The 272189-nt window shown below is 51.8% G+C and overlaps 17 protein-coding genes, 2 long non-coding RNA genes, 12 other non-coding genes and 5 pseudogenes across 72 annotated transcripts in view; 27 read left to right on the top strand and 9 right to left on the bottom strand.

Moving 5' to 3' along the window:
* NME6 (NME/NM23 nucleoside diphosphate kinase 6) overlaps nucleotides 1-1331 on the top strand; it is a 6016-nt gene extending 4685 nt beyond the window's left edge. The window contains exon 5 of the mRNA XM_031608458.2: nucleotides 1-1331. This exon is cut by the window's left edge and continues 2737 nt beyond it. The gene's annotated coding sequence lies outside the window, so the exon portion shown is untranslated.
* A 7258-nt stretch (nucleotides 1332-8589) lies between these two features.
* Nucleotides 8590-10434, top strand: LOC116238658 (olfactory receptor 5V1). The gene has a single exon (XM_031608465.2). The coding sequence runs from the start codon at nucleotides 9213-9215 to the stop codon at nucleotides 10194-10196; it is 984 nt and encodes a 327-aa protein (XP_031464325.2). The 5' UTR covers nucleotides 8590-9212; the 3' UTR covers nucleotides 10197-10434.
* A 1752-nt stretch (nucleotides 10435-12186) lies between these two features.
* On the bottom strand, nucleotides 12187-23954 carry LOC116238660 (hematopoietic lineage cell-specific protein). 4 transcript variants are annotated; one of them, XM_031608469.2, is made up of 15 exons: nucleotides 23836-23954; nucleotides 21851-21934; nucleotides 20654-20727; nucleotides 20405-20534; nucleotides 19492-19602; nucleotides 18916-18970; nucleotides 17240-17350; nucleotides 16974-17084; nucleotides 16629-16684; nucleotides 16094-16163; nucleotides 15751-15884; nucleotides 15021-15128; nucleotides 14351-14648; nucleotides 13633-13704; nucleotides 12187-13279 (listed from the first exon to the last, which is right to left on the bottom strand). In XM_031608469.2, exons 2-15 carry the CDS (start codon nucleotides 21932-21934, stop codon nucleotides 13143-13145), a joined length of 1551 nt encoding a protein of 516 aa, XP_031464329.2. In that variant the 5' UTR covers nucleotides 23836-23954; the 3' UTR covers nucleotides 12187-13142. The 4 variants fall into 4 exon arrangements, with proteins under 4 accessions (XP_031464329.2, XP_031464331.2, XP_031464330.2 ...); XM_031608471.2 differs by having other exon boundaries at nucleotides 14351-14645; XM_031608470.2 differs by having other exon boundaries at nucleotides 15021-15125.
* Nucleotides 23955-24073: 119 nt separating this feature from the next.
* Nucleotides 24074-65059, bottom strand: GOLGB1 (golgin B1). 4 transcript variants are annotated; one of them, XM_031608466.2, is made up of 22 exons: nucleotides 64957-65059; nucleotides 61461-61603; nucleotides 60172-60274; nucleotides 59347-59499; nucleotides 58470-58622; nucleotides 56859-57017; nucleotides 54438-54560; nucleotides 53884-53997; nucleotides 50808-51216; nucleotides 49547-49611; nucleotides 47570-47660; nucleotides 46467-46534; nucleotides 40754-45816; nucleotides 37732-39682; nucleotides 35576-35754; nucleotides 34167-34332; nucleotides 33184-33315; nucleotides 31876-32034; nucleotides 31649-31743; nucleotides 30646-30780; nucleotides 27750-27855; nucleotides 24074-27037 (listed from the first exon to the last, which is right to left on the bottom strand). In XM_031608466.2, exons 3-22 carry the CDS (start codon nucleotides 60265-60267, stop codon nucleotides 26903-26905), a joined length of 9552 nt encoding a protein of 3183 aa, XP_031464326.2. In that variant the 5' UTR covers nucleotides 60268-60274; nucleotides 61461-61603; nucleotides 64957-65059; the 3' UTR covers nucleotides 24074-26902. The 4 variants fall into 4 exon arrangements, with proteins under 4 accessions (XP_031464326.2, XP_031464328.2, XP_031464327.2 ...); XM_031608468.2 differs by having other exon boundaries at nucleotides 58482-58622; XM_031608467.2 differs by having other exon boundaries at nucleotides 64953-65026.
* A 3785-nt stretch (nucleotides 65060-68844) lies between these two features.
* Nucleotides 68845-73384, top strand: LOC116238655 (guanylyl cyclase-activating protein 1-like). The gene is made up of 4 exons (XM_090124829.1): nucleotides 68845-69042; nucleotides 70614-70763; nucleotides 72509-72599; nucleotides 73257-73384. The coding sequence occupies exons 1-4, from the start codon at nucleotides 68845-68847 to the stop codon at nucleotides 73382-73384; spliced, it is 567 nt and encodes a 188-aa protein (XP_089980955.1).
* Nucleotides 73385-74843: 1459 nt separating this feature from the next.
* On the top strand, nucleotides 74844-79280 carry LOC149919302 (uncharacterized; annotated as a pseudogene).
* On the top strand, nucleotides 74867-75057 carry LOC149919304 (U2 spliceosomal RNA). Its single transcript, XR_016463767.1, has one exon. It is a non-coding gene; the product is annotated as a U2 spliceosomal RNA (small nuclear RNA).
* On the top strand, nucleotides 79079-79269 carry LOC149919303 (U2 spliceosomal RNA). Its single transcript, XR_016463766.1, has one exon. It is a non-coding gene; the product is annotated as a U2 spliceosomal RNA (small nuclear RNA).
* Nucleotides 79281-91842: 12562 nt separating the features above from the next.
* On the bottom strand, nucleotides 91843-92033 carry LOC116241113 (U2 spliceosomal RNA). The gene has a single exon (XR_004169451.2). It is a non-coding gene; the product is annotated as a U2 spliceosomal RNA (small nuclear RNA).
* A 12598-nt stretch (nucleotides 92034-104631) lies between these two features.
* Nucleotides 104632-148146, bottom strand: LOC116235185 (C-type lectin domain family 2 member D-like). 2 transcript variants are annotated; one of them, XM_090124353.1, is made up of 3 exons: nucleotides 147721-148146; nucleotides 142906-143012; nucleotides 104632-104885 (listed from the first exon to the last, which is right to left on the bottom strand). In XM_090124353.1, exons 1-3 carry the CDS (start codon nucleotides 148105-148107, stop codon nucleotides 104744-104746), a joined length of 636 nt encoding a protein of 211 aa, XP_089980479.1. In that variant the 5' UTR covers nucleotides 148108-148146; the 3' UTR covers nucleotides 104632-104743. The 2 variants fall into 2 exon arrangements, with proteins under 2 accessions (XP_089980479.1, XP_089980519.1); XM_090124393.1 differs by having other exon boundaries at nucleotides 142906-147809.
* LOC149919301 (C-type lectin domain family 2 member D-like) lies at nucleotides 106589-110131 on the top strand. Of its 2 annotated transcripts, XM_090123817.1 has the most exons (5): nucleotides 106589-106901; nucleotides 108077-108178; nucleotides 108454-108635; nucleotides 108822-108928; nucleotides 109028-110131. In XM_090123817.1, exons 1-5 carry the CDS (start codon nucleotides 106604-106606, stop codon nucleotides 109167-109169), a joined length of 831 nt encoding a protein of 276 aa, XP_089979943.1. In that variant the 5' UTR covers nucleotides 106589-106603; the 3' UTR covers nucleotides 109170-110131. The 2 variants fall into 2 exon arrangements, with proteins under 2 accessions (XP_089979943.1, XP_089979894.1); XM_090123768.1 differs by having other exon boundaries at nucleotides 108822-110131.
* On the top strand, nucleotides 117065-118210 carry LOC149919300 (guanylyl cyclase-activating protein 1 pseudogene; annotated as a pseudogene).
* On the top strand, nucleotides 119654-119844 carry LOC149919299 (U2 spliceosomal RNA). The gene has a single exon (XR_016463765.1). It is a non-coding gene; the product is annotated as a U2 spliceosomal RNA (small nuclear RNA).
* Nucleotides 121999-122189, top strand: LOC149919298 (U2 spliceosomal RNA). The gene has a single exon (XR_016463764.1). It is a non-coding gene; the product is annotated as a U2 spliceosomal RNA (small nuclear RNA).
* On the top strand, nucleotides 122158-125525 carry LOC149919296 (uncharacterized; annotated as a pseudogene).
* On the top strand, nucleotides 125324-125514 carry LOC149919297 (U2 spliceosomal RNA). Its single transcript, XR_016463763.1, has one exon. It is a non-coding gene; the product is annotated as a U2 spliceosomal RNA (small nuclear RNA).
* LOC149919293 (uncharacterized) lies at nucleotides 127654-131195 on the top strand (annotated as a pseudogene).
* LOC149919295 (U2 spliceosomal RNA) lies at nucleotides 127669-127859 on the top strand. Its single transcript, XR_016463762.1, has one exon. It is a non-coding gene; the product is annotated as a U2 spliceosomal RNA (small nuclear RNA).
* Nucleotides 130994-131184, top strand: LOC149919294 (U2 spliceosomal RNA). The gene has a single exon (XR_016463761.1). It is a non-coding gene; the product is annotated as a U2 spliceosomal RNA (small nuclear RNA).
* On the top strand, nucleotides 133324-135315 carry LOC149919292 (uncharacterized; annotated as a pseudogene).
* LOC116241403 (U2 spliceosomal RNA) lies at nucleotides 133339-133529 on the top strand. Its single transcript, XR_004169509.1, has one exon. It is a non-coding gene; the product is annotated as a U2 spliceosomal RNA (small nuclear RNA).
* On the top strand, nucleotides 136664-136854 carry LOC149919291 (U2 spliceosomal RNA). The gene has a single exon (XR_016463760.1). It is a non-coding gene; the product is annotated as a U2 spliceosomal RNA (small nuclear RNA).
* Nucleotides 148147-149490: 1344 nt separating the features above from the next.
* Nucleotides 149491-152581, top strand: LOC149919290 (uncharacterized). Its single transcript, XM_090123895.1, has 3 exons — nucleotides 149491-151016; nucleotides 151899-152000; nucleotides 152277-152581. Exons 1-3 carry the CDS (start codon nucleotides 150551-150553, stop codon nucleotides 152567-152569), a joined length of 861 nt encoding a protein of 286 aa, XP_089980021.1. The 5' UTR covers nucleotides 149491-150550; the 3' UTR covers nucleotides 152570-152581.
* Nucleotides 152582-152667: 86 nt separating this feature from the next.
* Nucleotides 152668-153456, top strand: LOC116235186 (C-type lectin domain family 2 member I-like). The gene is made up of 2 exons (XM_031603182.2): nucleotides 152668-152768; nucleotides 152888-153456. The coding sequence occupies exons 1-2, from the start codon at nucleotides 152668-152670 to the stop codon at nucleotides 153027-153029; spliced, it is 243 nt and encodes an 80-aa protein (XP_031459042.2). The 3' UTR covers nucleotides 153030-153456.
* A 4598-nt stretch (nucleotides 153457-158054) lies between these two features.
* Nucleotides 158055-166537, bottom strand: LOC149919289 (uncharacterized). 3 transcript variants are annotated; one of them, XM_090124060.1, is made up of 4 exons: nucleotides 165117-166537; nucleotides 162888-163068; nucleotides 162042-162148; nucleotides 158055-161942 (listed from the first exon to the last, which is right to left on the bottom strand). In XM_090124060.1, exons 1-4 carry the CDS (start codon nucleotides 165419-165421, stop codon nucleotides 161801-161803), a joined length of 735 nt encoding a protein of 244 aa, XP_089980186.1. In that variant the 5' UTR covers nucleotides 165422-166537; the 3' UTR covers nucleotides 158055-161800. The 3 variants fall into 3 exon arrangements, with proteins under 3 accessions (XP_089980186.1, XP_089980082.1, XP_089980123.1); XM_090123956.1 differs by having other exon boundaries at nucleotides 158055-162148; XM_090123997.1 differs by having other exon boundaries at nucleotides 158055-162148; nucleotides 162888-163065.
* Nucleotides 166455-170844, top strand: LOC116235187 (uncharacterized). Its single transcript, XM_090134368.1, has 5 exons — nucleotides 166455-166518; nucleotides 166640-166735; nucleotides 166994-167175; nucleotides 169802-169892; nucleotides 170530-170844. Exons 1-5 carry the CDS (start codon nucleotides 166455-166457, stop codon nucleotides 170655-170657), a joined length of 561 nt encoding a protein of 186 aa, XP_089990494.1. The 3' UTR covers nucleotides 170658-170844.
* Nucleotides 170845-172125: 1281 nt separating this feature from the next.
* On the top strand, nucleotides 172126-172316 carry LOC149919288 (U2 spliceosomal RNA). The gene has a single exon (XR_016463758.1). It is a non-coding gene; the product is annotated as a U2 spliceosomal RNA (small nuclear RNA).
* Nucleotides 172317-172765: 449 nt separating this feature from the next.
* Nucleotides 172766-173994, bottom strand: LOC149919287 (uncharacterized). The gene is made up of 2 exons (XR_016459961.1): nucleotides 173257-173994; nucleotides 172766-173155 (listed from the first exon to the last, which is right to left on the bottom strand). It is a non-coding gene; the product is annotated as an uncharacterized LOC149919287 (long non-coding RNA).
* Nucleotides 173995-174301: 307 nt separating this feature from the next.
* LOC149919286 (U2 spliceosomal RNA) lies at nucleotides 174302-174492 on the top strand. Its single transcript, XR_016463768.1, has one exon. It is a non-coding gene; the product is annotated as a U2 spliceosomal RNA (small nuclear RNA).
* Nucleotides 174493-177574: 3082 nt separating this feature from the next.
* LOC116235181 (dehydrogenase/reductase SDR family member 4-like) lies at nucleotides 177575-181045 on the bottom strand. Its single transcript, XM_031603172.2, has 8 exons — nucleotides 180894-181045; nucleotides 180260-180437; nucleotides 179620-179721; nucleotides 179447-179517; nucleotides 179293-179344; nucleotides 178879-179013; nucleotides 178390-178445; nucleotides 177575-178292 (listed from the first exon to the last, which is right to left on the bottom strand). The coding sequence occupies exons 1-8, from the start codon at nucleotides 181004-181006 to the stop codon at nucleotides 178178-178180; spliced, it is 822 nt and encodes a 273-aa protein (XP_031459032.1). The 5' UTR covers nucleotides 181007-181045; the 3' UTR covers nucleotides 177575-178177.
* A 259-nt stretch (nucleotides 181046-181304) lies between these two features.
* CARMIL3 (capping protein regulator and myosin 1 linker 3) lies at nucleotides 181305-199631 on the top strand. 10 transcript variants are annotated; one of them, XM_090121744.1, is made up of 36 exons: nucleotides 181305-181476; nucleotides 182467-182561; nucleotides 183033-183083; nucleotides 183558-183617; nucleotides 184281-184402; nucleotides 184746-184825; nucleotides 185035-185105; nucleotides 185681-185754; nucleotides 186060-186135; nucleotides 186605-186726; nucleotides 187552-187646; nucleotides 188055-188141; nucleotides 188742-188851; nucleotides 189196-189273; nucleotides 189348-189424; nucleotides 189967-190071; nucleotides 190151-190220; nucleotides 190313-190394; nucleotides 190477-190573; nucleotides 190853-190907; nucleotides 191004-191176; nucleotides 191249-191317; nucleotides 191938-192031; nucleotides 192106-192204; nucleotides 192745-192894; nucleotides 195551-195664; nucleotides 195995-196176; nucleotides 196795-196882; nucleotides 197257-197337; nucleotides 197641-197707; nucleotides 197796-197866; nucleotides 198327-198388; nucleotides 198728-198792; nucleotides 198943-199013; nucleotides 199119-199209; nucleotides 199337-199631. In XM_090121744.1, exons 1-36 carry the CDS (start codon nucleotides 181437-181439, stop codon nucleotides 199561-199563), a joined length of 3351 nt encoding a protein of 1116 aa, XP_089977870.1. In that variant the 5' UTR covers nucleotides 181305-181436; the 3' UTR covers nucleotides 199564-199631. The 10 variants fall into 10 exon arrangements, with proteins under 10 accessions (XP_089977870.1, XP_089977923.1, XP_089977817.1 ...); XM_090121797.1 differs by having other exon boundaries at nucleotides 198943-199209; nucleotides 199337-199441; nucleotides 199512-199597; XM_090121691.1 differs by having other exon boundaries at nucleotides 186605-186693; nucleotides 198943-199209.
* Nucleotides 199632-199642: 11 nt separating this feature from the next.
* On the top strand, nucleotides 199643-204069 carry RNF212B (ring finger protein 212B). 15 transcript variants are annotated; one of them, XM_090122857.1, is made up of 12 exons: nucleotides 199643-199857; nucleotides 200210-200262; nucleotides 200508-200576; nucleotides 200653-200768; nucleotides 200831-200891; nucleotides 201522-201547; nucleotides 201622-201668; nucleotides 201746-201788; nucleotides 201887-201939; nucleotides 202352-202611; nucleotides 202707-202817; nucleotides 203506-204069. In XM_090122857.1, the coding sequence occupies exons 1-12, from the start codon at nucleotides 199740-199742 to the stop codon at nucleotides 203740-203742; spliced, it is 1194 nt and encodes a 397-aa protein (XP_089978983.1). In that variant the 5' UTR covers nucleotides 199643-199739; the 3' UTR covers nucleotides 203743-204069. The 15 variants fall into 15 exon arrangements, with proteins under 15 accessions (XP_089978983.1, XP_031459035.1, XP_089979220.1 ...); XM_031603175.2 differs by having other exon boundaries at nucleotides 202464-202611; nucleotides 203506-203719; XM_090123094.1 differs by having other exon boundaries at nucleotides 202464-202611; nucleotides 202680-202817; nucleotides 203506-203719.
* Nucleotides 204070-204747: 678 nt separating this feature from the next.
* LOC149919285 (uncharacterized) lies at nucleotides 204748-214761 on the top strand. Of its 8 annotated transcripts, XM_090124555.1 has the most exons (7): nucleotides 204748-205267; nucleotides 206778-206989; nucleotides 208240-208419; nucleotides 209336-209419; nucleotides 209535-212474; nucleotides 212622-212715; nucleotides 213174-214761. In XM_090124555.1, the coding sequence occupies exons 5-7, from the start codon at nucleotides 212148-212150 to the stop codon at nucleotides 213209-213211; spliced, it is 459 nt and encodes a 152-aa protein (XP_089980681.1). In that variant the 5' UTR covers nucleotides 204748-205267; nucleotides 206778-206989; nucleotides 208240-208419; nucleotides 209336-209419; nucleotides 209535-212147; the 3' UTR covers nucleotides 213212-214761. The 8 variants fall into 8 exon arrangements, 1 of the variants encoding a protein (XP_089980681.1); XR_016459900.1 differs by having other exon boundaries at nucleotides 204749-205267; nucleotides 209535-212715; nucleotides 213228-214739; XR_016459921.1 differs by having other exon boundaries at nucleotides 204749-205267; nucleotides 209535-212715; nucleotides 213639-214738.
* A 1405-nt stretch (nucleotides 214762-216166) lies between these two features.
* On the bottom strand, nucleotides 216167-242157 carry LOC116235183 (maternal embryonic leucine zipper kinase-like). 2 transcript variants are annotated; one of them, XM_031603178.1, is made up of 18 exons: nucleotides 242076-242157; nucleotides 240742-240841; nucleotides 240379-240464; nucleotides 239809-239925; nucleotides 239103-239246; nucleotides 236922-236990; nucleotides 235760-235852; nucleotides 234566-234664; nucleotides 232985-233053; nucleotides 232317-232415; nucleotides 231312-231398; nucleotides 229878-230006; nucleotides 225820-225966; nucleotides 224856-225081; nucleotides 223266-223359; nucleotides 222648-222816; nucleotides 217225-217328; nucleotides 216167-216588 (listed from the first exon to the last, which is right to left on the bottom strand). In XM_031603178.1, the coding sequence occupies exons 2-18, from the start codon at nucleotides 240803-240805 to the stop codon at nucleotides 216411-216413; spliced, it is 1974 nt and encodes a 657-aa protein (XP_031459038.1). In that variant the 5' UTR covers nucleotides 240806-240841; nucleotides 242076-242157; the 3' UTR covers nucleotides 216167-216410. The 2 variants fall into 2 exon arrangements, with proteins under 2 accessions (XP_031459038.1, XP_031459039.1); XM_031603179.1 differs by having other exon boundaries at nucleotides 241923-242133.
* A 5773-nt stretch (nucleotides 242158-247930) lies between these two features.
* LOC116235184 (rho GTPase-activating protein 32-like) lies at nucleotides 247931-257166 on the bottom strand. Its single transcript, XM_031603180.2, has 15 exons — nucleotides 257014-257166; nucleotides 256700-256786; nucleotides 255959-256036; nucleotides 254872-254994; nucleotides 254257-254334; nucleotides 253417-253498; nucleotides 252592-252735; nucleotides 252215-252317; nucleotides 251825-251957; nucleotides 251227-251309; nucleotides 250767-250874; nucleotides 250255-250400; nucleotides 249558-249759; nucleotides 248641-248786; nucleotides 247931-248452 (listed from the first exon to the last, which is right to left on the bottom strand). The coding sequence occupies exons 3-15, from the start codon at nucleotides 256010-256012 to the stop codon at nucleotides 248025-248027; spliced, it is 1830 nt and encodes a 609-aa protein (XP_031459040.2). The 5' UTR covers nucleotides 256013-256036; nucleotides 256700-256786; nucleotides 257014-257166; the 3' UTR covers nucleotides 247931-248024.
* A 9363-nt stretch (nucleotides 257167-266529) lies between these two features.
* LOC149919284 (uncharacterized) lies at nucleotides 266530-271931 on the top strand. Its single transcript, XR_016463547.1, has 5 exons — nucleotides 266530-266820; nucleotides 267098-267239; nucleotides 268535-268685; nucleotides 269451-269603; nucleotides 271064-271931. It is a non-coding gene; the product is annotated as an uncharacterized LOC149919284 (long non-coding RNA).
* The last annotated feature ends 258 nt before the right edge of the window (nucleotides 271932-272189 follow it).

Genomic DNA, 272189 nt, shown 5'->3' with positions numbered 1-272189 from the left:
GGACCTCAAGGGAGCCTACAAACAGGAGGGGAGTCAACTCTTGGAAAGGGGAGATAACAGCAGGACAAGGGGAAATGATTTGAAGTTGAGGGAGGGAAGATTGAGGTTGGAGGAAGAAGTTGTTTGCTATGAGAATGGTGAGGTGCTGGAACAGCTGCTGAGAGAGGCTGTGGATGCCCCGTCCATCCCTGGAGGTGTACAAGGCCAGGTTGGATGGAGCCCTGGGCAGCCTGGTCTGGCATTAAATGTGGAGGTTGGTGGCCTAGCCTGTGGTGGGGGAGCAGGAGCTTTGTGATCCTTGAGGTCCCTTCCAACCCAAGCCATTCTATGATGATTCTATGATTGTATGTCTTTGGTCCACCTGAGTGGGGGTGCTCAGTCCCATTTCCCCAATCAAGGTGTTTGTTTTGCAAAACAAAAGATGTTCTAAAATTCATCAGGAGATCTGATCCTGAAATAATTGGTGTTAGGTGCAAGAGGTAATGTCAGACATGGTTTTTTAACACAAGGAAACCCTTGTATTTGGGATGACAGCAGATGTTCTCTATTTTGGGTACTCTGCTGAAAGTCTTTTTTCCTCCTTGCTTGGAAGAGAGCAGAGTATGCTTTTTTTGCTGCTTCTGCAGTGACATTCAGCATCTGTTCTGTGCACCATCTGGTGCCGTTTGGTCCTCTGACGATGAGTCACCATTGGTTTTGTAACTTCAAATGATTTAAATTCAAAACAACTTCTCGTTCAATTTCTCACCTTTCTTTTCTCTCCCTCATTCCCTGCCCCTCATTAATCTGGTCTTACAGAACAAACGGAGAACAGATTCTGTTCCTTCCTTCAGGATTTTTGCTTGTTTTATTTGAACTCCAGATGTTGTAACTTAACCTCACAAAGGCAAAATTTCCAGGTGCTGGTTTAGCTAATGTTACAGATTCTGTTGCAACAACTGCACTGTGGGGCACTGGGACTAAGGAAGGGGCAAGAAGCAATAGGGTGAGACTGAGAAGGGGTTTCATTGTTATTCTTCAAAGCAGGTCAAGGAATTGGTGATGTCTGTTGAATTTTGATTTGCACAGTTTGCTGTCACTCAGGCGTTTCATATTGACTGTTCATGCACTGTTCAGTTCTTCAGCTTTTTCCCCTTCTAACACTCAAATGCTTTGTGTGCACCTTTTCTTGGCTCAGAGTACGGACACCTCGAAGACAGGAAGATGTTCTCCACTTTCCATTTTCCTTTTTCTATGTTATGATGCAATGGATTGGTGCAAATGTAAACAGTTTCAAAGTTACGTTCTGAATGATACACCGAACTTCTAACAATTCCCTCTGTGCCTCATTTACCAGTGTCACACAGACACACAGGGCAGAAAAATGGGGTGCTCTGGGCTTTCTGCCTGGCACTGCGACCCCTGTGGCAATGCCTCTGTGGAGGCAGCCCAGTGGGGATGTGCCCCAAGTGGGTAAACTGAAGCAAGAAAACTTTTCTCTCCAATTTCAACCTTCTATTTAAAGCATCTCATTTGAAGTGCAGTAATTAGCTCCTATGTCGGGCTTGGTGCCCTGGGCAAAACCCCACAGGGTCTGTGCAGTGTGAGGATGGAGTGAGCTGAGGGGATGGGGGTGGTGTTGGGCCACAGCTGTCCCATAATAATCAGTGGGCAGGAGCTGCTCGGTGGTGGTGGGAGAGCCCTCCCTTGTGGCTTTCTAAGCAGAAGCTGCCCAGGAAGGAATGCTGCCCCTGGGCTGGTGCTGGGGTTCTGTGTGGGTGTTACATGGATCCCAAACCCTGCACTGAGGGGCCACAGTCACTTTGTGTGGCCTGATGCATTGTGCCTGCTCTTAACCCAAGATAAACACACTTAAGTCAGCTTTGAACCATTTTAGAGCTGGATCAACCATTACCGCCCTTTTTTCCTGCAATATGAGTACCAGCAGTGAATTAAACAGAATGAAGATGCAGCAAATGGAGTCCTTTCACTGCTACAGAGCAGCATGAGGCACTGCTGATTTTTTTTCAGCCAAAAAAAAATCTGTCATTTAAGAGAAAAACAACTCACTGCATTCCATTAGTGCTTTCACAGGATGAGGTGTTTGTCCTACCTTGGGCAGTGCAGGCTGGAAATGCCAGTTCTTTCCTATCCTTGCTTCTGGACTGGCCTAGATAACAAGGAGCTCCGGGCAACTCCTCTGCAAAGTCATGTCTCAAAGGAAACTCCTTTCCTTACTCAAAGGAAAGCAATGAGAAAAATGTGAAATGCTGTTCTTACAAAACCCAATGGACTTTTAACTGTAGAGATCAGACTCATACTGGTGGAAAGGAGATGCTGGTCCAGCCCCTGCCCAGGACACAGTTGGGGCTGCAGGAACAGAGTCCATGGCTTGTGGGGTGTGGAGCCACTGCTGGAGGGATTTTCCATGGCATCCAGTGGGGAATGCTTTTTATGGCTCATGTGTTACCTCTCCTCATCACCCTATCCTAACTGTAACCGTAACCCTAGCCCTAACCTTAACTCCTGGCAGAGCACCTTTAGCACCATCACAACTGCATCAGGGACAGCCAAAACCATTGGGCAAAACCAACACAAGCCCACTGCAGCCAGTGGGGCCAACAATGCCATCAACACATTACTGAGCTCTGTACTTGGACATGGACACACAAAGATCTGAGCAGCTGGGCTCATCTTATCAGTAGAAGTGTGTTCAAAAACGGGAAGAAAAGCGTGTTCAGCTTGTGTGTGTCAAAGCAACATCATGAAAGCAATGATGTAACACTGTCTGGATCATCAGTTTCAGAGAATGTTTGAGCAGTCATCCTTTACCTGGGGGCCAGTGACAAATGAGATATCACAGGTATCTGTCCAGGGCCCTGTCCTGATTGGCCTCTTCATTAGTGACACAGAGGAGATGGTACCCATGTCAAATTTGTAGGTGACATCAAGTCAAGGAGACCAGTGTATGTGCTCAAGGGTTTTTATTCCAGAGGGACCTGGACAGGCTGGAGGAGTGGACCAATGGGAACCCCATGAAATTCAATGAGAACAATGCCAGGTCCTGTGTCTGGAGGGGGGGGAGCAATGACAGCAAACTGGACATGGGGCAGCAGCGTGCCCTGGGCGGCCTGGGCCTGTGTGAATCAAAGGCAGCAGAATGAGATAAGCTGTTGTGTCCTCTGCTCAGCACCCCTGAGACCACTTGCAGATACTGGATGCAGTGCTGGGCTCCCCAGAACACGTCAGCAAGCTGGAGGTGAGCTCCCATGAGCAGGGGCTGAGGGAGCTGGGCTTATTCAGCCTGATGGAGTGGTGGCTTGTGGGGACCACACAGCAGCCTTGCTGTACCCATGGGGAGGTTATCTCAAAACCAAAGCCAGACCCTTCACAATGAGGCACAGAGACGTAGGAGAGGCAGCAGGCAAAATGCAGGCAAGAGGCTTCAAGTTCAAGATTCTTCCTTCTAAATGGATGTAAGAAAGAACCAGAGTCCCCTGTGGTGATCTTAGTGGTCTTTTCCAACCTGAATGATTCATGATTCACTCTGAATATCATGAGATGAGGGCTCAGGGGCTCAGGAAAGCTGTGGCTGTGCCAGTGCTCTTTGGAGAAGAAACTGTTCCCAAGATCCAATCCAACATCCACCTGTCAACACAAACGGGGAAACATGACTTGGAGAAGACCATGGTTTTACAACAGTACCTTTGGGTTTGGAAAGCACAGTGCTTGTAAGTGGAGACATCAAGAGCTCTGCTTCCACTAAAGAGTTCAACTTCCAGAAGTGCTGAGTGCTCACAGGAGCTGGGGCCGTCCCTGTGCCTGCACACTCCAGTGCAGGGCTCAGCAAGGCCTGAGACAAACATCAGACATCAGTTTCTCCAAGTGCTGCAGCCTCCATCCAGAAACCCAGGGGAGCAGACGGGCCATACAGGAGTGATGTGCCACTGAATTTCAGTGTGAAAAAAGGAAACATTCAACATTTCTACAGGAGAGAGGGAACATTTTGTGAAGTCAAAGCCCTCACAATGTCACAAAGTCCTTTTGTCACAGTCCTTCTGGCCTGAAAACCCTCTCAGACAGTCAGGGCTCAGAATTATCACTTTCCATCTTCCTTTTCCATCCTGTCTGATGCCATTTTCCCCTCACTCCAGCAGTGGCTCCCTACCATATTGAATTTTCACAGTGTTTCTCCATCAGTTCTGTTGGCACCTTTCAGCTGTTGGTGTTGTCTGACACCTCCGCTCCTGGAGCTTCAGATACAGAGGTTGAGTCGCCATCCCTGGAAGTGTTCAAGAAATGTTTAAGTGTTGTACCAAGGGGCATGGTTTAGTGTGGAGACGTTGGTGGTAGGTGGATGGTTGGACTGGATGACCTTGGAGGTCTTTTCCAACCGTGGTGATTCTATGGTTCTATGATTGGCTGCTATGGCCCTATCATAGAACCATAGAACGGCCTGGGTTGCAAAGGCCCACAGTGCTCATCTGGTTCCAACCCCCTGCTGTGTGCAGGTCACCAACCAGCAGCCCAGGCTGCCCAGAGCCACATCCAGCCTGGCCTCGAGTGCCTGCAGGGATGGGGCATCCACAGCCTCCTTGGGCAACCTGTTCCAGTGCCTCACCACCCTCTGGCTGAAAAACTTCCTCCTCATATCCAACCTAAACCTCCCCTGTCTCACTTTAAAGCCATTCCCTCTTGTCCCATCACCATCCACCCTCACAAACAGCCGTTCCCCCTCCTGTTTATATGCTCCCTTCAAGTACTGGAAGCCACAATGAGGTCTTCCCACAGCCTTCTCTTCTCCAAGCCAAACAATCCCAGTTCCCTCAAGCTTTCTTCATAGGAGAGCTGCTCCAGCCCTCTGATCATCTTACTGCCCTCCTCTGGACCCACTCCAAGAGCTCCTATCAGCAGGAAACACTGCAGAAAGGTTGCAATGAAGCCCTTCCATGACACAAACCAACTCTGTAGGACACTGATCCCCTCCTGTGCCCGCTGCTGGGGGTTGGTTTTCTTAAGAACATTTCTTAAAGTTCTTTACCATGAGAGTGGTGAGGTGCTGGAACAGCTGCCCAGAGAGGCTGTGGATGCCCCGTCCCTGGAAGTGTTCAAGGCCAGGTTGGATGGGGCCCTGGGCAGGTATGAAATGTGGAGGTTGGTGGCCATGCATGTGGTAGGGGGGTTGGAGCTTCATGATCCTTGAGGTCCCTTCCAACCCAGGCCATTCTGTGATTCTGTGATTAATGGGACCCCTTAAGGTCAATGTGAACCTGACCTGGTCCCTTCTTCTATCAGTTTGTTGTGTTTGTTCCAGTGGTTTTGCTTTATATATACTTTTATACCCCAAAGTATACATAGAAGTATGTCTTGGGCCATGGATATAGTCTTGATAAATTAAGCTGTCATGTTTGCTCCTAAACTACTGATAAGCTTGTAACCCATAACTACTCATTACTATTCATTACTACTTCAAACTTTGCATTATTGCTAAGTTTGTCCCACTGACAATACCAATCCATACTTGGATTTTACCGCCTCTAATTGCCTTCCTGTTCCCTCTGCTGCTACTTTTAGTTGGTGCTATGCCCTTAATATCTGCAATATATATATTTGCTTCCTGCTATAGTCTATAATAATTTATTATCCGTATTAATTTCCACATATATTCGTCTTATTCATCATAGTATACTTGCTGGTGGTGACCTGTAATAAATTCATATATTTAGTAGATAAAGTCCCCATGTCCTCAAATATCACCACATGATACACCACTATGAAGCCCCATTTGCAACCCCTACGCACCCATAGGCCTGCTAACCCAGGCTCTGATGCATTCCTGCTACAGGAACAATGGTGCCTCTCCAAATTCCCTCCCTACTGCCATCTTCCCATTTTCTGTATTTCCCATTTTGCATTTCCATGATGCTGTACATCAAAACTGCTGCTCATAGCAGGAGCTGCCTTAAACTCAGGACAAGCTGCACTCAGCCAGTATGGGACCAAATAGTCCTCCTGCCTGGCTCTTCAGGAAGCCACAGGGCTCTGTTCCAGCACAACCAGTGCTTTAATCAAGCACAATGAGTGCATTAACCCAACACAATCAGTGCATTAACCCAGCACAACCGGTGCCACAGGGCTGTGCTGCAGGAGAGTGCAGGGCCAGCCCTGCCCATTGCTGCCCCTCTGCTGCACCGTCTGGTGTGACACCTCACAGTGTGGTGAAGGAGGATGTAAGGGCCGCAGGTTCTTCACTTTTTGGTGAAGGCTGAGTGTAGTGTCTGTACTTAGCAGTTAATGATCTCAATCAGCTCCCAGCCCTCCCAGCTGGCCCTTCCTCATGGCAGGGGTATCCAGTGCACGGTCATCTGAGCTGCAGCCCAGGTGCACAAGAGCTGCTGACGGCTGGGATGGGAGGGCAGGGCTGGAGAGCTCAGACTGGGCTGGACCAGAGCACAGAATCACAGAATCACAGAATGGCCAGGGTTGGAAGGGACCTCAAGGATCATGAATCTCCAACCCCCTGCCACACGCAGGGCCACCAACCTCCACATTTAATGCTAGACCAGGCTGCCCAGGGCCCCATCCAACCTGGCCTTGAACACCTCCAGGGATGGATGGGGCATCCACAGCCTCTCTGGGCAGCTGTTCCAGCACCTCACCGCTCTCTCTATAAAGAATTTCCTCCTGACATCCAACCTAAATCTTCCCTCCCTCAACTTAAAACCATTTCCCCTCGTCCTACAGTTATCTACCCTTTCAAAGAGTTGATTCCCCTCCTGTTTGTAGGTTCCCATTAGGTACTGAAAGGCTGCAATGAGCTCACCCCGCAGCCTTCTCTTCTCCAGGCTGAACAAGCCCAGCTCCCTCAGCCTGTCTTTGTAGTGGAGGTGCTCCAGTCCCCTCATCATCTTCGTGGCCTCCTCTGGACCCTCTCCAACAGCTCCCTGTCTTTTTTGTACTGGGGCTCCACACTTGGACGCAGTATTCCAGATGGGGCCTCACAAGAGCAGAGTAGAGAGGAACAATTACCTCCCTGTCCCTGCTGGCCACCCCTCTTTTGATGGAGCCCAAAAGAACAGGGAATCATAGGGGGCACTGTGCCAGGAGATTCTGTTTGGCAGTCTCAGGTCCCACTTGTGTGGACTGACTGATTGGGGAAAGCATCTCTGCTCTGTGCTTTTGCCATGCAGCAGTGTTGCCTCTGCCAGCCTCTCCCTCAGGACCTCCCAGGGTTAAAAGCTGCTCCTCTGCTCACAGGTGCAGGTGACTCCTCCTGGTGCAGGTAAGACACACTGGGCAGCACGTGGGGGCAGGGGCAGCTTTTCCCTCTCACCCAGCACTGCAGGTTTGCTGCTGGACACGGAGGTAAGGAGGGCAGAGCCCTATGTGCAGCAGGAGGCTCATAGGGCTCTGACTCATGATGGAGCCCTCCTCTCAGGGTCCCCCCCAGCACACTGTGTGGGGACCGTGCCTGTGCTGGCACCCAGGGCTCAGGGTGGTCGAGGCATTTGGACAGGTTTTGGGGGCTGGTGCTGCCTCCTGCAAAACCACCCAGTCCTCATCAGGAGAAATTTCTCCTGCGGTGCTGCCAGCTATCCCACTCCAACCATCAGACAGGGACAGAGCACACCAAGGGGTCGGGATCCCACACCCACATTCCAGGCTCTGCTCTGCTCACCTGGATGCAAATGGGCTGGCAGAGCTTCAAGGGGAGAGCTGCATCTTCCTGCAGGAGCATCTGGTATCTGGGGTGGGAGCACGGCATGCCTGGCCTCCTGCAGAACAGAGGGTGGTACAATGCACCCCAAAACATTGGGGCTATGGAAAGGGCACAGAGGTGAAGTGAGGCACCTTCCTTGGTGGGGGAAGGGGAGATTTTCTGACCACATTTCCCCTTCCCTGTACAAAGGGTGTTTGGGGGTGAAGGGTTTAAATGTCACTACATCAGAGCACAGTGGAAAAATTAGGGTCTGTCTTCCTGTGATTGCACAGCACCTCTGTGCCTCCACACCCAATGCAGTTCGGGTTTGTCAGCACAGGGAGAGCCTCACAGGCAGCTCTCCACCCCTCCCAGTCCCTCCTGCAGAGGAACTCGTGGTTCCCTTCTGCTGCTGCAAACACCACGGACAACGGAATCACAGAACCACAGGGTTGGAAGGGACCTCAGGAGATCACTGAGCCCAACCTCTGCTAAAGCAGTTCCTTATAATGGTCTCAGAGGTGGATGTCCTGACAGGTCTTGAATGTCTTCACAGAAGGAGACTCCACCACCTCTCTGTGCAGCCTGTGCCACTGCTCCATCACCCTGATGGAAAGCAGTTCTCCTGCATCTTAGTACAGAACTTCCTATGTTCCAGTGTGAGGCCATCGCTCCTTGTCCTATGGCTGCACACCACCGAGAGGAGCCTGGCCTCATCCATGTGCCTCCACCTCCCTTTAGAGATTTATGAACATTGATCAGATCCCCTTTCAGCCTTCTTTTCCTCAGGCTGAACAGCCTCAGGTCTCTCAGCCTTTCACGTGGACAGGGTCAGCACAGCTCCACAGAGCAGTCAGCAAAACCCTTGGGTCAGGGTGACAGAAATAAGATGTATGGAAGAAAGTCAGGAGTCCCAGGCCAGCAGAGACCCCTGGCAGCTCAATTTGGTTGTGGCTCTACAAGCACAGCATGGTGAGCCTCCTTCAGCTGAAACCTGGGGTGCTCTGGTACTGGTTATTGCCAAGCACTCCAAAAAGGCAGAGCAAGAGACAGGATGGAAAAAAGAGTAATAATAATCCCTTTTAGCTGGTGCAAAGTGATGGCACATTCCAGGCAGCTGGCAGAGAGCAGGCCTTGTGGCCATAGCATCTGGAGAAGGATGTGATGTTGTGAAAGAAGCAGGGAAAGAGGCAATTACCAGAAGTGCAAATGGGAAGAAAAGAGAGATGTGCTGGGTGTTTGAGACAGTGGGTTTGATGGGCAGGAGGAACCAGGATGTGTGAGTTAGTCTGGATGCAAACTGGCCAGGGTTTCCTTGGTGTGACTCCTGCAGTCAGATCTCCAGCACCAAACAGCATCTTCCTGGGCAGTGAAATCCCACTGTCTGCAAAGTATCAGCGTGGGAAGCCTTCAGTCACTGCAGAGGTAGGACCACAGCCATCCGAGCAGTTGAACCCATACTCCGTAGTCATTTTTTACCCTCTCCACCTCTTCCTGGTGCTCTTTTCTGCCTGCAGACCAACACAGCTGCCCCATGGCCAGGGGGAACCAGACTCAGGTGACAGAGATCCTGCTGCTGGGCTTTTCCCATGGCCGGCCCTTCCTCTTCCTCCTTTTCCTGGCCACATACCTGGTCACGCTGCTGGGGAACTCTGCAATACTCGCCCTCGCGCTCCTGGACCCCCATCTCCACAACCCCATGTATTTCTTCCTCAGCCACCTCTCCTGGTTGGACATCTGCTACTCCACAGTGACGGTGCCCAAGATCCTGGCCGACAGCCTTCGCCCACGGGCCGCCATCTCCTATGGCGGCTGCCTGGCTCAGACCTTCTTCCTGATGAGCTGCGCGGGTGCTGAGTGCGCGCTGCTGGCCGTCATGGCCTACGACCGCTACGCAGCCATCGTGCACCCCCTGCACTACGCACACGCCATGCCGAGGGCAGTGTGCCGGGCCATGGCTGCGGGCTGCTGGCTGTGGGGCGTGCTGGACTCGGCGGCGCACACACTGCTGGCCTCCCGGCTGTCCTTCTGCAGGGCCGTCCGCCTGCAGCACCTCTTCTGCGACGTCCCCCCGCTGCTCGGGGCCGCCTGCGGCAACACGCGGCTCAGCGAGGCGGCCCTGCACGCTGCCAGCGTCTTCGTGGGTTTCGGCCCCTTCCTGCTGGTGCTCGGTTCCTACCTACGCATCCTGGCGGCCGTGCTGGCTGTGCCCGCGGCTGCTGGCCGACGCAAGGCTTTCTCTACCTGCTCTGCCCACCTGCTGGTGGTCACGCTCTATTTCGTGACGGCCAACCTCAACTACAACCGGCTCGGCACTGACAGCTCGCCGCTGGCTGACGCGGTGGTGTCGGCGTTGTTCTGCATCGTCACCCCCGCGCTGAACCCCCTCATCTACAGCCTCCGCAACCAGGAGGTGCGGGCAGCCCTGAGGAGGGTCCTGTGCTGGCGGTGGGGCTCCCGGGGCTGTGGGGCTGATGTGGGGCTCCATCCAAAGGGAGGGGGAATGGTGGAACCATAGGATGGCTCAGGTTGGAGGGGACCTTAAAGACTCTCCAGTTCCACCCCTGCTGTGGGTCGGGTGCTGCCCACCAGCTCAGGCTGCCCCATGCACAGCCTCGGGCACCTCCAGGGTGTAAAAGGGAGGAATTCCAGCAGACTGGCTCACATTGGGTTTTTTGGTTTATTCAAAGTTGGATCACCACCGCAGTGAACGTCAACATCCTTGTGCTTGGCGATCACTTATACAGCATTACTCTTCTGATTATGTAGGAGGTCGCAGATGCTCCATCTCTGCAGGCATTCAAGGCCAGGCTGGATGTGGCTCTGGGCAGCCTGGGCTGCTGGTTGGCAACCCTGCACAAAGCAAGGAGTTGGAATTGGATGGTCATTATGGTCCTTTTCAACCCAGCCATTCTATGGTTCTGTGATCCTGTGACTTCACGTTTACAAGAGTTTCCATAGAGTGCTTCAAGTCATCTACCAAGTCCCAAACAGCCTGCTTTCTTGGTCTAACTTCTCAATTCAGTTTTGGAAATTTATCTCCAGATCATCATGTCTCGCACTCCGCTTCTTATGGTTCCATTCTACAAAAAAACCTGTCCCATTACAGGACCTCACAACAGACTTCACAATAAGCATTTTCTAAACTAAAAATCAGCTGTCTCCGTGTCTACTTATACAAGCACACCTGTAAAAGCTAATCCTTCATCCTTTTTCTGTCTGCCTTCCTACCAGTTTTCTGTGCAGATAACTGCCATCACACGTCTGACCCTTTGCAGGGTCTGGGTTGTGTTCAGGTAGACGTGTTAGCTGAAGTCTATAGGATATAAAGTCACTATTCATACTGCCACAAAATGGTCAGGGTTGGAAGGGACCAGAGGAGGGCCACGAAGACGATCAGAGGGCTGGAGCACCTCTCCTATGGGGTCTGGCCCAGAGAACTGGGGATATTCAGCCTGGAGAAGAGAAAGCACTGGGGGGATCTTATAGCAGCCTGCCAGGACCTGAAGGATCCTACAGGAAAGCTGGTGAGAAACAGGACAAGGGGAAATGGCTTTAAAGTGGAAGAGGGGATATTTAGTGTAGATCTTAGGAAGAAATCCTTAACTGTAAGGGCAAGTGAGACACTGACACAGGTTGCCCAGAGAGGCTGTGGATGCCCCTTTCCCCAGGGCCATTCAAGGCCAGGCTGGATGAGCTGTGAGCAATCTGGGCTGGTGGGAGGTGTCCCAGCCTACAGCAGCAGGTTGGAACGAGGTGGTCTGACAGATCCCTTCCAACCCAAACCTACCTGATTCTACGATTGCATGCTGAGCTCAGCACAGGACCCACTGCAGTAGCATTGTTACCAGAGGATGCTGAAATTGGCAATTTCCTGCAGTACCAGACATGGGCTGCACTCAGCAGGGCTGGGAGCGGTGCCTGGAGCTGACCAGAGCACCAAGCCATGGACACGGCACCAACACAGAGCACAGAACTCAGCCCCAGCAGAAGTTCTACTGGCACAGCCCACTCCCACACAGCCTTTGGCACCAACTGATGCCCACTGGGTTTCTCCAGGCTGCCACCAAAGCTCTGCACTTTGCTTTGCAGCAGTAAATCCCAACTCGGTGGAGCAGTGGTGTGGCTGTAGGTGCTGGGAGATGGCAGCCTCCCGCCACTGGAGGTTGGTACTGCACTGGGATGAGCTCCCACAGCTCCTTGCAGGAGCTTTGGTCCTAGGGGTGGTGGTGGCACTGACTTGCACACTACTTGCACACCAAGAACCATTTCCTGCAGCAGCAGTGAGCATCCAGCCCAGAGCACACTGCTTTAGGGGAGGGCATGGTTTGCACTGGATTGTCACCTGAATGTTGCTTTAAAGCATTACAAATTTAAAAATGATATCTGCATTTCCTCTGGTCCCACTGCCCACACGCTCTGCTTTTCCCTCCTATCTGCAGAAACAAATCCCTCTTCACTGTGCACTGCGTGCTGTCATGAAATAAGGGGTCATGGCCATGAGCAGGTCAGAATAGAAGAGTTTATTGCTTGAGCTATAGGGGGAGCACAGTGTGGCATAGACAGATGCTGCTGCCGTGAGCTCTGCCCAAACTGAAGGTTTGGTAGACATCAAAGTGATGCAACCAACTCACGCCAGGGAAGCAGGATTTGGCCAACAGCACCAGCAATGGGAACACATCAGGTAAGGGAACTCCACCCAGCATGAACAATTTGCTCCTTTCCTCATTAATTCCTACTGACAGGTGACTTAATTAGCTGCAGATAACTATTTCTGCAGGGGGAATGGGTGGGCTGACTTCAGCACGCCAAGTGCTGTAACTGCTGGACTGAGCCCTATGTGTAGAACCACAAAATCACTGAGGTTGGAAAAGACCTCTGAGATCCCCAGTGCAACCCCAATCCAACTCCAGCCCATCCCACTGCCCACGTCCCCAAGTGCCACATCCCTGTGGTCATTGAACACCCCCAGGGATGGGGACTCCCCACTGCCCTGGGCAGCTGGGCACAGATTGTTCCCAGTCTCCAACCTGACCCTCCCCATTGCACCCTGAGCTCCTTTCATCTAATTGCTGCTCCCTGGGATAAAGGTCTGACCAATAGAGGTGACAAATGGCACTCCCTCCTGCCCTGAGCACATCACAGTTGGTGTTCCTTGCCTGAGCATCGCCCTGCTGGAACAGAATTGGACACAGTTCTCCTGCACACACTGTGGTTGATGCGTGGGATGACCCAGACAGAAAAGGCATCACATATCACACCCATAAGTTCTGGAACCATCCCACCTTTCTTAATGGGATGGGAATCAGAATACATCCTGGTCATTTCCTCCCACACTGCTGGTTTGTTCACTGCTATTCCTTGCATGCAGCCATGCCAAGCAGAGTCAAATTAAGCTAATAATGCATAAAGGGCTGAAGCAGAGAGAGGTGAAGGTTCAGGAGAAGGCAGTTGGACCACGGTCTCACTGCAGGAGCTTCACGTAGTTTGCTGGGAAGAGCCCCACTTTGCCATGGCACTGCCCTTTCCACCAGCCTTCATCCACCATCTCGATGTGTGTGATGGTGTCATCGGGATCAAAGGAAATCTCATCATCTCCATCTGCAGGGATTGATCAGAGAAGATGGTGGCCGTGCTGGGATGGACTGGTTTACATCCCTCCCCTCCTTCTCCCCATGCAGGCTGACAAGTCACGGAGCTCATCTCACCCAACTCCCACCCCTGCAATCAGCACGAAGAGTGGAGCAAGGAGAGGAACCTCACAGGTGAACGATGAAGCAGAGGTTCCAAAGCAAGCTCTCCTTTTACTTTCCACAAGGAAAACATTTAACCAGCCGAGCCCAAACCCTTTCACCATAGCTGCTGTGAGCCACCACCTCCCATCCCCTGCCGAGCTCCCAGGGCCCCCCGTGCCAGGGTGACCGCCTTTTGCACCGCCTGGATGGCAGACTCACCTCCTTGGTAATCATAGAGGGCCACCGCACAGATCCCAGGGCTCTCCACCTCATAAGTGCTGTCCATTCCTCCTGCAGAAGACAGGACAGGTAGATGAGACAGAAGCTGAAGGCAGCCACGGAGGTCTGTTTGGTGCCCATCTGTCTGTGCTGTGAGCCACATCCATCCCCTGTTGGCACAGAGTGGTGCACCGCGGCTCAGCGCACAGCACGCACTGCTTCCATGGCTAGGAGGAGGGAGCAGCAGTCCTGGTGCTTCGTGATCCTCCTTCAGACAAAGCCTGGATAGAACTCCAGTTCCTCCTTTTCACCAAGCAAAGTGGCAGTGGAAACAGCAGCAGACGCTTGTGCAATTTGCTCACATACTCCCTGCTCCTCTGGCACCCAGGAGGCACCAGCAGCTCAGGTTTCCGAGCACTGTGAGCTGTGAACTATCAGAGCCAGCCCTGCAGCCCCACCGGTGGTTCCTCAAAGGAAACACTGCATCAGGTGAAGCCCTCCTGCCCTCGCCTTCAGTAGACACCTGCTACCCAACCCTGCACCCCATGCTGCTGATTTGTGCCTTGGAGCAGGGCGAGGGGCCGGGATGCAGCCAGGTCCCAACCAACACGGACTGCTAACCTGACCACAGGACTTCAGGACACCAAACCCCCTCGGTCTGTCCATCCATCCAGTGATGCAGACAGACACTCTCCGAGGCTGTTTCCCCCACACTCACCCCTGCAGGGCTGGCTCTGGCTGGGCTCCTCGGGAATGACCTCGTCATAGTCCCCTCCTTCATCCTCCTCTCCCAGGCTGTAGGTGGCACCCGGCTTTGCCACGGGTGCTGGCAGCTCCTCGTAGTCAGCGCCTGCACTGACGCTGTCGCAGTAGTCAGAGTGCTCCAGCAGCTCCTCATAGTCTCCACCATCAAAAGTCTCGCTGTAGATGGGCTGCTCCTCCTCCTTGTTCAGATCTGCTTGCCTTGGGGGCAATGCAGGTGCTGTCTCCTCCTCCTCCTCCTCTTCTTTTGCCTTCTGCCATGGAGTGAGAAAAAAACAGGAAAGTTACCTGCAAAGCACCCACTGCAGTCAGCTCCTCATTGCACAGCACCCAACCAAGGGCAGCCACACCATTGCGTGCATCCACAGAGCCACCGCAGCACCAGCAGAGCATCATCCACACCCAGAGCTCAGCAGCCAGCTCAGGGCAGACTCTCATGGCTTATGTATCCAAGTCTTTCTCACATCATACAGCTTGCCGTACTGCCATGGCAGAGATCAACCCCCCCAGCCCACCCTCTATGGCTCAAGGTGCTGTGCAGCCATGTCCCACCACCACCACAGTGTTTCCCCCTCCTCTCCCTGCAAGGCTGTGTGGCACAGCCCCTCCATCCCCTCTCTCAGCACCTGCTCTCCTTGTGGCATAGGCTCCTGCTCAGCTCTCGCAGGGACCCTCGCTGGCACAGGGGCAGGAGGTGACTCTATGCGATCCATCTCTCTTTGTGGGATTTCCTGCTGGAGGAAAGTTGCCAGAGCCCTTCAGTCCCTTTCAACCACATCCATCCCCATTCCCATAAGAGCAACTCTCAGACGATTCTCCTCCCACTGAAATCTGTTCCAGCTGCCACAAACCAACAGATGGACACCAGCAGATCTGCAGAACAGTCTACTCTGCTGGTCCTGGGGACACAGGGAGGTGATGGCCACAGGGAAATGGTGGCCATGGGGAGGTGGTGGCCAAGGAGAGGTGGTAGCCACAGGGAGATGATGGTGATGGGGACTTGGTGGTCATGGGGAGGTGATGGCCATGAGGAAGTGATGGCCACAAGGAGGTGATAGCTATGGGAAAATGGTGGCCATGGAGAGGTGATGGCCATAGGGAGATGGTGGCCCTGGAAAGATGATGGCGATGGCCATGGGGAGGTGATGGCCATGGAGAGCTGGTAGCCACAGTGGGAAGATGGTGGCCATGAGGAGATTGTGGCCCTGGGGAGATGGTGGTGATGTCCACAGGAAGGTGATGGCCAAGGGAAGGTGATGGCCATGGGGAGGTGATGGCCATGGGGAAGTGACTGCCAAGGGAAGGTGATGGCCATGGGGAGGTGATGGCCATGGGGAGGTGATGGCCATGGCTCACCTTTCTCCGTGCCGCCTGGCCCTCCCGTGCCTGCCGCCTGGCCCGCTCCTCTTCCACCTGCCTCCTGCTCTCCTCATCTGCCAACTTAGCCATGTTCTCAAACCGTGACCGCAGGCTGCTGGCACCACTGGAAGCTGATGCATGGAGGATGCTGCTGATGCAGGCTGCCCAATGGCTCCTTCCTGGCGCCCCAAGCACCAGGAGAAACCCTCCCTCCATGTGGCCGGAGGAACCTCCTTGCGGCTGCCCTCCTCACCCCCCAGCACTGCCCAGTTCCTGTGATGTGCTGCCACCGGGGGAGATGGGACCCAGCAAGCCCTGGGTGGGTACCTGCTTCTCTCACCTGCCTCCACTGGTCGTGTTTTCTCATATCTGGATGTTGGACCTTCCATCTCGTCAAAGCCAGCAGCACTCTGCAAGAGGAAAGGAACCAAGTGTCCAGCGTGTGAGGCTGAGGTCGCCTCAGAGGTTTGGCCACAAGCTTTGCTCCCAGCAATGTCTGTCTTCATCAGTAGAACTGCCACAGCCCTGAGGGGATGGAGTGTCTCCCTGCACTGGGGGTGTCAGCTGCCCTCAGGGCTTCTGCTCCCAGGGAGCAGCAATAGGACAGGAGGGGATGGGCTCAGGGTGCAATGGAGAGGCTCAGCTTGGAGACTGGGAACAACCTGTGCTGCAAAGAGCGGTCAGCACTGCACAGCTGCCCAGGGCAGTGGGGAGTCCCCATCGCTGGGGGTGTTCAGTGACCACAGGGATGTGGCACTGGGGGACGTGGGCAGTGGGCACTATGGGATGGGTTGAGGTTGGAGATCTCAGAACTTTTTCCCAACCTCAGTGATTCTATAGCTCAATGATTCTGAGAGCATTGATCGGAGACTCACCTTATCCACCCTGTCCTTCTGGACCCCATAGCGGCCTCCAAACCCCCTGGCATAGTCTGTATGGAAAATCAGAAACCAATTTATATTCTAGAACTCTGCATAGGTCACTCCAAAAGTAATACCTCCTATTTATTTCCATGGAAACTACAACAGATAAAAAGAGCTCGACCCAGGGGTGTGTACCCACATCCCCCATCTATCTGCTGTGCCACACTCCAAGCCCTGCTCTGGCCAAGTTCACCCTTTGCTTTGGAGATCACAGTGTCCCCCCAGCTGCCCACACATCCACAGTATGCTGCATTTGGGTTTTGGCAGTGCAAAAGTCAGCTCCGTGCCCATCTGTACCCGTCTGGGATGCGTGGGGCTGCACCTCCTCCTGGTGGTCCCAGCCCAGAGCACTCTTGTCCTGACGATCTCTCTGGACTCCAAACTTCCCACCGAAGCCCACCGAGTAGTCTTCAACCACGGGCATCCCGATCATGGCATAGAGGGGAACAGAGAACAGAGAGGAGGAGAAAAGCATCAGCATGGTGAGCGAGGGGCTGTAGTGCTGACTGTAGTGCCCCTATAGAACTCTATAGGCTGCTCTGGACTTAGGAAGGGGTGATCACCTTTCTGTGAGTCGTGCTTCTCTGCCTGGCTCTTGTAGTCAAACCCCACTGCTGCTTTGTCCACTTTGTCCCTCTCCACACCGTAACGGCCACCGAAACCCTTGGAGTAATCTGAGGGGGGGTGCAGTGAGGTGCTGGGGAGCTGCAGGGAGGGGGAGAGCAGCAGGGGTGGGGAAATGGCAGCAGGGATTGGGAATAACAGCAGAGATGTAGGAGGGAATGGCAATGGGGAGAGAGGACAACAGAGCAGGGTTGGAGGGCTGGGAGCACCCAGGGGCCATTGAGATGAAGGTCTGGGGGATGGGGGTACAGACAACGTGTCTGATGGCAGCGATGGGCAGTGGGGACACGGCATGGAGTGAGGCCTTGGGTTCACATAACATATGGCAAATATTTACGGATGGCTGACATTTGCCACAGTGGAACCTCAGCTCTCACATGGAAACCACCAACTGTGGGAGCTCAGAAAAGCTGAAAAGTACATTTCTGGAGATGTGGTCCCTCCACTTCTGTCTCACTGGGATGGAGGCACAGCACATCCTCCTTACACCTCCACTTCCTACATTCCCACAAAGCATTCAACAGTAATCACTGTATCTCTGCTCATTTATCCTCCAAGCATCATCCCCTTGTTGGCAACCATCCTCCAAAATCTCAGCCCCTGTCTACCCACCGGATCCATAGGGATCCCTTCACAGCCCCCCATCACCATATCCCACCTTAAGAGGGGGAGTGCATCACAAAACAAACACCCCAGGGCGCTGCTTTCAGCAGATAGAGCTTTTCCAGCTGTTACCTCAGCACTAAAGGTTCCAGTACAGGAACATCATCACAAGGACCAACACACAGCAGGGATGTGGGTGTCTGCTGCAACTTCTTTCCTTATCTCTTACATCTTTGTTTTGATCCGAGGTATTTCTGTGCTTCCACGCAGCCTGAAGTCCCATGTCTACAACTTGACTTCCTATGCAGAAGTGCTGTGGTGTCACAACTGCCTCTGACTCTTTACTTTACATCAACTACAAATGCCTCAAAACTTCTTCACTCTTTTGCAGTTTCCTCTGAAAAGAAGACAGCACCAAACTTTTTCCCCTGCAATGATGTTCTTCTCACATTGGCCTGAAGCACAATGAGGGGTTTTGCCCTCCGACCTTCTCTTGGCTGCAGAATATTTCACCTTTGGCTTCAGATCTTGCAGCGTTCCCTCTGAATGCAGCTGTTCCTCTGCACACCTCTAAGTTTGCAACCACGACCCCCAGAGTTCTGCACAGGTTTGGGTGCAGTAGAGCCTTTTGTTGCCATATCCATTGCTGTGCTTTTTTCTTATATATCTTGTGTGTGTGTGTAATCACTTCTCATATCCCTCAGTGCTGTGTTCTGCACAGAACAGTTCCTCAGAGGGACTTTTAAAGGATCAGAAGGGAGCACTGCTCACCCATCAGCAGGTTGGGGCTGGGGGATCCTCTCTGCTCAGCCAGGAGTTTCCAGCAAAGAAAAAGAGAGCAGTGATAGGGATGGACAGAGCAGGACAGGGCAGCAAGGTGAGCAATTGGGAATGGGGATCTGCACTGAGTGGCAGAATTGGGATAACAGAGCTGTGAGCAGCTGCCAGCATGGGATGCTGGGAGCAGGAGAGCACTGCAGAGTACCGAGGTACTAGTGTGCCATGGACTTGCCTTTCTGGGATGAATGCTTCTCCACTTCTCCCTTGTATTCAAACCCCAGCGCTGACTGGAAAACAAAGGGAGGAATGGAGTTGTGCTGGGGGTTGGCTCCCACCAGCAGTGGGGTCTGACCCCAGGGATGGAGTGCAGCATGCCACACATGCACACAGAAAGCACCTGAGGAGGAGCTGACGTGCATGGAATGGAGGGCAGCATGCCATGCATGCGCACGAAAGCACCTGAGCAGGGACTGACATGCATGGGATGGAGGGCAGCATGCCATGCATGCACATAGCAAAGCACCTGGGCTGCAAACAAGAGCACTGCAGCTCCCACAGCAGCGGTAGCCGGGATGCAAACACGGCACTGCCTGCAGAGCACAGCACACAGACGTTGGTGCAGAGCTCGTGGCCACGTGCGTGCTGCAAGCTATCAGCTCTCGCCCTGCACACAGGAGGTGAGCTGCACGTTGCAGCGCGGTGCACAGCACGCCGAGCCCTGCGCACATCAGCACATTGAAAAGTGCATCAGTAATCCCAATGCAGCACAGGCCCCAGCTGCATCCCTCTGCTGCTCTGCTCAGCACACCTTGTCGGCTCGGTCCCGCTGCACGCCGTACTTCCCCCCAAATCCCTGGGCTGCATCAGTCTGTGAGGAATGCTTGCTGACATCGGCGACGTACTCGTGGCCCACGGCACACTGAGGAGAGAGGAGAAACAGAGTGAGCTGAGAGCAATGGGACAAATGGGGACTGCTCTGCTCTGCTGCCAGAATGAGCGTGGGGTGACCTGGAGTTGTTCAGCCAACTATTGACCAGCGGTTAATTATGAGCCAGCAGTGTCCCAGAAAGCCAGTGGGAACCTGGGGTGCACTGCCCAGAAGGGCAGGGAGGTGCTCCTCCCCTCTGCTCTGCACTGGGGGGGGCACAGCTGCAGCACTGCAAGCAGTGTGAGGCTCCCCAGTTCAGGGCAGAATGGGAACTGCTTGAAGAGCCCTGCTAAGGGTGCAGAGATGGGGGGGCACAGAGCACCTCCTGATGGGGACGGGCTGAGAGCCCCAGGGCTGTGCATCTGGAGAAGAGGAGAAAGGAGATCTGAGCAGTGCTGATGGATGTCTGGCGGGCAGGGGTCAGGGGGATGGGGCTGAGATCTGCTTGGTGCCTGGATGAGGGGCAGCAGGCACAGAACGGAGCCTGGGGAGTTCTGTCTGACCGTGAGGAAGAACTCTGTGCTGTGAGGGTGTGGGATTGTTATTCACTGCTTCTCCAAACCCAATAGGGAGGCACCTGACTGAGCTGTTAGCAGCACAGAGCTCCATGAGGGGAACGTTGCAAGGACTCAGCAGGGACAAATTATGTGGATGGGTTCGAGCACATTTTGGAGACAGTCTATGGGCTGACACGTGTGTTTGGCACACCGTTCCTTCAGGGCTGGGGCAGTAAACAAGGACAGAAAATGGACATTTCCACGGAGCCCAGGGGAGTCCCCTTCAATTCTGTTACCTTGTCCATTCGGTCCCGCTCTGTCCCAAATTTGCCCCCGTAGCCATACGAGGCCTTCGGGCCGCTCTCCAGCTCCTTCTTCTTGATGACCTCGTGCTCCTCCGACACTTTGCTCCTCAGCTGATGGATGCTGCGGGGCGGGGAGCATCGCTGCGCTGCGGGGTCCTGCAGCCCCGCTCCCCTCCTGGCTCCGCCCCCGACATTCTCCACCATCTAAGCCCCTCCCCACCCCCACCCCTCCGCACTCACTCGATGTGCTCGGCCCGCCCGGAGCCCGCGATGCTCTTCGCCCCCCATCGCTGCTCCTTCTCGGAGATGTCGTTCTGCGGAGCAAACCGCCCCCGTCAGCACCGCCCGGAGCGCCCCGACGGTCCCGCGGGGGTGGGAGGAGGGGAGTGGGGGTGGGCCGATGGGTGCTGCACTATGAATTGTTGGATGTAGGGAGTGAGGTCTACTCGCTGAGGGTGGTGAGGAACTGCACGGGATGCTCAGAGAGGTGATGGAGCGCCTGATGGAGGTGTGGGTGTTCCTGCTCATCGCAGAGACTGGGACCAAACCACTCTGTGATCCTATGAAGGTCCCTTCCAACCCAAACCATTCCATGATCGCATGAAGGTCCCCTCCAACACAAACCATTCCAGGATCCTATGAAGTTCCCTTCCAACCCAAACCTCTCTGCGTTTCTATGAAGGTCCCTTCCAACAAAAACCTTTCTATGATTTTATAAAGGTCCCTCCCAACCCAAACCATTCCTATGAAAATCTCTAACTCAAACCATTCTACAGTTCTAAGAAGGTCTCTTCCAACCCAAATCATTCCACGATTCTATGACAGTCCTTTCCAACCAAAACCATTCTATGATCTTATAAAGGTCCCTTCCAACCCAAACTACTCCATAATCCTATGAAGGTCTCCACTCAAACCATTCTATAGTTCTAAGAAGGTCTCTTCCAACCCAAATTATTATGTGATCTTATGAAGGTCCCTTCCAACCCAAACTATTCTGCAGTTCTATGAAGTTCCCTTCCAACCCAAACCATTCTATGATTCTATGAAGGTCCCCTACAACTCAACCCATTCTATAGTACTATGAAGGTCACTTCCAAATCCAACTCAAACCATACTGTGATTGTATGAAGGTTCCTTCCAACCCAAACCATTATGTGATCCTATGAAGCTCCCTTCCACCCCAAACCATTCTATGATTCTATGAAGGTCCCCTACAACTCAACCCATTCTATAGTACTATGAAGGTCACGTCCAAATCCAACCCAAACCATTCTGTGATTGCATGAAGGTCCCTTCCAACTCAAACCATTCTGTAGTTCTAAGAAGGTCCCTTTCAACACAAATCATTCTGTGATTCTACAAACTCTCCCCTAAAAACACATCTATTCCAAACAGAAGATCCCACTCCCCATGCTGACCCCCGCCACAGGCACTCACCACAAAGTCGGGGTCGGTGTCCCAGTCATCACTCTGTGCCTCCACCTTCACCGACACGTCGTGGCCCACGACCGCCTTCCACATCTGTGGGGCAGAACACGGCATCGCCAGGACCACAGGGATGGGAGTCATCTGGTCCCACACCCCACAGTGAACAGGGACATCTACAATTAAATCGGGTGCTCGAAGCCCCTCCAGCCTAACAGCGATGCCATCATAGCAGCTGTGCAACAGTGGGTCACCTCCCCTGGTGCAGATTTGTACAAGCGTGGCACAGAGGCTCTTGCTCATTGCTGGTGAAAATGCACAGCGAATGGGAGCGCCTATGTTGAAAAACAGTGCTTTGTAGCTGAGAATTTGCTCTATCAAATGGCATTATTGTGTTCTTTGCCTCTGCTCTAGCTTCTATGGAAATAAACAGGCATTGCTTTCGGAGCAAAGCGCAGGAGCCTGGAGGAGGCAATAGGCCCAGGGAGAAGAAGTTATAAAACAAAAATAGTGTGAAATCTCGAGCTCCTGCATTTCACTTTCAGGATGACTCTGAAAAAAAGACAAAAAAAAAGCCCCTCCCAGGCAGCGCTGCGCCTGCAGAGCGGCGGAAGGAAGTCCTGTTGCACGGGGCAGGCAATGTTGGGGCTGCTCTTCCCATGGCCCAACGCAGCTTTGCAATGGGGCAGAGAGAAGAACCGCAGTGCTGTGCCCCACACTGCCACACAAAAATCACATCAACCAGGGGAAACCCGACGGGAGGGATGGGATCAGCTTTGTAGGGATCCTCAATTCACTGATTGATTCATTGATTTAGTGTGCACAGGGCAGCTGTTTCCAGTGCAAGGTGTTGGGGCTGAGCTGGGAACTGCCATCCCAGCAGCAGGTGGACCTCCAGCACTGCTTGTTGCACAGAGTTAATGAGGGGCTGGGGAGGAGGGAACTGAAACAGAGCAGGGAAGGAGTTTGTGGTTGAAAGGAGCCAGGCAGAAAGCTGAGGATGGAGGACCGAAGGAGATTTACTGCAAGGACTTGACCCTCAAGAGTTAAAATAATGACAACAGCAATGATAGTAACAGTGATAATAATGGAAGCACAGCTCTATGCTGCTGTGCTCGGCAGTAACCCTATTGCAGAGTACAGCCAATAAATCATCCCAGCACTGCTGCCCAGAGCTGTGGGTGCCCCATCCCTGCAGGTGCCAATGGCCATGGATGGGGCTCTTGGCAGCCCAAGCTGGGAGAACCCAGCTCAGGGCAGAGGGGTTGGAACACATCGTGTTTAAGGTCCCCTTCCAACCAAAGACATCCTCTGATTCAATGCTTCTGTGATAATTATGAGCAGAGGAAGCAGGAAGGTGAGCGTGGACGACGCGGAAGAACCCAGCAGCACCTTCCATCTCCTTCTTCTGTCCTCACCTTTTACCATCTCTCACTCCAAACACTTCTATGGCCAATTATATGTACAGCAGCAGCAAAACAACCCAGCACAGGGCTTCCAGACAAGGGCAGCCATTGGGCAGCTGCTCCAACTCCAACCTGGAGCTCTGGGGTCTGCCTGCTGCTCCAGGTGACTCCTGACCACCTCCTCCCCAGCACCTCCCACCAACCCATCCTGGGAACTGTAACAAACCACAGCCATAACCATAGCCATGGGGATTGGCTCCGTCCTTCTCCCATCATCATCCTTCCCCCCTTCCTTCGGTTGGACTGCGTTATCTTGGAGATTCCAACCTCGGTGATTCTCCCAAAGCAGATGGTCAGTGCAGCATTGCTCCCAGCCTTCCCCCAAAGCAGATGGTTAACATGTGGAAATAATGGTTCTTTAGAGCCTCAAATGCAAAAAAAACCCGACAGTGATAACCAAAGAACCAACTGAGCCGTAACTGCTGAGCACCATCAACCCGTGCCCAGGAAGTGGCTCTCTTTGCCCACCAAAGCACTTCTGCCATTGCTACTGCCCACTCCCCCCTCCCCAAGACCCCCCTGTATCCTTACCTTTCCCAGCCCCCGGCTCCCGGCTCCCGTTGATGGGTTTTCAGTCCTCCGGTGCAGCACTGCTGCTCACAGCAGCCTCAGGGCTGCACTGGGTTCCTGTTTTCTGCACTTCCTCCCCCAGCCCCCAACGCAGCAGCTCCCTCCACTCTGACGAGGTGAAAACGCGCTGCACAAAGCGCTGTCAGTGGGTAGGGCTCAACGGGGCAGGATGGCACAGATTGTGACAAAACCAATGTTGATTCCAGCCGGGCCCCTGCCAAGAAGTGCCTGAGCCCCCATGGCCAACAATGGCAGAGATCCCACAAAAGAGAGCTGCAAATCTGCTGGTTGCAGTGCCAGTGCAATGCCGGACTCAGCACTTTAAAGCACAATTCAAAACCCAAATACTTGCATTATACATCCATATATTTACATATCTACATGTATATCGATACGGATATATAATCTATAGATGGTCTGGGGTAGGAAAACAGAAAGGATCAAAGTGAAGAACCCTAAGTATGCTCAGACCAAACTCCCTTCGCTGCTCACGGCTGGAAATGCCCAATTTTGGAACAGGCACAAACCACTTCTGCACCAAACGACCTTCTGAAACCAAAACGACTTCCTTTCAGAATGAGTCAGGTGATGCAAAGAATGGCTCCTGGAGCACTCAGTTCTGTCTGACACGGCGTGATGCTTTCTGCAGATTAAGCAGGCAGGGCTGCAGTACCCACATGCAAAAGGTTGAGATGTTTGAAGAAGAAACCATCAGGAGAAGTCCCACGTCTTCCGTTAGGTCAAAGCTGTTGGCCATGCTGTGGCATCGAAGCAGGAGCTCCTTCAAAGTTTCTTGTTAATTTATTTAATCCAAGCTTGAACCATTCCGTATGGAGATAGCACTTCTTTAACAAATCCAATTCACCCAAATGGCCTCATTTCAGCTCTGCGGATGGGCAGGCCCTGAATTTGAGCCTTCTGCGGAAAACTCACACCACGGTCTTTAAGGAAACCACAGATCTTGCACTTATTAAATGCAGCTGGGCCACCATTCTTACAGCACCTTATAATTAACTTCTGTTCCAATGGCATTGTCAGATTATAGTAGTGAATATGAAGAGTCTTTGGCTATAAAGGGCGGAGGAGGATGGTGCTGTACGTCCCACCCCAGGCAGCAGCACATCTTGAGGGATATGGTTTAGTGAGAACTGTTGGCAATAGTTGGATGGTTGGACTGGATCATCTTGTAGGTCTTTTCCAACCTTGGTGTTTCTATGATTCTGTGATTCCAGCCCACGGGCACCAACCACCACATCTTCCCTGTGGGTTGTACAACTCCATTCCAGCGCAGGGTTGGGTTACATCTACCTGAGAATCAATAAAAGCAAACCCCAACAGACCTTCAGATTTATTGGAGCTGCTTTTTAAACCACAGCATTCTTAACTTCTTTGGTCAGGGCAGCAGAAGCTGAAGATGCTGAGAGGGGGAAGGTCATCTCTGCGGGTGTTCAATCAAAGGAAACAGATCTGATGGAATTAACGCATAAGGAAATGCACACAGAGGGCTGTGGAGACCTCTGATGTTCACACGGGGACACAACGCAACTTCCATCTGAAAAATAATCTTTATTATATACAGGAGCACGCGCCCCAGGAAGATATAGGCAAAGTTTTTGGTCACAGAAGTGTATGCAGCTGAGGAAATCCACAGAGATCATCAGGGTAGCACACAAAGGGAGATGTAGTGCCAACACTGCCAGAGATCCCATTGTTTTAGGTACAGTGATGAATTCAATCCACCTTCAAAGAGGCTTTGCAGCAGCTGGGGACTGCTGGGTTACCAGCAGCATCAGAACCCCCTCTTTCCCATGTGGAAAATTGCAGGCTGAGCGCTGCACCACAGAGCAGCCAGGACCCTCCCAGCAAGGACCCTGCACGCACTGCAGCTTGGCCAACAGCAGGAAGCTCAGCTCAACCACCCCTGCATTCAACATTCTCCCTTTGGAAGAGGACTGTCCCAACTCCACATTGCAGGAGTTCTATAGGAAAGCACAGCTTCCCACGCATCCCATATGATCAAATCCATCCACACAGTTTATCTCAGAACAGCCCAGGGCCCAGCGCCAGCACTGCACAATTTCTCTATAAGCAGTGACACCAAAGGCCCAAAACTCCTTTCCCTTCCCCAGCACTGGGGGAACCCTTTCAGTTCAGCATCTTCTGCCGTTGACTCAGGCCCATGTGATGGAACCACACGCTGGAACCCTCCAACACAGCCCATATGGGTTTAAGCTGGCACAGCAGAGCACAGCTGCTCTCCTTTTGAGAGGTTATGGAAGAGAGAGATAAAAAGCTCTTGCCTCATATTCAATAATTACATTTTTGAAGCTATTTTACAAGGCTGCCAGAGCAGACATACAGCTGTCTTTAAATGCAGTGCTCAGCAGGTCCAGAGGTACTAATCTTGGCCCTACTTCAACCGTAGATGTAACTGAGCAGGAAATGTGAAATTCACATTCCTTAAAGTGCCCACAGTTTCCTTAGGATATGCATCTCAAACAGCACTGAGCCATAGAGCAAACAGGAGATATGAGGAAGGGAAGGAGCTTCCCTCCCTGGTGCACAGCTCCAGAGCTTCTCTCCCCCAGCTCAATGGACTCAGGATGAGGGTGAATGGAGACCTGGCATTTCCTGGAAGCACTGAATAATTGCAGCAATCCAGAAAGAATTTACTCATCCCTACCGTGGTAAAACGCTCCATAAAATGAGCAGTGCTCCCTCCAGGTACAGGAACAGATACAGTGACTGTTAGCAGGAGGACCTCAGCTCAGAAAACGTACTGCTCAATCATTTAAAACCACAGAATGAAGTGAGAGATGTCCTGGAAACACCGCGAGCAACAACCCTGGCTGCTGCCCATCCCAACAGCGAGCAGCCAGGTTGTGCATCAACCACTGGGCAGTGCTGCCCATAGGGGACTTGGAAAGAAGGCAGTGGGTGAAGCGCCTGTTTCAGTTGCCCTGCAGATGGGGAGTACTGGCCCAGGATCACAGAGGGCTGTGGCTCAAGGAAGGGTCGCTGTTCCTGCTCAGAGGTGGCCTGTGAAGCACAGGAAGAGCAGGACGTGAAGAGCAAGCAGGTACAGGGCCACCAGCATGGGCAAGTGGGTCCGGGAGCGGAAGAGAGAGCGTAACAGGCGCCGCAGTCCAGGGATATTCCGAGTCTGCAAGAGGGAAAGAGAGATTGGTCAAGCACCAGGAATGGCTGAGCGCCCAGCAACCCTCCCCAAGAGTTCTCTGACCACAAAGATAAGTTTAAGCTTATCAGCATGAACTTTTCCAAACCCATTCCACTGGCCAGATCTGACCTCCAGAGCCACTCTCCATCAGAAAAGCTGCTCTCTTCAGATTTTCTGGCAGCCAGCTCTCTTCAATTTCAATAGAGAAAGGGCAACAAAACACAGAACGTCTCCCCTTGACATTTGCTCCTTACAAACATCTTAGCCCCTCAAGTGAAATATAAACAAAAGGACCAATGGTACTTTTCTGCTATAGACTCAAGCTCCTAAGAATCCCAACTCGCCCTCCCTCCAGGTTGGAAGAAGGGAATGTGTATTTGTCGAGATCTTTCAGCCTCACCACTGAAAGGACTTCAGTTCTGAGCAGGGCTGCCCTATGGTGATCCACCACAGGGCCCTTTGGGAGTCCTCAGACAATGTCACCTCTCCTGGCAGAGCCACAGAACAAAGGAAACCAGCCAAGTTTCCTTTGAGCAAGAGCAAGCCAAGAGCAGAAAGCCACGCAAACCCACTACCCAAACTGACTCAAAGATACCCACAGAAGAACATTGCTGCTATAGGCTCACAGTTCTCAGTTCACGTTTTCTTACACCAGACTGAGCTCACACCATTGGCAGCTGTGGGAGACAATTCTTACTTTGCTGAAACTATTATCCGTGGAGTCAATCAGCAAGGAATGCTCGTGACCTGGAGCCATATCGATGCTAGTGCTTAGGGAGGACGTCCACTCACTTGACTCAAACCTGGCACAAAACAAACACACAACCATGAAACCACTGAGCAAAACCACAGAGTGACCCAAGTAGCAACAGTCTGTTCTCCTCAGATGTGGTTTCAAAATGAAGTCATTCCCAATTTCTGGAGGGCAGTGAAACTGCAGCAGAGTTGGTATCTTGTGATCTCCATACAAATGATACACAGGAGGGTTCAGCTGCTGCCCAAACAACCCCTTCCTTCCTCACCCATCTCCCATCACTTTACAACTCTTCAATTCCTTTTAGTGTTGCTTTTTCTTTGCAGGAATTACAAACTTTGACCTACCTGAGGTGTCTGTGTTTGGCTGTCAGTGAAATTTCATAGTGTGTGACTTACCAGAGGCCAAGGCAGATGACCAAACTCTTTCAAATGCCATGAAATTAATGTGGAAGCCAGCTCTGCTCCCAGAAGTGCTGGTTCTTGCTAACTATTTCCCAGTGACAGACTTTCAAGAGTGGTAAGATACTGTTAAAGCATGAAAGCAGCACTATCAGTATCAGTGATGTGAAATCAGGCGATATGAAGTGAGGGAGCTTCCACAGACTTCAATGCTGGAAGGGGATAACATTGCCTGAGTTGTGTAGCAGCTGCCAGGGAACTTCACCTCTGGTATTTCCATCCAGATCATTATTTTTTGTCAGAATAAGCATTTGTGTCAGAAGGAAAACCACGACAGTGATGCAGAAGATTCTAATAGTGAGATTTACATGAATTGCTGCACCAAAACTGCAAGGGATGCATGCAGCACAAGTAGCTACAACAAAGCTCAGTGACCAAATTCATTTCAACAGTCAACGACAAGACAAAAGGCACAGGGCTCGCTGCTCCTCAGCCTGACATCCAAGACCAGGTCAGCCTCCTTTTCTCTACTGACTATAACAGCATCTCTCAAGCAACCCGGGATCCACAGTGCGCTGGGTATGAAGAACAAGGTGTTGGCAGCAAAGAGCTTGGGAGGGGACACATAAGAAGGCACAGGGGGTGGCATGTGGACCTTCTAATATTAAATGGCTGCTGAAACACAAACAGGAGGAAAAAAACCTGCCAGCCCAAAACTCCAGCTGAGCATCAGGACCAAGAAGTAACCAAGCCTGAGATGCAATGACACCCTGAAGTATGGCTGAAGGCTTCATACAGAAGGCATCCTGAAAACAACACACCATTGACAACACAAAATGAGAAAAGGAATGACTTGCTGCCTGAGAAGGTGGGAATCGAGGTGAGAAATAAATTTTTGTTTAAAGGATATTAATGGAAAGCAGCAGCAGCACCTATTGACTGCCTCAGGAAGAAGAATGAACCCAACAGCACCTGCCCATTCCCTTGAAGCAGCAGCATCCTACTCCCTCTTATGTCTCAATAACGTACAAAGGAGCTGGTTTTCATCCAAGATGGTGCTTCTCTCTAAGAGAAATGCTGCATGTACTCCTTTGTTTTCTGTCTGGGCAGAGAGGAACCCAATGAGGTGTAGAGTCTTGCACCTGGGGACGAATAACTGCAGGCATCAGTACAGGTTGGGGCATGAGCTGCTGGAGAGGAGCTCTGCAGAGAAGGACCTGCAGGTCCTGGTGGGCAATGGGTTGGCCATGAGCCAGCAGTGTGCTATGGTGGCCAAGAAGGCCAATGGGATCCTGGGGTGCATTAAAAATCAGCATGGCCAGCAGGGTGAGGGAGGTGATGCTCTGTTCTGCTCTACCCTGGTGAGGCCACATTCAGGCTATTCCATCCAGTTCTGGGCTCCCCAGTTCCAAAAAGATGGGGATCTCCTGGAAGGAGTCCAGCAGAGGGCCACAAAGAGGATGAAGGGTCTGGAGCATCTCCTGTGTGAGGAAAGGCTGAGAGACCTGGGGCTGCTCAGCCTGGGGAAAAGAAGGTTGAGGGGGGATGGTGGAGGATGATGTTCCTAAACCTCTAAAGGGAGGTGGAGGCACATGGATGAGGCCAGGCTCCTCTCGGTGGTGTGCAGCCATAGGACAAGGAGCAATGGCCTCAAACTGGAATATAGGAAGTTCTGTACTAAGATGCAGAAGAACTTCTTTCTATCAGGGTGACGGAGCAGTGGCACAGGCTGCACAGAGAGGTGGTGGGGTCTCTTTCTGTGGAGATATTCAAGACTTCTCAGGATGCCAACCTGTGCAACCTATTGCAAGGAACTGCTTTAGCAGAGGTTGGGCTCAGTGATCTCCTGAGGTCCCTTCCAAACCCTGCAGTTCTGTGACTCTCTAATCACCCCATGCTAGTCCCAACCCCCTGCACGACTTTTTGCCTTCCAAAGGGACTGAGTGCAATGGAAATTGCAAATAAGGGGACTGAAGATGAGGAAAGTGGGGGGGAAGGATATCCAGACTGCAGCTGAGCCAAAAAAGGAGCAGAGGGAAAAGGTCTACCCTAGGTTAGCTGTTTCTCAGTATCTAAAGTTTATGTCTTCTTTGGCAATAAATTTAAATTCAGAGAAATTTCTCAATTCAAGAATTGAATTTTTTTTTTTTTTACCTGAGACAGACAGGTGATTACTGAGGAGACAAAACCCCTGGAAATATTGAAAAACTTTTTTTTTTTTTTTTTTTTTAATCTCCAGCCAATTCTGAGTCTACAAATTGTATTTTCCAATGGTTTGTTTCACTGGGAAAGCTGGCATTCCTGGCCAGAATTCATCCTACCACAATTTTCACTCAGTTGCTGCATTCTACAACCGAAGCACAGACACAGTGCAGTCATTAAGAGAGCTGGAATCTCCACTCTTAGGACAGCACTGCCCCTCTGACCAATGTCCCCACCTGCTGATCTGATCCTGAGCTGCAGAGAGCGCTTCCTCGGCAGCCACGCGTCGCTCCCGCTCCTCCTCCAGCTGCTCCTCCAGGTACCTCAGATCTTGCTTCGTGCTGCTATGTAAGTGCTCAGTTTCGGACAACCTGTCAGAAAATAAGCAAGCATGCACCAAATAGGACTAATTTCTGGCCTGCTCTGCTTCCGTTCTATTTACTGATGCAGGAGATGAACGGACACCTGCTCTCTTCCACTTTGCACAGCTGTTTTTCATTACCATACTTGAATTACTTGGAAAGCAGGAAGGAGAAAAGCAGTCTTTCAAAGCTCCTGTGTCACATCAGTAAGGGACACGGTCTAGCGAGTACTGTTGGTGATAGGTGGATGGTTGGACTGGATGATCTTGAAGGTCTTTTCCAACCTTGGTGATTCTGTGATTCTGTAAGGAGTGTATGTGATCCTACCTTTCCAAAAACTGTTTACAAAGGGTACCAGGAACCACATGCTAGATTTCAATCACAGACACATTCTCAGGCTAAAAGCATTGAGACTGTGCTAATTCATACACCTGGAAAATCACTGAACAACTGGCCCATCAAATCAGAGATGCTAATTCAGCTGCTGATGGTCCATCATAACTGCTACTACACATCTGGGTGGTGAGGCACTGGAACAGGTTGCCCAAGGAGGCTGTGGATGTGGCTCTGGGCAGCCTGGGCTGCTGGTTGGCAACCCTGCAAATAGCAGGGGGTTGGAACCAGATGAGCATTGTGGTCCTTTTCAACCCAGGCCATTCTATGTCTTTATGATCCTATGTTTGCTCCCCATTGTTTGAAGTCCTGTGCAAAGAGACATTGCTAACTACAACTGTCCAGCATGTGTGACAGCTCCTCCACTCAGCAAGGTCCTGCTGGGGAACAGAAGTGCTGAGAGCTCAAATGGAGCAGCCCAGCCAGGATCCTCCCAGCCCCAGGACCTTCATCAGGTCTCACACCCCTCCTGGTCCCACAGTACCTCAGCTGCAGCTCCTGTAGCTCCGGTGTGTAACTGCCTCCAGGCTCATTCTTTTCTTGGGGTGCTCCGGGAGCAGCATCAGTTGCAAACGACCCCTAAGAGAAGGCACAAACACACGGCAGAAGGCATTGAATGAAGAGGACAGAAGCCAGCCACAGCGCTGCTCTCTTAGCGGAGCCACCTGCAGTAAGTCTTGCCCTCCCCCTCACTTCGACAGATACCCTCACCATGCTCTTGTCCGCAGCCTGCAGCTCCTGGAGCTGCTTCTCCAGCACCAGGCAGCGGCTCAGAACCTCGCTGTACTGCTGGTGACTCTCACAGATGCTTCGGCCGCTACTGCGCAGTTGGAGGGAGAGGGCATTTTTCTCCTCATAGACCTGAGATAGCTGAGAAGACAAATCCTGAGTCAAGAGCTCAAACATTTCTGTGACAGCAAAACTGTTTTCTGTGTAACTGAGGGTAAGAATTATACTGAGAATGTAGGTGCTGCCACACTGCCCCTTTCTAAGGTCCGCTGATCAGTGATTGCCTCCAACAGCAGCTTGTGGCCAAGGTCTCCAGCACAGATGGCCCTAAAACATCAACACGATGTACAGGATTGCTCCTTGCTCCTCTTTTCCCTCCCAGAATTAAATCTGTGGGAGTGGCTGACATAAGACCCAAAACTTCAAGCCAGAGGAACCTTGCACCGACAGAAACCTTCGCTTCAATACCGGGAAGCAAAAATTCTGCACCTGATGGAAAGTCCATGCACCAGCACAGGACTGTCAGAGAGTGCCAAGGCAACAGCTCTGCTGTGAAAGACTGGGGAGTTACAGCAGCTGCCAAGCTGAGCACGGCCCAGACAGCCTCATTGTGAGCAAGGAATGTTGTATTTTGGGTTACTCCAAGAGAAGCAAGGCCAGCAGACAGAGGAAAGTTACTACCTGCTCTGCTTGGTACCAGTAAGACCAGACCTGGCATACAGTGACCAGTTTTGGGTCCCTCATTTCAAAATGGAGAAAGAAATGAGAAAGTGTCCAAAAAAAGGCTACAAAGATAGACGAGGGACTGGAGCTTGTGATGGCTGTGAGAGCTGCACTGCTTTATCTTGGGAAAGAAAAGGTTGAAGTGTTCAGCAGTTCCCAATTACTCCGAAGGGAGCCATAAAGCAGACAGAGTCAAGCTCTTTGGCAGCAGCAGAAAATATAAGGGACTTATTTGTGGCTTGCAAAAACAAAATCATTTTCATTGAAAGTGAAGAGCATCATTGGACAAGGACCCAGAGAGGTTTGGAAATGTCTTTTCTTGGAGGTTTCCACCACTATGGTAGGCAAGGGCATGGATGACAACACTGCTGGCAGCACTGCTCTGAGCAGAACAAAGTAAGGGATCATCTCCAGAAGTCTCTTCTAATCACTACTGATTCTGTGTACCTTTGGTGAATGCCCACACGAACAGAAAGCCCTATTCCTCCTCCACGAGCCCCACTGAAGCCTGCCCACTTCCCCACATTCCTCAGCCCAAACTCTGCAAGCAGAAAGCACAGCTTGTACCTTGCTGTTTAACTGCTGAATTCGGAGCTCTTTTTGGTGCAGCTCTTTCAGGCTGTCACTTAGCTGAGCCTTCAGATGTTTGGTCTCTGCTTCCAGGCTTGAGAAGTCCCCTCTCACTGCTTCTGGATTGATCTGACAGGGGAAGAACAACAAAGAATCAACACAGGACCATCTGTTTCCATTTCCACTCCAAGCCCTACGTTGTTCCTACACCCAAAACTTGATCTGCACTCTAGGGGGTGGGGAAAGGAAAAAAATCACGTGCATTTGGTTCTAGACTTTTCTTTGCATATATGCATGTGAGTCAAAGGGATAAGAGAGGATCCTCCCCTCCTCCACAAACATAAAAGTGTGTCACCAGAGCATTACAGATGTTGGCAGGACAGCTCTGTCCTTGCTGGTAATGCTATGGCTCTGCACATGCAGCTGGCAAGTAGACCAAGCAAAGTACTCAACAGATTCTACTCCACTTTTAGAACTGTCATATGGAAAAAAGAGGGCAGAAAGTCCAACTTTCAACCCTCAGCCTCTGTGGGCACGAGCCAGGATTGTAGATTCCTGCCTAATACAAACAGCAATAAAAATCCTGTGAAAGGCTCAAAAATTAGAACGCGATGTTACAAAGGAGTAAAACAGAAAAGAAGAATTCAGACTCAGAACATTGCAAGAAGCAATTCTAAAATCATCACATTGAAAGAGCTAACAGGTTCCAGAAGGAACTGCTCAGAGGGAACTCAGGTGCCCAGGAAACCCCATCTCTTCTACTGTCCCAAACATCAGGAACAAAGGGAGGAGCACATCAGGTAAGGTCAGAGCTTTCTGAAAGCCTTCAAGTTGCATTGTTGGCACAAGCCTTGGAGGGCACACAACAAAATCCAATACCAGTCCATGTGATGTTTGATCTCCAAAATCCAAATACAACCAACCAGGCCCTAATTTGGCTGAATTTCCACGCAGTCCAGAATCTGTGCATTTCCACCAACCTTCCTTTGGTACTGCTCCTCTACAGCTTGAGCCTTGCTGAGGGGCAGCCTCATTTCTTGCACGACCTGCTGCAAGTGGCTCAGCTGCTGCTCTTTTTCTGCTATGAGCATCAGGTATTGCTCTTTGATGCTGCCATTCTGCTCTTCCCAGGTAGTTTTCTCTTGCCTGCAAAGCATCGTGCAAAGGAAATTATCACAGTAATGAACAGTACTGCATACAACATCCATTCACCCAGCTCAGAACAAGCCAAGGAGGATTCCAACTACATCCTATCATTATCCCATGCCAGATAAGAAGTTGGATGTCAAAGACAAACTAAAGCAAAACCACTTCAGCACGGGAACCCTAAAATCAGGGTTAAGGAGGTCGTCTCCATCAGCACCACCTCGGTCAAATATGCACATGAGAGCCATTGCATGGCTTCCAACATATAGATGTGTGCCTTGGCTTCACTTGTGCAGTAGGAGCTACCCAGGAAATAAGCCTCCAGGCTCAGTCATTCTCTCCCTCATTCCTTTGGGACCTCTGAAGAATCTGAAATTACTTCTCTCCCATTTCTAGAACAGAGCACGTTTGCCTGACTGGGTTTGGTCCAGGAGGGGATGACAACTCACCAGCCTTAAATTACAGCTTTTCTTAATAGAAGACCTGCTTAATAAAGCAAGTGAAACAAAGGATTAAATCATCATATAAAATGAGTATTTTCTATGCAATTACATCAGATAATAAAGAGTGTTCATTTCACTGTCAGCTCGGAATGGAGAGCACTATGATTACATACAAATAAGCTGCAGTACAAGAAATAGGTGATGCTTCCTCTGAAATAGATGATATTTGCCACCATTGGAGGAAATAAATCACAGAATGATAGAATGGCCTGGGTTGCAAAGGACCACAGTGCTCACCTGGTTCCAACCCCCTGCTGTGTGCAGGTCGCCAACCAGCAGCCCAGGCTGCCCAGAGCCACATCCAGCCTGGCCTTGAATGCCTGCAGGGATGGGGCATCCACAGCCTCCTTGGGCAACCTGTTCCAGTGCCTCACCACCCTCTGGCTGAAAAACTTCCTCCTCATATCCAACCTAAACCTCCCCTGTCTCACTTTAAAGCCATTCCCCCTTTTCCATCACCATCCACCCTCACAAACAGCTGTACCCCTTCCTGTTTATATGCTTCCATCAAGTAAAACCAAAAAGGCCATTAAACTACTTTGCACGGGCATTTCCCTCCAGTATGTTGGGCTGTAAATCCCCACCCTAAGTCTGAAGCAAAGATCTGAACAAGGAAACATGTGCCTGCTCCTAATGAGGGCAGGTGATGCAGCGCAAGTAAGGCAGAGGTGCTCAGTGCTTTGCTTTCTGAAACGACCCATTGCCATCTTTGAGGCAGTAAGGAGAAAGGCAATTCTCACCTTAGCTGCTGAAGCTCCTGCTGGTAGGAAATACACTCTTGCTCCAGCTGCTCCTGGCGGCGGTGCTGTTTATCTGCCTCTTGCTGATATTCCTGTACTTGTGCCCTCAAGCGAGAGTTTTCAGCTGATTCTACCCCAACTTGTATGTATTGCTGCTGTAGATTCTTCAGCTCCCTCACCTTTAAGTAAAGGGAAATATTGCTGAGAATGTTAACTGAGCAAGCAGCTACGTCTGTTATTTACAAGCATTTAAGAACATTTTTCACTGCAGCATCACATTCAAATGACAGAGACAATGGAAATTCACATCAACTACTACAGCAATCTTCTAAGAAGAGTTCAACAGAAAAGCACCTCCAAGAGGTCTGCTGTGTGGAAGAGTGCAGTGAGTTCTGAGACCTCCCATACAGACGTGACACACATTAGCAGCACTGCACAGTTCAAGAAAGCAGAAGATACATAAATCTAGAAATAACTGAGATGCTGATGGACAAGTGGAAAGTCATGGACAGTATCACGAAGTATCACCGAATCACAGAAAGGATTATCCTGAGTTGGAAGGGACCCACTGGGATCACTGAGTCCAACTCCTGGCTCCACACAGCACTGCCTCAAATCAAACCATGTTTCTGAGAGTGCTGCCCAAAATCTCTCGCTCTGTTTGAGCTTCACGTGATGTGTGATTGCCCACCCTCTGATTTGTTAGGGTCTCTCTGCAGAATCTCTCCACCCTCAGGAGATCTTGCAGCTCCTTCCAGCTCAGTGCTGTCCACAAGCATACCTTCAAGTCCTCTACCAAGATGATGAAAACACTGAAGAGCTCTGCAGAACCCCACCAGTGACTGGTTGCCAGCCTGAAGGAACCCCATTGACTACAACCCTCTGTGCCCAACCTATCAGTGCTCAAGAAACATTTAGATGTGGTACTGAGGGTCGTGGTTTAGTGGGGTTATATTGGTGGTGGCTGAACTGGATGATCTTGGAGGTCTCTTCTAACCTTAGTAAATTCTATGATCAGCCAATTGTTCACCCATTGCATTACTCATTGGATAGCTGTATGCTAAAAGGACATTCAGAAACAGTCTCAAAAGCTTTACTGAAATCCAAAACAATGACATCAACTGGCTTTCCTTGGTCAGCTAGGTGGGTACTTTGCCATAGAAAGAGACTAAGTTAGTTGCAAAGTAATAAAACAAAGTAAACTAAGAGCAAGCATTAGTGGAAAATCACAGTAAAAATCAGTCATCTGAGCAGCAACTGGAAGTGAAATGCACTGAGCTGCACTGTGCCAAAGAGCATACAAACACAAATGAGGTATACAAGCAGAGACGATAGAATGAAGGTGCAATGGTTTGGAAATGTCTTGACAGGGTTAGGGTTAGGGTCTCCTCTTTCTGCCAAGAGGAGAAATCTACCATGTTCTTAGATTTCTAGAAGAGACTATAGAGCTGACAAATCAAATGCACGAGCTGTCACAGATATGATCTAAGCAGACTAACAGAGAGCACATCTCTTACTTCTATAATTCCATCTTTAAAACTGGGCAAAGAAGAGAAAACGGCTTGAAAAGTTAATAATGAAACCTTTGTTCAACTTCCATATGTCACAGAGACTAACAGATGACACATGCTAAGTCCACAGGATCTGATGGAGTGCACCCAAAGGTGATGAGGTCATTGGGAGGCAACTCTCACCTACTTCTGAAAGACCATGATGATCAGAGGGGCTTTTGAAGGCTGGAAGAAATGTCATCCCTACCTTCAAAAAGGGCAAGGAGGAGGATGGAGAAAGGCAATCTGCTCAGCCTCACCTCAATCTTACCAAGGAGATGGAGAAACTAATCCTGGAAACTATTTCCAGATACACAAAAGAACAAGTTGACCAGAGGAATTGTGGAAATGCTCCACTGGAGATATTCAAAACTCAAGCAGATGTTGCTTTGGTCAACCTGCTCCAGCCAACCCTAAACTAGAAGACTTCGGACTAGAAGACTTCAGAGTTCCCTTCCAATCTCAGCTCTTTTGAGTTCTGTGAGGATGATGATATGTTTTTAACACTGTGAAAGACATGTCTAACTGTGCTGACTTTTAAGATCTGAAGAACCTAATCTCCTATGAAGCTTTAAATAAGAGTGGGAAGAGAAAACAAGGACTTACTAATCTGTCTCTGTCATTCTGCAGGGAGGACAGAGCCTTCTTAAGACTCAGCACTTCTGACGGAGTGGTGACAGTGCTCCCTTCTGCTTGCTGCCTCACTTCTTCCACCTGACGTGTTTTGTCCAGTTCATCCAGCAGACGGTCTCTCTCGTCCTGCAGGCTTGCCATGGCCTTGGAGAAAGATTTGACTTGGTTGGAAGAGCCTTCCAGTTCTGAAGACAAACGGAGAAGCTCATCATCTTTGGCTCTGATCTTCTGCTTAAGATCCTCAATCTGTGCCAAGAGACCTCTTTCATCAGCAGCTTTCTGCATTTCTGTAAGCTCAGATTTCAGTGTATCTCGGTCCCAGGCAGTGGAATTTTGCTCCTCTTGTAACTGAAGCATCTTTTTCTGAAGATTCTCCACTAGATTTTGTTGTTCCCCTAAGTCTGCAGAATATTTCTGTTTCAAAGCTTGGAGCTCCTCATTGGTCTGGTCCCAGCTATCCTGAAGAGAGCTCATGGACTTCCCGAAAGATTGAATTTGGGCTCTGAGATCTTTGTTTTCATCTGTGACTGCAAGAAATTTCTGTTCCATTTCCATGAGGTCCCGTGCCAGCTCTGCTACTCTCTCTTCCGCTGTTTCTGTTTCATTCCTCATTATTCCAGCATCATGATGCAGGTGCTTCAATTCCTTTTTGAGCCTGTCCTCAGCCTCTCCCACTCTCCTGGTTGCATCCTTCTGAACACTTACTAGCTCCTCCTCAAGTTCAGTTATCCTTTGCTGTGAGAGCACAAGCTTACGATGCAGCTCTTGTGCCTCTTCCTCTTGGGCCTTGAGCTGTGCTCGACACTCCATGACAGGACTCCCCTCAGTTAATGCTGTCATCTCGCTCTGAGCTCGGGACAGAGAGGATTTAAGGGTTTCAACCTCTTGAGACATACTGACTTTATCCTCTGTCAAGACTTCCATGCTCTTCTTGAGATCATCCTGAGTTCGCTCAGACTCCTTCAGCTGTGTTTCCATGATTGCCTTCTCCTTTTCCAGAGCCTGGATTCGCTGAAGCTGAGTTTTGAGAAGTTGCTTCTGTTGGGAATCCTTAATTGAAATTACTTGGTTCAGATCTTCTCTATACCTCACCAGGTCTGCACTCAGCTTGGCGTTCTCTGAGTTGAGGTCATCCATCTGGCTATGAAAAATTCTGATTTCCTCCTTCAGCTTATTGTTTTCAGCAGCAGCCTCTTGGATTATCTGGTCTTTCTCCAGGATTATAACGAGGTGGCGTTCCTCCAGCTGTTTGTACTCTCTCAGGATACGGTCTCTGTCATCTTGCAGAGATGACATGGACTTGGTGAAGGAGTCCAGTTGTGCCTTCTGCTGTTTACTTTCTTCTCTGATTGTTTTCATCTTCTCAGTGAGATGATCAAGTTTATCGTTAAGTTTGCTCTTCTCAACTTCTAAAGCCTTTTTATCTTCTTCCTCCTTGCTTAGCTTATGCTCCAACAGTGTAATGTCTTCAGAATGCTGCTGTTGTAATTCAGACAGAGCAGCCGTGACTGCTTCTTCCTTGGCAGATAGCAAACTAACAATCTTTTGATCTTTGGCACTCGTTTCTTCATGCAGCTTATTTGTTAGGTCCTTGGAAGCCTGCAGATCAGCCTCAAGCTGTTCACAGCTGAATTTAAAATTCTGGATACTGTTCTCTTGTTGCTTGACCATATTCTCCAACTCTCCTCTAACCAGTTCACATCTGGCAAAGGAACTCTGCAAGCCAGCAAGCTGGTCTTTCAGGTTCCGGATTTCTGACTCCAGCTTCTGCTGTTCATCCTGGGACTCACTGTATAATTTTTGAGACCCTTCCAGCTGAGTTAAAAGCTCCTTTTTTTCTGCCTGCAACATTTCACATGTCTCTTGATGCTGCTGAATCTCCCTCCTGGACTCTGATTCCCAGTCTTTCTTGTTGCATTCCAGCCTGAAAAACAGAGAAGGGAAGACCAGTCCCAAATCAATGAGGTATTTCAGGATCCAAAACCACACTAACAGTTTTCATTGATTATATTAATTGAGAAAAGCCACCGAATTAGTTTTCCAATGATTAGCACTGAATCAGGCTTCCAAAGGGAGTGACTGAGTCACCATCCCTGGAGGCATTGAAGAGACATTTATGTGGCACTTAGGGAAATGGTTTAGTGCTGGTGATGTAATGTTGACGTTTTAACTTGATAGTCTTAAGGGTATTTTCCAACCTAAATGATGCTACAGGCACATTAGCAACAACACGACAATCCTCTCTAGAATGTGCAGCTACTAAGCCCCTCTCAGTTTCACTTATACTTTCAGTCTTTCAAAGGAGAAATTAATTTCCCCATACAGTGAGGCTCAGATTTTCTTTTACTACAAACAAAGGTGCTGTTCTCCTATGGTTGGTATTCATTTCACATTCATTTCACAACATACAACATTTCGATCAAATTTTGTAGAACAGTTTTCCTCATGAAAGGACGGCTTGTTTTTGAGTTTTGGAAATGCCAAGGTTAACATTTTGTTATGCTTCTCTAGCATGCTTCTCTAGCTCCATCTTTCCCTCAAAATCTAATCTGGGATCAAATTGAAATTATGTATCCCCATGCTCTATTGACGTACCAAGCTTAATCTCTAAAATTAACAGCTTCCTCATAGAATCCTAGAATGGCCTGGGTTGAAAAGGACCACAATGCCCATCTAGCTTCAACCACCTCCCTGCCATGGGCAGGGTCACCAATCACCAAATCAGGCTGCCCAGAGCCACATCCTGCCTGGCCTTGAATGCCTCCAGGGATGGGGCATCCACAACCTCCTTGGGCAACCTGTGTGTTACCACCCTCTGGTGAAAAACTTCCTCCTCATATCCAACCTAAACCTCCCCTGTCTCACTTTAAAACCATTCTCCCTTGCCCTATCACTATCCACCCTTGTAAATAGCCATTCCCCCTCCTCACCTCTGGCTGCTGACTCTTTAGAGGAAATACATCACCACCATCTTAATCATCATCACTTCCTTTACCTGGATATATGAATCTGAAGTTCCTCCACTTGTGTAGTCATCTGCTTCATCTGGTCCTTCAGCATAACACAAGTTTCCTCTTTCAAGCGTATTTCTTCCTCCTTCTTTTGAATCGTTTCTGTGAACTTCTTCTCCCATGTTTTGGATTCATCTATCACTCTATCCCTATCATCCTGAAGGGAAGACATGCTCCTGGTGAAGGCTGCAAGCTGGGCCAGCGTTTTGTTCAGGCTGCCTTCCAGTTCCTTGGCTTCTCGATCTTTTGTTGTCAAGGAGCCCTGAACATCACGAACCGTTGTTTCCATATTGTCTTTCTCCCTCTGCAAAGCTGCCAGTTTCTCTTCCATATTTTTCATCTCCTTCGAGTGCTTGTCTTTCTCCCGCTCCAGTCTTCTCTCAAAGTCCTCATCTTTTTTCCTCATTTGAATTATAGTACTCTCTTTGTTTGCCCGTAACTCTTCTTTGATTTTGACGCTCTCTGCTAGGACTCTCGCTGCCTCGCTCTGAGTGTCATCCAACACTACTCTGCAGTGAGCAAGCTCTGCCTGGGCCTTCTTTGTGTCTTCTGTTGCTTTAGCTAAAGTCTCTTTGGCTGCTTCCAAATCTTTCTGAGACTCACTCTGGACAAATTCCAGAGCTTTAACAGTTCTTTCTAAACTACTGATCTTCTCCTGGTTTTTAATGCAGTCCTTCTGCAGCTGCTTAATTTCCTGCTGCTTCTGCTTCAGCAGCTCCTGAAGCTCCTTTACCTGTGTGCCACTGTCTTCTCTCCAAGTGCGTTTCAACTTTTCTAAATATTCCTTTTGGTTTTCTGAACTTGCTTTACTTTTCTCCTTTGCCATCTGACGTTTCTCCTCCTCCAGTTCATGTATTGCTCTCTGCAACCTCTGAAGCTCATGTTTCAGTTGTTCATTTTCAATCTGTGAGTCTGTTGCATCTTGCTGGTAATTTCCAATACTGCCATTAAGTTCTGCCAGCTGATTCATGAGCCTTTCCTCCAAATCATCCTTCTCAGCCTCTAAATTGTCCTTCAGTTCTGTCATCCTGATGAGGTCCTCCTTGGTGTTTTGGACCGTTTCTTCCATCTTCGCTACTGTGTCCTGGAGAACATTTAATTCAAGGACTTTTGCTTCCATTTGGGTCTCTAAAGCCCTTTTCTCGCCTTCTAAAGCCTCAACATTCCTGCGGATATCATCCAGCTGTTGCTCTGAAGCCCTTCTATTCTCCTCTAGTTCAGTGATTCGCTCTGTCAGCTCAGCTATCTCCTTTACATAGGTATTAAGATTCTCAGGTGGGATACTACCTTCAAAAGCTTTTTGTTCTAGCTCTGCACTGGGAGACTTTGGTCTAAAACTTAAGTCCACTTGATTTTCAGTCCTCTCTATTGGTGGTGGTGTAGCAAGTGCCTGATTTGTTTCTTCCTCTGTTGTCTTCAGGGAAACATACTTGTCTAGCAGCTCTCTGCTTTCTTCCAGCTTAGATTCTGTTAACTGCAAGTGATGCTTTAAGTCTGTGATCTCTTGAGTAAGAGACTCCTTTTCAACCATTACAGCCTCTAGCTGAGTAGAAAGAGACTGATAATCCCTCCTAGAGCTTTCCAGCTCTTCTTTCAGGCTAGTGTTTGAAAGGAAAGCTCCATCATCAGTCCTGTGCAGATCCCCACCTGTGGGCTGCATCTCTGCTCTAAGCTTCTCATTCTCCTCCTCTAGTTCCAGAATCTTTTGTTGCTTTGATTTTGCAAATTTCCTCATTTTCTCCTTCATTCCATCAATCTCCTGTTCAGCTTCCTGCAGCTGCTTATCCGTCTCTTCTTTTTTCACTTCAGCACTTTTCAGCTTCATGAAAATCTCCTGCTTTTCCTGCCTCACGGTTTCCAAAACACGCTGAATCCGCTCAGTCTCATTACTCACATTCTCATATGACTGCAAGAGAGTTTCATACTCTTTCTGAAGCTCCCTGTGTTTCTCTTGCCACTCAGTGTTCTCAGCAGCTTGCAAGCATTTCAAGGACTCCATCTCCTTCTCCAGCTTCTCTTTCTCTAGGAGAACTCCATCTAGTGTCAACTTCAGGTTTTTACAGCATCCATCAAGATTCTGATTTTCTCCAAGGACCTTATTAACTTCTGCAATAAGTTTTTCTCGCTCTTCAGTGAGATTTGCTATTTTTTCTGTTAAAGTACCTATTTCTTTAACATGGCCACCTATTTGGCTTTCCATATTATTCAGTTTAACACAAAGATTCTCAATAGTAGTTTTTGCATTTGCCAATTCCTCTTTCAGTGATTTACTCTCCTTTAATGCCTCTTTTCTAGAGATAAGTGCAGCTTGCAACTTTCTCTGCATTTGATTCTTCTGTTTAGCTGCTTCTGCATCATCATCTTGCTTGTGCTGAATTTCAAGCAGCTCGGTTTGCAGACGCTTGCTCTGTTCCTCGTGTGCCTGAGCTTGAGCTTCAATCTGACTACACAGACTTTTGACAGAATCTTCTTTTTCCAGCAACTGTGCCTTTGCATTAGCAAGAGCTTCACTTTTCTCCCTTAACTGCAAGTTAAGGAATTCAATTTCTTCATCCTTTTGATGCACAAGTGTTTTCAGGTCTTCCAAACTGTCTTCTCTAGAAGTTTCCACATGATCTTCCTCCAGTTCTCTCTGAAGTCCTGAAGCCTCAGTTTCAGCTTGGTCAGAGGTTCTAGTCAGCCTTTCTGCCTCTGCCAACAACTGCGCTACGCGCTGTTGCAAATTAAAGACTAATTCTGATTTGCAAGCTAGTTCACCTTCCATACAGCCGACCCTATGTTCCAACTCCTCCTTCTCCATCTGCAGTTTTTCCAGTTCTGCTTTAAACTCTTCCCCAGAAACATCTGTGATTTGCAAAAGCTCACTGTTTGTAGAATTTCCTGCTTCCAAGCATGAAGAGTCCAAAGAGCCTTGATTCCCAAGAACACTCACTGTTGATCCTCTCTGTTCCTGGAGTTGCCTGAGCTGAGCTTGGATGCTTTCCTTCTCTTTCATTTGCATATCAAATTGTTCTTGAAGGATGTTATAATCATCTTTCTGCTGTTTGAGCTGTTCTCTGTGATGCCTGTCTTTTTCTTGAGCCTTCTTTATAGTGTCTTTGCGAGATACCAGGGCTTCCTGAAGCTTTTTCTGAAGTTGTTCTTTTTCTTGTTCAAGAGTTGAAACTCTCTCTTTCAGAGTAGACAGCTGGTTTTCTTCAAGATTTGTAGCTGCTGCATGGTTTTCTTCATTTTCTTCATAATCTTTTGGGCCTTCGTTGGTTTCAGTTAGTTTGTCAGCAATTGTCTTACCTCCCATGATTTCAGCCTTAATTGAATCAACGTTTGTCTTATCTTGCAAGCTTTGCTTCATTTCCTCAATCACCGCCTGTAACTGTGCTTCAGTAGCTTCCTTATCCAGCAGCTCCTTCCGAACGCTCAGAAGCTCAGATTCCTTTTCAGAAAGCAGCTGGATTAGATTCTCCTCCCTGGGTGAGCTTTCCAGATTCACTCCTTGGCTTATCCTACTCATCATATGCTCTTCCTCTTCAGCCTCTTGAGCCACTGAGGTTTCTGACTCAGGCTCCATTTTCAACTGTACCAATTTGCTTTCCATTTTCAACTTGTTCTCCAATTTGCTAACCTTCCTCAGGAGCTCCTTCCTGTTAACAAGTGCTGCCTGCAGCTTTCGCTTTACCTGCTCATTTTCCCGTTTCAGAATCTCAAGTTCATTTGCTGATATCTCACTGTCCTTGCATTCTGCCACTGCCTCATACTGCTGCTCAGACACTTCGCAGTTCAGATATGTATCTTCTGTTTCTGTGCTTCGGTCTTTTCCCTCCTGGGCTTTTAGTAAGAGACTTGTTTGCTCTTTGAGACTCTTCAGCTCAGTTTCTAGAGAAAACTTCTCTTCATTCAGCAGTACCATTCTTTCAGACATGCTGATGCTAATCTCTGTCATCTGCTGTTCTTTCTCCAGCAAGGTTTGTTGCAGGCTCTCTATACACCTGCTACGTTCAGCAACAAGCTGCTCTAGGCCTGCTGCTTCACAGCCTTTGGAGGCTAAGCTTTGGGAAAGCTCCTCCATCTCAGCCCTGTATTTCTTCAGCAGTTGTTCCAGTTCAAGGGCTTCGCATTCCTTCTTCTGGATCTGGCTTCGCATGTCTTTTAGTTGTATGTCCTGATCAGAAAGCTGAAGTTGCGCTTCATCCAAATCTTTTTGTAAAGCTTCGATTTTAACCTCTTTGGATTTAAATTCATTTTTAAGGCTTTGGATCTGTTCCTTCAGAAGACTGCTCTGACTGTCTGACAGCCTCTGCTTTTCAGAAAGAGCTAGATCTTCCTCCAGCTGCTTCACTTTCTCCTGCAGTTCAGTCATGGTAGAAAGGTTCTTCATCTGACACAGGAGCTGATCTCTCTCTTCAGCCAAAGCACAGAATGAGCTGTCAGAATCCTCCATCTTTTTCCTGTATTCTTCAGCCAACTGGTTTAACCTATTTATTTCTGCATCTCTTTCTCCCAGATCTTTCTTATAGGATTCCTCTGATTTCTGCAGAATCATCTGCAGTTCCATAATTTGGTTCTGCAGATTTATCAGCTCTTGAGATTGAGAGCTGCCTGGCTCTGGAAATGCTGCAGAGGTTTCCTGTACTGCTCCCATCTCCCCTGTGCCATGAACAGAAGTCTCTTGGGGTATTTCTTGAAGATCGGTTTTGTTTTCCTGAAGCACATTAATTGGCTGTATTTCTGTTTCTCTCTGTAATGAGCTACTGTCCAATTCATTTTGTGTACTTGACACCTTTTGCTCTTCCCTCTCAAGAAGCCATGTCTGGGAATTCTCTTCCAGCTGGTTAGCTTCTTCTCCTGCTTGGTTAACCGCAGAAGTTTGGTTGTTTGGGTCCTTGAGCTGTCCTTTTAGAAATGCAATTTCTTCTTGAGCTTTTTTAAGTTCCAGCAGCAAAACGGACAGCTCTTTCTGTTTCTCTGCAGCAAGACATTCTCCAATTCCAGACAGGCAGTTTTCTTCAGTAAACTGCTCACCTCCATTGGGAAAGCCATCTGCTCTTGCCTAAAACACAACACAAGGTTTCAAATTTCCTTTGAATCCTGCCAAAGGGACTCTTCTCATTATCCCTACCTCATGCTAGCAGTTGCAACCAATAACAGCTTCATTAACAACAGGAGGACTCCTCAGCTCATTTCCCTTCCTGTAGTTGTGGCATGGGAGTCTGACTTTAGGATTAGACCATAAATAAAGCTTCCTGCTTTTAAAGTGTCTCAGTTCTGTGATCCTCAGAGGATAAGTCCTTCTGGACTTATCCAGCCATATTTTGAGACTACAGACACCAGCATCGTATCCACAGCTTCTGAATGAGGAGGTTTTGTCCTTTACTTTTCCTGTCTTTTTAAAATGGCCAAGAATCTATGTAGACAGCCCTATTCCAGTGTGTGTTTATCTCTGAAGTGAGAACACTAAACAAAACATCTGATCTAAAGTGTTTGGCTTTTTCCAAACATTAATCTTAAGATTTCCTTCCACCCCCAAATACAGATGACAAAAGAAGAATGATCAAATCCTTGCTGGAAAGCATGGATCATCACTCTGCAAATAGGTCAGCACTTCATGCTGCAAAGGCTGTCCATTCAGTCAGGATAAGTTACCATATCCATGTATGCATACAATATTGAAAAGTAAATAGTAGTGGGTGAATTTTGTACCTCAGGTAGGACCAAAGTGTCACCAGAAGGCTTTTGCTCTTCAGAATTCACCATCTCTCCTGACACACCTAGTGATAAAATGCACATGTCACCATCAGCAAACAAGTTGCACAGTAGACAACTGGAAAGAAAATCCATGGGACTGGAGATTCTCCAAATTCCCAGGTAGGAAATACAAAAGGTCAAGAGTTTGAGCAATGCACTTAGTCCAGATATCCCCAACTCTGCAGATGCAAAACATCCTGTATTTACTGCATGCTGACATCACCTAAGTCTACATCACGTGTAACTGCAACAGAATAATGAAGAGACACAGAGTGAACTAATACACTTCTACTCTTCCAAAAAGAATGAAATTTATTTATGAACCCTGTAGTTCCACCCCTTCCTTGAGAAAATAATGTTTTTATAAGAGCTAACAGTTAGTTCTGTTGTATTTCTAGAAGACTTAAGCTCAAAACTCACAGGTTTTACAGGTGGTACAAAATGGTTCTTTTCTTGTTAATAAAGAAAAAATAAATAAAATTATTAAGTGCATTAAGAAACCAAGGCTGTAAACTTAAGCCATTTAATGTTAGGAAGCACCAGAGTTTACAGCTGCTCATTCAATTTTACTTTTGCTATTCTATATACATTTATATTAAAAGCATATGCATTCAAGCAATTAAGTAAACTATCATCTCTTCACGCAGTGCAAGAAGGCAGAGATTTGAGCACTTCAATAGGGCATTCCTGATTTTTAGAATTTGGAACGTGGGGAAGGGATGTTTGGTAACACCTGAGGCAAGAAAAATCTTATTATCTCAGACAGGAACTCAGTACTTCATCTTAAGTCTATTCTGCACATTACTCAACAGCCTCTGCATCTGCAGTCTCCTTCAAAACCTTCTCCTTTCTCATCTTACCTACTATGTTCTGTTCATGTATTCTCACCTGCCTGCCTTAGTATTTTCTCTTCCACCCTCTCCATATCTTTTCTTATCTCCTCTACATCTTTAGAGTTTGACTTCAAAGCTCTTCTTTCCAAATCACTTTGGACTTTTCCTGGCAGTTCTTCCATTTCTGCAGTGTTGAGGTCAACATGCTTTATTCTGTGCCCTTACCTCCAGATGTAGCAGAGCAGTCTATGCAAGAGGCTGAATCTTCCAGAATCTGCATGTCTTGCGTTTTCTCCTCAGATCCACCATTCTCATTCTACCAGTGAAGGAAAGCACATTCAGTTTTAAGCTACAGCCTTTGCATTATAAGACAGCTATCTTAGCTGCTGCTCAACCAAGCTTAGAGAATAAGCTGTCAATCACTACTTTAGACCCAACTCTGATGCCTAATGGAAACAAAAAATGGTTTAGTTATCATACGAAGCAAGAGACCGGAATATATCTCAGCAAATTAGGATATCAGTTCAGATTTAGGATATTTTCCATTCTGCAAAGCCCACTTCCTTGGCTGGACAGCTTCTGCCTGACAGGAAGCCACAGGTAAAGTCCTTATTTTGCCTTTCTTATGCATCCAGTTTTAAAAAATAAAAGTCTAGAAATAAAAAATCTGCTCCCACTTGAACTAGAAAAACAATTTTTTTTTTTTTTTTTTTAAGTTAAGGCTGAAAACAGTGAATAGAAGTGACATTTGCTGTTAACTATCTTGAATGTAAGCACAGAGGGTCACCCAGTCAGACAAGGGCCATCTCCAGTCCCATGTTTTAGAGCACTTTTGTGACTGCCAGCTGAAATGGAACACACAGGATGCACCAAAACAATTTGTGCACGCAACCCAAACCCTTGCGTTGGGTTTGAGTTCACAGATATTTTGGCCTGAAGTAATAGGTCAGGGACACAAGTGGCAGTACAGAGCTGTCCAAACATGAACGCTACATAAAAGCTATTTATGTGGACTACACTGTTATTTATATACGTGTCTGGTGTTGAAATGGACACTTCCAGCACTGGATTCACAGACTGAATTTCAGTACCCACCTTGGTCAAGGTGAGTCATATGCTAAAGCACTGTTCTCTCCACTGCCTCTAAAGGGGTTCTAGGAAATAGCTGACAGGCTTACATCTGCCCTTGGAAAGACCATGAGCGCACACACATTTGTGTGTGTGTGAACCTGCTGGGCCACCAGCTTACACCCCAACGCCAGGCAGCTGGAACACAAGGCTCTGGGTAAAGCAGGATGTACCGACTCTGCACTTGCAAGTCCCAAATGTCAACTTTTGCCCTGATTACTCCACGGCAACAAACACTTAAGGAACCCATCTTTGGCATATGCACACCTCCCATCCCCATTTTTAAATCAATAGCCAATAAGAAAAGTCAATAAACGTGACACTTCACCTTATGTTATACAATCACTGGAGGAGCAGAGGAGCTGGAGAGTTTACCAACTGTCTCTGTGTTGCAGAGGACTGTATTAGATAAGACCCAGCATCATCTTCTCCCCCCTGCTGGCAGATGGGAGCAGAGCAGAGCAGCCTGGAAGGAGCCCAGACCTTGCTCTAAGCTAACAACTCTACTACTTAGGATGGATACAGACACAGCCATCTCTGTCACCTTGCTGATGGAACATGAAGCAAAGCAGAAGGTATCCAAACCTTCCTGCAATTCTGCACGAAGCTGTTTGTGGTGAAAGCACACAAAGATACACCCTAAGTCTTCTGTTTGACAAAGAGAAGTCAGCATGCTCTGGTCAGTCTGCCAGACCCCCATCAGGGCAGTAGGGACAGGAAGGTTTGAAAGGCATCCTGTAAAGACAGCTAAGCCTTTGGAACTGTATATCATGAGAATTCTCTCAGTTTAGCCTATGATTTTGCTGAAGAGCTAACTCATAAGAGGTAGAAAATAGCAAGAACATGGATTGGGCGGATGAAGGACACAAGAATTCCAAACAGCAAAGGGAAACGTGGTCTGATAAGAACACAGGACAAGCAGTATTTGGAAGCTATTTCTGTCTTTCGCCATTAATCCAGTTAATAATAACCTTCCAAAGAGGATTGTTAAAAAAGGCCATCACAGCTTAGCTGTTTTAAGGCCAGTCCTTGACCTGTTTTAGTTTTGACTTTTTTCAGCCGCTTAATCATTACCTCTGAATTTTCTGCAACCACTGTAGCTTCCTGCTGAGGCTCCTGGAGAACAAGTTGGGACCTCTCTGAAACATTGGGAAAAAAAATACATACATTAAACAATTTATTTGAAAATTAAAACTCTCATTTAGAAAGCAATACAATATTCTTCCAGAAACATCAGAAAACAGACACAGAGCTTACATAGTGAAAATATACCACACTGTCATTGGACAATGTGCTTTTTTTTCCCCTGAAAAAAAAGAACTACCAAAGCACAACACAGATTTTAAGCACCTTTTAGAAAATAAGATACTACTGTTCTTTTCCCCTGAGAAAGGAAAATGAGGAGGGACACGATGATCAATTCTCCCTAGTAACGAGTGAGAGGATGCATGGGAACAGCACAAAGCTGCATGGGGGAGATTCAGACTGAGTATTTGATAGCATTTCTTTACTATCAGGGTGGGCATACACCAGAGCAGCCTTCCAAGAGAGGTGGTTGCTGCCCCACCCTCATCAATGCTCAAGAGCCATTTGGATTCCACCTTCAGTAATGTGCTCCAAATTTTTGTTAGCCCTGGCATGTTCAGGCAGCTGCAGTTGATCTTTTTGGTCCCTTCCAAATGAACAACTCTACTTTTTACTTACTTAGTTGGAAATCATAGGACAGCTGATAGAGTTTCAGGGTGCCTTCTTTTTTTCTTATTGTGTTTCTTTTAAAACAAAGAAACAAACTTTCTTATAAAGGACAGGGAACAAATTACTGTTGTAGCAGAATACTTCAAATTTCCTTGGGATAAAAATGAAATGAGAAAATCAGAGAGGATGACAGCACTGAAGGGCTACTGTCCAAATCAAGAATAGCACAAGAATTCAGCTACTGTTTGAGTCAGCAGGTTTTTATCCTTATATTTCTGAAAACTAGCATACAAACACCACTTATGATAGGCACAACACCGTACCAGTATGATGAAATGACCAGCTTGGTAGCTAAAGGGACAGAGCAGCCTTGTCTGGCTGGGTGGAAAGGCTTTTGATAGTCTCACTCAAAATCCTCAGACAAGCTCCTGATGCATGGGCTGTGCCAGAGGGCAGCAGTCAGCAAAACTGTGCTACAGAGACCTTCCATTCAACACCATTCCTATCCTCCTGTGCAACTGGGAACTTCGGCACCAAGACCTCCTTAGGAGCTGTCATAGAAACAAAGCCAAGCAGAAGGCAATCCAGTGATCCTTAGGCTACTGAGAACCCCCTTCAGCAAAATGCTGTGCTTACTCACCTTGTAGTTTCTGCACTGCTGTGCTGCTTTCAGCAGGCGGCACCAGCAGCTGGCCAACCGCCTGCTTCAGCTGATTGTTCTCAGCTACAAGGACAGCATAGCTCGACTGGAGCTCTTGTTCAGCTGCCTGAAGACAACTGATCTGTAGATTCTTCTCTTCCATTTCCAGTCTCTGTTTCTGCTCCAAGCCTCTATACCTCTCTAATTCTGCTTGTGCTGCTCTCGCCTCTTCCAGCTGCTCTGAAAGACACTGCACCTCCTCCTGCAAGCGATGGGAGCACAGCTTCCTCTCGGCCACTTCCAGCTCCATCTTCTCTCTGAGATCCTGAGATTCTCTTCTCTCTGCATCCAGCACATCTCTCAGAGAGCTCAGATCCGCTGCCATCTTCTGGCACTGATCTCGGAGCACCTGTAAAAGGATATGGAAATTAATTTCACTCAGATCAAAACAGCACCAAAGCGAACTCCCTGAATTGAGTCTTAAAATCACCACTATATCTTTTTCAAATATTTTAGCAGAAGAAGAAAATAAACATAGCAGAACTCTCAGTTTGTTAGAGAACCTGCCCTATTGTTTGCAACTTGCAAGAAACAAGAGCTCTCATTGTGAGTATAGAAAAAAAACACATTTATTTAGAGCAAGAGGATAGGACAGGAAAAAAACAGTATAACAGAGGCTGTGAATTCTCTTCTAGAGGAAAGAAAGCTTCTCAAGAAGGGGAGGAAGCACTACAACAAAAACAGGGATAAATCAACAATTACAGAGGGCAATTAACAAGTAGAACAAACAAGTGCATGTGAAATTATGTCAAAACAAAAAGCTAAAACAGGGACCTAGAGGTGACACAGTGCCCCACACTACACCCAGTGGCTCATGGAAGACCTCAGCAAGCTGGCAGACACTGAGCAGAGGTTTAAACCAGCCAGGGAAGAGATGCAGACCCTAATAGCCATGCCAGAATTCATTCTGCCAAACTTCCTTCTCCTGTACTATGGGTGCTCAGCAGGGCTCCTGGGGAGCTCCCTTTACTCTGTAGGTAGGAGGAGCATCTTCTGCCCCAAGGCCTCAGGGGATGGGTGTACCAGGCCCTCCTGCTGACCATATAATGGGTGTAGGGGGAGTTAAAGGCACAGAGGAGGAATCTGGAGACCATGCCACAAACCAGGATGAGCAGCAGTGAGTACTGGGCAGCTCAATGAGGCTCTTCAGCTTTTCTAGGCACTGGGAGGTCCCACCTCAGTGCCTGGTGGGAACACAGGGACAACAAAAGAGCAATGCATAAGAGAGAATAAATCTGTTTACATGTAAATTGCACCCTATCCTGCATCACTGCACCACTGGGGGTGGGCTGTGGGAAAGGAGGGAGGAGAGTGCTACCACAAAAACCACTGGGGAAAAAAAAAAAAAAAAAATCAGAGCTCTTCAACCAATATAAACAAAAGGAACAAAAAATGGCTTCTTGCCCCCTCTTCAAAACTACACTTCATCCACTAAACACGTAATGTAAACTTAGTGATGATGACATAAGGAAAACAAAACACATGCACTATCAAAATGGATCCCCAAGATGAAGATAGGTTTCTCTGTAAGTAGTTTTCAAGATCAAAACCAAGAGAAACTGATTCATTTCAGAGCTACAGAAGCAGTTTGCAGCCATTTGGTCAGAAATGAGTTTTCACTTCTTTCCAAACATACAAAGCAGCTCACATTTGCTTCAAATTGCTTCAGCTTTCAAAGCCCTCACCAACAAAAAGCAGGTGATCCTGCCATGTTCTCACAGAGCACATTATAAATAAAGAAAGAAAGAAGGATGGTAGGGTTACAGATTGCTGAGGCCAAGGAGACTCAGAATAAAAGCTGACATTTCTCCAGGAAGCACAGTATTGACCTCTGAAGCCTGAACAGACAAAGAGCACAGGACAACAGGACAGCACCAGAGGTCTTGTCTGTTTATAAGTACAAATGATGAGGTTTGATCATGAAATGAATGTGTAGCACAGCTGTTTGTGTGACTGAAGAGATATCCAGGTGATGCACTGCACCACTGTCCCTGAGACTGACACAGCAGAGTCTCTGCAGGGGTGGAAATTCTGAGAAGCTGTGAGATTGGAAACACAAAGACATTCATCGTGGATCTGCATGGGAAGTGGCTTCACTTGGTTTAGCTGCAATCACATTACTTCTTACCAGGCAACTATGCAAAATTTGTTTTACTCATCTTCATATGGTACAATCTCTGTTTTTCTGTTTGTTCTCATATATAGGTGTACACAATAATGTGCTCTTTGTAAGATGAAATTGTCATAACTGACAGTGTAGTGTGGGGAAATACAGCAGTGGGAAATAGCAGAGGGGCTGAGCAGCAGAAACACAGAGCAGGACATGGGGAGGACATAAAGGGATGACAGAAGTGAGGGATGCAATGGAGACTCAACAGTCATCAGCACTTCACAGGGATTGGCTAAAAAAGGCAGTTCTGGAACTGGAGAGAACTGATTTGAGGAGTAACAAAACAGACAAGGAGCACTCTGTGATGTACTGCACGACATACAGACAACAGCTATGGCATAAAATACACCACACAAAGTAAAATCAGATACAGCGTGAACTTGTGGACTAATAAAGAGGTGTAAAACCATCTTAGGAAACATAAAAAATGGCTCTAAGTGGATCCTGGATCGAGGAATGAGCGACAAACATCAAATTCCTCCAGTATGGAGATCTGTGGTGCTGACAGCTCACTGTATCCCTCATCCTCAACCAGATGGAAGCCACGGAACTTTGGGGGGGACATAAAGCCAGAAATAGAGGCAGATATCAGGAGATGTGTGCTGTATTATTACTGAAACGTTCTCTGTGTAGTGATATTAATTTTATTTCCTTTTCTGCTGCAATTAAGTCTGTGCTCTTCTTTGAAAGGAAGGAGTATGTCACTGAACCTGCTAGCTGATTCCGTGCTGCAATCCTTGTGCCAACAATAAGCTCATCTGGGAACTTCCACAAGCTTTGTCAGTACAAAGCTCCTCCAACCATTCAGACACATGGGAGTAAGGCAATAAGCACATGAAAGGGCACCTGGTTTTGTTGTTCAGCCCCACGTAGCTCCTGCTGCAGCAGTTCTACCACCTGTGTTTGTCCCAGCAGAGCTTCTTCTCGTTCCTCCAGCTTCCTCCGAAGCGTAAGCAGGTTCTGTGGGAGAAGGGTCTGTAAGAGTCCCTGAGAAGCTAATGCAGAAGGACCACATCCCCTAAGTTTCATCCACCCACACACTCCCTGCAACAGTTACTTTAATGGCCCAAGTAACTTTGCTCCTATTGATGTTCATCATGGAACCAAAGTGCAGCAAGGAGAGCTCACTGCTGTTTCACAAATAGGGAATGGCAGCATTACAACTGCCTTCAACAATAACTACATTCCTACCTGCAACAAGGGAAGTTCTATAGCAGCTCAGCAGACTGAAGGGGGAACTCAGGAAGTGTGAAAGCAAGCTAACAGCCCCAAGATATCAGCTCCCATCTCCTCCCACCCCTGCTCACTTTGCTGAGAACAGCTTTCCCAGTGCATCCTCTGACTCTCAAAATGTATTTTCTTTTCTCCTCTTCATAATAAGGTGATTATAACAAACATACCTGCTGCACCTCTGCTTCCTGAGCTGCTTTGTCTGCTATTCTCAGCAATTCAGCCTGGTGCTGGTGAACCTGCTCTTTGAGGAGAGCTTCCTTCTCCTTAATTTCTTCCTGCAGCGAGCTCAGCTGAAAAGAGTGATAGTTCAGTTCCCATATAGGAAAGAACATACGATAAAACATAAATGATAAAACATAATCACTACAGAAGTACGAGCTGGTAAAGCTCCTGATTTTGTATTTGCACAGGATCCTGGCCATTTCACAGATCAGAAGCTAAAAGTGACATTCAGAGCACTAACATCAACCACTCCATAAATGATCACATCAGCAGCAGCTACTATGTGTTAACAAGCTCATCTGCTCATTCCCAGCAAAGCAGAGAGAGGCAATGGTGGGGATGGGAGAAGCTCCAAAATTCACCCCAGAACAGTGATAAAACACCAAAACCCACCCACAAACACCAAAGCACAACAGCAGGCAGGAGCCCAAATCCCAACTCAGAGCAAGGGCTTCCCTGTCCAACCCCATGCAGGGGCTGCTTCCTCACCCCATGCTCAGAGAGCCACCTCTCTCATTATCCAAGAGGGAAACTCAGTAAGAGAACTTAACTGCTGAGCACCTTCTGCATGAAGTGGTGGATACAACCGAGGGATAATAGGGTGGGAAGCAGTCAAAGACTGCTCTGGGATTGCACAGACTGACTGTGGGGTGTTTGGAGGAAGAACCAAAAGCATGGAAGTGCATGGATCTAGGATGTTTGGGAAGGAGCAAGCACAAAATAGATGGCAATGGTATTAAAAAAGCAAGTTGTATGTAACAGCAGCTGGTGGACACGTCTGTCTGGCCATACCCTGCATCTGATCAGCACTCTGTCTTACTGAATTGTATTTCTAATTCTTTTTCTTTTCTGTGGGAAACACTTTCTGTTCTCCAAGGGGAAATGGGTCTAAGAACCCCTCATCAGAGTCAGGGTGGGGGCCAAAGGGCTCACGTGCCTGTGGTGCTAGCAACTGGAGCAATTGAAAGCATGCAGCTGAATGCATCACCACCAGCTAGCTCCAAGCCAGGCAACATGGTAAGCACAATCACAGAATCCTTAGGAGCTGGAAGGGACCTTTAAAGGCCATCTAGTCCAACTCCCCTGCAATGCACAGGGACACCGCAGCTCCATCAGGCTGCCTACGGCCTGATCCAGACTGGCCTTGAAAGTCTCCAGGGACAGAACATCCACCACATCTCTGGGCAATCTGTGCCAGCACCTCACCACCCTCACTGTGCAGGACTTTTTCCTTATATCCCACCTAAATCTCTCCTTGAGCTTGAAGCCATTTCCCCTTGTTTTAGCACCACAGACCCTGCTCAATTGTCTGTCCCCTTCCTTCCTGCAGCTCCCCTGTAGATACTGACAGGCCACCCTCAGGTCCCCTCACAGCCTTCTCTCCATGCTGCACAGCCCTAGCTCTCAGCCTGTCCTCATAGGAGAGGTGTTCCATCCCTTGGATCATTTCTGTGGCTCTCCTCTGGACACACTCTAACAGGTCTGTGTCTCTCTTGTGCTGAGGACTCCCCATCTGGTCCACACTCCAGGTGAGGTCTCAGTGCAGAGCAGAGGGGCAGATCCCCTGCCTCAAAAAGGGAAGATGGGGAATAGCACCCAAGGTCAAAATCACAAGCAGACTTGGCTGTTGGATGGCCAAGGGAGCTCCAGCTATACCAGAGGGACCACAGCACCTCAGGGGGCTCTAAAAGCAAGACCTGCTTCTCTGTATTTTCACATCTCTGAGGGGGAGACAGCAGTTAGCAGAGAGAAGGGTGTGCAGCTGTGTATTTGGGTGACTGTGTGTATCCACACCTCTCCAAGGAGAGCAGCACAGGGGGCTGGTTGTTGGAGGGACCAGGGGAATCCCAGTTAGCTCTGTGCACATGTGCAAGACCAGCAGGTCTGTGCCTACAAGTGGAACAAGACCATAGGCCCCATGGTTTCGCACACCCACATGCAAGGAACTGGGGACACTGGGGTTCGAGGGCTGGTTACTGGGCAGACTGAGTGCCTGAGCACAGCTGCTGGGAGGATCCACGACCTGCTACTGTGCATATTCTCACCATTCTTTCATCTGAGCTAACAGAGAGAAAAATGTACTTTGTGTGCTCTCATACAAGTGCTGCACTACATGGCTGTCTGTGCACACATAGGTGCATGCACTGAACACACACAGCTGCCAGGAACAGTGTTCTCAGGATGGACCTTGGGTCCTGGAACCCAAGTAGTCTGGTTTCTGCCAAGATTGCTGGATGGGCACATCCCCACCAGCAGCAGTGTGTCACCAGGAATAAGCCTCTCTCATGAATTACATCAGTGTAAGTGGTGGGGTGAGAAACACAATCAGAGAAAAACAGCTTTTTTTTTTCCTGTGATGGATATACCTGTGATGCATATTTGATTTCAGCATCTTTCAGATTCATCTCGGCTAAAGTCAGCTGTTCCTTCAGATCCCGTACAGTCTCTTTCTGCTCCCTGAGCTGCTCTTCCAGACCTTCAGCTTCGTCCCTTTGCTCTTCTCTTGCATTTTGGTTATCCCGACACTGCAAGAAAGAATCAGGAAAAAAAGAAACATGAGAAAGAAAACTGTTGGTATTACTGCCAATTTTGAAAAAATAAAAAACAAAACACTACTGCACTTGATTTCAAACCATGTGCTTATTTTTTACTGCTTAAAAAAACTCTTTATTTTTTTTTCTTTTTCACTTCATTCCTTTGCCAGTAAAGCCCTCTCATTTCAACAGCTGTGCCACCCTCTTGGTGCCCTCCTTCCCAGCACAGCTCTAAGAGGAAATTACGTTTCTTCTAAGCTTGGCTCAGTGCTGTCACAAACTTACTTAGCATTCCTTCAAGACATTTAAGTCATTGACAAAAGCATCAAAGAGATGTGGCCCTGAAACAGAGCCCTGCAGAACCCTTGCAGCCTGATGGAACCCCATCTGTCAGCCAATTGCTCACCCACTACGCTGTGGTTTTGGCTACCATATGCTGGATGCTTTGTCCAGAAGGATACTGTGAGAAACAGCCTCAAAGTTATACTGGAATCCAAAAAACAGCCACCAACCCTTGGTCAGCTGGGTGGGAATCTCATCTTAAAAGAAGATGCAGTTTGTGAAACAGAGCTTGCCTCTTGTGAATCCATGAACCTTTGACCAATGACTTTCCAGGACTGTCTTTCAGGTGTTTTTCAATTAGTGGCCACCCCTCACCTAAGAGCTCACATTTTAATATCACTCACATCCACCTTTTCACTTTCCCTATAATCCTTCATTTTTTTTTTTTTTTTTTTCTCTCCCCAGTGTTTCTAACCACCTTTTTCCTCTTTGGTTTAGTAAAGATCACCCAACGTGCAGTGACCTCTTTGGGCTTCTATCTCACTCCTCTTGCCAACTCATACAAAGTTTTTCTAAAAAGATAATGTGGTCAGCAGAACAATTACCAAAGTTCTCATAAATTCAGCAGTGCCTGTAATAGCTCCTAACCAGCAGTCAGCAGCTTCTTTAACGTCCTGGTATGGGACATTCTTGCCTCTCCTCTTACCCAGGTTCACACAAACAGTTCCTGTTTACCACAAAACATTGCAGAGGCACAGGAAGATACATGACTTACAAATACCATTTTACATGTAAGTTACTGCCTTTTAACTACTCCTTCTGTCTTGTATTTCAGCCTATCTCCCCCTTCTTTTGCTGTGCTATCAGAACAGGCAACCTGTGGAAACCTACAGCTCACACACAGATCTGATTTCTGCAAGAACTTACCCATAAGAGAGTACTGAAGATACACAACATGAAACTGACCCATACCCTTGAGGAGATCAAGCTGTGCACCCCAAGGAGGTCTGTAGTACAGAGAAGCTGGACAGATCAGCTTCCTGCAGCAGACATCCTTGCTGGGACTATGAATGTCCTGTTGACAACAGAAAGACAGGACCTACAACACAGGGCAACCCCAGACTATCTGCAGAAGCTTTTAAGCAACCCCATTCTCCCAACCTTAGCACACACTTGCTCTTCTGGCACGGCCTGTGCAGGCAGCAGAGGGCCCTTCTCTGTCAGCTCCTCGATGCGTTTGTTCAGAGATGCCAGCTTGGCTTTGGCCTGAAGTTTCAGCTTCATCAGCTTTGCATCAGCAGCCTCGCGTTCCTCCTGAAAGAGAAGAACACAAATGGGCTGTGCTTAAAATCCCAGTGCTGTCCACCACCCTGAAAGCACCACTCATAAAAGCTGCAGTTTTGTCAGTCTGCCTCTTTGCCCAAACTCCTCTCACTACAAATGCTAATTAAAACATTCAGGAAACAAACTTGCTCTGAAGCGCTTTAAACAGCAAAACAGTTGCATGCTTCTGTTCTGCCAGTTTCTCTCCAGGGGATGGACCACTCAAGGGACATCTCCTAGCAGTCAGAACAAGCTAATTTTGACTTCCTCTACAATATGCAGTCCCTCAGCACTTCCTCTCTTGCAATGCCTCAGGATAAGCAATACATAAATTTGTTTAAATGCCACAAACCACTGGACTGCTGGGAGGCTGCAGCACAGCCTGGTAGATCCCAAATGCTCTGAACTGGAGGGGAAAAAAACCACTTACATAAAAGATATTACCACTTATTAGAGCAATGACAACTCCAAATATGCATGGCATGTAGACGCCACACCTTCACTTTAGAGGCAGCTACACCTAAGCAAAGGGCACAGAAGCAATCCCACATCTCTTTGGTTGGAGCCCACTCTTTGGAATCCCAAGACCCTGTGAAACTGGTGCCTTCAGTAGTACAGGTATCTCAGTGGCAGAAGAAAACACAAAATGGTCTGCACAGAAAGCTGACACAGCATTTCACACCTGCTGTTAGGTCGTTGGTAAAAGAGATGATACCTTGAGCACAGTTTCCTTTTGCTGGAGCAGGGCATCCTTCTCTCGGATCAAATCCTTCAGCTGGACAACCAGCTTTTCAGTCTGTGCTAACCGTTCCAACAAGTCCTCTGGTGCCTCCTCCATGCCTCCTCCTCCCAGCTCTGAAGGCTCTACCTGAAACAGTGAGATGAGTGCTCTGGAGGAGGAAAGTCCAAATAGACCACAGCACAGACCCAGAAGTCATCTTCAGGCCTGTTCCTAAACACTGCCTTCTTGTTCCTTGCAAACATTTCATGCAGCCTACAGAATTATATATGATTATGTGAAATAGTGGGAAAAGATCCTTGGGAAAAAGATTATGTGGATGCCCCATTCCTGGAGGCAAAAAAAAAAAAACAAACAAAAAAGAATGCATGCATCTTCAATGAACACAGGAAAGCTGAAGTGAGTGGCTCTCAGGAGATGCCACCACTCATATACCCTGTACTGCCCTAGGTGCTAAAGTGCAGCCTGCAGATCAAAGTCTTCTCATAGCACCCAACTGTGCAGAGCTGCCCTTCCTGCTGCACAGAACCATTAAAACTTGAAAATCTTTCTTCATTCTCATTCTAATACTTTTTTTTAGCATCACTTCAAGATTTAGAAACTTAAGTAGATTTTGGTTTGCCCCATAAGCGCTGACTTAAGATGTTGGGAATTCAGAAGCAGAGTGGAATGTTGGCTCAGTAATTCACTTTAGCACTCAGCAGTGAAGGAGGAAATAGTTCTCACTGCAGCCAGATGGTTTATACTCCCAAAACTAATTCTATGTCAGGTCTGGAAGTCTTTGCACTACAGCGTACTTACAGTGTCAGAGGACTGAGACTCAGTAACTGCATCTCCACCATCACCAGACAGCTCTTGTAGAACAGTATTTGCCAAACCTGACAAACGGCTCAGCATCTTCAGCCTGAAACAAAGCAAAGAGTCAGGATACAGCCAAAACTGCTGGGGAAAAAAAAAGGCATCCCTCCACCTGGTCAGGCTTATGGAGAATGCAACTGCTCTGCCAAGAGAACACAGTGATTCACCTCAGCTCACTGAGTTCTTGCACTTTTACCTTTCCAATCCTTTTCCCCATCCCACATAGGGAGGGAGAACAAGCAGCTGTGTGGTGCTGAGCTGCTAGCCAGGGTTAAACCACAAAAGAACAGAAAAGCCTCAGGAATTGCATTAAATTTGTGTGACAATGATTGGACAGCAGAGGGGCTGCAGGGGTGGCCTCTGTCAGAGGAGTGCAGGAGCTGCTTCATAGCACAGACAGCTCTGGATGCTGAGTGCACCTCTGGGAGAGCAGACTGAAGATAGGGGAAGAAATGATGCACCACTCAGAGAGAGAAAATTCAGAGAACACCAAGGTGGGTGCAGGAGGAGGGTAAGAAGTGCTCCAGCATGGAATAGAAGCTCCCTGCAGCCTGTGGAGAGGAGCCCACTGCAGAGCAGGCAAATGGAAAAAAAGGAGGCTGCAGCCCACAGAAAGGCCCTGCAGCAGTTGGCCCCAGGCCTGAGTGCAGCCCATGGAGGTAAGTCTATGCTGGAGAACATCATTGGGCAGGAGCTGCAGCCTGAGGGGCCTCACACTGGAGCAATCCATTCCTGTGGGAAGCCTGTGCAGGATCGGTTTGGGAAGGATGGCATCCCGTAGGAGGGACCTCACAGCAGAGCGAGGAGGAAGGAGTGCAGAGGTGAAGCATTACGAACTGAACATGACTGCTATTCCCCCACGCTGCTCGGAGGGAGGAGACAGGAAGAGTTTTTAGTTTGTTGACAGTTCCCCCTGCTCTAGCCTGACTGCAACAGAACACGCAAGTATCACATTAGATACAAACTCAAGCTTACATCAAGTTTTAAAGCCTCTGTTTAGCCAGAAGGAGACCTCTCAAGCTGGCTATATGCTCATTCTCAATCTCCTTTATCTCTGCAAACAAACCCCTCCTCTCACATTGCCACTTAAAGCATGGAAACACCAATAAGGATGAGAATACCACTGCATCACTTCAGCGTGGCAGTCACAGCTTCCAACCTCCTGAGTTTAAGCTAGCTGTGCTAATGTGTGTTTCTCTATCAGGAAGCAAAAAGGCCACGTGAACACTGACCTCCTTCATGGACTGAGAAGCTCATAGGTCTGCTTGTTCAGAAGGGGGCAGGTTTGCAGGGCAGTGCTGCTGCTCACACACAGCTCCTTCACACCATTCTTGTTTATCTCATGGGTCCTGGCAGGTCACAGGAACAAAGGGTCCTGGGAGGCAGAAGAGAAGAAAAGCAATTTATTTGACAGTAAGGAGATAAAACCTCTCTCCTTTCTACACAACACACTCTGGGTCTATCACAGTCACTCATCTGTGGTAAGCATAGAAAGTGAAAAGTCTTCCTTGTTTGGAAAATATGATTTCTCTTCTCCTTGCAAACACACACTCTGATTTCCAATGCTTCCAGAGAACAAACTCAGTCTCTGCAGCCTGCAGAACAGAACGTCTGGGAAGCGCTGAAGCAAGAAGGCAGGCCTTGGACTCCTGCAAACAGTTCTAGAGATGACACTTCTGATGAAGGACACTGCAATAAAGCTAGGAGTGCCCATGTTCTGTACCGGTGTAACAGCCAGCAAACACAGTGTCAGTATCTCACATGCATCCCAGCTGGCCTGCACCCGTTGTGGAGCTCCAAAGCAACACAGGCTTACAGGGAAATCTCTTCTTTCACCATTAGTTGGTCACCAAGCTGGCAACAGAAAAGACTCATTTAAAGACATGGAAAGTAAAAATGCCTCTGTGACCATGAGCAATGTTTGAGGAGGATGAATCTGCTCTTCCCACCCAACACATGGCCACAGCTTCTCAGTGCCACAAATGTGCACAACCTCCATTCCAGGTCAATTCCAGACAGCTCCCCAAGTATGGGAACTCCACAGCTGCCCAGGGTTGTGCTGAGGCTCCGTCACCACACAGCAGATGAGCACTTCATGGTGCTCAGAGGTGATTTCATGCATTCCAGTTTGTGTCTCATCCCATCCCTGGGCACCACTGCAGCTCAGCTCCCTTATCTTTGCACCACCCCAGGGGCTGAACACAGGAATAGCAAAATTATTGTCCCAAAGCCAGGTCAGCACACACATTGGTCTCACTGACTTGGGACACAAACAGCCCAGTGCTTGCACTTCCTATTTGCTTAGTTAGCATCATGGAGTCATTCAGGTTGAAAAAGACCTCTAAGACTGAGTCCAATCACCAGCTGACACTATCAGACCCCACCACTAAGCCACATCCCTCAGTGCCACATCCACCATCTCTTCAATGCCTGCAGGGGTGATGACAGCACTGCTGCCTGGCACAGCCCATCGCAGCACCTCACCACCCTGTCCATGGAGGCACTATTTCTCACATCCAATTTAAACCCTTCCTGGCACAACTTGAGGCCATTTCCTTGCATCCCATTACTCATGGCCTGAAAACAGTGATGGCCCCTCCTCACTGCAGCATCCTGTCAGGCAGTCGTACAGTGATGAGCTCTCCCCTCAGCTTCCACTTCCCCAGATGGGACCACCTGGATTCCCTCAGCCATTGCTCACAGGTCTTCTTCTCCAGTCCCTTCACCAGCCTCATTTTTTGAGCGTGATCCTCCAACTCGCTTCCTTGTAGAGAGACAGGCCCCAGACAGAACACAGCACTGAGCTGCAGCCCCAGCAGTGCCATGCAGAGGGATGGGCACCTCCTGCTCTGCTGCCTGCACTGCTGCTGCTACGAGCCAGGATGTCACTGGCCTTCTTAGCCAACCTGGCACAATGCTGGCTCATATTCAGCTGCCAACCAACACGCCCAGATCTTTCTCCTCCAGGCACTTTTCCCCAGGCCAACACTGCTGCATGAGGTTGCTATGACCCAGGCATAGGACACTGTAATTGGCCTTGCTGAACAGCATCGACCTATCCTATCCAGATCAATCTGCAGATTTTCCTTCCAGTACCCAAAGGGGAGCTACAGGAAATAGAGTCTTGAACAGAGTCTGTAGTGACAGGACAAGGGGAAATTAATTCAAGCTTAAAGAGTGTAGATTTAGCTTGAGTATAAGGAAAAGGTCTTTCACAGTCAGGGTGATGAGGCACTGGAACGGGTTGCCCAGAGATGTGGTTGATCATCCTTTCCAGAATGTCATGGGCAGGCTGGAGCAGGCCCTGGGCAACCTGATGGAGCTGTAATGTCCCTGTGCATTGCAGGGGAATTGGACTTGATGGCCTTTCAAGGTCCCCTCCAACTCTAAGGGTTCTGCCCAGGGAGGTGGTGGAGTCCCTTTCCCTGGAGGTGTTCAAGGAACGTTTGGATGTTGCGTTGAGGGATATGGTTTAGCAGAACCATTGGTGATAGGTGGATGGTTGGACTGGATGATCTTATAGGTCTTTTCCAACCTTAGTGATTCTGCGATTCTGTGACTCCTAACCTCAGGCAGATCAATGTTCCTGCCTAAGTTGGTACCATCTGCAAACCTCCTGAGGAGGCACTTGACCACCTCATGCAGATCACTGATAAAGTCATTAAAATTGCCCCAATCCTGAGCCCTGTTGAGTGTTGCTGGCAAACAGCCACCAATGTGGGTTAACCCCACTCCCACCCCTTTGGGCCCAGAGACATAGCTCCTCTTCCCCCAGAGAACAGAACCTCCACCCAAGCCATGAGAAGCCAGTTCTTGAGGAAAGCAATGTGGGAAATAATACCAAACACTGTCCTAAAGCTGAGCATACGACACAGGACTGACCAACTCCCTCATAAACAGCAGTCAGCAAACACAGGATGCATGCAGCTCAGTGCACACCCCACTGCCCCACCCAGTGTGCAAACAGCACAGCTGGTAGCTAGCAGCTACAGCTCCTCTGGGCTCACAGTGATTGCAGAGGGGTTCTACCACTCCTATGGGCTCACAAGGATCAAGAAGGAATGGTTTGAAGCTGAGACAGGGGAGGTTTAGGTTGGATATGAGGAGGAAGTTTTTCAGCCAGAGGGTGGTGAGGCACTGGAACAGGTTGCACAAGGAGGCTGTGGATGCCCCATCCCTGCAGGCATTCAAGGCCAGGCTGGATGTGGCTCTGGGCAGCCTGGTCTGCTGGTTGGCGACCTGCACACAGCAGGGGGTTGGAACCAGATGAGCACTGTGGGCCTTTGCAACCCAGGCCATTCTATGGCTCTATGACTGCAGTGGGGATCCACAGCTCCTCAGGGCTCACAACGACCTCACGACAGATTTGCACTGCTTGCACACAAGTGACAAAGGCACCCATCCCCACCTCACCCATCCCCACTTCTGTAACTCAGTTACAGATGAAGGACTCGGCACTACCTTCTCCTGCATCATACACACGTTACACACACATTAACTTCAATTCTTTCTTTTTTTCCTTCTCCCGGAGGCAAACAGGCGCCGCTGCCGCACCGCAGCCCCGGGCGCAGCTCACGATCTCCGTCAGACGCCGCCCGCAGCAGCGCCTCGGAGCCCAACCGCCGCTCCCCGCCGCCTCGCAATGCGCCCCGCTTCCCCCCCCGACACAGCGGGCCGAACGCATCCCGTGGCGGAGCGCCAAAGAACGGGCACAAAGCACCGACCTACCGCAGCACAACACACCGCCACGACCCGACCCGCCGCAGCCACCTCAGCACCGGAACGCGCCGCCGCCACTTCCGGCCCCTAGCCCCGCCCCCCCGAGGCAGGACAGCCAATCAGCTGCGGAGCTGAGGAGACCGCCCACAGCTGTTTGCGGACACGTGGCAGTAAACCGCCAATCCAGAGCCGAGCCTCGAAACCCCGCCCCATAACAAGGAGGTGAATGGTCAGTCGAGGCGGGGGGCGGGGCCTCACCTTGTTGGCATAGCCACGCCCCCTTCGTGGCCACGCCCCCCGCCAACGGCTCCCGACCTCCCCGTGACCGCTTCCGGCTTTGTTTCGCTTTAATTAGCTGGGAGAGAGCAATTTCTCTAATTACCAGCTGCCTACGGCTAATTTATTTCACTTTCATCCTCATTACGTTCCATTAATGCGCCCTGGATGATGTGAATGGGAGTTGGCTCTGCTCAAACTGTTACGTGGTGCCATAAGTACATGGAGACACACAGCTCCATACAGCCCCATACAGCCCCCTGCCCACTTACAGCCCCGTACATATCCATAGAGCTTTGTATAGCCTCAAACAGCCCCCTGCCCACATACAGCCCCATACATACCCATACAGTCCCATATAGCCCCAAACAGCCCCCTGCCCACATACATCCCCATACACACCCATACAGTCCCATATAGCCCCAAACAGCCCCCTGCCCACATACAGCTCCATACAGCTCCATACAGCCCCCTGCCCACATACAGCCCCGTGGCCCCATAGTGTCCTATGGCCCCCATACAACCCTATGCTCCCATACAGCTCCTTGGCCCCATTCAGCCCCATGTCCCTATACAACCCCATGACTCCATACAGCTCCTTGCTCCAATATAGCCCTGTACCCCAAACAGCTCATTGGCCCCAGACACATATACCCCCCATATGGCCCTATATCCCCCATACAGCCCCCATACAGCCCTGTACCACCATACATTTCCATGCATCCCATACAACACTATGGTTACGTACAGCCCTGCGTTCCCATGCAGCTCTATACTCCCATAAATCCCATACCCCATACAATCCCATGCAGCCCCATATCCCATACAGCCCCATACTGCACACATTCCCATACATCCCTATATCCCATACTGTTACAGCCCTGTGCGCCCCATACAGCCCTATACAGCCCCATGCTCCATACAGACACACACCTGGTTCCCAAATCAATCCATGTGTCTGGTGGCTGCCCCACACTGCTATTTGTAGGTGAGCACAGGACTGCATGCTGACACACAGACACAGCTCCATGCGAGGATGTGCACAGAAAGCAGAGCCCCTCATCTGAAGGGGGAGTTAGAAATTGGGATGGGATGGGATAGAATAAGAATGGAATGGAATGGAATGGAATGGAATGGAATGGAATGGAATGGAATAGGACGGGACGGGACGGAATGGGTAGAATAGAATAGGAATGGGATGGGATGGGATGGGATGGGATGGAATGGAATGGAATGGAATGGAATGGAATGGAATAGGACGGGACGGGACGGAATGGGTAGAATAGAATAGGAATGGGATGGGATGGAATGGAATGGAATGGAATGGAATAGGGATGGGATGGCATGGCATGGGATGGCATGGGATGGGATGGAAGGGGGTGGGATGGGATGGGATGGGATGGGATGGGATGGGATGGGATGGGATGGGATGGGATGGGATGGGATGGAATAGGGATGGGATGGGATGGGATGGGATGGGATGGGATGGGATGGGATGGGATGGGATGGGATGGGATGGGATGGGATGGGATGGGGTGGGATGGGGTGGGATGGGATAGAATAGAATAGGAATGGAATGGAAGGGGAATGGAATGGAATGGAATGGGAATGGGAATACACCAGACTAGACTAGAATAGGAATAGAACAGTTCAGTTGGATGAGACCTTTGAAGACAGCCAGTCCTGTGCGGTCCCCCAGTGCCCATCCCCACTCCCACAGCACTTCCCACAGCCTGGGCAGTGACCCACAGCCAGGAGCTCTGCTGACTGGTCCTGCTGGCTCCAGGAGATGGGTGTCACCTCCCCTATGGCAGGCCCAGGAGAAGCTGGGGCAGGAGATGATTTTCTTTTGTTATTTATCCTGGAATTGGGAAGAAAACTCTTTCCACTTATCACCACATACCTGGCTACACGTTAGGGAAATTCTTCGGTATCTGGAAGAGTAATCTACAGCTAGGTTTGATGAACTGGTCAAGGGTGCCAAAATATATTTCCCTGTTCATCAGCATACACTGTTGTAAGATGTGCAAGATGAATTTACATCATTTATAAGAAAAATTAAGGTAACGGGACAGTCCTACTAGGAAAAGCAGCCCTCGTGTCTCCTCCTACAAAAGACTGCATTCATTTGGTCCTGCTACTGCAAAAATCCATCTGCCTCTTGAAAAGATGAGATTGCACAGATTCTCATTGGCAGCACAGAGCGAAGAAAAAAGATCTGACTGGTAGCAAAGCAAGGCAAGTTTCTTTTGTCTATTAGTAAAACATTCTGCCATGGCATCTGCAGTGTGTTGATCTATTATCAAAGTAAAAATTAATTCCTACGCGTTGTTAACAAAATAGTATGCCTATTTTATTTTGCCTACAAGCTGCCAATTATGTGATTCATGGGAATTACTGTATATCACGGTGTCTTTCTGCACAAAAACAGCTTTTCATTCAGTGTTTCTTTCCAAATTCCACTTGTTGTGAGTGCTCAAGACAGCAGACGCTTCCCAGTGCTAAGTAATGATTCATAAGCCCTTTGCTTTGCTGTGTTTTAAAATGCACTTAGACCGAATATGAACAAAACTTGAAATTTGGTGTCTCAGCAACATGGGCAGCAGAGGCAGAGTTGGACTCTGTCCATGACCTCCCCTAGGAACACAAAGGTTTTGCAAGCACCGGGGTCACGTTGAGCAATTTGGTGTGTGTGGTACTTTGAGATAAAGCTGTATTGTATAAAGGAGGTTGGGAGAGGTGAGGCAGGAGGAGTTAAAATGTCCAGAACTGAGACAGGGGAGGCTTAGGTTGGATATGAGGAGGAAGTTTTTCAGCCAGAGGCACTGGAACAGGTTGCCCAAGGAGGCTGTGGATGCCCCATCCCTGCAGGCATCCAAGGCCAGGCTGGATGTGGCTCTGGGCAGCCTGGGCTGCTGACTGGCGACCTGCACATAGCAGGGGGTTGGAACCAGGTGAGCACTGTAGTCCTTTGCAACCCAGGCCATTCTATGGTTCTGTGATTCTATGATTAATAGAGTGGCATCACCACTTTGTGCTCTGTGAGATGGGTTCTGCAGAGGTTGGCTGCCCCTCTGTATTGTTTCTGGGGCCAGCAGAGTCACAGCAGGGTTTGGTTCCTCATCTGCTCCTCTGTGCAGTGTGTGGAGACAGGACTTTTCCCACAGGGCCTGATGCTGATGGGTCATTCCTGGTCCTATACACCAAATTACCCACAACCTCCAAGTCTATGAATCCAGACAGAGGGGCAGACCTTCACCCCACACCAAACCCCACATCTTGCAGTGTTGTGTCTAATTATACCAAGCTTAAAAACAGGGCAGCGTCCAAAAGCAGTGCAGCTCTGAGGCATCTGCTTAACCTCCTCACCCCAATGCAGCTCCCAGAATAGCAAAGCTTTGCTGGATTATCTCACACCTTCTTTCCATTCTAAGCAGAATGTTTGTATCATTAAAACTTTGGGGTCTGTAAAGCAGCCTCTAAGCAGATTAACGTTCCTAATGGGCTTGGGGAAGGTCAGAGGTTTTTACTTTGGGACTAACACTGAACGGAGCAAAGGGGCACTGCTGTGAGAGCAGCGGGACGGGGAGGACCGTTCCTGAAGGGTTCCTATTACTGGCCATGGGAAACAACAACAGCTCCACGGTGGACGACCTGCAGGCGGTGGAGATCCACCATTGGTACAAGAAGTTCATGACGGAGTGTCCCTCCGGGCAGCTGACAGAGCACGAGTTCAAGCAGTTCTTCGGGCTGCGGGGCTTGGACCCCCAGGCCAACGAGTACATCGAGCAGATGTTCCGTACCTTCGACATGAACAAGGTGAGTTCTCTGCCAGAAAGGATGTGCCCTTTAGAACCACAGAATCGTGGAATCATTCAGGTTGGGAAAGAGCTCTGAGATCCCCAGTCCAACCTGAACCCATCCCACCGACCACGTCCCCAAGTGCCACATCCCTGTGGTCACTGAACACCCCCAGGGATGGGGACTCCCCACTGCCCTGGGCAGCTGTGCAGTGCTGACCTCTCTTTGCAGCACAGATTGTCCCCAATCTCCAACCTGAGCCTCCCCACTGCACCCTGAGCCCATCCCCTGCCGTCCTATTGCTGTTCCCTGGGATAAAGGTCTGACCTATGGAGGTGATGAATGGCACTCCCTCCTGCCCTGAACAAATCATAGTTGGTGTTTCTTGCTGGAACAGCTGCCCAGAGAGGCTGTGGATGCCCCGTCCATCCCTGGAGGTGTTCAAGGCCAGGTTGGATGGGGTCCTGGGCAGCCTGGGCTGCTGTGAAATGTGGAGGTTGGTGGCCCTGCCTGCGGTGGAGGATTGGAGCTTCATGATCCTTGAGGTCCCTTCCAACCCTGGCCATTCTGTCATTCTGTGATCCCCTCCCATCCCATCACCATTCCTTGTGGATAGAGTCCAACCCCTACTCACTTACATCCCTGCTTACTGAGGATGCCCTCAGTCCCCTCATCCAGACCATCAGTAACGACTCCCAGCAGCAAACCAACCCCTGCAGCATTGGGCAGTGTGGGGCTTTTTGTCACAACACCAAGGGACATTGGTGTAAGGCAGCAGAATACAAGGGGCAAATCAGTGTGTGTCAACGACACAGGTGACAGCCATAGGGAGTAACTCCTCTATCTAACAGCCTCGTTCAAGTTCACTTACGAATCTTGAGATATCACTGCACTGTGTTAATTGTTGAGCTCGTTTGAACCATGAGATGCCAGCAGGAGGAGGTGAGGCTGAAAGCTGGAGCTTTCTTGAGCCTTTCATTGTCCTTCAAGAATACATATAGTATTAAACAGTAAAGGCTCAAATTCTGGATTCAAATTCCAGACTCAAATACCATACAGATCTTTGTAACACTCTGGAGGAAGCAGTTTCCAGGTGTTCCATGGATTCAATCAATCCCACGTAGCTCTTACCAGCACACCAGGACCCCTGGCTGTCTCCCAAAATGTTCCTCCTCCCGACACTGTGTCCCAGTAATGACAGTGCTGAGAAGCAGCTCTGTTAATTAACAGCTGTGCTTCTTGTTCCTGTGCAAGCTGTCCCCTCCCTGCTGTCCTTCCTTAAGAGGTTCAGAAGTGATCACCCACCCAGGGATGCAGCACTGCTCAGAGCTCTTCCATGAGCTCTGTGCGCTACAATGAACCACATCTTGAGGCCAAGTTCCAATTCAGATTACATCATCCTGACACAAAACCCAAATACGGGGAGCGTGATGGTGAGAGGAGTGGATCAGAGGTTCCCAATCCAGATTTAAGCTGGCTTTAAAACTCTGGAGCGCAGAGTGGTGCTGAGCTCCAGATCCATGGCTGAGGAGCACATCCTCATCACGGCACAGAGGCACTGAGCGGGTCCCTGCTTTGTTCTGCCCCAGGATGGGTACATCGACTTCATGGAGTACGTGGCAGCCCTCAGCCTGGTGCTGCGTGGGAAGATGGAGCAGAAGCTGCGCTGGTACTTCAAGCTGTACGACGTGGATGGGAACGGCTGCATCGACCGCCACGAGCTGCTCAACATCATCAAGGTGAGTCCCCAGCATGTGGTCCTGGAACGGCCCCAGGGATGGGGACTCCCCACTGCCCTGGGCAGCTGTGCAGTGCTGACCACTCTTTGCAGCACAGATTGTTCCCAGCCTCCAACCCGATCCTCCCCATCGCACCCTGAGCCCATCCCCTGCCATCCCACCCCCATTCCCTGGGAGCAGAGGCTGAGAACACAACCTCCATTCAGGAGCTGCAAAGAGGAGGAGCAGATTTAGGGAATGTCCTCCATCGTTCCCTTCTTTTAGGGTCAGCCCCTCGATGTCCACACCATGAGCCTGGTCTGCTGACTGGCTTTGAGGATGGGGGTCTGTCCTGGGGAGGACAACAGCAATGGCATCATGGCAGCAATCAGAGGGTCTCCATTTGGTCTCTTTTGTTTGAGCTTAAAAAGATGCTGAACTAATAAAGGATGATGAACCAATACAACTAATACTCTTCTTGGAGTTAAAATTGGCTAATTTGCTAATTACAATAAATAAGCATTACAGGCAAGACAATGTCAGGCAACGGCTCCTACAAAGACTGAAAGAGCAAAAGAAGCTAAAGTACAGAAAATGTGGCCGTTCCACCAGGTGATATTCCCAGAGCTTCACAGTGGAGGCACTTCTTTCCCCCTCTTTTCCCCTCTTTTGCCCCATATTCAAGAGTTTTCTTTTCCCTTCTTTTCCCATTTCCCATGGTCTTTCCCTGTTTTCTCTGAATTTCACTTGATTTTCCCTAGTTTCCCTTTGCATTCCCTTGTTTTTGCCTATTTTTATCCATTTCCATTATTTCCTCTCTTTTTTTTCCTTGTTTTCCACCACTTTCCACCTTCCCCCCTTATTTTCTCTGTTCACCATTCTTTTCCCAGTTTTCCATTGTTTTCCCTTATTTTCCAACCACCTCCTCTTTTTTTCCCCTCCGTTTTCCAATGGTTTTTTTTTTTCTCAGTTTTCCATTTTTTTCCCCGAGTTTTCAAATGCTCTCCCCATCTTCTCATCTTTCCCCTGTTTTTTCCTTGTTTTTCCCCATATTCCCCCATTTTTCCTTGTTTTCTTTTTTCTTTTTCTTCCCCATTTTCTTTTGGTTTTCCCCATTTTCACTCATGTCCCTTATTTTTCCTTGTTTTCTTTTGTGTTTTTCCATTTTCTTTTGTGGGTTTTTTTTTTCCTCTGCTTTCTTTCATTTTTTTTCCTCTCCACTTTCTTTTGTTTGTTTGTTTGTTTTTTCCTCCACTTCCTTTCAGTTTATTTTCTCCATTTTCTTTCACTTTCCCACATTTCCCCCCTTCTCCCCTCGTTTTCCCTTGTTCTCCCCTTCTTACCCTGTTCAAGGTATTACACCAGGTTTTACTTTACCCTGTCAGCTCCTGGCTCTGCATTTGCCCCATCCTCCCCCACAGCCATCTGAGGACAACCTGCCTTGGCTGGGCTGGTCGCTGTGCTGCAGAGGGACACCTCTATTTACCCAGCAGCTCTCAGGACGCAGCGATGCTCAGCACAGAAGCAGCACAGATGTTGGTTTCCACCCCCCCTCTGCCCCACACACAGGTGACCAAACTCGGGGCAGTTTCACCCAGGATCCCAATTCTGCCCTATGTCAGCAGTGCTTCCATTCCACCCAACCAATGCAGGGCAGCTCTGTTCCGACCCGCTCCTTCCACACTCCAGACCCTCATTCCCCTCAGGACCAGCTGTCAGGGCTGAGGATTCCCGCAGTGTTTTCCTATCCCGCTCTCCTCTTCCAGGCCATCCGTGCCATCAATGGTGGCGACCACGAGACGAGCGCAGAGGAGTTCACCAACCGCGTCTTCAACAAAATCGATGTGAACGGGGACGGTGAGAAACACCCCACTGCCACCCCAGCCCTGCTGCCACCCCAGCCCTGCTGCCATCCCGCTGAGATGCTGCCCCACTGCCACACAGCTGCCCGTGCTCCCAGGCAGGATGGGGCTGTGAGCAGCCCGCTCTACTGGGAGGTGTCCCTCCCCTGGCGGGGGTTGGAAGCAAACAATCCCTAAGGTCTCTTCCAACCCAAACCATTCTGTGATCCTATGGCTCCTCTTCTGCTTCATCTGTGCATCTTTGCCTTTTGTATTTCCTTCTCACACGAAGCCACGTGCTTTGCAGAGAAGCTTTTCTCCTCCACCACACATAATGGGTACAATGGGATTCATTCCCTGTACTCAGTCCTTGGCCATATTTTGTCTGTGTGCGTTTTGTACGGTTTCTTTGTCTCTTTTTGGGTGTAGCTGATGGCAGAGGGAGGAGTGGGCGCTGCTTGCTGGCAGTGCTGCTAAAGGTAATAGAATCACATAGAATCACAGAATGGCCTGGGTTGAAAAGGACCACAATGATCATCTTGTTTCAACCCCCTGCTATGTGCAGGGTCACCAGCCACCAGACCAGAGCCACATCCAGCCTGGCATCCACCCATAGGGAAAGGCAGAACCCCCCAGAGCCGCCATCCCACTCTGCTCTGTCTGTGCCCCACAGGGGAACTTTCCCTGGATGAATTTGTGGAGGGAGCGAGGAAGGACGACGAGTTCATGGAGGTGATGATGAAGAGTTTGGATCTGTCTCACATCGTGGCCATGATCAACAACCGCCGGCACAGCGTGTAAACAGGGCTGGGGAGAGCGAGCCAGGAAGGACAAACAGACAAAATTCCATGCATGTAAGGACGGAAATGAGAACGGAAAGGAACTGCCATAGATCTGTGGGCATCGGAGAACACATTGCTGCATGAACATGGGAAGTGTGCGTGCAGGACAGGCTTGGAACAACGGGGGCTGTGCAGCACTGCCCAGAGATTTCCTACAGCCCAAAGGCCAACAGCTCAGCACCCCGACTGCGTCCCACAGCCCACATCCATTGCTCTGTGCTGCACTCAGGGCAATGCCAGAGTCGCAGTGAGCACTGTGAGAATGCAGCATGGAGAAATCTCTGATGTGCACAGAAAGATCCCAGCGGTCACCAACACAAAGGGCATCACCACCCCGCTCCACCACTGTGCCACCAACACCTCTGCAGCGCTCACACTGCGTCCGGAGCTCGGCAGCTTTGCAGCCCCATCTATAGAACCCATGGGCAGAAGGGAATGAATACCCACTGCGGGGCTGAGAGGACACTCCTGTCGTAGCAGCATTGCTGCTGCCAATGAGGGTCGGTGCCAGGGATGGGCACAGCGCGGTGCTGCGGTGCTCTGATGGTGCTGTGATGGTGCTGTGACAGGGCTATGATGGTGCTGCAGTGCTGTGACAGTGCTGTGACAGTGCCATGATGGTGCTGCAGTGCTGTGACGGTGCTGGAGCAATGCTGTGACGGTGCTGCAGTGCTGCAGTCACCTGAAATCCAGGAAGAAAACGCCGTAACCCCAATGCAGTGTCAGAAAGTGGCATTCCTTCATTCCTCACCACAGTACCGGGCGATGTGACAAATAAGCGCACGCTCTCAGAGTTCAGGCTCTGCACTGGAACAGCTGAGCCACGCACACGCGGTGCGTTGGCATCCACGTCCATTCCTGTCCCGTAACTCAGTTCCAATAAGAACGCTGCTCACACGCCGAGGAAGATGAAATCGCGCTCAGGGACTCCCTGCCTTAAGCCGGTCCTCATCCTCATTGCCCGGCCCCGCAGCGCACGAACGGGAGAGACGGAGCGAGAGAAGGGCGGTGGGCGGGGCAAGGCGGAAGAGGCGTGGTGAGAGCGGGGGGCGGAGCCTGTGGAGCAGCGCACCAATGGCAGGGAGGGACGGGCGGTGGGCGGGGCTGGCGGAGCGGCTCGTGGATGAGAGGATGGAGGGGGAAGTGGGCGGGGCCTGCGGGGCACTGCTCCAATGCAACGGAAAAACGTGTGGTGGGCGGGGCTTGGGCGTAGAGGTGGGTCTATGCTAATCAGAAGCGCAGGGGCCTCTAGGAGCCTGTTCAACCATCCAAAGCCTAACGAAGTCGTGATAACGGGCGGAGCGGGAGCGGAGCGGGGCGGCGCGGGGTGGGGAGCGGCGCTGGGGCGGCGGGGGAGGGGTCGGTGCGGGCGGCGTGCGCGCGTCCGCGAGATGTCGGGGGCGCGCGTGGGGGCGGGTGTGGCGCGGGGAGAGGCTTGGGTATCGCTTCTCGGCCTTTTGGCTAAGATCAAGTGTAGTATCTGTTCTTATCAGTTTAATATCTGATACGTCCTCGATGAGAGGACTTTATATTAAACGGATTTTTGGGCGCGGGAGTTGGACCCGGAGCTTGCTCCCTCCGCTCCGCGCATCGTCCCGGTATGGCAGTACCTCCGGGCACGGTGCACCTCCCCCGGGAGGAGTGTTGGCGGTGAAAGGCAGAGCGGGATCGGGGGTTGCTGGGAGGGCTGTGGCCCTGCGTGTCCCGCAGGGGGCGCTGTTGTGCGCTCGTCCAGCGGAGGGCGCTGTGCGGCTCCGGCTGCTACGGCAGTAGAGCGGCGGGGCGGGAGGGAAGCGGCCCCATTTCTCCGCCCTCGGGAGCCCCGTCCGGGCCTCGGGAGCCGCGGGGCTGTGGGAGCGGGGCCGGAGGAGGGCACGGGGATGGCGGGGGGCTGCAGCTGCGTGTGGGTAAAGGCCGAGGGACGGGCTGTGCGGCCTGGAGAAGGGACGGCTGCGGGGAGACGGCGCGGCGGCATTCGGTGCCTGAAGGGCTGAAGCGCAGCCGGAGAAGCGGCTTTGTGTGCGGGCACAGAGCGGTGGGACGAAGGGGGGACGGCGTTAAATGAAAGAGGAGACTGAGGTCAGACGGGCGCCTCATGGTTTGTTCTGTGGTTCGAGCAATCTGCTGCAGGATATTCTTGCAAAGTGTATGAGAAAATATTACATCGGTATTCGCACTGTCCAGACACAGATTGCTGCTATCCGTGCACGTACGTTGCTAATTCTTTTCCTTCTCCTCCTCGTGATCTCTATTACTCGGGTCTCGTCTGTGCAGCACCAAATACTGGCAGTTCTCCAACGTCGGGGTGTTTGATCTGCCTGACCTGCCTTTAGCTGAAGGCTCAGAGGTATTTCAGATGGAGGACGGACAGACGGGAGCTGCAGCCTTTGTGCCTGCAGCCAACTGCATCCGCCTCATCTCCACGCCTATAAAGCACTGCACTGTGTACTGAGCGTGCATTCCTGGGGAAGGATCATCTGGAGCACAAGTGATGAAAGCTATCAGAGACCCTCCAATAAAGCAGAAAGATGCCCGAAAAGGGCCGTGGCAGTGCAGACCATGAAATAAAGGCCCTGCGTGTCCCGCAGGGGGCGCTGTTGTGCGCTCGGCGCTGCGTTGTGTCCCGCGGGGCGCCGTTCGCGGAGCGCGGCGCTGTGCTGCGTGCGCCGCTCGGACCGCGGGGGCGGCCGGAGCCGCTGATGGAGCCTCGCCGTCCCTGCTGGCCACCCCTTTTTTAATGCAGCCCGGAACACGGTTGGCCTTCCGCACTGCTGACTCGTGTCCAGCTTCTGGTCCACCGGGACCCCCAAGTCCTTCTCCGCAGGGCTGCTCTCCAGGAGATCTTCCCCCAGTCTGTGTCCATACCTGGCATTGCCCCGACCCAATGCAGCACCCTGCGCTTGGCCTTGTTGAGCCTCATTAGGTTCTCGTGGGCCCGCTTCTCCAGCCTGTGCAGGTCCCTCTGGATGGAATCGGCTTCTCTCACCCACACCTAGAGCTTCAGGGTCCCAGCAGGCATGGGAAGCCTGACCATAACTGAAGGCCGAAGCAAAGCACTCATTGAGCACCTCAGCTTTGTTCATGTCTGAGGAAGGCAGCTCCCCGTTACCTTTCATCAGAGGGGGAACACTCTCCTTGGCCTGTCTCTTCCTGCCTATGGACCTGTAGAACCCCTTGTTATCTTTCACATCCCTCGCCAAGTTCAGCTCCATCTGCACCTAATCTATCCTATCTCTTTCCTAATCCTATCTGTACACACACAGACAGCAGCCCCGTATTCCTCCCAGACTACACAGCCCTGCTTCCACTTCCTGCACGTTTCCCTCTTTTCCCTCAGATTCAGCTACAGGTCCTTGCTCAGCCATGTCGGCCGGCTGCCTCCTCTGCTCACTTTCTTCTGCAGGGGGATGGAGAGCTCTTGTGCTCACAGAAGGGTGTCACAGAATCACAGAATCACAGAGTGGCCCAGGGTTGGAAGGGACCTCAAGGATCACAAAGCTCCAAACCTGCAGTCACAGGCAGGGCCACCAACCTCCACATTTCACAGCAGCCCAGGCTGCCCAGGGCCCCATCCAACCTGGCCTTGAACACCTCCAGGGATGGACGGGGCATCCACAGCCTCTCTGGGCAGCTGTTCCAGCACCTCACCGCTCTCTCTGCAAACAACTTCCCCCTGACATCCAACGTCAATCTGCCCTCCCCCAACTTCCAACCATTTCCCCTTGTCCTGCTGTTATCTCCCCTTTCCAAGAGCTGACTCCCCTCCTGTTTGTAGACTCCCTTTAGATCCTGGAAGGCTGCAATGAGCTCACCCCGCAGCCTTCTCTTCTCCATGCTGAACAAGCCCAGCTCCCTCAGCCTGTCTTTGTAGTGGAGGTGCTGCAGCCCTCTGATCATCTTTGTGGCTCCTCTGTCCTTAAAGAGCCGCCAGCTCAGTTCTGTTCCCATGCCCTTAAGGACAGTTTCCCGGGAGATCACACCCAGCAGTTCCTTGAGCAGACAGAAGTTCGCCCTCCTGAAGTTCTGGGTCCTGACTCTGCTTGTTGCCAGGCCTGCATTCCTCCAGATCGCAAACTGCACCAAGGCACGGTCACTGCAGCCCAGGCTGCCTCCAGTCTTAACCTCTCTGATGCTCTCCTCCACACCGGCGAGCACCAGGCCAGCAAGGCTTCACCTCGGGTCGGTCCATCTGTTACCTGCACCAGGAAGTTGTCCTCCACAGACTCCAGGAATCTCCTGTACTGTCTGCCACCCGCCGTGCCGCTCTCCCCGCAGGTATCCGGGTGGTTGAAATCCCCATCAGGACAAGAGCCCGCAAGCGCGACAGCTCCTGCAGCTGAAGCAAGAAGGCGTCGTCAATGGGCTCCCCTGAGCAGGTGGGCTGCAGCAGACCCCAACCAGCAGATGCTGGAGCCGTCCTTGATTTTTACCCACAAGCTCTTGACCTGATCGTGGCTGTTCCTCACACTCAGCTCCTGGCAATCGATCCGATTCCTATCACAGAGGGCAACTCCGCCACCCTCCTACCCTGCCTGTCCCTTCTGAAAAGCCTGCAGACCTCAATCAGAGAATTCCAATCCCTCCATGACAGCAATCAGGTTGCACTTTTCCCGGTTGCACCACGGTTTCCAGCTCCTCCTGTTTCTTTCCCATGCTGCATGCATTGCCATAGAGGCACTTCAGCTCGGCTTTTGGCCTCGTTGCCCTCTCGGAGGACCCCTCCCCAATGCCTGCAGGACAAGTCTGGGTTTTCCCTCCCGCCTCCCCGGCTGACAGCGTTCCCACGCTCTTCTCTGTCACCCGGTGCAACCCCTTCCCCACCACGTCCAGCGTAAAGCCCTGCTAAGCAGCCCAGCCAGCTCTGCTCCCTGCAATCTTTGCGGCCCTGCCAGTCGGTGGCTCCCATCCCATGCCGTCACATTCCCCCTTTCTCAAGGCTGCGTCCCAACCTGCAGCACCCAAAGCCCTGAGCACAGCACCGTTCACAAAGCCGTTCCTTCAGCTCGTCCGCCCTCCTCCTTCCGTGCGGGTCCCAACCACCACCCGAGAGCACAGAGGAGAAACTTTTGTGCTCCCGATCCCGTCCGCGGTTTTCACAGAGTCCCGAAGTCCCTTTGGATCGCCCAGAACTTCTTTTGCCGACCTCTGCATTTCCAACGTGCAAAACCGGTAAAGGCTTTGGAGCCGGCGACGGTTTTGTTTGCTTCCAAGCCGACCATTCTCCGGTTCCACGATCCCTGCCAACCGTGCCAGGGCCGTTGGTGCGGTTGGATCCATCCCGTCCCATCGCTGCGCGTCCGCAACGCCTTCAGCCGATCGCCCGGCGCTGACAGAGCGGCTCCTGCGGGTGCCGACCGCGGGCCGTTCCTTCGGCGCTGCCGGGGCGGAGCTGCGGCGCCGTGGGAAGGAGGCGGTGGACGAGGGGCGGGGCTATGCAAATCTGCGTGGCAGGGGCCGCTGGTAGTTGTGAAGCCACGAGGAACCGGGCAACGGCGGCGCCGCCATCGGGCGGAGCGGGAGCGGAGCGGGGCGGCGCGGGGTGGGGAGCGGCGCTGGGGCGGCGGGGGAGGGGTCGGTGCGGGCGGCGTGCGCGCGTCCGCGAGATGTCGGGGGCGCGCGTGGGGGCGGGTGTGGCGCGGGGAGAGGCTTGGGCATCGCTTCTCGGCCTTTTGGCTAAGATCAAGTGTAGTATCTGTTCTTATCAGTTTAATATCTGATACGTCCTCGATGAGAGGACTTTATATTAAACGGATTTTTGGGCGCGGGAGTTGGACCCGGAGCTTGCTCCCTCCGCTCCGCGCATCGTCCCGGTATGGCAGTACCTCCGGGCACGGTGCACCTCCCCCGGGAGGAGTGTTGGCGGTGAAAGGCAGAGGGGGAGAGGGGGGGGAGCGGCGCCCGGAGGGCCGTTTGTGGCCCTGCGTGCGCGCTGCGCGACGAAGGCTGCCTTTGCGGTCTGTTCTCCTCTTTGCGGTTTGTCTGTCGGTTCGGGACCGCTGGACGGACGGCGCCCTGTGAGTGCGCTGCAGTGCGGCCGTGACTTTGAGCGACCGGAGGAACTGGGGCTGTTCGGTGTGGGGAAGAGGAGGCTGAGGGGAGACGTCGTTGCTCCCTTCCAGGACCTGAAAGGTGATTGCAGTCAGAGCGGGGCTGCTCTCTTCTCACTGCTGACAGGACGAGGGGAAACGGCCTCGGGTTGTGCCGGGGTAAGTTTGGGTTGGATCTCGGGAAACGCTTCAGTCCAGAAAGGGTTGTCAAGCACTGGGATGGGCTGCCCAGGGGGGTGGTTGAGTCACCAGCCCCGGATGTGTTTGAAAAGCGTTTGGATGTGGTGCTCAGGGCCATGATTTAGCCGAGGGTTGTCAGAGTTGGGGTAGGATGGTTGGGTTGGGGTTGGACTTCCTTATCCTGGGGGTCTTTTCCAAACGGGGCGGTTCTGTGATTCACTCAGGCCGTGGCAGTCCACCGTCAGCCTCCATTCTCCACTGGCTTTACGCACCGGCCCTATGGGCTGTTCAGAGGTGAGCGAGTTCTGCTGATCACTGCCTGACTCTCCAGCTGACGAATCAACTTCTGAATGGGGAGCAAGGAATCCCTGCTGGTGCTGTTGGAAATGTCCCAATAATTTTTGTCGGAACGGTATCTCTGATCAAAGCAGATTTTATTCGCTTATCTCCGTTGATTATGAGAGATGTTGTTAATCCAATCTACATTCTTGTTGATCACCACCCACCAGGACAGTGACTCCAACCCTGCAGCAATTTGATTTCTCACCTTAAAATCATCAGGGACAACAAGAAGTGAAAAGTTTCAATCCTTAGCTTGCCCACATACCAAACAATTACTGATAGTAGTATACTTTGCAATGATGGTTTTCACAAGAGACACATAAGCATTTCCGCTGCACTTAAAAAATCAACATTTCTAACAATTACAAGTGCCCATATCACTGTCTTTGGATTCACAATTTTAAGGGTGCAGCTGACTTCAGTTCCCATTGTGTTCCAGGGACCTTCTTCACTCTACTATGATGCATCCACAGTGCTTGTTCCTTAATTCTTACTGTTGTGTGGGACGTTAGCAGCACCTGGAACAGACCTACCCACCTTGGTTCCAGGGTGAACCTGAAAGAGGTCTGCTAAATACATATAATCTCCTGACAAAATATTATGCATTGAGCCGTCAAGGCCGTGGGCTCTAGTTCCTAGAACCAGTTTCTCTATTTCCCAAAGCCGTTCCTGCAGACTCATCACATGCTCAGTTAGTATTTCACTCGCTACTGGATCGAGATCCCCGTTTGTACACCATAAGGCCTTTTGTACAGTACTTTGAAAGGAGGTAACCCCTCTTTGGCTCTAGGTTTTGTTCTGCTCCTAAGGAGAGCCAAAGGGCACAACTGTGGCCAGGACAGCCCAGCTTCCTGGCCATTTTACAGCCTGTGATTCAATGAGATGGTTCACCTTTTCCAGCTGACCACTTGCTGGTGGTCTGTGTGGTTTGTGCCATTGCCAATTTGTTCCCAATGCTTGCTGACCTGCTGGACAACCTCTGCAATAAAGTGAGTTCCCTGGTTGAAGGGTATTGCTGCAGGACCCCCAGACCTTGGAATAATCTCCTGCAGCAATACCTTGGTTATTTCTGTGGCTTCATTGGTCCTGCAAGGGAATGCTTCTGGCCGCCCTGAAAGGGTATTGGTTAGAACCAGCATGTACCAAACCCTCCTTTTTCCTGGCAGTTCTGAAAAAAATCAATTTGCAGTTGTTGCCCTGGAAGGTTCCCTTTCCCAACAAGCCCCACTTGCACCCTGTTCCTGGTACTAGGATTGTACAGTTGCTTTCTGGTGTCTGTACCCCCATATGTTGTATTATGTTCCCTTAGAACCAAATTCACAGCAGTGTGTCCATCTGGGTATGCACCCACCTGTCAGCTTGCTCTCTTCCCTTCTAAATCATTAATTAGATTCCTATCCTCTCTACAATACCTTATAGGTTCTGACTAAGGTTCAGATATTTTAAGTTTACCGTCTGGAATTAAAGCCAGTTCACCAACTTCTTTTCCTTCAGCTGCCTGTTCTGCCCCCTGACCCACCATCATATCCCAGTTTCCCGTACAGTGTCACTCTTCTGCTGTCCTTCGCAATGTGTAACAGCCATGCTGTTCTTTGGTAGATTTACATCATGCTGAATTTGTTTTCCTTGTGTGTAAGCAGCCCTCGCTCTTTGCAGACGGTACCATGAGTGGCTGCCACCCCAAAAGCATATTTAGCATCTGTCCATACATGTCAGGTTCTTGTCAAGGCAGTTCTTTCAGCCTTCTCAGCGGAATCCCCACAGGTGATGGCTGTGCTTCAGTTACCCTGTCAGTAGCGGTTGCTGCACGTCCTGCCTTACAGTTTCCTTGTCTCACAAAACTGCTTCCGTCGATGAATCCAGGAATCCTCAGCGTCGTCCAGCGGTTCCTCCTGTAGGTCTGAGCAGCTGGCACAGACAGCCTCATGCAGTGCACACTGCTGGCTTGGAGGGAGCTCTGCGTCGGTGTTCTGGGTGTTCAGCAAACTGCTTCCTTCTCTTCGATCAGTTGTGCTTTCTGTTGAGAAACTTGACAGCCATTTGAATCAAGACATTCAGCAAACTCTCAGTGCATCGCACACAGTCCTCCTCTGTTACTGTGGCATCCACGCACTGCAGTGAAGTTCCACTGTGAGATGGAGGAACCCAAATCTCAGGCTCACAAGTTGACCAGTTCTCAAAAGTCACTGGGCTGTTCTCACAACCCTGGGTAACACTGTCCAGATTAACTGGTTTTTGTTTTCTTATTTTTTTCTCCCTGTATTAGGGTTTTCCTATTCAAAGGCAAATAATTCTAGACCTTTTTTTTTTTTTTTTTTTTTTTTTTTTTTCGCAAAACCAGGCAGAAAAGGTGTCCTTCAAATCCAGAACGGCAAACCCCTCCTACTTATTCCTTTACTTGGTTAATAAAGTGCATGGATTTGCCACCATGGGTTGTGTTTCTATTCATTGCCGGTGCCGGCGGAGCGCTCTTCTTAGCGAACACCTCGCGGGGATCGACGGTGAAAACGCTGCTGCTTTGGGAGACCGGAAGCCGAGGTAACACCCGCTGTAGGAAACAGTTCGGTCAGCGTCAGTCCCAGAACACACTCCGCCTCTCCGCGCATACAGGCAATCCTTTGACAACGGCGCCGGTTCTTATATTGTCTGCGGAAAGGGGCGGTTTCCAACATCCGCCCCGCCCCGTGCATAAGAGCAGCCCGTCGGGAGCGCCGCGAGCATGGGGTGCTCGGCAGCGCCGGGCGGCTGCGGCCCCGCAGAGCAGCGCTGTGTCCCGGACCGCGCACGGCAGCAGGGGTGGGTGGGAGGAGGGAGCGGGGAGCGGGATGTGTGTGGGCACAGGGGCACACAAGGGTCGGGCTGAGGGCTCTGTGCTGATGTTGGATTGCTGTTAAATTCCACTGTAAAGGCTCTGGATAACTGCTGGAGCTCCGTGCTTTGCTCCATCCACTCGTGCACTGCGCAGATGGGATGTGGATAACGAATGTTCCTTTCCCGCAATGGGCAGCTCAGCACAGTCCCACTGGGGTGCAGTGTGCACAGTGCAGCTGTTGAGCTCCATTTATGTCGTCCATTTCACAGGAAGTTTCTGGCTCCCTTCCCCACGCCTCAGGAGCTCAGCAGGTCTGGCGCTGCCCCATCCCCGCAGTCGGTGCCGTGCCGCGTTTCAGAGCCGCTCCTCTTCAGCCACATCGGTTCGGTTTGGCCGTGCTGGAACGGTTTCTTTATTTAGAATATCTGGTGTTACTGCAACCCTTGCACAGCTTATAACACTTCTTTCTAGATTTGCACTTGGGTTTCCAAACTGAAATAGAATATACTTGGAAGAAGAAAACTTCTCAGATGACACAGAGCATATTTAGTCAGTTATGATACTGGAGGGAGCAGTGCCCTTCAGAGGGGTCTGGATGAGCTCCAACACAGCCAGGTGCCAGCTGCTGCCCGTGGGTCACAGCAACCCCACACAGCGCGGCAGGAGTGGGGCAGTGGCTGAATGCTGCACTGGGACAACTTCCAAACAGCTTCTCTGGCATGGTGGCAATTTTTCCCAAACATTTTTCTGGCGCTGAGCCAACCTGAGGTTGTTTGTCTCTTCAACACAAAGTTCCTTGTGGGAGGAAGGGATGCCATTCAGAGGGACCTCAACAGGCTGCAAAAGTGGGCCTGGGTGAACCTGATGAGGTTCAACACGGCAAAGTGCAGAGTTTTGCACTTGGGCCGGAAGAATCCCAGGCATCCCTACAGACTGGAAGGAGCGGTCCTTGAGAGCAGCCCCGTGGAGAAGGACCTGGGGGTCTTGATGGATGAAAAACTGAACATGAGCCAGCAGTGTGCCCTTGTGGCTCGGAAGGCAAATGGGATCCTGGGCTCCATCAAAAGAGGGGTGGCCAGCAGGGACAGAGAGGTGATTGTTCCCCTCTACTCTGCTCTTGTGAGGCCCCATCTGGAATACTGCGTCCAAGTGTGGAGCCCCCAGTACAAGAAAGACAGGGAGCTGTTGGAGAGGGTCCACAGGAGCCACAAAGATGATCAGGGGGCTGCAGCAGCTCCCCTACAAAGACAGGCTGAGGGAGCTGGGCTTGTTCAGCCTGGAGAAAAGAAGGCTGGGGGGTGAATCATTGCAGCCTTCAGGACCTCAAGGGAGCCTACAGACAGGAGGGGAGTCAGCTCTTGGAAAGGGGAGATAACAGCAGGACGAGGCGAAATGGTTTGAAGCTGGATGACGGCAGATTTCAGTTGGATGTGAGGGGGAAGTTGTTTGCAGAGATGTGCTGGAACAGCTGCCCAGAGAGGCTGTGGATGCCCCGTCCGTCCCTGGAGGTGTTCAAGGCCAGGTTGGATGGGGCCCTGGGCAGCCTGGGCTGCTGTGAAATGTGGAGGTTGGTGGCCCTGTCTGTGGCAAACGGGTTGGAGATATGTGATCCTTGAGGTCCCTTCCAACCCTGGCCATTCCACAATTCTGTGGTTCTGTAACATGGTTTCCAAATTTATAACAGAGGCTCAACCAGTTCAGTCAGAGGGAAAACCAATGTCAGTGTTGGCTCCTCCTGTAGAAGGAAAGAAGCAGTGCTGGATGTCACTGCATCTGTAACAAAAAGGAGAAGAAACAAGAGAGGACGAGGAGACCACCACCACTACTCTGAAAATGGGTGAGATTTGAGACTCACACAAAGACACCTGAATGCAAACAGGGCTGCCTGGATGCTCCAGTGCTGGGGCACTGGGGCCAGTAATGTGGCTCTAGCTGGTAAAGAAGCCCTCCAGCTGGCACGTATTGCCAGTGATCCAGGCATAGGCGGAGAAATTGTTAGAAAATGGAGTGGAGCTTACATCCTCTGGAAGCAAATTTTAATAGCCGTCAGGGCAAGATATCCCTGCAAGGAAGATGCGATGCCTCAGCCAAGGAAACAGACCGCTATGGAAAGAGGCACTCAGTGCCTGAGGAATGAGCCATGGCAGAGCTGCTGCATGACCCCGTGTTGGATCCTGATGGCCAAATGCAGACTATGATCCCGAAAGAGTCAGGTGTTCATGGAGCAGACCCTCCTAGAAGCTGTGTTAAGGCACATAAGAGACAAAGAGGTGCTCTGAGACAGCCAGCATGGCTTCACCGAGGGCAGATCATGCCTGAGCAATCTGGTGGCCTTCTGTGATGGAGTGACGGCTTCGGTGGATGGGGGAAGGGTGGTGGATGTCATCCACTTGGACTTCTGCCAGGCCTTTGACACAGTCCCTCATCACATCCCTCTCTCTAAATTGGAGAGGTGTGGATTTGAAGGATGGACTGTAGGATGGATCAGGAATTGGCCAGCTGGACGCAGCCAAAGGGCTGTGATCCATGGCTCTGTGTCAGGGTGCAGGCCGGTCACAAGCGGTGTCCCTCAGGGGTCGGTCTGGGACCGGTGCTCTTCAACATCTTCATCACTGACAGACATGGCACCGAGTGCAGCCTCAGCAAGTCTGTGGATGTCAGCAAGGTGAGGGGTGCAGTCGATACATTGGAGGGAAGGGAAGCTGTGCTGAGGGACCTGGATAGGCTGGAGAAGTGGGGCCATGAGAACCTAATGAGGTTCAATAAGGCCAAGTGCAGGGTGCTGCATTGGGTCAAAGCAGTGCCAAGTACTGATACAGACTGGGAGAAGATCTCCTGGAGAGCAGCCCTGCGGAGAAGGACTTGGGGGTCCCGGTGGACGAGAAGCTGGACACGAGCCAGCAGTGAGTGCTGCAGCCCGGAAGGCCAACCGTGTTCCAGGCTGCATTAAAAAAGGGGTGGCCAGCAGGGACAGGGAGGTGATTGTTTCCCTCTACTCGGCTCTTGTGAGGCCACATCTGCAGCACTGCATCCAGGCCTGGGAACCCAGCACAGGAAGGACGTGGAGCTCTTGGAGCGGTTCCAGAAGAGGACCACTAAGAGGTGGTCACACAGAGGGCTGGAGCAGCTCTCCTATGAGGAAAGGTTGAGGGAACTGGGATTGTTTGGCTTGGAGAAGAGAAGGCTGCGGGGAGACCACATTGTGGCCTTCCAGTGCTTGGAGGGAGAGGATAAACAGGAGGGGGAACGGCTGTTTGTGAGGGTGGATGGTGATGGGACAAGGGGGAATGGCTTTAAAGTGAGACAGGGGAGGTTTGGGTTGGATATGAGGAGGAAGTTTTTCATCCAGAGGGTGGTGAGGCACTGGAACAGGTTGCCCAAGGAGGCTGTGGATGCCCCATCCCTGCAGGCATTCAAGGCCAGGCTGGATGTGGCTCTGGGCAGCCTGGGCTGCTGGTTGGCGACCTGCACACAGCAGGGGGTTGGAACCAGATGAACATCGTGGGCCTCTGCAACCCAGGCCATTCTGTGGTCCCATGGTCCTATGAACAGACGTATTCCCACGTGTATCACCGCTCGCTGTTCCTCCGGAGGTAATTAACACACGCACCCCTCTCGAGGAACGATGTAAGAACGCTCAGCCTCTGTTCCTCGCTCTCTGCTGCCGCCTGCTGTCCTTTCAGCCCCATTCCCGTCTGCTCCGCGTCCTTTGACTTCCTCAGGCGCTCCTCCTCGCTCACCCTCCCGATGAACTCTTCATCGCTGTGCGCTCGGTGGGACGATGCCTATTAGAAAGGATTTCCAGGCACAAAATCGTAATGTTTGCTCGCTCCGCCGTGAGCTCTGAACATCCGTGGCCGCTCACACTTTTCTCCCGCTGCAGACACGATCTCAGCCGCTGCGGATCTGTCAGCGTTGCGGTGCGGTACGGAGAGGTACGGTGCGGAGCGGAGCGGTGCTCGGCTTGGGCGCTTCTCTCTCTCGTTCTCTTCGCTTTGTTGCCCTCAGTTCCCGTCGTCTCGCCTTCTGTTCTGTTCTCTCTGCATCCCGGTATCGCAATTACTAAATACGCCTTCTTACTCCTTTCCGCCTTTCCCCCCGTTCCCGTCGCGCCGTGCCTGCGGGGCTGCTGTCCCATTGCGGTCACGCACAGATCGGGGAACCCCGGGACGTTTTTGCTGGGCGATGCGGGCAAATCCGAACGCAGTCTGCCCTTGTTTTAAGCTACAAACAAACCCCCCAGGACGCGTTGAGGCGATGGAGCCGCGCAGGTCGGGCTCTGGGCCGGGCGCAGTGCTGCGCTGCACTCGGCTGTTGTCTTCCCTTCTTGCTTTTCCTGACGCCGGCAATGAATCCGTTCTTCCTTTTAGGGGCGCTGCACGGCGGAAGAAAGGCCGTCGTGTCCCTTGGGACGCTTTGGTCTCTCATCGAGTTCATCGTTTGCAGTGTGGGAGCTGTATGCATGTGTGACCACTTAAGGGCGCTGATGGAGATCCCTGCCTGGCAGCCGTCCCTCCCGTTGGAAGCAGCTGATCTCACACACAGCTCCGTGCTCAGGCTGCTTTCCGGGTTCTCTGCTCAGCTCTTTATGCACGTTTGGAATGCCGAATCGGGGATCGCATTGTCCATCTTCCTGAATGTCTTCCTCTCCATCCTCCTCATCTACTTCATGTGGAAGAAGTCTTCTCCTAGAGCAGAGAATGCTGAGCGGCAGCAAAGATGGGGAGGTTTAGGACGGAGAGAAGAAGCAGCAGCAGCGGAGGAAGTGGAGGAAGATGCAGGGGAGGGACCGTCCCCAACAGCACCGCCATCGAGAGCAGCAACGGAAGGAGCTGAGAGGCACAGAGAGGAGAGTGAGGAGGAGGTCTGTCAGCACTGCTCGCCCACCTCTGGAGGTGACTGGATCCCACGGCTCAAGAGAGGAGTTCATACGGCTCCCAAACGAAGCTATTGTCACCTGGCTGCTTCGGTGTTGGGACAGCGGGGCCAGCAGCGTGCTTCTAGATGGAAACAGGGCTCGCCAGCTGGGAAACATTGCCAGAGACTCAGCGATTGACAGAGGGATCCGCAGATGTCTGCACAGAGTCAACACCCTCTGGGAACGAATGTTACTGGCCGTGAAGGAAAGGCATCCCTTCAGAGATGATCTGGAGCCCAGTGAAAAGGTGGGAGACTTTTAAAGAAGGTATCCAGTATTTGAGAGAGACGGCCGTGGTGGAGATGTTGTATGACCCCATGTTTGTCCCTAATGATCCACGCTGGAGCCACCGTGATCCTGAGAGTGTGAGGAGCACGTCAGCTCTTGTGTGGAATCTCACAAGAACAGCACCAGAGAGGTACCTTGGTGCGCTGGTATCAATGTACCAGAGATACGAGAAGCAGCAGAGGAGGCCCCCCGTGATTGAACTGATTATTAGACTTCAGAACTTGGAACAACAACTGCCTCCATCCCACAGTTCCGTTTCAGCCATCTCAGAAATAACAGAAAGAACGGATAAAACGGATGAGAGGGTGGATGAGATGGTAGGTAAAGAGAAGAGGAAACGGGGCGGCATGCTGGAGGAATTGTCCCTGTCCATGAATCGTGATGAACCCGTGGCAGCGCCAGAAACAGCCGATGAAGATCAGGTTGATCTAACGAGTCTGCTGAAGGAGCTGATCGAACTGATGAAGGTGATGAACCCTCCTCAGCGCCCGTACCATCCAAAATCTCAGCTGTCAAAGGCAAACGCTTTCCCACTCAGGCAAACGACAGCAGCAGATCTATGGCACGTGCTGCCCTGCGGAGTTACTCACGTGAGCATGGAGAAGACGGGAAGGAACGGCGTAGAAAACCCACTGCTGCACTGCGAGCACAGGTGAGAGAATGACAGCAGAGATCGACCAGCGTGCGACTGCTCTGCTCACTGCAGGTAACCGATGGGGGGGGGCTGCCCTGAGTCGGGGGGAAGGGGATGATTTCTACCTCGTTGGGCCCACGAGACCTCGGGCCATCAAGGAGGGGATGCAGCATAGCAGTGGGCTGCAGAGCGAGGGGTGGACTGAACTACGGACACTATTGCACAGCTTGTTCATGGCTGTGACACACGTGCTGCAATTCAGCAAGGCTAGAGGACGAAACCTCTCACAGGGGAAGTGTGGGAATGGAATGTTGTTTCTGCATTTGATATTAAAAAGAGCAATTGGTTTGAAGAAGTAGAACATCGTGCATTTGTATTCTGTAACTTATCCTTAGAAATAGTTGATCTAAGAAGAAAATTCCTGTATATGTTAGCGGCATGTTTTAGAAACATTATTACTGAATTATGTGATTAATTCTTTCTTGCAAAACTGTAATAGTTGATAAATGTTCCAAACAATGCGAGTATAAAGTTAGGGATTAGAAAACATATTGTAGAGTTGTTCTGTTAGGATAAGAAATTCCCAGCAAAAGAAAGACAGACTTAGCAAACATCAAAGAAATGAGGGCCTCTACACAAAGCCGCACTGTCTCACACCGTGAGCAGGTTGGGGTGTGAGGGCAGGCACCAGGATCCTCCCCTGTCTTTCTCCCGAGCTGATCTTTGTAAGAAGAAGGACAAGCAGATATCTGCAAAATAACGATCAGGTGTGGAATAAGTTGATTAATTAACTACAGATTTACACTTATGCAGCAAAAATTTATGTTTGTCCAGTGTTTGCATGTTTAGTGAAGCGTTGAAAAGATTGTGAACCTGCAGTACTCAGCCAATAAGGAGCCAGGGGAGAAGGAGATCAGCATCGGGGAATAGGGAATAAAAGAGGTAACGCTGTTTTCTGGGAGCTCTCCTGCTTGCAGGAGGCCCGCCATTGCAATTGTGAATAAAATCTGCTTTATCAGAGATACCGTCCTGGAAACTTATTTGGATATTTCCTACAGAAGATGATGGCAAAAGTATCAATATGGGGAGGCGTGGCAGGTTGATGCCATCACCTTGTCACGAACCCATAATGGTCAGCGTTCTGTGCTCACCGTGGTGGAGGCAACCACTGGGTGGTGTGAAACATATGCAGCCCCCCATGCTACCGCCCGAAACACCAAACTGGGTCTGGAGAAACAAGTCCTGTGCAGAGCTTCTGGTAAGATCAGCCGCTGCAGTGGGTTGTTCTAAACCACGTTGACAGCAGCGGGTGCTGGAACCTTGAAGCGCTGGGAGAAGCGTTTGGCAGAAGCCACCTGGTTGGTCAATACTAGAGGATCTATCAATCGTGATGGTCCTAGCCAGTGCAGCTCCCCGCATGCTGCACAGGGGATGAGGTCCCTGCAGTGCAGGTAAAGAACGCGCTGGGAGAAGCGGTTTGGGGCCTTCCAGCCTCTGGAAAGGGCAGACCTGTCCGTGGGGCTGTTTGTGTTCAGGGTGCACTGGCGGGTGATGGAGGGAATGGGGCTGTGCAGCGTGCACCAAAGGCAATGTGCTGCCGAAAGGGGGAGCGCAGGCAGCGATCCCACGTCTGAGTGCGTGTTTAATGCGCGTTAATCATCGTTTGTAAATATGAAGAGGATGCAGTGGTGTGGGATCAGGGCTGGAACGGGACGGCTTTGCGATGTTTGTTATCAGCGTTCCACATCGCAACGCCGTGCAGTGCAGCGGCAGTGCGGGAGTTCAGGCCGCAGTTCCGGGATGGCGGATATTTGCGGCTCTGCGGGGCTCAGAGGAGCAGAACTGCAGCTCCCAGCGCCGGCCCCGCTCCGCGCTGCTCCGCTCGGAGGGAAGGCAGCGCTGCTCCGAGTCACGTGACGGCGCGGCTCCGGGGTCACGTGGCGGCGCGGCCCCCGAGTCACGTGGCGGCGCTGTCTGCCGCCGCTCCGGCAGGTGCGGGCGCTCGTTGATTCGGTTCATCAGCCGCAATCCCAGCTCACTTCTATTTCTGCCATTAGCATTAGTGAATTAACTTTCCTCCTCAGATCGTCGCCGCTGGTTTTCGTTTTCTTCTTTCCCTCCCTGGTCTTGTTCCCTGCCCGGTTTTGGCGCTGTGGCTCTGCTGTCCCGCTGCCGCAGTCCCAGATGGAACCAGAGGTGACTCGGGGCTCCCAGGGGCTCCAGGTACACTGGGTATGGATTACCTCAGAAGGGGGCATTTCAAGGATCCCATGGGGTATCGATGGCCTTTGGAAGAGCTGCTGTAGACACAGACAACGTGAAGCAGCTGTCTGTTCCGCCTGGCCTGTCAGAAGATCCGTCTGTTGTGGGGTTGCTACGAGTGAAAGAGCAGCAGGTACCGACTGCCACAAAAACGGTGCACAGGCGGCAGCACCGCACCAGCAGGGATTCCTTGCTCCCCATTCAGAAGTTGATTCGTCAGCTGGAGAGTCAGGCAGTGATCAGCAGAACTCGCTCACCTCTGAACAGCCCATAGGGCCGGTGCGTAAAGCCAGTGGAGAATGGAGGCTGACGGTGGACTGCCACGGCCTGAGTGAATCACAGAACCGCCCCGTTTGGAAAAGACCCCCAGGATAAGGAAGTCCAACCCCAACCCAACCATCCTACCCCAACTCTGACAACCCTCGGCTAAATCATGGCCCTGAGCACCACATCCAAACGCTTTTCAAACACATCCGGGGCTGGTGACTCAACCACCCCCCTGGGCAGCCCATCCCAGTGCTTGACAACCCTTTCTGGACTGAAGCGTTTCCCGAGATCCAACCCAAACTTACCCCGGCACAACCCGAGGCCGTTTCCCCTCGTCCTGTCAGCAGTGAGAAGAGAGCAGCCCCGCTCTGACTGCAATCACCTTTCAGGTCCTGGAAGGGAGCAACGACGTCTCCCCTCAGCCTCCTCTTCCCCACACCGAACAGCCCCAGTTCCTCCGGTCGCTCAAAGTCACGGCCGCACTGCAGCGCACTCACAGGGCGCCGTCCGTCCAGCGGTCCCGAACCGACAGACAAACCGCAAAGAGGAGAACAGACCGCAAAGGCAGCCTTCGTCGCGCAGCGCGCACGCAGGGCCACAAACGGCCCTCCGGGCGCCGCTCCCCCCCCTCTCCCCCTCTGCCTTTCACCGCCAACACTCCTCCCGGGGGAGGTGCACCGTGCCCGGAGGTACTGCCATACCGGGACGATGCGCGGAGCGGAGGGAGCAAGCTCCGGGTCCAACTCCCGCGCCCAAAAATCCGTTTAATATAAAGTCCTCTCATCGAGGACGTATCAGATATTAAACTGATAAGAACAGATACTACACTTGATCTTAGCCAAAAGGCCGAGAAGCGATGCCCAAGCCTCTCCCCGCGCCACACCCGCCCCCACGCGCGCCCCCGACATCTCGCGGACGCGCGCACGCCGCCCGCACCGACCCCTCCCCCGCCGCCCCAGCGCCGCTCCCCACCCCGCGCCGCCCCGCTCCGCTCCCGCTCCGCCCGATGGCGGCGCCGCCGTTGCCCGGTTCCTCGTGGCTTCACAACTACCAGCGGCCCCTGCCACGCAGATTTGCATAGCCCCGCCCCTCGTCCACCGCCTCCTTCCCACGGCGCCGCAGCTCCGCCCCGGCAGCGCCGAAGGAACGGCCCGCGGTCGGCACCCGCAGGAGCCGCTCTGTCAGCGCCGGGCGATCGGCTGAAGGCGTTGCGGACGCGCAGCGATGGGACGGGATGGATCCAACCGCACCAACGGCCCTGGCACGGTTGGCAGGGATCGTGGAACCGGAGAATGGTCGGCTTGGAAGCAAACAAAACCGTCGCCGGCTCCAAAGCCTTTACCGGTTTTGCACGTTGGAAATGCAGAGGTCGGCAAAAGAAGTTCTGGGCGATCCAAAGGGACTTCGGGACTCTGTGAAAACCGCGGACGGGATCGGGAGCACAAAAGTTTCTCCTCTGTGCTCTCGGGTGGTGGTTGGGACCCGCACGGAAGGAGGAGGGCGGACGAGCTGAAGGAACGGCTTTGTGAACGGTGCTGTGCTCAGGGCTTTGGGTGCTGCAGGTTGGGACGCAGCCTTGAGAAAGGGGGAATGTGACGGCATGGGATGGGAGCCACCGACTGGCAGGGCCGCAAAGATTGCAGGGAGCAGAGCTGGCTGGGCTGCTTAGCAGGGCTTTACGCTGGACGTGGTGGGGAAGGGGTTGCACCGGGTGACAGAGAAGAGCGTGGGAACGCTGTCAGCCGGGGAGGCGGGAGGGAAAACCCAGACTTGTCCTGCAGGCATTGGGGAGGGGTCCTCCGAGAGGGCAACGAGGCCAAAAGCCGAGCTGAAGTGCCTCTATGGCAATGCATGCAGCATGGGAAAGAAACAGGAGGAGCTGGAAACCGTGGTGCAACCGGGAAAAGTGCAACCTGATTGCTGTCATGGAGGGATTGGAATTCTCTGATTGAGGTCTGCAGGCTTTTCAGAAGGGACAGGCAGGGTAGGAGGGTGGCGGAGTTGCCCTCTGTGATAGGAATCGGATCGATTGCCAGGAGCTGAGTGTGAGGAACAGCCACGATCAGGTCAAGAGCTTGTGGGTAAAAATCAAGGACGGCTCCAGCATCTGCTGGTTGGGGTCTGCTGCAGCCCCGATGGTGGCCCCGGTTCTTGGTGTCGCGGAGCGCTACCGCTGGCCTCTGCGCTGCTTATTAGCATAGCTCCGCCTCTTGGCCTTAGCCCCGCCCCCGAGCGCATCCCTTTCTCCCATTGGTGCTCTGCTGTCCCAGCCCCGCCCACACCTCGGCGCGGAATGCTATGCAGGGGCGCCCGCAGCAGTTGCGCTGTTCCCGCCCTCAGCTCAGCGCCGTTCGCGGGTCCGCGGAGCTGCGCGCACGGCTGAGGTCGGGCGCGTTGTTTCGCAGCCGCAGTTCCTCTCCCTTACGGGCACGGCGACATTAAATCCGGCCCGGTCCCGCAGTTTGCCCGGAACGCTCTTCCCGGTGTCTGTGCCGTACATCCCAGTGCGCAGCGAAACGCTCTGCGGGGATTCTCAGGACGGTGCGCAGCCGCACCACAGGGACCAAGAAAAATGTGGAGACTCAGGCTGAGCTCCCGAAAGAAGGTGTTTGTGTGCAGGTCCGTGGCTGTAGTGAGTGCCAGAGCCTGGCCTTTGCAGTGCTGGGTTATGGAAACAGCACTTGTGTGGATGCGACCAGCTAAATGACTTACTCGGCCTTGAGGTTGAGCCGAAGGAGGAGGTGGAGAGGCTGAGGATCATAAAGGAATGTGGGAGGGGATTCGGTGGTGCCAAACCCTATCAGCCCTGGGATCTGGGCAGCCGGCTGAGGCTCCGCGTGGAGCACGTCACCCCCTGCCACCCTGCAAACAGGTGATAGAGGGGAACCAGTGGGCAGGCAGCGCTCCTGCTGCAGTGAGCCCCGTCCTCTGCTGCCCCTATCAACAGCGGTTAAGAATTGGGGGCTGTGCTGTGTTAAATTATTCTAAACAAATCAAACAATCTAATTATGTATTTTAGAAATTGGAGTTTATTAAAGCACGCAAGTAAGCAAAATGGCGCTGGGCGGCCGGGGAGTCTCTGCTGCACCAACGGCGCGCGCTTTCATCTCCCAGCTGACAGTCTTTGTACAGCTGATATCTGGTGTGCGTAGCATTGTCGATATCTGTTGCGCGTGCCTCGTCCTGCTGCTAAACAGCTGTCCTTTGTCTTGTCAGATGGGGGCTGAGATCTTTCGCAGTGCATCCGTTCGGGTCTTTGTGTCAGATCTTCAAGGCTGTGTAAGTCCTGGGGTCCATACCTTAAAAGGCTGTTTGTTGATGCTTCAGGATGCCTGCGATTAGTGCAGTTTCCTAGAGTTTCCTAGTGATAAGCTTGCACACGATTTGATTAACAAACAATTGATGGCTCCTATTACAGTGGGGTAATGGAAAAGGCCCCTGCTTGGCGATGCAGGCACAACAACCCAGAGATTCCCCTGCCTCCCCAGCTGCCCTGTGGAACAGTTAGAGTGCTATGCAGGGACAGCTGGACAGTGGTGGTGATGGTGGTTCTCCCCACTTGGTGACACCAAAGTCTAACCAGACCTCACTTAGTATTAACATCTCCTTAGCAAAGAGAAAATGACAGGTCGTTGTCATTGGTGACTCCCTGCTGAAGGGAGCAGAAGGGCCGATATGTGGACCAGACCCTCCACACAGGGAGGTCTGCTGCCTCCTGGGGGCCCGGGTTAAAGATGTGAGGAATAAACTTCCTTCTATTGTTTGGCCCTCAGGTTACTGCCTCCTGTTGTTGTTTCAGGTTGGCAGCGATGATATAGGAAGAATTTCCCTAAGGACTATGAAAAAGGACTTCAGAGCCTTGGGGCGACAGGTCAAGGGTTTGGAAGCACAAGTTGTGTTCTCCTCTATCCCTCCAGCTATAGGGAATAATGAGGGACTAAATATGATGGGCCAATTGAATAATACCTGGCTCCAAGCCTGGTATGCCCAGCAGGGGTTTGTGTTTTTTGACCTCTGCTCAATTTACACGAAACCAGGCCTGCAGGCAACTGATAGGAGCAGCTTCTCCCACTGGTGGGAAGGGGTCTTACGATGGGAGTTGGGAAGGTTCATTGATTGAGTTATATTCCTTGACGGAGTTGATAAACTAGGTCTAAAGGAGGGTGGGGTGTAACTGGGGTCATTAGAACAGAGCCTGTATGCAACGTGCCAGTGCTTGTGTGAGAGGGATGTGCTGGTAAGATCCCACGTCTTGTGTCTTGGTGAGGGAGGAGGACAACTCACCTTTTTGTAGGAAGAATGGGAGGGTTGGTATGAGGTTGGTGGCTACGGAAACACCTGAGTATGGCCAAGAGGGTATTAGGGCTACTGGCGCTCCAAAGGAGGCCCAGCTCAGGTGCATTTACACCAGTGCAGGCAGCATGGATAATTAACAGGAGCTGGAGGCCATTGTGTGGTTGGAAAGCTATGATATGGTTGCCATCATGGAAATGTGGTGGGATGACTCACAGCTGGAGTGCTGTGATGGGTGGCTGCCTACTTATCCAAAGAGATAGGCAAAGCAGGAAGGGAAGTGGTGGAGACCTCTATGTTAAGAAAGAATGCTAATGTATGGGAATTAATGATGATAGGGCTGAGAGCTTATGGGCCAGAATAAAAGCAAAGCCCAATGAGACTGACATTATCGTGGGAGTCTGGTACAGGCCACCCAACCAGGATGAAGAGGTGGACAAGACACTTCATAGACAGCTGGGTGAGGTCTCAAGGTCTCTCCCCACTGTTCTTACGGAGGACTTCAACTTCCCCGACATCTGCTGGATTTATAATACAGCACATAGGGAACAGTCCTGGAGTTCCTAGAGTGTGTGGGAGATCAATTCCTGGCACAGCTGGTGGAGGAGCCAATGAGGGAAAGCAAAATCCTGGACCTGCTGTTTAGCAGAGAAGGTCTTGTGGGGGATGTAAAGGTTGGAAGCCGTCTGGGGGACAGTGATCATGAGATGCTCGATTGCTTCATCCTTGTTGAAGCATGGAGGAGAGTCAAAAGAACTGCCGGTTTGGGCTTCCGGAGGACAGACTTTGGCCTCTTTAGGACCATGGTTGAGAAGGTCCATTGGGAGGTAACTTTGGAGGGCATGGGAGCCCAGGAAGGCTAGGAATACTTTAAGGAAGTAAATTTAAAGGTGCAGGAGATGAACTTCCCCAAGTCATGGAGGACGAGCTGACAGGCAGGGAGGCCAGACTGGCTGAACAGAGACCTTTAGAATTCAAGAGCAAAAAGAAAGCTTATGGTCTCTGGAAGAGTGGGCAAGCAGCTTACGATGATAACAGGTACGTAGTGAAGCCGTGCAGGGAGACAGTGAGAGCGGGGCAGCTCTCTTCTCACTGGTGACAGGTGACAGGATGAGGGGAAATCGCCTCAGGTTGTGCCAGGGTAAGTTTAGGTTGGATATTAGGAAACACTTCTTTACAGAAAGGGTTTTTAAGCACTGCAATGGGCTGCCCATTGAGGTGGTAGAGTCACCATCCCCGGATGTGTTTAAAAATCATTTGGATGTGGTGCTCAGGGACATGATTTAGCAGAGGGTTGTTAGAGTTAGGGTAGGATGGTTGACTCATAGTTTACTGGTTCATCTTTAAGGGTTTTTCCAGCCTGAGCAATTCTACGACTCTATGACTCGTTGCTGTGTTTCTGCTTGTGATATATAGGGGTTAAGTTTGTTACTCAAATCAAAACTCAATGGTGCTTTCTCAGGTGTCTGAGAATGTAAATAATGTTGTAAATGATGGAAACTAAGAAGTCGCAGGCCCGGGGCACATAAGCTGCTAGAAAATAACCAAAGAATAATGGAAAAGACTACTAACTTTCACCCCCACAACCATCAGGAGGCTGGAAAATGAATCCCACAGCAAAACACCTACGACCACAGCAACAGCCTGTGCGGCTGCAGGAACGTATGCAGGAGATAAGAATTATATCAATGCAAGAATGGCTGGAATGTCTGCAGGAGACGAGAACTGTATAAGTACAGAGCCAATCCTTAGTTCAAATCGTGACCCTGGTGGAGTGTACACTCTCCTCGGCTGTCCAGCGCTGTTTTGCTCACTTTACTGCCTTGCTTAATTAAATAAAGCTATCCCTTTATCAAACTAGACTCTGTCTGGTTTTGTCAAGGGAATCTATAACAATTTGGTGCCGTGACTCGGATCCAGGTGATGGAGTAGATTGTGCTGGATTCCATCTCCAGACAACTGGAAGAAAAGGAGGTTATCAGGAGGTAGTCAGCATGAGCTCACCAGGGGGAGGTCGTGCTTGACCAACCTGGTAGCCTTCTATGATGTTGTCTCTGGGTGGATGGGGGGAAAAGCAGTGGATGTGGTCTACCTTGGTTTCAGCAAGGCATTTGATACTGTCTCCCACGACATCCTTATAACAAAGCTGAGGAAGTGTGGATAGATGAGTGGACAGTGAGGTGGGTTGAGAACTGGCTGACTGGCAGAGCACAGAGGGTCGTTGTTGGCGGTGCAGAGTCTGGTTGGAGGCCTGTAACCAGCGGTGTTCCTCAGGGGTCGGTGCTGGGTCCAGTCTTGTTCAACATCTTCATCAATGACCTTGATGAGGGGATAGTGGCCACCCTCAGCAAGTTTGCTGATGATACGAAGTTGGGAGGATTGGCTGACACGCCTGAAGGCTGTGCTGCCATTCAACGAGACCTGGACAGGCTGGAGAGCTGGGCAGAAAGAAACTGGATGAGGTTTAACAAAAGCAAGTGTAGAGTCTTGCACCTAGGGAGGAATAATTGCATGCACCAGTACAGGTTGGGGGATGAGCTGCTGGAGAAGAGCTCTGCGGAGAGGGACCTGGGTGTCCTGGTGGATGAGAGGTCAGCCATGAGCCAGCAGTGTGCCCTTGTGGCCAAGAGGGCCAATGGCATTCTGGGGTGCATTAAAAAGAGCGTGGCCAGCAGGTCGAGGGAGGTGATCCTCCCCTTCTACTCTGCCCTGGTAAGGCCTCATCTGGAGTACTGTGTCCAGTTCTGGGCTCCCCGGTACAAAAAAGACAGGGATCTCTTGGAAAGAGTCCAGCGGAGGGCCACAAAGATGGTGAAGGGCCTGGAGTGTCTCTCCTATGAGGAAAGGCTGAGGGAGCTGGGTCTGTTTAGCCTTGAGAAGAGAAGACTGAGAGGAGACCTGATCCAGGTCTATAAATATCTAAGGTGTGGGGGGCAGAGTGGCGAGGCCGGACTCTTTTCAGTGGTATGTGGAGACAGGACAAGGGGAAATGGCCGAAAACTGGAGCATAGGAAGTTCCGCACCAATGTGCGCAAGGACTTCTTTACTGTGAGGTGACGGAGCACTGGAACAGGCTGCCCAGGGAGGTGGTGGAGTCTCCTCCTCTGGAGATATTCAAGACCTGCCTGGATGCCTACTTCTGCGACCTGGTGTAGGGAACCTGCTTTGGCAGGGGGGTTGGACTCGATGATCTCTGGAGGTCCCTTCCAACCCCTTCAATTCTGTGATTCTGTGATTCTGTTTCCCGCTGCAAATACTGGATCTCCGAACCACTCTAAATTTGGAGAGTGAGCAGAAGAACCTGCAGAACCCCATAATCATTTGTGCACAAAGACCGAACAAAGACTCAGGACTGAGTAAGTATTGCGTGGATCTGTCCGGTCGGGGTTGGTTATCCTGGGGTGCACCTGTGTGAGAGGTCTCTAAGAGGCCAAGCGAGAGCAGACCCTTCAGTAGTGCGGTTCTCGTAGCCTGAGAGGGAGTGAGCCACGACCAAGGGGAAGCATGTGTGTGTGTGTGTGTAAGAAGGTGCCCCAGAAGATGGGACAGGGGAAAAGCAATGCCCCTCTGCCCATGGGCGGCAAGGGAAAGCTGCCTGACATACCACCAGAAAGTCCATTAGGACTAATGATCAAATACTGGGGGGACTCTGCCCGTAGAAAAGGGAACAGTAAAGAGAAAATGGTATACTACTGTGTGGAGATCCGAGGAGGGAAACCCCTAAGAAATCCCCATATAATGTGGCCGGTATTTGGCTCATTTGAAGATTGGATATGTCAAGAATTAAATCTATAGGTAAACAATAAACCCCAAGTGGACACTGAGGAGTCCGAATATGCTGCTCTCTGGATTGTACAATCACAGGAGCAGGCCTTTTTATTTAATTTTAAAGAAAAGGGGAAACGAAGAACTGAGGAGGAGGAGGGGGAATACCTTTGGCCACCCCCATACAGCCCCCAGGAACAAGCACCCCCTCCTCCCGTTAGCGAGGAGTCTTCCCTGCAACTAGAATCTCCTGTAGTAAGGCACTGTTGTGCGCTCGGCGCTGCGTTGTGTCCCGCGGGGCGCCGTTCGCGGAGCGCGGCGCTGTGCTGCGTGCGCCGCTCGGACTGCGGGGGCGGCCGGAGCCGCTGATGGAGCCCGAAAGGAGAGCAGAAATACCCCCAGCCTCGGGTCCGGCCGCACTGGGGCAGCAGCGTGGGATCATTCTGTGCTGCTGCGACCTCACATTGTTGGAAACGACCTATAAGATCATCTAGTCCAACTGTCTTCACACTACCACTGCTACCACAAGCACTAAACCAGATTTCGCAGCTCCTCGTCCAGACGCCTCTTGAACACTGCAGGGACGGCGACTCCACCACCTCCCTGTGCAGCCATTGCAGTGCCTGACCACTGTCTGAGAGAAAAAGTTTTTCCTCATTGTCAGCGGTTTACAGGCTGGTTCGGCCCGGTTCCGTGACGAGCAGGGCGGAGGAATCCGCAGATCTGCGCCTCCGGAAAAGGGAAACAGGGGACCCAAAATAATTGAAAACAGCAGCAACGATCTGAGGTGAAACAAACTAATTTACTAAATATAGTATCAGCAAAATATAATGAGAGAGTGTGTGTGAAAGGTGGATAGGTCTCACCACAGCACTGAGGTGAGAAGTGCAGTCCAGTTGAGCCGATGAAGAAAAGCAGACGGAAAAGCGCAGGCAAAGAAGAGCAGGCGAAGAAGAGAACATCAAGTGACCTTGCCGGCAGTTACATTTGACCACAAAGCCCCCTGGGGAATGTAGTTGTTCTTCTCCTCCAGACAGGCACCCGGAACTTGAGCATCCACAGTCAAACCCCCATTGCACAACATGATGTTATGATGTGGAATACTGATAACCAAAAATCATAAAACCATGACACTCATGTCTAACCTAAACCTCTTCTGGGTACAACTTGCAGCCATTTCCCCGGGTCCTGTTCGTTGCCTGGGAGAAGAGGCCAAAACCCTCCTCACCACAGCCTCCCTTCAGGAAGTTGTAGAGAGCAATGAGGTCTCCCCTGAGCTCCTCTTCTCCAGACTAAACAATCCCAGCTCCCTCAGCCGCTCCTCATAGGACTTGTGCTCCAGACCCCTCACCAGCTTCGTTGCCCTTCTCTGGACACGCTCCAGGGCCTCAATGTCTTTCCTGTAGTGAGGGGCCCAAAACTGAACACAGCACTCGAGGTGCGGCCTCACCAGTGTGAGTACAGGGGATGATCACCTCCCTGCTCCTGCTGGCCACACCATTTCTAATGCAGGCCAGAATGGCGCTGGCCCTTTTGGCCACCTGGGCACACTGCTGGCTCATGTTCAGCCCAGAATCAACCCCCAGGTCCCTTTCCTCTTCACAGTCATCCAGCCATTCTTCCCCAAGCCTATAGCGCTGCATGGGGTTGTTGTGGCCAAAGTGCAGGACCCGGCACTTGGCCTTGTTGAACCTCATCCCATTCACCTCAGCCCAGCGATCCAGGTTATCTAAGTCCCTCTGAAGGGCCTCCCTGCCCTCAGGCAGATCAACACCACCTCCCAGCTTGGTGTCATCTGCAAACTTACTGAGGGTACACTCTATCCCCTCATCTAGGTCATCAATAAAGATATTAAACAAGATGGGCCCCAGCACCGACCCCTGGGGGACACCACTTGAAACAGGTCGCCAGCTGGACTTCGCTCCATTAACCACCACCCGCTGGCACGGCCCTCCAGCCAGTTTCTTACCCAAAGCAGTGTGTGCCTGTCCAGGCCACGGGCAGCCAGTTTCCCCAGAAGCAGCCTGTGAGAGACACACTGCTCCCTCTGCTCCTCGGAACCGCGCAGCAGCGGGGCGGCGCTCGGCGTTGTGACTGTGGGATTCCGTGGAATCACCAAGACTGCAGGAGACCTCCAGGATCACCGCACGGACCGTCCTGCCGTCCCTCTGGCCGTGCTCGGTGCTATTCGGGCTGCTCAGTGCCCCCCGACTGCTTCCCCTTGCTCCACCATCGGCTCCAGCATGGAATGTCCCACTGCCATCCGCTGCTCCCAGCTCAGAACGTTCCCAGTGCTCATTATGGCACAGTGAGCTGCTTTTAAAGCAGTGCCTGTGGAACCCCAGGAAATGTCCGTGCGCATTGTGAGGCCACAGATAAAAGTGTTCCATTGGGACTGCAGTGCTCCTCATGGGGCAAAGCCACTGGGGCAGAAGACAGAGGTGTTCTGTTATGTCCCCAGGGCAAAATTTGTGAGGAAATCAACATGTACGCCCACTAAAGCTGTAGTGGAGGATTTCAGAACTGTCACTCATGGATTCCTTTTGCTAAACTCATTGGTTCCGAAACCGGTGCATTGCTCCCTACTGCTGAGCAAACCAACCTACAGCCATGTGCAACAGCAGAAACAAAACTCGTTAAAACCACATTTTCTGTTCTATCTTTGCCTGACCTATCTTCCCGCCCCCTACCCCCACCATTTCCTTCCCCCCAGATGCTCTACCGTGCTGTTGTTTTTTTTAACCCAACCTCCACCTCCGGCCCCAAGCTGACTTCTCTTTCTCCTCGCAATTTCTCTTTCCCGCCTCTACAATAGCAGCAGAAAACACGCCGTTAAGCCACAGTGAACGTTCCTTCTCTTCCATGGGCTGACCTGTTCACAGTTCCCCCCACGCCGCTCTCTGTCCCCTTCGGCAGCACTGAGCCACAGCAACGGCAGCCGCTGCTCACTGCCATTGGTGCCACCTGCAGCCACCACTGTGCCCGGGGGTCCTTCTGGCAGCGCTGCTCTCCTTCCCAGCCCTCTCTCCGTGACACACACAGTGGCACCGAGCGCGCCCTCACTTTGCTGCTGCCCCGCACAGCGCTGCAGGGACACAACGGGAGGACGCGGTGCTGCCATCGCAGCCACAGAACGGCACCGACTGCAGATGACCCAAGCGCAGGGTGGAACTGGACTTGGCGAGGGACGTGAAAAACATTAGGAAGACTTTCTTCAGGTACATTGGCCAGAAGAGACAGGCCAAAGCGAGTGTAGCTCCTTTGGTAAATGTAAAAGGAGAACTGGCTTCAACGGACGGAGAGAAGGCCGAGGTACTGAATGAGTTCTTTGCCTCAGTCTTCACTGGCGGCCAGGACTCCAGTACTTCTCCCGTCCCTGAGCCCTGCATCCCTGCACCTCTGGGTGGGGACTGGGGTGGTAAATCCCCTCCCGCTGTGAGGACAGAGCAGGTCCGAGACCGCCTGAGGAGACTGAATGTGTACAAGTCTCTGGGGCCAGATGGCGTGCATCCCAGTGTTCTGAGGGAGCTGGCTGAGGTGGTTGCCGAGCCGCAAGTCGTGGCTGTCAGGTATGGTCCCGGATGACTTGAGAAAGGATCACGTCACTCCCATTTACAAGAAAGGGAGCAAGGAGGACCCCGGGAACTACAGGCCGGTGAGTCTCACCTCTGTGCCTGGGAAGATCATGGAACAGATCATCCTGGATGACATGCTTGATCACATGAGGAAAGGGCGTGTGATCCGTGACAGCCAGCACGGCTTCACCAGAGGAAGGTCATGCTTGACCAATCTGGTGGCCTTTTATGATGGAGTGACGGCATCGGTGGACAAGGGAAAGGCGACCGATGTCATTTACCTGGACTTGAGCAAGGCCTTTGACATGGTTCCCCACCACATCCTTATCTCCAAAGTGGAGGGATGTGGATTTGATGGGTGGACCACTCGATGGATAAGAAACTGGTTGAAAGGCTGCAGACAGAGATTGGTCATCAATGGCTCCATGTCCAGGTGGAGGCCAGTAACGAGCGGCGTCCCCCAGGGGTCTGTCTTGGGACCAGTCCTCTTTAACATCTTTATCAATGACATCGATGACGGAATCGAGTGCACCCTCAGCAAGTTTGCTGACGACACCAAGCTGAGTGGTGTGGTCGACACGGTTGAAGGAAGGGATGCCATTCAGAGGGACCTTGAGAGGCTAGAAAGGTGGGTCTGAGTGAACCTGATGAGGTTCAACACGGCAAAGTGCAGAGGTTGGCACTTGGGCCGGAGGAATCCCAGGCATCCCTACAGACTGGAAGGAGCGGTCCTTGAGAGCAGCCCCGTGGAGAAGGACCTGGGGGTCTTGATAGATGAAAAACTTAACATGAGCCAGCAGTGTGCCCTTGCGGCTCGGAAGGCAAATGGTGTCCTGGGCTCCATCAAAAGAGGGGTGGCCAGCAGGGACAGAGAGGTGATTGTTCCCCTCTACTCTGCTCTTGTGAGGCCCCATCTGGAATACTGCGTCCAAGTGTGGAGCCCCCAGTACAAGAAAGACAGGGAGCTGTTGGAGAGGGTCCAGAGGAGGGCCACGAAGATGATCAGGAGACTGGAGCACTTCCCCTATGAGGACAGGCTGAAGGAGCTGGGCTTATTCAGCCTGGAGAAAAGAAGGCTGCAGGGTGACCTCATTGCAGCCTTTCAGTACCTAATAGGAACCTACAAACAGGAGGGGAATCAACTCTTTGAAAGGGTTGATAACTGCAGGATGAGGGCAAATGCTTTTAAGTTGAGGGAGGGAAGATTTAGTTGGACGTCAGGGAGAAATTCTTTACAGAGAGAGTGGTGAGGTACTGGAACAGGCTGCCCAGAGAGGTTGTGGATGCCCCGTCCCTGGAAGTGTTCAAGGCAGGATTAGATTGGGCCCTGGGCAGCCTGGTCTAGCATTAGGTGGGAAGGGTGGTGGCCCTGCATGTGGCAGGGGGGTTGGAGATTCATGATCCTTCAGGTCCCTTCTAACCCTGGCCATTCTGTGATTCTGTGACCTGAAAGCACAGCGACTTTAATGAGAGCTCAGTGCAAGTACAGAAGGAAGCAGCTCAGCAAGATCTGCAAGTGCAGAAAGCCTCCTGCAGGGCTCCGGCCGTGTAACAGCACCGGGAGTGACATCGCCCGGAACCAAAGTCCGACGGCGGCTGGGAGCGATGGCACTGCGATGTGACACAGTGGTGGCAACACGATGTGACACAGAGCCCGAAAGGAGAGCAGAAATACCCCCAGCCTCGGGTCCGGCTGCACTGGGGCAGCAGCGTGGGATTGTTCCATGCTGCTGTGACCTTCAAGGACCCTTGGAGGACCCTCCCTTTAAGGCACAGTGCAATTAAACATCTTCCCTGAGAGATAACGAGCAGCAGAGCTGCGTGGTTCCATGCGGGAACAGCTGCAGCACTGCTGGAAAGAGGCAGATTCCAGCACACAGCCATGGCATGGCAGTGCCCAGCAGCATTGGCACGAGCTGGCTGCGCTGGGATCTGTCACTGTGGATTTGTCCCATTCCTCCAGAGGACGAAGCTGTCGGCTCTGCTGCACACCCAGTACTTCTCAGTGTGGCAGAGGGCTGAGCTGATCCTGTCCCCATTCAGGTACGCACATCGGCCTCCGCCTCGCACCTCAAACCTGAGCACAGGAGGGAGCAGAATGGGAAAGCCAGTCCCGCGATGTGACACAGAGCCCGAAAGGACAGCAGAAATACCCCCAGCCTCGGGTCCGGCTGCACTGGGGCAGCAGCGTGGGATCGTTCCATGCTGCTGTGACCTTGAAGGACCCTTGGAGGATCCTCCCTTTACAGCACAATGTAATTATCACAGAATCACAGAATCACAGAATCACCAAGGTTGGAAAGGACCTACAAGATCATCCAGTCCAACCATCCACCCATCACCAATAGCTCTCACTAAACCATGTCCTTCTACACAAAATCCAACCATTCCTTGAACACCTCCAGGGTCGGTGACTCCACCACCTCCTCCAGCTCCCTGGGCAGCTCATTCCAGAGCTTGCAGTAGTATTTCCACACCTCCAGCCTACATCTCCCCAGCACAGCTTGAAGCCATTCCCTCTAGTTCTACCACTGCTTACATGAGAGAAGAGGCCCCCAGCTCACTACAACCACCCTTCAGGCAGTTATAGAGAGCAATGAGGTCTCCCCTGAGCCTCCTCTTCTCCACACTGAACAATCCCAGCTCCTTCAGCTGCTCCTCATAAGGCCTGTGCTCCAGACCCCTCACAGCTTTGTCGCCCTTCTTTGAACAAACTCCAGGGCCTCAGTGTCTTTCTCGCAGCGAGGGGCCCAAAACTGGACACAGCACTCGAGGTGCAGCCTCACCAGAGCTGAGTACGGGGGGCAATCACGGCCCTGTTTCTGCTGCCAACACCGTTCCTGATACAAGCCAGGATGCCACTGGCCTTCTTGGCCACCGGGCACACTGCTGGCTCGTGTTCAGCCGAGCACCAACCAACAGCCCCAGCTCCATTTCCTCCACACTGTCTTCCAGCCATTCCGCCCCAAGCCTGTAGCACTGCCTGGGGTTGCTGTGACCACAGTGCAGGACCCGGCATTTGGCCTTGTTGAACCTCAGCCCATGGGCTTCAGCCCAGCTCTCCAGCCTGTCCAGGTCCCTCTGCAGGGCCTCGCTACCCCCAAGCAGATCCACACTTCCAGCCCGCTTGGTGTCACCCACAAACTTCCTGAGGGTGCACTCGGTGCCCTCATCCAGGTCATCAGTAAAGATCTTGAAGAGGATTTCTCTCATTTCCACCTCAATTTTATCATCACGTTTAATCAAGTGATTCTTGACACTAATACCACGAATTCGTTCCTTATGGTCCTTATTATTAAGTGCCCCTACTACCCTTTTATTATTACTTTTCATATTTCTGATCATACACAGATGATTAATAATATTTCTCTTATGATTATTGCTCCAATATCCCCCCATTTTTGTAACTGCATGTAGCAGTCACTCTTTACACCATTACTAATAATACACATCTGATGATTTCTATATTCTGTGTCCCACCCCCCATTACTCTCTATTTTTGATGATTATCCCATTAATAATGCTATTGGATACCATTATTGTCCCAGTTCCCACAGCGTGGCGTTACAAACACAATCATTACTGATCATCATGGCCACGATGATACACAATCATCATTAAGAGCTCCAAACCCCCCATTAATGCCCCCAATTTGGGGAGTTACTATTTTTGGTGCCGCTTTTGGGGTCCCCATTTTGGGGTGCCCACACGGGGAGGTGGATGCCGGTAATCCCCGCTTCGCACAGAAAGTGAAAGAAACATCAGAGCGTTTCCTGAATACGCGGAGAGATTAGTATGGGTCTGGTACTGACACGCTGTCCGGACTGTTTCGCACAGCAGCTGAAGCCTCGGTTTCTGCTCTCCCAAAGCAGCAGCGTTTTCACCGTCGATCCCCGCGAGGTGTTCGCTAAGAAGAGCGCTCCGCCGGCACCGCTGTGCCCTCAGCCCGACCCTTGTGTGCCCCTGTGCCCGCACACGGCGGCCGCAGCCCCGCACCTCCGCGCCGCTATGGGAGGAAGAGAGCGACGGAGCGCTTCCCCGCAGCGAGAGGTGACGATCCAGCCGGGAGACGGAGAGCGGCAGCGGCAGTGGGGTAATGCCGGGAGGCAGCGGGAAAGGGCCGAGCGGGGAAAAGAGCCCGAGCCCACGGGAGGGAAGAGAGCGGCGGGAGGGAGCGGGGAGCTGCGGCGAGAGTGCGGGAGAGAAGGAGCGTCCGAGTGCGGGAGAAGGGACGGGCAGCGCGGGCACAGCGCGAGGACGGGGCTGGGATGGCAGCGAGAGCGTCGGAAAGGCAGCAGCCCGCAGTGAGCTGCGGGTGGGCGCCGCAGGGAGGGCCGGCAAAGAACTCTTTTCTGCGGCGTGCGGAGCTGCGGGGGGCGGCGGGGGATGGAGTTCCGTCCCGCTGAGCCCGTGAGTCACCTGCAGTGCTCCCGTTCCGTCCCTCGGAGCGGCGGCGGTGCGGGCGGCAGAGCGGGAGGTGCCCGTCCCTCTGCGCGGCACCGCTGGGGCCGCAGCTCAGTGCTGCGCTCAGCGTTGGCCCCTCGCTGCCAGAGAGACGCTGAGGCCCTGCAGCGTGTCCAGAGCGGGGAGCGGAGCTGCGGGGGTCTGCAGCACAGCGCTGTGGGGAGCGGCTGAGGGAGGGGGATGGGGCAGCGTGGGGCAGAGGGGCTCAGGGAGAGCTCAGCACTCTGTGCCGCTGGTGAAAGGAGGCTGGATGAAGGAGGGGTTGGTCTCTGTCCGCAGGGAATGGGGGTGGGACGACAGGGGATGGGCTCAGAGTGCGATAGGGAGGGTCGGGTTGGAGACTGGGAACAATCTGTGCTGCAAAGACCGGTTAGCACTGCTCAGCTGCCCAGGGCAGTGGGGAGTCCCCATCCCTGGGGGTGTTCCAGGAATGTGGGAATGTGGTACAAAGTGTAGTGGGGAAATGATGGTGGTTTGTGAACTGTTGGATGGAATGATCTTAACTAAGAAGAAGCTCTTTACCATGAGAGTGGTGAGATGCTGGAACAGCTGCCCAGGGAGGCTGTGGATGCCCTGTCCATCCCTGGATGTGTTCAAGGCCAGGTTGGATGGGGCCCTGGGCAGCCTGGGCTGCTATGAAATGTGGAGGTTGGTGGCCCTGCATGTGACGGGGGGGTTGGTGCTTCATGATCCTGGAGATCCCTTCCAGCCCAAACCATCCAGTGGTTCAGTGATATGATCCTATGAGGTCTTTTCCAACCATGGTGATTCTGTGACTCCATGAACTGCTCTCTGTCTGACCAGGCTCCAAATGCAGAGAGCTGAGGAAGAAAAGGCGCCGTGTGCTCTGCATGGCTGTGTGTGCAGTGCCATGGATGCTTGTTTCGGTGCTGGTGGCTGTGATAGGTGAGTGCCACCCGCATTCCCACGGGGATGGAACCTCTATTGTGGGTGTAGGACGGGGGACAGTGGGGTTTCCCAGCGCACTGAGCTGCTCCCCAAGCACAGCCCCCATCCCACCTCCTGGGGCGCCGACGTGGTGCCCCAAACCACCTTCTGCTCCACCTTCCCAACCTCTGCAACGCTGCGAGGCCATCGCCCCATGGCCGTGCATCCCAAGCCCACATCTGCTGCAGGGGAACCTTCCTTGCCTCTCACTTGCCCACCTCTCTCCTTCTCAGCGCTCCGGCATCCGTCGTGCTCACCTCGCCCACACTTCTCCCACGTCTGCCCCAACGCCTGGCTCGGTTTCCAAGGGAAATGCTTTTATTTCTCGGACAACGAGAGTGACTGGAACAGCAGCAGGGAGCACTGCCAGCGCCTCGGAGCTTCCCTGGCCACCGTGGACACGGAGGAGGAGATGGTGAGAGCGGGGCGTGAGTGCCAACACGGGGGTGGGAAACCCACACTTGTGGGGCTGCACCAACTGCTGGCGGTGCCCCCAATTGGCCCCGTGCCACAGCGCCTTGCAGCGAGGTGGGACCTGAGATGGGGCCTTGAGGGGGGAAAGTGCTCCAACGGCTCCAATCACACCTGGGTTTGTTCACAGCAATTCATGCTGCGGTACCACGGCCCGGCAAACTGTTGGCTTGGGCTGCACAGGGCAGAAGGGGATGAGCACTGGACGTGGGCCGACGGCAGCGCCTTCACCAACTGGTCAGTGTGTGCGTCCGTCTGTCTGGCTGGGATCTCTGACAGGGTCTGTTTGGGATGGGCTGGGACTGGCTTTCCCATTCTGCTCCCTCCTGTGCTCAGGTTTGAGGTGCGAGGCGGAGGCCGATGTGCGTACCTGAATGGGGACAGGATCAGCTCAGCCCTCTGCCACACTGAGAAGTTCTGGGTGTGCAGCAGAGCCGACAGCTTCATCTTCTGGAGGAATGGGACAAATCCACAGTGACAGAACCCAGCGCAGCCAGCTCGTGCCAATGCTGCTGGGCACTGCCATGCCATGGCTGTGTGCTGGAATCTGCCTCTTTCCAGCAGTGCTGCAGCTGTTCCTGCATGGAACCACGCAGCTCTGCTGCTCGTTATCTCTCAGGGAAGATGTTTAATTGCACTGTGCCTTAAAGGGAGGGTCCTCCAAGGGTCCTTGAAGGTCACAGCACACTGGTTGGCCTCAAAATAGACTCAACTGACTTCCAAATACTCTCAAATTATCCCCAATTCAATCCCAAAACGACACCAACACAGCCCAGCATAGGCCTTAACGGTCCTCAAATGGTCCAAATGGCACCCAAAGCATCCCGAAATGACCCCAAAATGACCCCAAAACACTGCCGAGAATGGCTCCCAAACGGCCGTGGCTCAGCCCCTGGTTCCCAAAGCACCCAAAGCAGCACTTAGAGCCCAGCACAACCAACAGACTGCACCGACACGGCCCAACACCCTGAAACGGCCCCAACAGCCGCGGACATCCCCGAAACGGCCCGAGGGGCACAATGCCATCCTGAAGTGACCTGAAAAAGGTCCCCAAGGCGCCCCGAATTCCCACGGGCAGGAAGGGGTTAATGGGGGGCGGGAGAGCCGTCGGGTCGCTGTGGTGTGTTCAGGAATGGTTGAAAGAGCAAGGATGCCATGATTCATTGGACGAGTCAGAATGTCAGTGAAGGCCAGGGTGACCTTGATGCTGGAAGTAAGCAGAGAAGGAGGAACCAGTATGTGCAGAAAAGACAGAGCTAGTAGGTAGGAATGCGCGCACACCCCTGCGGCCAGATGTTGCGTGCCGATGTAGCAATGCTATGTACAGACCAGTTAGGAGCTAGTTAACAAGCTCTGTAACCAATCAAAAGATGCTGTATGTACTCCTTGATTTATAAAAGCCCTGATTCCTAGCACAATAAACGAAGCGTTGATCACTCATACTGAGTCTGTCATGCTTCCCCACGCACTGGACACCGTTCCCTGATGGAATCCGCAGCAAGTGGTGCCCAAACAGGGACTTGTTGGTGTGCCTGGAGTCGCGCGGACGGACAAAGAGCAGCTGTACCACTGGGACTGGGGGGCGAGATCACCCAGATGGACCGAAAGGGGTCTGCACGGGTCCGGAGGGCAGAAGAGTTGGAGCTCCAGTTTTACGACTCTTTATTGGGCACTGGCGTGGTGAGACGTGGAGTTACAGCGCAGCATGGAAAGAGAGGTAGCCCTAAAATTACTATTGCGCTTTTTAGAAAAGCAGGGACCCTTCGTGGGACGATTCAGGGAAGTGGACAACGGCAGGACGGTCGCGACAGAGGTTGGCACCGTGTTGCGGTAGCTGGGTTAGGCGCCGACGTAAGTGCTGCGGTTAGCTGGAAGCGGGGTCGCGACCCGCCCTCTGTATCCACGATGGAGTGGGAAGCTGCGGAGAAACTGCCGTTAAATATTCTCTCTAAGAGAGGGGAGCAGTCATCTCCTAAAGGCATGGCCGAGACCCTGGTGCACTGGGCTCGGAAGAAGGGACATTTGTCAGGAGTGGCGCTGATGTTCAGCGTCGACGAATGGTGCGATACTGGGGACTGCATGTGGGAATCAGTCATTAATGGTGGAAAGGAAGAAAAACCATTGCGGCCCCTCGACCCCTTGTGGCGGTCCATTATTAACTCTTTGAAAGCTATGCGGGCACTGGCCGGTACAACAACTAATTCGGCTTTGGAGTTTGACGTGCCTGCTCGGGGTATCGCACACCCCGTGTGTTCCTTGGCGGGTCAGAAAGCATCGGTAGGGGCTGCAGCTCCTGGTCTTTCAAATGACACTGCTACTGAGTCATCTGCAGTACTGCAGCAGGAAAAAGGGGCTGTATCTGACATCACCCTGATGGACACTGCCAGGAGCAGCCTCCTGCAGAATCAGAGAGCGTCGACGGGGGTGAGGGGTTGGAAAAACTGGATTGTGAGGCTAAAATATTAACAGAGCGATTATGTAATATGGAAATCTGAGTGTGGCAAAAAAGGGACACGGGGCCTGACCGAGGCTCTCAACTGGTGCCTTCTGCGGGTCCTGACCTGCCGATAGTGCCTTCTGCGGGTCCTGTCCTACCGATAGTGCCTTCTGCGGGTCCTGACCTGCCCATGGTGCCTTTTGCTCCACCGCCTCATCCGGCAGCGCCGCCCGACGGAACTCCGGAGAGCTCGTTTCGGCGCGCCCGCACCGTTCTGCGGGACGGGGTGAGCGGTCGGGACCTGTGCGGAGCTCGCTGGCGAGGGAGCAGCCGGTGACTCTTGCAGCGTTACAGTGAGTTAACGTTTCAGAATCAGCCTGTATCTACCTTAGCGTTAGTTATCTTTCTCAAATGGTTAAGCAAAAATGTCCCTTAATTTCCGAACACTGGATTCTATTTCTGCTTCTACTATGACAGCACGGCTGCTAAACTTTTATCTGTTTGGAGCCAAATCATAGAAGGGCTTAAACTAATTCGACAAGGAAGAATTTCCTCCGACCATTCCCCACCGCCTCCCTCCCAGCCCCGCCGCTGCCCCTCCGCCCCGTCCCCGTTGCTCGGCGTGACGCTGCTTTCCTCCGCCCCGCCTGCGGCGCCCCGTGCTGCGTCTCTGCAGCCTGCGTGTAACTTGGAGCCGGGAGCGGACCTGCTTGTGTTTCTAAAGGCATTCGAACTTCCCTCCAGGAATAGGGTGTTAGATATATTACAGGCGTTCCTCATTCTCCCTGGACAAGCTATCGTTGATCATACTCATCTAACATTGAAATCCGTTCTTAATAAACAAAAAAAGGGAATATGGGAGACACAGCACAAGAAAGACTGTAAGCGTTTGCTTTCTCTGTGCCTTCTGTCAATAAAGTGGAGCCAGCTTCTCGGTATGAATGAGTTGTGCTGCCTCAAGGCAGGAAGGATTCTCTGACTATGTGTCAGCTATTCGTAGCCACACCTCGCAACCTGTTCGTAAAGCAAGCCCTCATGTGCTCATTTATTACTGCACGGATGGCATACTGTGCTGTCAGGAACAGCCTGTTGATAATAGCTGGGAAATGCAATTAATCTCCCATCTCTCCCAATTTGGCCTGACGGTGGCACCAGAGAGAGTGCAACGCACCTTTCCTACTTTATATCTGGGTTGGAAATGATCAGATGCTATGATATGCCCTCAGACTGCAGAATTGAAAATTGACACTTCCACACTCACTGACTTACACACTCTTTTAGGTCACTTACAATGGCTACGGCCATCGGTTGGCATTTCCAGCGCTCAGTTAGAGCTGTTGTTGTGAGGAGGGAGCTGTGCTAATGATGCAATCGTACTGACGCCTGAGGCTAAGCAGGCTCTAATTCAGATTACCGCCCAATTCAGTCAGCAGCTAGCCACTGTCATCTCCCTTGTCTTGTATGTCCAGGAGAAGCATCACGACATCTCCCTTGTCTTGTTGTAAGAGATTATTATTTTGCATCATCATTGTCTCAAAGCTTGCTGAGGTCACAGACAAGTTCAGGCAAGTGCTGGGCAAGGGTTGTGAAATCCTTTGTCTGAAGGACACAGATGAACAAGTTCAAGCAAGTCCTGGTCAGGGGTTGAGAGATCTTTCGTCTGGAGAAGTTTGATGGACAAGTCTTGGGCAAGGATTGCGAAATCTTTTGTCTGAGGGTCACAGATGGACTGGGCCGGGGGCAACAAGAGAGAGAGAGAAGCTGCAGCTTAATAGCTGCGAAGTGGTCTTTTGTGTGGACTTATCTCAAGGAAGATGGCCATCTCGGGAAGTACTTGCAGGACTCCTGCTAAAACGCCCAGGGATGTCACGTAGGCAGGAGAAGTAGTAGGATAAAAAGAGGAATCGAAAACCATGAGGATGAGAGGTTTTCTGCCATCAGATTCCTCGCCACGGAATTCCTGCATGCTGACGGACTCTCCTGGGCCTGCTACCTGAATCCTGCTGCTGCTTCCTCCTGGACTGGCTCTGCGACTTCTTCCTGCTACCTGTTGCTGCCCCAGGCCTTCCACGCTGCTGCTCTCCCCCCTGCTGCTTCTGCCTCGGACCTTCGGAACGTCGTGCAACGGGACGCTGCTGGATCCTGGTGGTGACTATCCCCGCTTCACGGCATTCTTGCTTTTTCCTAGCTTTCCTATCGCACTCCTTCCCTTCCCCGTCTCCCTAATTAGACTTATAATAAACTGGTTGGACTAACATATGAACCGTTGTTTCTTAATCTCACACCGGGTATACAGATATTAAAAGAACCTCAGCTCCCTCCTATAAATTGGAGCGTGGCACTTGTATGTCCAGGAGAAGCATGCTTTCGCAGTCATTTGTCAATGAAAAGAAAACAAACAAACAAACAAACAAACAGAAAACCACACTTCTCCTCAAAACAGGCCTACTAAACAATCTTCTCCTTCTGTGTTTTTTTTGCTGGAATGGCTGTTTCCCCCTGCTCAGCCTCGGTCGCCCTTGATGACTCGTGTCAATATAGCAGCTGAACTGATTCATATGGGCAGAGAGAGAGTTCTCTGCATAGCGGGGCGAGAACCCGACGATATTAGTTTACCTTTACCTTGCTGTGGGCAGAGTGGGTGTACCGTCACTCCTGCTCCTTACAGTTGGCGTTAGAAGGGTACCCTGCTCAGTTTCATATAGAACACCCAGATCAGAGAGGAGCGTAGTTCCTGGAAAAACAAACTGACTGGATTGGAATACCTCAGTATTCAAAATGACCGGTGCTGGTCGCACAGTATTGACTGAGGCTGGATGCCGGAGCCACAAAGCTGTCTGTGTGTGGTGGGACAACAGCTGGGAGCATCAGTTTGTGCCAGCGGAGCTTAGAGAAGTTTACAAACTATGGAACTAAAAACGATTTTATGGGCCTTTACTGCGTGGCCAAATGAACCTCTAAATGTTGTAGCTGCTTCCCTCAAAGAATTGAGGATGCCCACCTTAGAGACAACAAGAATGTGTGCCTTATCTCTCTGTTTTTACGACTTAAACACATGTTACGGCCAAGAAAGGAACTGTGGAGAGCGTGATTGAGACCTGGCTTGCTGAGAAAGGCCACACAGACAGTATTCGGCTAATGAGGAGAGAGTCCTTGAGCAATGTAACAGGATGTGAAGGGAGGAAGGAGAATGTAGAAATAAGAAAGATGAATGGCATGGTCTAACCACAAAAAGTACAAAGAAGGGCTGGGGCTTCAAGTAGCTGAAGAGCCTATCAGGAGCTCGGGCTTTGCAATATGTCTGAGCTTCATTAGCGCCAACATAAATGCACGCAACCTTCTGATTAAAGTTGAGACTTTCTGATCAATTATGTGGTCGTGTGTCTGTCTCCCGCCGAGCTCCGACAAGGAAGCATACTGTGTCATCCACATTGGCAGCCACCTAAACACCCTTGGTTTAGGGGAGGGTAATGCTGTTGCTGATAAATTGGTTGTGGTGACTCCTGTTAATCTGTTGGATGCTGCTCGTAGCTCTCATGAGATGTTTCATCCAAATGCCCACGGTTTACTTAAACAGTTTAAAATTGGCGTAGTGATGCAAGGTTGATAGTACAAACATGTCCACGGTGCACTCCCCATAGCGGTGGCTTTGGGCTGGGGACTAATCCCCGAGGTTTGCAAGCATTAGAAGTGTGGCAAATGGATGTCACCCACACTGCAGAGTTTGGCCGATTGAGATACGTACATGTCACTATTGACACCTATTCTGGGCTTATATGGGCTTCTCCTTTAGCGGGTGAATTTGCTAAATACGTCATTAAGCACTGGATTGCACGTTTTGCTATCCTGGGAGTCCCAAAACAAATCAAAACGGATCATGGGCCAGCCTATAAGTCGCAGTCAGTGCAGTCTTTTTTGCACAAGTGGGGAGTTCAACATAAGTTCGGGATCCCACATGCTCCTACAGGTCAGGCTATTATAGAGCACACAGCTACACTAAAACACAACTGAACTGAATGAGCGATGTACGTGATGTGCGAGACCGCCTCAGGAGTGCTCCTTTCTCCCTTAACTTCCTTTTTGTACGAGGAGGCTCATCGGTACCTGCTACAACTGTGCATCATTCAGGCACTGGTATGAGAGCACTGAGTCTGCAGAAGTGTCTTACAAAGATCCGCTGACTGGAGATTGGAAGGGCCCAAGTACTGTCATACTTGTAGGAAGAGGTTATTTTTGTCTTTCCACAGATGATGGCCCTGCTTGGATGCCTGCTCGCAGTGTTCACCCTTGGTGCAGAACCACTGCCTGAGCCGCACCAACTCAACTCGTGGCAAAATATGTGGGTCACCTGGGTAAATCAACAGGCCGGACCGACTTCTGCTTAGCGCTTGCTTCTGCCACTGATCCCTTCCAAACTTGTTTTATAGGGATGTTGTTTCTCAATGATTCTGATTTTTCTGCTTACTCCACGGGCAGTTGCAATGTACTGGATACTCCAGGTGATTAACAATTCAAGCTTCTTAGGAGTTTCAATACCACCATACCCTGGGACTCACAGGAGTTAAATCTTCTTGGAACTCAAAAGATCGGTAGCACATCTAAGGGATGGAAGAAAACGTGTTTTATGTTTGGAAATACCAGGAAATGCCTTTGGAGGTCCATGTTACATTGGTAAATTCACAGTATTTTCTATCACTTTCCAGGACATGCGTGACATCCACTCTAAACGTAGCGCTCGGGTAGCATTAGCTGTCCTTATACCAGGGGCTGCTGCTGGGAATAGGTATTACAGCTATTAGTATAGTTATCCGTATTGTAAGATGCTCACTTAACAAAATGTCCACTACTGTCTTGCTTGTGCAAAAGGAAAAGGGGGAATGGTTGTGCGTACTGCCATTGCAGCTCACGGAACCCACGAAAAGAACGGTGTCAGGATGTGAAACGATGAGAAAGACTGAAACCAGCCTTGAAACAACCATGAACTCATAATGATTGGGACTGTGTGCTTCTTATTTGGTTTTGCTTTGTAACTTGTTGTGTTGCAAACAGCAGCAGTAGTAACGGTTGTTGTGTGGGGTTTTAAATTTTTTTAGCAATAGACTGAATGTGAATTAACAGGATTTAATGTTACCAATGCTGAAATCTACGGAGATAGCTATTTTAATGTATTGGTAGTGCTAAGACAAAACCTGGAAAGGAATCCTGAGCAAAGGGCTGACCTTATATTATAGAATGATTAACTCTCTTTCATCCCACTATTCAGGAATTTAAAATATGATCATGCAGCACCTGAGACAAAGGCACACGCTAAGAGAGTTAACCTGGATAGTTCATTCTGCAAGCAGGTGTTCCATCTGGCCTCTGTATCACGCACTGGCCATGCGCATGCAGTGTACAAATGGAAAATACCCTTCGGACCCTGAGAAGAATAAAAGCAAGAGAGAATCTGTGGTGGGTGAGAGAGGAAAAGTGCACCATGAAGCAGGGGACGCCCTGCTGGCACTGCCTATCGCATTCACCAGCACCATGTTCTTTCTCTCTTTCTTCTGCAGGTTGTTGTTTCTCGAGGGTCAGTAAGTAATAATGCCCCCAGTTCTATCTGGCATCCAAAGTTGCCCGACTATTAATTTTCCATTAGCCCAAAGGCATCATCATGAGCACTCTAAAAGCATCTGTTGTACAAATCTTAGTGATTTTTCAAAATCAATATACCAGAATATATAAAAGTTGAAGACCTCTTTCAAAGCAGTTAGAGATTAGCACAGAACGGAGCCCTCGGGGATTTATTTCCAGGTTGCAGAAACTTGGGCTGCAGACCAAACACGTGTTTGTTCTTTTTAGTAGGTTAACAGTATTTCTTGCCATCTGAGGATAACATGCCTTGGCTGGGCTGGTCGCTGTGCTGCAGAGGGACACCTCTATTTACCCAGCAGCTCTCAGGACGCAGCGATGCTCAGCACAGAAGCAGCACAGATGTTGGTTTCCACCCCCCCTCTGCCCCACACACAGGTGACCAAACTCGGGGCAGTTTCACCCAGGATCCCAATTCTGCCCTATGTCAGCAGTGCTTCCATTCCACCCAACCAATGCAGGGCAGCTCTGTTCCGACCCGCTCCTTCCACACTCCAGACCCTCATTCCCCTCAGGACCAGCTGTCAGGGCTGAGGATTCCCGCAGTGTTTTCCTATCCCGCTCTCCTCTTCCAGGCCATCCGTGCCATCAATGGTGGCGACCACGAGACGAGCGCAGAGGAGTTCACCAACCGCGTCTTCAACAAAATCGATGTGAACGGGGACGGTGAGAAACACCCCACTGCCACCCCAGCCCTGCTGCCACCCCAGCCCTGCTGCCATCCCGCTGAGATGCTGCCCCACTGCCACACAGCTGCCCGTGCTCCCAGGCAGGATGGGGCTGTGAGCAGCCCGCTCTACTGGGAGGTGTCCCTCCCCTGGCGGGGGTTGGAAGCAAACAATCCCTAAGGTCTCTTCCAACCCAAACCATTCTGTGATCCTATGGCTCCTCTTCTGCTTCATCTGTGCATCTTTGCCTTTTGTATTTCCTTCTCACACGAAGCCACGTGCTTTGCAGAGAAGCTTTTCTCCTCCACCACACATAATGGGTACAATGGGATTCATTCCCTGGACTCAGTCCTTGGCCATATTTTGTCTGTGTGCGTTTTGTAGGGTTTCTTTGTCCCTTTTTGGGTGTAGCTGATGGCAGAGGGAGGAGTGGGAGCTGCTTGCTGGCAGTGCTGCTAAAGGTAATAGAATCACATAGAATCACAGAATGGCCTGGGTTGAAAAGGACCACAATGATCATCTTGTTTCAACCCCCTGCTATGTGCAGGGTCACCAGCCACCAGACCAGAGCCACATCCAGCCTGGCATCCACCCATAGGGAAAGGCAGAACCCCCCAGAGCCGCCATCCCACTCTGCTCTGTCTGTGCCCCACAGGGGAACTTTCCCTGGATGAATTTGTGGAGGGAGCGAGGAAGGACGACGAGTTCATGGAGGTGATGATGAAGAGTTTGGATCTGTCTCACATCGTGGCCATGATCAACAACCGCCGGCACAGCGTGTAAACGGGGCTGGGGAGAGCGAGCCAGGAAGGACAAACAGACAAAATTCCATGCATGTAAGGACGGAAATGAGAACGGAAAGGAACTGCCATAGATCTGTGGGCGTCGGAGAGCACATTGCTGCATGAACATGGGAAGTGTGCGTGCAGGGCAGGCTTGGAACAACGGGGGCTGTGCAGCACTGCCCAGAGATTTCCTACAGCCCAAAGGCCAACAGCTCAGCACCCCGACTGCATCCCACAGCCCACATCCATTGCTCTGTGCTGCACTCAGGGCAATGCCAGGGTCGCAGTGAGCACTGTGAGAATGCAGCATGGAGAAATCTCTGATGTGCACAGAAAGATCCCAGCGGTCACCAACACGAAGGGCATCACCACCCCGCTCCACCACTGTGCCACCAACACCTCTGCAGCGCTCACACTGCGTCCGGAGCTCGGCAGCTTTGCAGCCCCATCTATAGAACCCATGGGCAGAAGGGAATGAATACCCACTGCGGGGCTGAGAGGACACTCCTGTCGTAGCAGCATTGCTGCTGCCAATGAGGGTCGGTGCCAGGGATGGGCACAGCGCGGTGCTGTGGTGCTGTGATGGTGCTGTGACAGGGCTATGATGGTGCTGTGACAGTGCTGTGACAGTGCCATGATGGTACTGCAGTGCTGTGACGGTGCTGCAGTGCTGCAGTCACCTGAAATCCAGGAGAAAACGCCGTAACCCCAGTGCAGTGTCAGAAAGTGGCGTTCCTTCATTCCTCACCACAGTACCGGGCGATGTGACAAATAAGCGCACGCTCTCAGAGTTCAGGCTCTGCACTGGAACAGCTGAGCCACGCACACGCGGTGCGTTGGCATCCACGTCCATTCCTGTCCCGTAACTCAGTTCCAATAAGAACGCTGCTCACACGCCGAGGAAGATGAAATCGCGCTCAGGGACTCCCTGCCTTAAGCCGGCCCTTATCCTCATTGCCCGGCCCCGCAGCGCACGAACGGGAGGGACGGAGCGAGAGAAGGGCGGTGGGCGGGGCAAGGCGGAAGAGGCGTGGTGAGAGCGGGGGGCGGAGCCTGTGGAGCAGCGCACCAATGGCAGGGAGGGACGGGCGGTGGGCCGGGCTGGCGGAGCGGCTCGTGGATGAGAGGATGGAGGGGGAAGTGGGCGGGGCCTGCGGGGCACTGCTCCAATGCAACGGAAGGATGTGTGGTGGGCGGGGCTTGGGCGTAGTGGCGGGTCTATTCTAATCAGAAGCGCAGGGGCCGTGGGAAGGAGCTTGTTCAACCATCCAAAGCCTAACGAAGTCGTGATAACGGGCGGAGCGGGAGCGGAGCGGGGCGGCGCGGGGTGGGGAGCGGCGCTGGGGCGGCGGGGGAGGGGTCGGTGCGGGCGGCGTGCGCGCGTCCGCGAGATGTCGGGGGCGCGCGTGGGGGCGGGTGTGGCGCGGGGAGAGGCTTGGGCATCGCTTCTCGGCCTTTTGGCTAAGATCAAGTGTAGTATCTGTTCTTATCAGTTTAATATCTGATACGTCCTCGATGAGAGGACTTTATATTAAACGGATTTTTGGGCGCGGGAGTTGGACCCGGAGCTTGCTCCCTCCGCTCCGCGCATCGTCCCGGTATGGCAGTACCTCCGGGCACGGTGCACCTCCCCCGGGAGGAGTGTTGGCGGTGAAAGGCAGAGCGGGATCGGGGGTTGCTGGGAGGGCTGTGGCCCTGCGTGTCCCGCAGGGGGCGCTGTTGTGCGCTCGTCCAGCGGAGGGCGCTGTGCGGCTCCGGCTGCTACGGCAGTAGACCGGCGGGGTGGGGAGGGAAGCGGCCCCGTTTCTCCGCCCTCGGGAGCCCCGTCCGGGCCTCGGGAGCCGCGGGGCTGTGGGAGCGGGGCCGGAGGAGGGCACGGGGATGGCGGGGGGCTGCAGCTGCGTGTGGGTAAAGGCCGAGGGACGGGCTGTGCGGCCTGGAGAAGGGACGGCTGCGGGGAGACGGCGCTGCGGCATTCGGTGCCTGAAGGGCTGAAGCGCAGCAGGAGAAGCGGCTTTGTGTGCGGGCACAGAGCGGTGGGACGAAGGGGGGACGGCGTTAAATGAAAGAGGAGACTGAGGTCAGACGGGCGCCTCATGGTTTGTTCTGTGGTTCGAGCAATCTGCTGCAGGATATTCTTGCAAAGTGTATGAGAAAATATTACATCGGTATTCGCACTGTCCAGACACAGATTGCTGCTATCCGTGCACGTACGTTGCTAATTCTTTTCCTTCTCCTCCTCGTGATCTCTATTACTCGGGTCTCGTCTGTGCAGCACCAAATACTGGCAGTTCTCCAACGTCGGGGTGTTTGATCTGCCTGACCTGCCTTTAGCTGAAGGCTCAGAGGTATTTCAGATGGAGGACGGACAGACGGGAGCTGCAGCCTTTGTGCCTGCAGCCAACTGCATCCGCCTCATCTCCACGCCTACTGCACTGTGTACTGAGCGTGCATTCCTGGGGAAGGATCATCTGGAGCACAAGTGATGAAAGCTATCAGAGACCCTCCAATAAAGCAGAAAGATGCCCGAAAAGGGCCGTGGCAGTGCAGACCATGAAATAAAGGCTCTTACCTTGCTCTGATGCAGAAACGACATTCGATTCCCACGGGGCTAAACTGAAAGAAGGAAAACCGAGGTCGGATGTGAGGAAATCCTTCGCCCAGAGGCGGTGCGGCACTGGCACCGCTGCCCTGAGCTGTGGGTGCCCCATCCCTGGAGCTGCCCGAGGCGTGGCTGGGAGCCGGGCAGCCCGAGCTGGGGGCACACAGCCCATAACGGGGATTTGGAGCTCGGTGATCGGTTTGGTCCCTTCCAACTCAACCGTTCCATCGCTCCTCCGTCCCTCCCGGGGCACGGCTGGATCCATACGCGTTCCCGTCGCTCTGCCGGCCGTAACCGCTCCCGTGCGGCCCGGCTGCCGGCCGTTCTTTTGGCGCTGCCGGAACGGTGTGCAGCGAAACGGGGAAGGAGAGCGGCCGCTCCTCTGGGCTCGGAGAGCAAACGGAGGGCGAGGAGGGGCGGAGGAGCTCAGAGTCGCACACAGCGACCGCCGAGCGCGGGAGGGAGCAGCTGCATTTCTTGCAGCAAAGCGGCCCGAGCGGGACCTCGCGGGCCGGGAACCGGAAGGGAAAAGGCGAGACGGAAAGGAACCGAGCGGCTCGCACCGCGCCCGGCTTCGGGCAGCGCTGCGCTGCTCTGCGCCGCACCGCGCGGCATCGACGTGCGGGAAAAGGGACGGATCCGTATGGCCGACCGCGGGCAGACAGAGAGAGACGGGGAACGCGCTGCAGAACCGAGCCGAGAGCGCGCCCGGAGGGCGTCTGCGAGCAGAGGGAGCGCCGCCGTCGTCCCGGGAAGGGCATCAGCCGCACGGCCCGGCAGACGGAGCACCGCAGCCCCGCACCGCGGTCTCCCCGCCCCCAGCACGGCGCTACGATGGCCGCATCGCTGCCGCCGCCGATCGCAGTGCGCACGCGCAGCAGCACCACCGCACTCCGCGGCACCGAGGGGCGGAGACGGGAGGGGCGGTGCTGAGGGCGGGGCCTACAGCGAGGGGCGGGGCTATGCAAATCTGCGTGGCAGGGGCCGCTGGTAGTTGTGAAGCCACGAGGAACCGGGCAACGGCGGCGCCGCCATCGGGGCGGAGCGGGAGCGGAGCGGGGCGGCGCGGGGTGGGGAGCGGCGCTGGGGCGGCGGGGGAGGGGTCGGTGCGGGCGGCGTGCGCGCGTCCGCGAGATGTCGGGGGTGCGCGTGGGGCCGGGTGTGGCGCGGGGAGGGACTTGGGCATCGCTTCTCGGCCTTTTGGCTAAGATCAAGTGTAGTATCTGTTCTTATCAGTTTAATATCTGATACGTCCTCGATGAGAGGACTTTATATTAAACGGATTTTTGGGCGCGGGAGTTGGACCCGGAGCTTGCTCCCTCCGCTCCGCGCATCGTCCCGGTATGGCAGTACCTCCGGGCACGGTGCACCTCCCCCGGGAGGAGTGTTGGCGGTGAAAGGCAGAGCGGGATCGGGGGTTGCTGGGAGGGCTGTGGCCCTGCGTGTCCCGCAGGGGGCGCTGTTGTGCGCTCGGCGCTGCGTTGTGTCCCGCGGGGCGCCGTTCGCGGAGCGCCGCGCTGTGCTGCGTGCGCCGCTCGGACCGCGGGGGCGGCCGGAGCCGCTGATGGAGCCTCGCCGTCCCTGCTGGCCACCCCTTTTTTAATGCAGCCCGGAACACGGTTGGCCTTCCGCACTGCTGACTCGTGTCCAGCTTCTGGTCCACCGGGACCCCCAAGTCCTTCTCCGCAGGGCTGCTCTCCAGGAGATCTTCCCCCAGTCTGTGTCCATACCTGGCATTGCCCCGACCCAATGCAGCACCCTGCGCTTGGCCTTGTTGAGCCTCATTAGGTTCTCGTGGGCCCGCTTCTCCAGCCTGTGCAGGTCCCTCTGGATGGAATCGGCTTCTCTCACCCACACCTAGAGCTTCAGGGTCCCAGCAGGCATGGGAAGCCTGACCATAACTGAAGGCCGAAGCAAAGCACTCATTGAGCACCTCAGCTTTGTTCATGTCTGAGGAAGGCAGCTCCCCATTACCTTTCATCAGAGGGGGAACACTCTCCTTGGCCTGTCTCTTCCTGCCTACGGACCTGTAGAACCCCTTGTTATCTTTCACATCCCTCGCCAAGTTCAGCTCCATCTGCACCTAATCTATCCTATCTCTTTCCTAATCCTATCTGTACACACACAGACAGCAGCCCCGTATTCCTCCCAGGCTACACAGCCCTGCTTCCACTTCCTGCACGTTTCCCTCTTTTCCCTCAGATTCAGCTACAGGTCCTTGCTCAGCCATGTCGGCCGGCTGCCTCCTCTGCTCACTTTCTTCTGCAGGGGGATGGAGAGCTCTTGTGCTCACAGAAGGGTGTCACAGAATCACAGAGTGGCCCAGGGTTGGAAGGGACCTCAAGGATCACAAAGCTCCAAACCTGCAGTCACAGGCAGGGCCACCAACCTCCACATTTCACAGCAGCCCAGGCTGCCCAGGGCCCCATCCAACCTGGCCTTGAACACCTCCAGGGATGGACGGGGCATCCACAGCCTCTCTGGGCAGCTGTTCCAGCACCTCACCGCTCTCTCTGCAAACAACTTCCCCCTGACATCCAACGTCAATCTGCCCTCCCCCAACTTCCAACCATTTCCCCTTGTCCTGCTGTTATCTCCCCTTTCCAAGAGCTGACTCCCCTCCTGTTTGTAGGCTCCCTTTAGATCCTGGAAGGCTGCAATGATTCACCCCGCAGCCTTCTCTTCTCCAGGCTGAACAAGCCCAGCTCCCTCAGCCTGTCTTTGTAGTGGAGGTGCTGCAGCCCTCTGATCATCTTTGTGGCTCCTCTGTCCTTAAAGAGCCGCCAGCTCAGTTCTGTTCCCATGCCCTTAAGGACAGTTTCCCGGGAGATCACACCCAGCAGTTCCTTGAGCAGACAGAAGTTCGCCCTCCTGAAGTTCTGGGTCCTGACTCTGCTTGTTGCCAGGCCTGCATTCCTCCAGATCGCAAACTGCACCAAGGCACGGTCACTGCAGCCCAGGCTGCCTCCAGTCTTAACCTCTCTGATGCTCTCCTCCGCACCGGCGAGCACCAGGCCAGCAAGGCTTCACCTCGGGTCGGTCCATCTGTTACCTGCACCAGGAAGTTGTCCTCCACAGACTCCAGGAATCTCCTGTACTGTCTGCCACCCGCCGTGCCGCTCTCCCCGCAGGTATCCGGGTGGTAGAAATCCCCATCAGGACAAGAGCCCGCGAGCGCGACAGCTCCTGCAGCTGAAGCAAGAAGGCGTCGTCAACGGGCTCCTCTGAGCAGGTGGGCTGCAGTAGACCCCAACCAGCAGATGCTGGAGCCGTCCTTGATTTTTACCCACAAGCTCTTGACCTGATCGTGGCTGTTCCTCACACTCAGCTCCTGGCAATCGATCCGATTCCTATCACAGAGGGCAACTCCGCCACCCTCCTACCCTGCCTGTCCCTTCTGAAAAGCCTGCAGACCTCAGTCAGAGAATTCCAATCCCTCCACGACAGCAATCAGGTTGCACTTTTCCCGGTTGCACCACGGTTTCCAGCTCCTCCTGTTTCTTTCCCATGCTGCATGCATTGCCATAGAGGCACTTCAGCTCGGCTTTTGGCCTCGTTGCCCTCTCGGAGGACCCCTCCCCAATGCCTGCAGGACAAGTCTGGGTTTTCCCTCCCGCCTCCCCGGCTGACAGCGTTCCCACGCTCTTCTCTGTCACCCGGCGCAACCCGTTCCCCACCACGTCCAGCGTAAAGCCCTGCTAAGCAGCCCAGCCAGCTCTGCTCCCTGCAATCTTTGCGGCCCTGCCAGTCGGTGGCTCCCATCCCATGCCGTCACATTCCCCCTTTCTCAAGGCTGCGTCCCAACCTGCAGCACCCAAAGCCCTGAGCACAGCACCGTTCACAAAGCCGTTCCTTCAGCTCGTCCGCCCTCCTCCTTCCGTGCGGGTCCCAACCACCACCCGAGAGCACAGAGGAGAAACTTTTGTGCTCCCGATCCCGTCCGCGGTTTTCCCAGAGCCCCGAAGTCCCTTTGGATCGCCCAGAACTTCTTTTGCCGACCTCTGCATTTCCAACGTGCAAAACCGGTAAAGGCTTTGGAGCCGGCGACAGTTTTGTTTGCTACCAAGCCGAGCATTCTCCGGTTCCACGATCCCTGCCAACCGTGCCAGGGCCGTTGGTGCGGTTGGATCCATCCCGTCCCATCGCTGTGCGTCCGCAACGCCTTCAGCCGATCGCCCGGCGCTGACAGAGCGGCTCCTGCGGGTGCCGACCGCGGGCCGTTCCTTCGGCGCTGCCGGGGCGGAGCTGCGGCGCCGTGGGAAGGAGGCGGTGGACGAGGGGCGGGGCTATGCAAATCTGCGTGGCAGGGGCCGCTGGTAGTTGTGAAGCCACGAGGAACCGGGCAACGGCGGCGCCGCCATCGGGCGGAGCGGGAGCGGAGCGGGGCGGCGCGGGGTGGGGAGCGGCGCTGGGGCGGCGGGGGAGGGGTCGGTGCGGGCGGCGTGCGCGCGTCCGCGAGATGTCGGGGGCGCGCGTGGGGGCGGGTGTGGCGCGGGGAGAGGCTTGGGCATCGCTTCTCGGCCTTTTGGCTAAGATCAAGTGTAGTATCTGTTCTTATCAGTTTAATATCTGATACGTCCTCGATGAGAGGACTTTATATTAAACGGATTTTTGGGCGCGGGAGTTGGACCCGGAGCTTGCTCCCTCCGCTCCGCGCATCGTCCCGGTATGGCAGTACCTCCGGGCACGGTGCACCTCCCCCGGGAGGAGTGTTGGCGGTGAAAGGCAGAGCGGGATCGGGGGTTGCTGGGAGGGCTGTGGCCCTGCGTGTCCCGCAGGGGGCGCTGTTGTGCGCTCGTCCAGCGGAGGGCGCTGTGCGGCTCCGGCTGCTACGGCAGTAGACCGGCGGGGTGGGGAGGGAAGCGGCCCCGTTTCTCCGCCCTCGGGAGCCCCGTCCGGGCCTCGGGAGCCGCGGGGCTGTGGGAGCGGGGCCGGAGGAGGGCACGGGGATGGCGGGGGGCTGCAGCTGCGTGTGGGTAAAGGCCGAGGGACGGGCTGTGCGGCCTGGAGAAGGGACGGCTGCGGGGAGACGGCGCTGCGGCATTCGGTGCCTGAAGGGCTGAAGCGCAGCAGGAGAAGCGGCTTTGTGTGCGGGCACAGAGCGGTGGGACGAAGGGGGGACGGCGTTAAATGAAAGAGGAGACTGAGGTCAGACGGGCGCCTCATGGTTTGTTCTGTGGTTCGAGCAATCTGCTGCAGGATATTCTTGCAAAGTGTATGAGAAAATATTACATCGGTATTCGCACTGTCCAGACACAGATTGCTGCTATCCGTGCACGTACGTTGCTAATTCTTTTCCTTCTCCTCCTCGTGATCTCTATTACTCGGGTCTCGTCTGTGCAGCACCAAATACTGGCAGTTCTCCAACGTCGGGGTGTTTGATCTGCCTGACCTGCCTTTAGCTGAAGGCTCAGAGGTATTTCAGATGGAGGACGGACAGACGGGAGCTGCAGCCTTTGTGCCTGCAGCCAACTGCATCCGCCTCATCTCCACGCCTACTGCACTGTGTACTGAGCGTGCATTCCTGGGGAAGGATCATCTGGAGCACAAGTGATGAAAGCTATCAGAGACCCTCCAATAAAGCAGAAAGATGCCCGAAAAGGGCCGTGGCAGTGCAGACCATGAAATAAAGGCTCTTACCTTGCTCTGATGCAGAAACGACATTCGATTCCCACGGGGCTAAACTGAAAGAAGGAAAACCGAGGTCGGATGTGAGGAAATCCTTCGCCCAGAGGCGGTGCGGCACTGGCACCGCTGCCCTGAGCTGTGGGTGCCCCATCCCTGGAGCTGCCCGAGGCGTGGCTGGGAGCCGGGCAGCCCGAGCTGGGGGCACACAGCCCATAACGGGGATTTGGAGCTCGGTGATCGGTTTGGTCCCTTCCAACTCAACCGTTCCATCGCTCCTCCGTCCCTCCCGGGGCACGGCTGGATCCATACGCGTTCCCGTCGCTCTGCCGGCCGTAACCGCTCCCGTGCGGCCCGGCTGCCGGCCGTTCTTTTGGCGCTGCCGGAACGGTGTGCAGCGAAACGGGGAAGGAGAGCGGCCGCTCCTCGGGGCTCGGAGAGCAAACGGAGGGCGAGGAGGGGCGGAGGAGCTCAGAGTCGCACACAGCGACCGCCGAGCGCGGGAGGGAGCAGCTGCATTTCTTGCAGCAAAGCGGCCCGAGCGGGACCTCGCGGGCCGGGAACCGGAAGGGAAAAGGCGAGACGGAAAGGAACCGAGCGGCTCGCACCGCGCCCGGCTTCGGGCAGCGCTGCGCTGCTCTGCGCCGCACCGCGCGGCATCGACGTGCGGGAAAAGGGACGGATCCGTATGGCCGACCGCGGGCAGACAGAGAGAGACGGGGAACGCGCTGCAGAACCGAGCCGAGAGCGCGCCCGGAGGGCGTCTGCGAGCAGAGGGAGCGCCGCCGTCGTCCCGGGAAGGGCATCAGCCGCACGGCCCGGCAGACGGAGCACCGCAGCCCCGCACCGCGGTCTCCCCGCCCCCAGCACGGCGCTACGATGGCCGCATCGCTGCCGCCGCCGATCGCAGTGCGCACGCGCAGCAGCACCACCGCACTCCGCGGCACCGAGGGGCGGAGACGGGAGGGGCGGTGCTGAGGGCGGGGCCTACAGCGAGGGGCGGGGCTATGCAAATCTGCGTGGCAGGGGCCGCTGGTAGTTGTGAAGCCACGAGGAACCGGGCAACGGCGGCGCCGCCATCGGGGCGGAGCGGGAGCGGAGCGGGGCGGCGCGGGGTGGGGAGCGGCGCTGGGGCGGCGGGGGAGGGGTCGGTGCGGGCGGCGTGCGCGCGTCCGCGAGATGTCGGGGGTGCGCGTGGGGCCGGGTGTGGCGCGGGGAGGGACTTGGGCATCGCTTCTCGGCCTTTTGGCTAAGATCAAGTGTAGTATCTGTTCTTATCAGTTTAATATCTGATACGTCCTCGATGAGAGGACTTTATATTAAACGGATTTTTGGGCGCGGGAGTTGGACCCGGAGCTTGCTCCCTCCGCTCCGCGCATCGTCCCGGTATGGCAGTACCTCCGGGCACGGTGCACCTCCCCCGGGAGGAGTGTTGGCGGTGAAAGGCAGAGGGGGATCGGGGGTTGCTGGGAGGGCTGTGGCCCTGCGTGTTCCGCAGGGGGCGCTGTTGTGCGCTCGGCGCTGCGTTGTGTCCCGCGGGGCGCCGTTCGCGGAGCGCCGCGCTGTGCTGCGTGCGCCGCTCGGACCGCGGGGGCGGCCGGAGCCGCTGATGGAGCCTCGCCGTCCCTGCTGGCCACCCCTTTTTTAATGCAGCCCGGAACACGGTTGGCCTTCCGCACTGCTGACTCGTGTCCAGCTTCTGGTCCACCGGGACCCCCAAGTCCTTCTCCGCAGGGCTGCTCTCCAGGAGATCTTCCCCCAGTCTGTGTCCATACCTGGCATTGCCCCGACCCAATGCAGCACCCTGCGCTTGGCCTTGTTGAGCCTCATTAGGTTCTCGTGGGCCCGCTTCTCCAGCCTGTGCAGGTCCCTCTGGATGGAATCGGCTTCTCTCACCCACACCTAGAGCTTCAGGGTCCCAGCAGGCATGGGAAGCCTGACCATAACTGAAGGCCGAAGCAAAGCACTCATTGAGCACCTCAGCTTTGTTCATGTCTGAGGAAGGCAGCTCCCCATTACCTTTCATCAGAGGGGGAACACTCTCCTTGGCCTGTCTCTTCCTGCCTACGGACCTGTAGAACCCCTTGTTATCTTTCACATCCCTCGCCAAGTTCAGCTCCATCTGCACCTAATCTATCCTATCTCTTTCCTAATCCTATCTGTACACACACAGACAGCAGCCCCGTATTCCTCCCAGGCTACACAGCCCTGCTTCCACTTCCTGCACGTTTCCCTCTTTTCCCTCAGATTCAGCTACAGGTCCTTGCTCAGCCATGTCGGCCGGCTGCCTCCTCTGCTCACTTTCTTCTGCAGGGGGATGGAGAGCTCTTGTGCTCACAGAAGGGTGTCACAGAATCACAGAGTGGCCCAGGGTTGGAAGGGACCTCAAGGATCACAAAGCTCCAAACCTGCAGTCACAGGCAGGGCCACCAACCTCCACATTTCACAGCAGCCCAGGCTGCCCAGGGCCCCATCCAACCTGGCCTTGAACACCTCCAGGGATGGACGGGGCATCCACAGCCTCTCTGGGCAGCTGTTCCAGCACCTCACCGCTCTCTCTGCAAACAACTTCCCCCTGACATCCAACGTCAATCTGCCCTCCCCCAACTTCCAACCATTTCCCCTTGTCCTGCTGTTATCTCCCCTTTCCAAGAGCTGACTCCCCTCCTGTTTGTAGGCTCCCTTTAGATCCTGGAAGGCTGCAATGATTCACCCCGCAGCCTTCTCTTCTCCAGGCTGAACAAGCCCAGCTCCCTCAGCCTGTCTTTGTAGTGGAGGTGCTGCAGCCCTCTGATCATCTTTGTGGCTCCTCTGTCCTTAAAGAGCCGCCAGCTCAGTTCTGTTCCCATGCCCTTAAGGACAGTTTCCCGGGAGATCACACCCAGCAGTTCCTTGAGCAGACAGAAGTTCGCCCTCCTGAAGTTCTGGGTCCTGACTCTGCTTGTTGCCAGGCCTGCATTCCTCCAGATCGCAAACTGCACCAAGGCACGGTCACTGCAGCCCAGGCTGCCTCCAGTCTTAACCTCTCTGATGCTCTCCTCCGCACCGGCGAGCACCAGGCCAGCAAGGCTTCACCTCGGGTCGGTCCATCTGTTACCTGCACCAGGAAGTTGTCCTCCACAGACTCCAGGAATCTCCTGTACTGTCTGCCACCCGCCGTGCCGCTCTCCCCGCAGGTATCCGGGTGGTAGAAATCCCCATCAGGACAAGAGCCCGCGAGCGCGACAGCTCCTGCAGCTGAAGCAAGAAGGCGTCGTCAACGGGCTCCCCTGAGCAGGTGGGCTGCAGTAGACCCCAACCAGCAGATGCTGGAGCCGTCCTTGATTTTTACCCACAAGCTCTTGACCTGATCGTGGCTGTTCCTCACACTCAGCTCCTGGCAATCGATCCGATTCCTATCACAGAGGGCAACTCCGCCACCCTCCTACCCTGCCTGTCCCTTCTGAAAAGCCTGCAGACCTCAGTCAGAGAATTCCAATCCCTCCACGACAGCAATCAGGTTGCACTTTTCCCGGTTGCACCACGGTTTCCAGCTCCTCCTGTTTCTTTCCCATGCTGCATGCATTGCCATAGAGGCACTTCAGCTCGGCTTTTGGCCTCGTTGCCCTCTCGGAGGACCCCTCCCCAATGCCTGCAGGACAAGTCTGGGTTTTCCCTCCCGCCTCCCCGGCTGACAGCGTTCCCACGCTCTTCTCTGTCACCCGGCGCAACCCGTTCCCCACCACGTCCAGCGTAAAGCCCTGCTAAGCAGCCCAGCCAGCTCTGCTCCCTGCAATCTTTGCGGCCCTGCCAGTCGGTGGCTCCCATCCCATGCCGTCACATTCCCCCTTTCTCAAGGCTGCGTCCCAACCTGCAGCACCCAAAGCCCTGAGCACAGCACCGTTCACAAAGCCGTTCCTTCAGCTCGTCCGCCCTCCTCCTTCCGTGCGGGTCCCAACCACCACCCGAGAGCACAGAGGAGAAACTTTTGTGCTCCCGATCCCGTCCGCGGTTTTCCCAGAGCCCCGAAGTCCCTTTGGATCGCCCAGAACTTCTTTTGCCGACCTCTGCATTTCCAACGTGCAAAACCGGTAAAGGCTTTGGAGCCGGCGACAGTTTTGTTTGCTACCAAGCCGAGCATTCTCCGGTTCCACGATCCCTGCCAACCGTGCCAGGGCCGTTGGTGCGGTTGGATCCATCCCGTCCCATCGCTGTGCGTCCGCAACGCCTTCAGCCGATCGCCCGGCGCTGACAGAGCGGCTCCTGCGGGTGCCGACCGCGGGCCGTTCCTTCGGCGCTGCCGGGGCGGAGCTGCGGCGCCGTGGGAAGGAGGCGGTGGACGAGGGGCGGGGCTATGCAAATCTGCGTGGCAGGGGCCGCTGGTAGTTGTGAAGCCACGAGGAACCGGGCAACGGCGGCGCCGCCATCGGGCGGAGCGGGAGCGGAGCGGGGCGGCGCGGGGTGGGGAGCGGCGCTGGGGCGGCGGGGGAGGGGTCGGTGCGGGCGGCGTGCGCGCGTCCGCGAGATGTCGGGGGCGCGCGTGGGGGCGGGTGTGGCGCGGGGAGAGGCTTGGGCATCGCTTCTCGGCCTTTTGGCTAAGATCAAGTGTAGTATCTGTTCTTATCAGTTTAATATCTGATACGTCCTCGATGAGAGGACTTTATATTAAACGGATTTTTGGGCGCGGGAGTTGGACCCGGAGCTTGCTCCCTCCGCTCCGCGCATCGTCCCGGTATGGCAGTACCTCCGGGCACGGTGCACCTCCCCCGGGAGGAGTGTTGGCGGTGAAAGGCAGAGCGGGATCGGGGGTTGCTGGGAGGGCTGTGGCCCTGCGTGTCCCGCAGGGGGCGCTGTTGTGCGCTCGTCCAGCGGAGGGCGCTGTGCGGCTCCGGCTGCTACGGCAGTAGACCGGCGGGGTGGGGAGGGAAGCGGCCCCGTTTCTCCGCCCTCGGGAGCCCCGTCCGGGCCTCGGGAGCCGCGGGGCTGTGGGAGCGGGGCCGGAGGAGGGCACGGGGATGGCGGGGGGCTGCAGCTGCGTGTGGGTAAAGGCCGAGGGACGGGCTGTGCGGCCTGGAGAAGGGACGGCTGCGGGGAGACGGCGCTGCGGCATTCGGTGCCTGAAGGGCTGAAGCGCAGCAGGAGAAGCGGCTTTGTGTGCGGGCACAGAGCGGTGGGAGGAAGGGGGGACGGCGTTAAATGAAAGAGGAGACTGAGGTCAGACGGGCGCCTCATGGTTTGTTCTGTGGTTCGAGCAATCTGCTGCAGGATATTCTTGCAAAGTGTATGAGAAAATATTACATCGGTATTCGCACTGTCCAGACACAGATTGCTGCTATCCGTGCACGTACGTTGCTAATTCTTTTCCTTCTCCTCCTCGTGATCTCTATTACTCGGGTCTCGTCTGTGCAGCACCAAATACTGGCAGTTCTCCAACGTCGGGGTGTTTGATCTGCCTGACCTGCCTTTAGCTGAAGGCTCAGAGGTATTTCAGATGGAGGACGGACAGACGGGAGCTGCAGCCTTTGTGCCTGCAGCCAACTGCATCCGCCTCATCTCCACGCCTACTGCACTGTGTACTGAGCATGCATTCCTGGGGAAGGATCATCTGGAGCACAAGTGATGAAAGCTATCAGAGACCCTCCAATAAAGCAGAAAGATGCCCGAAAAGGGCCGTGGCAGTGCAGACCATGAAATAAAGGCTCTTACCTTGCTCTGATGCAGAAACGACATTCGATTCCCACGGGGCTAAACTGAAAGAAGGAAAACCGAGGTCGGATGTGAGGAAATCCTTCGCCCAGAGGCGGTGCGGCACTGGCACCGCTGCCCTGAGCTGTGGGTGCCCCATCCCTGGAGCTGCCCGAGGCGTGGCTGGGAGCCGGGCAGCCCGAGCTGGGGGCACACAGCCCATAACGGGGATTTGGAGCTCGGTGATCGGTTTGGTCCCTTCCAACTCAACCGTTCCATCGCTCCTCCGTCCCTCCCGGGGCACGGCTGGATCCATACGCGTTCCCGTCGCTCTGCCGGCCGTAACCGCTCCCGTGCGGCCCGGCTGCCGGCCGTTCTTTTGGCGCTGCCGGAACGGTGTGCAGCGAAACGGGGAAGGAGAGCGGCCGCTCCTCGGGGCTCGGAGAGCAAACGGAGGGCGAGGAGGGGCGGAGGAGCTCAGAGTCGCACACAGCGACCGCCGAGCGCGGGAGGGAGCAGCTGCATTTCTTGCAGCAAAGCGGCCCGAGCGGGACCTCGCGGGCCGGGAACCGGAAGGGAAAAGGCGAGACGGAAAGGAACCGAGCGGCTCGCACCGCGCCCGGCTTCGGGCAGCGCTGCGCTGCTCTGCGCCGCACCGCGCGGCATCGACGTGCGGGAAAAGGGACGGATCCGTATGGCCGACCGCGGGCAGACAGAGAGAGACGGGGAACGCGCTGCAGAACCGAGCCGAGAGCGCGCCCGGAGGGCGTCTGCGAGCAGAGGGAGCGCCGCCGTCGTCCCGGGAAGGGCATCAGCCGCACGGCCCGGCAGACGGAGCACCGCAGCCCCGCACCGCGGTCTCCCCGCCCCCAGCACGGCGCTACGATGGCCGCATCGCTGCCGCCGCCGATCGCAGTGCGCACGCGCAGCAGCACCACCGCACTCCGCGGCACCGAGGGGCGGAGACGGGAGGGGCGGTGCTGAGGGCGGGGCCTACAGCGAGGGGCGGGGCTATGCAAATCTGCGTGGCAGGGGCCGCTGGTAGTTGTGAAGCCACGAGGAACCGGGCAACGGCGGCGCCGCCATCGGGGCGGAGCGGGAGCGGAGCGGGGCGGCGCGGGGTGGGGAGCGGCGCTGGGGCGGCGGGGGAGGGGTCGGTGCGGGCGGCGTGCGCGCGTCCGCGAGATGTCGGGGGTGCGCGTGGGGCCGGGTGTGGCGCGGGGAGGGACTTGGGCATCGCTTCTCGGCCTTTTGGCTAAGATCAAGTGTAGTATCTGTTCTTATCAGTTTAATATCTGATACGTCCTCGATGAGAGGACTTTATATTAAACGGATTTTTGGGCGCGGGAGTTGGACCCGGAGCTTGCTCCCTCCGCTCCGCGCATCGTCCCGGTATGGCAGTACCTCCGGGCACGGTGCACCTCCCCCGGGAGGAGTGTTGGCGGTGAAAGGCAGAGGGGGATCGGGGGTTGCTGGGAGGGCTGTGGCCCTGCGTGTTCCGCAGGGGGCGCTGTTGTGCGCTCGGCGCTGCGTTGTGTCCCGCGGGGCGCCGTTCGCGGAGCGCCGCGCTGTGCTGCGTGCGCCGCTCGGACCGCGGGGGCGGCCGGAGCCGCTGATGGAGCCTCGCCGTCCCTGCTGGCCACCCCTTTTTTAATGCAGCCCGGAACACGGTTGGCCTTCCGCACTGCTGACTCGTGTCCAGCTTCTGGTCCACCGGGACCCCCAAGTCCTTCTCCGCAGGGCTGCTCTCCAGGAGATCTTCCCCCAGTCTGTGTCCATACCTGGCATTGCCCCGACCCAATGCAGCACCCTGCGCTTGGCCTTGTTGAGCCTCATTAGGTTCTCGTGGGCCCGCTTCTCCAGCCTGTGCAGGTCCCTCTGGATGGAATCGGCTTCTCTCACCCACACCTAGAGCTTCAGGGTCCCAGCAGGCATGGGAAGCCTGACCATAACTGAAGGCCGAAGCAAAGCACTCATTGAGCACCTCAGCTTTGTTCATGTCTGAGGAAGGCAGCTCCCCATTACCTTTCATCAGAGGGGGAACACTCTCCTTGGCCTGTCTCTTCCTGCCTACGGACCTGTAGAACCCCTTGTTATCTTTCACATCCCTCGCCAAGTTCAGCTCCATCTGCACCTAATCTATCCTATCTCTTTCCTAATCCTATCTGTACACACACAGACAGCAGCCCCGTATTCCTCCCAGGCTACACAGCCCTGCTTCCACTTCCTGCACGTTTCCCTCTTTTCCCTCAGATTCAGCTACAGGTCCTTGCTCAGCCATGTCGGCCGGCTGCCTCCTCTGCTCACTTTCTTCTGCAGGGGGATGGAGAGCTCTTGTGCTCACAGAAGGGTGTCACAGAATCACAGAGTGGCCCAGGGTTGGAAGGGACCTCAAGGATCACAAAGCTCCAAACCTGCAGTCACAGGCAGGGCCACCAACCTCCACATTTCACAGCAGCCCAGGCTGCCCAGGGCCCCATCCAACCTGGCCTTGAACACCTCCAGGGATGGACGGGGCATCCACAGCCTCTCTGGGCAGCTGTTCCAGCACCTCACCGCTCTCTCTGCAAACAACTTCCCCCTGACATCCAACGTCAATCTGCCCTCCCCCAACTTCCAACCATTTCCCCTTGTCCTGCTGTTATCTCCCCTTTCCAAGAGCTGACTCCCCTCCTGTTTGTAGGCTCCCTTTAGATCCTGGAAGGCTGCAATGATTCACCCCGCAGCCTTCTCTTCTCCAGGCTGAACAAGCCCAGCTCCCTCAGCCTGTCTTTGTAGTGGAGGTGCTGCAGCCCTCTGATCATCTTTGTGGCTCCTCTGTCCTTAAAGAGCCGCCAGCTCAGTTCTGTTCCCATGCCCTTAAGGACAGTTTCCCGGGAGATCACACCCAGCAGTTCCTTGAGCAGACAGAAGTTCGCCCTCCTGAAGTTCTGGGTCCTGACTCTGCTTGTTGCCAGGCCTGCATTCCTCCAGATCGCAAACTGCACCAAGGCACGGTCACTGCAGCCCAGGCTGCCTCCAGTCTTAACCTCTCTGATGCTCTCCTCCGCACCGGCGAGCACCAGGCCAGCAAGGCTTCACCTCGGGTCGGTCCATCTGTTACCTGCACCAGGAAGTTGTCCTCCACAGACTCCAGGAATCTCCTGTACTGTCTGCCACCCGCCGTGCCGCTCTCCCCGCAGGTATCCGGGTGGTAGAAATCCCCATCAGGACAAGAGCCCGCGAGCGCGACAGCTCCTGCAGCTGAAGCAAGAAGGCGTCGTCAACGGGCTCCCCTGAGCAGGTGGGCTGCAGTAGACCCCAACCAGCAGATGCTGGAGCCGTCCTTGATTTTTACCCACAAGCTCTTGACCTGATCGTGGCTGTTCCTCACACTCAGCTCCTGGCAATCGATCCGATTCCTATCACAGAGGGCAACTCCGCCACCCTCCTACCCTGCCTGTCCCTTCTGAAAAGCCTGCAGACCTCAGTCAGAGAATTCCAATCCCTCCACGACAGCAATCAGGTTGCACTTTTCCCGGTTGCACCACGGTTTCCAGCTCCTCCTGTTTCTTTCCCATGCTGCATGCATTGCCATAGAGGCACTTCAGCTCGGCTTTTGGCCTCGTTGCCCTCTCGGAGGACCCCTCCCCAATGCCTGCAGGACAAGTCTGGGTTTTCCCTCCCGCCTCCCCGGCTGACAGCGTTCCCACGCTCTTCTCTGTCACCCGGCGCAACCCGTTCCCCACCACGTCCAGCGTAAAGCCCTGCTAAGCAGCCCAGCCAGCTCTGCTCCCTGCAATCTTTGCGGCCCTGCCAGTCGGTGGCTCCCATCCCATGCCGTCACATTCCCCCTTTCTCAAGGCTGCGTCCCAACCTGCAGCACCCAAAGCCCTGAGCACAGCACCGTTCACAAAGCCGTTCCTTCAGCTCGTCCGCCCTCCTCCTTCCGTGCGGGTCCCAACCACCACCCGAGAGCACAGAGGAGAAATTTTTGTGCTCCCGATCCCGTCCGCGGTTTTCACAGAGTCCCGAAGTCCCTTTGGATCGCCCAGAACTTCTTTTGCCGACCTCTGCATTTCCAACGTGCAAAACCGGTAAAGGCTTTGGAGCCGGCGACGGTTTTGTTTGCTTCCAAGCCGACCATTCTCCGGTTCCACGATCCCTGCCAACCGTGCCAGGGCCGTTGGTGCGGTTGGATCCATCCCGTCCCATCGCTGCGCGTCCGCAACGCCTTCAGCCGATCGCCCGGCGCTGACAGAGCGGCTCCTGCGGGTGCCGACCGCGGGCCGTTCCTTCGGCGCTGCCGGGGCGGAGCTGCGGCGCCGTGGGAAGGAGGCGGTGGACGAGGGGCGGGGCTATGCAAATCTGCGTGGCAGGGGCCGCTGGTAGTTGTGAAGCCACGAGGAACCGGGCAACGGCGGCGCCGCCATCGGGCGGAGCGGGAGCGGAGCGGGGCGGCGCGGGGTGGGGAGCGGCGCTGGGGCGGCGGGGGAGGGGTCGGTGCGGGCGGCGTGCGCGCGTCCGCGAGATGTCGGGGGCGCGCGTGGGGGCGGGTGTGGCGCGGGGAGAGGCTTGGGCATCGCTTCTCGGCCTTTTGGCTAAGATCAAGTGTAGTATCTGTTCTTATCAGTTTAATATCTGATACGTCCTCGATGAGAGGACTTTATATTAAACGGATTTTTGGGCGCGGGAGTTGGACCCGGAGCTTGCTCCCTCCGCTCCGCGCATCGTCCCGGTATGGCAGTACCTCCGGGCACGGTGCACCTCCCCCGGGAGGAGTGTTGGCGGTGAAAGGCAGAGGGGGAGAGGGGGGGGAGCGGCGCCCGGAGGGCTGTTTGTGGCCCTGCGTGCGCGCTGCGCGACGAAGGCTGCCTTTGCGGTCTGTTCTCCTCTTTGCGGTTTGTCTGTCGGTTCGGGACCGCTGGACGGACGGCGCCCTGTGAGTGCGCTGCAGTGCGGCCGTGACTTTGAGCGACCGGAGGAACTGGGGCTGTTCGGTGTGGGGAAGAGGAGGCTGAGGGGAGACGTCGTTGCTCCCTTCCAGGACCTGAAAGGTGATTGCAGTCAGAGCGGGGCTGCTCTCTTCTCACTGCTGACAGGACGAGGGGAAACGGCCTCGGGTTGTGCCGGGGTAAGTTTGGGTTGGATCTCGGGAAACGCTTCAGTCCAGAAAGGGTTGTCAAGCACTGGGATGGGCTGCCCAGGGGGGTGGTTGAGTCACCAGCCCCGGATGTGTTTGAAAAGCGTTTGGATGTGGTGCTCAGGGCCATGATTTAGCCGAGGGTTGTCAGAGTTGGGGTAGGATGGTTGGGTTGGGGTTGGACTTCCTTATCCTGGGGGTCTTTTCCAAACGGGGCGGTTCTGTGATTCACTCAGGCCGTGGCAGTCCACCGTCAGCCTCCATTCTCCACTGGCTTTACGCACCGGCCCTATGGGCTGTTCAGAGGTGAGCGAGTTCTGCTGATCACTGCCTGACTCTCCAGCTGACGAATCAACTTCTGAATGGGGAGCAAGGAATCCCTGCTGGTGCTGTTGGAAATGTCCCAATAATTTTTGTCGGAACGGTATCTCTGATCAAAGCAGATTTTATTCGCTTATCTCCGTTGATTATGAGAGATGTTGTTAATCCAATCTACATTCTTGTTGATCACCACCCACCAGGACAGTGACTCCAACCCTGCAGCAATTTGATTTCTCACCTTAAAATCATCAGGGACAACAAGAAGTGAAAAGTTTCAATCCTTAGCTTGCCCACATACCAAACAATTACTGATAGTAGTATACTTTGCAATGATGGTTTTCACAAGAGACACATAAGCATTTCCGCTGCACTTAAAAAATCAACATTTCTAACAATTACAGGTGCCCATATCACTGTCTTTGGATTCACAATTTTAAGGGTGCAGCTGACTTCAGTTCCCATTGTGTTCCAGGGACCTTCTTCACTCTACTATGATGCATCCACAGTGCTTGTTCCTTAATTCTTACTGTTGTGTGGGACGTTAGCAGCACCTGGAACAGACCTACCCACCTTGGTTCCAGGGTGAACCTGAAAGAGGTCTGCTAAATACATATAATCTCCTGGCAAAATATTATGCATTGAGCCGTCAAGGCCGTGGGCTCTAGTTCCTAGAACCAGTTTCTCTATTTCCCAAAGCCGTTCCTGCAGACTCATCACATGCTCAGTTAGTATTTCACTCGCTACTGGATCGAGATCCCCGTTTGTACACCATAAGGCCTTTTGTACAGTACTTTGAAAGGAGGTAACCCCTCTTTGGCTCTAGGTTTTGTTCTGCTCCTAAGGAGAGCCAAAGGCCACAACTGTGGCCAGGACAGCCCAGCTTCCTGGCCATTTTACAGCCTGTGATTCAATGAGATGGTTCACCTTTTCCAGCTGACCACTTGCTGGTGGTCTATGTGGTTTGTGCCATTGCCAATTTGTTCCCAATGCTTGCTGACCTGCTGGACAACCTCTGCAATAAAGTGAGTTCCCTGGTTGAAGGGTATTGCTGCAGGACCCCCAGACCTTGGAATAATCTCCTGCAGCAATACCTTGGTTATTTCTGTGGCTTCATTGGTCCTGCAAGGGAATGCTTCTGGCCGCCCTGAAAGGGTATTGGTTAGAACCAGCATGTACCAAACCCTCCTTTTTCCTGGCAGTTCTGAAAAAAATCAATTTGCAGTTGTTGCCCTGGAAGGTTCCCTTTCCCAACAAGCCCCGCTTGCACCCTGTTCCTGGTACTAGGATTGTACAGTTGCTTTCTGGTGTCTGTACCCCCATATGTTGTATTATGTTCCCTTAGAACCAAATTCACAGCAGTGTGTCCATCTGGGTATGCACCCACCTGTCAGCTTGCTCTCTTCCCTTCTAAATCATTAATTAGATTCCTATCCTCTCTACAATACCTTATAGGTTCTGACTAAGGTTCAGATATTTTAAGTTTACCGTCTGGAATTAAAGCCAGTTCACCAACTTCTTTTCCTTCAGCTGCCTGTTCTGCCCCCTGACCCACCATCATATCCCAGTTTCCCGTACAGTGTCACTCTTCTGCTGTCCTTCGCAATGTATAACAGCCATGCTGTTCTTTGGTAGATTTACATCATGCTGAATTTGTTTTCCATGTGTGTAAGAAAACCTCGCTCTTTGCAGACGGTACCATGAGTGGCTGCCACCCCAAAAGCATATTTAGCATCTGTCCATACATGTCAGGTTCTTGTCAAGGCAGTTCTTTCAGCCTTCTGAGCGGAATCCCCACAGGTGATGGCTGTGCTTCAGTTACCCTGTCAGTAGCGGTTGCTGCACGTCCTGCCTTACAGTTTCCTTGTCTCACAAAACTGCTTCCGTCGATGAATCCAGGAATCCTCAGCGTCGTCCAGCGTAGGTCTGAGCAGCTGGCACAGACAGCCTCATGCAGTGCACACTGCTGGCTTGGAGGGAGCTCTGCATCGGTGTTCTGGGTGTTCAGCAAACTGCTTCCTTCTCTTCGATCAGTTGTGCTTTCTGTTGAGAAACTTGACAGCCATTTGAATCAAGACATTCAGCAAACTCTCAGTGCATCACACACAGTCCTCCTCTGTTACTGTGGCATCCACGCACTGCAGTGAAGTTCCACCGTGGGATGGAGGAACCCAAGTCTCAGGCTCACGAGCTGAGCAGTTCTCAAAAATCATTGGGCTGTTCTCACAACCCTGGGTAACACTGTCCAGATTAACTGGTTTTTGTTTTCTTATTTTTTTTCTCCCTGTATTAGGGTTTTCCTATTCAAAGGCAAATAATTCTAGACCTTTTTTTTTTTTTTTTTTTTTTTTTGCAAAACCAGGCAGAAGAGGTGTCCTTCAAATCCAGAACGGCAAACCCCTCCTACTTATTCCTTTACTTGGTTAATAAAGTGCATGGATTTGCCACCATGGGTTGTGTTTCTATTCATTGCTCTCAAGTCTTGTACCAAACTATAGGTCTTGCCATCCAATTGTTCATTGGCAGGATTGGGGTGCTGTGTTTGGAATCCTATCCAATTCTTAATCCAAAATCCCAGAAATTATTTATTATTTCTGTAATCCTCCTACAGTCTCGTGTCCTCAAAGGGCACTGCTTTACCCTGGCTGGCTGGCTCCCGGCTTTAACTTAACTTTCATTGGGCTGCATTTTTGGCTCTGCCAGGCATTCCTGATGCCTGCAATCCTGTGTTTACCTGATTTAGGATTTACATAACTTCTGGGGGTACAACATTGTTTTTCCCAGTTTGTGTTAAAGCCAGACTTAAAATTTTCAGTCAATTGCTCTTGCTTGACACTTTGCTCCAATCTTCTCTTCTGAGTTTCCTCCCCACATTCAACTGTTCTACGACGTCGTGCCCAAGTAATGGTTTTGGAGAACCTGGCATGTACAACAATGTGTGTATTCCTACTTATCTCCTCGCTTTCCATCCCGTGCTGACATAAATGACCACTTTAGTGCCTTCAGGGCCGATACAGTTTCACTGCCGTGCACGCTGCATTGCCCAGCCCGACCCACGAGTGCTTCTCCCAAAGGCCTTAACCAAAGGGCAGAACCAGAGAAGGAGAACCCAGCCTTAGGGCCACCTTTACCCAGAGGATGTTGTCTGCCCCTGCACTGATCCTCCTGAGACTTGCAGTCCCCCCTGACGAGGGACAGGCTGCCCAGGGAGGTTGTGGAGTCTCCTTCTCTGGAGATATTCAAGTCCTGCCTGGACACCCGCTTGTGCAACCTGGTGTAGGGAACCTGCTTGGGCAGGGGGTTGGACTGGATGATCTCTGGAGGTCCCTTCCAACCCCTACAATTCTGTGCTGCTGTGTTGTGGATGCCCCATCCCTGCAGGCATTCCAGGCCAGGCTGATGTGGCTCTGGGCAGCCTGGTCTGCTGGTGGGCCACCCTGCACACAGCAGGGGGTTGGAACCAGATGAGCACTGTGGTCCCTTGCAACCCAGGCCATCCTATGGTTGTATGATCCTATGATCCATGCCACGTGTTCACTCTCCAGGTAATTTCCTCCATAACCTTCTCAGGCACTGCGTGCAGTTGACTGCCTGTAGGTTGGAAGGACCCCAAGGATTACCACATGCCAAACCCTCTCCAAAGGCAGCGCTGCCAGCCGTTACATCTCGTCCTGGATCGGAGTGCTCAGGGCCCCATCCAGCCTGGCCTGGAGCGCAGCCAGGGGCGGAGCATCCACAGCCCGTAAGGGCAGCTGTGCCAGCACCTCGCCGCTTGTGGGGAAGTCTGTGGACTTTCAGGAACACGATCGGAGACATAACAGCACACCAATGTGCTTAAAAGCATTCTTAAGCACTACTCCATTTATACATGTTAACAGAGCATCCTGCGAAACACCCCCCGACCGCAGACACAGGCGCTCAGCCAGTCAGAGCCGTGAGATGTTCATTCTTCTTCTAAAGGCGTCCTTGGTTCTCATGCCTTGTCTTGCTCCACAGCTGCTGCTCTGAGCAGTTTTTCCTTACGTTTCCCACAACCACTCCCTCAGGAAACAGCTTCCCCGATATCAAAACTGAATCCAACCTCCTTTGCTTTATAGACATTATTACCCCAGCTCCTATCAGTATCTAGCCGTGAAGTTTGTACTGTATGTGAACACGCTCTTTGCCGGCCCTCCCTGCGGCGCCCACCCGCAGCTCACTGCGGGCTGCTGCCTTTCCGACGCTCTCGCTGCCATCCCAGCCCCGTCCTCGCGCTGTGCCCGCGCTGCCCGTCCCTTCTCCCGCACTCGGACGCTCCTTCTCTCCCGCACTCTCGCCGCAGCTCCCCGCTCCCTCCCGCCGCTCTCTTCCCTCCCGTGGGCTCGGGCTCTTTTCCCCGCTCGGCCCTTTCCCGCTGCCTCCCGGCATTACCCCACTGCCGCTGCCGCTCTCCGTCTCCCGGCTGGATCGTCACCTCTCGCTGCGGGGAAGCGCTCCGTCGCTCTCTTCCTCCCATAGCAGCGCGGAGGTGCGGGGCTCCCCCCGGGCCCCGAGGGAGGAGGGGCTGTCATGGCCCTGGTGGCCAAGAGGGCCGACGGGGTCCCGGGCTGCGGTAACGGTCAGCAGGGCACGGAGGTGATCCTCCCCTCTGCTCTGCCCTGCTCGGGCCTCGCCTGGAGCACTGCGTCCAGTTCTGGGCTCCCAGTACCAAACAGACAGACATCTCCTGGAGAGCGCGCTGGGATGGGCTGCCCGGGGCTGGGGGTCTCCTCTGCAGACGCTGAGGTCCCATCTGACGCCTTCCTTCCTGTGCGGCTGCTGGAGGATCTGCTGGTGGAGGCTCCGCCTCCTGTTCTCTGTTGTATATAATATTACGTTAGATACATATATTGAAATAGCACAAGATTAGATCATTATTTCCATGAAAGAACAACCACAACAACAACAACAGTGTGTGTGGCAAGAACCGAACAGAATAAAATCAAAAACACAAAACGTTGGCTGAGCCCTGCAGGACGCAGCGCTGCTCTGTGCTGTGCTCACACTGCTGGCTGCGCTGCTCCAGGTCCTGGCAGCTCCAGGGGGCGGGGGCAGCGATCCTCACCCTGCCCACCCAACCGTCCCACAGGGCTGTGACCTCTAAGGACCCTCAAAGGACCCTTCCTTTAAGGCACAGTGCAATTAAACATCTTCTCTGAGAGATAACGAGCAGCAGAGCTGCGTGGTTTCATGCGGGAACAGCTGCAGCACTGCTGGAAAGAGGCAGATTCCAGCACACAGCCATGGCATGGAAAGCTTATAAAGGGAAAAATTATATTCCCCAGCCCATCCCAAACAGACCCTGTCAGAGATCCCAGCCAGACAGACGGACGCACACACTGACCAGTTGGTGAAGGCGCTGCCGTTGGCCCACATCCAGTGCTCGTCCCCTTCTGCCCTGTGCAGCCCAAGCCAACAGTTTGCTGGGCCCTGGTACCGCAGCATGAAAGACTTTGGATCATAGAATCATAGAATGGTTTGTGCTGGAAGGACCCCAAGGACCACCAAGTGCCAACCTCCCACCACAGGCAGGGCTGCCAGCCAGTAGATCACAGACTGGATCGGTGGCCAAGGCCCCATCCAGCCTGTCCTTGTGCACCACTGGGGATGGGGTGCCTGCTGCCTCACTATCACAACCTAGCCATACAACAAGTCAGTCAATTTCCCTCATGTCTATAAATTCCCTCTAAATATTGGAAGGCCACAATGAGGTCTCCTAGCTGCCTTTTCTTTACCAGGCTGAAAAGAGCTCCCTGAACAGGACCAGTTCCCTCAGCCTGTCTTCATACAGGAGGTGCTCCAGGCCTTGGGTCATCTTTGTGTCTCTGGACCCTCTCCCAGAGCTCCACATCTTTCCTGTGCTGGAGGGCTGGAGGCTCTGGACCTGGACACGGGACCATCCCCTCCCTGTCCCTGCTGCCGCCCCTCAGCTGATGCAGCCCCCTGCTGGCTCACGTTCCGATGTTCACCTGCCAGGACCCCCAGGTCCTTCTCAGCAAGGCCGCTCTCCAGGAGTTCTTCATCTCCCAGTCCGCATACATCCCCAGGATTACCTCGGCCCAGGTGAAAACTTTGCACTTTGCTTTGTTGAACCTCATTATGTTCACGAGGGCCCACCTTTCCAGTTTGTCATGGTCCCTCTGCTTGCTGTCTCTTCCTCCTGCTGTACCAACTGCACTGCTCAGCTTGGCGTCACCAGCAAACACGCTGAGGCTGCACTCAATCCCATCATTGATGTCACTGATAAAGATGCTAAAGAGCACCAGACACAAGGTGGACCCCTGGGGAACACTGCTCACTGTTGGTCTGCACATGGACACAGAGCCATTGACAACAAGCCTCTGGCCGCGGCCTTCCAACCGATTCCTTCTCCACCCAACAGCCCACCCTTCCATCCACATCTCTCCAGTTCTGAGATAAGGATGTGGTGTAGGACCATGATGGAGACTTTGCACAAGTCCAGGCAGATGATGCTGGTCACCTTCCCTTTGTCCACCAACGCTGTCACTTCCCCATAAAAGGCCACCATGTTGGTCAGGCACGACCTTCCCTTGCTAAAGCCATGCTGGCTGACTCAGATGATCCGCTCATCCCTCATGTGCCTGAACATCTCTTCCAGGAGGATCTGCTTCATGATCTTCTCAGGCACAGAGGTGAGACTCACCGGCCTGGAGTTCCCCAGGTCCTCCTTCCTCCCTTTCTTGTAAATGGGAGCAATGTTTCCCTCTCTCTGGTCCCCGGGGACTTGGCCTGACAGCCATGACTTTTCAGATCTGATCTTGCACGGCTTGGCAACCGCATCAGGCAGCTCCCTTAGCACCCTGGGATGCACGTGATCCAGCCCCTTGCACTGTATACATTCAAGTCTCCCACCCCAGACACTTTCAAGGCAAGGCTGGATCAGGCCCTGGGCAACCTAATGGGGCTGTGGTGTCCCTGTTGATTACAGGCAGTTGGACTAGATTGCCATCAGAGGTCCCTTCCAACTCTAAGGATTCTATGATTTATTCTCATGAGCTGGGTCGGATTTGCTCTGCCCTTATGGGGGGGGAGTTTGCTCCTCCAGTTCCCACCTGGAGGTGCAGGGATGTGTGGTTCAGGGATGTGAGAATCCTGGCTGCCAGTGAAGGCCGAGGCAAAGACCTCTCTGAGTACCTCGGCCTTCTCCACAGCAGTCGTTGCCAGTTCTCCTTTCCCGTTTAGCAGAGGAGGTACGCTCCCTTTGTCCTGTCTCTTCTGACTCGTGTACCTGTACAACACCTTCTTCTTTTAACATCCCTCGCCAAGTTTGGTTCCATCCGTGCCTCAGTGTTCCTAATCTCATCTCTGCAAGTCCAGACAGCTTCCCTGCATTCTCTCCAGGTGACACATCCTTGCTCCCGCTGTCCCCTTCTTTTCCCTCATCCCGCCCAGCAGCTCCTTGCCAAGCCATGCTGCTTTGTGAGGACTCCTCAGAGGAGGTAACATTGCCAACAGCCCAACTTAAACCTCCTTGCACCCCTCTAGAGATACCTGCACCCTCTGCTTCCCTAAAGTGCCCGTATAGCAAGGATGCACACGGGAAATAAATAGCAAGGACTGGAGATCTGTGTGCGGCCACAGGGCCGTGATCTCGCTGCGATCATGGAGACGTGGTGGGACAGCTCACGTGAATGGAATTTCGTCATCGATGACCACGTCCTCTTTGGGAAAGACAGGCTGGAGAGGCAGGGTGCTGGAGCTGCTCTTTATGTGAGAGAGCAACTGGAATGCATTGCGCTCCACTTGGGGGGATTGATAACGAGTGGAGAGCTGTGGGTAAGAATTAAAGGGTGGGCTACCATGGGTGACACTGTTGTGTGTCAGAGCTGTTATCAGCAGCGCAGTCTGGCTGGAGGCCGTACGTGGCAGTGTTCCCCAGGGGCTGGGGATGGGCCTAGTGACCTGGCTGAAGGCATAAAGCCCACCCTCAGCAGGCTTGCTGATGATACAGAGCTGGGAGGAGCAGCCAACACAGCTGAGGGCTATGCTACCATTCAGCAAGACCTGGAAAGGAATAAATGCATGTATCAGCGCAGGCTGGGGGATGAGCTGCTGGAGAGGAGCTCTGCAGAGAAGGACCTGTGGGTCCTGGTGGGCGACAGGTTGGCCGTGAGCCAGCGGTGTGCCCTGGTGGCCAAGAGGGCCAATGGGATCCTGGGGTGCATTAAAAGGAGCGTGGCCAGCAGGGCGAGGGAGGCGATCCTCTGCTCTGCTCATCTGCAAACTGCTGAGGGTGCACTTAACGGGACTGTCAATGTCATTGATGAAGATATTAAAGAGCATCTGTCCCAGCACTGACCCCTGGGGGACACCATTCATCACTGCTCAAGTGCTTTGTGGAATCCAAAGCAAAACTTGTGCCAGAACTCGAAGATTAAACATGGCTCGCAGATGTGGCATTTTTGGTGGATTTGACTGCTCATTTAAATGAGCTAAGCATGTGTCTTCAAGGTGAAAATCCCCTGATCTCTGCTGTTTCAGACAATAAAACCATCTGAAATGAAACTCAGATTATGGCAGCTCAAGTTATGGCAAATACTTTCACGCATGTTAATGCATTGGCTAACAATGCATGTTAATGCATTGGTCCTGTGAATGCTGAAAGATATGCCGCCGTGCTTTCCATTTTGAAAAAGATATCTGGGAATAGGTTTCAAAATTTCAAAAAATATATATCATTTTACTGTATATGTGTAACTCCATTTTCGGTTGACATGAATACATCATTTGCAAATTTTCACATGGAATGCATAGAGTTGCAATCAGACATTCAATTCAAAGAAAAATTTGTCCACTTGACCAGACTTCCGTAAGCCCTCTCTTACCCTCACTTTAGTTACATCTAGTTCATGCCATCACTTTTTGGCACTGTGTGCATTTGTGAACAGTGACTGTGAAGGGTGAAGCGCAGGAAACGTAATATTTCATCACAAATCTCCAATGAACACCATGAGAACTCGCTGGGAATGGCAGCCACTGCCAGGGAACAGCCTGAAGCGTTCGCTTCACAAAAACAAGGCCTGACATCCCACCAGCACTATGTTTCTGTTGCTCCTTGATTTCTATGTTTTAATACAATACATTAAAAAAAAAAGTTTTGTAACTTCTATACATTAAATGTGTTATATATAGCGGATATCTGGGTGGTTGAAATCCCCATCAGGATGAGAGCCTGTGAGCGTGAAACTTCTTGTACCTGAAGTAGGAACGCCTCATCAACAGGCTGTTCTTGGTCAGGTGCACTGCAGTAGACTCTGACCACCAGCTGTCCTCTAAAGGTCCCATCCCTAATTTTAATCCACAGGCTCTCAACCTGTTCCTGACTGCTTCTCAGAGGCAGCTCCTTGCAGTCTGCCCATTCTGTCACATACAAGGCAACTCCCTCACCCCTCCTACCTTGCCTATCCCATCTAAAAAGCTTACAGCCCTTAATGGTGGTGTTCCAGTTATGTGAATCATTTCACCATCTTTCCATGATGGCAATAAGATCAAAGTTTTTCAAGTGCACCACAGATTCCAGCTCCCCTTGCTTATTTTCTATGCCGAGTACATTGGCATAGAAGAGCTTAGCTGGGCTTCCAGGCGCACTGCCTTCTGGACAAGCACTCCCACAAACCTATGGGACAAATCTGAGGTTTTTCCTTGACGCCTCTTGGAGTGAAAGCATTCCCCAGCTCCTTTCTATCACTCGGCAATACATCTCCCTACCCCAGCAGCTCAAGTTCAAAGCCCTCACAATGAGCCGAGCCAGCCTGCTGACGAGCTCAGCACAGCTAGCTTGCTGAAGGAAAACCACGTGCTTTTATGTGAGCCAGTTGGAGCAACCTTCCATCCCACATCTCAGGTCCCATCTCGCTGCAAGGTGCTGCACTCGGATCGGTGCAATGCTGTCTTGGCAATGGTGTGAAGAAAGCCCTCATCCTGGAGGTGCGTGGCTCAGCACAGTGCCAGGTGGATGCAGGGAGGGGAGAGATGAGGATGTGACACTGTGCCTGCACAGCCTGGTGCTTTCCACAAAGGCATCTCCTCATGGCTGTGGCACGGGGCCAACTGGGGGCACCGCCAGCAGTTGGTGCGGCCCCACAAGTGTGGGTTTCCCACCTCCGTGTTGGCACTGCGGCTCACGCCCCGCTCTCACCTTCTCCTCCTCCGTGTCCACGGTGGCCAGGGAAGCTCCGAGGCGCTGGCAGTGCTCTCTGCTGCTGTTCCAGTCACTCTCGTTGTCCGAGAAATAAAAGCATTTCCCTTGGAAACCGAGCCAGGTGTTGGGGCAGACGTGGGAGAAGTGTGGGCGAGGTGAGCACGACGGATGCCGGAGCACTGAGAGGGAGAGAGGTGGGCAAGTGAGAGGCAAGGAAGGTTCCCCTGCAGCAGATGTGGGCTTGGGATGCATGGCCACAGGGCGATGGCCTTGCAGCAGCTGCAGAGGGTGGGAAGGTGGAGTAGAAGATGGTTTGGGGCACCACGTGGGCGCCCCAGGAGGTGGGATGGGGGCTGTGCTTGGGGAGAAGCTGGGAAACCCCATCGTTCCCCATCCTACACCCACAATGGGATGCTGGGTGGCACTCACCTCTCCCAAACACCAGGGTGATGATGACGCCCACCAGCACTCCACTCACAAAGAGCAAAAGGAAGGTTTTCCTTCTGTCCAGCTTCCATTTGCAGCCTGGTGGTGCAGAGAGCAGATGGGATCGGGCTCTGATCTTCCCATCAGCCCTTTTCTGCCTTGTACCAGCAGAGAATCACCGATTCTGTTCTGTTACCCCTTTCGGATCATTGGTTGTCTTCTCCGGAGAATTGCAGCATTTCTTCCTGCTGTGGCAGATCTGATTGTTGCTCTCCTGTTGCCATTGTGTGGAAGTGTTGGATGGTGGAGCTGAGATCTGCCCGTCCTGTTCTGAGAGCTGGGAGAGCAGGCGGGAGCGAGAGGAGATGCTGGAAGTATTAGAAAGGGTTAAAAGCAAAGTAATGCCTTATCAGCATCCAAAGCTGGAAGATCCAAACGGACCTCAACTGCATCAAATGAGCCAAAATGGTCCGAAAAGGACACAGTTGGCCCAGAAATGGGGATACGATGCCCCAAATTCACAGAAATGGCAACAAATGGACTCAAAACAGACAGAAACAGCCCCACAATGCGCCCAGATCAGACCTGATAGACCAAAACTGCCTCAGTCACCCAAACTGATGTGAAATGGGCCCAAACAGACACAAATGGCCCTGAATGGCTCAAAAGGCATCAGAATGGCCCTAAAACCACTCCGAATGAATCCACAAGGCCCCCAGTTGATCCAAAAAAATCAATGAGTGTCACAAATGGCCCCAGAACAGCTTGAAATGAATGGAAATGGCTCTGGTTGGCCTCAAAATGGACACTATTGGCTTCCAAATAACCTCAAATTATCCCCAACACAACCCCAAAACGACACCAACACAGCCCAGCATGGGCCTTAACGGTCCTCAAACGGTCCAAATGGCACCCAAAGCATCCCAAAATGACCCCAAAACGCTGCCGAGAACAGCTCCCAAACGGCCGTGGCTCAGCCCCTGGTTCCCAAAGCACCCAAAGCAGCACTTAGAGCCCAGCACAACCAACAGACTGCACCGACACGGCCCAACACCCTGAAACGGCCCCAACAGCCGCGGACATCCCCGAAACGGCCCGAGGGGCACAATGCCATCCCGAAGTGACCCGAAAAAGGTCCCGGAATTCCCGCGGGCAGGAAGGGGTTAATGGGGGGCGCGAGAGCCTTCGGGTCGCTGTGGGGCGGGATGGGGAGCGGGCTGTGCTGCTGCCGAGCGCCCCGCACCGCGCCTCCGAGCGCCGCAGCGACGCCCCGCTCCGCCTTGCGGGTGGCCGCGGCCCGGCCTGCAGCGCGGGGCTCCTGGCGGCCGCGAGGTGGGCGGTGCTGACTTGCGGAATCAGACTCCACGAGCACAAAGTAGTTGTAGCAGCAGGCACGTTTATTTCAGCGGTGCACATCTTGCCAGAGCCGAGGGAGAATCCGTCCGCCTGTCTTGCGTGCCAGAAAGCAGAAGCGTCGCGTATATGTAAGCCAAGCTCGGGCGTATTCAATAGATGTCCTGCAGCCAATCGACATATTCCCGATTTTTCCGGGAATTCATTTACATAAAGTCCCTCCCCGTGGCGCATGCGTCGCGTGCAGTGAGGGTCCTGCTGGTGGTCTTTGGGGATGCAGTGAGTTGTCTTCCTCGCTCTGCGTCTTCACATCCGGCCCCGTTTGCACCAGAAAACCGATTCTCGCTGCGCTGCTGAGCGGTTCTTTGTTCTTTGTCCCACCGGGACAGCGCCGTGCGGGGCCGCCCCGCCTTTGTTCCCCGAACCGCCCCGCAATGGGCCCGAGCGGCACCGACCGCAGCGCAGCGCACAGCGGTCCGAAAAGGCACCGAAACGGCCCGAAATGGCCCCAAACGGACCCGGAACGGGCGCAGCCCCAGAAGCGCACTCATAGGGCCCCGTCCGTACAGCGCTCCCGAAACGACGGAAAAACGCCGCACAACGAGCAGAAAAGATCCCAAAGCCTTCCTTGCTTCCGTGGCCCACAGAACGCCGCAAACGGCCTAAAGGCGCTGCCCTCCCCGTCTCCATTCCTTTTTCTCTTTCCCTTCCTTTCCTTTCCCCCTCCCTTTTTCCCTGCCCCCTCCCCATCCCGCTCTTCCCTCCCCACCCGCACCTGCTGCCGTGCGCGGTCCGGGACACAGCGCTGCTCTGTGGGGCCGCAGCCGCCCACGTTAACGAACCAGGTCAAGGTTCGTCCGTCAGCACAGCTGCTGTGCGGCGTCGGCGGTCCGCCCATAGGCGATGCAGTGCTGCACGTCGGCGGTCCGCCCGTAGGGGGCGCTGTGCGGACGTCCCGGCGCTGCACGGCGGTACCGCGCGGTGCGGTGCACCCCGCCTCTGTCCCCGCTGTGCCCGGCGCAGATGGGGGAGAAAAAGGGAGGGAGAGATGAAATCACCTCCCCGCTCTTTCTTCCCGCTCAGCGCTGCTGAGCAACGCATGCGTGCGGCGCTCCTGCCGGGCTGCTTTATACACGGGGCCCGCCGGAAATCCCCGCTTCTGGCAAAAAGTGTCGGAGCCAGTGACGACATCAGACGTCTCCTGAATTCGCGGAGTGTGGAGCTGGGGCTGACACGCTGTCCGGACTGTTTCGCACAGCCGCTGAAGCCTCGGTTTCTGCTCTCCCAAAGCAGCAGCGTTTTCACCGTCGATCCCCGCGAGGTGTTCGCTAAGAAGAGCGCTCCGCCGGCACCGCCGTGCCCTCAGCCCGACCCTTGTGTGCCCCTGTGCCCGCACACGGCGGCCGCAGCCCCGCACCTCCGCGCCGCTATGGGAGGAAGAGAGCGACGGAGCGCTTCCCCGCAGCGAGAGGTGACGATCCGGCCGGGAGACGGAGAGCGGCAGCGGCAGTGGGGTAATGCCGGGAGGCAGCGGGAAAGGGCCGAGCGGGGAAAAGAGCCCGAGCCCACGGGAGGGAAGAGAGCGGCGGGAGGGAGCGGGGAGCTGCGGCGAGAGTGCGGGAGAGAAGGAGCGTCCGAGTGCGGGAGAAGGGACGGGCAGCGCGGGCACAGCGCGAGGACGGGGCTGGGATGGCAGCGAGAGCGTCGGAAAGGCAGCAGCCCGCAGTGAGCTGCGGGTGGGCGCCGCAGGGAGGGCCGGCAAAGAACTCTTTTCTGCGGCGTGCGGAGCTGCGGGGGGCGGCGGGGGACGGAGTTCCGTCCCGCTGAGCCCGTGAGTCACCTGCAGTGCTCCCGTTCCGTCCCTCGGAGCGGCAGCGGTGCGGGCGGCAGAGCGGGAGGTGCCCGTCCCTCTGCGTGGCACCGCTGGGGCCGCAGCTCAGTGCTGCGCTCAGCGTTGTCCCCTCGCTGCCAGAGAGACGCTGAGGCCCTGCAGCGTGTCCAGAGAGGGGAGCGGAGCTGCGGGGGTCTGCAGCACAGCGCTGTGGGGAGCGGCTGAGGGAGGGGGATGGGGCAGCGTGGGGCAGAGGGGCTCAGGGAGAGCTCAGCGCTCTGTGCCGCTGGTGAAAGGAGGCTGGATGAAGGAGGGGTTGGTCTCTATCCGCAGGGAATGGGGGTGGGAAGGCAGGGGATGGGCTCAGGGTGCGATGGGGAGGGTCGGGTTGGAGACTGGGAACAATCTGTGCTGCAGAGAGCGGTCAGCACTGCACAGCTGCCCGGGGCAGTGGGGAATCCCCATCCCTGGGGTTGGTAGGTGGACAGTTGGACTGGATGATGTTAGGGGACTTTTCCAATCGTGGTGATTCTGTGACTCCATGAACTGCTCTCTGTCTGACCAGGCTCCAAATGCAAAGAGCTGAGGAAGAAAAGGCGCCGTGTGCTCTGCATGGCTGTCTGTGCAGTGCCATGGATCCTTGTTTCGGTGCTGGTGGCTGTGATAGGTGAGTGCCACCCACATACCCACGGAGATGGAACCTCTGTTGTGGGTGTAGGAAGGGGGACGATGGGGTTTCCCAGCACCCTGAGCTGCTCCCCAAGCACAGCCCCCATCCCACCTCCTGGGGCGCCCACGTGGTGCCCCAAACCACCTTCTGCTCCACCTTCCCAACCTCTGCAGCCACTGCGAGGCCATCGCCCCATGGCCGTGCATCCCAAGCCCACATGTGCTGCAGGGGAACCTTCTTTGCCTCTCACTTGCCCACCTCTCTCCCTCTCAGTGCTCCGGCATCCGTCGTGCTCACCTCGCCCACACTTCTCCCACGTCTGCCCCAACGCCTGGCTCGGTTTCCAAGGGAAATGCTTTTATTTCTCTGACAACGAGAGTGACTGGAACAGCAGCAGAGAGCACTGCCAGCGCCTCGGAGCTTCCCTGGCCACCGTGGACACGGAGGAGGAGGTGGTGAGAGCGGGGCGTGAGCCGCAGTGCCAACACAGGGGTGGGAAACCCACACTTGTGGGGCCGCACCAACTGCTGGCGGTGCCCCCAATTGGCCCCGTGCCACAGCCATGAGGAGATGCCTTGCAGCGAGGTGGGACCTGAGATGGGGGCCTGAGGGGGGAAAGTGCTCCAACGGCTCCAATCACTCCTGGGTTTGTTCACAGCAATTTATGCTGCGGTACCAGGGCCCAGCAAACTGTTGGCTTGGGCTGCACAGGGCAGAAGGGGACGAGCACTGGACATGGACCGACGGCAGCGCCTTCACCAACTGGTCAGTGTGTGCGTCCGTCTGTCTGGCTGGGATCTCGGACAGGGTCTGTTTGGGATGGGCTGGGATATATAATTTTTCCCTTTATAAACTTTCCCATTCTGCTCCCTCCTATGCTCAAGGTTCCAGCTGCGAGGCGGAGGCCGATGTGCGTACCTGAATGGGGACAGGATCAGCTCAGCCCTCTGCCACATTAAGAAGCTGTGGGTGTGCAGCAGAGCCGACAGCTTCGTCCTCTGGAGGAATGGGACAAATCCACAGTGACGGACTCCATCTGCAGCAATCTCATGGCAATGCTACTGGTCTCTGTGATGCCATCGGTGCTCACTTAACTCTGCCTCTTTCCAGCAGTGCTGCAGCTGTTCCCGCATGAAACCACGCAGCTCTGCTGCTCGTTATCTCTCAGAGAAGATGTTTAATTGCACTGTGCCTTAAAGGAAGGGTCCTTTGAGGGTCCTTAGAGGTCACAGCCCTGTGGGACGGTTGGGTGGGCAGGGTGAGGATCGCTGCCCCCGCCCCCTGGAGCTGCCAGGACCTGGAGCAGCGCAGCCAGCAGTGTGAGCACAGCACAGAGCAGCGCTGCGTCCTGCGGGGCTCAGCCAACGTTTCTTATTTTTTTTATACGTATAATTTAAAACCATTTCTTATTTAATTTATACATATAACTATTTCTTATTTATTTCATACATATAATATATAACCATTTCTTATTTAATTTATACATATAACTATTTCTTATTTATTTCATACATATAATATATAACCATTTCTTATTTAATTTATACATATAATATATAACTACTTCTTGTATAACTTTGTGGTATTTCAGTATCTTTATATAACATAATATTATATACAATAGAGAACAATATCATGTTACTGCTACTAATAATAATCGCCCCAAGTCTTCATTTACTGCCACTGTTATCATTACATTCCCCATTTTTACTTCTTTGTTATGAATCCCATTTATTAACGATCCTTGCCTCAATTCCCCCAGTTTTTATCACTGCATTAATACTGTTCATTACACTATTATCATTAATAAATGTTCTAGCAATTTTTATTATTATTCCTCCATTTCCCTGGTTGGTACCATTTCATTTCATGTTTATGCCATTATTAATAATATGGTGATGCTTATTACTCCAAACCCCCACGATTTCCATTATTCTCACCATAATTCTTCATTATTACTATCAACAGTATTACTACTACTATTAATAACATTAATAGTAGTATTGCCCCAACCCCCAGATCCTCTCATTATTATCACTACGTTTCATTTGTTATTATTACTGCTCTTATTATTAGTGCCCAACTCCCCATTTCATCACTTTTTCTCACTCTTGTCCCATTGTTAGGAGTATTAACATTATTGCCGTTATCGGAGCCTCAATTCCCCATTATCACCATCTGTGTATTCCCTATTTTTGATTCTTATCCTATTATTAATAGCTGTGAGACTTCTCTCATTTCTGCCTCAATTTTATCACCGTGTTTAATACTGTGATTCTTCACACTAGTACCATTAATAATTCATTCCTTATTAATTGCCCCTCTCCTCCAAAACTGCCCTTTTATTATTGCTTTTCATATTTCTGATCATGAACTCGTGATTAATAATATTTCTCTTATGATTATTGCCCCAATACCCCCCATTTTTGTAACTGCATGTAGCACTCTTTACACCATTACTAATAATACACTTCTCATTATTTTATATTCTGTGCCCCATCACCCGCTACTCTCTATTTTTGATGATTATTTATGCCATTATTAATGCTATTTGATACCATTATTGCCCCAGTTCCCACAGCGTGGTGTTACAAACACAATCATTACTGATCATCATGGCCATGATGATACACGATCATCATTAAGAGCTCCAAAGCCCCCATTATTGCCCCCATTTTTGGCAGTCTCCATTTTGGGTGCCCCTTTTGGAGTCCCCTTTTGGGAGTCTCAATTTAGGGGTTCCATTTGAGGTCCCCGTTCGGAGATCCCTTCTGGAGGACTCTATTCGGGGGGTCCCACTTTAGGGACTTCATTCGGGGTCCCCCGTTGTGAGGGGTCACACAATCACAGAGCTGTAGGGGTCGGAAGGGACCTCCGCAGGGCACGGAGCGCAGCCCCCACCCTAGCCGCTCCTCCAGCAGCCGCACAGGAAGGAAGGCGTCAGATGGGACCGCAGCGCCTGCAGAGGAGACCCCCCCAGCCCCGGGCAGCCCATCGCAGCGCTCCGCCCCCCGCACCGTGCAGACGTTCCTTCGCACGTCGCTGCGGAGCTTCCTGTGCTGCACTGTGTGCGCATTACCCTGCGTGCTATGCCCACAGAGCGCCGCGAAGAGCTTGGCCGCGTCCCATCGTCTGCCGCAATTAGGATGCCTACAAACATGGATCACATCCCCTCTCAACCTTCCTTTCCCCAGGCTGAACAGCCCCGTGTGCCCCCCGCACCGTTCCCCATAGGGAGCTGCTCCCGGCCGTGGACATCCCTGTGCCCTCCGCTGGGCTCTCTCCAGATGTCTGTCTGTTTGGTACTGGGAGCCCAGATCTGGACGCATTGCTCCAGGCGAGGCCCGAGCAGGGCAGAGCAGAGGGGAGGATCACCTCCGTGCCCTGCTGGCCGTTACCGCAGCCCGGGACTGGGTTGGGGAATATAATTTTTCCCTTTATAAACTTTCCCATTCTGCTCCCTCCTGTGCTCAAGGTTCCAGCTGCGAGGCGGAGGCCAATGTGCGTACCTGAATGGGGACAGGATCAGCTCAGCCCTCTGCCACACTGAGAAGTTGTGGGTGTGCAGCAGAGCTGACAGCTTCATCCTCTGGAGGAATGGGACAAATCCACAGTGACAGATCCCAGCCCTGCCAGCTCGTGCCAGTGCTGCTGGGCACTGCCATGCCATGGCTGTGTGCTGGAATCTGCCTCTATCCAGCAGTGCTGCAGCTGTTCCCGCATGGAACCACGCAGCTCTGCTGCTCGTTATCTCTCAGGGAAGATGTTTAATTGCACTGTGCCTTAAAGGGAGGGTCCTCCAAGGGTCCTTGAAGGTCACAGCAGCACGGAACGATCCCACGCTGCTGCCCCAGTGCAGCCGGACCCGACGCTGGGGGTATTTCTGCTCTCCTTTCGGGCTCTGTGTCACATCGCGGTGCCACCACTGTGTCACATCGCGGTGCCATCGCTCCCAACCGCCGTCGGACTTCGGCTCCGGGCGATGTCGCTCCCGGTGCTGTTACACGGCCGGAGCCCTGCAGGAGGCTTTCTGCACTTGCAGGTCTTGCTGAGCTGCTTCCTTCTGTACTTGCGCTGAGCTCTCATTAAAGTCGCTGTGCTTTCGGGTCCCCTGCAGTCGGTGCCGTTCTGTGGCTGCGATGGCAGCACCGCGTCCTCCTGTTGTGCCCCTGCAGCGCTGTGCGGGGCAGCAGGAAAGTGAGGGCAAAGCCCCCTGGGGAATGTAGTTCTTCTTCTCTTCCGGACAGGCACCCGGAACACGAGCATCAACAGTCAAAGCCCCAGTGCACAACATGATGTTATGATGTGGATGCCGATAACCAAAAATCAAAAAACCATGACATTCCACCCCTTATTCTACATCATGACATCATGCTTAATATATACAAACAAACAATAATTACCAAACATTAAACACACGCACACACAAAGCTATTTATAAACACATGGAATTACTGACTGCACTCCCCCAACATCAAATTCCCTTGTGGTACACCTTGAACCTCCCCGTTTTTCTGCATCACCCACCAAGTGGACCCAGGTCCCTGGGCAAAAACAGTTCCACAAAGAGGTTTGCCCTTCCCAGAAGCTGGAAAGACCCAAACTGCTTTTCCCAACATGTTCTTTACATGTACTACAGGGACCTTATCTCCCTTGACAGTACGTAGAGAGCTAGCAGGACCATCCTGATTGATTGATCCTCTGGTATTGACCAACCAGCTTCTGCCAAATGCTTCTCCCAATGCTTCAATGTTTCGCCGCCCATTAATTTCAGCACGGTTTTTAACAACCCATTGTAGCGTTCAGTTTTACCAGAGGCTGGTGCATGATAGGGGATATGATAAATCCGCTCGATGCCATGATCTTTGGCCCAGGTATTTACAAGAGAATTTCTGAAATGAGTCCCATTATCTGACTCAGTTCTTTCTGGGGTGCCATGTCGCCACAGGACTTGTTTCTCAAGACCCAATGCGGTGTTTCGGGCGGTAGCATGGGGCACTGCGTATGTTTCAAGCCACCCAGTGGTTGCCTCCACCATGGTGAGCACATAACACTTACCACTGCGAGATCGTGGCAAGATGATAGAATCAACCTGCCATGCCTCCCCATATTTATACCTTTGCCATTGCCCTTCCCCCCAGAGGTTTCATCCTCTTGGCTTGTTTGATTATGGCGCATGTGTCACAGTCATAGATAACCTGTGCAATAGCATCCATAGTTAAGTCCACCCCTCAGTCTCTAGCCCATTTGTATGTTGCATCTCTTCCTTGGTGGCCTGAGGTCTCATGGGCCCACCGAGCCAGAAATAATTCACCCTGCCAGTCCAGGTCTATTTGAGCCACCTCAATCTCGGCAGCTCGGTCCACCTGACGGTTATTTTGCTGTTCTTCAGTAGCCCGACTCTTGGGCACATTAGCATCTACATGGCGCACCTTTACAACCATATTCTTTATTCGGGCAGCAATATCACACACGTCAATTACACACATTAACAGAGCATCCTGCACAGCACTCTTTAACCGTTCACACGTGCTCAGCCAATCAGAGCTGTGAGATGTTGTTTCTTCTTCTGCAGGTCTCTTTGGTTCTCATGCCGCTCGTCTTGCTCCGCAGCTGCTGCTCCGTGCAGTTTTCTCTTGCGTTCCCACATTTCCCCCTTTTTTGTTTATTCGCAAACTTCTACCATATAAAATAATAACACTATTAATAATGGAATCATTATAACCGAATCAAGGCCTTGATTGACAATACTGCATGTGTGAGAAAGGAGACAAGGCAAACATAACATCATGACAAGAAATACTGTTAACCTACTAAAAAGAACAAACACTTGTTTGGTCTGAAGCCCAACTTTCTGCAACCTGGAAATAAATCCCCAAGGGCCCCATTCTGTGCTGATCTCTAACTGCTTTGAAAGAGGTCTTTATATATTTATATTTATATATATATTATATAAATATAAATATATATATAAACATAAACATAAATATATAAATATATAAATATTTATGAATAAATATAAATTTATATTTATATTTTTATATTCTGGTATATTGATTTTGAAAAATCACAAAGATTTGTACAACAGATGCTTTTAGAGTGCTCATGATGATGCCTTTGGGCTAATGGAAAATTAATAGTCGGGCAACTTTGGATGCCAGATAGAACTGGGGGCATTATTACTTACTGACCCTCGAGAAACAACAACCTGCAGAAGAAAGAGAGAAAGAACATGGTGCTGGTGAATGCGATAGGCAGTGCCAGCAGGGCGTCCCCTGCTTCATGGTGCACTTTTCCTCTCTCACCCACCACAGATTCTATCTTGCTTTTATTCTTCTCAGGGTCCAAAGGGTATTTTCCATTTGTACACTGCATGCGCGTGGCCAGTGCGTGATACAGAGGCCAGATGGAACACCTGCTTGCAGAATGAACTATCCAGGTTAACTCTCTTAGCGTGTGCCTTTGTCTCAGGTGCTGCATGATCATATTTTGAATTCCTGAATAGTGGGATGAAAGAGAGTTAATCATTCTATAATATAGGGTCATCCCTTTGCTCAGGATTCCTTTCCAGGCTTTGTCTTAGCACTACCAATACATTAAAATAGCTATCTCCGTAGATTTCAGCATTGGTAACATTAAATCCTGTTAATTCACATTCAGTCTATTGCTAAAAAAATAAAAAAAAAACCCCACACAACAACCATTACTACTGCTGCTGTTTGCAACACAACAAGTTACAAAGCAAAACCAAATAAGAAGCACACAATCTCAATCATTATGAGTTCATGGTCGTTTCAAGGCTGGTTTCAGTCTTTCTCGTCGTTTCACATTCACAGTATGGTTCCTTTCTTGGCCGTAACGTGTGTTTAAGTCGTAAAAACAGAGAGATAAGGCACACATTCTTGTTGTCTCTAATGTGGGCATCCTCAGTTCTTAGAGGGAAGCAGCTACAACATTTAGAGGTTCATTTGGCCACGCAGTAAAGGCCCATAAAATCATTTTTAGTTCCATAGTTTGTAAACTTCTCTCAGCTGCTTCTTGTGCTGTGTCTCCCATATTCCCTTTTTTTGTTTATTAAGAACGGATTTCAATGTTAGATGAGTATGATCAACGATAGCTTGTCCAGGGAGAATGAGGAACGCCTGTAATATATCTAACACCCTATTCCTGGAGGGAAGTTCGAATGCCTTTAGAAACACAAGCAGGTCCGCTCCCGGCTCCAAGTTACACGCAGGCTGCAGAGACGCAGCACGGGGCGCCGCAGGCGGGGCGGAGGAAAGCAGCGTCACGCCGAGCAACGGGGACGGGGCGGAGGGGCAGCGGCGGGGCTGGGAGGGAGGCGGTGGGGAATGGTCGGAGGAAATTCTTCCTTGTCGAATTAGTTTAAGCCCTTCTATGATTTGGCTCCAAACAGATAAAAGTTTAGCAGCCGTGCTGTCATAGTAGAAGCAGAAATAGAATCCAGTGTTCGGAAATTAAGGGACATTTTTGCTTAACCATTTGAGAAAGATAACTAACGCTAAGGTAGATACAGGCTGATTCTGAAACGTTAACTCACTGTAACGCTGCAAGAGTCACCGGCTGCTCCCTCGCCAGCGAGCTCCGCACAGGTCCCGACCGCTCACCCCGTCCCGCAGAACGGTGCGGGCGCGCCGAAACGAGCTCTCCGGAGTTCCGTCGGGCGGCGCTGCCGGATGAGGCGGTGGAGCAAAAGGCACCATGGGCAGGTCAGGACCCGCAGAAGGCACTATCGGTAGGACAGGACCCGCAGAAGGCACTATCGGCAGGTCAGGACCCGCAGAAGGCACCAGTTGAGAGCCTCGGTCAGGCCCCGTGTCCCTTTTATGCCACACACAGATTTCCATATTACATAATCGCTCTGTTAATATTTTAGCCTCGCAATCCAGTTTTTCCAACCCCTCACCCCCGTCGACGCTCTCTGATTCTGCAGGAGGCTGCTCCTGGCAGTGTCCATCAGGGTGATGTCAGATACAGCCCCTTTTTCCTGCTGCAGTACTGCAGACGACTCAGTAGCAGTGTCATTTGAAAGACCAGGAGCTGCAGCCCCTACCGATGCTTTCTGACCCGCCAAGGAACACACGGGGTGTGCGATACCCCGAGCAGGCACGTCAAACTCCAAAGCCGAATTAGTTGTTGTACCGGCCAGTGCCCGCATAGCTTTCAAAGAGTTAATAATGGACCTCCACAAGGGGTCGAGGGGCCGCAATGGTTTTTCTTCCTTTCCACCATTAATGACTGATTCCCACATGCAGTCCCCAATATCGCACCATTCGTCGACGCTGAACATCAGCGCCACTCCTGACAAATGTCCCTTCTTCCGAGCCCAGTGCACCAGGGTCTCGGCCATGCCTTTAGGAGATGACTGCTCCCCTCTCTTAGAGAGAATATTTAATAGCAGTTTCTCCGCAGCTTCCCACTCCATCGTGGATACAGAGGGCGGGTCGCGACCCCGCTTCCAGCTAACCGCAGCACTTACGTCGGCGCCTAACCCAGCTACCGCAACATGGTGCCAACCTCTGTCGCGACCGTCCTGCCGTTGTCCACTTCCCTGAATCATCCCACGAAGGGTCCCTGCTTTTCTAAAAAGCGCAATAGTAATTTTAGGGCTACCTCTCTTTCCATGCTGCGCTGTAACTCCACGTCTCACCACGCCAGTGCCCAATAAAGAGTCGTAAAACTGGAGCTCCAACTCTTCTGCCCTCCGGACCCGTGCAGACCCCTTTCGGTCCATCTGGGTGATCTCGCCCCCCAGTCCCAGTGGTACAGCTGCTCTTTGTCCGTCCGCGCGACTCCAGGCACACCAACAAGTCCCTGTTTGGGCGCCACTTGCTGCGGATTCCATCAGGGAACGGTGTCCAGTGCGTGGGGAAGCATGACAGACTCAGTATGAGTGATCAAAGCTTCGTTTATTGTGCTAGGAATCAGGGCTTTTATAAATCAAGGAGTACACACAGCATCTTTTGATTGGTTACAGAGCTTGTTAACTTGCTCCTAACTGGTCTGTACATAGCATTGCTACATCAGCACGCAACATCTGGCCGCAGGGGTGTGCGCGCATTCCTACCTACTAGCTCTGTCTTTTCTGCACATACTGGTTCCTCCTTCTCTGCTTACTTCCAGCATCAAGGTCACCCTGGCCTTCACTGACATTCTGACTCATCCAATGAATCATGGCATCCTTGCTCTTTCAACCATTCCTGAACACACCACAGCGACCCGACGGTTCTCCCGCCCCCCATTAACCCCTTCCTGCCCGCGGGAATTCGGGGCGCCTTGGGGACCATTTTCGGGTCACTTCGGGATGGCATTGTGCCCCTCGGGCCGTTTCGGGGATGTCCGCGGCTGTTGGGGCCGTTTCCGGGTGTTGGGCCGTGTCGGTGCAGTCTGTTGGTTGTGCTGGGCTCTAAGTGCTGCTTTGGGTGCTTTGGGAACCAGGGGCTGAGCCACGGCCGTTTGGGAGCCGTTCTCGGCAGCATTTGGGGGTCATTTTGGGATGCTTTGGGTGCCATTTGGACCGTTTGAGGACAGTTAAGGCCCATGCTGGGCTGTGTTGGTGTCATTTTGGGGTTGAGTTGGGGATAATTTGATCCTCAAAGGACACTTCCTTTAAGGCATAGTGCAATTAAACATCTTCCCTGAGAGATAACGAGCAGCAGAGCTGCGTGGTTCCATGCAGGAACAGCTGCAGCACTGCTGGAAAGAGGCAGATTCCAGCACACAGCCATGGGATGGCAGTGCCCAGCAGCACTGGCACGAGCTGGCTGCACTGGGATCTGTCATTGTGGATTTGTCCCATTCCTCCAGAGGATGAAGCTGTCGGCTCTGCTGCACACCCACAACTTCTCAGTGTGGCAGAGGGCTGAGCTGATCCTGTCCCCATTCAGGTACGCACATCGGCCTCCGCCTCGCACCTCAAACCTGAGCAAAGGAGGGAGCAGAATGGGAAAGCCAATCCCAGCCCATCCCAAACAGACCCTGTCCGAGATCCCAGCCAGACAGACGGACGCACACACTGACCAGTTGGTGAAGGCGCTGCCGTCGGCCCACGTCCAGTGCTCGTCCCCTTCTGCCCTGTGCAGCCCAAGCCAACAGTTTGCCGGGCCCCGGTACCGCAGCATGAATTGCTGTGAACAAACCCAGGAGTGATTGGAGCCGTTGGAGCACTTTCCCCCCTCAAGCCCCCATCTCAGGTCCCACCTCGCTGCAAGGCATCTCCTCATGGCTGTGGCACGGGGCCAATTGGGGGCACCGCCAGCAGTTGGTGCGGCCCCACAAGTGTGGGTTTCCCACCCCCGTGTTGGCACTGGACATGCTGCAGGGCCTCAGCAGGGTCTCTCTGGCAGCGAATGGGCCAACGCTGAGCGCAGCACTGAGCTGCGGCCCCAGCGGTGCCATGCAGAGGGACAGACCCGCTCTCCTGCCCACACCACTGCCGCTACGAGCCGGGACGGAACGGGAGCACTGCATGTGACTCACGGGCTCAGCGGGACGGAACTCCGTCCCCCGCCGCCCCCCGCAGCTCCGCACGCCGCAGAAAAGAGTTCTTTGCCGGCCCTCCCTGCGGCGCCCACCCGCAGCTCACTGCGGGCTGCTGCCTTTCCGACGCTCTCGCTGCCATCCCAGCCCCATCCTCGCGCTGTGCCCGCGCTGCCCGTCCCTTCTCCCGCACTCGGACGCTCCTTCTCTCCCGCACTCTCGCCGCAGCTCCCCGCTCCCTCCCGCCACTCCCTTCCCTCCCGTGGGCTCGGGCTCTTCTCCCCGCTCGGCCCTTTCCCCCTGCCTCCCGGCATTGCTGTGTTGTGGTCAGACTTCGTAATCTCCTGAGGAGTTCACTACTTTCATGGGTCTTGGGTTTATCATCACCTCTCGCTGCGGGGAAGCGCTCAGTCGCTCTCTTCCTCCCATAGCGGTGCAGAGGTGCGGGGCTGCGCCCGCCATGTGCGGGCACAGGGGCACACAAAGGTCGGGCTGAGGGCACAGCGGTGCCGGCGGAGCGCTCTTCTTAGCGAACACCTCGCGGGGATCGACGGTGAAAACGCTGCTGCTTTGGGAGATCGGAAACAGAGGCTTCACCCGCTGAGCGAAACAGTCGGGACAGCGTGTCAGCCCCAGCCCCGCACTCAGCCTCCCCCCGCATGCAGGCAAAGTTCTGACATCGACGCCGGCTCTTATACTTTCTTCACCCCCCCCCGCCCCCGCCCCGTATATAAAGCCACCCATAGGGTGCGCCGTGAGCATGGCGTGCCCTGCAGCGCTGGGCGGGGAGAGAGAGGGGGGAGGTGATCTCGTCAGTTCTTTTCTGCCCCGCCTGCAGAGCTCCCGGCTGCCGCTGCCTCCCATCAGTACCGCACCGTCGCAGCTGCCGGGCCGAGGCGGCGACCCGGAGCGAGGGGACGCAGCCTCTGGGGGCTCCGTGCGGCACCCCGTTGGGCCACCCGAGGGGTGAGGCAGCGATCCGGGCTGCCGAGTGCGGGGAGCTCCGGGATGCGGAGGTCCCCCCGGGCCCCGAGGGAGGAGGGGCTGTCATGGCCCTGGTGGCCAAGAGGAACGACGGGGTCCCGGGCTGCGGTAACGGCGGCGCGGCCAGCAGAGCACGGAGGTGATCCTCCCTTCTGCTCTGCCCTGCTCGGGCCTCGCCTGGAGCACTGCGTCCAGTTCTGGGCTCCCAGTACCAAACAGACAGACATCTCCTGGAGAGAGCCCAGCGGAGGGCACAGGGATGTCCATGGCCGGGAGCAGCTCCCTATGGGGAACGGTGTGGGGGGCACACGGGGCTGTTCAGCATGGGGAGAGGAAGGCTCATCAATGTCTATAAATACCTAACGTACAGGAGGCAACGGGACATGGCCAACCTCTTTTCAGCCGCGCCTAGCAACAGGACAAGAGGAAACGGCCACAAACAGAAGCACAGAAAGTTTCGCACAAATATGCACAGGAACGTCTTCACAATGAGGATGACGAAGGACTGCGACGAGCTGCTTCCGCCGATGGGGAGAAGGGGAGAAAGGGCTCCCAGCGCCGGGCACAGCGGGGACAGAGGCAGGGGGGCACCGCACCGCGCGGTACCGCCGTGCAGCGCCGGGACGTCCGCACAGCGCCCCCTACGGGCGGACCGCCGACGTGCAGCACTGCATCGCCTATGGGCGGACCGCCGACGCCGCACAGCAGCTGTGCTGACGGACGAACCTTGACCTGGTTCGTTAACGTGGGCGGCTGCGGCCCCGCAGAGCAGCGCTGTGTCCCGGACCGCGCACGGCAGCAGGTGCGGGTGGGGAGGGAAGAGCGGGATGGGGAGGGGGCAGGGAAAAGGGGAGGGGGAAAGGAAAGGAAGGGAAAGAGAAAAAGGAATGGAGACGGGGGGGGGGCAGCGCCTTTAGGCCGTTTGCGGCGTTCTGTGGGCCACGGAAGCAAGGAAGGCTTTGGGATCTTTTCTGCTCGTTGTGCGGCGTTTTTCCGTCGTTTCGGGAGCGCTGTACGGACGGGGCCCTATGAGTGCGCTTCTGGGGCTGCGCCCGTTCCGGGTCCGTTTGGGGCCATTTCGGGCCGTTTCGGTGCCTTTTCGGACCGCTGTGCGCTGCGCTGCGGTCGGTGCCGCTCGGGCCCATTGCGGGGCGGTTCGGGGAACAAAGGCGGGGCGGCCCCGCACGGCGCTGTCCCGGTGGGACAAAGAACAAAGAACCGCTCAGCAGCGCAGCGAGAATCGGTTTTCTGGTGCAAACGGGGCCGGATGTGAAGACGCAGAGCGAGGAAGACAACTCACTGCATCCCCAAAGACCATTGGTTCCGCAAGTCAGCAACGCCCACCCCGCGGCCGCCAGGAGCCCCGCACTGCAGGCCGGGCCGCGGCCACCCGCAACGCGGAGGCGCTGGGCAGCACCGCACCGGTCAGCGAACCATCAGCTGACAGAAGGACCTGCCGTGGTTTTTCCCAGCGCGGATCTCCTGTACAAAGCTTTAACCCGCGTTGCAGTGCGGTGTCCTGCGATCTCGTAGCGCAGCACCAACACCCCGCGCCGCCGCACAGCCCGCACCCGCCGCACAGCGCTGCCGCACCGTTTCCCGGTGCTGAGGACGCAACCCCGCCAGGCGTACCGCTGCGTCTCCGTGCGGATCCCGCCGACCGCCCCCTCCGTCTCTGTTCGTCGTCTCTGTCCCATCCGGCTCCCGAATCGCGACCAGCACCGCCTCTCGCTATCTGCCCATCCGTTTCTGCAGCCGTATCCTCGCCGCCACGCGATGCAGACAGCAAAAATCTCAAGTTCAGCAGCGCGCTCCCCATCCCGCACAAAGCGGCGCGCTCTGCCACGTTCCCGCCAAGGCGCGACTTTTTTGAAACCAGGCCGCGATGGGAAAAAGCGCGCTGATTGGCCCCGCCTCCCGCAAACCACGCCCCCCATTAACCCCTTCCTGCCCGCGGGAATTCGGGGCGCCTTGGGGACCTTTTTCGGGTCACTTCGGGTGGCGTTGTGCCCCTCGGGCCGTTTCGGGGATGTCCGCGGCTGTTGGGGCCGTTTCCGGGTGTTGGGCCGTGTCGGTGCAGTCTGTTGGTTGTGCTGGGCTCTAAGTGCTGCTTTGGGTGCTTTGGGAACCAGGGGCTGAGCCACGGCCGTTTGGGAGCCGTTCTCAGCAGCGTTTGGGGGTCATTTTGGGATGCTTTGGGTGCCATTTGGACCGTTTGAGGACAGTTAAGGCCCATGCTGGGCTGTGTTGGTGTCATTTTGGGGTTGAGTTGGGGATAATTTGAGGGTATTTGGAAGCCAATTCTGTCTATTTTGAGGCCAACCAGTGTGCTGTGACCTTCAAGGACCCTTGGAGGACCCTCCCTTTAAGGCACAGTGCAATTAAACATCTTCCCTGAGAGATAACGAGCAGCAGAGCTGCGTGATTCCATGCAGGAACAGCTGCAGCACTGCTGGAAAGAGGCAGATTCCAGCACACAGCCATGGCACAGCAGTGCCCAGCAGCATTGGCACGAGCTGGCTGCGCTGGGATCTGTCACTGTGGATTTGTCCCATTCCTCCAGAGGACGAAGCTGTCGGCCTTTTGAGCCAATCCAGGGCCTTTCATGTCTGTTTGGAAGCATTTCACATCAGTTTGTGTGACTTTGAGGCAGTTTTGGTGTATTAGGCCTGATCTGGGGGTATCGTGGGGCTGTTTTGAGTCTATTTGGTGCCATTTCTGTGCATTTTGGGCAGTGCATCCCTATTTCTGGGCTGACTGGGTCCTTTTGTGTCCATTTGTGGCTCATTTGGTGCAGTTTAGGTCCGTTTAAATATTTCAGCTCTGGATGCTGATAAGGCACTGTTTTGCTTCTCATCCATTGTAGTATTCAAAGTCACATTGAGTGTCTGCTCTCTCCCTCCATCCTCTCCCCCAGCTCCCAGAACAGGACGGGCAGATCTCAGCTCCACCATCCAACACTTCCACACGATGGCAACAGGAGAACAGCAACCAAATTCCCCACAGGACGAAGCAGAGCAGTTCAGCCCAGGAAGTGAAAACCAATGATCCAAATGGGGTAAGAGAACAGAATCAGTGATTCTCTGCTGGTACGCATCAGGAAAGGGCTGAATGGGGGAACAGAGCCCAATCCCATCTGCTCTCCGCACCACCAGGCTGCAAATGGAAGCTGGGCAGAAGGAAAACGGAGGTTTTGCTCTTTGTGAGTGGAGTGCTGGTGGGCATCATCGTCACACTGGTGTTTGGGATTGGTGAGTGCCACCCAGCATCACATTGTGGGTGTAGGATGGGTGACGATGGGGTTTCCCAGCACCTGAGCTGCTCCCCAAGCACAGCCCCCATCCCACCTCCTCGGGTGCCCACGTGGTGCCCTAAACCACCTTCTGCTCCACCTTCCCACCCTCTGCAACCACTGCGAGGCCATCGCCCCGTGGCCGTGCATCCCAAGCCCACATGTGCTGCAGGGGAACCTTCTTTGCCTCTCACTTGCCCACCTCTCTCCCTCTCAGCGCCCAAGCAACCGTCGTGCTCACCTCGCTCACACTTCTCCCACGTCTGCCCCAACGCCTGGCTCGGTTTCCAAGGGAAATGCTATTATTTCTCGAACACAGAGAGTGACTGGAACAGCAGCAGGAAGCACTGCCAGCGCCTCGGAGCTTCCCTGGCCACCGTGGACACAGAGGAGGAGAAGGTGAGAGCGGGGCGTGAGCCCCAGAGCCAACACAGGGGTGGGAAACTGTGAACAGGTCAGCCCATGAAAGAGAAGGGAACGTTCACTGTGGCTTAATGGCATGTTTTGTGCTGCTATTGTAGAGGCGGGAAAGAGAAGTTGTGAGGAGAAAGAGAAGTCAGCTTGGGGCCGGAGGTGGAGGTTGGGTTGAAAAAAAACAACAGCAAGGGAGAGCATCTGGGGGGAAGGAAATGGTGGGGGTAGGGGGTGGGAAGATAGGTCAGGCAAAGATAGAACAGAAAATGTGGTTTAACGAGTTTTTGTTTCCGGTATTGCACATGGCTGTAGGTTGGTTTGCTCAGCAGTAGGGAGCAATGCACCGGTTTCGGAACCAATGAGTTCAGCAAAAGGAATCCATGAGTGACAGTTCTGAAATCCTCCACTCCAGCTTTAGTGGGCGTACAGGACTTTGCCCTGGGAAATAACAGAACACCTCTGTCTTCTGCCCCAATGGCTTTGCCCCACGAGGAGCACTGCAGTCCCAATGGAACACTTTTATCTGTGGCCTCACAACGCGCACATTTCCTCGGGTTCCACAGGCACTGCTTTAAAAGCAGCTCACTGTGCCATAATGAGCACTGGGAGCGTTCTGAGCTGGGAGCAGCGGATGGCAGTGGGACATTCTGTGCTGGAGCTGATGGTGAACCAAGGGGAAGCAGTCGGGGGCACTCGAGCAGCCTGAATAGCGCTGAGCATGGCCAGAGGGACAGCAGGACGGTCCGCACGGAGATCCTGGAGGTCTCCTGAGAGCACTGAGTCTGCAGAAGTGTCTTACAAAGATCCGCTGACCGGAGATTGGAAGGGCCCAAGTACTGTCATACTTGTAGGAAGAGGTTATTTTTGTCTTTCCACAGATGATGGCCCTGCTTGGATGCCTGCTCGCAGTGTTCGCCCTTGGTGCAGAACCACTGCCTGAGCCGCACCAACTCAACTCGTGGCAAAATATGTGGGTCACCTGGGTAAATCAACAGGCCGGACCGACTTCTGCTTAGCGCTTGCTTCTGCCACTGATCCCTTCCAAACTTGTTTTATAGGGATGTTGTTTCTCAATGATTCTGACTTTTCTGCTTACTCCACGGGCAGTTGCAATGTACTGGATACTCCAGGTGATTAACAATTCAAGCTTCTTAGGAGTTTCAATACCACCATACCCTGGGACTCACAGGAGTTAAATCTTCTTGGAACTCAAAAGATCGGTAGCACATCTAAGGGATGGAAGAAAACGTGTTTTATGTTTGGAAATACCAGGAAATGCCTTTGGAGGTCCATGTTACATTGGTAAATTCACAGTATTTTCTATCACTTTCCAGGACATGCGTGACATCCACTCTAAACGTAGCGCTCGGGTAGCATTAGCTGTCCTTATACCAGGGGCTGCTGCTGGGAATAGGTATTACAGCTATTAGTATAGTTATCCGTATTGTAAGATGCTCACTTAACAAAATGTCCACTACTGTCTTGCTTGTGCAAAAGGAAAAGGGGGAATGTTTGTGCGTACTGCCATTGCAGCTCACGGAACGGTGTCAGGATGTGAAACGATGAGAAAGACTTGGTAGTGCTAAGACAAAACCTGGAAAGGAATCCTGAGCAAAGGGCTGACCTTATATTATAGAATGATTAACTCTCTTTCATCCCACTATTCAGGAATTCAAAATATGATCATGCAGCACCTGAGACAAAGGCACACGCTAAGAGAGTTAACCTGGATAGTTCATTCTGCAAGCAGGTGTTCCATCTGGCCTCTGTATCACGCACTGGCCACGCGCATGCAGTGTACAAATGGAAAATACCCTTTGGACCCTGAGAAGAATAAAAGCAAGAGAGAATCTGTGGTGGGTGAGAGAGGAAAAGTGCACCATGAAGCAGGGGACGCCCTGCTGGCACTGCCTATCGCATTCACCAGCACCATGTTCTTTCTCTCTTTCTTCTGCAGGTTGTTGTTTCTCGAGGGTCAGTAAGTAATAATGCCCCCAGTTCTATCTGGCATCCAAAGTTGCCCGACTATTAATTTTCCATTAGCCCAAAGGCATCATCATGAGCACTCTAAAAGCATCTGTTGTACAAATCTTAGTGATTTTTCAAAATCAATATACCAGAATATATAAAAGTTGAAGACCTCTTTCAAAGCAGTTAGAGATTAGCACAGAATGGGGCCCTTGGGGATTTATTTCCAGGTTGCAGAAAGTTGGGCTGCAGACCAAACACGTGTTTGTTCTTTTTAGTAGGTTAACAGTATTTCTTGCCATCTGAGGATAACATGCCTTGGCTGGGCTGGTCGCTGTGCTGCAGAGGGACACCTCTATTTACCCAGCAGCTCTCAGGACGCAGCGATGCTCAGCACAGAAGCAGCACAGATGTTGGTTTCCACCCCCCCTCTGCCCCACACACAGGTGACCAAACTCGGGGCAGTTTCACCCAGGATCCCAATTCTGCCCTATGTCAGCAGTGCTTCCATTCCACCCAACCAATGCAGGGCAGCTCTGTTCCGACCCGCTCCTTCCACACTCCAGACCCTCATTCCCCTCAAGACCAGCTGTCAGGGCTGAGGATTCCCGCAGTGTTTTCCTATCCCGCTCTCCTCTTCCAGGCCATCCGTGCCATCAATGGTGGCGACCACGAGACGAGCGCAGAGGAGTTCACCAACCGCGTCTTCAACAAAATCGATGTGAACGGGGACGGTGAGAAACACCCCACTGCCACCCCAGCCCTGCTGCCATCCCGCTGAGATGCTGCCCCACTGCCACACAGCTGCCCGTGCTCCCAGGCAGGATGGGGCTGTGAGCAGCCCGCTCTACTGGGAGGTGTCCCTCCCCTGGCGGGGGTTGGAAGCAAACAATCCCTAAGGTCTCTTCCAACCCAAACCATTCTGTGATCCTATGGCTCCTCTTCTGCTTCATCTGTGCATCTTTGCCTTTTGTATTTCCTTCTCACACGAAGCCACGTGCTTTGCAGAGAAGCTTTTCTCCTCCACCACACATAATGGGTACAGTGGGATTCATTCCCTGGACTCAGTCCCTGCCCATATTTTGTCTGCGTGCGTTTTGTAGGGTTTCTTTGTCCCTTTTTGGGTGTAGCTGATGGCAGAGGGAGGAGCGGACGCTGCTTGCTGGCAGTGCCTCTAAAGGTAATAGAATCACATAGAATCACAGAATGGCCTGGGCTGAAAAGGACCACAATGATCTTGTTTCAACCCCCTGCTGTGTGCTGGGTCACCAATCACCAGACCAGAGCCACATCCAGCCTGGCATCCACCCATAGGGAAAGGCAGAACCCCCCAGAGCCGCCATCCCACTCTGCTCTGTCTGTGCCCCACAGGGGAACTTTCCCTGGATGAATTTGTGGAGGGAGCGAGGAAGGACGACGAGTTCATGGAGGTGATGATGAAGAGTTTGGATCTGTCTCACATCGTGGCCATGATCAACAACCGCCGGCACAGCGTGTAAACGGGGCTGGGGAGAGCGAGCCAGGAAGGACAGACAAAATTCCATGCATGTAAGGACGGAAATGAGAACGGAAAGGAACTGCCATAGATCTGTGGGCGTCGGAGAGCACATTGCTGCATGAACATGGGAAGTGTGCGTGCAGGGCAGGCTTGGAACAACGGGGGCTGTGCAGCACTGCCCAGAGATTTCCTACAGCCCAAAGGCCAACAGCTCAGCACCCCGACTGCGTCCCACAGCCCACATCCATTGCTCTGTGCTGCACTCAGGGCAATGCCAGAGTCGCAGTGAGCACTGTGAGAATGCAGCATGGAGAAATCTCTGATGTGCACAGAAAGATCCCAGCGGTCACCAACGACGAAGGGCATCACCACCCCGCTCCACCACTGTGCCACCAACACCTCTGCAGCGCTCACACTGCGTCCGGAGCTCGGCAGCTTTGCAGCCCCGTCTATAGAACCCATGGGCAGAAGGGAATGAATACCCACTGCGGGGCTGAGAGGACACTCCTGTCGTAGCAGCATTGCTGCTGCCAATGAGGGTCGGTGCCAGGGATGGGCACAGCGCGGTGCTGCGGTGCTCTGATGGTGCTGTGATGGTGCTGTGACAGGGCTATGATGGTGCTGCAGTGCTGTGACAGTGCCATGATGGTGCTGCAGTGCTGTGACGGTGCTGGAGCAATGCTGTGACGGTGCTGCAGTGCTGCAGTCACCTGAAATCCAGGAAGAAAACGCCGTAACCCCAATGCAGTGTCAGAAAGTGGCATTCCTTCATTCCTCACCACAGTACCGGGCGATGTGACAAATAAGCGCACGCTCTCAGAGTTCAGGCTCTGCACTGGAACAGCTGAGCCACGCACACGCGGTGCGTTGGCATCCACGTCCATTCCTGTCCCGTAACTCAGTTCCAATAAGAACGCTGCTCACACGCCGAGGAAGATGAAATCGCGCTCAGGGACTCCCTGCCTTAAGCCGGTCCTCATCCTCATTGCCCGGCCCCGCAGCGCACGAACGGGAGAGACGGAGCGAGAGAAGGGCGGTGGGCGGGGCAAGGCGGAAGAGGCGTGGTGAGAGCGGGGGGCGGAGCCTGTGGAGCAGCGCACCAATGGCAGGGAGGGACGGGCGGTGGGCGGGGCTGGCGGAGCGGCTCGTGGATGAGAGGATGGAGGGGGAAGTGGGCGGGGCCTGCGGGGCAGCGCTCCAATGCAACGGAAGGATGTGTGGTGGTCGGGGCTTGGGCGTAGTGGCGGGTCTATGCTAATCAGAAGCGCAGGGGCCGCTAGGAGCTTGTTCAACCATCCAAAGCCTAACGAAGTCGTGATAACGGGCGGAGCGGGAGCGGAGCGGGGCGGCGCGGGGCGGGGAGCGGCGCTGGGGCGGCGGGGGAGGGGTCGGTGCGGGCGGCGTGCGCGCGTCCGCGAGATGTCGGGGGCGCGCGTGGGGGCGGGTGTGGCGCGGGGAGAGGCTTGGGCATCGCTTCTCGGCCTTTTGGCTAAGATCAAGTGTAGTATCTGTTCTTATCAGTTTAATATCTGATACGTCCTCGATGAGAGGACTTTATATTAAACGGATTTTTGGGCGCGGGAGTTGGACCCGGAGCTTGCTCCCTCCGCTCCGCGCATCGTCCCGGTATGGCAGTACCTCCGGGTACGGTGCACCTCCCCCGGGAGGAGTGTTGGCGGTGAAAGGCAGAGCGGGATCGGGGGTTGCTGGGAGGGCTGTGGCCCTGCGTGTCCCGCAGGGGGCGCTGTTGTGCGCTCGTCCAGCGGAGGGCGCTGTGCGGCTCCGGCTGCTACGGCAGTAGACCGGCGGGGTGGGGAGGGAAGCGGCCCCGTTTCTCCGCCCTCGGGAGCCCCGTCCGGGCCTCGGGAGCCGCGGGGCTGTGGGAGCGGGGCCGGAGGAGGGCACGGGGATGGCGGGGGGCTGCAGCTGCGTGTGGGTAAAGGCCGAGGGACGGGCTGTGCGGCCTGGAGAAGGGACGGCTGCGGGGAGACGGCGCTGCGGCATTCGGTGCCTGAAGGGCTGAAGCGCAGCAGGAGAAGCGGCTTTGTGTGCGGGCACAGAGCGGTGGGACGAAGGGGGGACGGCGTTAAATGAAAGAGGAGACTGAGGTCAGACGGGCGCCTCATGGTTTGTTCTGTGGTTCGAGCAATCTGCTGCAGGATATTCTTGCAAAGTGTATGAGAAAATATTACATCGGTATTCGCACTGTCCAGACACAGATTGCTGCTATCCGTGCACGTACGTTGCTAATTCTTTTCCTTCTCCTCCTCGTGATCTCTATTACTCGGGTCTCGTCTGTGCAGCACCAAATACTGGCAGTTCTCCAACGTCGGGGTGTTTGATCTGCCTGACCTGCCTTTAGCTGAAGGCTCAGAGGTATTTCAGATGGAGGACGGACAGACGGGAGCTGCAGCCTTTGTGCCTGCAGCCAACTGCATCCGCCTCATCTCCACGCCTACTGCACTGTGTACTGAGCGTGCATTCCTGGGGAAGGATCATCTGGAGCACAAGTGATGAAAGCTATCAGAGACCCTCCAATAAAGCAGAAAGATGCCCGAAAAGGGCCGTGGCAGTGCAGACCATGAAATAAAGGCTCTTACCTTGCTCTGATGCAGAAACGACATTCGATTCCCACGGGGCTAAACTGAAAGAAGGAAAACCGAGGTCGGATGTGAGGAAATCCTTCGCCCAGAGGCGGTGCGGCACTGGCACCGCTGCCCTGAGCTGTGGGTGCCCCATCCCTGGAGCTGCCCGAGGCGTGGCTGGGAGCCGGGCAGCCCGAGCTGGGGGCACACAGCCCATAACGGGGATTTGGAGCTCGGTGATCGGTTTGGTCCCTTCCAACTCAACCGTTCCATCGCTCCTCCGTCCCTCCCGGGGCACGGCTGGATCCATACGCGTTCCCGTCGCTCTGCCGGCCGTAACCCCTCCCGTGCGGCCCGGCTGCCGGCCGTTCTTTTGGCGCTGCCGGAACGGTGTGCAGCGAAACGGGGAAGGAGAGCGGCCGCTCCTCGGGGCTCGGAGAGCAAACGGAGGGCGAGGAGGGGCGGAGGAGCTCAGAGTCGCACACAGCGACCGCCGAGCGCGGGAGGGAGCGGATCCGTATGGCCGACCGCGGGCAGACAGAGAGAGACGGGGAACGCGCTGCAGAACCGAGCCGAGAGCGCGCCCGGAGGGCGTCTGCGAGCAGAGGGAGCGCCGCCGTCGTCCCGGGAAGGGCATCAGCCGCACGGCCCGGCAGACGGAGCACCGCAGCCCCGCACCGCGGTCTCCCCGCCCCCAGCACGGCGCTACGATGGCCGCATCGCTGCCGCCGCCGATCGCAGTGCGCACGCGCAGCAGCACCACCGCACTCCGCGGCACCGAGGGGCGGAGACGGGAGGGGCGGTGCTGAGGGCGGGGCCTACAGCGAGGGGCGGGGCTATGCAAATCTGCGTGGCAGGGGCCGCTGGTAGTTGTGAAGCCACGAGGAACCGGGCAACGGCGGCGCCGCCATCGGGGCGGAGCGGGAGCGGAGCGGGGCGGCGCGGGGTGGGGAGCGGCGCTGGGGCGGCGGGGGAGGGGTCGGTGCGGGCGGCGTGCGCGCGTCCGCGAGATGTCGGGGGCGCGCGTGGGGGCGGGTGTGGCGCGGGGAGAGGCTTGGGCATCGCTTCTCGGCCTTTTGGCTAAGATCAAGTGTAGTATCTGTTCTTATCAGTTTAATATCTGATACGTCCTCGATGAGAGGACTTTATATTAAACGGATTTTTGGGCGCGGGAGTTGGATCCGGAGCTTGCTCTCTCCGCTCCGCGCATCGTCCCGGTATGGCAGTACCTCCGGGTACGGTGCACCTCCCCCGGGAGGAGTGTTGGCGGTGAAAGGCAGAGCGGGATTGGGGGTTGCTGGGAGGGCTGTGGCCCTGCGTGTCCCGCAGGGGGCGCTGTTGTGCGCTCGGCGCTGCGTTGTGTCCCGCGGGGCGCCGTTCGCGGAGCGCGGCGCTGTGCTGCGTGCGCCGCTCGGACCGCGGGGGTGGCCGGAGTCGCTGATGGAGGCGGGGGGTCTGGGGGGTCGATGGGTGCGACGGAGGTCTCCGGTGACGAAGCCGCTGAGCGTTTGGGTCGTTTCGCATTCCCCTCCAAATTTTGTTCTTAAGTCCTTTGCTTTCTAATGCAGCTTTGCCTCTATTTCTCCCAGCTGTTTTTCCCCATCGCCTTTCCCTGCACACACTGAGCACTGTTCTTCCGTCCTTTCGCCATCCGTCTCCATGTCCTCTATTCCATCAGCACTTCAGTGCTTTGTTCCCCCTCACTATATGCCGTTCTCACCTCGTCCTTCTACTCTGTTTTGACCTCAGTCCCTTTTCTCCTCTCATCTCTCTCTTTTCAGTCACTGCTCCTCCATATTTCCTTAATTCAAAGGTCTCATCCTGATGGGGGATTTCAACCACCTCGATGTCCACTGGCAAAACAACACAGCGAGCTACAAGAGATCCGTGAGACTCTTAGAGTCCATTGACAACAATCTTCTGGTCCAGGTATTGGACAGACCAACCAGGGGGGTGAAATGTTGCTGGATCAGCTGCTCACCAATGCAAAGGAGATCATTAAAGATATTAAGATGGGAGGCAGCCTGGGCTGCAGTGACTATGCCCTGATTGATTTCATGATCTCGAGGAATGTGAAGTGAATGCAAAGTCTTGAGTCAGGACTCTGAACTTCAGGAGAGCCAATGTGAGGCTGTTCAAGGAATTGCTGGATGAGATCTCCTGGGAAGAAGTCCTTGGGGATAAAGGAGAGAAGAAAGCTGGCTGCTCATTAAAGATGCCTTTCTGAGCTCTCCATCCCTCAGAATAAGAAAGCAGGCAGGGGGGCAGGAAACCAGCAAGGCTCAACAAGGACCTGCTGGGCAAACTGAGGGAGAAGGGCAAGCACTGACAGTGGGAGCAAGGATGTGTCATCTGCAAAGAACACAGGGATGCTGTCCAGACTTGCAGAGATGGGATTAGGAAAGTCAAGGAACTGAAGTTGGCAAGGGATGTTAAAGACAACAAGAAGGGATCCAGATATGTCAGTAAGAAAAGGCAGGCCAAAGAGAATGTATCTCCTCTGCTAAATGGGAAAGGAGAACTGGCTACAACAGATATGGAGGAGGCTGAGGTACTCAATGTGTTCTCTGCCTCAGTCTTTGCTGGCAGCCAGGATTCTCACATCCCTGAACCTCACATCCCTGAACCTGAACCTCCAGGTGGGAACTGGGGGAGCAAACTCCCCCCTGCTGTAAGGGCAGAGCAAATCTGAGACTGACTCTTGAGAATGAATGTGTACAAGTCCCTGGGGCTGGATGGCGTGCAACCCAGGGTCCTAAGGGAGCTGGCTGAGGTGGCTGTCAGGCAAAATCCCTGGGGACTGGAAAAAGGGAAACATCAAAGGGAGGAAGGAGGAACTGGGGAACTACAGGCTGGTGAGTCTCACCTCTGTACCTGGGAATAACTTGGAGCAGATCTTCCTGGAAGAGTTCAGGCACATGAGGGATGAGCATGTGATCCGAGACAGCCAGCACAGCTTCACCAAGGGAAGGCTGTGCCTGACTCATCAGGTGGCCTCCTGTGTTGGAGTGACAGCACTAGTGGACAAAGGGAAGGCAACCAACTTCATCTACCTGGACATCTGCAAGGCCTTTGACATGGTCCCCCACCACATCCTTATTGCTAAATTGCAGATATATGGATTTGAAGGGTGGATTGATTGGTGGGTAAGGAATTGGACAAAAGGTCGCAGCAGAGGGTTGTGGTCAGTGGCTCCATGTCCAGGTGGAGGGCAGTGATGAGCGCTGTACTCAGGGCTCTGTCTTGGGACCAGTGCTCTTAACATCTCTATCAGTGACACAGATGAGGGGATTGAGTGCACCCTCAGCAGTTTGCTGATGACACCAAATTGAGCAGTGCAGCTGATACAGCAGAAGGGAGGGATCCCATCCAGAGGGACCTTGATAAACTCAAAGGTAAAATGGGACTGTATTCCCCTCACATCTCTTCATTTTTTTGCTGATGAGTCCAAAACAGAGTGATGCACACATGAAAGGAAAACCCAACAGCTGTAATGTGGGACTTGTGTTCATGCCATCGTAGGTTGGTTTTCACCATGTTTGCAAAGGCCACACCTAGCCTGAATTTGGGTTGCATTCAGATATAGCTTAATGAGCTGCTAATACAAAAATAGTCTGGAGTGCAACTCTGGGCTGCACCTCCAGTATTGGGGTCCCTCACGACAAGAAATACATTGAGCTGGAGAGTGTCAGAGAAGGGCAATAAAGCTGTGAGCGTCTGGAGCACAAGTCTGATGGGGAGTGGGTGAGGGAACAGGGATGGCTCAGTCTGGAGAAGTAGAAGGTGATAAGGCCTCTCCTGAGCCTCCTCAACTGCCTGTAAGGAGGTTGTAGCAAGGTGAGGGGTTGGTAGGATGAGAGGTGATGGCTTTGAATTGCACTGAGGGAGGTTCAGGTTGGATATTAGGAAAAGTCTTCTCAGAAAAGCACTGCCACAGACTGCCCCAGGCTGTGGTGGAGTCACCATTCCAGGAGGTGCTCAAGAACTGTGGAGATGTGGCTCTGAGAGACACAGTGGGGCACAGTGGGATGGGCTGGAGTTGGACTGGATGATCTTAGCTTTTCCAACTTCCACGAGTCTGTGATTCTATAGTCATTTATTGTCCCTGGCAATAAATGGGCCCTGCTAATTGCCATTGTGATGCTTGTTAGTGCTAATAGGGTGCATGAGGAAATGGGGTATTGCAGGAGGCCCCAAGGGGGAGGTCCAAGAAGATGCCACCTCAAGATAATGCCTGTCCCTTCAAGATGGCTGCCAGCACTGTGAGGATGGTCACTCCCATGTTGAGTGCTGTGATGGCACTCACAATGGCCCCAAATAGACACCTCTGAGCTGTAACCAGGGCAGCGTGAGTGGATTTATTAGGGGATCCAAAGTGCCCCAAACATGCTGAAGTGACCCCAAATCTACCTGATAGGCCCTAGAATGTCCCCTACGGATCCCAGTGTCCCTGAGGGTGTCCCTATGCCTCCATGCTCCCATAGATTTCCCCAAATGCCCCATATTGATTTCAGTGTCTCCTACAAAGCTCCTTACACTTCTCTGTAGACCACAATATCCCCCATAAATCCCAAGCACCCCCTACAGCCCTCAGTATTCCTTATAGGCCACCCCCGATGTCCCCAGATGCTTCTGTAAGCCTCAGTATTCCCTGTTGATCCCCCTAGAAACACTATGGGGGACATCCAAGGGGACACTGGGGCCTACAAAGACCTCCACGGCAGACCCAGAAGTTTTCTGCAGGACCCAGCTCCCCACAGATGGCCCCAAGTGCCTCCTGTGGACCTGGATGTCCCCTATAGGTCCCCTCATCCTCCTGGACTAAACCTCAGCATCCCATCAGGTGTCCCCAGAGCTCCCCTACAGATACAGATGTCTCTCCCAGACCACCCCTGGTGCCACACAGTGATGCCATCCCAGCACTCTCCGGGGTCCTTTAGAGGCGGGATGGGGTCCCCCCGGCCACCACCACGGTCTCTCCCACCACGTAGGAGGCGGCAGGGGAGCAGAGGAATGCCACCACCTCGGCCACATCCGATGGTGTTCCCAGCCTGGGGACAGGGGAGGATACCACGGGGTCACCCCTTGTCACCGCCACCACCCAAGGCTCCTCGTCCCCAGGCTGAGGCCTTCGGGGCCGTTCCCCACCTGTCAATCCCCATGGAGGACATCAGCTGTTCCTTGGTGGCCTCGTTCTCCCACAGCTGCAACAGAGAGACATCACAGCACTGCTCACATTGAGCCCCGCCCATCACAGACCCCTCCCCCCACTAGCTCCTCCCACCCAACCTGTCCTCCCATTGGTTATCAGATCATCCGCCACCAAGAGGCTCTGCCCACCCCCACAACCACACCCAGTCGAGGCCCCACCCCCCGGCCCCCACCCCACATACAAGACACTGCTTCATGCCCTGCCCCAGTCAGATCCCTTGGGAGGACAGCTGGACAAGATGGTCCTGTAGGTCCTTTCCAACCTTGTGATTCTATGATTCTCTGCCCTGCCCCTCAGGCACAGCTCCACCCTCTGCATTCCCCACCACAGGGCTCTGAGCATTGCCCCACCGCCCCTCCTGCCCCCACAACCCCCCCACCATTGCCCCCAGTACCCCCCATTCCCATGACCCCCCCTGCTCTCACGGCGGCACTGAAGCGGGTCTGGATGAGGCCGGGTGCGACGGCGTTGAGCCGCACTCCACGGGCACGCAGCTCCGGGGCCAACACCTTCACCAGCCCCAGCAGTGCTGTTTTGCTCACGCTGTACGGACCCAGAGCCTGCAGGGCACAGGAATGATCACACCGCATGTCTGTCCATCCACCTGTCCCTCTGCTGTCTGTCCCAACCACATGTCCATCTGTCCCATTAGCGGATGCACACCATGCGTCCCAGCAGCCATTCCTCCACCTTGCCCTCATTCCATCCAACGCCCACCATTCCTCCACCTCACTGTCTGACCGTCCCCACCACCTCCCCACTGCACCCACCGTCACCCCCTGTCCCACCCCTCCCCCCATCCCAGCAGTCCTCGCCCGCCTCCATCGCTCCCTGCTCACCGGGAAGGGCATAAAACCAGCCACTGATGTCACCAACACCACAGCCCCTCCACTGCAGGAAGAAAAGGGGGGAGCACTGTCAGATGAGCCCACCCCCAAGAAGCCCCTCTCTCCATCAAGCCCCTCTCTCCCACCGCAGCCCACCTCCTCTCACCCTCTCTTCTCCATGTGGGGCAACACCAGCTTCACCAGCATCGCTGCTGCTGTTACGTTCACCTGGAAGATCTGGAGAGGGCAGAGCCATGAGAGTGGGGTGCAGTCAGTGGGTTGTGGTCAGTGGTTGTGGTCAGTGGGGCAGGGTGTGTGTGTGTGGGAGGGGGTGGTCACCTTCTCCCAGGCTGCCTCCTCAACCTCCAGGGTGCTGCCCATGACGGGGTTGACAGCGGCGTTGGAGATCAGGATGTCAATGGCACCATAGGTGTCCAATGCCTGTGGAAGGATTCACCCCAAAGAGTGATGGACCCCCACAGACCAGTGGGATGACCCCATAACACCACAGGATACCCAGAGTGCCTCATGGTTCACTGGGGCCTCCACAGACCAATGGGACCCTCCACAAAACAATGGGATCCATGGTGACACGTAGTCTCATGGGACTACTCACAGATCCATGGCCCCCCCCCATTGAGTCCCATTGAATGATGGGATCCCCATGCACTCCATAGAGTGATGGTACCCAAGCAGTTCCCCATAGAACAATGGAACTTCCATGGTGCTCTATAACTCCATGGGACCTCCCTGACCGCAGAGTTCTATGACTCCATGGGACCCTTTAGCCCTACTGCACCCCATAGCCTCACTGCCCCCAGTAACCCATTATCTCCATAGCCCCATTGGCCCTGCATAACCCCATAGGCTCCCACTCACCTGCCCTCCACAACCCTATTGCTCCCCATTGCACCATATCTCCCTGTATCTCCCTCCCACCTCCACTGCCCCCCATAGCCCCACATCCCCACCCCCTCACCGTCTGCACCAGGCGCTGACGGTCCTGGGGCTGCCCCACATGGCACACCACCCCGCTGACTTCCAGACCCTGAGCCCGCAGCTTCTGCACGGCCGCATCCACGTTGGGCTGACGCCGGGAGCTCAGCAGCACCCGGGCCCCTGCCGCCCCCAGCCTCTGTGCCACCGCCAGCCCGATCCTGTGGGGAGGGGGAGGCTGGGGGCACTACAGGGAGAGGGGCTCTTGGGGGAGCATGGGGGGTCGTGGGGACATGGTGGGTCTAGAGAGACATGGGGATATATGGAATGATGGAGGGGTTACGGGGTGATGGAGGAACATCGGAGGTGTCTATAGGGTCAGATGGGTCATGCGGGGGCGCAGGGGGGCTGGGAGGACTTGGGGATTCTGAGTTGATGGAGGCTATGGGGAGTTTATGGGGAGACTCGTTTGCTGTGACAAAGGGGACATACGGGGCTGTGGGGATATGGGGAGGCTGTGGGACGATGAAGAGGCTATGGAGTTCCCATGGGTACACGGGGGTTACGGGGAACATGGGGCCCAAAGGGGACATAGAGGGCTATGGGTCACCGGTGGGGCAAAGGGGAGATGGAAGCAATGGGGGGGGGGGGGCCGAGGAGGCCACGGGGTCACTCACCCGTCGGTGGCGGCGGTCACCAGAGCCACTTTTCCTTCCAGGGTCCTCCCGGTATTTGAGGCAGCCGCCCCGGACAAAGCCCGCAGCCCCACTCGCCCCATAACGCCCCACATCGCCCCGCTCCGCCCCACGGCCTTTGCCCTGCGAGGGGAGGGGCGGGAGGAGGGGCCGGGAGCGCTGGGGGGGTCGGGAGGGCCGACGGGGGGGGCGGCAGGGAGGAGGGGCAGGGAAAGGCGAGTTGGGATCGGGGGGACTGGGAGGAACTGCGAGTTATGGGAGGTCAACAGGGGAATAGGGGGGCTGAGGTCGTACAAGGAGGTATTGGGGCGGTGGGCTGTACTGGGTGAATGGGAGATATTGGGGAGGGACGCTGGGGGGATATTGGGGAGGGGCACTCGGGGATATTGGGCACTGAAGGTTACGGGGGATCGCTGGAGCGCACCGGGAAAAGCCGGGCTGCGCTCGGGTTCCTTCGGACGTTTCCGGCGTCGCTCGGGAACTTCCGGCCTCGCTCGGCTCGGCTCGGCTCCTCTCGGCCGCGGCATGGCCCCGCCGGCGGGGGACGTGTCCCGGGAGCTGCAAGGTAGGCGCCCAGCGCCCCTGTTACCCCAAATCCCCCCACTTCACCCCAAATCCCATCCACATCCCTCCAATTTCCCGCTAAATCACCTCAGTTTTGCGTTCAATCCTCCCATTTTCCTCTAAATCCCACCCTCGTTTCCCTCAGATCTCCCCATTTACTCTCAAATCCCAATTAAATGCTTCTATTTCCCCACAAATCCGTCCACAATTTCCATCATTTTCCCCTCAAATCCTACCCGAATCCCTCATTTTCCCCCAGATTTCTCAATTTCCCCTCATTTTCCCCCATATCTCCCTGCGTGCGATCCCCCATAAACTCCCCTGGGCTTAGAGGCCCCCATAATTCACCCTGTATCCTTTCACATCCCCCATCCAATCACTGCATACGTCCCCAGATCTCCTCAGTGCTCCCGTCCATCACCCCATAGCGATCCATATTCTTTTTATGGAGCCACCATATTCCATCCATAGCCCTCCTATCACCCTCTGTACCCCCATAATCCCCAAATCCCTTCCATTGACCCTCCCCATCACCTCAGCACCCCTTCTTTTTCTCTCCACTCTCCCCGCAGATCCCCTCCATGGCCATCCCATAACCTCACCCCAGTTACTCTACAACATTCCTCCGTAATCCCATAAGACACCCACAACCCTTCTGTAGGCCCCTAATGTACAATATCACCCCATAAACTCCCTAGACCCATAACCCTCCCCCCCCAGATCCCTTCCGTGCTTCCTCACGTCCCGCCATAATCCCCCAGACCCCATAACCCCCCAGATTCTCCCATAACCCCCTTAGAGCTCCCCAACCCCCCCTCCTTTCCCCCCAAAGCTCCGCGTCCATGGCGCTGGATCGGGCGCTGTCCGTGGTGCTGAAACCAACGCTAAACGGCAGTGGGAGCGGGGACGGGGACAGATAGGGGGGCGCTGGGGGGGGAGGGGGGAGGTTACTGTGATGAATCCTTCCCCTCGTAACCCCAACCCCATTCAGAAAGCATCCGCCGGGCCCTTGGGCGGCCCCGCATCCACCTGCTGCTGCGTGCCCGCCTGGAGACCAAACCCCGTCGGCTGGAGGAGAGGATCCTGGTGGGAGCTGGGAGGGATGAGAGGAATGGAAGGGGGATTGGGGCACTGGGAGGGAGACTGGGGGCACTGAGAAGGATCAGGGGTTATTGGAAGCACTGGGAATGCTGGAAGCGGGCTCGGGGTACTGGGAGTAGAAATGGGGATACTGGGAGGGGGTCTGAGACATTTGCCATTAAAGACCTAAGAGTTATTGGGAGAACTGGGAAGGGGTCAGAGGCTACTGGGAGGCACTAGGACTGAAAATAGGGACACTGAAACAGGTCTGGGGGCACTGGGAGGTACTGGGAAGGAGAACAGAAGCACTTGAAGGGGAAATGGGATGCTCTGGGAGGGAGGCTGATGGCACTGAGAGGGGAAGTGGGCAAAATGGGGGGCTCTTGGAGATCACTGGGAGCATCAGGGGGCACTGGGAGAGGTCTGAGCTCTTACTGGAGGCACTGGGAGCACTGGGTGCTAGCCTCTGTCCCTCAGGCCCTCACTGCCTGGCGCCTGCACCTCTTCGGCCCCACAACACCGGCCAAGGTGAGCCCTTGCATGGGAATTTGCACAAGTAAATGTGCTCAATTTTCACATGGATTGATATGGGGATTTGCAGAATGATTTGCATAGGGATGTTCAGGAGGATCTGAATGAGTCCATCCCCCAGCACAACCCATTGCATGAGAAACCACATGAGGATTTGCATGATCCTGTTCCCTAGCACAAGCATTTTATGAGCATTTGCACAAGGGTTCACAGAAGCAACTGTTTGCACAAGTCTGCCTTTTTGCACAAATATTCACATGAAGGCTTAGATGGGAGTTCACACAATAATTTCCACAAGGATTTGCACAAATATATGCACGAGGGTTTGCATGGAGTCCATCCTCCAGAAGGGTTTTCATACTGCTGAGCCCTTTCATACCTCTTTGCACAAAGATTTCCATGAGAAATTGCACGTGGATTTGCATGCCCATCTGTGTGTCCATGTGCACAAAGATTGCTGTTTGTTACCAGGCTGAAGGTTCCCTGAGCGTGCTGGAGATTCGCTGCATCAGTGCCACCAGCCCCACTCAGGTACCCACCACCTCCCAGTGCAGACCAGTATGAGCCAGTGTGGACTGGTGACCCTCAACTACTTGCCCAGAACCATGCCAAGCCCTCTCAGTGTGCCCCAGTGCCCTTCCAGTGACTGCCAGTACCCCCCTAATGATCTCCTTAAGTCATTCCTTTACCTTATAATGTTTCCCACTATGGATCAGTATGGACCAGTGGCCCTCCACTGCCTGCCCAGTCTCCATCCACTGACTTCCAGTTCCTCCCAGGCCCTTACAGTATATCCCATTACCTCCCATTATGGATCAGTATGAACCAGTCAGCCTCCACTACCTCCTCAGTGCCCTCCCAGCACCTCTCAGTGGCCTCCCAGTACATCCCAGTGCCTCCCAGTCCCTCTGAGGACATGTCCTGTTCTATGTCCATCCCCACAGTCTTCCAGTATGTTAGCTTTTCTTCCAAGGCATCCCAGTGTCTTTCCAGAACTTCCCTGTATACCTCCAGTCTCTCCTAAAGCCCTCCTCGCCCCTCCCAGCACCCTCCCAGTATATTCCAGTGCCCTTCCAGTTTGTACAAGTCTCTCCAGTCCCCTCCATTCCCATTAGAGAGCCTTAATCCCCCAGGGCTCTACCAATACCCCCCCACCAATGCCTCCCAGTGCCTCCCAGTACACCCAGTTCCTAGGTGCGCCTGGACACGGAGCGGGGTCCCCTGGCCCTGGCCCTTGCCAGCCCTTCTGCTGCTGCCTGCCTGGCCCGGGAGCTGGGAGCCGCCCTGGGGCGGGCTTTGCCCTGTGCCCCCCCCGTGTGAGCCATACTTGGGATACACTGGGAGAGGGTTGGGGTAGACGGTGGGGGGAACAGGGAGGGGACTGGGAGGCATTAGGAGAGGGCGGAAGGGCGAGGGAAGGGATTTGGGATATACTGGGAGCAGTCTGGGGAGGGATTAGATGGCACTGGGTTATACTGGGATGAACTGGGAAGGGTCTGGGGGCACTGGGATGTACAGGGAGGGCACTGGGGTGGATGGTCACTGGGGTGTACTGGGATGAACTGAGACGGGAATGGATGTACTGGAATACACTGGAATACTGAATACATTCCAGTCGGGTGGTCTGGGGGGGGCTCTCATGCTTGTCCCCACTCCCAGCTGGACCCTCCCCCCGGCCCCGCCCCTCGACACCTCCCCCACCTCGGAGAGCTCCGCCTCCAGCGGCCCCAGCGTCTGCGGTGAGGGGCGTGGCCTCGGAAGGGGCGTGGTCACGGAGGGGGGCGTGGCCTCACAACGGGAGGGTTCTCTGTGATGGGCGTGGTCTCGGGGGCTGTATTTGTGTTCGTGAAACACAGGGGCGGTTTTGGGGGGGCGTGGCTTGTCGCCGATGGGCGTTGCTTGGGAGGGGGCGTAATCGGCCACGCCTTCTCCCCTCCAACCCCCACAGGGGGCTTCTCGGACACTTATGCGGCACTGTGTGACTACAACGGGCTGAGCTGCCGGGAGGAGGTGCAGTGGGTGTGTGGCGGGAATTGAGGGCACTGGGGGTGGCTTTAAGGGGTTCTCTGGGGGGCTTTGGGAGGTTTATGGCATCCCTAGGGGCCTTTGAGAGAACGTACACGGGCAGTATTTCAGAGGGTACGTGGGTTGTTTTGGTTGGGACAATGGGGTTTATGAGAAGCTCTTTGGGGGGGGTTCTATGGCATTCCTAGGGGGCCTTAAGGGGTCTATGGGGAAATCTTTGGGGGGTCTTGGGGGATCACTGGGGGTCTAAGTGGTCTCTGTTGTCCTGAGGGATCTATGGGGATATATGTGGGGGATTTGGAGGTGTTTGGGATGCAAAGAGAGCATGGGGTTTTAGGGGGGGGTTGATGGTAGTTTGTGGGTTCAGCACCAAGGACAGCGTCGACAGAGGACATGGGCTCTATGGGGCTGTTGGGGAATCCTTGGGGTCCTTCCGGGGACCCTTAGGGGGTCTCTGGGAGGCTCTAAGGGGTTTATGGGGTCCTGTGGGTCGGTGGTGGGTCTATGGGGTCTATGGATTTCTCTGGGGGGGTCTCTGGGGGGCTATGGGGGTTTTGGGGTCCCCCCAGGACGTGGACACGCTGTACCATGCGGGGGAGCGGAGATGCTTCGACCTGAGGGACTTCAGCCACTTGGAGAGCCGGTGATGGTGGCACTGGGAGCACTGGGAGGGAATGGGTGTTACTGGGAGCGCTGGGAAGAGGCTTGGGGCAATTAGGAGGCACTGGAAGGGGAAATGGGGACACTGGAAGGGGTTTGGGAACAGTGGGAGGTACTAGGAGGGAGAATAGGAGTATTGGGAGGGGGTCTGGAGCACATGGAGACACTGGAAAGGCAGTGGGGAACCACTGGGAGGTCACTGGTGCTTACTGGGAGTGCCGGGAGGTGGCTCAGGGTTACTGGAAGGCACTGAGGAGTTCTGGGTGCTTACTGATGGCACTGATGCAGGGAGCTAGCACTGGCAGTGGCAGCATTGGGCTACAACCGCTGGTTCCGGGGGCTGTGCTGCCGTGATCTACGCCTGGTGGGTACCCCAAATCCAGGACCTCCCCATAGTCTCCATTTTGGGATCCCCTTGTTTCTTTCTCCCCTCCCAAACCCACACAGTTGGAGTCCCCCAATCATATTCTCCACTACCCCATTTTGGGGGAACCCATTGTCCCTTTACACACACTTTGGGGTCATCAGCTTGCCTTCTTGCCACATTTCTGAGTTCCCTCCATTTTCAGGGTCCTCCAACACCTCACTCCCATTTCAAAATCAGTGTTGGGGTTCCCGTAACTTCCTCCATCCTGTCTTGGGGTCCCACAAGTTTCAGGGCCCCCACAGTTTTGGGGATTCCCCCTGTCCTTCCACATCATTTTAGGAGTCCCTCACTCCCTTAACCCTCTATACTGTTGTTTTTGGGTCCCTGCCCCTGCCCCATTCTCAGAGTGCTCCCCATTTTGGGGTTCTGTCTCCAATGTTTTGGGCTCTCCCATGTTGTGGTGCAGAGCAGTGAGGTGCAGGCACAGGTGCTGCATGCTGTGCGTCGCTCACCTGCGTTGGAGGAGCTGATCCTGGACAATGTGGGGTTAAACGCGTATGCTTGGGGTCGATTCCTTTGGGACGTGGGGTGTGCACCCTAAATGGAAAGGGTGGGATTTTGGGAGGATCCTGAGGGGGGAGGATTAGAATGGTTTTGGAGGAATTTGGGGGATGATTTTAGAGGTCTTGGAGGGACTTGGGGGGACTATACTGGAAGGATTTGGGGGATTTTTGGAGGTTTGGGGGGTTTTTGGAGGGATGGATTTTTGGGACATTGCTGTGGGAGTTGGGGGGATTGTGGTTGATTTTTGGGGGGTTTAGAGAGATTTGGGGCATTTTTGATAGATCTGAATGGTTTGGGGAGCGTGTGGGGGATTTTTGTCTTTTTAGGGGGGAAATTTTAAGGGTGTTAGGGGATTTTCAGGGTGGTATTGGTACATTTGGGAGGGAGCTGTGGGTATTTTGGTTGATTTGGGGGGATTGTTAAGGGTTTGGGGTTAGGGTTAGGGGATATTGTATGGGTTTAATGAAATTTGGTACATTGCAAATTTGTGGGTGCACCCTAAGTATGGAGGAATCTAAGATCTAAGTGGAATTTGGGAGGTTTTGGGAAGATTTTGAGGGGTTTTTGGGAGGATCCTATGGGGTGCTGGGATGTTTCAGAGGGGTACAAAATTGGAGATGTCCCCCTTAGCTGCGGGGAGGTGAAATTACACGGGATCGGATTTAAGGCATTTGGATACCTTTTTGGTTGGGGTGCATGAGGAGTACTTGGGGAAGCCCTTAGGGGAATTTGGGGTGGATTTTGTGTTTTGAGTGAGATCCTGGTGGGTTTGGGGGGAGTTAGGGTGAGATTTGGGGGCTTGGGCTGTTTCAGAGTTTGAAGTGCCCAAATTTGGCATTCCCCCCCAAGGGACTTCGCCTCCCGGTTGGCAGCAGCACTGGCGGCTCACCCGGACCCACCGCTGCGATGCCTGGAGCTGCCCCGCGGATCCCTGGGGGACAAAGGTGATCCCCACATCCCCACTGCTCCCCAGAATTCCTACTGTACCTCAAAACCCCCCGTGGCATTGCAAACCCACTTATAGAACCTCAAAAATCTCCCTAGAACACGCCAATTCCCCCATTAGACCTCAAATCCTTTTCTCGCACCCCAGGAATTCTTCCTCCAAATGGCCCTTTGCACCCCTAGTTGTCCCCCAGATCCCATTACGGTAATCCAGAAATCCCCCTAGAAACTCATACTCCCCTTTTCCACTCCAAAGCATCCACTGCCCCCCACAAATCCCCCAAATTGCCCCCAAGTCCTCTGACTCCTCGATTCCCCCCACCCCCAGATCCTATATTTGGTGTTCCCCAAACTTTTGGGGTCTGCCCTTATTTTGTGGTCCCCCTCAATTTTGGAATCCTCTCCAGGCCTGGCAGCACTGAGTCAGCGCTTCCTGGGGCTGCCAGGGGGGCTGCGACGGCTACGCTTGCCCCACTGTGGCCTGGGGGCACGAGGTGGGGCTGGGGGCACTGTGCGGTGTTGTGGGGCAGGGGGTGTTGAGAGCAGGGAGGGTGTGATGGGTATGCGGTACTGGAGGGAATAAGGGAAGGGTAAGAATATTAAGGGGCCATTGGGTGACCCATAGGGTTTTGGGCGCCCATGAGAATATTGGAGTGCCTTCTAGATAATGGTATGCCCCATAAGGTTTTGGGGTGCCCATGGGGTTAAGGAGATCTACTGGGTAATGTGGAGCCCCATGAGGATATTGGAGTGTCCGTGGATGTGTTGGGGTGCCCACTGAGTTTGGTTGGTGGGGGAGATTGTGTTATTGGGATGCTTCTACAGCAGTGGGGAGCACTCTAAATGTGAACAGGTTACTGGTGTGAAACTGATTATTTTGGTATCAAAATATTTTTTGGGGTATCTATGGGGATTGTGAGGTGCCAATGAATACAATGAATACAATCTATACTGTTGGGTTCTGGGGAGTCCACTGGGGATACTGGGCTGTGCATGGAAATTTTGGGATGCTTATGTGTGCTGTGGTTCTGTGTGCCTCCATGGGTTCCTATGGGTGTCCTCCATGGGTACTGCACCCCACACCTGCCTCACAGGATTGGCGGCGCTGGGCCGGGCGCTGGGCGCAAACCCCGCTTTCCGCAGTGCCCTACAACTGCTGGACCTGGGCCACAATCCTGGGCTGCTGGGCAGCCCCCACGGCACTGTAGGATGGGAATGGGGTGCTATGGGGCAGGGATGGGGTACTATGGGGCTGTGGGGCACTGGAGGTCAATGAGCGGTACTGCGGTTTGGATATATGCTATGGGGCTGGAGTGGTACTATGAGTTGGATAGGCTGTATGGCATTGGAGGGGATGCTATGGGCTAGAACAGGAGTTGTGGGACTGGAGAAGTTGCTATGGGGTTGGAGAGGGGGTGTTGGGCAGGGTACAATGGGATGCAATGGGGCTGGATGGGTGCTACGGGGCTGGATGGGGTGGGTGTACTATGGGACTGAGTGCTATACTGTGGAGCAGCCATGGGGTCAGGCCCTACTCCACACCTCCAGGACCTCTTTGCCTTCCTGGCTCAACCCAACGCCCTCCTGCACCTTGACCTGGCTTCCACTGACTGCGCCCTTGATGTGGTGAGGGGCTGTGGGGTCGCCATGGGGCTGCCGTGGGGCAGTCGTGGGGCTGATGGCCCCCTTGTGCCTCCCAGCTCTTCGGGGCGCTGCTGCACGGCTGTTGCTCACGGCTCAGCTACCTCAACGTGGCCGGGAACAGCTTCTGCCACCGGTCAGCTCCTGCCCCACATGTCGATGGTGGCTGTGGGGCAGGGGGCAGGTGGGGCCTGGGGAGGCGGTTGGGAGCCCTCTGAAAGTTGGAGTACCCTACTGGCCAGTCATGAAGGCAGATAGATTGTCCAGAATGTCATTGGGTGGATGGCCATCCCACTGTGTGGTAGAGCATCCCGTTGGGTGGTAGAGAGCCCTCTGAGCACTGGAGTGCCCTATTGGCCAATCAAGAAATGCCATTGGGCAGTTGAGCACCCTGTTGAATAATGGAAAGACCCCTTTGGGCATTGGAGCACCCAACTGGCCAATCTCTTGGGTTATCTGGAACACCATTGGGTGGTTGAACATCCTGTTATGTGGTCAGGAACTTCACTGGGTGGTCAGGAACCCCATTGGGTGGTCAAGTACCATGTTGGGTGGTCAAGAACTCTGTTGGGTGTCCAAGGGCTCAATTGAGTTTTGGTCTGACTGGTTGGTGCAAGGAGTGCCTGATTGACCCCAGATGGGTGAGGCTGATGGAACCCTGCTTCCACCTCTCCCCAGGAAGACCCGTGAGGTCCCACCCACCCTGCAGCAGTTCTTCTGCAGCACCTTTGCTCTGTCCCACATCAGCCTGGCAGGCGTGCGGCTGCCCCCTGACGCTCTCAGGTGAGCTTCGCCCCCTGGGGTGGCCCTCTGCTTTCTGGGGAGATGGAGATGTGAGTGCACCATGACCTGCCCTCCCCAGGTCTCTCCTGCAGGGATTGGCTGCCAACACCCACCTGAGCGACCTCCACCTGGACCTGAGCAGCTGTGAGGTGGGGGGGGCACAGCCCAAGGTGGGAGGGGCCTTGTGGGCACCCCTCACATCATTTTATGTCTCTGTCCAATTCTTGGTGCCATCTTACAGCTCCGCTCGCCAGGGGCTCGTGTGTTGGAGGAGCTGCTGGGGGGCATCAGTGCCGTGGGCAGCCTGGACCTCTCAGACAATGGTGAGAAGAGGGAGAAACCCCATCCTGGGGACTGGCCTGGGACCCTGCCACTATCTCCAGTTTCTCCCCACACTTCTCTCAGGCTTTGATGCTGATTTGCTGACGCTCGTACCAGCCCTGGGGAGGAACAAGGCCCTGAAGCACCTCTGGTTGGGCAAGAACTTCAGTGTCAAGGCACGGTGAGTGCCCCTGCTGGACTCCCCCTGGTTCCATAGGGCCTTCTGAGGGCCCTCCTCCCCACCAGCCCTGGAGGAGGTAAACAGAACCATTGTTGGAGTCCAAGGAGATCCACTTAGATCCTAATGGCCAAAGCCGTGTCATGGAAGCCTACCAAGACCTGATGGGCCATGCTGTGCCCATGGAGGTCCACCAAGACCACCCGAGTTCTTACTGACATCTTCTGAGACCCCATGGGTCAGATTGTGTCCATGTCCCACTGTTCTTTCTCCCCCCTTCAGAACACTGGAGGAGATTCTCCACAAGCTGGTCCAGGTCATCCAGGAGGACGACTGTGTGAGTTCCCCAGGGGACGGTGGGGTGGCAGGTGGACATCCACTTCTGTGGATCCCCCAGGCCCCCGTCTCATGTCCTCTCTGCCCTTCCCGGAAGTCCCTGCAGTCGCTGTCAGTGGCTGAATCGAGGCTGAAGGCCAGGACCTGTATCCTGGTGAATGCGCTGGGCAGCAATGCCTGCTTGGCCAAAGTGGACCTCAGTGGTAACCTCATGGAAGACATGGGTGCCAAGATGCTGGCCAAGGCCCTGCAGATCAACAGCACTCTGCGGTGGGTGGGTGGTTTCACAGGGGGTTCAGGGGTGGTCTCTCCACCCCGATGTCACCTGTGGTCCCATGGCAGGAGCCTCAGCTGGGACAGGAACAATACAACAGCTGTGGGCTTCCAGGACATCGCCAGGGCCATGGAGAGGTGAGTGGGACCAGCAGCAAATTATTCTGCAGGTGGATGCCCCATCTGGAGCATGTGAACACCAGGTTCAAACAACCAACCAGATCTGGACATGATACCTGGATCTCCAGACAGGTCAACTAGTTTTTGGACCTACTTGTCAGTTCTAGACTGTGCAACTGGCTATTCCATACAGGTTGATAGGTTACCAACTGGTTCTAAACTGGTCAACAATCTTTAGACTGGGCAACCCATCCCAGACAAGTCAGTGGGTTCCCAACTAGTAAACTGTTTCTAGACTGGTCAACAATGTCTAGATCAGACAACCCATCCCAAACTTGTCAATTGGATCCTAACCACTCAACTGCTTCTAGACTGGTCAAACATGTCTAGACTGGACAACCATCTCAGAGCAGTCAACTTTTCCAAAACATCAATGGGATCTCAGCTAGTCAACTGGTTCTAGACTGGGCAACCATCTCTAGACTGGTCAGTCATCTTTAAACCAGTCAACTCATTTCAAATCAGTTGGTGGGATCCAGTGTGGTCAACCGGCTCTACAGTGATCAACCAGCTGTTGACGAATCAAACTGCTGTATGTTGTCAATGAAATCCCTAGCAGATCCATGTCCTCTCAACAGCAACCACACATTGACCTTCATGGCCCTTCCTCTCTGTGACCTCACAGCAGCCTACCGTAGTGCCCCGGAGCGGACAGACAGTGGTTGGCAGCAGGTCAGTGGAGGCACCTGGGGATTCTCAAAAATTTGTGTTTGGGAGTCTCAGGTATCCTGATTTCCCTCCTCAAGATCCAGTGGTGCCTCCTACGCAATGGCCGTGGTCCCAAGGTGCCACCAGAGCAGGTGCTCCGGCTGCAGCGGGGCATTGTCACCAGCACGGCTGAGCAAGTAATCTTTCCCCAGGGGCATGGGGAACCTGGGGACTGGGGACACTTGTGGGGCAGGAGAGGACAGATGTGGGGCCAATATGTGGCAACCATGGGGCAGATGTGGCAAGTGACAGGGATACGGGATAGTGACCAGAAGGATGCTTGGGTGGTTACTGGGGTGGTTGCTAGGCAGCTTTTGGAGTGATTATAAGTGTTGCTGAGGGATTGCCTTGGTGGTTTCCAAGGCAGTTGCTGGGGCAATAAGAGCAGAATCTGCTGTTGTTGCTGGAGTGGTTGCCAAGATGAGAGATTGTCAGAGCAGTTGCAGGGTGGCTGCTGGAGTGGTTATTGGGGTGATGTGAAATATTCCTGACATAATGCTGGGCTGATTGCTGGGGCAATGGGAGGGTTGCTGGGATGGTTGCTAGGGTGGTTGCTGGGGTGATGGCAGGTGTTGCTGATGAGGTGCTGGGGCAGTTGCTGTGGAGGTTGCTGAGGTGATGGGGGCAGTTGTTGAGGGGATGCCGGGATGGTTGCCAGTTGCCGGAGTGGTTGTCAGGGCTGTTGCCAAGGAGATGTGCTGCAGATGCTCTGCCGGCTGAGCGGACGAGTGCAGGCGGCAGCGCGGGGGCTGCGGGGACACCCAGGGGCACAGCGGGACCTTGCAGAGGCCCAGGAGCTGCTGCGGGAAGCCAGGAACGCCCGTGCGGTGAGCACCCCAACAGCATATACCCAACAGAGACCAATGGGAGCCTGCGTGCCCCAAGATAGCCCTGAAACACTCCAAAATCCCCAGCACCGCACCCGCAAGCACAGCATCTGACCCCCAAATTGAAGCATCTTCTCCCCCCCCCCCCCCCCACAAATAGAACCCTCAAAGAACCTCAGGAACATCCACAGGACCCCAACATCCCCCCTCCCAGATTTTTAGCATATGACCACCAAATTGAAGTATTTCCCTCACAAAATTGAACCTCCAAAGCACCCAGGAACCCTGCAGAAAACCCCTCCATGCCCATCAGAATTGGAGTATCCGACTCCCCCATTGAAGCTCCTCCCCAGAATTGAAGCATTCCCCCTCAAGGAACCTCAGAAACATAGAAACATCCCCCCAAAATAGCATCACCTTCAAAATAGAAACATATCACCCCAAAATTGAAGCTTCCCACCCAAATAAAGAGAACCCTTAAAAAACTCAGAATCTTTATAGAAATTAAAGCATATCTCCCCAAATGAAGCATCTCCTCCCAAAGCTGAAACATCTCCCCCCAGCCTGATAAAAATAGAACTCCTCCTCAAAAAACAGAAGCCCTCCCAAACCCCATCCCAAGCCACCCTCCAAAACAGTGTTCTTCCTCTCAAAAATGAGACCCCTCCAAATGAGATCTCCTCTAGCACCACAAAAACAGCCCTGGGGTGCTGACAGCCCCCATAGGTCCCAAATTTTCACCATGACCTTGTGACCCCCCCCATGATCCCTATGACCTCCTATGAATCCCACTGCTCCCCTGTGACCCAGGGACCCCTATGATCTCCCATGAACTATGATATGCTGTGACTTCTTTGACTTCCCATGACCCCATAACCTCATGACCCCCATCACTCCTATGGCCTCCCATGTTGTCCCATGACTTCTATGACTCTCTTGACCCCTTGCATGACCTCCCATGACCTCCCCCTCTCTCCCCCCATGACCCTATAACCTCCCATCTGAGGAGGAAGAGGGAAATGCACAGGCAGTAGGAGCAGGGATGGGTGCCCTGGGTAGAGTACACGGTACACAGGAAAGCCATGGCACAGATGGAGCTGCACTGGGCGAGGTGGGGCAGATAATGAGAAGGGATTCTACAGGTCCCTTGGTCAGAAGAAACAGGCTGAGAAGAATATACCCTCTGTGATGGATGAGAAGGGGGCCAAGGCAACAGCAGACACGGAGGTGGCTGAGGCACTCAATGAATTCTTTGCCTCAGGCTTCACTGGCAACCACGTCTCACACATCTCTCCAGGTGGAGGTGGGGGAGCAAAGTCCCTCCACTGCAATCAAGGAGCAGGTTTGAGAACACCCGATGAGACCGAATGTGTGCAATCCCTGCTGGATCCAGATCCTGCTGTGGGAGGTGTTCAGGGACGTGAGGGCTGAGCAGGTGATCTGAGACAGCACGGCTTCCCCAAGGGCAGGTCATTCCTTACCCACCTGGTGCCGTTCTGTGATGGAGCGATGGCTGCCGCAGACCAATGCAAAGTGACTGATGGTGTCATCTGCTGGGACTCCTGCAGGGCTGCTGGCATAGCCTACATCACATCTCTCGTATGGGAAGATATGGATTTCACCATTCCATGGGCGGCTGCAGCCTGAGGGCTGTGGGCAGTGGCTCTGTGTCCAGGTGGAGGTACTCACAAATAGTGTTCCCAAGGGGTCCTTGTGGGAGCAGTGTGCCTGAACATCTTTATCAGTGACTGGATGTTGGGATTGGTGTGCCCTCAGTTTGGTGATGACCCCATGCTGAGTGCTGCAGTGACAAAACAAAAGGATGTCGATGCCACCATCCAGAGGGAGTTGGACAGACTCAAAAAGTGGGCACGTGTGAACTGGATGAGGGTCAACAGGGCCAAGTGTAGCTGTTGGGTTGGGGCAATTGCAGCTGTGAGTATAGGGTGGGAGAAGAACAGCTTGAGAGCAGCCCTGCTGAGGGGGACCTGGGGGTCCTGGGGAGTGAAAAGCCGGATCCAGTGCTGAGTGCCAGCAGCCTGAAGGCAACCGTAGCCCAGGCTTCACCGACGGAGGGGCGGTGGGGCGGGAAGGGAATAGGTCCCGTCTGTCCGCCCTTGGGAGCCCCATCCGGGCCGCGGGGCTACGGGATCGAGGCCAAAGGAGGGCACGGGGATGGCCGGGGGCTGCAGCTGCATGTGGGGAAAGGCCGAGGGAGGGGCTGTGCAGCCTAGAGAAGGGACGGCTGCGGGGAGACGGCGCTGCGGCATTCCGGTACTCAAACGGAGCCTGTGAACAGGAAGGGGAGTGACTTTGAACGGCCCGGCGCAGCTGCCTGGAGCTGTGGGTGCCCCATCCCTGGAGGTGCCCGTGGCCATGGATGGGCAGTCCGAGCTGGGGGACACGCAGCCCAGGGCAGGGGTGGGGCTGGATGATCATTAAGCTTCCTTCCAACCATTTTACGGTTACTCCCCACAACCCCAAGATCTCATCACCCCATGACCTCACATGACCCCATGACCTCACATGACCCTCACGACTGCCACGATCCCCTTGAACTCCATAACCTCTATGACCTCCATGCCCCTCCACGACTCCGTGATCTCCTACGACTTCATGGCCGTGTGAACACCCCCCTGACCCTGTGACCCCCCAGCTGTTCCCCAGCCTGGCAGCGCTGGGACCGGCAGGGGCCGGAGCGGGGCCGCTGCAGCTCCTCCTGCAGGGCGTGGCTGGGGACGTGGCCAAGGCTGTGGACAAGGAGTTGGAGGTGAGCGCTGGGGGAACTGGGAGGAGTCTGCTGGAGAATTGGGAAGGAGTGGGAGGGAATGAGAGGCGTGGGAAGGACTGGGAAGGACAAGGAGGGAGCTGGGAGGAACTGGGGAGCACTGGGAGGGACTGGGATGGAATGGGAGGGAGGGAAGGAGGGGCTGAGAGGGAGCAGAGAAGGAGCTGGGAGATACTGGGAGGGAACTGGAGGAACTGGGGATGCTGAAGGCCTTCAAACGTGGCCAAAACCCCAATCGGGAAGGGAGGGGCCTTCCAGGTGGGGGTCCCCTCACCGGAAGTACCCCTCCCAACCGGAAATCCCCTTCCCCAGGTGCTCCTGGAGGCGCTGCTGGGTCGGGCCGCCGAGCTCTGCCCCCGGGCGACGGCGGCTGGGGTGTGGCCCGGGGGGGCGTGGCTCGGGGGGGCGCCTCGGCCACGCCCCCCGCTGCCCCCCGGCCTGGCCCCGGGGGCGCTGCTGGAGCGGGCAGGGGAGGAGATCCGGGAGCAGCTGGGGTAAGGGGGCACGGGGGGACTGGGCATACTGGGATGGGTGGGAGCGAGGTGTAGTGGAAGGGCGCTGGAAGGGCAGGGGGGAACGTTGGGATGTATTGCAAATGAGTGGGAGTGTACGTAATGAGAGTGCTGGGATAGTCATGGTGACTGAGACGGTGTTAAAAATGACTGGGAAGGCACTGAGATATACCAGGAAACCACTGGGATGGACTGGGATAGATTAGGATGTACTGGGAGAGCATTGGGGTGAACTAGGATAAATTCAAAGACTGGGAGGGCACTGTGAAACACTGGGAAGCCACTTGGGTGTACTGGAAGCAAGTGGGGCATACTGGCAGGACGCTGAAATATAGTGGAATATAGTCGGATGTACAGAGAGGCACTGGGATATACTGAAATGGCACTGAGATATTCAGGGAGGGCATTGACAGTTGCTGGGGGAGTGCTGAGGGGAGCTGGGAGGCACTGGGACATAATGGGAGGAATGTGTGGGAGACTAGAAGAAGATCAGGGAACACTGGGAGGGGATTAGGGTGCACTGAAATATACTGGGAGGGCACTGGTGGGCACTAGAAGGGGTGCTGGTGCTGCTACCACCCCAACTGTTCCTGTGGTCAGGGAGGTGCAGCTGGCACTGGTGACGTCCCTGACCCAGGCAGTGGTGGCTGAGCTGCTGCGGGAGCTACGCCGTGTCCACCAAGCACTGGTGAGTCCCTCCCATCCTCCAACAGCCCTTTGGTCCTCCGTGAGCCCCCAAAGTACTCCATCACCCTCCAAGGTTCTCCAATTCCCTGAGGTCTCCAATACCCATTGGGTTCTCCAACATCCCCTGGAGACCTCCAACCCCCTGAGACTCTCCAAGACCTTTTGGGTCTTCCAACACCCTTCAAGATCCTCTTACATTCTGTGGTGTGCTCCAATCTCCCAAAGTCCTCTAGCATCCTCCCAGTCATCCAGCAACTTTTGGGTCCTCCGACACCATTGAGATCCGCAAACATCTCCTGATGTTCTCCAACACTCTTTTGGTCCAAAACCCTTTAATATCCTCCAGCCCTCTAAAATCCCCCCATGTGCCTCCAGGCCCAGCACCTGCAGGATCCGAGGAGTCCCCAGGGGCAGGAGCCATCCAACAGCACCGATGAGGAGCTGGGCGTTGATGTTGTAAGAAGAAGGGCAAAAGTTGGGGAGGACATCCAAAATCCGGGGGGCATGCAGTTTTGGGGTGTTGGGGTGGATCAGAGGGGAGATCTGGGTGGAGTCCGTGGGCTCTGGGGACTCCACTGCATGTTTTGAGTGCCATGAGAGTTTTGGGAGGAAGGCAGGGGATCTGGGGAAGTTTATACATGGGGGGTGAAGCTAAGCAGTTTTGGAGGTCTCCTGTGAATTTGGGTGTACTTAAGGGTGTTGGATTCACGTGACAATTTTGAGATGAAACCAAAGGGCTTTTGGGTTCTTCCCTTGGAGGATGCACCGACGCTGCAGCGGCACAGGCGCTGCTGCCGCCGCACCCGCCCGCCTTCTGCCTTCATGGGTGAGCACCTGCATGGTCATGCACCATCACCTCTCACTGAACGTCGTAGTGCATTGTTACCCATCATGGCAAATGTCACTGCCCCCAGGCCAATCCGAGGGCCTGGAGTCACCGTCGCCCCCCAGGAGCTCTGAGGGGGATCCCAAGCCCCACCCACTGGTGAGTAGCCCTGCCCACCATGACCGAACCCTGTCCATTAGTCCCTAACCCCGCCCACAGCCCCATAGCCTGTCCTATAGGTGCTGTCTTTAGGCTCGTAGCCATGGCCACTGCTGGACATGCCTGCGGACACATCACCACACCCCCAATCCCACAGCCCCGCCCCCCAACCCCTAGCTGTAACCACAGGCACATAGCCCCGCCCACATAGCCCCCCACAGACCCCTCTGCTCAGTACTTCATGGCCACGCCTCCAACTTGTGGCCCTGCCTCCTGTCTGCAGCCCCATCTCCTGCCCTTGGCTACACCCACCGCCCAGTGGCCTCTCCCTGTGACCTCAGACCCACTTAAAGTCCCCTGACCACGCCCCCAATATCTTATCCCCGGCCTTCGAGGCTCCGCCCCCCCAGGGAAATGGGTGTGGCCTTCCTTAAAGGCACGGTGCTCCTCCTTTCCCCAGCACTTCAGGGCCCCGGAGGCGCAGGCGGTGGGGGGTTCCCCCCAGCAGGAGGAGTTTGGCCGGTGAGCTGGGGGTGAGGGATTGGGGTGCAAGGGGGTATTCCCATGGTGGTGATGGAGGGATCAATGGGAGCTAGGGGGAGAGGGAAGCTATTAGGGTCCAGGAGAAGGCAACTGGGAATACTGCAGGGGGATCATGAGGGGTTAACTGGGGATCATAGGGTGCAGCTGAGGTCTTCTGGTGCTATGGTGTGCAAAAATGGGGTAATTGTGGCTTTAGAAGGGGTAAATGTGGAAAGTCTTGTAGAGGTAATGGGTTAATTTGTGATCCTGGAGGGGTAACTGGAGTTGAGGGGGCAATAGGAGGGTTCCTGCGGGTCACACGGTCTGTGTCGCCCCTAGGCTGCCCCCCACAGTGCCTCCCTACCCCCAGGAGCACAGCTGCAGCCCACACTCAGAGGCATCAGGTGGGTTCCTCCTGCCAAAAGCTGCCCATGATGCTTGAATCCTCCCATAAGGTCAGGGATTTCCTCAGAACCCTCTTCACGAAGAACAGCCTCCCCAAAATTATTTTTCTTCCTCAAAAACGTGTCTTTAATTCACATTTCCCACTGCAGCCCCTCCAGAAGCTGGCAGCCCCGGGCTGGAGTGGGTGGGGCTTACTTCCCCACAGACCCCGCCCCCTCAGGTGAGTGGCAGCACGGGGTCGGCCAGGCTCCGCCCACCGCCGGGAGGACAGCAGCCCTGGCGGCGGGGCTCAGCGCTGCAGGCTCCGCCTTCCGCCCGTCTCCAGGCCCCGCCCAGGATGGGGGCGTGGCCCCCGCAGAACGGCGGTGAGAGAGGGGGCGGGGCCATCCAGGAGGCCACGCCCACTGCTCCGACAGGTGAGGGCTGCGTGAGACCCAGCGATAGCGGGAGGGGGCGGTGGGGATCCGGAGGCGCGCTGGGATGCCGAAGGGGTTCAGGCGGCGTTCTTGGGGCGCTGTGGGATGCCGGAGGTCTCTCTCGCAGGGACCTCAGACAGGAGCCGCCAGCTGCCCCCCCCGAAGCCCCAGCGGAGGCAGCGAGCCCATTCCTGCGACAAGGCGGACGCCGGGCCCGGGCCGGGGGGAGGAGGTGAGGCCGCCGCGGTGCTCCGAGGGGCCGCCGCTCACCTCACCGCTCGAACGGCCACTTCTCCCCACAGGCACCTGAGGGGCGGGCAGGACCTCGCGACAGCCGCTCACGGACGGGAATAAACTTTTACTGAAGAGAAAGCTCGGGAAGTCTCATTAATGGCACTAAAACCACTGCGCCCCACAGCATAACACAGCCGGGCGCTTCCCGCGCCCGTAACGGCCGCTCCCGTTTTTCCCGCCCTTTTAACGGTTTCCCTCAGGCTCTTCCCGCCCTTCCCGGAGCTCCGCCCCCCCCCATGGCGGCCCCCCCCGCCGGGGATTGGTTCCACTGCAATCGCTGCTACCGCCAGGAAGGCGCCCGCTTCTCCGTCACCAGCTGCGGGCACGTCCTGTGCGAGGCCTGCCTGGGTGCAGGTAGGGATCCCCGCAGAGCCCCTCACAGAACGGAGCAGAAAGGAGATTCCAAGTCCTGACCCATAGAATGACAGCAAAGGCCCCCCCGGGCCTCAGCCCCACACAGCGGTGGCGATGAAGGACTCCGTATTCCTTCCCCACAGTTGGGGAACTTTTACCCTCACAAAACGCCCACCCGAATCTCCAGCCCACACAGAATGGAGGCATGGAGAGGCCCACCTCTTTTAGCCCCCCAAATAACCACAGTTCCGTCCTGCCCCGATGGCTGCAGGCTGGGCTGTTCTGGGGGAGGTGAGGGTTGGGCCCTACCTGCCATCACGTGTGGGCCTTCAACCTCCTCCCCACACCACAGGGCCGTGCCCCATCTGTGCTGCTGCGTGCCGCCGCTTCCCCATCCCCGAGCAGGTGAGTGCCCCCAGGACCGTCATTTGGTCCCAGCACACCTGGAAGGGTCCGTTTCAGTTCCCTTCTCCGCACACTCATAGGACACCCTTTTGCACCTCCCTCTTCACTTACGCACATCTGCAGGCTGCCATTTTGTCACACCCTTCCGCCTACAACCAGAGGCTGCCATTTTGTACCTCACTGGGCTGCCACTTTGAAGGCACCTGGCCATGTCATCCTTCTCCCCCTACTTCCCCCACTTACAGCTGGAGGAGACGCTCTTCCTAAAGAGCCCCGCCGCCATTGCCCGGCAGCGCTTGGCACACATCTCCCAGGTGAGCACACCCAGGGGGCTCCCCATCATCTGTAGACACCCCCAAAGCACAATGAACCCCAAGTTTCTCCCCTTAGGCCTGGCGCTTCCAGCAGGCACAGGTGGACCTGCTGCTTGCCTCCCACCGTGACACAGCGCGCCGGGCTGAGGCGGCTCTGCGTGACACCCGACGGGCATTGGACTCCAAGCAGAGGTGAGTGCTGCTGCCTGGGGATGCCCTGTGCCCAAACCCAGCCTCACTCAGACTTCCCACAGGGAAGCAGAGGCGCTGCGGAGGGAGAACGGAGAGCTGCGGAGGCACCTGCGGGAGGCTGAGGTCACCTTTTTTTCTTTGTTTGATGCTCACCATTTCCCATAACTTAAGCTGGCTTTTTTCCTCACTTAACCTCCATTTTTTCTATAATTAACTCTTAATTTTTTCCTCATTTAACCTCTCTCATTTTAGCCTTCCATTTTTCCTTATTTAGCTCCCTATTTTTCTTTGTTTAGAATCATAGAATCTTTTGGTCTGGAAGGGCCCTTCAAAGGTCACCTGGTCCCTCACCCTGCACTGAGCAGGGACACCCATAGCTCAGAGCCCCATCCCCTGCCCATGGGTGTCTGCAGTGATGGGGTACCACTGCCTTTCTGGGCGACCTGTGCAGTGTCTCACCACCTTTATTGTAAAAAAACTTCCTCCTTATATCCAATCTAAATCTCTCCTCTTTTAGTTTGAAACCATTTCCTCTTGTCTTATTGCAACAGGTCCTGCTAAAGAATCTGTCCCCATCCTTATAGCCCCCTTTAGACAGATATAGATTTAAGCCCCCCTTTACCCATTCTACCCATTTTTCCCCATTTAACACCCTCTTTTACCAAATTAACCCTTCATTTCTGCCCCCTCTCCCCAGTACTTCTCCCCATTTTACTCCAATTTTCCCTAATTTAACTCCTTTTCTTCCCACAGGTCTCCCCTACCTGGCGGTCGAGCAGGTGAGCCCCTAGCATTGTAATTTTGGGAAAAGGGATAGGGTCCAACGATCAGCACCCCACATTTCTCCATGCAGGAGCAGCACTCCTCGGCCCATTGGCATTACTTCCCCAGCAACGACAGGTAGAGCCCCCCCTAATTTTACCTGTTTCCCCCCAATTTCAAGAGGAACTTTATTAAAAGGTCTCTGTCTGCTCTAGTCACCCCACAGCCTCGGCAGCAGCTCAGTGGGCAGGTGGTGAGGTGAGCAGAGCTCCCCAGATTGCCCTATTGCAGAAACGGGAGGACACCCTCAGATTTGTGTCTTTTCCCCTCAAACGTGCTCCCCCTCCATAATACAGCCGCTTGGCCTCACTGGAGTTCCCCTCGGCCAGCAGCACCCCGACGTGGCTGGGTGAGCCCCCAAACCTGCTGCACGTGCCGCCTCCTCTCCCAGCTGTGCCCACCACCAGGCTCCCAAACCACATTCCTTTTGGCTGCACACTACATCCCCATCTCTGCATTCCTACAGCCCAACCCTTCTATTCCTGTGCCTGTAGCCATGCCCCCTGCCCAAAGCCCCTCTCCTTCACATCCCTGACCACTACAACCACTCCCCAGCCACGGCCCTTGGTTTCCCCACCACTCTCTTGATTCCATTTCCAGCCTTGTCCCTCTCCTCTGACCCCACCCCTCTCCCCCACAGCCCCATCTCCAGGCTTCACCCCCAGTCTGGCCCACAGGTGAGTGGTGCAAGGTGGGGTTGGAGATGTGCTTTCTAGGCACCCAGGATGTCCCTGTGCCCACTAATGCCCCCATCTGCCCAGGGCCTCCCTGCTGGCTTCCCATACTCCGCTGTGGGGTCCTTTCACCACTCCGCCGCTGCCGGTCACCGTCCTGCCCGGTGAGCCCCAGCACTTTCTCTCTGCCGGCCTGCAGCCCCCCCGTGGCTGAGCCCACCATGTCATGGCCTCGACCAAGCTCGTACTGCCTCACTGCCTTGTGCAGCTCAAGGAAGTGCCCTCTGGAGTGCTGGTGGAACCCCTGCATTGTCCAGCAATGTGGGATCATCGCTGCCATTTTGGAGGTAGAGTGGCCATCTTGGAAGCAGATGCCTTTCCTTGATCCTCTGCCTCCCTGCCAAGACCCCACCAGTTCCTGTCGTCTTCCTACTCTTTGTAGTTTTATGGGATATTTTGGGGCTGCCAGAGGGATTCGCTGCTCCCCCATGGTGCACCGCACCCCTCCAGGCCTGGCTTCCACCTCCTGCTTAATATCACCGTGCAGGTCAAGGTATGCTTGAAGCCAGGGAACTTTGTGGAGGCAGAGCCTGGCTGTGGCAAGCCCAAAAACCTAATGCTGGGGATGCCAAGGCCCAATGGAAACTCCTATAGGAGCTGTGCCCTGTGTGAAAGGACTCCCTGGTGGGAACCCCATGGCCCTATAGAAGCTTCTGCTGAGCAGCTTTTGCTCATGGGGATCCTTTGGTCCTACGGTGGGAACCTAAGGCTAGGTGTAGGACTCATGGTGGGAACCCACAGCTACATGAAAGCTTCCAGAAGGCTGATTTCTACTTGAAGAGAGACACCCATGGAAGGACCCTAAGCACACGTAGAGGTGTCATGGTACACTCAAGGCCATATAGGGACCCCCATGGAGCTGACCCTTACCCACCACATCCCCTCAGCCCTGTGCTGGGTGTCCAGCACCAGACCCCTGCAGTTTGACCATGGTGTGTTATCATGGTGGTGGGATCATGACCACCTGCCCATAATGGTGGCCACATACGGCTGGTGGCCACCACTCTGCAAACCTGTTTGTCCCTGCAGGGCTCTACTATGCAGGCAGTGAGGGAACCCACGTGGCTGGCTGAGCTCTTGTGGTGGGCTTGGGCTCCACCTGCAGCACCCTGGGCTGAGGCCGCAGCTGGGGGCTCCCAGTGGAGGCTGCCTGAGGCCTGCTCTGCTGTGCCGTCTTCCAGGAAACACAATGTGATGCCTCCTTGGGCTGCCATGGTGCTGTGCAATGTGGGGCAGCTGGCTGCACATCTCATCCAACAGTGTGGCTGAGCTGCAGGAGCTCTGTGGATCACAGCAAGTCCAGCCTGAGGCTCTTCGGGGATGGAGGGGTGAGGAGCTGCTCCAGAGATTATTCTTGGTCGTGGAGGGGCTACTGCAGTCTGAATTGGGGGCGTTTTGGAAGGAGTCCCCTTAGTTAAGATGGTTTTGGGGTGAAGGGACTTTTTTCTTAAGATTGAAGTCTACGTGGTTGCAGAGTGAGGTTAAGATAGAGACAACAGCAGTTGTGGGGTGAGTTATGGGGGCTACCACAGTTGGGGAGGGTGGTGATAAAAGCTGGAGGCCACCACACCTGAGGGCTGCAAGCTATAGGTCCTTAGTGAGCAGGGCCATGGTGCTGCTTTCTTGGGGTGCAAAAGCACCTCTATGGCCAGGAAGGTGGCAGCTGCCCTTGAACTGAGGGCTGTAGCTGTGGATTGGGACACCTCTCTCCCTGCCAAGTGTATAAAGTTTCCTGATTCGTTACAGCTGATGTCTGTCTTTGTTGGAGGTGGGACGTGTGGTTGGGTGCAGCTCCTGATAGTGGAGGGTGGGATGTGAGTGCACAGCTATGGATGGCTCTGCCCCAGCATGTGTGCTGTTGGAGCTGGGGGAGGTGAGAATGGCGCTGAGTGGCCAGGTGCTCCAATAGCTCCGGGACGTGTCGAGCTCACTGCGGGGCTCTGAATGACCTTCAGGTCAGAGGGCACTCGGTTCCACCAGTGTTGTAGTCTACAGGGAGCCCTTGGAAGCCTCTCAGGAAGGCTCAGTGGGGCCTGGAGCAGAGGAGCAGATTGCTTTGGTGGTGTCTGAGTGGCTGGAAGGCAACTGCCCCAGGAAGCTCAACGAGGATGCTCTGGGTGATGCTGGGAGGCTCTAAGGGACACGGGGAGCTCTGCGGTGTATTTGGTTGCCTACAGAAAGCTTTAATCGCTACAAACTCCCAAATCCTCACTCAGCAGCCGAGCAAATCCAAAAACAGCTGCAACCCTTCTGTAAAGCAGCAGCTGCCCCGCAGATCCTCCCTGAGAAAACGCCCCGAGGACAGAATCAACACAATACTGGTTGGCACATGCACTCAGCTCTAAGAGAACGAATGCCAGCGAGCAGCGGCCGCTCCACGCATCCCTTAAAAACGCAGCGCTATCTGCCCGCAGCTCCCGCACCGAGCCCCGCAGCTCAGACGAGCAGCGTCCACCGCCTTCCCGCTCCCGGAGCTCCATCTGTTCCGGCGCGCTCTCGTCTCCGTCCCGGACTCGCGTGCCCAAGCGAACCCCAGAAACGACCCGGTTCTGCCCCTGCGCGCCCAGCACCGCTGAGCCGACCTGCATGGAACACCGCAGCGCCGCGCCTTCCTCCGGCTTTATGGTGACTAGTCCAATCGCTACTGCGCATGCTCCAGTCGTCAGTCCTCCAAGCTCTATGGTCACCCGTCCGCTAGGCAGCAACGCGAGCGCGAGAGAAACGCAGAAATGACGTTTCTTTATCGTTGCAGCCAGTCTCTATGGTAAAAGGTTCTTCCTGGAGTACAACGCATGCGCGCACAAACGCGGAAGTAGCCGCATTCCGGTCCGTGCAGCGTCGCAGTGAAACGGGCAGGGAATGCACTGCCCTGCAGTGAGGGACGCACTGTCCGGTGCTGCGCGGCGAGGGAGAGCGGAAAAGGCATGAGAACAGTCATCACGCGTATGTCTGTAACCGTACTGTGGGGCACGGCTACGAGCACGCGCTGCCGTTCCTCACTCTGCTCCGCAGCGCAGTTTTGCATTCCCGCGTTTCTCTCACCCGGAGTGTGGTGCCGGGTCACGTGGTGCCGGGAGCTAATGGAGGCGGGAGCGTCTCGTGCCGAGTGGCAACGGGCGCGGAATGGAAGGAGAGCAGAACGGGGCGATGGAGGGCGGAGCGCGGTCAGGCTGTGCTGCGCTGCAGTTACGGCCCAGGGCGTTGATTTGAAGAAGTAAATACACGATACGTTGTAGTAGCACATTTTAGAAGTAGCGCTGTTGAATTGTTGCATTATGTGATTATTTCTTGCTGTAACAGCTTTTAGGTGTTGTGAGGTTCTGGATGTGGCACTGCAGACTGCAAAGCTGCTCTGCTCTAACGAGAGATGTTCAGCAAATGAAACAATAATGAAATGGCACAAACAGCTCAGCCGGCATCAAAAGGAGTCCCAGAAGAACCTGCAACTGCCACACAAAGCTGAGCTGTTACTGCAGCAGGCAGTGTGGAGGTGCTGCTCTGTGTGCTCTTGCTATAGCATGCCCTGCTATATGGCATTAATATCACAGAATCACGAAATGGCCTGATTTGCAAAGGCTCACAGTGCTCATCTGGTTCCAACCCCCTGCTGTGTGCAGGTCGCCAACCAGCAGCCCAGGCTGCCCAGAGCCACATCCAGCCTGGCCTTGAATGCCTGCAGGGATGGGGCATCCACAGCCTCCTTGGGCAACCTGTTCCAGTGCCTCACCACCCTCTGGCTGAAAAACTTCCTCCTCATATCCAGCCTAAACCTCCTGTCTCACTTTAAAGCCATTCCTCCTTGTCCCATCACCATCCACCCTCACAAACAGCCGTTCCCCCTCCTGTTTATACGCTCCCTTCAAGCACTGGAAGGCCACAATGTGGTCTCCCCACAGCCTTTTCTTCTCCAAGCCAAACAATCCCAGTTCCCTCAACCTTTCCTCACATGAGAGCTGCTCCAGCCCTCTGACCATCTCAGTGCCCTCCTCTGTACCTGCTCCAAGAGCTCCATGTCCTTCCTGTGCTGGGGGCCCCAGGCCTGGATGCGGTGCTGCAGATGGGGCCTCACAAGAGCCGAGTAGAGGGGAACAATCACCTCCTGTCCCTGCTGGCCACACACTTCTGGGCTGCATTTTTTAATGCAGCCCAGAACACAGTTGACCTTCCGGGCTGCAAGTGCACACTGCTGACTCATGTCCAGCTTCTCGTCCACCGGGACCCCCAAGTTGTTCTCTGAAGGGCAGCTCTGAAGGAGATCTTCCCCCCGTCTGTATCAGTACTGGGATTGCTTTGACCCAATGCAGCACCCTGTACTTGGCCTTATTGAACCTCATGAGATTTTCAAAAGACAGATGGCCAAACTGATCTCTATCCAAGGACGAACAGATGTGCAGAAATAATGGCTGAGTGCTGAGTAAGCAAATGTTCTGATTTTGGTATCTATAAATTACAGGTAATTGGCATTCTTCTACCAAGTGTGTGTCAGTGAAGGAAGTTCACCTTTAGGATGAGTGAAGAAGAGTCCTGGATGAAGTCAAAGGCTGTCAATGGGGCTGTCGTGGTGCTGAAAGGACACTGAGCAGTAGAAGAGATCATGGAATAGAAGACTGGAAACCTCATAAATCACTGCCTAAGATAGGCATGTATATCTTAATTACCTCACAGGTAATTGATATGTACTATCCCTGGAAATATAATGAGTTCTGAATCATGCCATCTTTGAAGTGCTTATGGTGGAAATATCCACAGTGCTTCACAGTTAACGAAGAGCCCCTGCCTGAATGGTGACAAAGCTTTGTTGTTAAGTTTCTCAGCTTCTCTCCTTCAATTTGGTGTCAGAATGAAGTTGTGAAGTGCTGCAGTGATTTTACCTAGATGTTACCCCTGTAAACCCATTGCAGTCACAGTGTCAGCTCCGCTCATTCTGCATTTCATGAAGTTATGTTTCACCAAGTTTCATTGACATTTGCATTGGAGTGCTGCCAGCACCTCCATTTTTGTGTGACACACATAAGTTCCATTCAGAGCTCTATAAAAAAATACTTTGGACAGAGAAGCTCATAAAAGTTAAGCACAAAACTGAAAGTACAGAAGTGAATAAAGGGAGGAGGCATTTTTTCACAGTTCTTTTAGTGTCTGTGATTCATTCAGACTCATTAAGTGCCATTGACAGAAGACATCACAGGTTGTGGCCAAACAGGAGAGGCATCACTGCTGTAGGGAGTATCATTCATTGGATTAAAATGCTGAGATTACATTCATTTGATACAACACACTGACAAAAAGCCTACCCAGACTTGGAAGACTGCTTTGTGTTCCCTCAGCCATAAGGGAGAGTGGCAAACACAGTAATTTCTATGCTTTTGGCTGTGTTTGATGTTGCACTCAGTTGCACGGCGGTTCTTCACACTGCTTGGAGCAATGTCCTTTCTTTATGCTTTGCTGGGAGTGCTCTGGGCAGGAGAAGCTGCAGGGCTGCCCTGTTGTGCTTCTGGTGAGAAAGAAAGCCTCGATGTTCACATTGCAGCCTTTGGCATCTGGGATCCATGGTTGGACTCAGTGATCTTTAAGGTCATTTCCAACCTAAGTGACTCTCTGATTCTGTATTCCATTCCTGGGTCCTCATGACCCTGACACATACAGGGGGAAGCCTCAGGTTGCTCCCTCCACAAAGATTGCTCACAAGAGCTTCCTGGGTGGACACAGTGTTGTTCTGAGGTTGGCACTCTCAGAGCAATGCCCTCTAAACACAGCAAACACCACAGATGCCTTTGAGTTAAAGGAAATGAGTGAATTTGCACAGTGAGAAGGGAGGTGCTGGGCACCCTAAAGCTGGCCTCCAATTTGCAGCATATTTTTATCCAGAATTGTTGTTTGATGTTCATCACCTTTATTTTTGTATTTTCTCCTAATAGATTTTATTTTGAAAGGAACAGTCAGATGCTTTTCGGAGTCCTGAATTACTTTACATCTTGAGGTGGAAGTTGAAGACTCAGATCCAATATCCCAGAGCCACAGCTGATGCTGAACCCAGGAGTCCAGGCTGTGCTCAGGAATTACTCCAAGATGAGAAGCTGCCATTGGTCTTCAAGCAGGTAGGAGTTTGTTATTAATATGTAATATATTCTTTTTTTTTACTTTTTTTTCAGATCAGTGGTGGTATGCAGTCTGACTCGGTGTGTTGGAAAGGTGTTCTGTATTGTTGTCAGGTGACATTAGCAGCAGAACACTGGGCTGATGCAGGGAGGAAGCATGGAGGGAGGGAAGAGGGCAAGGCAGAGGGGGAAGGAAGAGGGAAAGGACAGGATACCTGCAGAACAGCCTGAAAAGCAGTAACAAGCTTTGGGAGGACTACAGAGTGCCACATTCTGTAACAGGTGTATCTGTGTGTGTATTGCCATGCCTTGTTTGGGTCAGGGTTGTTGTCACTTCTGAGCTCCTGCAGTGGGAAGAGCTTGAGCAGATGCTGTAGGATCCTTGGTAAGGACAGCCCTGCAGCCCTCAACTGGACAGGCTTCCTCCATGTGCCCAAATTGTGAGCTGTGCCATGCCTGGCTGCACTGCTCCAGCCCAGAGCCCACTGCCTGCAGCTGCATCTTTGTTTCCTTCCGTCCCACACAGAGCCCTGAGGGTGCTCCCACCATCCTCTGCCCACCCCCAAAATGCTAAAGAAGACATTTGGCAGCGGGTCAGAGGAGTTCCAGCACCCTGCTTTCCCCCTGCTTGCAGCTCTCTCCTCCTCTGCCCCACAGGGCTTCAACCTCAGCAGTGGGAATGGTGTGGGGAAAGGGAGTGCTGGCAGGAGGCACTGCTGCAGCTGGCTAGGGAGGGTCTGCATAGCCCAGACCCTCGTGTGCTCTCTCCAGCTGCAGCAGGACCAGAGAAGGGCAGATGAGAAGCTGCAGCTGAGTCTGATAGACCTGCACAACTGCAAAAGGTAATCAGTGAATTAGAATTGTAATTACTTCTCTGATTTGAAAAGTAAAGTAAGGTTTTGTCTTCTGTTTTCAGTCCCAGTGCCACGGCTATAAGCAGAGGAAGGCATATCAAATCTATCTGTGTTACCTATGAGCACACAAGGACCATGGAGTGAAGGTAGTAAAGGCTCCATGGGGATTTTGTTGGTTTTTTTTTTTTTGGTAAACATTTTGAGTAGCAAGATCTATGGAAAAGTCTTTTGTCTGACCTATTTCTGGTTTATTTCCTACAGATTCAATCAGTAACCAGGCTGTATCAAACCAGAAGGTGTTACAGAGATCACTTGCAGTGCTTCAGAGGCCACGTAAGAGGCTGTTCAATAAATTCAGTATCTGACTTCTTACTCCTCCCTAAACGAGCTGAAGTGGCTGTTTTTGCTGCTGTTCTTCAATCCTGGAGAAATGACATTGTAAACATTCAAGCCTTTATCAGAGCAAACGAAGCATGAGAAGACAAAACCCTCAGTGAGTACTGCTGAAAGAATAACACCAGTGTGCGTTGAGTCTGTGTTTGCAATAAATACTTCTAGCGTGATGTATAACATCGGGGCAGTTATGGAGGTCAGTTGGGATGATGTTGGTAAAGTGGTGCCAAGAGCAGACAGCTGCTGAGTCTGAAGGGAAACTCGATTCCTGATAGTATTTCTGCTGCTGAGAAACAGAACCACAGAGTGAGGCAGCAAAATAGGAAAAACTTGAAGCTTGAAGCCCAGTTTAGAAAGAAAGGCGTTCTCAAGCATCTTCAGGATGCTGCCAGCTCTGATAGTAATCCCTGCTCACAGCAATTTGTCCTGGGTTCTCAGCAAACTCAGGAATTCAGGGACAGGATGGAGAACTCACTGCTCTAACAAATGAGATTTCCCTTCATCAGCCCCAGACGTACCTCGCTTCTGACTTTTCCACATGCAGGAAAGTGACCTCTCAGCTGCAAGTGTTTCCAGTGTTGTTTGTTTTGGAATATATAACCGTGGGATCTGTCCCTCTGTCCCTCTCTGTTCTTTGCAGGATGTCGTTTCTCACAGCAAAAAGCTTTCTAAGGAGAGCAAGAAGCAAAAGGGAGGTTTGAAAGCTTTGAGCGAATAGAGGAAAAAAAGCTGTCTGTCTGTTGGCATCTGTTCTGCTTCCTTCGGGTATGCAGGGATTAACTTTGTTCTTTAGGAATTAAGCCATTTTTCTTTAGCCCCGTACTTTGTCACTCAGGGAGGCACTAGTTTTGATCTGATGCAATGCCTTCCTAGAATTCAGTCCAGTCTCAATTCTTTGCTTACAAGGAGTACCAGCAGACTGTGAGCTTGGGCTTTACAGGCCAGCGGTGGAGCTGGCACAGAGGGCTCTGAATGTTCAAAAAGGAATGAGAAGGCTGAGAATCAGGTGCTTTGTTTGACATTTTTACCAGCTGTCCTCCTTAAGGATACTGCCTGTCCATAGGCACGTCTGGTTGCTTTGGCTGGAGCTGAGCTTGGTGCTTATGGCTTCAGTCCTTTTTGATACATAGCTGCACTATATCATATACTTGCTGCCTAGATCAAACATACGTATTGTTGGAGGAGATTACTCTACGCATTTTATTTTTTTCAAAGTGTGAGGATGGTGTATGCCTTCAAACAGGTCACGTCTACACAAAATTTCCTTTTTTCTTCTTTTTTTCCTTGGAGCAGTGGTTCAGAGAAATGTGGATGCTTTCTTCTCTGCTGCTATGCTTCCCATAGTGGTATTCTAGGAATGGCTTCTGTCATTGATTGCTTTCTTGCTTATTTTAAATACTGAAGGGAACATACTGTTCTTTTTCTTTTACCTGCATAAAACTCCCTTTGTTTCCATTGTAGTTTTGAGTTGTGCTCTTGAATGGAATGTACAGCTGGATCTAGAACAGTTGCCAGAGAGGAGTCTGCAGGCAAACGGTGATGGATTTCCCAGATGGAGGTCATAAAGTTCCTTGCCTCCTGGTGAAGTGTTCTCATATTATTCTTAGATAGGGTTGTATGTGATTGCTGTGCTGTGACTTTTATGACAAATCCATTATCTGTTTCCCAAAGGTGATGCTGAGAAGCATGCCTCGTGATGACTTATGCATACCTCACGCTTCATATTAATTCTTCCCTTGGGTTAAAAATAGATCAAATCCTTGAAGCTGTGCCTGGGAATCTTACTGTTATTAGAATGATTCAGCCATGGTGGCTGTGGTCAGAACGCCCTGCAGCAGATCTTGGCATTGGTTGTGAATGGAAGAACTCAGAGCAAATTGCTCAATATCAAAACCAATTCAGTGGATATTGACAAGCCTTGAGCGACCCGGATGGGATATCAGCATGGCGAGGCCAGGTACAGAAGCTGTTCCTGCTATGGTTCTTCTAAGAGTTGCTTGACTGTCTTGTGTTGCTGTGTTAATCGTTCCAAGCCATCTTTGGCTTCGCTGCACACATCTGTCTGATTGATACCAGTTTTTTCCATCACCTCAGACACTGGCTGAAAAAAAAAAAAAAAAAAAAGCATGACAACATCAGTTTGCTGGTTATTTATTTATTTATTTCCACACAAATCATAAGCACAGGTTTGGTGGGTTTGTCGAAGTTTTCCTTGGTTTTCTTCGTCGTCTCCTTTTTCCCCCTCCCCTCCTCTTCCTCTTCTGTTTTTCTTCTGCCATCAAAAGAAATGGAACGGATCGCTGGGGCTGCGCTGCGGCTCAGCAGCAATCCGCAGGAGCAGTTGATTCCGCGGTCTTTCCTGCCCCTCGTGGCCAATTTGGGAAATTGCGGAGAATTTGTTTCCGCAGTCTCTGCTGCCCCCGCGTGGTCAATCGGCGGAACTGCGCCCGTGTGTGTTTGGTGCCGCAGGCAGCACGACGCATGCACGCCCAGATGCGGAAGTGGCGTATCGGAGTTTTGACCGCTCTGCGCAAAGAGTCCGCCAATCTTTATTGTGAGAAGCCTTCCGGTCGGCCACATGCGTGCGCTCGAAGACGCACTGTGGGCACGGATATTTGGACAAGCGTCCAATTAGCTCGTCGCCGCGGTGAACTGATGGGCATTCCCCACGAGCCCCCGCCCTGCACCGTTCCCCAGCCATTTAAAAGCGCTCTCAGCGGCAGTGGAACGCGAGCAGCTCGGCGATTCGCCGTCGCGGGGCTGGCTGGGGCAGCCTCACGGCTGCGGGCACGTCACCACGCGCTGCAGGTAAGCAGCCACGCGCGCACGGTTCGTCTGTGTTGCTCGGCGCATGCCTGTATTGCTCCCGTGCACCGCAAGAGAGCGGGAAACGAGCAGGAAAACGCACCGTGCCAGGCTGGGAGGGGAAAGGCAGCACCCCCCGATCATCTGCAGATTCTTGACCGGATGGCTTCTGGTGCTGCTCGGCAGGGGAAAGCTTCATGTCCAGGAATGTCCCGTAGCCCAACTTTGGTGACTGCCCATACAGGTAAAGACCTCGTATAGATGCAAATCTTTCCCATTTCACAGCGCGGCACATTGCGGTGCTCCCAGAGCTCCTTACGGTGCTTTAGGACCTTCCTGACTGCGTGTCCTTTTCCTCCCCTCTTTCCCTGGTTCTCCGCAGGTTTTTGCCTTGCTTTTCCCTGTTATTCCCACTCCCTTCTTCTTTGTCTCTTAGGTATTGCCCTTCCTTTGTGAATATCAAATCCCCAAGCGCTGCTGCTCCACAAGAGAGTTATCTGGTGGGGTTGCATTGCTTCACTTTGTGCCCTGGGCCTTTTTCTGGGGCTCAGAGCATCAAAGTGAATGGCAGCAGGGGCCCTCACTGGGTGGGATGTAGCCTTAATGTTAACCTTGACCTGGACCCCAACCCCCATAGGAGCTGTAAAGATAACCATATTAACCCCCAGTGTAACTCTAATCCTGAATCCTGTGTTTTTGCAGTGAAAATTTCCAGTGTTTCTGTGTGTAACATGGGATAAGTTGTTTTTCACACAGAAAGCTGCTGAACAGAGTGAAGTTGAGACCGGAGTCTTCCAACCTAGGTAAAATTGGCACAGGCACCAGGTAAGGTAATTATACAGGGTAGGGGAGAGTCTGGTACAGGACAGAGCTAGTGTGCAGATAGTTGAAAATATTGTCCTCCTGTCGCAATAAAAAGTACAGAACATACCTAAAAACAATGTGTTGGTAGCAGACATTGTGTGGAAGTATAAGGTAGTAACAGTGTTGGAAGGTTGTGATCCTGAGATGCTCAACCAATGAGTGCCAGGAGAGGCTTTACCTGCATCAAACCCAGGATCTGACAGGTCTAACAGAATGGATTTCACTGACTGGTTGTGCAATTTCTCCCTGGTCATTAGGGGTGTGCACCCACTATTGCAATAATGAATAAAATGTCCTTCACAGAGATCCTGCCCTGATTGGAAACTGTTGATTTTGAGCGTGTTTCTCATAAGATGCCCCATGAGTCTTCCCTGCTCACCCTGAGTCTTTCATCATTGAAGGAAATGCTTGAGAATGGAGACCCCTCCCCATCTGTGTGTCATTTGATTGGACTCTCTATGGCAGCTCCCCGCTCCTATTGTACTGCAGAGCCCAGAACTGGACGTGGTTCTGCAAAACAGCTTCACCAGTACTGAGGGGAACGTTCTCCAGCATTGACCTGCACTTCATAACATAACCTCAGTTGTTGCTGGCCTTCTTTGCTGCTTACAGGGGCAGATTCCTGCTGTTTTATGAAAGCTCTGTTAAAGATGTTTTAAAGCCTTCTTAGTTTTCACAAACCACTAAGAAACACACTCTCTGGATGAAAAGGCAATAGTGCCAAAACTGTGGGATGCTGCAGATGCATGACCTGTCACCAACACTGCAAATAGTGGGAAAACTCAGAAGAAATTGGATGAGATAGCTGAAGAACACAGGGAAAAAGAGTTCCAAAAGAGAAGGATCTTTCTCCAGCAGTGCTGGCATCTTTAGCTGATTTCTGATATTTAGCAGGCTTAAATTTCAACAGCTAAAAACCAAACAGATGTCTAATATTGCAGCTGGAGGGGTCGTGCACAGAAGTTATTTAAATACCAATACGAAACTTTAATTTGTTGGAACTGTATGTTATGTATACTTTTGTCAACAATTATCAATTTATTATCCTTTTTTAAAATTTTAATCAATTATTAATTATCAAGCTCAACCCTTTGTACTGGTCATAACCACCTGTAAAATCTCACTTTGTGGTATTCACTGTTTGCATTAAAGTTTAAGGGACTTAAGCCTCATTGCCACTGTGTTGTTTTTAGGCCTATCTCAAGACATGGGTCCGTGGGCCCTCCACTCTGTTAGTCACAGAGCCAGGCTGAACCAGGCCTGAACCATTGGCACACATTCCATACACATCTGTTGTTAATGTGATTGACCAGGCTGGGCTCACGTTGCAGCCTTTCCTTGCATTTGTTGGTCAGGTTTGTGTCATCATATGTTCCTGTAAAGTGTTCCTCCTTTTATGTCATTCTGCATCTGAAAGGTTCTTGACCAGAAATACAAAAAATTTAGTAACATTTTTAACTTTTCCTTGAAATTCATTGAAAACATTCCCAGTTCTTTCCCTACCTGAAGAGCAGCAAACTGGGAACATAAAGTTATAAAAAAGTGATGGAGACTTCTACCTTGGTCAGCCATTCTGATGAATATATCCTTTTGCTTCATGCATTAAGGGCTGTGGATTGTTGTAGCCCCTGTACGTAGCTTCTGGATGAGAAAGCCTCATCCAGGAATGTGGCTTACATACTGCACAGACCACAGTTCCTTTCATGAAGGAAAACCTGCGGCACAATGCTGTGATCCACAGCCCCTTTCTAGGTGTTAGTGGGCCTTTGTATGCAGAAAAGCTCCAGCATAGCTACCCTCTGATACTGGTGCTTAGTTGGATATCATTGTGGTTGGTGCTCACATTCTCATACATTCCCGGTGCAGGCTAAAGGTATTACTGCATAACAGAAGAAATCAAGCTTTGGAGATGTACTATTTTGTGACGGATATCTTAGCAACTCTATCAACTCCTACGTTTCCTTTCTAGTTCTGCAGATTTCAGAAGTTATTTGTATTAACCTAGGATCAGTGCTTCCCTTTTACATTCAGCAAAGCTAATAGCATCTGAAGAATCTGTGGGAGAGTCCTCTCTAAGTGTACCTGGCCAATTAAGGGCAATAAATTAGTGAGTAAGTGATGGAAACCAGTCCTGGTCAGACCCACTGATCAGCAGGGACATGCGAGAGCATAGAAATGTTTGTTCCAGCAGGGTCGTCTGGCCAAGTCTCGCTTCTCTGGGTTATGTGCTCAGCTTTGTTGCAAAGGAGGAAGTGGGGTTGTGTCCCCATCCTGGGCAGAGACCTTTGACAGCCAGGCAGGAGGGGTGTGGGGCAGAAGCAGCTGCAGGAGGCTGCCACACTCTTGGCTCTCTGTGCACACCTCACACCATCCCCTCTCAGCTGCATGAAAAACCTAATGGAAATGTTTCCTTCATTCACAGCAACTAAAAGGTGCTGCATTATTCTTAACATAACGAACCAGGGGACACAGGAGCATCAGAAAGAACACTCACTTTTTAAGCATCACAGAGGCTTAATAATGAGCTGTAGCAATGTTTTACATAGGATCACAGTTTAAATCCTGGCCCACTTGACTTCCCATTTATTGAAGATAGCTCTATTTGGTATGGCACTGAGCATGTATTTCAACTCTGTGATCCACATCTGTGACTTAGTTAATGATCTCAATAAATCCTACTTAAACAAAGACAAGAAGAGAATTATGCAAATGCATTTATGTACCACATCTACTTGATAACTGGAATCGTACCATAAATGAGCCTCAGCATATCAACACCAAAAACATTTTTTTATAGCAGATATGAAAAATGGGGCAGTGGAGCTAGGGGATAGTTTAAGGAATTTTATTTCAGTCGAGTTACAATTGCAGAACGTGTAGCTGAAGTTGACAGTTTTTGTAAGAAAAGGAAACGTGCAGTGGGCATATACACAAAGGGGGTGGTTAAAACTATAAGAGCCGAGAAGATTTCTCAAATACATCTGTGAAGGAGATCACAAATTACCTTTCCAGACTGATTTTTTCTAAAACGATGATTAAAGTCTCAGTACAACATTGTGGCTTTCTGAGCAGCAGTCACACTTGGCAGCTGGATAAAATGTCTTCCACCAGCCTCTTGTAGACCCAAGCATCCCCTCTGAGCCTCTGTCTCCTGATACCAACTGCTTCATTCTTACTGAGCCGACACACTTCTAACTCAAACTTCATAGATTCTTTGCCAAAATCTGGCTTCGTTTGGCATTTCAGGGTGTAGCTGTACAAAACAAAGAAGAAGCAGAATAATCATTTAATCATGTTTCAAAACTAGTGTTGAACAATTTTGAATGAATAAAAGCACTTAATGGAAGTACTCCACTGGCATTCACTTGACTGAGAAAACAGCCCAGGATGAAGTCAACTGAGAGCTGTGAGCACCCAATCCAACAGTGGTACCTTCAGAGGTCCCTTCCAACTCTGAGGATTCTGTATTCTGTGATCTCTTGGCCAAATGTTTATGTGTTTTAACTACCAAGAATGAATGTTACAGTTACACACAGTCTCTCTCCCAGTTGTCTGTGACTATATTATAGCTTACCTTTTCTACCTACAGTTTTACAGGGGACAGACAACACTCAACATCGGCATCTAAGTGCTACATCATCATTACTGCTTCATATTCGTCAGAGAGTTCTATGGGAGCTCATTTAACTCATTTAACACTGTTTTGCATTGTGTGGACAATTGTTCATGCACATATCCATTTACTGTTCCCTATGCTTTTTCTAAAAGTATTGTATTTTACAGAGTGGGACAGAGAAAGTAAATTAAAACATTTGCTTTATTAAGGGCTATGGAACTGACTTGTACGTTTAGGCACGTACAAGGTGAAGCCATTCTGTTTTCCACTTACCCCTTCTTAATGTATTCCACTTGCTTCTTTGAAAGGACAGAGATTATTTCATTCAGCAGTTGGTCTGGATTCAGTAGTTGAGTCATGGTAACATTAGAGTGTGCCTAAAAGCAGACAGCTCATTAAAAATAAAATCAGAATAATCATAGAATATATATTTTTCCTAAAACTGAAGATATTATGGAAACTTCTGATACTGAAAGCTGCAGACCATCTAACCATATAGACAAATGCTTCAGCTCCCCAATATGATCGTTGTTAACACACTGGAATAATAGCAGGAACACTAACCAACAGCTTCTGGACAATTAATATCAAAGCACGTACAAGTTCTAAACCAGTATAAAATCCAAAGCAGCAGTGATGGGCCAGGGAAGCACAGAGACAGGTGTGTAGCCAGAAGTGCTCACTTGACTGGATGACAGAAGACAGCCATGAAACCATATTTCGAGTATCCTATGACACTACCCCTACCACATAACTGGGTAATTGCCTGTGCTGTGTTGCTTTGCTGAGACTGAGTGCTTCAGATATCAAGGAACACACAGGGTTCCACGAGGCTTGTCTAGCCCTGAAGTATCATAGTGCAAAAAAACCCCCCTAAAAACAACAAGGTAATTTCCAACCTTAAGTTTATGGCTGCAGTTTTGTTTGTTTATATCATGTCTAATACTACATACAACAGATTTGTTCACCAAATGACTTCTGTAACTTTCAGACACTCGTGTAGAAAGAGAGAGGGTACACCAACTGTCATGTCACAAATACACAAATACTGTAACTGTCATAGAGACAGATCAGAGAAGACAGAAAGGTATAACAGCTTGAGAAATGAACATAGGCTGTGGATGTAAAGGCGGAGAGAGAAGAAAAGAAAGTTCTTCAATTTCCTGTTCAACCTAGAACACACAAAACTCCTTTTCTGCAGCAAAAATTACATAAAGTTTCATCTTCCATTGTTGTAATCTAGTGCCCATAGAAGTGCATCAGTGATCTTGCATAATGCTATGGACAAGGGAAACTGATACAGAATGTTAAAAGCTTCTAGAGGCAAAAAATTTCACTTATTTTTGTTTCTGATCAACATCCCAAATTATTGGTGTAGTCTGAATACTTGTCAAATTAGCTGGTTAGGTTTGTAGTCCCAGATGTCTTGAACTTGTAACAATGCCATCTTGTATTTAACAAAGCATCATTTGGATAAGCTTCCAGATAAAAATACAGAAGCCAAACTGCATTTAACCAAACTGCAAAACACAAAGTAATCCTCTTATTATAGACAGCCTTGCATGCATCAACCATGAGACAGCTGATAACAGGATCTTGCATCAAAGAAACACAGCAATAATTAGGACTGCAGTCCTAGACTTCAGGAGATCCAACTTTGACCACTTTGAGGGCCTAATATCCCATGAATTAGAGCACTGGAACATAAGGGGTCCAATAGAGCTGGTAGACATTCAAGCACCGCTTCCTCTAAGCTCACGATTGGGGAATCCTTATGGGTAAGAAATCAAGTGCAAGTGGCAGGAAACCCACAAGGATGAGCAAGGAGCTTGTGGGAAATCTCAAATAGAAAAAAGAAAGTCTATGGAATGTGAAAAAGGTAGAAATTCCACTTGGTAGAAATACAGAAACGTTGTCAGGGCATGCAGGGTTACAACAAGGAAGGCTAGGACATTTTTGGAATTAAATCTGGTGAGGGAAGTCAAGGACAACAAGAAAGGCTTCTCTAAGTAAATCAATAGCAAAATGAAGATGAGGGAAAATGAGGTCCTACTACTGACTGCAGTGGGTGTCCTGGCAGCAAAGGACATTGAGAAAGTGGAGTTACTGAATGCTGCCTTTGCTTTAGTCATTACTGGTAAGACTGCCCCACAGAATCCCAGACTCTGAAGGTAAGAGAATGAGTCTGGAGAAAGGAAGACTTCCTGATGGTTGAGAAGGATCTGATCAGAAATAGGCTAGGCAAACTCAATGCACACAAATCCATGGCCCTCGATGGGATGCACCCACAAGCAGTGAGGGAGCTGGAAGAAGAAATTTAGTCATTGCTAAATGACTCTCTTTCATTTTTAAAAGGTCACAGAGAACAGAATAGGTGTCTGAGGACTGGAGGATAGTCATATCAGTTCACTCTTCAAAAAGGGCAAGAAGAAGAACCCAAAAAACTATGGGCTAGGAAGCCTCACCTGTGTCACTGGTAAGATGATGGAGTAGCTTATCCTAGATGTTATCTTCAAGCAAGTGAAAGAAAAGAGGGTTATTAGGGGTAGTCAACATGGGTTCACCAATGGGAAATCATGTTTGACCAATCTGGTACCATTTTAATTTATACATCCACATTTATTTTATCCACCCTATTTATTTTATATATCCACAAGTCTATGGATCCCAATGAGATGCATCCCAGAGTCCTAATGGAATTAGCTGATATAGTCTCCAAGCCACTCTCTACGATATTTGAAAAGTTGTGGCAATCAGGTAAAGTCCTGGAGACTGGAAAAAAGGTAACATCATACCCATATTTAAAAAGGATGACTAAAAAGGGAACTGCTGAGCTGCCAGTCTCATCTCTGTGCCAGGAAAGATCATGAAACACATCCTCCTGATGCTAGATCTAGACAGGCTGGAGAGTTGGGCGGGAAGGAATTTAAAGCAATGTAACATGGGCAAGTGTAGAGTCCTGCATCTGGACAAAAACAACCCCAGATACTAGTGTAGGTTGGGACTGACCTGTTGGAGAGAGCAGGGGAAAGGGACCTGGGGTCCTGGTGGACCATGACCATGAGCCAGCACTGGGCCCTTGTGGACAAAAAGGCGAATGGCATCCTGGGGTGTATTGGAAGGGCTGTGGTTAGTAGGGCGAGAGAGGATCTCCTCTCCCACTACTCTGCTCCTGTGAGACCACATCTGGAATATTGTGTCCAGTTCAAGAAGGACAGGGAACTGCTTGAGAGAGTCCAGCACAGAGCCACAAAGATGATGAAGAGAGTGGAGCATCTCCCTTATGAGGAAAGAATGAGGGAGTTGGGTCTCTTTAGCTTGGAGGAGACTGAGGGGTGACTTCATTAATGTTTATAAATATGTAAAGGGTGAGTATGAGGAGGATGGAGCCAGGCTCTTCTCAGAGACACCCAATGATAGGACAAAGGGCAGTGGGTGCAGGCTGGAACACAGGAAGTTCCACATAAATATGAGAAAAAAATTCTTTATGGTGAGGATAACAGAACACTGGAACAGGCTGCCCAGAGAGGTTGTGGGGTCTCCTTCTCTGGAGACATTCAAAACCCACCCGGAAGCGTTCCTGAGTGACCTAATATAGGAGCTTCTGCTCCAGTAGGAGGATTGGAATAGATGATATTTTGAGGTCCCTTCCAATCCCTGACATCCCGTGATTCTGTGATTCCATACTAAGGCACGCTGAAGGCAAGAAGATGATACAGGAGAATTAGCATGGCTTCATCAGGGGCAAATCCTGCTTGACCAACTAGTGGCCTTCTATGATGGTGTCACTGCATCAATGGACAAGGGAAGAGCCACTGATATCACCTATCTCAATTTCTATAGGGCCTTTGACATGGTACTCCACAACATTCTTCTCTACAATTGGAAAGACATGGATTTGATGGGTGGGCTGTTCAGTAGACAAAGAAGGGAATGGACTCTTCAGCAGGGTCTGGGGTGATAGAACAAGGGGAAATGGCTTTAAGCTCAAAGAGAGTAGATTTAGATTAGCTCTTCTACAGTGAGGATGGTGAGGCACTGGAACAGGCTGTCTCGTAATGTGGTGGATGTCCCATCCCTGAAGACTCTCAAGGAGAGGTTGGATCAGGCAACCTGATCTAGCTGTGGATGTTGCAGGGGAGTTGGACTAGATGGCCATCAGAGGTCCCTTCCAACTCTAAGGATTCTATGATAATGTAATGACCAGCTGGATAGATGAAGGGAGAGCAGTGGATGTTGTGTACCTTGAATTCAGCAAGGCTTCTGACTCCGTAACATCTTCGTAGGTAAGCTTAGGAAGATAGATTACTAAACAGTGAAATGGATTGAGAACTGGCTGACTAGCAGAGCTCAGAAGACTGTGATCAGTGGCACAGTCTAGCTGTGCTTTCTTTATGAGGAAAAGCAGAGAGACCTGGGGCAGTTCAGCCTGGGGAAGAGAAGATTGAGAGGGGATCTTATCAATGTTTACAAATATCTGAATCATAGGTATCAAGTGGATGGGGTCAGATGATTTTCAGTGGTAATCAGCATCAGGACAAGAGGCAGTGAGTACAATCTGCAACACAGGAAGTTCCATACAAGCATGACAAACGACTTCAAGGGTGTCAGAGCCCTGGAGCAAACTACCCAAAAAGACTGTGAAGTCTCCTTCTCTGGAGATATTCAAAACTGCCCTGGATGTTTTCCAGTGCTGTTTAATGTAGAGAACTTGTTTTAGCATAGGCTGCAATAGATGATCTCCAGAGGTCTCCCTTCCAGACTCCTGGATTCTGTGATTTTACTGGAGATGTCCCTAATAGCTACAGCTTCAGGAGACAGCTAGCTGAAGAGATGCATCAATTTCTTTTATGGAACTGCTTATGCCTTTGTAACAGCCTTGTTTTCACATTAATCACATGCTTTTTGAACATGCCATCTACAGATTCAAATATAAATTCCTATCAAGTGATTTATATGATTCTATTCACTACACGGAGAAGTCTATGCATGTGTATTCTAGAAATCTAAAACTGATGTTATAAATCAACTTTGCTAGGTGTAAGTTCTTAATTTCATGTAAAAGTGTTCTATGCAATGTACTAAGTAATTACTTTTTCTAGAGCTACTAAAAGAAAAAGTAGTAAAAAAAATGGCTTGGGTGCAGAGACATCAAAACTTTGAAAATTAAAAGTCACACTGACAGCATCAGAAATTCTTTCACCAGCTGAATTTATTAAAGCCTTAACTTTAATCTTGGATTCTATTGAATCCCAGATAAGATCCTGGAACTCCTTTCCAAGGGTATCACTCCTGAACTATGGAAAACAGCTAGCAAGGAATGTTATCAAAACTCCCTCACACCAGAGGGAAAGCCAGCAGTATCTCTACAGAAATAATATCATTAAATATTTTCAGCTAGGACTCCTTTAAACCCATCCTGCATCCCCGTCCAGTTTAGTGAGATGGCATACAAAAAGCAATGGTCAGCCCTCTCCTATGATGTGCTGGTGACTCGCCTGAGCTGAACCCAGCACTAAATCCTTGGGTAATAACAGGGCCATTATCATATTAATAGAAAAACAGAACAAGCAAGTGCAATTTTCTATAGAGTGCAGGCAATTCAGATCACAGAATTTTTCACAAGACTATTCCTAATAGCTCTCGAAAATATTTAATACTATCATTTCCATAAAATATTTCTCTAGCAAACATACCTTAAGTTTTCTTGGCCCATGTCTACTGAATCGCTTCTTTTTTCCTGGTGTAAGCATTGTTATCACTTTATCTAGACCTCTTTCAAGACTTCCAAATAGTTTGGCCTTTCTCTTCTTTTGGCTGCTATCCACATGAGCTATGTTGAGATCTAAATCCACAGAATGACACCTGTTACAAAACCAAATTAATTAGTTGCTTTTCCTCAGCAATCAGACAGCAGTTATTTCAGATACATTATTAGAATATTACCAGGCCTGACAGAATGAAGATAACAAAAGGAAGTGTCGTGTATTATGAGAGTTTCTGCTTACAAGTTAGTTGAGGTTTAAGCTCAGATATGCATTTTAAAACTGCAGCACTCTGGGAAGATGGAACAAGATGGGATTTATGTTATGGAAAATAGGAATGCATTCTGAAGATGAGTGACTTCTAGTTTTAACTTTTTTTTTTTTCTGCTTTCAGTGTTTCCTAGTGAATACAGAAAGAGGTTTTAGGAAACTTTTAACCAAGACAAAGGAAATATAGCTTGCTGTTGTGAACAATACTTCCTAGGCTGTTCATCGATTAAGGTAGCACTGCTCTAAACCAAAAACATATACAGGTAACTGGACATTTACCTTCTCTCAGGAAGAACCTCAGTTGCTGTCAGTTCATACGTATTTGTTGGTATTTTTGCCTTCTTAACTGGGGTAACTGTTGTGAACTGGCTCTCTGAAAGAAAGTATCCAAACCAGAGCAGGTATGTTTTTGCAGAAGAGGATTTATTTTTCTTCAGTCAGGATTTCTCATGAGTAGCAATTAATTTTTTTAAAGCCAGCCTCCTATGTATCTCTAGTCTGCATCTTCAGAGTGATAAAATAGGTTTTAACTACTCTGCTCTGCCACTGGTCTCAGGACAAACAAACACTGAGGAATTTACTATGTCAAAAAGTCACATTCTACATCAAGTAATTTCACTTATGTGAAAGGTATGAATTACATAACCACAGTTAATACTACATGTTAAGTTAAGTAACAGCCTAAAAAGTTCTATCATCCACATGTGGGAAAAGAGTTATGTGGAGCAGTTTTGAATTTGTGGAGACAACTCAATGTAAAGCTCAAAGATTCAGCTCAAAGATTAAAAGCAGCAGTTGGCCCCAAATAATGGTGTGCTCAGCATTTCCAAGAGATACTTCCACGATTTGTTATCTCCAAGTACTGCTTTAGCCTATCCTAATGTAAGAACTTCCAATAGAACAACAAAAATATTTTAATTGTTTAACTCTCAGGAATATCTAACAAAAATGAGCAGGAATCATACTTCTTCACTTCTCATTTAAGAAATACTTACTTTTATTTTTTAAACTTACCGTAAGACCAACATCACAAATTACGTGCAATATTAAGACAAAAATGAAACCTGTGTGAACAACTAGCCTTCGTAATGTGCTTCGTTGAACACTTAACAAAAGACAGTGATATGTTCAATAACCCTTAATAACATATTAGTCTGCAAAGATCTAGCATCTCTGAACAGTATTTTCTAGCACTTGAAACAGAAGAATCTTCAATATTAAGAAGTGCTCAGTATTTTAAAGGGTAGAGTTAACATGTACAGTATCAACACGAAGACAGGCTGGAGACATTTTTGTAACTCAGAAGAGCTGATATAGCATGGACACATTTCCGTGGTCCTTCACATAAATGTAGGTGTTACATTGCTAGCCTAAGTATTTTTAATGCCACGCTGAACAGATATATGAAAGTATATGGTATGCTATTATGAGGAATCCAGTAGGTAACATTTCATTTAGAAGCAAGATGCAATAAAAGCACGCTTAAGTAAAAACATACCCTTTTCTTTCAGTCAAAATAGTAGCCCAGAAAAAACAAAAAAACATAATGAACATTGAAGAAATTTTCCACTAGATCTCCACAGCACTTGTCTCATTATGGATGAATGAGGGGAACAAATGCATCCAAAGGCATGCTCCTTGTGAAACTGTGAGAACTTCTATAATTAATAGACAAGTAACATGGCCCGACATACGGTTAAACCACTTGGAGTGCACTGTCAGATGTACAGGATGGTGAATATATGTGCTGTGACCAAAAAAACCCTCAAACCTAAATCTTCCAGAAACAGAAGTTTAGGATCTACAAGTACTGTGTTCATATTTAAATTTTAAACATTTCTAGGTTTTCATTTGTTCGACACAACATACCTTTGGAAGTAGGTGCCTGAAAGGGTATGCCTTGTACTTGCTTGTCTGTCTCGCTCTTTGAAAAGGAGGCCTTTGGAGCAGGAAGTGCAAAGGGCAGCTCATTTCTTAATGCTGACTCTGCATCAACATTCTCTTTGTTTGCATGCTTCTTAGATGCCACTTTTCTTGTCATTGGAGTTGACAGTGTGAATTCCATATCACCCAGTTGAGTGTCATGCCTTGAATGCTGCCAGAGATGTAACAAAAGGTACTCCAATCACATCCAGAGAAGTTTTAGTGTCAAGGAAATTCTAACATCTAATCAGGTCAGACACAATACTTATGAAAATATCATATACTACTTTTCTAGTGAGCAAAATAGTTAAAAACTCTTCAATACCTCTGATTCTCTTCTAGAATGAGTTTGCTTCTTATAGATTGTCAAATGCCATTTTTTTTTATTTGTTCATCTAAATTCTACACTTAGGATTACTCATCACCAGCTTATCTAAACATATCTATGAATTATTATTTGGTTTAGCTGCAAAATTTAAATTGCTTCACTGTGGATTTTCTTGTCCAATACAGAGAGATTGAATTTCTTTTGGCACCTTTAAAGCTCTGTCCAACTCTCACCTAACTCCAAAATCTTATTAACTGTGCCTTATCACTTTCCATTTTGTTTAAAAATCCTCACTGACTCCTTTACTCTTTCCCTTACTTGCTGTTTCTGTGCAAACCAAACACTGAAGTTAAGGTTCTGATCAAATGAACCATGGCTTACAGGTAGAAGGCACCAAAATTTATGCTCAACATACTTCTTTACTCAATCTGTATCTCCCTTTGGTCAAGGTCACTAGATACTTAAATATGTAATAAGCATTATATACAATGAGAAGCATAATATGCAATGAGAATTATATACAATTCTGGATTAAGAATTGTGTTTTTTTCTGTAAGAAACTAGCACTAGATCTTCAGACACCTGCTTTGTTCTGTGAGTATTCAGAATAAACTCTTCCAGTGGAGATTCTTCAGACAATGAAGCTGCATCAGAAAATTCCATGGATCCAAACGCATCTGGCACATTGCTGCAATCTGGCACATCTTCAGATGTCACAGACTTTTCAGACTGAAAAGAAATGTTCAGTTGAGATTATTTTGCGGGATTAAAAGGAAGATTTCATCAGAAAAAAATAATATCAGTAAAATCTAAATATGATTGCTTTGCAATTTCCTAATTATGGCTAACAGCTAATGGAATTTCACATGCCAGCAGCCCCAACTTTTATATTATGTTCTTAATATTGTAATCGTGGATTTGACATTCATATCAAGAGCAGAAGGGAAATTATTCTTAAAGCTCAAGTCATCTTTCACAACCTGTGTCAACAAGAGCAGCATCTCATAGCCTTTGATTTGGAGACTTGGACCACAAGTTCTTTTCAACAATAGTCAAATAACAGCCTGGAAAGAACTGAAGAAAAGAATGCAGTGAGGTCTGAAATTAGCTCACATAAAGGTAAACAAACCATATCTAAAACATGATTATGGAATCTGCAACACTGCTTGAACCAGTGTTTGGAAGCATGTCAGCAAGCACAGGCAAAAGTTCCTTACTGAATTATGGAATCCAGTACTTCAGTCAAGATTGCTAACCATCATGTCTCACGTCACCTATGACTGTAGTATCAAAATATCCTTTGTTTTAACAGCTTGTTATGATTTCAGGAACATCTTTTCCATGGACTTATTTCATACCACTTCGCCAATATTGCATACAGCTACCTTATCAGTCCTGAGATGGAAAAGAACCATTTCTGGAAGCTATGTTCTATTGACACAGAACAGAGACACAGTGTCTCCAGACCTGTGTTCATAGATACCACAACGATCACGTGTCTCATTACTAGTGAAAGCAGAAACAGCAGATCTAGGGAAGCTCTACGATGACTTACTAAAAAGCCCTTTCCAGAGGGCTGCTAGCTACAGGCAATCTCTATTCTGTAACTGAAATCATGTTCCATTACAATATGAATGCCTGAGCAGGATATCTTGACTATTGTGTTTCAGAAGAAATGTAGGCCACGGTATTTTTTTGGAATTTCCTTACACACAAAACTGTTTCCAAAAAGGTGGTGTTATACATATTCTTGTGCCATCAAATTCACAGAATCACAGACTAGGTTGGCAGGGACCTTTGGAGGTCATCTGGTCCTACGCTCTTGCTCAAGCAGGGCCACCTACAGTAGGTTGCCCCAAACTATTTCTGTCAGCTTTTGAAAATCTCCAAGGAGGGAAAGTCCACAACATTTCTGGCCAATGCGTGACAGTGCTTGGTCATCCACACGCAGAATTTTTTTTCTGATGTTTAGACAAAATCTCTTGCGGTCCAGTTTCTGCCCATTTCTTCATGTTTTGCCACTGGGCACCAATGAAAAGAGCCCGGCTGTATCCTCAGTCCAGGTACTTACTCACAACAATAAGATCTCCCTGAGCCATCTCTTCTCCAGGCTGAACAATGCCAAGTTATGTGAAAAGTTCCGTTCTCTTGCTTTCTTGTCTTCACATGAGACCAGTTCTAATTAGAGGCAGTTGCTGTTTGGGTATTTTGGCAGGTTGAGCATGTATTCACATACATTATCGACAGGCAGGCAGGTAAAGTTTGTTCTGATTATTGTAGAAGAACTAATAGGCTGCTGTTTTATGTGGGCATGATTTTCTCAATCGTATGTGAGGGCATAATGCATTTTTTAAATAGCAGTACTAGCCAGACCTAATTTACCTGGCACCCATTTCACAAATAGAGATAGAATAACTTCACTGTTGCTGAACCCATAAAAACTAATGATCTGGGTGTGAAAGACTAATTCACTGTGATCACAGAAATCACATTATACTGGTTCAGCAATTCTTATGATACATGATCTGTTATATAAAACTAGTAATCTTAGAACTCATCAGTATTACACAGCAGCTGTACGAATGAACTGAAATGATTTACATGCAAGTGAATCAGATGCATAATAATGTATTTATTTGGAGAGCTTGTCTTCACACAAAACAGCATGTTCAGCTAGCTAGCTAGCAATTTTACACAGAAATCCGGAGTTCAAGTAAGGATTTATATTATGGCTGCAATTCTACTGAAAGCTTTCATCAAACACCTCCCCTGTGTGGAAAGGCTGAGAGCTAGAGCTCTTCAGCCTGGAGAAGAGAAGGCTCCGAGGAGACGTTATAGTGGCCTGCCAGTATCTGAAGGGGGCCTATAGGAAAGCTGGGGAGGGACTTTTTATAAGGGCAGGTAGCGACAGAATGAGGAGAAATGGCTTTAAACTGGAACAGGATAGATTCAGACCACATATTAGGAAGAAATTCTTTACTGTGGGATGGCGAGACACTGGAACAGGTTGTCCAGCTAGGTTGTGAATGCCTCCTTCCTGCAAGCATTCAAAGCCAGGCTGGATAGGACTTTTGAGCAACCTGGTCTAGAGGGAGGTATCCCTGCCTATAGCTTGGGTTTGGAACTAGCTAATCTTAAAGGTCTCTTCCAATCCATACCATTTTACGATTCTATATTCATAAGGCTATTCTTGTTCTCTAATTTGTTGTGCTACTTGAATAGAATAATCTTGCACAGAATTTGCTTAGAAGATACAGTTAAATTTGCTGAAGCCTGAGGACACAGACTGCTGGACTTGCAACCAACTGCAATTAAGAAAGGCCACAGAGCTTACTCTAACTGCAAGATAAGGAAGTAAGAAAGATGAAATTGAGACTCTCCAAGCATTGGCAGATCTTACAGTCCTGAAGATTGGAGAAAACAGCCCACCAAGAGACAATGAAAGGAACCAATCCAGAGCAGAAAGATCTCCAACCTCAATACTACTATCGGTCTACATGTCTGAATGAGAGGTTGGGAACATGCAGCAAAAGGCCATTTCTTTGTGCAAGGTCCTTCTTCAAGGGCAATCACCTCGAGTTGTTTGTGTAACTTCAACTCTGTATGGCTTTTATTTGTTTTGGTGGGGAACCAACCGCCACCCTTAGAAGCCTGTATCAGCAGCTGGCCACATTAACAGTAAAGAAATGTTTCCTATTGTCTGGTCTGAACCTCCCCTGGTGCAGCTCTGTGCCATTCCTGCTCGTCCTGTCATTGGTTCCCAGGTAAAGATAGCGCCTTCCTCTGCACTTTGCTCTTCAGGGAGTTGCAGAGAGCAAAGAAGTCATCTCCTTGCCTTCTATTCTCTGGACCAGGCAAAGCAAGTGTCCTCAGCCTCTCCCCAAAGCACACACCTTCCAGTCCTGTTAGCAGCTTTGTTCCCCTCCTCCTGGCTGCTAGGGCACACTACTGGCTGGTGTTAAACTTGCTGTCACCAGTATCTCTAGACCCCGTCCTGAAGTACTGCTCTCCAGACACTTGTCTCCTATTCTGTATCTTTGTCTGTCCTTATTCCATTGCTAGTACAGTATCTGGCATTTTCCTCTGCTGAACTCCATGCCACTGCTGATTGCCTAATGCTCTGATCTATCTAAATTCTTCTGTGAGGCCTCTCCATCCCTCCAAGGAGCCTCCAGCACTTCCCAGTTAAATAGCATCAGAAAATCTGCAGAGGATGCATGCCTTGCATGCATCCAAGTCATTGATTAAAATGTTGAACAGGATTGGCCCAAAAATGGAGTGTTGGTAACACCACTAGTGAGTGTCCACCAGTAGATGTAGCCCCATTCACTGTAATTCTTTGAGCTCTGCCACTGAGCCATCAGTATAGCCTGTACCTGTCCATCTCACATTTGGATGACTTGTCTGGAAGGATGCCACAAGGGAGAGGATCAAAGGCCTCACTGAAATCTAGAAAGATTACATCCTCTGACTTTGTACACTAAGTGTGTGGCCTTATCATAGAACAAGATTTGATGACCAAGACTGGCTGCACACATGCTCTCTTACTGACGTTTAGGCCACCAGGCTGTTTACCCAGGCAGAGCTGTAGCACACAGAAGCATTTTTACCAGAATGTTGTGCTGAACTCTAAAACTTACCCCCAGGCTTGCTGACTGTGTTGTACTGGCATGTGCTGTTTGTGATGGAATTCTTAAGTGAATGCGCTTGCCACGAACCTTCTTGGATTGAAGCAAGAGATAGGTTGCTGACATCTGGTCATAATTCCACTAGAAAACAAGAGTATTTAGATCTCTTCAGAAAAGTTGTCAGTACAAAGAAAGCTTAGCGTGCTAAACATTTCTGCATGTCTGGAATATTTTCCCCTTGATGTGCTACCTTCATGTCTGATCGCATTTGGGTAGTTTCAGACCTTAGCTGATTCACACAACACATTTAAGATAAAGAAGCAGACAACTCTTGTTTTTGCTTGAGAGCAGTACAATTGCTGAAAGTGAAAACTAAAGCTGGTGCCAGAATCTCTCTACTGAAGCGAATGGCAAAGCTCCTATTAATTCATTTTGCACAGTATTTCAGCTGGACTCCCATTTTTGGGGGCCATGTTTCAGCCCAGCTCCAAGGAGCATCAACATTCAGCTTGATTTTCAGCAGCTTTTTGACTACTATGAGAACCATGGGTACAATGCTTGACAGACTCACAGTGTAGTACAATTAGCTTGAATTACTTATAAGGCATTAGAAGTCCTTTGATAAAGGACTATGAAAGTATCACAGACTAATATGAAAGAACTTCTTCCTCTTGTAGGTAGATTGTTCTCATTATTTCCTGTACCTGAAGAAAAGTAGCAATGACTCCACAAATGATCTCCCCTAGGTAAAACTTACATTTTACATCTATTCCTACTAAAGCTATATGGAAATCTTAACAATCCTTCCAAATTCTACCACTTTCTATTTAATAGAAAGACAATTCAATTTCAAGGAACAATTTTCAGATTCAGGTTAAAGCTAGAGTATGCATCGTGTTTTAAATCTCTTCTACAGCTTGGAATATCACTATTTACATTTATACAGTATATCTAGAAGCACTCAGTTGAGCTTTTCTCATTTATTTTCAGAAGTTACTGGGATGGATTCATTTCTTTAAGAGTTTTTGAGTTGTAATTCCCAAAACTTGTTTGGTTGTCTGAGTGATTTCTTTATATTTTCCACTTATTAATGAAACATTTCAAAGCAATGAATTAAGCCAGCATGTGACATCTGTTATTTATCCATAAGTTTCTGTTTTGAATCTATCTGGATTTCCAGAGATTCCTAAGAATTTTAGCATGGTAGAAAATAACAGAAAGGCTTAGAAAACACAATTAAAGGAGAAAAATAGAATAAATGTGATCTTCAGAAATGTAGTTATTAGCTACAGATAGACTATGGAGTTCTGCAGGGGTACCTTAGCTCTGAAAGGTATGAAATATTTCATGTTTGAGAATAAGTGAGCATTAGAGCCTGTTAATACAGTAAGGTTATTTGTCGTAGTAGTTAGCTTAAATGCTGAATTACTGACATACATTTATTACCTCTGATATTAATGCTGATATACTCTCTCTGCTCTGGTTGTGAAACACAGAAAGTTCTGTTACACAGTCTTCATCAAGGTGCCCCAGCTGCAAGAACAAGACCTATACTGAAGAAACAGCTTCCAAGTCATCTCACAGAGCCAAATCTCACCATGATAGTGTTCTGATATGCAGCAATCAAGTCAATAATTAGCCACAATTTCAGATTTTCTATTTTAAATAGTTAATATCAGGGTTAAATACTGCAAGGAGTAAACAGAAAGAGTCACCAAGCTTCAGCAACTGGCCCCTCTGTAGCAACAGGTTCTGAATTCAAGTACAAAAGCCTGTCAGCAGATGAGATTTTCATTAGAGCAGAAGTTACACTTCTATCTCTTCTTAATTATTCAGTTACATGGCATGCACAGCACGCTGTGTTGTATGATCAGCACAGCTGTTCTTCAGAGAAACAGTGACACCCGGTGGCCAGCAGCAGCTGTTGACTGCAAATACACAGCAACTTCTCAATATCTACAGCAAGAATCTCTCCATACACTCCAATTCCCACCCCCACCCCAACCCTGCTACCCCAACCTCTCACACATGTAAAACAATTGAGACAAGGAGGACAAGCACAGTTCCAAATAATCATAGAATGGCTTGAGTTGGAAGGGACCTTAAGACCATCAAGTTCCAAGTTGCAAGGTTGCAACTCACCAGATCAAACTGTCCAGGGCCTCATTCAACCTGGCCTTGAATACTGCCAGGGATGAGACATCTCTACCTCTTGTTTTATCCACTGCACCTCTCAGCATGGAGCTGCCTGCAAACTTTCTGAAGGTGCGCTCTGGTTCCACTCTCTCTGTCACTGATAAAGATATTGAAGGTGCCAAGACAGACCCCTGAGAGACACCACTTGTCAGCAGCCTCTGAAGAAATGTATTATCAATCCCATTCTGTGAGGATGGCAGTGGTCCAGAAAAGATTCCAGAAAATACTTAGGCCTCTTTGGGTATATGTACTTACTGGGTATTTACTTTGCCACTGAACAGCATCAGAATAACCTTGCATGAGCCAAGGGTGACTTAACAGGTGTTTAACTGTAATCCGCTTCTTTGGGTCTACCTAGTGGGCAGCAACATTCAAACTGTTACTTATATCATTGAGAAGAACTGGAGACAATTCTTCTTTTCCTAAGAACTTCAAGGTGCCTAGAAGCACGAATAGAAACCAGCAGTATTTCATTACTTCACCAAAAGGAAGGTCAAATACCTTAGCTGTGAAGAGCAGTTACAGAACCAATGGTTACAGTAAATGTTCCACAAGCATTTTGTATTTATGATTCTGCACAGATATAGCCCAAAGGCATACTTAGTACGTTCAGCTTCCTTTATGAAACATCTTTTGTTTACAAATCACTTAGTTATACAGCACAATTAAGAACATCCAAATACAAGCTGCTTGAAGATTGTTTAATTATTAAAATTGTAATTATTTCTATAACCAGTAACTAGTACCATGTTATTATTTGAGAATTTTCAGCACAAGACAACACTAACCTTTTCTTTAAGGATATAAGGCATGGAACAGTTTAACTTGTTTAAACACTGAATATTTTCTAAATACTCCATCAGTGTTTTGAGCTTATGCAACAGCATTTTGTAGATCAATCTGAATAGAAGCAGCTCTTTTACCTGTAGCAGTTGGTTAAGTAGCAGTGTACTGCTAGGTGAAAGCCATTTTGGAACAGTGTATTTTCCTCTCTGCAATAAAAAAAGTTAATGAAAATAAAATAACTGAAATAAAAGAAGATTTAGAATGAACCTTGAACAACTAGCTCAAAATGAACTGTTAAATTATTTGGATGATATTGACATCTCTTTTCAAAGTGTAGGAACAGACATATGCAAACTCAGCTGTAAGAATTGCTTGAATAAATTTAATGGTAAAACTAACACATACTTGACTGAGGGCAATGCTGGAAGGGAAGTTGCTCACAAGAGCTACAAAATGCATAAGATCACACCAGAAATACTTTGTTCTAACAACAGTTATGACACGTAGTCCATTTCCTTAAGTATACCCAAAATGAAGTGATGTGGAGCATTACAGGGAAAAGAACAGTGCACACAGATGCTGTGATCCTGATTATATTCAAGCAGTAGACTTGAACCAATTCTGAGTTTTAGATTCCAGGATATTTCAGGATCTATAATGTGTGAAATTCAATTCACAACGTCTAGGTGTCTGCATTTCAAGCAATTTTCAGATCACAATCACATAAAATTAAAACAAATTCAGTACAGAAATAGCAAGCCTGTATCTTAATACCTGTGAGATTATCCATTTTTTACTGCATTCTGACTAAATTCTGAAATTTGCTCATCCCAGTTCATTAACAAGTTCCACCAATTCAAGCAATGGAGCTCTCAGCTCTTGTTTGTGTCAGACAGATAGAACTAAACAGTGCAGAAACAATCTTTGACAGCTTTAAGAGCTCCATTCTGCTTACAAACTCTCAGTCCAAAACTATTCACAATTTTAAGGAAATGAATACCAGAAGCAGTTGGATCATTTGCCATTTGCCACATTCTGCATCTTGGAGTAATGATTAGCACAAAGGGTTTTCTGCAGTCCTGCAGAAATGGACAAAGTCCTGCTTACAAATGGAAAAAGTCTCAATGCACTACGTAGTTCACACCAGACTAAAAAGCCATGTCATTTGATTAACATGCTCAGGTTGTTATGCACTCTGAAAGGAAACAGAACCAACTGCTAAATTTTGAAGGCAATCAGTGGGGTCCTACATTTCCTCCTGATTCTGAAAGAGGAAATTCTGATAGCAGATGTAGAACTTTGCTCTTCCAAGACATGAGAAGAGCTGGCATTTAATAACATAAATAAATATAATAAATAAAATTCATTTAAGGTAAATCAAACAATGGATTTATATTTTTACTACAGGTAGTATAGGGAGCAGCCAGTTGAAGAACCAGATACAAAAATCTAGCCCATTGGCAAGAAAATACTTCTCCTTAAACTCTGTATGCTATCATATTATAGAATCAGGCTACAGTGCACTAGCCAACCAAGTGTAGAACCAAATTCACAAAATACTGGTGGAAAAAGCAGAAAAAAAAAAAAAGGACAATATTCAGCAGATAGCCTTTCCACCCACCGCACAGCTCAGCATGTTCTGCCATCAGAAAAGCAAGGCCTCTTGTCATGCTCAGCTATTTCCCTTCTCAGTGTATTCTAGCACCATTGATACCTACTGTTATCCTCCTGTAGAGTGCCATCACATTGTCATCATCAAAAGGAAGAAACCCACACAACAGAGCATACAGCAGTACACCCATGCTCCAAATATCTGCCTAAAAAATAAAAAGACAAGTTTACAAACCTGAAGCACCTAAAATGGCTTACTGACTGATTGTATTATCTGCCCTTGCCAAAGGCCATATATAGCCCACAAAAAGCTGGCTCTTTCCCTCGGGAAAAAAAATTATGGTCCTAGAGAAAGCATATAACCCTAATTCAATTGCTCTTCCACTCAACTTAAAGCACTACTAAAACCAATATCTTCATCTTAACTCATCACCCTGCTGCAGTACCTTATATCCACAAGGATTTCACTGGCAAAAATGAAATCAAACTCATCACAAGGGATTTGGCATAGTTAGTGGCTACAATGAGAGTTGTCAGCACAATCACCTGCGAGGCTCTGCTGCTGTTCTGTTTATGTATAGGCACAACAAGGTTCATATACAATTCACAATGCAATTCTTGCTTTGACTGTAAAGAAAAAGGAGACTTGAAAAGCAGTCTGTGGAAAACAAACAAAGCAAGAATTAGAAGCCAACAGCAGTGGTGCAATGGTACCTGAAAGAATTGCTCCATATTTAACAGCAGAGCAATCCAAGAAGTATGAGGGCATTCCAAACTAGACCAGTTTGGACAGATTAACAACTGCAAGAAGTGAGTTCCAAAGTTCTAGACGTGAAATCAAAGCTGAAAAAACTCTTCATATTTTTATCTCCCAATTTTTAGTACATTGTGCATTACAATGGAAGCAAGTCTTCACATACAACTTGGAAGCTAAAGACAAGTCTGACAAAACATGTAAGATCCTGAGACTGCACAAAAGTTTGACAAATGATGGATAATTAACAGACCAAATTGCTCTTTCAATGGCTTAGTAATAGGAGGAGATCTCTGAAGTTGCTGTTTTGTAGTTCCCTGCTTTAGAGCTCAATTGGTGGAGACAGTTAAGGATTATCCAGAGACAAACCAGCTGAACTAAGGCCAATTGCACTTTTCAGTCTGCGGCCATTGACAGCTTCTGAGATCTACTGAGCAATTCAGGAGGGAAACCAAGCGAGTGTATCTGAGCTCCACTGCCTTTAAATGCTCTGTGGGGAGGGGAGGGAAAAAGGGGAGAGGGGTAAAACAAACACCGGTCTTCATACCTCTGAGCCAATATACGCTTTGCCCTGGATTAGCTCTGGTGCTGCATATGCTGGGCTTCCACAGCATGTGTTCAGGTGGTAATCAAGGCCTCCCTGGAATAACACAGAAAACAGAAAAATTTGCTTTAACAGAGTTTATGTTTTCTAGTAGTGACACTTCAGAAGCCACAGAGGCTCCTTCTCCTGTGCATATTTTCATTCATTGTATATTTTGCTTTCATTCAATAGGTGACCTCACTAAGCAAATATTGTCTAAGACAATATATGAGTATTGTATAAATGCACAGATTCCAAGCTGCTTACTTCTCTTATGTATCCTTGGCATGATGCATTATTTTCCTTAGCTGATCATCTACTAAGATGAACTGTTTGTGCAAACAAAAAACTGAGAAAGAAGTCATGCATAAGCTATTGTGTTTGAGGCTTGCTGGTTATTTAGAAAAATTTAATGCAATAACTTTACAAACTTTACGAAGAACAACTAATATAATACTTCCTTATTCAGAGCATCCTATTACTTTACTTGGGTTTTGTTCTAAACAGGTCAGAGCAAGATGACATTATACCACTGAGACAACAGCCTGTTGGTTTTGATTACCTGCGAGAGGCTCTAACTTTGGCCAGGAAAAATTATTTGAGGATAAGTAATTCTCTTTGAATCAGTAAGGCAGTCTTCCCATTAAATTCTTTCTTACCAGCACCCATCTTGCATGTTAAGTAAAGGCTCCTAGAAACTAGTTTTAAGATCAAGAAACAATTCAGTTCAAGCATATGCAACCACAGGATCTGTATGTCACCTACAAAACTTGTTTGGTTCTATCCACAATCTCAATCTACATACAGTTCCTTAGAAGAGATAATGGCATGCCAACCCAATGCTCCTATTACAGACCCTTGCATAAGAGAGGTGATACACCTACAATATTATCTACAGCTCAGACTATGAAAACAGGAAGTCTAGGTAGAGAAAAGAATCTAAATGTGCTTCTGAGCAATCTGTTAACCACTCTCACAAAGCTAAGGCCCTTCCAAGCAAGATGCAATTGCATGTCAACCTCAGAAACTGCTTGAATTTAAGATGTTTGGGCAAGTCCCTGTTGCACACTGTGGTCAAACATATATTACTTGGAGGCACGTTATATTTGATTTAAGATACTCTTACCTTTGGCTTTGCACAGAGTCCAAAGTCTATAAGCTTCAAATTATGTTTCTCATCAATCAGCAGATTTTCCTGATGAATGAAAAAGCAGTCAGGAATGATTTTCACCTGAGTGTCCAAAGAAACATATTTTCTTTTCTGTTATTTCTTGTTGTGGTCACTGATTAGCAGTCTACTAAAAGCCCTCTCTCTCTCAGAGATTTTCACTGACTGCTAACAAATACCCATCTTCCAATATCCCAGGTGGGAAATACTAGTTTGTATCTGTAAGAAAGGGCCTGGGGACTAGGAGGACAAGTGGTGAAAGACCACAAGATGAATGCAAGCCAGCAGTGTGTTCTGACAGAAAAAAAAAGTGCAACAGTATAATTGGCTGCATTAAAAGGCAGCACAACCAGACCAGGACAAGTCACCCCTGCTTCACACTCATTGGATCACATCTACAATACTGTATCTAGTTTTTGGCCAGGAAGGATAACAACCTGAAGCAAATTCTGTGATTGGCCTCCAGTCTCTGCAGGGGGCTGAAACTCCCACTCAGTAAAGAGAAACTGGGGAGAAAGATGTTTGTTTAAAGTACAGAGGAATCTTATGGCAGCTTCTAAACGCCCACAAGGGAGGCATGAAGACAGATTGAGGATCTGTACAGTAGGTCACGGTGGGATAGTGACAGAAAACAGTCATTCACTGAAACAGTAGACTGGATATAAGGAAAAAAAGCTTTTCAAGCACTGAACAGATTGCCCAGAGAGAGCATGCAGCCTCATCCCTGGGAGAGGTTGAGGATGAAAGTAGAAAAAGCTCTGAGAAACTTGGTCTCAAGATTCTCGAAGCAGCAGGTTCAGGCACAAATCTCTAGAAGTCACCTCCATTCCAAGTTACTGTCTGAGCCTATGAATCCATCAGCTTTTCAGCTGGAAGCCAGTTCCTTCCAAAAAGAATAGGCAATGCTTTATTTTTCAGAGGGGAAAGGTTTTTTAGATATAGGGATATCATAAGATGCCTAAGAAAAATGCTTGTACTGTAATAATTTGCTTTTCTCAAAGATATCAGCAACTTAAAAAATGCAAAGTTCTAATCTATTTATGTAGAAATACTCAAACCTTCCAGTACCTAACCTGTGCTTAAAGCCTTCAGTGACAGAAAATCCATTGCATGGAGCCAGAGGCATGCACCTCACCCCATACCCTCTGTATAGCCACCATTTGTTTAAAGGACCACTCTTCCTTGAGGCACAAAACTAGACCAGTTTACACAACAGACTGACACCACAAGGGCTCTCTCTAGATACAAATTACAACAAAGAGCATAAGGAAAATGTGAAACCAACACTCATATCAGATCTGTGTCTCTGCTCTACTCCCATTAGGAGCATGATGTTTTACTCTCCTTCCAGAGGAAGATTCTTCTTCAAGGATAACAAAATCCAGCTCAGCTGCAGAACATAATATAAAATAGTAATAATTATCTAACATTTTCTGTAGTGAAAGAATTCTAAGCACAAGATAATGAAGGGTGTCTGAGTTTCAGCTGGGATGGAATTGTTTTCTTCAGTGTCTGATATAGAATCATAGAATCACCAAGTTTGGAAAAGATCTAAAAGATCACCCAGTCCAACTGTTCACCATTCACCTATTATATATGATACTATTGTTTTGTTCTAGATAGCACACTGATGCTTGTAGTTACTGCTAGGCAGCATTGTACAGAGCCAAAGTCATTCTCAGCTGAGAGCCCAAGAAACTGAGAGGGAACAGAATTAGGATAGCTGACTTAAATTGGCTAAAGGGATATTCCATACCATATGACATATTGTGGAAGGAGTTTTGAAGGGGGTGGAAGTTCAGGTAAATCTCTTCCACCATTAGGAGGCTAACGGGACATTGATTAGTAGGTGGTGAGCAATTGCTTTTGCATTCATCATAACTATTATCCTTTTCCTTTTCTTTATCTCAGTAAATAATTTTATCTCAACCCATGAGTTCTACTTTGCGTTGTTTTTTTCCCCCTTCAATTCTCTCCTGCAATCCACTGGAAGGGAGTGGAGTGAGTGAAGTACTGTGTGATACTTAACCACCTGCCAGGTTAAACCACAACAAAGGGATAAATCACTCACTTTCCCAATGGAAAAATAAAAACACATTCATTATTATTTATGAAAGACTGAATACAGTTCAGGCTTACTGGTTTGAGGTCTCTGTGGGCATAACCCTGACTGTGAACATAAGCAATTGCTGAAACAATCTGTCGAAAAAAGACTCGAGCTTCCTCTTCTGAAAGGCGGTCCTTAGAAACAATGTAATCAAACAGCTCCCCTCCAGGACAATACTGTAATGAGAAAGGTAAAGTTATCTGAAAACGTATTTAGAATGAATCAGAGAAAGATAAGTAGCAATGAGAGCACAGAAAGCACAGTACAGCATGTAGAGGATGCTCTTCCATTCCCTGTGCTCAATCAGAGCAGTACATGAGCGCTCCAGTTATGCCATGGGCCATCACTGTGGCAGACCAAACAAACAAATCTGACCCTTGCCTCCAATTTTGTAACTGAAGCATTGCACTCAATGTCATGGGTGGCACAAATCACTCAGGAGATGACAACAACTTAGGGGCTCTGGTGTCCTGCAGACTTTGCAGATGCTACTTTAAAAAACTGAAATGTAAGTTAGGAATTAAAACCAGTTTACTTACTGTGAATGCTGATCAGTGGCTTCTACAAAAAGACAGAATATGTAACATTTTCTACTTAATTTTCAAACCAATGAATCTTGAACCCATTCACCGTTGAGATATTTAAGAATCATTTCATTTCAGCTTTATTTTTGTATTATTGTCTACTGCTAAAGATAAAAATAGTAACCTCAGGCGTGGTAGAAAAACTATTTCTTACCTCTAAGACCATGAATATTTTCTTTGATGTCTCTATTACATGATACAATCGGCAAACATGTTGATGACTTAAGTTCTTCATGGCATCAATTTCTGTTTTAACACGAGGCAAGTCATCCTTAAGAGACCATAAAAGCAAGCTATGAAATCACTAAGTAATCTGACATACCAAGTACCACATCTGACTATTGTGAAACATAAGAAGTCAAAGCATATATGTGACAGTACACAATTTAACATCAACTCAGCTATGTCTGAGATTACTGCCATAGGAATTCTGGAACACATCTGCAAAAACTGAAATGTAAAATGTCTAATATTTTCATTAGCATTTTGTTGAAGTTGCTGTAAAACGGAGGAAGTTCAACATTATTACAGCCAGAGAGTATTGCCCTCTGAACAACGAGGAACAAGATTTGTGGTGTCTGTTGAACTTTTTCCCATCTTACAGCATCCTTCAAAAGGCAACGGGACTAGTAGGCTGCATTTCTATATACCACCCCCATGTGTTCTTGAGAACTCCACAAATCCAACAGATGATGTTATCATATTTAAATATCCTTTGGCTTACCCCTAAAGCAAATTTGTCCATGATCTTTATTGCAACTTTTTCACCAGTAAGAAGATGCCGTCCGAGTTTTACCTTTGCAAAACCACCTAAAATTCAAAACACAGACGCTTAAAGTTGAGTGTGAATTCTTCTCTAATATAATGTTACAGCGAAAGCAGAGTACCTAGCATACATTGTGTGTAATGTTTTAATTAAAGGAAGAGGTGATCAGCATAATCAATTTCCAACTGGTTTAAAAATTCAAGTTTATACACATGAAACCTGACTTAGGGATCTTATAAGAGCAATTAATCTATTCTCAGATAAAGAGAGTGGTGAGTCAGACTGTTAGGCATGCTGTTTTTGTACAAAGATTACACTTACCTGTTCCAATTGTTTCATGTAATTCATAGTACTTGAGAATTTCCTGGTAGTCACTGACAGACATCCTGGATTCTGCAAGACCTTGAGAACCTCCAAGCACCTGCAGTGAGGAAGAGCCATCAGTGTTCACATCCTGCTTAGGACACACTCTTAGAAGCAGAAGGGACACTTCTGGCAGCTCCAGCACTGCCCATCTCCTCATCAAGGCGCATCCCCTCTCACCTAGCAGTAACAAATGGCATTGCATGGTGCTGACTTCCCTTATGCTAACAGTACAGAACACCCCTCAGGGCTTTGTGCTGCAGCAGGGTTGGACTACAGCTTTTAGAATCATAGAATCACAGCGTTGGAAATGACCTGCAAGATCATCTATTCCAACTGTCCTCCCACTGCCATTGCTACCACAAGCACTAAACCAGATCTTGCAGCTCCTCATCCAGACACCTCCTGAACACTGCCAGGGATGGCAACTCCACCACCTCCCTGGGCAGCCATTCCAGCCCCTGACCATGCACTGAGAGAAAAAGTTCTTCCTCATGTCTAACCTAAACCTCCTCTGGTACAACTTGCAGCCATTTCCCTGGGTCCTGTTCGTTGCCTGGGAGAAGAGGCCAAAACCCTCTTCATCACAACCTCCCTTCAGGTAGTTGTAGAGTGCGATGAGGTCTCCCCTGAGCCTCCTCTTCTCCAGACTAAACAATCCCAGCTCCCTCAGCCACTTCTCATAGGACTTGTGCTCCAGACCCCTCACCAGTTTCATTGCCCTTCTCTGGACACACGCCAGGGCCTCAATGTCTTTCTTGTAGTGAGAGGCCCAAAACTGAACACAATACTCAAGGTGCAGTCTCATCAGAGCTCAGTACAGGGGAACGATTACCTCCCTGCTCCTGCTGGCCACACTATTTCTAATGCAGGCCAGGATGCCGTTGGCCCTTTTGGCCACCTGGGCACACTGCTGGCTCATGTTCAGCCGAGCATCAACCAACACCCCCAGGTCCCTTTCCTCTTCACAGTCATCCAGCCACTCATCCCCAAGCCTATAGAGCTGCATGGGGTTGTTGTGGCCGAAGTGCAGGACCCAGCACTTGGCCTTGTTGAACCTCCTTAGGAAGCAGAGGGAGCCTTTCCCCATAGGGCTTAGCGGACCAGCAGCGCTCTGTCCGTTAGCAGGGCTGTCTCACCCCGCACGCCACTCCGGCACAGCGCAGCACGGCCCCTCCGCAGACCGCCCGAGGAAGGGCCGCTCCGCCCGATGAGCCTCGCCGCCTCGGCGCAGACACAGGGAGCGCCACTCCCAGCTCCCTTTCCAGAGCTACCCGGCCTCCGCCGCGTACCGGAACTGCGCTCCGACGGCTGCCGGGACCGCAGCTCGCGTTTGAACTTCGCTGTCGGAACGCTCACTTCCGGCCGGGGGAGAGGATGGACCAATCACCGCCGCGCCGAAACCGGAACTGCTGTTGTCGCGCACTGCATGATGGGAGGAAGGTAGAAACGGGATGGGGGGCGGTGCCACAGCGACGCCATGTTGGGTGTGTCTCCGGCTCCACTGCGGTGCCGAAACTGAGTTTATGCAGCTCAAGGAGGCCTGGATTGCCGCCTAACGCATGTTAATGATGAATCTGTCAGAGCCATTTTATCACTCCCCCCCAAATGCACTTTGAGTGCTTTAGGAGCATCAGTGGAATTTTGAATAAACTCAACATATTTTAGCAAAGCTGCAACAACTGCGTGACAGAACTTTGGGGAAAAAAAAAAATCTTTAATGAATGCTGGATAGTGTTATTTAATGATCATCCAGTAATTAAATTAATCAAACCAAGGGAATCACCTCCCAGCCAATGAGCTCCCAGCCAAGCAAGTGCAACCAGTGCGAGCTGCTCCTACACTGCAGGGCTTGCTGAGTCTTACCAAGGGCCCCTCGTTGACCTCTGGCTCCCACTGCCCCCTAATGTGCCACAGAGGTTTCTCAGGGCCCAACAGTTTGCTCTACAGACATCCAACATACCCCAGAGCAATTACGTATGCTGTAGGAGGCCCCAAAGACATCCCAGAGCACCCTAGTGCCTTCTCACAGCTCCTCAGTGTGCTCAAGGGCTCTTCACCTGTTTCCAAATATGCCCTACTGGACTCCAAAGACATCCCTCCAAAGACATCCCCGTATCTTCTGGTACACTCTAACATACTCTGAGTCCTCCCATTGTGGTGTCTGAGGCACAGACTCAGATGCAAACAATCCAAATCATTTATTGCAGGTTCTAACATCCCTTATAGTCTTGTAACTTTCCCACCTTCCTTTACACGTCAACAAAACATTCCATACAGACACTCCTTAACCATACGTGCAGGTACTTATCCAGGCAGTTCCTCCTCCAGTCAGGTTCATTATCATGCAGCCATCAAGCAGCTTACATGATTTTTGTTTTTCTCTTCTGGAGCCTTCCTTGGTTCTCAGCTTTGCTTTCTCATGCTGTTTATCTTGCTCCACAGCTTCTGCTTGGAATATTCTTTCTTGTATTCCCACATTTCCCCTCCCCCCCCCCTTTTTTTTATTAGCAAACTATTAACATACTAATAATAGCATAATAGCACTAATCACATTAGTAACATCATCATGCCATCATCCTAACTGTCTGCTTTAGAGCTTTCTCCTTCGTTTTGTAACAGTATTTGCTCATTATAAAACTAAAAACACTCATCATAAAACTAAAAAACACCTCCAGGCCAAAAGTTATCCGCTTCCATGGTGCTACAACCCTTCAGTGAGCATATGCACTCTGGAGTTTTTAGCCTAGGGTTTTAAAAACAAAGCAAGACAATTTTACACAACTCAGAACAAAGGTATGCGATGATAAGAGGCACTCAAGCTCTGCCAGTAGGGTAAAAATTAGTATAAAAACAGCTGAAGAGAGGGGGAAGATGAGGGAAGTGACCATTGGAAGGGAGTCAGAAGAACTAATCCTTCTGGGATCAGTCAGCAGGCAGAGCCACTCTTTCCCCAGCAGAGACGCCAGCTAGGAGAGAGGTGCACACACTCAGTTATGCTGAGTGCTGCCCTGGGGACGACTCAGAAATCTCTATGGAGCTGTTCTCTAACTTAGCATGTCTGTGGCCAGGCTGTGTTACTCGTAATTCCTTGCACATGCTTTGCAGACAGTGCATTTGTGGGCAATGCAGAGGATTGGTGCACCTATTGCTTTGATAGACTGCAGCATTCACAGATTGAGCTGTGGGAGTTCTGACCCAGCACCACGAGATGAATAATGAGGTGATGGTGCAGCTTCTGAGTGCTGCTGGACAAATCAGGCCGTGCACTCTTTGTGAGTCCATAATTGTGATTGTTTATTGACTGCAATGAAACATGGAGCAATGAGTTGGGTGGCACTCACAGTGCTGCCCCATAACTGCCAAGGACTCACCTCTGCACATGCAGCAGCAGCTCTCAGAGAAGCCTTCTTCATTTCCACTCTCTTATCTTTTTGTCTTTTTTTCTTGCTTTATAGCAAGAAAAAAAGATAAATTCATTTTGTCAATAGCAAAATTGCAGAAACACGGGTACCACAGAAGCAGATAGCAGAAAAAAAAACAAAGGAAATTTGGCTAGGAAGCCTCTCAGGGAATATTTCCAGTGGGGCATACAGAAGACCAGTAAGTAGTTAATGGAAAAACAAGGGGTTACACATTCTTGCTTTGGACTTCGTAGCCTTCAACTCTTTTCCCCTCTACAGAGAAAGAAAACACTAAGCAAACCCTAAGCAAACTCAATGTGATGGATAAGGGAAGCAGCTCACCAGGGCAGGTTCCACAGCACCTTCTTTCCTCTTAACTTTGAGGTCCGTAACTGTTTACACCAACCACCAGACCAGGCTGCCCAGAGCCACATCCAGCCTGGCCTTGAATGCCTCCAGGGATGGGGCATCCACAACTTCCTTGGGCAACCTGTTCCAGTGTGTCACCACCCTCTGTGTGAAAAACTTCCTCCTAATGGAAGAAGATGATGGCTTGAGATGATTGCTTGGCCTATTGTTCTCAGAATTCCCACTGAGAGTCTCTGTTGGCTCAGTAAGAGCAGAGACTGCATTCTAAAGCAGCTCAATGCCCCCAGCTAACCATGGAAGTCTGTCCTTCGAGCAGTTCCCATTCATCATCAGCTGCCATTCTGAACCCCACTGTGCAAAACAGCAAAACTTCTACTGCAAATGGTTGCAGTCACCAAAGCTCTGCCCACTATCCAGGTATTAGCCTTCTCTCTCCTGTTTTCCATCTTAGCTTATTTCTGCTCCCAAAAATATAACTTCTCTTTGACAGCCAAAACACAAACCAATAAGTCACTTCTCACTGCTCCTTCCTGCACCCCAAAAGGAATGCTTACCTGTCATCTCTACAGCACTGCGCCCGCTCAGAAGTAACATTCAAAATTGATTCTTTCATACTTCGTGACTGAGGACTGCAGAAACTCCCTTCTGCATGGCAGTAAGGAAAGGACGTCCATCCCCATTGTGTCCCCCTGTGCACTGAAAGGCGCTGTTGGATCTCTGGCAGCCTGCTGGTTGTTGCTCACAAACACAGGGAACTGCACCACACTGTTCTAAAGAGAGAAAGGAAGAAACGTTGGTGGGAACAGGCAGCCAAGGTTTGCAGAGAGGTTCCAGGTTGTGCCAGAGATAGGATATCAGAGTGCTGAGACATTACTAATCACTAAAGGAAACATTTGGGAGCATATTCACAATGTTTGCAAAAATTATAATTACTGGGCACAGTTAGTTTTCCTATGGCTCAGCTGGAGGAGGCAGGTGCTCTCAGACATCAGCTCAGGGGGTTCAGCTGAGACACCTGCACAGTGCTGGGATAATTCTGACGGAAACTGTCTTCGGATACCACAGTTAAATTCATCCAAAATTGTCATGCAGTCTTTGTTCTTGATCACCACTTCTTCCCCACACTTCACTACTCCAAGCAGCTAGAACAAACTTCTCAGAAGAAATCCAGGGTATTAGAGACCTGGCAACCATAACCAAGCAAAGCTTGCAGGAGGGCAGTGCCCACTCTTTGCTACCACCCTGCTCCAGCAGGTTAAGGAGTCTGAGCCACGCTGTCCTTTTGCAGTTGAGGAGAAAAGATTTTTGGCAGCTAATGCCAACCTTTCTCACTAAGATACACCTAAGGCATTGAATGCTCTTCCCAGCACCAAACCCAGCTCACCTGTATGTTCTGGTCAGCCTGAGCTGTGCCCAGCTCACGCACACGCCGCAGCGGTGCTTCTGATGGGTTCTCACAGGGTGATCTGTTCCAAGGAGGCCCAAAGCTTTGTCTCCATGTGCAGCACACTCACCAGAGCACCAGCTCTGCTCACCAGCTGTGGGACAAACGCTCCTACTCCAGCAATGATTGCAACCTTGGTTAGTGTGCCCGTAGCACTTCTGTGCTTTCATCATAAGCAAAAGGGAGGGGTCACCTCCTAGATCCAGATTTTAAGAAAGCAACAGAATGGTCACCCAGTGGGGTGATCTGAAGTAAAATAACAGAGAAATTAAGATGACTCTTTTGCATCCAGCTCAGATCACCCTCTTGCTCAGGCACCACACAATCAGACCAAGGAGATGTTGCCTCTGGGCTGCCTTCAGCATGGAGGCTGGAAGGGTTTGGGCTTCCAAACACTCAGCAAGCATTTGGATGAGACAGCTTCCTGCTGGGGAGCCCTCTGACATCACTGCTGCCTCCTCTGGTACCATACCTGCAGATGCTTCAGAGCTCATTAGCATGGACTTCCTTCCTCCCATCAGCAGCTGCTCCTGCACTGACCTTCATTCATACTGGGATACCATCTGCTTCCAGCATGAGCTGACCTGCAGGACAGAGAAAGGAAACGTGGGATTAGCACAAATGCAGAAGCCCAAGGCTGTGTCACCACCATATACTGCAGCCTTGGGAAATCAGCTGCAACTACAACTTTGATCAGAATTAAAACAGGCACTGTACATTAAGTGTGACCTCTGAAGTTATTGCCATGATCAGAAATAGACACTGAAATCACTCACATAACTGTAGGTGGTTACCTCCAAATTCTTTTGCTTTGGGGAAAATATGGCAACAAGAAGGAAATGCAGAAATGGAGACAAGAGCCTGGTCAGTTTGGTGGCCTTCTACAATGGAGCGACAGCATCAGTGGGAAAAGGAAGAGCAACTGACATCACCTGGCAGATGTTTGCAAGGCCTTCAGTGTTGTGTGAGTTTCCTGTTAGCACTGAACATGAACAAATCTACCACGGAGCAACACGGTGAGCCCTCACTCACCTCAACAGAGGTCGACCTGAAACCCCATCCTTTCGCCTATCCATGTGCACACAGAATGGGAGTGAAGGTGTTTGCATTCCCTGCTGTCTGCTGCGGGGTTGTGCTGGTGGCAGTGCAGTTGGTTTGCTTTTTCTTCAGAGGGGGAAGGAGCTTTGGGTTAGAGGCACGTCCTGTGCCAGAGCATCCCGATGGCATGTGTGGGATCAGCAGGTCTGTCAGAGAAGTAGGTGCGGTTGCGTGCCTAGCTACAGGAGAGGAAAGGGAAGAGATCCCAGCGTGGCTCTCACGATGCTCTGAAACACAGGGCAGCTGGGTAGAGGGGAATCAAAGATGGGAGGGAACCATCAAACCCAGTCGGTGCATGTCCCTGAAGTCTTGCAGACCCAGAGCTTCCCAGGTTGTTTCTGATTTTGTAGCATTTGTGTGCTGCAGGATGAGCAAAAGGTTTTGCTGCTTGATTCTTCTGCAAGAGTCACTGAGCTGCAGACCAAGCAGAACTGTCTGACATTGGTCAGTGTGAGCTCCTCCTGCCGCAGGGTGATGATGACAGGTGTGCAGATGATTTGCACAGCCAGCTCATAGGTGGGAGCCAGGAAAGGACACAGCAAGAGAGAGGTGTTAGGTAGCAGCCAAGGCATCAAAAAGCCCTGAAAAGCATCACAAAGCCACAGCCAGGAAGCTTGGGATTATCATGAGCAGCATCCAGGATGCTAGAGAGTATTTGCTACCGTACCAAATGGTAGCTGCAGGCATCCCAAAGCCAGACAAAATGGGAACAAGCCTGGAGCTCTGCTTCATGCACCCCACAGCCGCACATTGCAAGCTGAGATGCCTTGCTGTTTGTTGCATTCATCCCAATCCCTGTGAATGAAGACTCCACAGGCAGTCAAGGTGTTGAGTGAGCACGAGTGTGCTTTTATTATTATGTGAAAGACAGGAGGGCATGAGAGGTCCAGGTAAAGATGGGAATCATCCTCTCTTGGATGGAAAGATCACGGAGAGAGTGGCTCAGAGCTCTCAGTGCTACTGTCCGGTGCCTGGGGCTGGACGCCTGATTCTAAGTCCCCCTCCAAGAGGCTCTGCTTATCCTCGCTGATGCTGACCTGCTCCTGCGTGGAGGTGCTGCTGTCGGGGCACTCAGACTGTGCTTGGGCTGGGCTGCACTGCAGAGGCACTGGGTCACAGTCCAGGCTGGTGACTGTGGTGTCTGGCAGGCTCAGGTCAGCATCTTCATCAGAGCCAGGAGAAATGAGGGCTTGAACTTGGATGAGCTCCTTGTGTCCGTCACTGTTGTTATGCAGAAGGCTGTCATCTGAACTGCAGCGATTTGTGCTTCCTAAGAGCTCTCCATTGATGGAAGCACACAGCCCATCATTGCTACTTGCTCTGGCTTTTCTGGGTTGACAAGGGCTTGATTCACCTAGGAAGGATACGCAGGGGTTAGTGTCAAACTTTCACAAGCTGAATTATGAAAGTGGTTCTTGATCAGGAGTGAACTGAAGGTTTTAAGTATGGGCTGGAACACTAGAAGGAGATACAAGCCTACTGACAGCATGGATTCTATGTTGCTGAAAAGCAGGGTTTTGAATGCTGGATTTGCACCCTTACCTGCCAGGACTATGACTTCTGTTTCTGAGGGCTCCCTGAGACTGCACTGTAGTTGATGTTTGGCCACACAGGATGGTTGCCCCAGGCTGAAGCAGGAACACCAGCATCCAGCTGGTGATTCCTTCATCTTGCTGGGTGGATTTTGTCTGGAGAGAGAAAGCAGGGAATGGTTTGCGTCGTGCATTGTGTAGGGTGATGCAAGAGCTGCACTGAGCTCTTGCCAACAGTTGCTTGTTCCTAGCACTGCCTCGTTTTTGCTGAAACACAACTTAGAAACTTGCTCGTTTCAAACAGTTGAGGATGGTTCCATTCCCATAGCTCAGCCCTGAAGTCTTGCTGTCTAAATTCCCCTAAACTATGTCAAGCAAGATGCAGAGCATGTGAGCAAAGGCTCCACAGCTGTACAGGACAGCATCTAAGGGATGGCTTTTATTGAGCTGGCAGTTGCAACTGTGCAGCCATAAAGGAAGTTCAAAAGCATCTCTGACTCTGACATTGACAGCTCATCGGCCCATCTCACTGCCATGTTTAGTTTCTAGTGCCAGCAAGTCTGACCAACAGCTCTGCTTTGAGGAGAACCGGGATTGGTTTCAGGCACTTGAAATCCAGAAAACTCCAACGTTTCCAGGTACAGCCGGCACGGCCAGGATAGATGTCAGCGTGGCTTTCTACATCTAAGGACTGCCTGCCCAGCAAGGAAGGAATGCCAGCCTTGTGTGGCTAAACTGAGCCCTTCGGGCAACTGGATGTTAGTTCAATCTCACAGTCCAAAGGGAGTGGAGATTCACTGCAACCATTAGTTTAATTGAGTTTCAGCAGGTTTGGCACTAGAAATAATGGGGAAAAAAAACAACAAAAAACCACAAAAACCCACCCAAACAATGATGATAGGTGCTGGAAAAGGAAGTCCTCTTTACCTTTCAGATGGAAAGTCTATGACTGTGTGAAATTTCCCCAGTAAAGATGCAGGGCCTTCTTCCACTTCTATGTCCCTGCTCTCTGTCACGACGGGAGAGCTGCTGTGGCCTCGCCTCTGAGCCTGTGCCTCCTCCAGAGTGAGCAGCTCTGTGGCAGGAGAAGACACCCATACAGACTTGGGCCCCGAGAGAGAACTGTGCCCTGTAAGGGAAAGCCACAAGTAAGAGCGAGGATCAGAAAGCGGCAGCACAGCTATCACAGTTCTGGGGGAGGTGTTGTATTTTTCTCAGATTTGCTTATCTGAGACACTGGAAGAAGAGGAGCTCAAAATAACCATGTGGCCAGAGGCGTGTTTATGGCAAAGGACACAGTCATAATTAATGAGCAGCTCACTGTATTGAAACCGGCAAACAAAATCCCTAGAAAATGGGGGCAGGGAACTGAGAAAGCTTTGCTGCCACACTTTCATCAAGCTTCACCTGCATGCAAAACACCATAATGACTGTGACGGTTTTCTTCTTGTCAAGTTTGGGTTTGCACATTCTCAGCATCCAGCAACAGGATGCCATATTCTAATGGAAGCCCAGAAGCTTGCTGTCCCCTCGATAGTAAAAGCATATTTCAAAGATCTTGGAGAAGGCCTGCATTTGATCAAGGTGTCTGATCAAGATAAAGCTAATGGAGAAAGACACTCACCTGCTCCATCTGCAATGTCAGATCTGGATTTGGAGCAGAAGAGGACGTCTGCGTGGTTGATGATGAATTCCACCACAGCCGACTGCATCTGCAGCTCCATGCAGGCAGCTGTTCCGCTGGCACAGGCAGACTCTTTCTGCTGTGATCTGTAGAAAAGGCAAGTTTTAGAAGTCATTTCTCCAAGATCATTTCCCCAAGTCTGAATTGCTGTAGCCCAAAGCTGTCAAAGTGGGCACTGGAGACTTCCGCAGTGGGCAATCGGTGATGCCACTGAAGAAGTTCTCCTGGCTGATCAAGGACACACCAGTCCCATCTAAACAAGAGAGCAGAAATGGTCATCTAGAAATTGTGCCTATGGGTTTGGAGAACAGTCCAGGCTCCTCCTCTGCTGTCAACCACTTACTACAGATTTTACAGGAGAAGAGCACATTTGATGGAGAAAAAGGGAGGATTGCTTTATTTTACTGGAGAACAGATCTAAGCGTTCTGTTGAAACGGAAAAAGAAGTTTACCTTAAGAGGTTTGGAGCCCACACAATGGCTAAGTTCTTAGCGTGCATGTTTGTGATAGAGCAGTTCCCAGCCAGACAAGCCAAGTGTCTCATCAAGTACTCCAGTGTCCTGGAAAACAAGAGAGGCAAATGTTCAGCACCAACAAGCATGCCGTGCTGCAATTCACAAAGCAAACCTCTATACACGCTAGTTGTTATTGCTACTGTCACTGAAGATGAAGTAGATCCAACTTGACTAAGTGCCACACTGCAGCACCAAGCCCCAGCTCAGCACAGCTGCAGCCATCAGCCGCACCAAGTGTGCAGCCCCCGTGCCCAGGAACTGACCCCATAAATTAACCCCATGTAGCTTAAACCACTTCAGCATGCACAGGCATCATGTTGCTAGCATGAGACAAAGCCTGGAATCGCCCTCTGAAATGCAGCAGGGCTGAGCTCAGCAGACTGAGGGCAGCACTAACCTGTAGTGAGGAGCGGGCAGCTGCTGGATGACGTCCTGCATTCTGACCAGCCGCTCCTCATCTGTAGTGGCATCAATAGCATCCTGGAATAGTGCAGAAAGGGATTGAGTCACAAATCAGCCTAGATACCTGCCACAGGGTCAGGAACTATGGGGACAGTGCACTGTTGGACAGCACTGAGGCACATTTGATGCCTTCCAAGAGGTATCTGGGGAACATAGCAGCATGCAGCTGGTGCCACCAAGGCCAAGGAGTCCAAGCACTGGGCTGGTTTACAGCCTGGTTGAGCAGCTCAGCTCCTCACAGTGGCCATTCATCTCCAAGTACACTTTGCTACTGATCCCATTCCTGTTCTGTAAATGGTTGGGGAATAGAAAAAAAAAAAAACCACGCAGGCATTCTCGCAAGCATTATGAATACGGAAACAACCACCTTCTGGCACCACCAAAAGTGGCATCAGTATGACACATGGCAAAGACATGCAAAAGTAAACCTCATGGGACTAACAGAAAAAGGGCCTCAGAGCTGGGGCACTGCTGCAGCCATCTCCCAAGAGGCCCAGGGAAGATGTAGGGGAAAGATGTTGCCTTGTGCTTACCGAGAACTTGTCATACAGCTGGTCAGTGAGCAGAGGGTTTGGGAGCTCCCTGAAGTACATCTTGCAGAGGGAGCCCGCGCTGTGAATGTCGCGGACGGTTAGCTCAGGAATGTGCTCAGACTCAAATTCATGGCTGGAGAGAAGGACACAAAAATGGTTGAGAAAGAGGAAAGCAAGTAAAAAGCCACACCAAATGCAATCAAGAATGGGAAGGGCTTCCTGATTTACAGGAGAAAACACTCGGTCACCAGTGCCATATGAGCCATGCTGGATGGGATGTTTCCAAAAGGAGAACTTTTCTTTTTGCTAAGGCATTTCCCGCAGGCCTCTGAATGCCCACAACAAGGCACACGCCCCTACTGACAGCTGTGTCAGTCGCAGCACTCTTACCGGAGTCTCTGGATGTTGGACGCAACGCCGGACAGCCGGTATATCCCCTGCACCACACCGTGCTGCTCAATGAATTCGGCACAGCTCTGGAGGACCTGGGGGACTAAAGAACACGTGCCAGTGGTTAGTTGAGCTTCTTATTCAAGCCCTGGTTCAGGCTGTGCTCTTGTCATGTCCCATCCACTAAGCCCAGCCAGGCATGGTTTAAGCAAATACAAATGTGCTTGTCTCTTAGGAGCATTAGCCTCACTTTATCTTTCAGCCATCAACTCCCATTACCCATTTCTCCACTGGCATCAGCCTGCCCCTTGCTAGATATCATCTCCCTTTCATCTTTAGATTCCCTGCAGAGGAAGATCTCAGGAACAGTCCCTTACCATCACGACCTGAGTGGAGAAGATGCTCTCCCAGGTCACAGCCAAACACCCTTTCCTTCTCCACCTTCCGCTCTTTTGGCTTCTTTGGGTGGGTCTTCACAAAGGAACGAAGGAAGGTGATCAGCTTGCCGCGTTTCTTTGGCACTGCACAACAAAATGAAGAAACCAGTTCATTTCAGTTTTGGCTCAGTTGGACAAGGCTGAGCACAACACAATTCTACAGAGCACGTCAAAATGGGAAGAACATTACCAACAAGTACATACAAAAAAGGATTTTCCCCAGCTCTGGAGGAGTCCAAGGCCAGATTGGATGGGGCCCGGGGCATCCTGGTCTAGTCCCGCATTAAATGTGGATGCTGGCAGCCCACCCTGAGGCAGGGGGTTGGAGCTTGATGATCCTTGAGCTCCTTTCCATCCCAAGCCATTCTATGAGGATTCTAGCATTTCCCCAAGTCCAGTCATAAATCTCTGCACATTCCAATGGAGCTTAATGCACTCCTCTTGCTTAGCTTGCTCAACTTGGGGATTAAGGATCCTCTTGAAAAGCCACATTCTGATCAAGTGTATCACTAGCACAACCAGACCTCTATCTGTCCACCAGGCACACTGGCTGTTCTCAGCCTCGTACTGACTTGCTGGAGAACTGCCTTTGCCCTCCCTCAATCTCACTGCCTACAAAACAGCAGCCATATGTCCCGTGGTACGCATGAAGGATCATCAACACAGAGGATAACATGGGATGGATAAAGGAGGTATTAAACACGGAAGACACCCCAAAAAAGACTCCACTTTGCTTCCCTGCACCATCAAATGTAACATCCATACCTGGCTTTGGCACTGAATTGATGAGAGACTCTGGAATTTTTCCATCAATGAGCTCCACACACTCGCTAGGGAAAAATCCAACCTGTAATGAGAACAAAAAGAGAGGTACAATACTGAATGCAGCATTTCTCAGTCCTGAACTGGTAAACCTCGGAACGTGCTTGCCGGACGCTCCGTAAAGCTATTCAACAGAAAATGGCCTGCTTAAAAGTAATAATTATTCAACATTTGCAGCTAAAAGATCCAGAAAACTGCATACGGAGCAGGGAGAGGACAAGTATGCTACGCACTCCTAAATCCCAGCGTACCTGGACAGAAAGACTTCATATAGAAGTTACATATTATGATAATGCAGCTTTATCTGAGTTAGCACAGCCTATGAAATTTCTGCTGACTGAGATGCAGCTGCAATCCCCAGCTCTGAGCTACCCAGCATTCTGCAGCCAGCAGCAGCAACAAGAATGCCAAAGGTCTGTTACCCTACCTCGGCTGACAGCCAGTAACTTCCTAACAGACACTAACTTCATGTTCTGCCTGTGTGCAAACACAGATGCTCTGAGACACTGAAACCAGTGTCTTAGCTGCTGTATTTCCGAAGGTGCAGTTCAGTGGCCATGACCTGATGCATGTTGTGAAGGCTCTTGCTTCTAAGTTAATTGAGGAGGCAGTTTCCTCCTCTTTCAGCACTGGCCCAAGCCTACAGCAAAAGGGAAAGTCCTCTGACACCAATACAGGGAAACCGTTTACATGCATAAGCCATTCTCTGCAGGCAGAGCAGCTCTGAGCTGAGATTCCTGCCTTTACTGAAGTTGCGCTCTCAAGTCTGATGCTTGTGCCTACCTGAAAGCCATGCTTGCCTCTCCACCAGGGGGTCAGCTCCTTTGGTGGCATAGCAATAATGCACACAATGTCTCCCACCTGCAAGAGATTGCAACGTCAATCCCAGCTTCAGCACGGCTGGGAGGAAAGCACAGCTCAAATGACTGCATTCTTCTGCACTGCCAAATATCATTAAGCTTGAGAGAAATTGCACCAGTGCAGCTCTTAAGGCATTTGCCTTTGTACAACTGAACTTGGAGGTAGAAGAGTCACTATGTTACACAGCAGCAGGCTCTCTGACAAAGGGGATGGAAGAGCTCCAGTTATCTGCAGACATAAGTTAGCAGGACAGATACTGAACAGATCTACACACTCCATACACTGGTCTGCTGTTGCTCAGAGACCAGGCTACAATATGAGCAGCATCTGTTTGATCAGAAGATTCAAATGCCAACTAAAGCCGCATTTTAGAGATGGCTGAACTCCTTCCTGCATCCAACCCAGTGCAAGTCTAATCTGGAACTGCATCTTCTGGGCTTCACTTCACAAAACATTCTGAAGATGTCTGAGAATATTCCTGATGTATTCACACCTTATGCTCTTCTGCACATGACAACAAGGAATACCTTTGCTTACCTCAAAGGAGAGTTCATCCGGTGCCTGGGCAACATATCTCTTAATAACATGAGCAGCAGCAATAGCTGGAATATTAAGAGATGACTCCTCATGGAGCAGCAGGGGCTTCCCCTTGTTCTCAGTCTGAAACAGAGAGCACAGGCCACAGTGAGGAGCTGAGGACAAACGAGGAGGATTTCAGGCTGAGGAGCACATCTGCAGAGAAAGCTGCAGGAAATGCACTCGATCCTTATCATAAGGGGCACATAAGAAGGAACGGCAAGTCTAATAACAGTTGTTTCTCTTCCTGATGTGCAGCAGGCACTCGCCAGGCAATGCCAAGATGCATCTCTCTCTACCCAGACTAATCAGCAATGGCACTGATCTGGACAGGTGGCCTTGCCCGTTTCGCCCCATCCTTTCCTGCACTCTTTGTCCAGGAAGGTCAATTGTTTAAGATACTAGGAGACCGTTAAGAGGGAAACCAAAGCTCGTTCACAAAGTGCAAACGGTGCGATTGCAAGCAGAAAGCAAGCTCTCTTGATCAGTTCAACAGCAACAGTGAGGCCAAACAGGAGCATACAATGTTTGTTGTTTCTGCAGCTATTTCAAGGGAAAAATAGGAAGAGGACACCACAACCGAGACGGCTCCGATAGTTTTATAAACTTGCCACACTTGCACTATTGTCTTGCCAAAGGGGAGCGTAAGAGTCTGCTCACTTCTTGTAACCTATTGCCTGGGGACCTCAGCTGTGGACTAGACACAGGAGCTGGTCCACTGACCCAATCCTTGGCACGCTACAAGTGCCACCTTCCTTTAACTTGGTGAAGATGAGAACAACACTTTGTCTTTGGGTGACAAAATCCAGGCAGGATGGGGAAAATGCTCCTGCATCTTTTTTACGCCGGATCTGATTCTGTCGGTACTATGATTTCATAGCCATCTAGATGCCTGTAGCAAGGAAAGAAAGCTTTTAAGGCAGCTTTTCAGTGACACCAATAGAGCGGCAAGGATTCGCTCTCTCTTGAAAAGCAGGAGAGCACATTTGCAGCTCACTCTGCTGGCTCAAGTCAGGGAACAAAGGCCAATCAGAGTTTCATACTCTACCTTCTTCCATGCCACGTCACGCCCACAGCTGATCTCGCTGCATGTGTTGCCCATCACAGCAGGCACAACAAGCTGGAACTGAAAAGAAACACACTTGTATTTCCTCTGTTCACACACCACAGTACTGAGAGACTGCTGGAGAACTTGGCTACCCTCTGGCATAAGCAGGTGTTCTAGGAGCAACCACTTTGTTCAGTCAATTCAAATGTGAAAGCCTATTACGCAGCATTTTACCAAGTGGCTATCCCTTTGCTAGCAGATGGGGACTCTGGCGCAAAGCAGCAGATGCATTTGCCCAGGGCACTCTGACAGCACAGTAGCAGGGCAGAGAGAGGAATCATTGCTGGAGGTGGATCTGCTCCCCAGCCCTCATCTCCCAGCAACCTCACCACTGGCACCTACCGCAGCCTTGCACATGGATTTCATCTGCTTGCATCTCTGCAGTGCTCTCCACAGCTGTCGGGCACACTCACACAGCCAAAGCACGCATGCTTGTGTCCCTGAGTCATGTTGTGCAGCTCTGCACAAACTGGGGCTAGGACTCTTTGCCTAAGGGATTGGTTTCCTTAAGATTAGCTGGTCACAGCACACAGACAGCATCCTTCTGAGGGCTGAGCTGGAGGGGAAGTGGAAAAAACCCACACAGGACCAGTGTCCCATCAAGGCTGGATGAGGCTGTGTTACTAAACACGGTGCAACACAGGCTGCTGAACCATGTGGAGGACAAAACATGGCACATACCTGGCAAGAGATCAGAACAAGGTAGACAAGTTCCTTGAACCCGCAGCCTTTTCTTGTCACTTTGCTCTGTTCTTCCGCAAGTGAAAGCTGCACCAAGGGAGCAGGCAGAGGAGAGAGAAGGAACAGGTCAGTGAACTTGCACAATTAGCAAAGATGACAAAGGAAAAACCATGGGACAAATGCCACCTTTATAGATCGCTTGGGAATCTATGTACTGGGTGAAAATTATGTCTGATGGACAAGATGAGCTCTGCCAGCCAGCAGTTCTCAACATCTCACTGCCCACCCATCTATCTCACACTGTCTCAGCTTACCTACAAGATGCTGCACAAGACGGTGTGAAAATGAAGGTACTCAGTCGGTGCACAAGTGCAACAAGCAACGTACTCAGTCAGAGCTCAAGCGCTCCAATGAAGGGACGCAGCACGCACTGCTCCTCCCCTCATTCTAGCCACTTATGACATCACTAAGGGCCACCAAGCTGCTGCACCATGACAGACAAGGTGGGGAAGCAAGACCACGTCACAAGACCAGAAGATTCCAACACCCCACCCCAACATTCTAGAATCAGTGGGCGGTTATAATTCCATCTCAGCCAAATCCCGGAGAAGCTGGCATGGGGTTGTCATGACCAAAGTTGCAGCACCCAACGCTTGCTCTTGTTGAGCCCTGTACAACTGGCCTCAGGCCATTCCTCTGGAGGGCCTTCCTACCCTCAGACAGATGGACACGTCTTCCCAACAGCATACCTTGCAGTGCAGGGCCTATGTAGAATCCACACTAGAGTCCTACATGTCTATGTCTATATACACATTCATAACTACTATCTTTTTCTCTACCTTAGTCTTGAGCTACACAATTCAGCTGTTTCCTTTCCATAAAACAACCCCATTGACGTATCACTGCTGACACAACGTCCTTGCAAACACAGCAACTCCTAGCACTGACAGCGGCAGGTACAGCAAGCACAGGGCAGTGGGTTGCTTTGGATGCAGTTAGAGCACAGATCTGAGGTCTTAGTGGAAAGCGCCTTGCAAAGCACATCACGCCCTGCACCAAGCAGAGCGCTGTGCATCTTCCATCTCTCCAAGCTTTGGGGCTTTGAAGCGGCACAGTGTTTCTTGGGAGTTTGCCCCCCAGAACTCCAGAGCACATTGAGCTGTTCCCTGGCAATTCACAGCTTGCATAGGGTCAAACACAACAAAGAAAGAAGGAAAGAAAGAGGCAAAGGCCATGGCTGTGTACAGAAGCGCACAGGAAGGGTTCAGCGGGAGAAAGAAACCTGCTGCCATAAGTCATCTAAACAAAGGGTTTACATCTCAAAGTTACAGAGTTTTGAACACAGAAGCACTGCCACGCAAACAGCACAGTATTTGGAAAGCAGCACATCCCAGTCAGCCTCCTTGCCCTGCGCTAACCACTCAGCCAAACACAGAAATAAAACACACAAACTCTGTTTCTTTGCTCATGGCAGCCACGAAGCTCATGTTTTAGTGACACACAGAAGTGCATCTCCAGCTATTGTGTGTCTCGCTAAGGGCAAGCTCAGCTGTGAGCTGTCACTCAGCAGAAAACAAGCATACATAAACGGATGCCCTTATCCACACGAGCCAATCGGGATGCGAGGAATAAAAGGCTCATTGGGCCATGGGCAAAGCAGGGAGCACATAGGCAGGAAACAGGAAGGAGTTAACTCCAGCTCTCCTACACAAAAGACAGGGAGAGCTGAGTCAGCACCACAGGAAGAGTTATGACACAGCTTAAGAGCTTACAGACACCTGAGGTTGATAAAGGATGGTGCCAGGGTAACTCTCACCATTCTTTTGCAGGGGTCTTATGCATGTTTCGGATGCCGATTCCACTGCCTGTGTCATTTGTAGGAAGTCCAGATGACAAACACTCATTTTTTCTGGGTAATGCTTCTATGGTTTGATGGTTATGACTGGAAAAAAAAAAAAAAAAAAAAAAGATGCAGCCCTTAATTTACCACTGCTGTTCTTGTCAGCATATCTCAGACGAGCATTACACGTCCCTGCACCTGACTGAAAATTCATCCAAGTCTATGTTCCACATAGCTTCATCTCAGTGCCAAAAAGAAACACGTGCAGAGATGTTTAGAAGATTCTTTGTGCAGATAAAAGTGCAGGGTGTGTATGTATTCTCCTCAGTAATGAATATTACTTTATAATCCAAAGATAACTTTTCAAGAAGTAGAATGAAAGGTTGATGAAAAGGAAATACACAAAAAAACTATTGTCATTTAAAAAATCCTTTGCTAAACCTCTCCCCATCAAAAAGGAAGCATCCTGGGCATTATTAACAGCAGTTCGGAGAACATCTTGCACCACAAAATGCACCACAGTCTTTTTTTTTTTTTTTTTAACAAGCCCCTCATTTCTCTAATTAGTGTCAGATTCCCTCAAGTTAAAATACGTGAATCAGAACAGTCGTTTAGTCCTGCTGAGGTAGGAACCTATGGCTGGGATGTCCCCCCATCCCGTTCCACGCTATTTCCAGCATCGGTGGGGAAAGGAAGAGTAACTGACATCACCTACCCAGGCTTCTGCAAGGCCTTTGATATGGTCAAAGGGAGAAGCATAGATGAGAAGCGTGGGGGAGAGCTCCCGTGCCACAAAGCTCAGGGCTGGAGAAATCAAGGTTGCCTCCAAGATGCTGCTTTAAAACAACATGAGATACTGCTGTATAATCAATGGATATACAGATGCTATAATTAAGAAATATACAGGAAATTTAGGCTGAACAGGTTATCACACTAAAGAAGAATGGATGGAAAGCTTACCACCGAGTCCTGGGCTCTCTGAGAAGACTCCAAGAGGAGCAATCTCCAAAAGAGATCCTTCCTCACTGGTAGTCAGCTCTTAAACGGGGTCTAAGAGAAGTGGAGACAGGCTCCACCCCTTCTGGTAGCACAGGTGAATTACCTTCACCTGTGCTCCCATGGCTGACTCATTGCTCGCCTCAGGTGGTCAATCAGAGGTTCAGGCCACGATTCAGCAGTTCCCATATGACTGCACATGAGACATGAAAGACAAGGTTAAATACACAACATCAGCGCTTCCTGTAGAGCATATCACACAGCTGTAGGCACACCACAGAAGACTCGCACTCCACCTGAGAGTTAACTATTCAGGAAGGAGAACCTTACCGTGTGAACGCAGTGACAAGCTCTTTTCTTCCTGGCCTTTGTTCACAGTTTGGGATTTCCCCCAAGACCGCTGCTGTCTTCAGCTTTTGGCCACTTCCACTGCTGGACACTGTGCCCACAAGTCATTCTGCTTTGGGCAATGCCTTCTAGGTTATCTCCAAACCACTGTCACAGACCACAAAATAACATAGCTGGTTTGTATGAAAGGGCTCAAAGACTGCACTCAGTATCCCTTCTGCTGGTAGTTCTCTCAGGACAAAAACCACCTCCACTCTCACAGCAGCAGCAATGAGCCAGAAGGCTAAAAAAGCCTCCAATCCCCATGGACACGACTGTCTGGAAAGACAACAGCTTTTTAGCAGGGTAATGCTCACCCAGCAAAGCACTCACCCAGCAGATGCCATTTTCTCACAGTCAGAACAGTCACAAGTGTGTGTAGCCCTTAGCACTGCATAGCCATTCTTCAAGGCTAACATATATCCACACCATTCCTTGTGTTAATACTTGGATCCCCAGTTAGGGGTAGAGCTCACGACGTCAACACAATGTGCAACTGGAAGACATGTCTCAAAGCTGAGAAGAGTCAACTGTCTGACCTTGGGCACAACTCACCAACCAAGAGCTAGGCCTTACCAACTTGGCTGATCTGAGCACACTCAACAGGGCCACACATCAGACCACAAGTGTCCATTTCAATTGCAGCTCCATGTAGAGAAGAACACCAATTACCAGGCATGAACAAATTCATTCACAAGCTGCATAATGACCTTGTTCTTCATAAAAATCCACATAGATTCCTAGTCAAAAAATGTATCAGAGTAGTCAAACCCTGGATCGCAACAAATGAAAGTCAGCTCCAGTACAGCATTCATGGGCACAGACAAAAAAAGAAACCAATCAGCTCCACATTTGAAGGCCTTAGGTAGGCAGACACCCACAGCAAAAGCTCCACACCTAGTCTGCCAGCCCTTAAATGAAGACTGGGAAGGGGTGGATCCTGGCTCCACCTCTTCATCATTTGGCAGCATCATGTGCACCTGAGCTTCAAGTTGTGACTTAGTACCCCCAACATCACCCCCCAGCATCACCCCCCAGCATCACCCCAACGGTGTCACCCCATTGTCACCCCCCAGTAGCATCCTCCACTGTCATCACCCAGCATCACTCCTGCTGTCATTCCACAATGTCCGCCCATCTCTCCATCCCTCCCTGCCCCCTATCCCCTGCTGTACACTCCCCCATCCCCCCATGTCCACACCTGCTGGCTCTGGCCCCCAGCCCAGTTTCATCCCCAATCTCAACCCTAATCCCGTCCCATCCTCAATCCCAATCCCCTCCCCGATCCTAATCCCAATACCATCCCAATCCCATCCCATCCACATTCCCATTCCATCTCCAACCCCTTCCCTAATCCCAATCCCATTCCTATCCCATCCCACCCCCAGTCCTATCACAATTCCAGTTCCAATCCCCAATCCCATCCCAATCCATCCCTAATCCCACCCAATCCACTTTCATCCCATCCCCAATCCCAATCCCAATTTCATGTCCAATTCCCATCTCCAATCCCAATACCCTCCCAAATCCCACATTCCCACATCCCCTCCTGCCACACACATCCCTATATCCCGCTCCTGCCCCACACAGGGCCCCAAATGGCCCCAAATGGCTCCAGATGCCCCAAATAATGGCCCCAAATACCCCAAATAATGGTCCTAAATGTCCCCAAATGCCTCAAAAGTCCCCAAATAATGGCCCCAAATGCCCTAAATCTGCCCAAACAAAGGCCCCAAATGGCCTCAAACAGCCCCATATAATGGCTTCAAATGATCCCAAAGGACGCCAAATTGCCCCAAAGGGCCCTAAATAATGTCCCACACAGGTGCCAGAAACTGTCAAGGATGGTGACAAAGGTGACAGAGGCTCTGTCTGTGTGTATTGTGAAAGTTGTTCCCCACCTGTGGGGTGGAGATGGGGGTCAGGGACACAGTGGTCCCCGCATGGCCCCATGGTGCAGTGTGGGCTGTACTCCAATGATGCAGCACATGATGCCGCACTCCTCAACTGTGCATACAGTGCTGCTGTCGGTAGCATTGCAGTCAGTGACGATGATGAGGATGCAGCATGTGCCAGGATGGGAATCATTCTCTGCCCTGAAGATGTGCTCCCTGCCCTGCAGGTGGGGGTTGGCAGGGGGCAATGGGAACAGGAAGGGGGTCCTGGGCACTTCGGAGGCGTAGCTGTGGGTGTGGGGACACTGGGGACACAAAGGGACCATGGGGACATTGGGAGTGGGTGTGGAGATAGAGTGGGCAGGGGGGCACTGGGGATGGGGAGGAAGGCATGGGGACATTAGGGGCACAGAGGTGGGTGTGGGGACATGGGGGTGAGCGTGGTAATCGGGAGATTGGCATGAGAGCACTGGGGATGGGGAGGTGGGTGTGGGGACACTGAAGTCACAGAAAGGACCATGGGGATGTGGGGACTGGGTGGATGAACATTGGGGAGGTGCAGGCTCTGGGAGGAGGGCATGAGGTCATGGGGTGGGTTTGGGGACATTGGGGAGGCAACTGTGGGGGCACTGGGGATGGGGGGGAAGTCATGGGGACACTGGGGGCACAGAGGTGACAGAGGTGGGCATGGGGACATGGGGGTGGGAGTGGAGATGGAACATTGGGACATTGGGGTGGGTGGGGGGACATTGAAAGTACCCACAACGTGACATGGGGTGATGCACAGTGACCATGGCATGATGTGTTCTTTTTTTGTTGTTTCATGGCTGTATGCGAACTGTGAGGTCACAACCTAAAACAGTGATTGAACACTTGGTGAGGGGTGTAGCCCTGCAAGCACTGGTGGGAGCAGTTCACCTGTGGGATGGGGCTGAGACTGACTCCACCCCTCCCTGACCACATTTAAGGGCTGGAAGGGATTGTGGCAGCATCTCTTCTTGGAGACTGCCTCCTTTTGGAGTCTGGGGATGAGTGATCTCTTCTTTATATCAGGGCTGTGAGCTCCCCCTGTTTGTGGGTTGTTTGTTTGTTTGTTGTTTTGTTTTGTTTTTTTTGAGGAGGGGGAGATCCTGACCACATTAAAGGACAGCATCTCTACCTGGGGACTGCTTCCTTTAGAGCATGGGTGAGTATTGGTCTTGGAATGGGGTGAGTGATTACTTTTTTTTATCTCAGGTCTGCAATGCCCTCTTTTTTGGGGGGGTATCCTGTCCACATTGAAGGGCTGGCAGCTGTAAGGGTAACATCTCTATTTGGAGACCTCTTCCTTGGGAGCATGGGATGAGCTCTAGTCCTTGCAATGGGGTGAGTGATCCTTTGTTCTGTGGCTGTGAGCTCTCCTTGTTGGGGAGGTTCCTGACCATATTTAAGGGCTGGCAGCCATAAGGGCAGTATTTGTCCTTGGAGCCTGACTCCTGTGGAGTGTGGGGTGAGCTCTGGTCCTTGGAAAGGGGATAATTGATTCCTTCTTTATTTCACAGCTGTGAGATCCCCTTTTTTTTTGGGGGGGGGTTGTGACCACATTTAAGGTCCAGCAGCCATAAGGGTAGCATCTGTACGTGCTGATTGCTTTCTTTATTGTGTGAGATGAGTGTCTTTGAAATGGGGTGAGTAGTCCCTTCTTTATTTCAGGGCTGTGAGCTGTCTTTTTTGGGGGGGAGGGAACCTGACCACGTTTAACCACGATGGCTGGTAGCCATCTCTACCTGCAGAGTGCCTTCCAGGGAGTGTGGGTGAGTACTGGTCCTCAGGAAGGGGTGAGTGATTTCTTCTTTATTTCAGGGTTGTGAGCTCTGCTGTTTTTTGCGTATCCTGAATTGGATTAGAGCAGCTGTATCTGTTATGTGTGTCCTTAAAATGCCCTTCAGTTTCTCCCTAAGGGAGATAAAGGCATTATTTCCCTTCTTCTGAGCTGGTGGTGGGAAGACTGATATACATTTCGTTCTTTCATTGCTCCCTCATCTCTAGAATGCTTCAATCAGCCCCAAGATAATGCTGGTTGGTTGACTGAATGCTACAGCTCTGGGAATGCTCAGAGCTAATGCCCTTTTCTATAAACATGTTCTGAATTCTCCAGATCCTGTCTGCAAATCTTTTTAGGCTGTTCTGGTTGAGCCTCTGTTCCCTCTTTCATGATTCTTACCTCATAGTCTGCAACCTGGGGCTCCAAGCATGGTTTGTCTGCTTCAACCTCATCCCAGCCTATTTAATAACTGTAATTAACAGTGCTATATATTAATTCCACCCTTGCAGAGTTGCTTAAGGGTGCTCTGTGCATCATTATGTATCTATATATGTTCTGTGTCTCTTCTGATCTCATTTTACAGCTTGATGGAATTTAAGGATTACTAGGGCTTCTCCAATCAGTGGTATAAGCACTGTGAAATCTGTGGAGCAGGTAATGAAACATCATGAGCTCCTTGTACGTGCATTGCTTGTATGCAGGCAGGTTTGTTATGACTGTGGGAAGCTCGCTTAGGTATTGAATGGGGTTGCAAGGGGCTCACCTCATTCCATGGGGTCTGTGCTCCCAGCCCAGTAAGCTACTTGCCTGGTGAAGGAGTGAGGTGCATTGACCAGGACCTGAAGAACACTCCCAGACTGCAGTGGCCATTTGCTTCATCCTCACTCAGCATAATACGGTCTGCACTGCTTGAGCATACTGAACCACAGGTATTCTGTTCCTGTTTTGCCTGGTTCTCTCCTGTATCTCCCTTACAAATTTGTCAGTAATAATGGATTCCAGAGCATTGTTCTCAGAGCATATAGAAGCTGACCACCCCAGCATCCTGCAGTTCTTTGTTTGAATAGCAGATCTGTCTTTGTGTTAATAAAAAAGGACTGTCTTCCAGACCGTTGTAGTAAGAAGCACCCCTGATGTCTCCATCCCAATTGTCAGGGGATGCATTCCTTTCCTAATCTGTATGATAACCAAACTCCCACCCCCATCACATTCAATAGCTCTGCAGCTGTGAGACCCAAACATGTGGTGATGTGAGGCACCTGGTCTGCTGAATACTGGGACTGGCACAGAGAGGCTCTGTGAGCAATTTGGATCATTCCAACTGGACTGCTTGATACCACTTGTGATGATATAGTCCAACTCCCCCACAATGAACAGGGACATCCACAGCTAGATCAGGCTGCCCAGAGCCTGATCCAACCTCATCTTGAAAGGGACAGTGCATCGACCATATCTCTGGGCAACCTGTTCTATTGCTTTACCACTCTTTGTAAAAGATATTTGCCTTATATCTAACAACAACTTTCCCTTGTTCTTTCCTTTAGCTCCCCTTTAGATATTGAAAGGCTGTTACCAGGTGTATGGGAACTGCTGAGTCATGGCCTGAACCTCTGATTGATCACCTGAGGTGAGCAATGAGTCAGCCACGGGAGCACAGATGAAGGCAATTCACCTGTGCTGCTGGAAGGGGTGGAGCCTGGCTCCACCTCTCCTAGACCCATTTAAGAGCTGACTACCAGTGGGGAAGGATCTCTGCTGGAGTTCTCTGAGCGAGCCCAGGGTATGGGTAAGCGTCCTATTCTCTTTTTGTTATTATAACCTGCTTTGCCTAACTGTCTTGTTATAATTATGAAATAAACATCTTACTATTCATGGATTATATACCAGGTCACCTCAGAACCTTCACTTCTTCAGGCTGAACAGCTCCAGCTCTCCCTCCTTGTAGGAGAGGTGCTCCATCCCTTGGTTTGTATCTCTGGATGTACTCCCACAGCTCCTTGTCTCTCCTGTGCTGAGGATGCCACAGACACAGCGCTCCAGGTGAGACCACACCAGCACAGAGCAGAGGGCCCGGGGTCACCTCCCTTCATCTGCTGACAACAAATCTTTGGATGCAGCCCAGCATACAGTTGGCGTTCTGGGTTGGGAGGGCACACTGCTGGCTCATGTCCAGCTCCCACCGGTCAGTACTGACAGGTCTTACAGGGTGGGATTATGCTCAGTGCTTTCATCCCCCAGCATGTTTTGGTGGTGGGGGTTCCTTCTTCCCAGCTGCTGACCTTTCACTTGGATTTCTAGAACCTCATGAGGTTCACCTGTGTCCACTACTCAGGCTGTTGAGGTCCATCTGGATGGTGTCCTGTCCCTCTGTGTGTCACTGTACCCCACAGCTCTGTGTCATTAGGGTGCACTTGACTCCACTGTTGATGTCACTGATGAAGGGGCAATCCCAGATATTTATACAAACTGGATGAAGAACCCCTTGAGATCAGCCCTGAGGAGAAGGACATGGGGGTCCTGGTGAATGAGAAGCTGGACATGAGCCAGCAGTGTGTTCTGGACTGCACTAAAAAAAGGGTGGCCAGCAGGGAGAGGGAGGTGACTGTCCCTCTCTACTCAACTCTTGTGAGGTCCCATCTGGAGTACTGCATTCAGGTCTGGGGCCTCCAGTGCAGGAAGGATTTTGGTCCAAAGGAGGCCACTAAGATGATCAGGAGGCTGAAGCACCTCTCCTATGAGCCTATGAGGAAAGGTTGAGGGAACTGGGCTTGTTTAGCTTGGAGAAGAGAAGGCTCTGGGGAGATAATATAACATTTGAAGGGAGTATATAAACAGGAGGAGGAATGGTTTTTTTATGAGGGTGGATGGTGATAGGACAAGGGAGAATAGTTTTAAACTGAGTCAGGGAAAGTTTAGATTAGATATTCTGAGGAAGCTTTTTCACTCAGAGGGTGGTGATGCACTGGAACATGTGCTTTAGAGTCACTTCCAGGAGGATCTGCTTCATGATCATTCCCAGCACAGAGGTGAGACTGAAGTGTTGGTAGTTCCTTGGGTCATCCTTTCTATCCATAATAACAGGTGTGCCGTTGCATTTCTTCTACTCACCAGGGACTGGTGACCGCATCAGTGAATTCCCTCAGAACGCTGGGGTGCACCTCATTGGGACCCAAAGACTCCTGGATGTTTGAGTCCTCAGGTGGTCAAGAACTTGATCTTCCATCATAGTGTGGGACAGGGAGGGGGGGGTGGTGGGATTGGCATTGCTTCCTTAATCCCCACCTACCAATCCAAAAGTGAGGGCTGTGTATAATGAGCAGTTATCAGGGAAGATGGAAGCAAAAATGTTGTAGGCTACCTGAGCCTTCTCCTTGTTTGTTGTTCCCAGCTACAGCACTGATGGTAAGAGCAATGTGCACTGGGTGCAGCCCTATATATGTGGGGTAGTGCCTTCATTATTGTGTTGTGTCCAACAGGTGGCAGCAGAGAGCTGCAGTGCTTCCGAGTACTGTAACAACTGCACAGAGAGGTGTGTGGCTCTTCATCTGAACAGCAAGGAATGGAAAGCTGCATTTCCTGGAATCCCACTTTGCTGACCGGTAATTGTCTGCCCAACAGGTAAGTGCAATGCACACCCACCAGTGTTTTCATAGCATGGCACCACATAGCACTTCCAGAGTTCTTTATTGCACTTCATGGTGCCCAGGAGGCTGCCTATCCTTTTCTTCCTGTGTTCTTTTCGTCTCTGGCCTTTCACTGCGGTGTTCTCCTTCCCTTTGCCCTCAGTGTTTCCTACTGTGTTCTCTTGTCCTCCTGTTTTTGTGTTTCATGCCATGTTCTCTTGGCCATTGCCCTTGTCTTTCTTTGTTGTGTTCACTTCAGCATTCAGTTTTGTCATTCCATGCTATGTTCTCTTGGCCATTCTTTCCACATTTTTCTTGGCCCTTGCCTAGGCATTCCCTTGTCCTCCTGTTCTTGTTACATGCCACGTTCTCTTGGTCATCACCCTTGGCTTTTTTTCTTGCCATGTTCATTCAGGTCATCATTCAGTTTTGGCATTCCCTGCAGCATTTTCTTGCATTCCTGTTTTGGTGTTTCCCGCCATGTTCTCTTGGCCCTTGTCTGGGCATTCTTTGCAGTGTTTTCCTTAGCCTCCTGTTTTGGTGTTCCCAGCCACCTTCTCTTGCCTTCTGCATCAGCCTTCTTCCCCGCCTTCCCTTCAGCCTCCTGTTTTGGCGCTTTCGGCGATGTTCTCTTAGCCCTTGCCTGGGCATTCCATGTCATATTCACTTGGCCTTTTGTTTTGGCATTACTTGCCATGTTCTCTTGGCCTTTGCCCTTGGCCTTTCCTGCTGTGGTCTCTTTATCCATATGTTTTGGCCTTCCCTACCTCGCTCTCCTTGCACTTGCCCTCACCTTGGCTTTCCATTGGTTCTCTTTGCTTTTGCCCTCACCTTAGCCTTGGCTGTTGGCTTTGCCTCTACCTTGGCTATCTGTGGGAGTTCTGTTTCCCTTTGCTTGCCCTGGGTGTTCTGCTTGCCTTTGGCTCTCTGGGATTTGCTGGGAGACAGCATTAACGTTAATCTTGACCTGAACCTGAAGCTTAATGGGAGTTTCAATGATAATTACATTAACCCACAGTGTATCTATAAACCTAACCCTTAATCCAATATTTAAAATGCCTCTTACCCTAAATACAGCAACAAAAATAACGTCCCATGTTTTCTATGAAAGTAACCTTAATCCTACTTGTAGCGCAAAAAACAATTGTTAAACTAACTATAACTTCAAACTTAAAAATAGCATTAATTATATCCCTAATGCCCCTTTGTGCCATTGTTGGAGCAGTGTGCACAGGCTGAAGACCCTGAGTATGTAGGGCAGTGCCTTCATTACTGTATTGTGTTCAACAGGTGGCAATGGAGACCTGCGGAGGTCCTGAGCGCCGTAACAACTGCACGGAAAGATGTGTGGATCTTCATGGGAACAACAAGAAATGGAAATCTGCATTTTATGGAATGTCCTGGAACCCCACTTTGCTGACTGGTAATTTCTGCCCAACAGGTAAGGGCAATATACATCCATTACTTAGTGAGATGCAAGGTAATGTTCCCAGAGCTCATTTCTGCACTTAATGGTGCTCTGAAGGCTGCCTGTCCTATTCTTCCCACATTCTCCTCGCCTCTGGCCTTCTACTGCAGTGTTCTCCTTCCCTTTGCCCTCGGCTTTCCCTGCTGTGTTCTCTTGCCCTACTGTTTTTGCGATCCAGGCAGCGTTCTCTTGCTTTTTATCCTCAGCCTTCTCTGCTGCGTTCACTTTGGCTGTTGTCTGTGGCCTTCTTGGCTGCACTCTCCTTGCCCTTGCTTTCCTTGGGCATTCCCTTTGCAGTTCTCCTTGCTTTTGCCCTTCCCTTGCCTTGGATGCTTGCTTTGCTTTGCCTTTGCTGTAGCTGTTCTGCTTGCCTTTGCCTTTGGCTCTCTGGGATTGGCTGTGGGAAGCATTAATGTTAATCTTGACCTGAACCTGTGGCTTAATGGGAGTTCTAGTGATAATTACACTAACCCATAGTGTGTCTGTAAACCTAACCATTAACCTGATATTAAAAATGTCCCTTATTCTAAATGCTGCAATAAAAATAATGCCCTGTGTTTTCTGTCAAAGTAACCTTAATCCTAATTGTAGCACAGAAAACAACTGTTGAACTAACAATAACTTCAAACTTATTAATTATATCCCTAATGCTCCTTTGCACCATTGTTAGAGCAATGTGCACAGGGTGCAGACCCTGCGTATGCAGGACAGTGGTTTCATTACTGTATTGTGTTCAAGAGGTGGCAATGGAGAGCTGCAGCAGTTCTGCTATTGTAACAACTGCACAGAGAGATGTGTGGCTCTTCATGGGAACAGCAAGGATCCGACATCTGCATTTTTCTGGAATGTCCCGGAACCCTGCTTTTCTGACTGGTAATTTCTGCCCAACAGGTAAGGGCAATACACACCTACCAATGTTTACCTATTTCTTAGTGGGATGCAAGGTAGTGTTTCCAGAGCTCATTTCTGCACTTAATGGTGCCCAAAGGCTGCCCGTCCTATTCTTCCCGCATTCTCCTTGCCTCCAGCTTTTCACTGTGGTGTTCTCCTTCCTTTTGCCCTTGGCTTTCCCTGCTGTATTCTCTTGCCCTCCTTTTCTGGCGTTCCGTGTGGCGTTCTCTTGACCACTGCCCTTGGCCTTCTTTGCCGCATTCTCTTTGGCCTCCTGTTCTGGCATTTCCTACAGTGTTCTTTTGCCTTCAGTTTTGGCATTCCATGCAGTGTTTTCTTCAGCCTTTAGTTTTGGCTGTCCATGCCACATACTCTTGGCCTTTGCCTTTGGCCTTCTTTGCCACGTTGTCTTTGGCCTCTGGTTTTGGCGTTCCCTTCCATGTTCTCTTTGGCTATTGCCCTCAGCCTTCTTTGCCATGGTTCCCTGTGGCCACCTGATCTGGCATTCCCTGCAACATTCTCTCTGGCCTTTGCTTTTGGCGTTCCTGTCTGTGTTCTCTTTGGCCGTTGCCCTCGGCCTTCTTTGCTGTGTTCTCTTTGACCTCTTGTCTTAGCATTCCCTACAGTGTTCTCTTTGGCCATTGCCATTGGCTTTCTTTGCCGCGTTCCTGTCGGCCCCCTGTTCTGGCGTTCCCTGCACCGTCCTCTTCGGCCTCCTGTTCTGGCATTCCTTCCAGTGTTCTCTTTGGCCTTTTTGTTTTGGCCTTCTGTGCTGTGTTCTCTTCAGCCATTGCCCTCAGCCTTCTGCATTGGCCTTCACTGCAGCACTCTCATGGACGTTTCCCTCCATTTTGGCCTTTTCTGCAGCATTCTCTTATGCTTTGCCCTCCATTCTGACATTTACTGCAGCATTCTCTTCAAGCTTGGCCTCTGACAAGGCCTTCTCTTTGGTGTTCTCGATGTCTTGCCTTCCCTGTGCCTTTGATGTTGCCTTCCCTTGGGTGTCATCTATGCCTTTGCCCTCCATTTTAGTGTTCTTTTGGGTGTTCTCCTTGCCTTTTGCTCTTGCCTTTGCCTTGGACTTCCCTGATAGTCACTCTGAGCATAATCCTAATAAACCCAAGTCTAATACATTTACCCCAACCCTAATGAGCTCTGAACCCCAAATTTAGTGCTAATTCTAACCATGACTGTATAGATAACTGTACTAACTGTCCAAATGAACCCTGAACATACCCTCTAGTGGTGCACTAAATCCATGTCTAACTTTCAGTGTAATACTAAAAATAATCCTGCATCTTCCCGGTTAAATGCTCCTAATCTTACTCTTAAGCCATTTGTTGGGGTGGTCTTTTGCTTGCACTTTTTGTGGAGATGGGCTTATGGTGAGTGCTGTTTGTGTCTTGGCATTCCTAGAGTTACCATTATTTCTTTCTAAAGTGTGTCTCTCTGTATTACAGGTGAAGAAGTCTTCAACTCTTCCTGGATCAAGTCACTCCCCCATGGAATGCCATCAGCTTTCCAGGCCTCCCACACTCACCGCCAGCTTAGTTGAGCCTGTTATCCATATCCCCCAGTCCGTTCCCTTTTCTTAATGTTCTCATCATTCTGCCAAAAGCCCCTACCACTATCCGAGGTTGTCGTGAGCAACGTGTGGGACATGTTACTCCGTCTCACTGTAGTTCATCCTATCAGCCTCAGTCTGGCAATCCAGCATGCCCACATCCTTCCTTAGTGCCTTTCTACTCCCAGCTTTACAGTCAGTTTATCTCAACCAAATTGGCTTTAGCTGTGCAGTCAATTTATCTCAATTAAATCGGCTGTATCTTTGCCTTGCTTATGGGGTTGGGTTAGCTTTGCTTTGTTTCTACCTCAGGGCTAACCCAACCCCATAACCAATGGCCAAGGGCTGTTGGAGTGCCATTTGTGTTCCTTCCCAGCCACTCTGAGTCTTGCGCCCCTTTGCGGCCATTCTAAAAGTTGCACTGATTTCAGCGTGTGCAATCAAATTATCTTGACCAAATTGGCTTCAGCTTTGCAGTCATTCTGCATGTACCAAATTGACTTTGACTTTGCATTCAATTTATCTCAACCAAATTGGCTGTAGCTTTGCCTTGCTTATGGGGTTGGGTTAGCTTTGCTTTGTTTGTTTCTACCGCAGGGCTAACCCAACCCCATAACCAATGCCCAAGGGCCGCTGGAGGCGGTGTTCCTTCCCGGCCACTTTGAGACTCGCGCCCCCGTGTGGCCGTGTTGAGAGTTGCGCTGATTTCAGCATGCACAATCGATCTCAACCAAATTGGCTGTAGCTCTGCAGTCATTTTTTCATCAACCAAATTGGCTGTAGCTTTGCCTTGCTTATGGGGTTGGGTTAGCTTTGCTTTGTTTGTTTCTACCGCAGGGCTAACCCAACCCCATAACCAATGCCCAAGGGCCGCTGGAGGCGGTGTTCCTTCCCGGCCACTTTGAGACTCGCGCCCCCGTGTGGCCGTGTTGAGAGTTGCGCTGATTTCAGCATGCACAATCGATCTCAACCAAATTGGCTGTAGCTCTGCAGTCATTTTTTCATCAACCAAATTGGCTGTA

This window comes from Phasianus colchicus, chromosome 1 (assembly GCF_987193195.1).
Source record: "Phasianus colchicus chromosome 1, bPhaCol1.hap1.1, whole genome shotgun sequence".
NCBI classification, from domain to species: domain Eukaryota; kingdom Metazoa; phylum Chordata; class Aves; order Galliformes; family Phasianidae; genus Phasianus; species Phasianus colchicus.
This window is presented reverse-complemented; position numbering and strand designations above follow the sequence as displayed.

Excerpts from the sequence above, each read along its gene's own strand:
- LOC116238660 (XM_031608469.2), bottom strand. The coding sequence starts at position 21,934 with ATGTGGAAGGCGGTCGTGGGCCACGACGTGTCGGTGAAGGTGGAGGCA. Across the intron at positions 20,535-20,653 it reads GGGCGGGCCGAGCACATCGA|CATCCATCAGCTGAGGAGCA; the intron begins GTGAGTGCGGAG and ends CCCGCCCCGCAG. Across the intron at positions 16,685-16,973 it reads GCCCCACGCATCCCAGACGG|ACTATGCCAGGGGGTTTGGA; the intron begins GTACAGATGGGC and ends TTTTCCATACAG.
- LOC149919289 (XM_090123956.1), bottom strand. The coding sequence starts at position 165,421 with ATGGGGGGCGTGGTTTGCGGGAGGCGGGGCCAATCAGCGCGCTTTTTC. Across the intron at positions 163,069-165,116 it reads ATCCGCACGGAGACGCAGCG|CAGCAGCGTTTTCACCGTCG; the intron begins GTACGCCTGGCG and ends GATCTCCCAAAG. Across the intron at positions 162,149-162,887 it reads GCGCTTCCCCGCAGCGAGAG|CAATTCATGCTGCGGTACCG; the intron begins GTGATGATAAAC and ends GTTTGTTCACAG.
- LOC149919290 (XM_090123895.1), top strand. The coding sequence starts at position 150,551 with ATGAAATCACCTCCCCGCTCTTTCTTCCCGCTCAGCGCTGCTGAGCAA. Across the intron at positions 151,017-151,898 it reads AGAGCGGCAGCGGCAGTGGG|GCTCCAAATGCAAAGAGCTG; the intron begins GTAATGCCGGGA and ends CTGTCTGACCAG. Across the intron at positions 152,001-152,276 it reads GGTGCTGGTGGCTGTGATAG|TGCTCCGGCATCCGTCGTGC; the intron begins GTGAGTGCCACC and ends TCTCCCTCTCAG.
- LOC116235183 (XM_031603178.1), bottom strand. The coding sequence starts at position 240,805 with ATGTCTGTCAGTGACTACCAGGAAATTCTCAAGTACTATGAATTACAT. Across the intron at positions 234,665-235,759 it reads AAGCGTATATTGGCTCAGAG|GCAGATATTTGGAGCATGGG; the intron begins GTATGAAGACCG and ends TTTATTTTTTAG. Across the intron at positions 225,967-229,877 it reads CACAGTCAGCAAGCCTGGGG|TCTGAAAAGTCTGTGACATC; the intron begins GTAAGTTTTAGA and ends ATTTCTTTTCAG.
- LOC116238655 (XM_090124829.1), top strand. The coding sequence starts at position 68,845 with ATGGGAAACAACAACAGCTCCACGGTGGACGACCTGCAGGCGGTGGAG. Across the intron at positions 70,764-72,508 it reads AGCTGCTCAACATCATCAAG|GCCATCCGTGCCATCAATGG; the intron begins GTGAGTCCCCAG and ends CTCCTCTTCCAG. Across the intron at positions 72,600-73,256 it reads AATCGATGTGAACGGGGACG|GGGAACTTTCCCTGGATGAA; the intron begins GTGAGAAACACC and ends TGTGCCCCACAG.
- LOC116235187 (XM_090134368.1), top strand. The coding sequence starts at position 166,455 with ATGGCAACAGGAGAACAGCAACCAAATTCCCCACAGGACGAAGCAGAG. Across the intron at positions 166,519-166,639 it reads AGAGCAGTTCAGCCCAGGAA|GCTGCAAATGGAAGCTGGGC; the intron begins GTGAAAACCAAT and ends CCGCACCACCAG. Across the intron at positions 169,893-170,529 it reads AATCGATGTGAACGGGGACG|GGGAACTTTCCCTGGATGAA; the intron begins GTGAGAAACACC and ends TGTGCCCCACAG.
- LOC149919285 (XM_090124555.1), top strand. The coding sequence starts at position 212,148 with ATGCACGCCCAGATGCGGAAGTGGCGTATCGGAGTTTTGACCGCTCTG. Across the intron at positions 212,475-212,621 it reads CACGTCACCACGCGCTGCAG|ATTCTTGACCGGATGGCTTC; the intron begins GTAAGCAGCCAC and ends GATCATCTGCAG. Across the intron at positions 212,716-213,173 it reads TTTGGTGACTGCCCATACAG|TGAAAATTTCCAGTGTTTCT; the intron begins GTAAAGACCTCG and ends GTGTTTTTGCAG.
- LOC116235181 (XM_031603172.2), bottom strand. The coding sequence starts at position 181,006 with ATGTGGGGCGTTATGGGGCGAGTGGGGCTGCGGGCTTTGTCCGGGGCG. Across the intron at positions 179,014-179,292 it reads CTGGTTTTATGCCCTTCCCG|GCTCTGGGTCCGTACAGCGT; the intron begins GTGAGCAGGGAG and ends TGTGCCCTGCAG. Across the intron at positions 178,446-178,878 it reads AGACCCGCTTCAGTGCCGCC|CTGTGGGAGAACGAGGCCAC; the intron begins GTGAGAGCAGGG and ends TCTCTGTTGCAG.
- LOC116235184 (XM_031603180.2), bottom strand. The coding sequence starts at position 256,012 with ATGGGCAACACATGCAGCGAGATCAGCTGTGGGCGTGACGTGGCATGG. Across the intron at positions 252,736-253,416 it reads CAATTCAGTGCCAAAGCCAG|TGCCAAAGAAACGCGGCAAG; the intron begins GTATGGATGTTA and ends TTTGTTGTGCAG. Across the intron at positions 250,875-251,226 it reads CTGCCCGCTCCTCACTACAG|GACACTGGAGTACTTGATGA; the intron begins GTTAGTGCTGCC and ends CTTGTTTTCCAG.
- GOLGB1 (XM_031608466.2), bottom strand. The coding sequence starts at position 60,267 with ATGCTGAGCCGTTTGTCAGGTTTGGCAAATACTGTTCTACAAGAGCTG. Across the intron at positions 57,018-58,469 it reads AAGAGCAAGTGTGTGCTAAG|TGTCGGGATAACCAAAATGC; the intron begins GTTGGGAGAATG and ends TCTTTCTTGCAG. Across the intron at positions 46,535-47,569 it reads CTGCTCTGCTACATCTGGAG|GTGTGTCAGGAGAGATGGTG; the intron begins GTAAGGGCACAG and ends TTTTATCACTAG.
- LOC149919301 (XM_090123768.1), top strand. The coding sequence starts at position 106,604 with ATGGGTCTGGTACTGACACGCTGTCCGGACTGTTTCGCACAGCAGCTG. Across the intron at positions 106,902-108,076 it reads AGAGCGGCAGCGGCAGTGGG|GCTCCAAATGCAGAGAGCTG; the intron begins GTAATGCCGGGA and ends CTGTCTGACCAG. Across the intron at positions 108,636-108,821 it reads TGGACACGGAGGAGGAGATG|CAATTCATGCTGCGGTACCA; the intron begins GTGAGAGCGGGG and ends GTTTGTTCACAG.
- RNF212B (XM_090122721.1), top strand. The coding sequence starts at position 199,740 with ATGGCGGCCCCCCCCGCCGGGGATTGGTTCCACTGCAATCGCTGCTAC. Across the intron at positions 200,892-201,521 it reads GGCACCTGCGGGAGGCTGAG|GTCTCCCCTACCTGGCGGTC; the intron begins GTCACCTTTTTT and ends TTCTTCCCACAG. Across the intron at positions 201,940-202,351 it reads CAGCACCCCGACGTGGCTGG|GGCCTCCCTGCTGGCTTCCC; the intron begins GTGAGCCCCCAA and ends CCATCTGCCCAG.
- LOC116238658 (XM_031608465.2), top strand. The coding sequence starts at position 9,213 with ATGGCCAGGGGGAACCAGACTCAGGTGACAGAGATCCTGCTGCTGGGC.
- LOC116235186 (XM_031603182.2), top strand. The coding sequence starts at position 152,668 with ATGCTGCGGTACCAGGGCCCAGCAAACTGTTGGCTTGGGCTGCACAGG. Across the intron at positions 152,769-152,887 it reads GGCAGCGCCTTCACCAACTG|GTTCCAGCTGCGAGGCGGAG; the intron begins GTCAGTGTGTGC and ends CCTATGCTCAAG.
- CARMIL3 (XM_090121601.1), top strand. The coding sequence starts at position 181,437 with ATGGCCCCGCCGGCGGGGGACGTGTCCCGGGAGCTGCAAG. Across the intron at positions 190,221-190,312 it reads TGGACCTGAGCAGCTGTGAG|CTCCGCTCGCCAGGGGCTCG; the intron begins GTGGGGGGGGCA and ends GCCATCTTACAG. Across the intron at positions 192,205-192,744 it reads TCACCAGCACGGCTGAGCAA|GGCTGTTGCCAAGGAGATGT; the intron begins GTAATCTTTCCC and ends AGTGGTTGTCAG.
- LOC116235185 (XM_090124353.1), bottom strand. The coding sequence starts at position 148,107 with ATGGGGTTTCCCAGCTTCTCCCCAAGCACAGCCCCCATCCCACCTCCT. Across the intron at positions 143,013-147,720 it reads TGGACACGGAGGAGGAGAAG|TCTTTCATGCTGCGGTACCA; the intron begins GTGAGAGCGGGG and ends TATGATCCAAAG. Across the intron at positions 104,886-142,905 it reads GGCAGCGCCTTCACCAACTG|GTTTGAGGTGCGAGGCGGAG; the intron begins GTCAGTGTGTGC and ends TCCTGTGCTCAG.